Raw genomic sequence first — 288358 nt, 5'->3', positions numbered from 1 at the left:
AGGAACCCAGGGTCATTCCTGGACAGTTAAAGTCCCCTGAAGGACACTGTCTAAAAAGCCGGCAGTAGGGACAGAGATCTCAGAAGCCCGAAGCCTTGGGCTCGGCCTCAGCCAGGCTTTAACCCAGCACTCTCTACAATGCTCCCAGGTTTGGGAGACACATACCCTGCCTGTTTCTGAAGTTGTGACTTCCCATAGGGAGAGAAGGCTGGGTCTGTCCACTGAGTCCCTCTCTTCTTTCCAGTTTTAGCTGACTGCTGAGTCAAGTATTTGACCGACCACCAAGGTCTTTCTTGTTGTTAATGTTTTTCCTTTTCCAAGCTGCGTGCTGTATGTGGATTCTATCTCAAGTTCGTGAGTAAAATCTGGCTCTACCTCTTAACAGCTTTGTGGCCTCGGGCGGGTATTTAACTTGTACTTGCGCCTCATTTCTTTACCTGCAAATCCTGGATAATAATGGATGAATAAGATAAAGTGTGTAAACTTCTCAATGGCCTCTGATGCATTGCAGAGCTCAATAAATGGCAAATAGTATTATTAATGTCATTACACAAAACCCGATGTACCTAACAATGAATTCAAACTGTGGTTCTGAATGACCTGTGATAAGATACCTTTAGGGACAGTTGTCACTAAACTGTGAGGAATAAGAGAGTCAGAAAGTGTTAGATGACCCCTCTATATTGATCATCCTCCTGCTCCATAATAATGAACTTGAGACTGTTTTTCAGACTCCCTTGCAGCTAGATAGGGCCACGTGACAAAGTCTCGGCCACAAACTGGGAATCTGAGTATCGTATGGAACGTCTGAAGAGCCGGGTGAAAGGAACTAATTTCCCAAGGAAGATAATCTCTTTATCCTCATCTTTTCCTGCCACTGGTTTGGAATGTTGACACAATGACTTGGGGGTGATAGTTGACCAAACATGGTAGGAGCTTACATTTCTAATGATACAAGATCTCTGGGCTTTCTAGTCCCACCCCCTTCGTTGTTTGTATGCAAGGGAAGTAAGTGTCTGTCTTGTGGAAGCTCCCTCCAGCTTCTTTGTTTTGCAGATACAAGGAGCTGAATCTAAGGCCAGAGGTGATGCAGCAAGCATTTACCACCCAGAATGGCAGAGTGTTAGAGCATCTGAGATGGGGATGGGGTTAATGTTCTACCCTCCGTTCAGTCATTTCAGTGACCAGTGGGAAAGCAGCCCTGCCCACCCTTAACCAACATGGTGAGTAGAGAGAGAATATGGAAATAGCTAAAAAGAAAAGGAGAAGGCTTTTCCATGACCCTGGGACCCCTCAAATAAGGTTTAAAGCAGTGGTTATCAGCCTTTCTAATGCTATGGCCCTTTATTCAATACCGTTTCTCATGTTGTGGTGACCTCAATTGTAAAATCATTTCATTGCTGCTTCATAACTATAATTTTGCTACTGTTGTGAGTTGTAATGTAAATACCTGATATACAGGTTTCAACCCACAGGTTGAGAACCACTGGATTAGAGGGATTCTATGAACAATGAGAACCGTGAACCTGGCTGACTTGATAGCAGAGAGAGGGAAAGGGAGAGAGGTAGGGAGAGGAGAGAGAGGAGAGAAAAGAGAGTCAAAAGACTCAGGCTATAGAGGCTGCTGAGAAGCAGATCTAGCCTTGCACTTGAACTTGAGACAATGAGAAGCACAGACCGCTAGTGGAAACCAGATGCCTTGGTGTCTTAATGCTGTGCAGTCTAAGTTACGATTGTATCACACTGAGCCATTCCTGCTAGCCTAAGAAATCACAAGGTGCCCAGGACAAAGGTGAGCAGGCACAAACAGGTGTCATCTCTCAATAGGAGGAATGTCAAGGTGACACAGGACAGCATTGGCTTGGAACAATCGTGGCCATCACCTTTGGGAGCATGCTTTGGGTGCAGGAGGAGGATCATGACACCTGTCTTGCTGAGAGGCCCCCCTTGTGGAGACCTCCTTTCTCAGCTGTTCCCATCCCGCTCCCAAGCGTTTGTTGCCTCTCCTCATCTTCTAATGGGATCTGCACTGTGCACCTCAATTATTTATGGAAAGCAACTGTATCTTCGGTGGAAAGTGTCCAAGAAAGAACTTAAGCACTGAAGTAATTAGCTAATGCAATTGAAACGAAGGGAATAGTTCAGACTCTTTAAATATGACTCAAAACCAAGGAGAAATGGATTCTTCCGTAGGAGGTGAGATAATCCCCATTGCTGTCCAAAATTACTGGTGCTATGAGTCATTCATTTTGCAGCATCTCCTGAGAGCCCGAGAGGGGCCAAACGCTGTGTTCCATCCAGGCTGGAGGTGAAGTCAAGCTGGGTCCCACTGGCGAGCGGCTTAAGCTTAGCAGGAGAACTGATGGGGAAGGTAGACTGTGGCAGACCAGGTGCTCTGATGGTTCAAGGAGACCTGTGCCACCGGAGCAAGAGAGGGATGAACTCACGGACCTCACCCGGGAGCTGAGTTTTGATGGAGGACAAGAGTCTTTCAAAAAAGGTCTTCCTGGCAGCTCCGTGGCCAGATCTTTATATGTCACATAGACCCAAAGATTCAATAAATGTGTGCTATATAATCCTGTCTCGGTCCTATGGGGACCTCCCCTCTGAGGGTTTCTATTGCTGTGCTAGAACAGCATGGCCAAAAGCAACTTAGGGAAGGAAGAGTTCGGTTCATCTTAGAACTTCCGGGTCACACTCCGTTACCGAGGGAAGTCAAGGCAGGAACCCGGTGGTAGGAAAGGCCTTGGAGGAATGCTTCATATGGGCTTGTTCCCCATGGCTTACTCAGCCTGTTTGCTTATACAACTCTGGACCATCTACCCAGGAGTGGGACCACCTACAGCATCTGATCCCTCCCACACCAATCATTAATAAAAAAAAAATGCCCTCTAGATATACCCACAGGCCGATCTGATAGAAGCAATTCCTCAACTGAGATTCTCTCTTCCCAGAGGTACTGACTGGTTTTGTGTGTCAACTTGACACAAGCTAGAGTCATCAGAGAGGAGGAAGCCTCAGTTGAGGGAATGCCTCCATGAGATCCAGCTGTAGGGTATTTTCTCAATTACTGATCAATGGGGAAGGCCCAGTCCGTGGTGGGTGGTGCTGTCCCTGGGCTGGTGGTCATGGTTCTATAAGAAAACAGGCTGAGCAAGTCAGGGGGAGCAAGCCAATAAGTAGCACCCCTCCCTGGCCTCTGCTTCAGCTCCTGTCTCCAGGATCCTGCCCTGTTTGAACTCCTGTCCTGACTTCCTTTGGTGATGAACAGCAATGAGGAAGTGTAAGTTGAATAAACTCTTTCCTCCCCAACTTGCTTTTTGGTCATGGCATTTCATTACAGTAATAGAAACCTGAACTAAGACACCAGATATGTCTAGGTGTGTGTCAAATTGACCAAATTCAACCGCACATTCCACCCAAGGGCCTCAAATTTAATGATGCCTAAGTTCCCTATATAAAATGGTGTAGCATTTGCATATTCATGTATACATACATGTCTCTGGTATCCTTTTAATCCTGTCTTGAACAGGGCTTCTTAAAACTTTTCCACTTATAACCCTGTTTACTGGAGAGACTAGTTGTGACCCTGGGCATATAGGCATTAACACAGAAGTACATAGGCGGGGGGATTGCTCAGCTGCTAAAAGCAGCTTGGACGCCTGGTCTTTCTGGGAACCCCATAAAGTTGGGAGGAGAGAACAGACTGCACGGACTTGTTCTCTGACCTTAACACGTACACTGCCATGCACGTATGTGAACACACACATGGCAGTAAAGAAAAATATACGGATCAAATGTTTACTGTTAGTAAATCATAAATAAGTTTATTAAAAAATTTTTGGTATGCATATAATTTTATTATTTACTAAAGATAAAAGCAAATTCACAAGCCAATGAGGTGAATGTGTTTGTTTTTATTTTTCCACATACGCCCCTCTATCTATCTATTATCTACCTACCTACCTATGTGTGCCCGTGGAGGTGCACCACGTGCATGCAGACACCCATGGAGGCCAGAAGAGGACATCAGGCCTCCTGGAACTGGAGTTACACCTGACATGAGTGCTGGGAACTGAACCCAGATCCTCTGCAGGGGCAGCTTTTACCTGTCAATCTACCTCTCCACTCCCATGTTTCCTTATTTTACATAAAGAACTAACTCTTGGCTGAGCGTTTGCTCCTGAGGGACACCGAGTGACATCAGTGCTTTTTGGAGCTGACCGATGCTTTGGTTTTAGAATAATTAATGCTGACAATACTGCTTCACATAAACATGTCCAACAAATGGTAAAGAACGTCCAGGACAGTTTCAGAAACTGTTCGAAGGCAGCATTGATTTAGTGATTTTTTTAAAAAATGACATGCAAATCGGCAACTCTAACAGCCATTTTAAAAATCAGGTATTTGAACACCATTCAATCTAAAGATGTGCTAATTTGATGTTTACAGGCTGAGGAATGGCAGCAGGAAAATATTAAAAGTCTCTGTTGTCTTTAATTACAGCATCATGCTTATACAGGAGCAGAAAACATTTTACGTGCAGCAGAAACACTGCGGCTCATAGCCATGTGGCAATCTGGGATCTGAGCAAGGTGTTCCAGGCAGTGCTGGCAGGTTTAGCGAGGTATGACGGTCTACACAGGGCCCGTTTCGTGTGTACTTCCTTCTGAGCTAAGGGTGAAGGGGAGTCTGGGTGAGCTCGGCCAGAAACACTTGGGATTCATTACACATTTGATTTTGAACTACTTTTTGACCATCTTGTAACTCCAAACCTTGTGTGTGTGTGTGTGTGTGTGTGTGTGTGTGTCCTCTACACTTAGCTACACAATCCCTTACAGGGTTGAAAACCTATGCTTAAGAGGCAGGCTTTGGTATTGGCATAAAAACAGACAGGTTGACTAATGGAATTGAACTGAAGACCTGGATATTAATCCATATACCTATGAACACCTGGTTTTTGACAAAGAAGCTAAAATTATACAAGGGGAAAAAGAAAGCATCTTTAACAAATGGTGCTGGCATAACTGGATGTCAACATGTAGAAGAATGAAAATAGATCCATATCTGTTCCTGTGCATAAAACTCAAGTCCAAATGGATTAAAGAACTCAATATAAATCCAACCACACTGAACCTGATAGAAGAGAAAGTGGGAAATAGCCTTCAATGCATGGGCACAGGAGACCACTTCCTAAATATAACACTAGTAGCACAGACACTGAGAGCAACAGTTAATACATGGGACCTCCTGAAACTGAGAAGCTTCTGTAAAGCAAAGGACACAGTCAATAAGACAAAAAGGCAGTCTACTGTATGGGAAAAGATCTTCACCAACCTCACATCAGACAGAGGACTGATCTCCAAAATATATAAAGGACTCAAGAAATTAGACATCAAAATACTAAATAATCCAATTTAAAAATGGGGTACAGATCTAAACAGAGAACTCTCAACAGAAGAATCTCAAATGGCCAAAAGACACTTAAGGAAATGTTCATCATCCTTAGTCATAATGCAAATCAAAACGACTCTGAGATACCATCTTTTTTTTTCTTTTTTTTGGTTTTTCGAGACAGGGTTTCTCTGTGGTTTTGGAGCCTGTCCTGGAACTAGCTCTTGTAGACCAGGCTGGTCTTGAACTCACAGAGATCCGCCTGCCTCTGCCTCCCGAGTGCTGGGATTAAAGGCGTGCGCCACCACCACCCAGCTCTGAGATACCATCTTATACCAGTCAGAATGGCTATGATCAAAAAACACCAATGATAGCTTATGCTGGAGAGGATGTGGACTAAGGGGAACACTCCTCCATTGCTGGTGGGAATGCAAACTTGTACAACCTCTCTAGAAATCAGTATGGCTGTTTCTCAGAATAGTGGGAATCAGCCTACCTCTGGACCCAGCAATATTACTCTTGTGCATATACCCAAAGGATATTCAACCATACTACAAGGACATTTGTTCAACTATGTTCATAGCTGCATTATTTGTCATAGTCAGAACCTGGAAACAACCTAGATGACCCTCAACTGAAGAGTGGATATAGAAAATGTGGCCCATTTACATAATGGAGTACCACTCAGCAGTAAAAAAAAAATATGACATCTTGAAATTTGTATGCAAATGGATTGAACTAGGAAAAAAACATCCTGAGTGAGTTAACCCAGACCCAGAAAGATGAGCATGGTCTGTACTCACTCATAAGTGAATACATAGCTGTTAAGCAAAGGAAGGTGAACCCTAAGAGAAACATATATAGATCCCCCTGGGAAGGGGAAATAGACAAGATCTCCTCAGAAAATTGGGAGCATGAGGGTGGGGGGAGAAGGGAGGATGGAAGAAGGGAAGGGACAAGGGGATGGGGAGGAGAACTTGAGGGAACAGGATAGTCAAGATGGGGAAAGGACAGAGACAGAGAGTAAAGAAAGAGTAATCTGATTGAGGAGCCATTATGGGGCTAGCAAGAAACCTGCTACTAGAGAATTTCCCAGGAATCCACAAGAATGACCCCAGCTAAGACCCTAAGCAATAGCACAGAGGGTGCCTGAACTGGCCTTGCCCTGTAGTCAGATAGATGACTATCTTAAATGTGACCATAGAACCTTCATCCAGCAACTGATGGAAGCAGAGGCAAAGAGGCACAGCTGAGGAGCACCGGGCTGAGCTCCCAAAGTCTAGTTGAAGAGTGGGAGGAGTGGGAATATGAGCAAAGAGGTCAAGACCATGATGGGTTCACCCACTGAAACAGTTTACCTGAGCTAATGGGAGCCTACCAACTCTGGCCAGACAGGGAAGGAACCAGCATAGGACCAAACTAGTTCCTTGGAATGTGAGTGACAGTTGTTTGGCTGGGGCAGACTGTGGGGCCACTGACAGTGGGACCCAGATTTATCCCTACTGCTTGTACTGACTTTTTAGAACCCATTCTCTTTGGAGGGATGCCTTGCTCAGCCTAGATATAGTAAGGAGGGCCTTGGTCCTTCTTCAAAGCAATGTGCCTTACCCTCTCTGAGGAGTGGATTGGGTCTGGGGTGGTGGGGAAGGTGAAGGAAATGGGAGGAGGGGAGGGATAGGAACTGGGATTGGTATGTAAAATGAAAAAAGATTTTTTTAAAGAAATAATATAAAATTAAAAAGGAGGCAGGCTTTGAGTTATTTACTCACACAGTGAGGCTGTGTGAATAGCCGCTGACCTGTTTTGTTTGGGGAGAAAAACATCTGTACATATTCAGTACAGATGCAGTTTGTTTTTTTTCTGAATACTTTCAGTCCATGGTTGGTTGGATCCACAGATGCCAATTACACAGCAATATGGGGCCACGCGGGGAAAGCAAGCACTCAGGCCCAGAGGCAATCACCCAGCCATATTTAGGGCAGCGCTGGGCCATCCGCATTTTAGACCATCTCTGGGATTTACCGTTTAAATGAAGCACACTACACGAGCGTGCTCCGAATGCCGTGTCTCTTCAGGGAAAACCACCCGTCCTTATGTAAGCTTTGAAAGCACTCTGCTACATTCAATAAGGTTCTTGCTAGCCCCTTGAGGAAGTTAACCCCTGTTTTCTTCACCAGGTTCAGCAAGTCTGATTGCCACTGCACAATCAACGTCAGGGACGGAGCTCCGACCTTACACTCTCACAAGGCAGACAGTTCTTTTCTCTGACCCCAGTTCTCCCGGGATGCCAGATGAAAGACATGCAATGACAATGGCACGCAGAAAGGAGTACTTGCCAGCGTGGAGTGTCCCCAGGGAGGTTTGCCCGGCAGGATGGGATGTGTTGTAGATCCCAGCTGCCCACATGCTGCTGGACAGAACTCGGTCACAGGGACCCATCTCAAGGCTTGGATGGCGGCAAACTGGGTCCCCAAGCAGTGTTCCAGCACTGACACTAAGAAAGAGGTCGGGAGTGTTTGGTGCTCACTGGCCATCTCTCGAACCTTTATAATGAGACTCACTGACCCAAGTCCTTGTTGTCTGCCTCCTCCAAAACACAGATGGAAATGGAATCGAGGGCGGAACCTTAAGAGACAGGTCACTCTTACGTCCCTGGGGTCTTGATCTAGACCTCGCCTGTCCCACACTTCCTTGTTAGCATTCTTTACATGATTCTCTCTCTCTCTCTCCACCCCCCAAACAAGACCAGCTCATTGTCACATCCACTGTTTTCCCCATGACACCCAGAGAGGAGCTGGGCTCTCACTCTGGCACTTCAGGGACAGGGACCAGGGTTCTATGGCTGCCCACACCCATGCTGACTGTAGACCTATTAGCAGCTTGTCTGTAAAGGGAAACCATGGTCTTGAACTCTGGCAGCCTGATAATCCATATGATGGCCAAGTGCCACTCCAGTGATCTGACGTACTCTCTGTAGGGTCACTCCGCCACAGGCAGTGCTGAGAACCAAGCAGAGTGAACCTGGTGCTCTTGGCCCTTGTTTCTGAGTTAGTGGAGCTTGCCTGCGATGCTCAGTCTGTCACCCATTGGCAGGGCTATTCAGTGTCCTGTCTGAGTGGAAAGAATTTGGCCCCTCCCACCTCAGGCCTGGCATTCAATGCATAGGAGCCAGAAGGAAGAGGAGGCTACAAAGCGGTTGAGGGAAGGTTATGAAGCTGGGGAGGTTGATTGGGGCTGGGAGATGTCAGGGACCCATGAACGGGATGTCGTGACACTTGGCCCATGGTGGGGCAGTAGGGAAGATGCTTGTACCAAACTGTGCTGCCAGGGCGGCTGGCCATTGCCACGTGATGGGCAGTGTTCTAGAAGTTTCATCATGTAATTCACTTAGGGTCCCCCCCCCAATTTTATGAGATTGTTTTTCTGTTCCAGTGAACAGAGCAGAAAAATCAAAGAGCTCAGCTAAGGCCACACATGCGGGAACCAGCAGAAGCAGAACACAGGGCCAGGTGGTGGGGTTCCACAGTCTGAAAGACTAACTCCTCCGCAACGTTTCCTCTGGCTTCTGAGGTGATGAATATTCATTTTCTCACCGAATAATGAATAAGTTTCTGTCCTGATCAGACTTGGGCTTGGACACTGAGAATATAAGGGTTCTGCTGACCAGGAGAAAGCCAAAGGCAGGCCCCTTTTTGTTGTCCCTGGGGAGGAACCCCAGCTTCTTCAATATCTTCTCTGGGGAGCAGCTCTTAAGCTTTGACCCAAGGCTGAGCTAGAAGCTAGCAGACAGCCACAGTGAAGCAGACTGGAGGCAGGCAGAGCAGCCATGGGCCTGGCTTGTACCCTCACAGTGTTCCTTCTCTTCTGTCCCAATCCCTAAGGACTGAGTCCTTGTCATTCCCCTGTGCCCTCTCTGGGCTCTGACTTCCAGTGTCGCAGCCTGTGGACTTTTTAGCTACTTGTCTTTCAGAAAATCGATTCCAGTCTATTATTTACTAATTGCTTAGTTATTGTTTTGATGGATGGCACAGGGCACTCAGCTGTCTGGGCTTCTGTGAAATAAATTGACGTTCAGCCCACACCACTGCATAAATAATAGATCCTCACATTGGGAGGCCAGAAGGTACACTATAGGATACCACGTCCTGTGTTCTGGCTTCTGGGGACTCACAGTGTGGACGCCCCATGTTTCAGGCTCTGTAAAGACCCTGATTACTTCAGTTGATGGGAGGGGGAGACTGGGGAAGGAGCGGAGTGATTCAACTTAAAGAGAAGCAGGCACACCAAGGAGAGGCCAGACCTGCCCTGTCCCAGGACCTCTCTTCCTGGACCACCAAATCTGTTCGTATCATGGTTTCCTCCATCAGGCTAGGGGCAGCAGCCGCATCCACCAGCCAGGGTGGGGCTTGATGGGGTAGAAAGTGTCATGAGCCTACCTAGGAGGAGAGAGGCTCAGGGCCACACCTCGCCTGGTATCAGCAATTTATCTGTTGCATTGACTTTTGTTCCAAACAGGCCACATTTATGACTCATACTTCCTAGGCTAGGTTATCCTCTGGTGTGGTTATTCATAGCTATTTTTCCATCTGATGAGTGCCTATGGGATTTTGCAATTGATAACACCAGTTCTTAGGGATCGCTTACTCTGAACCAAGGCCCATTCAGGTCGTTACTCACCACGGCTCTATGAGGCAGATTTGGTATTATACACATTTTGTTCAAAGAAGAAGCCCAGAGTTAGGTCAACCTGCTCAACCTGGTAAAGAAGAAGTTGGCTTCAGTCAAGCTGCCACTCCTGTCTTCATTGCCATCTTTATTTTTCTGGCTGCTGCACACTGGCCTTGAGCATTATAAAACTCTCTCCACACTTTGATCACGCACCCCACCATAACAATTTTTGAACATGCTTCCCTCCGGCGAGTATCTGCTAGTGTCTTGGTATAATTGTGGTTTTTTTTTTTCAAGTACTGCTTTCAAGAATCAATACCCCTTCAGGTGGTGGTGGTGCACACTTTAATCTAAGCACGGGGGAGGCAGAGGCAGGGGGAGCCCAGCCTGGATTAGAAAGTGAGTTCCAGGACAGCCAGGGCTGTTACACAGAGAAACCCTGTCTCAACTCCCTCTCCCTCCAAAACTAACAAAAACAAACCAACCAAAACAAAATACTTCAAGCCTTGGTATATACACTTAGTGCAAAGAGGGGGAGGAATCTGCTCTTTCTATGGATTTCCAGATTTGGGGGCAGGATCCTAGTGTATTGGTCATCTGTGTGGTCTCAGACTGAAGAGACTATCATCATCTTTGTCATTTGTTTCTGCCCCCGCCCTGCGTCTTATATAACTCACATATCATGCTTGTGTATGTATGTGTGTTCATGCAGGATCTTCCTCTATCTGTCTCCAACTTACGTTTTGAAACAGGGTCTCTCCCTCAGCCCAGAGTTCATCTGTTGGCTAGACTTGGTGGCCAGCAAATCCTGGCGATCTTGTCTCCACGCACTGCCCACACCGGGTGAAGCTCTGGGGTTACAGACACATACCACCAGAGCCAGGTTTATACGTGGTGCTGGGATCTGAACTCAGGTCCTCATGCTTGTATGGCAGGAATTTTACCGACTAGTTATCACAACAACAGAAAGGTATGTGCATATGTGTGTATTTCCTTATATTTCCAAAAATAAATGATTGAAGAATCAAGAATCATTACATTAATCCTAACATTAATTCGAAAAACAAAGGGGCTGTGCGCCCTTCTGGATGTCCTCAGTTTGATCATTTTACTTGGCATTGAGTGGATAAAAACTTGAAAACTCCGAGCATTCCTTCAAAATCACCTTCTCAACTGAGAGGCATGAGCCCGATTCTTACATCAAGTTGCCTGTCATTCTAACAATGTAGGGGAAATGACTTTAAATGACCCAGAAGCACATTATTTTGGCTGTATATCCTAAAGAAGCATACAAAGCAGTCTTTAACCACATTGAATTGGATTCGGTTAGTGACAATACCAGTAAGATGATTGTCTTAGGGTTCCTATTGCTATAACAAAACACCATGGCCAATATTAAGCTGGGAGGAAAGCATTTATTTCAGCTTACACTTCCACATCACAGCCCGTAGCTGAGGGAAGTCAGGACAGGAACTTAGGCAGGGCAGGAACCTGGTAGAATTGATGCAGAGGGTACTGCTCACTGACATTCTTCCTTTGGCTTATTCAGTCTGCTTTGGTAGCTCCCAGGATGACCAGTCCAGGTACCTCCCATAGTGAGCTGGGCCCTTCCACACCAATCATCAATCAAGAAAACAGACTCACCTGTAGGACAATCTTATGGAAGTACTTTCTTGGGATTTCTTCTTCCTGGATGACTCTTGCTCATGTCAGGTTGACACAAAAGCTAGTCAACACAATTATTTTCAAACTATTTTTGTGTGAGTGTATTTGTGGATGAATGGATCGCTGATAAATGGATAGATAAAAGGAAGATGGTGGATAGAAAGATCCAGAGGTGTTTTTAGGGGAGTCAACACTTGCGGGAGAGCAGAAAAGTATTTATGAAGTTGTAGGAAAGATATATAAAATGTTTTTAGATTTATTTTATTTTTAAATTATGTGGTTCACAAACATGCATGCAGATAAAGCACTAATATACATACAATAGATATAACCCTTTTTAAAACTGTGAGGTAGTAATAACATTTTTATTATGTTGAATTACTTTTCCATCCAAGAACATGGTGCATGCAGCAACTTGTTCAAGTGAAAATTCATATTTTTCAGGAATACGGTGTTGGAATTTACACAACTAAATTAGAGACATCTATCATGTTTGACCCATTGTCTATTTCAGGGTTATAACTAAGGTCACCGAAATTAAAACTGCTCTGGGAAGTATGGCTGCTTCCTCTGACTTTCCCTTCTTCTCATCCCTCCAGACTCTGCTAAAATGTTAGCTCTCTGGTGAGATCTCCTTCAGTCTCTACAGGCAAACTTAATGAGTCATTCTGCCTCCTGTGCTCCGGGGACACTTAGAGCAAGCCCTTTCCTGATTACAAACTGGGCTGTGAATTTTTTTGTTTATATACACCTTCTTAGCCACCAGTGAAGTGTTTGACTCATGGGTGGTGTTCAGCAAAGGGTGAGTGGGTTGAATGAGGTACATACGTAGTATGTTGATGTGTTATATTCATAGAATGGATAAAAACTGGTATTTGCAAAACGTCTGTAAAAGGATGTGGTAATAGCCCATTAACCATTTCTCCCACCCTAAAATCTCAAAGCAAACTGTTAGCCTAGCAATAATGCTGGGTTTCCTCCAGGGACATCTTTCAGTTAAGGCTCCCATTGTTGTAATGGAAAAAGTGACACGGGCTGCATTTCACAGGTCCTTTATTTCCTTCTGTGCTGGGTTCAACACTTGGCTCCTTTTGGAACAAGCTCCTGGAACAAGCTCCTGGAATAAGATCTTGGGCATGGTGTAACATGAAGGGGCCTGCTTGTTTGTGTTTTCTATCCTTCCACCAAGTCCCCTAGCTGTTTAGCCCCAAAGAAAATCACACATAGGTCTCCATAAATTATAAGCTGATTGGCCCATTAGCTCTAGCCTCTCACTGGCTAACTCTCACATCTTGATTAACCCATTTTTCTGATCTATGTTAGCCATGTGGCTCAGTACCTTTTTCAGTGTGGCAGATCACAGTCTGCTGCTTCAGTGGTCTGGGCAGGAGTGGGAGGAATCAACTTCCTCCTTCCCAGAATTCTCCTGTTCTCATTGTATCATTTTTACTTCCTATCTGGTTTTCCTTCCTATAATTCCTACCTGGCCAATCAGCATTTATTTAAAACATGATTGACAGAATACAGACAATTCTCTTGCACCACTTTCCCCTCTTTAAAAAAAAAAAAAGGAAAACATCCATAGTCCATTTTTTGGGAACGTGGGCGTAGTATTTCAGGCTACTTCCAGCTGGTTGGGGGCGCTGATAATCTTATGGGGACCTAAAGAAAATTTAGAGTTATGATCAAGTCCTGACTGAAGTATCCTGTGAGTCTTGATCATCTCAGGCAGCAGTCTTGAACCTGTTCTGGATGAAGAACTCAGACATCTGGTCCATCTATTCCTACCAGAGACTTCTCAGGTGGTCTTCCTTGATCAAACTGGATTTTTTTTAACTCTGAATAAATCCACAGCCTCTCATTTTCTGTGGAAACAAAAGCAAAATTTTTTCTCCAAAGTAACATAGCTTTTGACTTCAACTGTAAAGTCAAGGTATTTTCAAAATACCTATTTTGGATTAATTCTGCAGCATTTATAAGCAAATATCTTTTAGTAGCTGTTGCTCCTTCCTCAGCATTTAAACAATTTCAAGAGAGCATAATAACATGGGGTCTCCTCTCAGGCCAGGGGACTGCAATCTGGGAAAGGGGGTGTCTAAGTTAGGGTTGCTGTTGCTATGATAAAACACCATGACCAAAACAACTCAGGTTTATTCAACTTACACTTCCACATCACAGTTCATCATCAAAGGAAGATAGGACAGGAACTTAAACAGTGCAGGGCAGGAGCTGGTGTAGAGGCCATGGAGGGTTGCAGCTTACTGCCTGCTTTCTTATAGAACCCAGGACCATCAGTCCAGGGATACCTCACCTACAATGGGTTAGGCCCTCCCCCATCAATCACTAATTAAGAAAACGCCCTACAGGCTTGCCTATAGCCTGATCTTCTGGAAGCATTTTCTTAACTGAGATTTCTTCCTCTCAGATGACTTTAACTTGTGTCAAGCTGGCAGAAAACTATACAGCCCAGGTGGATAGCTTTATATACCTTCTGATCTGAGGATGGTTTTAGCGAAGCTGAACTACAGAGAACTGAGATGAAGGAAAACAGCCCTACAGTCTGCATCAGCAGGTCCCCCAAATCTCCCAAATCATGGGCTTAGTACCCAAGTAGGTTTTCTCTCAGCTCCAGCTAATGAAGCTTCAGACTGGTCATAGGCGGTTATCTTTGGATTTGTTGTATGCCGTATGTTCCAAATACATTTGTTGTCACCTCCCCCGTCATACAAAAGGTACAGGAGTGAGCACAGCACCTTAGCATAGCCAGGAAGTTGGCCTGATTCTGATACCTCGCCAATGCAATCTGTCCATCTTCAGGACTGAAGGGATGACTTGGTGGTCAAGAGAAACAGACTGCTTCTGCAGGGGTTCAGTACCCAGCAGCATGTCTGGCGGCTCACAGCCATCTGTAACTCCAGCTCTGAGGGACCAAACACCCTCTTCTGGTTTCCTCCGGCATGATGAGTAGGTGCCTCCCTCTCCCCGCCTCACACACAAATATACACATAAAAGAATAATAAATAAAAATCTTTAAAGAAACCCAAACTTAAACGACGCTATTGGAAATCCCCCGGTCCAACTGAATTCTGACTGTCCCCTGAATATCACTTTTACTTCATGCATCAAAACCTTTAAAAGCCATTTTTGCCCTCATTTCTGTCTTTCTGGTCTTCTTTGCTGTCCTCTTCAGCATCTGGTGGCCTTCCCATTGTAGGATCCAGAAGGTTAGTAACACTATTCTCGAAGCACCTTTACGGTTTTGCATCCCTGGTCCCTGTGGGAGCTGAGCCTGGTTCCTGGATTTCTGTTCACATGGGCAAGCCCTGGATGTTTACCCACACAAGCCTGGAAGGGAGCCAGGTCTCAGAGCCGCAGCCCCTTTCCTGTGATGGATGGATGGAGATTGGAAATCTTGCAATTTGTGGAGGTGAGGGTGTGACTGAGGGTGTGGGGTAAGGAGGCTGTACTGAACAGGGAAAGGCCTGCAGAAAATGCCATCCTATGGGGTTTGGGTGAGGCAGAAAATGTGGAATAAACTTTGGTGCTTCCTGGAGCTGGAATTCTAGGTGCCAGGAGGCCTTGATTCTGTGTGATGGGGAAGGAGGACAAGGCTAGCCACGGAAACCTTCTTTTCACAAGGTCCAAGTAGGGACAGAATATTTACAAAGCACCCTTTTTAAAAAGCGATTGCCCAGACCCAAATCAGCTTTGTCATGCACTAGCTCCACACTTAAAACTGGTCCAAACCAGAACAATCCAAAGGTCAACTAGTTTCACCATCCCATAATTCCATGAAAGTTGCCTAGCTGCTCAGCTCCTGAGTGGGGAAGGGGCTCTCGTAGTCCCAGCTGGTAGGAGGAGTTGGCTCCTGAACAAAAAGTTTCTGACACCTATCTGAGTGCTTCATCTTAAAATTATGAATATTAGCACCATTCGTAGACCTCCCCCTCTGTTTAGCCATTCATCTCTGATCACCCACCACTCACCCATGGATTCCTCTGTTTATCTCTCCATAGAACCCCGCCCACCTATCACTATATCTATCCATCTGCTTTTCGCCCACCGACCTATTCACCATCCTTCCTATGTCTACCCCTGTACTCAACGATCAGACAGAATGACTGTTGGAAATCACAAGAGTACATTCCTTAAGATGTGAGCCTACCATCATTACCTTTAAACCCTTTGTATCCAGTTCGAGTCAAAGTATCTACTGAATTACTATTGATTCAGCGGTGCTGTTCTAAGTAATGTTGAGTAGGAGTAAGGATTCAGACAAAAAAAAAATGAAATAGCTCCTAAAGAAATCTGACAATTAGATGCATTCAAGACTGTGGATTGGACCTTGGACAGCGAAAGTTTTAAAGTACATCACTGGGACAACTGATGACATTTTAATATGGGCTGTGGAAGAGATAGCAGTAATTGCCGAAATGTTTAATTTCCTGATTTTGATAACTGCACTGTGGTTATATAAGAGAATGTTCTTTTTTGTAGAAAATTCTCACAGAATTATTTATGGATTAAAGGGAAAGATATCTCCAACTTACATGCAAATGATTTCAGAGGAAAAAAATTGTATGCATTATATATAATTTATATATATATGGAGAGAGAGAGAGAGAGAGAGAGAGAGAGAGAGAGAGAGAGAGAGAGAACATGAACACATGTGATTGGTGTATCTGGGCCAAGGCTGTAAGGGAGCTCCTTGTGCTATTTTGCAAGTGTTGGCTGATTACATAAAGTAAAAAGTAAACTCCCAAACTCCCAGTCCCTTTCTCTTGGAGTTCACAGAGACAGTCCCCTAAATGCATCTGCATGCAAAGATGGTACAGCGGGTAAATCTGTGGGTGCTCATGCTCCCTGCCTCACCTCTGCAGCATGCAAAGTGAAGATTCGAGAAGGGAGAGACCAAAAGAACTGTAGGGAGGTGGCTGGGAGTGGGGTGGGGTGGAGAGCTATGAGAGTTACAGGGTCGGGGAGATGCCAAAGGAGTCTCAGAAGTCTGTAATGGGCTGTGCATGTGATCGTTAGTTAAGAGACAAAAATAAAGTCTAGCCAGGCAGTGGTGGTGCATGCCTTTAATCCCAGCACTCTGGAGGCAGAGGCAGGTGGATCTCTGTGAGTTAGAGGCCAGCCTGGGCTACAGACTGAGTTCCAGGACAGCTAGGACTGTTAAACAGAGAAACCCTGTCTTAAGAAAACCGAAAACCAAACCAACCAAATAAACAAATAAATAATTAAAAATAAAGTCTAAAATATCTTCTTGGAATCAGTTTTGGTGCTGGACTGCATGTCTTTGAGCACACCTTCATGCAAAAGCTGATTCTCATGGCTCTCTGTGCCTTCGGCAGGCTCTAAAGGCCTAAGGATCCCCAAGGAGTACTCCAGCCAAGAGTGCTGGGATGTGCTAGTCAGAGAGGCTCTCCCTTCAGTAGACCAGCCTGGGTCTTGGTTAGAAGGCTACTGAATTAAGTGATGGTTGCCAGGGTCCACAGATGCCCCATGGAAACACTAGTGTGTGTGGATCACTGTCCTTGCCTCCCCCACAGACTTTTCTGTCGCCCAGCCCACATTTTGACTAATTGTTAGTACCTTATAGATAAGGAGACTGAACAATAAATTACGGAAGGCATGTTCTGGTAAGGGACAAAGCTAGGAATTGAATGTTTGCACTGGTAGTCCCCCTCCCCCATCACTCTACCACACAAAGAACAAACTCTGGGGAGATGGAGACAGAGACAAGGTGCGGATGGAGCAGACGTCAAAGGGCGAATGCCAGAAACAAAAACCGTCAGCACCTTCCCAGCATAGATCTCAAGAGAAATCTCAGCAAGGAAGGCCCTGGTGGGCACCGAATGTCTAGGAGAGGAACAAAGATCCCAGCCTTAGCCAGCCATGGCAGCAGCCGTCACAGCGACGCTCCTCACTGAGTCTGTGGGTACAGTCTCTCATCTAGCTAGCGACTCTCGTCAGAAGAGGGAATTGCTTCCTTCTCCGTGGGACCAGCTCATTGGAATTCATCGAGAGGGATTTGTGGCTTGGTGTGGGCAGACTCCACTTGAAGACTTGCCAGTGGCTGCTTCCTGCTCCCTCCTGACACAGAGCGGGAGACGCAGTGCCCTCCCGCTCAGGCTGGGTGACTCTGGAGCAGGTATCAGCTGCTTGGGGCTTCCAGCCCCCCTCTTCTTGGGGGCTTGGACTGTAGCTTCACCCACCTAACCCATCTGGGCCCCAGCTCAGCCACTTCCGGGTAAAATGGAATCTTAGGGAACACAGTACACATTGAACAGTCACTGTGAGGTGATTAATAAGACTGAAGAACAATCTGGCATGAGGGTCTCTTGTGACGTGACACAAGGCTCTTTGAAAGACAGAAATAGACAAAGGAAGCCGAATGAGAGACTTCGTTTAAAATAGCGTTAGGCCAGAGATTCATACAGACAACAAAGGTAAACGGAGTTAAGATAAATGCAAGTCCTTCAACATGCAAGGGCTGGAGAGCTTGTCTTGGCTGTAGATTTAGCAACAGGCCATGTGCCGATGGCCTAGGCATGTTTTATTCTTCTCTGGGATCCGGTATTGGATCCCAGCAACCTCACAGCCCCTCAGGCTGCTTCTGGAGTTGTTCCCGGTTGCACACGGGATTTCAGGAGGAGAGGGAAATGTCCCTCTTGAGCTGCCACCCCTGGGCTTCTCGTGCTGTGTGGGAACTCCCCGATGCTCTAGTGGAAAGGTCAGACACTCTCTGTAAAGGGTCACTGATGAATAGTCCAAGCTTTGTGGGCCACGGACGTCAGTGTCTACCATTCTACTTGGCCTTTGTGGCACAAACCAGCGACCAACAAAGATAAACAAAGAGGCGTGTCCGTGTTCCTCTATCAACAAAAATAGGAGACCAGTCAAATTTGGCCCTTTAGCTGTCACTTACTTCAGAAAAAGAGCAGATATAAATGATGGGCTTCACTGAGGGCTCTGAGGCTTGTCTGGATTGGTGACAGGCCTGGCTGGGGGCTTCATGTGGTTAGACTGCCCACTCGATGGTCCCCAGGGAAGCCAGTTGAGGAGAACAGTACTCTTATTGCTCTTATTGGTGTCAAGGAAGACCCTATAAAAATGGATTTGGTACCACTAGAAGCTGGAGGACACAGGAATTGACTAGATACTCTCCAGTGCCCAGTTGGCTCCCACCAGAGAGCTTGTCTTCCTCCAAGAACCACCTGTCTTCCTATCTTGCCTTCCAATCCCATCTTCCCACCCTTCCCTGTGCCAGCAGAGCTGATTTGTCCCGCCCACACGCATAGGCATGAATGATCTATTGGGGACACAGCTGTACACGAGACACCAGGAACCAGGGACACAAACATGACTGGAAATCCCAGGGGACCCCTTTGGTGGTTTCAGGATGACAGGGGCTGCAGGTCCTTCCCCCAGGGGGTTGTGATAGTTCTCACTAATTGCTAATGTGACAGGACCCGCAGGGCATGATTGTAAAGGGTTTTCTAGATTAGACTAAGTGTGGAAACCCAACCTAAACATGGACAGCGACATTTTCTGGACTGAGAAACGGGAGAAAGTGGGCAGAGCACCAGCCTCAATCCTTCTCTGAGTCCCTTTATTGGATACAATGTAACCAGTGTCACGTGTGGTACCTTGACTTTCCTGCCACTAATTGCTTTTATTTTTTTTTCCAGCAAGAGGGGGTGTGAGCTAATATGGGGTGGAGGATCTGACTCCTCAGGAGGGGTTTAGTCCAGGATGAGGCTCCCGGGGTCTGCTTTTGCCTGCAGGTTCTCCTCTGACTGAAATGGGGGAAGGAGTTCAGGTGAGTTCAGGTGAGTTACTCTCTCTCATCTCTTCCATCATAGACATTGTGGAGGTAGGGAGCAGCTCCCGATGGCGCGGGTGGGATCACGAACCCCTGGCCAGTGGCAGAAGGCTGTGACCATAGCGGGACCTGTTCTGGGAATGTTCTGGGCATAGATCTGCAAGGTCACGGCTGAGTTTGGAACAGCTGTGTGCTCATCAGCATCACAATGAAATGGGTGCCAACTGTGAGGCTGGGGCTGTGAGTAACAGAAACCCCAACCGAAGAGGCCTGACTGAAACAGAAGTCACGGGCTCATGACTAGGGCAGAAGGTCCAACTAGGCCACTGAGGTAGCTGCTTGGATAAAACAGCCCCCCCACCCCCAACTTCAAAGGGCTCAATTATGAGAAAATACACCTGTCATCCCCGGAGCCGTGTTCTGCAGCCTGAGGCTCCATCGCTTCGGCCACCACTGATTGGACAGAGGGTTATTGTTGGGCATACAGCAGCTAGTTAGAAGCCCAGCCCAGCAGCTAGTGGAGTGGTATGGAGGGGGAGTTCTGTGCACTACAGTGCCAGGAATTACAAGGACCACACTAGATCTTTCTTGGCGGAAATTTGGGAGAAATGTGTGGTGATCCACAGAGGGACTCGGAGATGAAAATCACGCCAAGGGCAGGGAGCAGAGGGAACTGGGCTCAGGAAATGAGGGCAGGGGGGAGGAGAAGGAGGTGGATGCAGCTGGAACCATCCAATTTTAAATCTGGTTCTCTGTCCCCAGAGGTGAAGTGGCTCCTTCCCAGGCCTCCTTTGGTTCTGGTCACTATACATGCCTCTGAAGGAGTCCTCACCATTAGGTCATGCCAAGTGACTGGCTGGGCTAGGTTATTATCTTTGCTGCACCCACATTATCTAATCTGTGGCCTCCTGTCACCCCCTCACTAGCATCTTGAGGACCCGAATGAACACCCCCTGGAATTCTGAAGATCTGTCCAAGATCCTTGTGTGGCATGAGTCAGGCTCTTTCCCCGCAGGGCATTCCCAGTGGGGTGGGAAGGGAGCTGGGAATGGCACACAGGTGTCTGGCATGCCAGACTCTCACCGCATCCCTAAGGCAGGATCTTTCCCTGAGCCTGAATAATGGGAAAGTGGAGCTGGGAATCAGCCTGAAGCAGAGCCAGGGATATAACCTGCCTCCCGCTAAAGCAGGAAGGTCAGTGTGGGCTACAGACGGAGGAGAGAGAACTGGGAAGACCCTGTCGCATGCACCTATGTCCCCTGTCTGTCCCCCATGTCACTCCCTATTTCATTAACAGCTTCTCAGTTTCTCAACACCCCGGGGAGGGGGTGAGTGATGATGTCACCACTGGAATGTGACTATCCCCTGTTGAGCAAGTCACTGAGCCCCATAGGCCTGCATGTCTTCTTCATCTGTGAAGCGGGGAGATCATGCTGCCCAGGGCTGGGAGGGTGGAATGGATCATGTGTGTAAAGTCCTGGCAGTAGTGCCTGCCTGGTACACAGTGTGTGCTAAGAATAACGCTATCCGCCCAGCTTCCGAGAGCCAGATCTCAGGAAGGGAATAGGAAGGATGAGCACAGAGAAGAAAAGCGAATAGAGAAACATCAAGAGAGGGAGGAAGCTTGGGAGAAGGAAAGGAAGAAGAGTGTGTGTGTGTGTGTTTGGTGTGTGGTGTGTGTGTGTGGTGTGTGTGTGTGGTGTGTGTGGTGTGTGGTGTGTGTGTGGTGTGGTGTGTGTGGTATGTGTGTGCGTGTGGTGTGTGTGTGTGGTGTGTGTGTGTGTGTGTGTGGTGTGGTGTGTGTGTGTGGTGTGTGTGTGTGTTGTGGGACCCGCTGAGTGCTGGTTTTGACTTGACGCCTGGCTCGGCACTCAATTTCTTGTTCTTCTTTCTCCCATGTAATCTTTCCAGCACTCTGAAGAATTCTGCTTCCACCCCCCAGCAGTTGCCATGGTGATGAAAAAATCTGGACCCAGTGGAAAGTTCTCTGTGCTCTTGGCAACGAGGCTGCAGCACCCTGCCTCCTGCCTGCCTGCCTGTGCGTGGGCGGCCAGCTACGGCTGCTGCCAGGATTCCAGGCCAGCACAGTTCCGATGGGGGCTCAGATCTGCTCCCACAGAATCTAGGATGGAAGCCCTCAGACAACATGCAGCCTGCCCCATTTTACAGGTGGGATGCTTAGCCAAGCAACAACAGTGACTTGTTCAGGCCTGCCCACGCTTCCGATCCCAGGGGTCTCTCTCTTCCAGGTCAGATTTGAGCTTGGTGGACACGGTAGATCTGAGGACATTACAGAGGGAGAACAGGGTAGCAGCAGAGTCAGGGAAATGCAGGAAACAACGTGGCCCTAGGGAAGCCACCACCACCTCTGCTCCCCCCTACCAGAGACACAGAGGTGGTGAAGAGCTGTGAACTGGATATTTGTGCACCCCAAACACTCATGTTGAAATCTAATCACTACTATATGATATTAAGAGGCCTGGCCTGAGAGTGCTGGTTATGTTATTTGTAGAGACCTTGGTGCTTTTAGCAATGAGACTTGAAGAGCTCTTAGGAGACAATAAGAACATGGGTCCTGAGCAGCCACTGTATCTGCCAGCACCTTCAACTTGGACTTCCCAGACTCGAGAGATGTAAGCCTCCATTGATCAGCATTCCACCCTATGCACAATAGCCTTTAGACCAACCCAAGCTGTGTCCCCTGAGCAGTGTCCCCTTGGTTCAGGAACTTCACACACAGTGACCCACTTTTGGCCATAACAGCCTTGTAGAACCCAAACAGATGAAATGCTTCTCATCCCAAGATGGCTGTGTACTAGGTATTGGGATAATGCCAGAAGGGCTGGGATTGGACACTGTCTTGATCCCAGCCCTTGCCCTTATCTGTCTGCTGCAGAAGATGATCCCCAGGCATCGAGCAGTGGAATTTTCCTCAGACCTATGTGCCAACGAGAGAAGGAGCCTTGCTCTGGCTATGGACACACTGAGGCCAGGCTGGGCCACTCACACCACAGTGCCCCCATAGGATTCAACTGTTGAGACATTTGTGCAGTGTGGAGACTGTGGTCCTTGAGAATTGCAGATAGCATGAGAAGGAGGTTTCTATCCTGTTTCTGATGATAAAATTCATATACCACAGGCCCCATCACTAAGAGGACAGGGATTCCTCTGGTACCTGATCCATCATGGTTCCTAAAGCCATTTCCCAAAGAATCAAGTCTAAGCCCCTGGGTCTTAACTTGCCCTGGAATCTTAGTGTTTTCTCAGCTGCCTCTGGATTTATCCCAATGCCTTCCTCACACAAAGGCGCAGACTCCCTGTAGAGATGGGAAATGACAGTGTAAGCGGGAGGTGGCATCAGGACAAGAGCCAAAGGGTGGGCTCAGGTTCACTCCTGAGCTATGCAGTCACGGAAGGGTCACATCACTCTCCTGGGCCTCAGTATTACCCTCTCTAAAACAGGACTCAGGCAACCAACCACCTCCTACTGAGTCTTGTACTCCTTAGAGGAAGGACCGTGTCTGTCTCTGGTTTCTCTTCCAAATTCCTATCATAGATTCTGGTACAGTGGTCTTGGTCTAATCAGAGAGTAGGAGCAGCCCTTCCCCAAGACTGTCCATCAGACTCTTTCATGAGTTCCTTTTTCTTTTCTTTTCTTTTCTTTTCTTTTCTTTTTTTTTTGTTTTTTCGAGACAGGGTTTCTCTGTGGTTTTGGAGCCTGTCCTGGAACTAGCTCTTGTAGACCAGGCTGGTCTCGAACTCACAGAGATCCGCCTGCCTCTGCCTCCCAAGTGCTGGGATTAAAGGCATGCACCACCACCGCCCGGCGTGAGTTCATTTATTCAACCAGAATGTATGGTCTTCACCTGTTTTCTAGTCAATAAGTAGACAGACTAGAAGCTGTCAACTCACTGTTGGGACTGGACAGGTGACATCACACATTAGATCCTAAGATGCATTGGGACACTACTTGAACACCAAAGAGGAGACAATCCTGGGTTTGAAGAATCAAGGAAGACTTCCTGAGAAGGCCCCAGCCCAGTCAGGGCTCCAATGATAAGGTTATTAATTATCACTAATTATTACATTAGTCAGCAAAAGAAGCCTGTTAGGGTTCCAGGAAGTATGTGTAGGAAGAAGAGGGGGAGGGTTCTCTGGAGCGACGGATGTCCTCTTCCTTCAACGTTTGTGTCCCAGAGAAACCACCTCATACTAAGCAGGGACAGGAGAGGTTCAGGACCATGGAGAGCGCCACCACACACATGTTCAGTCAATTCTCTGGTTCTACGACCCCACCGGATTCGGTTCAGGCTAGACCGGGAGAAGATGCAGGGCAGGATTGTGCAGCAGGGAAACTGTCAGGCTAGGAGCCAGTCAGGGGATGTCTGACTGAGGTTGAGGGTACTGACCGTCTTCTACCAACCAGAGCCTGGTTTGCACATCAAGAACCTTGCTCGTCACACAAAACAGTGGAATGATTGAGACAAGTGGTTCTCGGAGACTTAAGACCATAAAGACTGGGCTGGAGAGATATCTCAGATGGAAAAATGGCTGGACTTTCTGAGGTCCTGAGCTCAATTCCCAGCAACCACAAGGCAGCAGACAGAATGCTATATACATAATAGGCAAATCTTCAACAACAACAACAACAACAAAAAGACCATAAAGCCCTTTAAAAATTGAACACATTGTGAATGATATGTTTATAAGCATAACACAATAAACCAGCATATTTTATACTGTGTCAGGTGATAGCCTCTTCTCCCTGAGAAACAAAGGATCCGTGTCTTGTAAAATCCCAGAGCACACTACGGATATGGCTAAGAGCCAGTCACCCTCCAGAGGATAATCCAATCTGAGTGAGAGAGAGGGGTGAGGCAGAGAGAGAAAGTGGAGGCAGAGTGAAGCTGAGTCCACCTGGACTCATCTCTAGTCAGGTTATGGGGACCCCCTGCCGAATCTACTAATAACTATGAGCACCTCTAAATCCATTATGAGTGTTTAGGATTCATCAATGAGCAGGAAATATGAAGTCAATATGTCTTGAGAGTTTATATTACAGTGTTATGTTAGAGAAAAAGGAACCGAACAGTTCCAAATCCTCTGCTAAGTGCTGGGCAATGAAAGGAAATTGCACAGCAAGGTAATGGGGGCTGGGGCAGCAGCGATGGCTCAGGGGCAGAAGGCCAGGTGAGGAAGCTGCCATTTAAATACAGAGATCAGGGGCTGGAAAGAGATCAGGGGTGCTCAGGGGATGCTCAGCCCAGGGGTGCTCAACTCAGGGGTGCTCAGGGGATGCTCAGGAGATGCTCAGCTCAGGGAATGCTCAGCTCAGGGGTGCTCAGGGGATGCTCAGCTCAGGGGTGCTCAGGGGATGCTCAGCTCAGGGGTGCTCAGGGGATGCTCATCTCAGGGGTGCTCAGGGGATGCTCAGCTCAGGGGTGCTCAGGGGATGCTCATCTCAGGGGTGCTCAGGGGATGCTCAGATCAGGGGTGCTCAGGGGATGCTCAGATCAGGGGTGCTCAGGGGTGCACTTGTGGCACAGAGGACCCAGATTCAATCTCTGGCTCCCACAAGGTGGCTCCCAGCCATCTGTAACTTCACTTTCAGGGACCCCAGTGCCCTCTTCTGGCCTTGTTAGGCACCAGACATGCAAGTGGCACACAGACATACATGCAGACAACACACTCATATACATGAAAAGACCACAGAGGTCAGGGTGGGCCATATGGCCATGCAAATGTGTGGGAACAGCCTTGAGCAAAGGTTGCGAGGAGATGGGGCTGTACTGAGGAGTCATGACAAGGAGGCCAGTGAGGCTGCCAAGGGAGGACCAAATGACAGGGCAGTCAGGAGGAGGAGCCATGTCTGGAGACCCATTGACTGTGCAGACTTTGCTCTGGGTTCAAAGGCACCATAGCAGGATTCTGAGCAGAAAGCAAGGGAGTTGTTAACAGAGCTGGGCACCGCAACAAGAAGAGCACACTCGGGGACCATGGAGATGGTTCAATGGATAAAGTATTCAATCACTGGCTATTTGGCCTCATCTCCTTGGTGAGCTCCAAACCAAAGAGAGACCTCACTTAAAAAAGAAAAAGATAGTGTCTAAGGGACAACACCTGAGGTTAACCCCTGACATCCACATGAACACATACACGCAGGCATGCACACCTACAAACATCTCCCCGCCCCCCCGACACACATACCCTCCTCCCCACACACACAGAGGGGGCAAGCTTGAGGGCAGAACAGTGACTCAGCTTCAGCCACATTCTGTGGGATGCCCTTCAGACATCCCCGCAGACACACTGGAAGCATTTCTGGACTTCACGACCTGGAGTAACTCCACTCCAAGGTGGGTCCCAAAGATGTTTGAGTTCAGGCTTCTCTCAAAGCTGGAACACTGTTCCCACACTCATTGCTACCGATTTGGGTCCAGGAGCTGTTGACACTGTTTGCTAGGGCCACCGTGTGTCTGAACAGCTCTGACTAAAAGCATTTCCTCCCACCCCAAGAAGACCTCTGGGGTCTCAAGCTGCTGTGCCGTGGCCTCAGACCTGAAAACAAGGAGGAGCTGTAGATATGTGTTCCTGGGGTCTAACGGCAAGCCTTCGTCACGCCAGGTTTGCTAGTTCCTGAACTCCTCAGTGCTTCAGCTTCCTCCTCTCTGGGGGAAGAGATGTGAGTTTAAGCTGCAGAGGTTGGGCAAGTTTGGACACAGGGAGTTCTCAAGAAACATGAGCGTTCTTGTCATAGTTAGGATGTGGCTGCTGCGGCTTCAGCTTCTGTCAGATCAGCAAACCCTGATGGGTCCAACACAGCTCCCAAAGCTCGTGCCAACCTATGAGCCAGATGGAAGTGTTCAGTCATCGTGTGTGTGTGTGTGTGTGTGTGTGTGTGTGATATATGCCAATGAAGTTGCATCATGCCACAGCACATGGGTGAATCAGGAGTCGGTTCTCCCCTTCTATCTTGCTCTGAGGCAGGATTTCTTGTTTCTGCTGGGGATCCTGTGCACCCCAGGTTTACTGGATGCTGCTATCTCCACCACCTGTCATACTGTTGTCGTGCTGGGACTGCAGATGTTTGCGACCACCCTTGGCTTTGTATGTGTGTTCCAGGGATTCCAGCTCAGGTCATCAGGTTTGCAAAGTAAGGGCTCTCGCCCACTGAGTCCCGTCCCTCACCTCCACCCCCGTGCACACACCAGACAATGCCATTTTACAAAGAAGGCAGTGGAGGCTACTTGGGCAGACCAAGAGGTCTCAGAGCTCACAGCCAGAAGCCCAGGAGAGAGGCAGCTGCCAAGAGCTCTGGTGACATTGGGACTTGGGCTCAAGGCTATGTTAGAAGCAGAGGTCCAGTAGGACTCAGTGGGGGGATGCAGGGGGAGTAGTTATGCAGGAAGAGAGAGAGGAGACCCAGCAGCCTCCGGAAGGGCACTGATCGTTCTCACCACAGATACCTGGCTATCCTTTTGGGTCCCCCTCAGGCCCCTCCTACCAGAGCTTCAGCAGAAAAGCCATTTGCTTAGTCACCCTATAGTTGGCATGGTTTCCTCAGACTCCCTGAAACCCCATCTTAGCCGTATTTCCATGCCCAGCTTCTGCTACCTGGCTACCACCTCGCTGTGTGTCCTTGGCAGATTGCTCCATGGCTCTGGGATAATGCAGATGCTGGAGTCGTCCAGGGGGCTTGCCTTCACTGGAATGAAGGTCTGAGGAAGCCAGGCTCCTTGGTGACCGGTTTGTTCTATATCCCAGGGCCTATGTTGTGCTAGATACATATTGCTCAGGACCACACTTTTCTTCTTTCTATGCATCTCTGAGATGTGTGTGTGCATGCTTATGGAGGCCAGAGGACAACATTGGTGTTATCCTCAGGAACACGGTCCACCCCCTTTAAGGCCAGGTCTTTCATTGGTCTGTCATTCAACTCTTAGGCTAGACTGTCTGGTCAATAAGCCCCAGGGCTCTTCCTGCCTCTGTCTCCCAAGACTAGCCACCACAACTGACATTTTTATTTGGGTTCTGGGTATAAAACTCAGATCCTTATGCATGCAAGGCAAGCACCTTGCCAACTGAGGCATCTCCCCGGCTTGGCTCATGGAGAAATTGGAAAGTAAATGAAAGCTAGACATGAAGGCACATAACATAACCCTGATACTGAAGAGGCTGAGGCAGGAGGATGGCAACAAGTTCAAGGCTAACTTGGGTAACATAGTGAGTTTGAAGCCAACTTGAGATACATAGAGAGGTCTCATTTAAAAAAGAAAAAGAAAAAGAAATAAAAAAGGCAAATGAAGGAATGAGTGCCCAGTCTTCGTCCAAGAGCAGCGATGGCGGATAACCTAATAGGTATTGGAGGACAGTTCAGTCCTCTCTCTTCAGAGGCCTCAAGAGCTCAGACTCCCATAACCTGACCTAGCTACCCCCTCCCCTCCCACTCCAAGTCTCCTCACACTCTGAAGCTCCCGCCCCTTGGCTTGACCAGCCATGGGGGCCTCAGCATCACTAGGCTCTCATCATTTGTCCACGACCTCAAATGATGCTCAGCTCTTCTCACCTCCTCCAGTTGATCCCCTATGTGTAGGCCAGACCATGCCATCTCTCCCTGTGACCTTCCAAAATCTCCAGCCTCCAGTGACACATTCCAATTCCAAAGCCCCCGCACCTACCCCCCCCCCCCACCATAGTCTAATGAGTCTTTATTCCAGGACCGCTTTCATTCTCAGGGTCCAGCCTGGGTTTCTCAGCATGGCTAACTTAGCCCTGAGACAGAATTTCAGCTTAATCCTTTGCCTCTTCCCTCTCCACACACCTGACCTCGTCTTACTAAATGCCCTCCTTCAGCATTCTAGAACCTCCTTGTTCCTTCCATGCTTGGAATGCCTGTGTTACCTGCACGACAAACCTCTACCCCTCAGACCTCTCTATGACACCCAGAGAATGCCTTTCTGACCACCCAAAGGCTGACGGTCCCCCCTCTGCTTCTCATGAACACATCTACTGTATTATAATTCTCAAGCAGCACCTAAGGGGTTTGGAGTCCCCTCTTCTCTCTGAGATATTTCTAGAATAGGCTCATGGTTTATTCAGATAGTAAATTTAGACACGAATATAGATGCGACTATTTAAACCTAAGCAGTGTCTAGCTCAAGTAGGTGTTTATAAAAATACAACCAGTGAATGTATTGATGGGGAGAGCGGATGGACAAGAGGACCAGTGGACAGATAAGACTGCATAAATGGAAGGATGGGTAGGTAGATGGGAGTAAGGAGATAAGAATGGATGGATGGATGGATGGATGGATGGATGGAATGATGATAGAAGAAGGAAGGAACCCATCATGGGGGTGCATGCCTTTAATCCCAGGTAGGCAGATCTCTGTGAGTTCAAGGCCAGCTGGGGCTACCTAGTGAGATCCTGTCTCAAAATACCAAAAAGGAAAAAAATGATAAAAGAAGGAAGCTAGTTAAAGAGAAGGAGAGGATAGATATTCAGTGGAAGGATACATGGATGGGTGGAAAGAGTGAAGTCTAAATAGTTGGAAGGATGGAGAGTGGAAAACATGAAGGTTGGGAGATAGGATGAATGGATCAAAGAATAATTGGATGGTGTTGAATGGAAAAATGAAGGTAATCAGGAGAATGAGGTTGGGGTGTGGTTAAGCTGTCAGAGTGCTTGCCTAGCGTACATACAGCCCAAGAGTCAATCACCAACACTATAAAAAAATTAATGGAATGGATGGATGGAGGATGGGTGGGTGAAGGATGGGTGGATGGGTGGATGGGTGGATGGATGGATGTGTGGATGGATGGATGGGTGGATGGAGGATGGGTGGATGGATGTGTGGATGGATGGATGGGTGGATGGAGGATGGGTGGATGGATGTGTGGATGGATGGATGGGTGGATGGAGGATGGGTGGATGGATGTGTGGATGGAGGATGGGTGGATGGAGGATGGGTGGATGGATGTGTGGATGGATGGATGGGTGGATGGAGGATGGGTGGATGGAGGATGGGTGGATGGAGGATGGGTGGATGGAGGATGGGTGGATGGAGGATGGGTGGATGGAGGATGGGTGGGTGGATGGAGGGATGGATGGATGGGTGGATGGGTGGAGGGATAGATGGATGGAAGGGTGGATGGCGGATGGATGGATGTGTGGACGGGTGGACGGGTGGATGGAGGATGGATGGGTGGAGGGATGGAGGATGGGTGGGTGGAGGGGTGGGTGGAGGGGTGGGTGGAAGGGTGGAGGATGGGTGGGTGGATGGTAGCAGGGAGAATGGGACATGAGAGAGGAGAGAGGAGGAGAACAGAGGATGCCTGGACTCATGGCTGGAAAGGTAGAGTTTCTGGAGCTGCTGAGTTTTCTCACAAGACGTCTAGGCTTCAAGCAGTCCCTGAAGGCATTTCAGCTGCCCAACTTTGTGCATGTATCTTGCACATTTTGCCTTAGGCAGTAACCCATCTGTCTGTGGTTATTAAGATAAAAGAGGAGCCGGGAGGTGATGGCACACGCCTTTAATCCCAGTACCTGGGAGGCAAGGGGGAGTGGGGGGATCTCTGAGTTTGAGGTCTGCCTAGTTAACAAATTGAGTTCCAGAACAGCCAGGAACAGTCTCAAAAAAAAAAAAAAGCAAAAAACAAAAATAAAAGGTAAAAGAGGAACAAGGTAGTAAAACAAAACAAAAACAAATTAAAATAATAATAAGGAGGATAAAATGGGAGAGAAACTCGGAGCCCATCTCCTCGTTTCACCAAAGCGTAAATATTAATTCATTTTCTCCTTTTAAAAAAGAAGAAAATTGAGATCTGAAGATCACTTAATAGATTCAGGAGAATTGGGGGAAAATGGAGATCAGAGGCCTTGGAGTAGCCTGTCCAAGTCATAGCCAGTTCCTGAGCCCATCTGCACTGTCTTCCCCTAGCTCAGCTCTCCCTGGAGGCTCACTCTGAGCAAAGCTTGCCCTGTTCACTGGCCTGCAGGTGAGTGACCTCACCCTAGGGTGTGGCTTGGGAGACCTGGCATGGCAGCTGTGTTTCCGCCCTGAATGTGACCCTGGGCACAGGAGGAAAAGACTGGCTCAGCACCATCACCAAGGCACCTGTCAGGCTCATGACACACGGAAGGTCTGGGTACTCAGAGGACCCCCAAGGGGAGGCCAGCTGGAAGGCCAGGGGGCTCCTCAGAAAACCCAGAACAGGACATAGACATGGAGGGGTCTGTGGTTCCTGTCTCCTGCCAAACCCCACAGCGAAAGTCAGGGACCAAAGATTTTTCTTTCCATGGTGGTCCTTGCTGCTTTCTTTCTTAGCTCTTCACCCGTTACCTACTCAACGAAGCTTCTGGAAGATGCTGGCTCACGTGTGATACCCACTGTCCCACATCCTTGTAGTGACTTAGGAGAGCCATGCTTGGGCTACTTGTCACTCTCCCCATACCCTTTCTTCAGGGCCCCTTGGGGGACATCTAGTGCTACCACTTGCCATGGTAATATTCCATCAGCCTAAAGGGAAGCAGCTTGGAGTCTCTTCTACATAGATGCAGATCCAGAACCCAGAGCAAGAGAGCTTAGGCACCAAGTGGCACAGGCTCTGGAAGGTGTCATTAGGGAGAAAGGAGGATTCCATCTTTCCGTATCCTTGTCTAGGTTTGCAAGGCAGGTGTGTGCACGCACGCATGCGTGAACACACGAACGTTCTGTAAGTATGAAGTTGAGGAGGAAGCCAAGGGCAAAGCACGTGTTTTTGAAGCTGTCATGTTTCCCTTTTCTCTCTTCACCCTGAATTTTTTCAGTTACTATGGTGACTAGAAAAAAAAATAGAAAAAGAAAAAGAAAATAAAAAAACCTCTCCTTTAAAGTCAGGGAAAGCCAAAGTTTCCTAGGAGGCAGCTCGTGGGGGCTGCAGGTACGGCTTTCTCCTCTCTGTGCATACACACAAACACACACATGCACACACACACACACGCACGCACGCACACAAACACACACACACACGGCCAGCCAGTCCATGCCTCCAGCCACAGACGCTCAGCCCTTGTGGGCCTCGTGCCAGCTGTGGTTTTGAGAGCTGTTGTTCTCTCGAGTTAAGGAGCTGCGGTTTCTAATCGCACTTCAGGCTACCACCCTGTCCTGTTCCCACAGGTGTTCCCAACTCAGGCAAACACAGAAACGTGTATCCACTCACAGACACACCTCAAAGGATGTTACAGAAAACTGGGGCTCAGGCTCTAATCTTAACATGTGCTTGTATATGTTCATATCTGAATTGTGCCAAGGTGTGGGCTTGCTGGGCTGTGGGATATTGTGACTGAAGCCAAAGTTAAGGCACACATACTTAGGCCTGGGGTCAGGACACCTTGGGAAGGGTCAGTGAGTATCTTAAACTTTGGTGGGTCCTGCAGCCTCGCTTGTAATAACTCGACTGTCTGCTACTGTAGCAAAAACACAGCCAGGCTCAACAACGCTAGACTAGCTCTTCCTTCTCTTGGAGAGGTCTGGGGGTCTGCTCTTCTCTGTCCTCGGGTCTGTGATCGAGTCAAAGGGGACAGTCTATGCTAGGGGGAGGAGTCCAGGGAAGGATGGGGGCTCACTTAAAGTTCCTCACCATCTGTTCCAGCCAGCAGGCCTGCTGAGCCCCATCTGACGCCAGACAGGTGAGTGAGGTTGTCTATAAAGGGATGCCCTCAGCCCTGTTAAGGGATCAGAGGCCCTGGGTGACACCATTTGACCACAGAGCTGTGGCACGTATGGTAAAATAAGACAGCAATGTTGGGCAACCCAGAGTCTAGAGAGCAGTGAACATGTGATGTTTGTAACTCTTGCACCCCGACTCACGGCAGAAGCCCCTTGCTACTCCTCTCCCACCCAGCCAAGCAGCATTTTCCCTGTGTATTTCTCAGGCTCTGCCTGCTTCCCCGTGCTGCCTGGGAACTTCTCCTCAGTGAAGACAGTGGAGCGGGGAAAACCTTTTTATCTCCTCCAGCGTCTGCAGAGACTCACTTTCTACTAGAAGCCAATGCAAATCCTCCTCAAGCCTCAGAATGCTGGGGGGCACCTGCTCCCCTCAGGCAGCTCCCCTCCCTTGAGCACTGAGGGGCAGCCTTCTTGGCCATGGTTCTCTAATTGCTATCCCAGAGCCACATAGCTCTCTCTCTCTCTCTCTCTCTCTCTCTCTCTCTCTCTCTCTCTCTCTCTCTCTCTCTCTCTCACACACACACACACACAAAATCACTCACTATCAGGATGGCTACAGACGTATAGAGGGAGAAGTGTGAGCTGGGGGAGCAGCCCCCCCACTCCCTTCTACAGACCTTTTCCCCTAGAAGACTGGCAACACCAGTCCGTCCAGAGCCAACCAGAGTCCTGCAACCAAGCCCCACTAGAGATACAGTTCAGCATTCTGGCCCTGGCACGAGGGTATCCTGATGGCCTGGATCATTCAGTATCAACAAAGATGGGGGAGGGGCGGCTCAGCGTGTGGGCTTCAGAGCAAACCACATCCAGGTTTTCCTCTCAGCGTTGCGACCCTGGCCAAGCCAACAAACCTCTCTGAGCCTCTCGAAGGCAAGCGGTCCCTTTCTGGGCTAACACAAAGATTGAAGAGGCAACATGAAGAAGCTCTGGCTGCCCTTCCCTCCACCCCTGCTTCACCTTCAGCGGCCACAAAGCCCCTGACTTCCCAGCCAGAATGAGCCTGGCTGTTCCAGTCACCGGAAGGAACTGGAGCACCTGGCTCTAGAGGTGCTGGCTACCGTGTCCTCCCGACCTTGCAATTATGAACTCACCCTCTGTCTTGGCCGGCTCTCCCTGCTCCCCTCTCTCAGCAAAGGAGATAGGTTCAGGAAAGAAAAGAGATGGGAGTCTGGCCTTTGAGTCATGACCAAGGAAGTGAACCCCAAACCTCGTTCTGCCCCTCCCAAGCTCTGTGACCTTGAATGGGTCGGTCCCTTTACTTTTGCCACCGTTACTGTGGGGAAAGTAGGAGCAGTCCTGGAATGCCAGGTGCTCCCTCCTGACTCTGACATACGACTCCCTTTTGAGTTGTTCTTGATGCTGCTCCTGTGTGGCCCCTAGTCACCACCAAGGCTCCAGGTTGTGGCCCCAGCCCTGTGCTTCAGTACAACCTTTGGTAGCAAGATGGGACTTGGACTTTGACCCAGACCCCAGCCACAGTAGGACCATGGACCCAGATATGGTACTTAGCAGCAGCTGGGTCTGGATGTCACTACTGCCCCAGGTAGTAGTGTCTGCTACTCAGTGTGTATGGGCACAGCCCCAGTGGCACTGTGGTCCTTGGACACCAACCAACATGGACCCAGACCTCAGACATCCACATGGCTTTGATGGTAACAGGAGCCTTGGACATCAATCAACACAGACCCTGGCTGCGGTGAAGTCACGAATCCAGACATGGCTCTCAGCTGCAGTTCTGTCCTGAATGACACCATGGCCCCAGGTGGTGGCACAGTCTACCCAGATTCTATGGCCCCAGCTATAGCATGGCCCCCCCGGACTCCAATAAGGTTGCATCCTGGACTCCGGACCTCAGTGTGGGTCCTAGTGGCCACCTGGGCCACAGACTTCAACGCAGACCCCAGCTGCAGCTGGACCGTGGACCCAGACATGGCCCTAAGCAGCAGCAGCTCACCTGGTAGACACCCAGCCACACTAATTTGTGACCTCACATCTCCAGCCAGCACTGAGGGACCAGGGGAAAAAGCTTCTAACGAGCACCTCTGAGCACCTCCGGGTGAGCCACCAGGTGGAGTCTTTAAATGCCACAGGCCTTTGGGGGATTCCTAGACTGAGGCTCAAGGGCTGGTCCTGCCCGGACCACTTAGGTGGTCTGACTCAGGTAGCTAACTGGTTCCTCCCAGCATCCAGACTCCCCCGAGGCACTGCAACTGGAGGTTCCTAGATTACAGGCTTCACCAACACCACTCTCCCAAGCGCAGCTTCAGGCTGGAGTCCTGGACGTTCTCTCTCTCTCTCTCTCTCCTCTCTCTTTTCTTTTCCTTTTTGGACTGGGCCTTACAAAGCCCGGGCTAGCCTTGGACTTGCTCTATGACACAGACCAGTTGACCATGAATTCCTAACTCTCTTGCCTCTGCTTCCCAAGTGATGGGTGGGTGTGCCACCACCGCCCGGCCTGTCTGTGTCGCTCGATGAGCTCACGCGGTGTGTGTGGTGCACCAGGTCCGATTCCCAGTGTGCAGAAAGCATGGGAACACTTTCAGCGGCTCATAGGGTGTCCAGTCGATCAACCTGGAGGCTCCGAGGGCATGCACACTCAATGTCACATGACTAGCTTACAGCACGGTGGGATAATCTGCTGTCTTCCCAGAGATTGTGACTGAAGTACAAAATGCAGACTTGGGTTCATCCCAGACATGTTACCCCAAAAGCCCCCTTACGCTTGCCATGGCGGAACCACATGAACTTCAGTTTCAGTGGTAAGTGGGTAATAATGGCATCTTGGAAGGAGTGGCAAGGGGGACACACAGCTGAGGGGACTGGTATCCACATGGTCCTTCTCCTGGCCTGCTGCCCACCATATGGCTGGAGCAATATGCCGAGGGTGGGGTGGGATTATGACAGGGCCAAACAGGGTTCCACAGACACCGGGGTTGGCTCTACTGGAGTGACAGCCTTGTGATCTGCTTTTCCCAGGTAAGGGAGGGCCTGTGTGCCCCTGACCTCCCTGCCAGAGAGAGCCACAGCTGGGGGCCTGAGAGAGCAGTGGGCCAGGATCCCAGAAACCCAGGGTTTAGCCCTGAACTGTGGGCTGTTTTCCAAGACTGGGTGACCCTGGGGTCAGGAGACCTCCCCAGGATGACCTGCCCCCACCTTTGAGGAAATTCACCAAAGGATTCCCTGCAGGGATGTGGCTGGGCCAAGGTACACAGAACATTTGTTTGTGAAGTCCAGGCTTCTCCGGCAGAAGGCAGAAGGGGAGGGTGGGACTTTGGCCAGGAGAGGCATCTGCTTGGATCTTGGGCATGCCCAACAATCCATTTCTGAGCCAGAGGAGCCCCCACCCAGTGCTCCTGGGTCAATCAAGGTGGGACAGGCAGAGGCTAGGGCATGGCCTGCCCTCCCCATGAAGGAAGGGAACCAGAGAGTGGGCACTGGTTGAAGTTCACACAGGAATGCTGACTGCTTGGCACCCTGGGCTGGGCTGGTTACCAGTGGCCTCTGGTGTGCCAAGTACCTCAAAGGTAACCTTTGACATGCTTCCCAAAGAGGGTCACAGCCTCTGTCCCACACCACCGACACATCTGCAGCTAACACAGAGGGTCCCCTCATCAGGTCCCATCCTGTCCCCTACGTCCTGCAGCTGGCTGGCGGATACCACTAAACTATTGCTCTTAGGGCTTCAGAGTGGCAGTTTGTCCATTGCAAGCCTTAAGCGATGTCACCAGGCTTCTTATTGACACAGCCCCATCTTGATGGCCACTGTTGAGTAAGAGACTAAGAACTTGGGACATGACATTGCTGGCTGGTTCTCTAGCTCCAAGGCCTGGCACTAGGACCAGTTGGGAGGAAGCAGACTGAGCAAACTACTTAGCCCCTAACTCTGGGGAACAGTTGGGGACTTAGCCAAACACTGACAGTTAGCATATGAGGGACAGGCAGGTGACCGCCTTCCACCTCCAAATTACTCTGGGCAGAAGTCCACCTGGCCACCAGGCTTATCTCAATCTGTCTTTTAGGGGCCAGGAACCCCTTCTGGTCTCAGTTTCATGATCTAAACCTCAAGTCACAGAGTGACCTTTCAGGTGTAGTTCTGTTCTGTCCCTGCCGGGCCTTGGGGGAAGCTGCTGGGCCCTGGGGAAGCTGCTCATGTGGGGGAATCACCTAGCTAGGCATGGGCTAAACAGCTCAAAAAGCAAAGAGAAGGCTCTTTACGTTGTCAAAACAGAGTGGCCTCCAGGCACCTCCTGTTTACCCAGGCTGAGCAAATACAGCCGGGGCCCTAGCAACAGGCACAAAGGGGCCCTTGTGCCTCTGTTCCCTGGACTCCCTCCCCAGCCCAGCCCGACTGGGAGCTCTCTGAGAGGCAGGGGACCTCGCCTGCAGCAGCCTGGCAGGTGGAGCAGGGTGAGTGTGCCCAAGGCTTGCTCTGTGCTTGCTTTGAACAGTCGGGGCTTCAGGCAGTGTTCAGCACAGGCAGGAAGCCGCCCATTCTTCCCATCAGCAAACTGAGGCTCGGAGAGGAGCCTGACAGGGGTTAGATGGAGCATGTGCTCTCAGACCAAGGAAGCAGCATTGTCCAAGGGAACTATACTCAGCATGCATGTCGAACCCCCTCTCCCACCATATGTTATCAGGATAGACACAGCCTTCACGGATCTCCTGGCATGTGGACCGGAAGTGAGAAAAGCGGCGTGAGGATTTTGCCTGGTAAACTCTGCAAGCCCTGACCTGGGCTGTGAGAACAGGCAGGAGTCGGGAATAACTGAGGCGTCCCCCAGGAAGCACCAGAAACCCCCTCAGCCCATCTGAGACTGGCAGGGGCAGGGTGTTTCCAGTGCCCCAGGTCCCGGCAGCGCCCATACAGCAGGCGGAGGTGCCGACCGTCTGATTTTAGTGGGGGATGAGCTGTTCTGGATCACTAGAATGATGAACGCCAAAGCTGAAACCAAAGCTGAGCTCTGGGAGGGACTGGGGAGATGGCTCAGCTGGGTAAGAGCTCGCATACAAGCGTGAAGGCCTGAGTTTGATCCCCAGCACCCACACGAGGCTAGGTGTGGTAGGGCCCTCTTTAACCCAGATCTGGGAGGCAGAGACCAGCGCATCCTCGTGGTTCTGCAGGCAGCCTCACCTAGTCAGGAGGCTCTCTAACCAGTGAGAGATCCTGTCTCTAAAAACAAGAGAACAACGTCTGAAGTTGACCTCTGACCTTCACGTGCACCTTCGCCTCCATGCCTACACCCGCACTCACGCCCCTACACAAAATAAATCTTTTTCTTTTTTAAAAAAGGGACACAAACAGAAAAAGACTGGAAAAGGATAATCTCTATGAAAAGGAATTGCGGCAAACCCTAGGGAATTTGACCGGCGACAAATGTGAACATAAAGGATGGAGCCCTGGCTTAGCGTGGGTGAAGTCCCAGTTTCCACGGCCACAGCAGCAATGAAAGCAACAGTGAGGTTTTCTTCTCTTCCGTTGCATTCGCAGAGGATCTGAGGGTCTTCTTCCAGAGTCTGGCAAACAAATCTGCACAATGCTGGGCCCCTCTGGTGGCCTCTTACCTCCTACATAAATTAGGGACCTTGCTGTTGCTGGTCTGTAAAGTGGACTGTGACAGCACCTGCCTCCCTGGGGGAGAGGATCGGTCACTGTGTTGTTAGTTTATTACTCCTGAGTGCTCGAAGATGCGGCAGGTGGGCTGAAGGGCTCTGCGTAGGTAGCTATTCCCTTTATGGTTATTGTTGTTCAAAGTGCAAGTCGCATAAACGCAGCCTTGCTAAATACCATCAAAGAGCTGTGCACTTCAGTTTTCAGTGAGCCTGAGTCCAGGGTTGGGAACAGCACAAGCTGACACAGAGCAGCACCGAAGGATGTGTGACCCTAAAAACAAATGACAAGAGGTGATGTCAATGTCCGTGAGGGGTGAGCCATTCGTTCTGATTGTCTATGCAGCGGGATGCTGTCCAGCATCAGAGGAAGCAGGGGTGCTTCTGCAGACATCATAGCAAAGGGTAAAAAAGCAGCCACTTGGAAGGGGTGCATCTCTGCAGAGTGGTGAGATGGGTATCTGGGTGCAGGCTGCACCAGGGAGGGGACCCCGAGTGTGGGAAAGGCTCCTCTGCATGAAAGGCTCTAAGGTTGCTTTCCATTTCCTTGTTAAACTTTATGTACGGTTTAAATCATTTTTGACTCTCTGTTTTGAAATAGTCTCACTAAATAGCCCTGGCTGCCCTGGAACTCACTACATAGACCAGGCTGGCCTCGGACTATAGACATCTGCCTACCTCTGTCTACTGAGTATTGGGATTAAAGGCTCGTGCTACCATATCCGGCCCTGAATTTTTTTTTCTTTAGTGTAGATTGTTTTTAGTTGTTTGTTTTTAAAAGCCCCCGGAAGTTATTCGCTTTTGTTTAGAAAGAGCAACACGAGGCTGGAGAGATAGTTCTGTTGGTAAAGTGTTTGCTGTACAAACATTAAGGACCTGAATTCAATCGCAGCACAAACACAGCCACGGTCAGTGAATGGAGAACCATGAGACTCTGTTTCAAAAAATAAGGTAGATGGGACTCCCGAGGAACTGAGGTCATCCTGTGGGGCTCCACATGCATGTATGTTCACACCTCTAGACACACACACGCACAAATGCACATAGGTGCATGCTCACACAAATGCACACATACACACACACGAATGCACACACATGCACACACACAAATGCACACATACATACATGCACGAATGCACACATGTGCACACATGCAAATTCGAATTGACTAGAAATCTGGGTATCGGTTTCTGGGTCCAGAACAGGAGTGCAGGTGGGGTATAATCTGGAGATTCTCAGTGGGAACCCAGTCAGTGCTATGGGGTAAGGAGGCTAGGGATGCCATACACCAGGGAGGACACGGGAAAGGTCCTGGACTCGAAACACGGTGAGCAACAGGGAGAGGACAGGTAGGAAAGTTGTCCTCCACCTTGGGGACTGACAGGCCAGGTGCAGGACAGCTTTATCAGAAGTGTCAGAGTTGAGAGGGGCCTCTTCCCAGGGCTCTTGCTGCTTTTAGCTGCTCACGTTTGGATACTGTCCCGCGGAGTACCTGAGAAGGGGTTGTGGGGAGAACCCCTTGCCTGTCTTCTCAAGGAGACAGGCCAAGGGGGCAGCGGGATGCCCTCAGAGCAGCAATCTTCCCTCTTGGGACCTCCTGAGGCTGAGCTGTGACTGGATCAGGGCCCAGGGCCTGGGCTACCCTGTGACCTATAAGCCGGTCTCCCATATCTGCTGGAACTATCTATGGTTACCAGGCTGTGGCCATCTTAGAGGCAAAGGACGCATGCCACTCCCCAGAACTGCCCAACTCTTCAGCACAGAGGTCCGAATATATATATATATATATATGTATATATATATATATATATATATATATATATATATATATATATATATATAGAGAGAGAGAGAGAGAGAGAGACCTGTATAAACGGGACTCTGCTATCTGTGCTCCAGCCACCCTGTGGCTCACTGCCAGGGTCTCGTACCTGAAGGAGGAGGAGCTAGCTCCCTGGCATCATGCTGCTGGCCCAGAAATTACTGCAGACTTTTGGGGGGCTGTCCTTTACCCTGTGCAATGTTCAGTTAGTAGCAGCGCCTGTCAGCTGTGACAATGTGACAACCCCAAATACCAGCAGGCATTTATTGCCAAATAATTCCTAGGGTGGGGAGTCACAATTACCCCAGGTCTGAACTTTGGCTCTCTGTAATCTTTGTGACCGTCAGTCCCCTCTCCTGGGCAGAGTCTCCACACCCTTCATGCCCCGAGCACCCTGCCCACAGAAGGAGGAAGAGCAGAGGCAGAACGCTCGGCCCTCAGCCCATCAGTGTCCACAGCTGGCCCTGGGCCAGGAGGATGGGCTGGGAGCTACCTCTGCAAGTTATTGGCTCTGGCGGGTGAAGCAGCCTTACTTTTTTAGTGAAACTTTTATTTGCTGTAATAGCTGTCTGCCACTCCCTACACACAGGGGTGACAGCCCCATCAACCTGCCACTGGAGGGAGGCTTACTCTTGTTGGATTGCTGCTCCCATGTCCTTCACCCTCAGTCACTGTGTTCTCACAAGGCAGAGCCACTGGAGGCACGGCCAACGATTGCTATTATTGTTTGTTGATAGAGATGGTTTCTCTGTGTGTAGACTTTGCTGTCCTGGAACTTACTCTGTAGACCAGGCTGGCCTCAAACTCGCAGAGATCTACTTGCCTCTGCCTCCCAAGTGCCAGGATTAAAGGCACGTGCCAGCACCCACTTGGCGGCAAATTATTTTTAACACTATTTTAAGACAGAAATGTCATGTAGCCCAGGCTAGACTTGAACTCACAATGGAGCTGAAGATGACCTTGAATGTCTGACTTTCCTGCCTTTGCCTTCTGAGTGCTAGGAATACCAGTGCTCACCACTGGGCCCAACTTATGCAGTGCTGGGTATCGAACCTAGTGCTGTGTGCATGCTAGTCAAGCAGTCTTCTGACTGAGCCACATCTCCAGCCCCAGGGTGGCACAGTGACACCCAAATGCACCTCTGTGGAACGCAGAAGTTCCATTTCTGTGGAACTCAGAAGGGCACTTCCAGGACGGGGACTGAAGTCCTACCTCTCAGGCTCAGGGGAGGACTACCGTGCTGTGTGGAGGGTCCTGCCTGAAGCCAAAGCCATGTGAGGCCGGCAGATGGCCCGTGTGGGGCAGAGCTGCCTGGAAGGCCAGTTTCCACTGCAGCTACCTGGCTGGGGCTGTCCATGCAGGGACCCAAGGAGCTCCAGGCATCTGCAAAGCCAAGGACCCCAAACTTGTGTATCTCAGAAGTGCCACAAGCAGATGCACAGCCTGGGTACCGGCAGACTCCCACAGGGCTTTTCAGCCACACCACAGAAGAAATACCTCTCCAGAAGGAAAGGTTGTCATTTGTCCCCAGAGAGGAGATGCTGGACCCAAACAAGCAAGCTCCACACTCAAGGTCAGCCAACTTGCCTCTACTCTGGCTTAGGGAACTGAAAGATAAAGCATTTTAATTTTCATTCTAGAAAGAATCGCCACTAGGCCATTCTTAACAAAGGAAATTCCTAAATGAATTCCTGCTGATCTGCCCTATGAGAGGATCCAGTTGGCCCTGTGAGATCCCAGGGATGGGGAGCATGCCCTCTCCTGTGTCTGTTAGGGGACAAAGGCTGGGCCGTGGCAGCAGCATTCACCCACAGCTTGTATAAAAGACGGGCTTGTGAGGGTCATGGGAGAAGAGGACCACAGGGAATACAGCTACTAGGTGTGTCACAGTGCCACCAAAGGCTGAGAGTTGTAGCACAAGGTGTGTAGGTCCGCGGGACAGTGACAGTGTGACCAACATCGTGTTCCTGAGACAGGTACAGGCCAGGAGAGCAGCCCTTGCTTCTAGAGAGTTATTTCCACTGTAGAGGCCCAGTCGCACTGGAATTCGGGGTTCCTCTCACCTCCTCAGAGAGTTTACACTCGCCTGCCTTCAGACTGCCCTCTGGAGGATGGATGGGGGATGGTGCTCAGGAGCACAGGTGGTAGACATTATGGTACCCTTTGCTTTCCACTCCCTAGCCCACAAAACTGGGTTTTATTCAATGCAGTGGGAGACAGATCTTTGTTGCTGCTACTTTGTCCCTGTCATAACCACTCTGGAGTCTTCTTGTTTGTCAGACTCCTTTGCAGCTAGAGGAAGCCATTGGCACCATTTCAGGCAAATGTAAGGGAAAGTCTAGGTGGGGACAGACTCTGGAGAGAGGTTCTGCTTCTCCATGATGGAGATGAATCTGGCAAGAGAGTTTTCTTAGGTTGCCACACTCTGTGTTTATTATGGAAGGCAGACATAATGTCTGGTGTGGCAGCAGTCAGTCTATAGCCTATGGCTCCAACTTAGCCCCGAAGATAACTGGGAAAAAAAGTTGAGTCCTCAGTGACCTCACCAATCTTGCAAATTATCCTGAGATCACCTAAGCCCAGAGTTTGTTAAATGGGTAATTGTCCTCCATTTGTGGTTAGCTGGAGTCTGTTGCTTGCACACCAGAGAAGCACTGGGATCGGTGTGCTCACTGTGAGTACCTGGAGCAGCGCCTAGCACACAGTGGGTCCCCAGGAGATAGTGGCTGCCACTACCATCATGTGTGTATAAGTTGCTTACTCATGTGAGCGCCTGTGGATGAATGCTAGAACTGTGATTTGCACATACAAGGACCTCTAGGGTCAGAATGTCACAGAAGTCCAGGAAATGTCACTTGGCTCAGGCAAGTGGGCCCCTCCCTTTGCCTGATGAAAGTGTTTCCTTAACTGTGTGCTGAGAATAGTGGCAAAGTTGCTAGCACTCTGGGCCTCATACCTCAGAGGTGGGGGTGAGACGCTGGTGAGAAACTGAGACTAAGAGAGGCCATGAAAATGCCTCATACAGAATCTACATGCTGGAGGGCTGTGTGTGCATGAGTGTGCATAGTTGAGTGCATGCTTGTATAACGGTGTGTGCACAAGACACATAGGCAGGGCTGTACATATGTGTGCAGAGGTATATGTGCACATGTGAAGGGGTGTGTACGCGCGCAAAGGTGCACGCGCATGCGGGACTGTGTCTGTGTATGCAGGATTTTATATATGAGTGTGCAGGATGTGTATACATGCGGGGGCCTCTGTATTCACAGAGGTATGTGTGTGCAAAGGTGAGGGTGTGTATGCAAGGGCACATTGCAGGATATGTAGACCACCTGCAGTAAGCTGTGCACAAGGAGTGTACATTTATGCAGAGGTACGTATGCAGGTTATATGTGTACAGTCTGTGTATGGCGTACTTCTGTGTGTGCAAGTATGTGTGTGTAAACACACGCATGTCTGCAAGGGTGCACCTAAAGTGTGTGTATATGTGCAGGGTTATGTACACCCAGTTATCCCAGTCTGTGTAGAGAAACCCTAGAGACTATCATTTGAGGGTGCCTGTCCTTGGCCTTAGTAGAATGGAGGTACCTTGTGCATCCCAGGCTTCCAGACCTCTGCCTCCACACGCCTCCCCTGTGCACCCCTGATTCCTTAGAGGCCAGTGCTCCCCAAGGCTGCCTCCTGCTGCCTTCTTCAAAACACTACCAGCGGCAGTACCACCAGCAGCTGCCCCCTCTTTTTGGCAGCCGGTCTGGCCTGCCTGCCCACCTTAAGGTGGTATTTTCTGGGATCCAGACTCTTCCCTCCCAGCATCTTCCAGGGTGAGCAGCTATGATGCAGCTGCTCCTCCCAACGGCTTCCTTTTCCTGTGAGGCCTGACAAAAATACCCATCAAGTCATGCCGCACCCTCTAGGCTTCTCCATCTGGGCTCTTTCGGGGACTTAGGCTGGGACCTGCACAAGCAGGAAGGAAGGTGAAGAAGTCCCAGGCTCTTAGAATCCCGTTGCTTGCCCCTCCCTCATCACACTCTTCCCTGTCACAGCAGAGCCTCCTGGCTTCCCTGAGAACAGGATCCACTGGACCAGAAACTCTGGCTCATTGGTTGGCCAATGCTGGTCAACATGCTAGTCCCACTTACCCTTCTGTTTATTTTATTTTTAAAATCTCATCCTCAAGTCCCCCCCTCACCACCTATCGTGTGAGGAAGCCCCGATTCTGGGGTCACCAGTCCTCCGGTTACAAGCCTCATGCACCTTCACAGTCTTCTCGTTCCTTCCCACTATCTCGTCCTAGTGTCCTCCCTACAGGGAGACTTTGATCCAGCCTGGGCCCTGAGCCAAAAGTCATTAAAACAGAGTGCAGCCAGGGAGAGGGGAACATATCCCTTCTGGCTGGAGAAAGCCAAACGCTGTCACCCTCCAGGCTCTAGCTCTCCCAGGAGTGCAGGGAGGGTGGAAATGGGGGCTGGGCAGGCGCAGTCAGGAGCTGAGGTGTTGGGAGGGGTGGTTTGGGGTGGCCCTGAGGCTGATGGCAGAGTGCAGGGATTGCTTTATGTCTGCTGAGGTGTGGAGAAACACCCAGACCCCGGGGGATCATAACCTTCCTGAAATGGGTACCACAGAGGTCTGGCATGGAACCCCTGGCTCCTGGTGAGCCCCACAGATAACCAGTGTTGGGGAGCGACCATGTGTATGGGGGAGACATCAGTCTACAAGACAGGTGAGAAGCAGAGAAGCTGAGGTACCCTTGGCTCTTCCTGAGCTCTCTGTGGTTCCCTGTGCCTGTCCCCTAACTGGCCTGCAGGAGACACGACAGCAGTTATAGCATCATCAGAAACCCTCACCTCACTGCCTAGCTGAGGCCACTGAGGCTTCAAGTGGGAATCTCTTTGGGCACTGGACCCATTTGAGACTGTGTGGGGACTAGAATCCAAAGTTCCCGGACATTGCTTCCTGAGGGCGTGGTGGGGTGGCGGTAGGGCTTTCATCACGATCAGAGTTGATTTTACAGTGAATGGAGCAGTGAGCGCCCTTACCGCCCCTCAGTCACTGCTGAGTAAGGTGACCTGCCCAGAGGAGGCATTTGCTCATCCAAGGTCACGTACAAGACCCACAGTGAAGCCAGGACACTCTTGCTCACGTACAGATGTGTTCACACCCACATACCTGCACACACGGCAGTAAGCCATACACAGACCACACACATACACCTGTATATGTATCTCTGCATAAATGTACACTCCTTGCGCACAGGTTACTGCAGGTGGTCTACATATCCTGCAATGTGCTCTTGCATACACACCCTCACCTTTGCACACACATACCTCTGTGTACACACAGGCCCTCGCATGTATACACACCCTGCACACTCATATATAAAACTCTGCATACACAGACACAGCCCGGCATGTGCGCCTTTGCGTACACACGCACACACACGCACACACACACACCTTCACATGTGCACACACACCTCTGCACTGATGGCGGTGTCTTACACACGGACGAGAGAGGTTGACAAAGTCCTCTGCTTACTCCCCACACCTCTGGGCCTGGTGGGAAAGGGCACAAGGGTACTGCCTGCTGGGTGTTCCTGTGTTGTGCTTGGCACAGGAGCAGGTGTTCAGCAGGCATGGCATTTGGTCGAATGGCAGGCTGGCTCCGCAGCATGTTAACACAGGGCCTGCTGACCGAGAGCCCGGCGGAGAAACTGGTGTTCACAGAGAACGTGTGGGATGGATGGTCATGACGCAGGGACCCATGGAGGTGATTTGAAAGGCAGAGTGGCCTAAAACTGGTCAGAAAAATGGACTAGAGGTTGTGAGAGGAGAGGCCACTGTCTGGGGGCCGTGTAGTGCTGGCTGGGGTAGCTTCCTTTAGACCAGTAGTTCTCAACCAGTGGGGTCATGACCCTTTCACAGGGGTTGCCTAAGACCATTGGAAAACACAGATATTTATATTCTGATTCACAACAGAAGCAAAGTTACAGTTATGAAATAGGAACATAATATCCAATATGAGGAAGTGTATTAAAAGGTCACAGCATTGGGAAGATTGAGAACCACTGCTCTAGACACTTGGCTCTGGTTGGGCATGATAGAGTCCAAAGGGCTGGGAAGCCCTGTCTGTACCGTGAACTCTTGGCCTCCTCTCTCTGCCAGCTGCAGGCCTTCTCAAGCCTCTTGAGCCTAACACTGAAAGCCTACCAGCCTGCCTATCCCTGAGGTCTTTTGCACTGTGCTGGAATTCTTGAGGAGGTGAGGCAGGCAGGGCAGGGCAGGGCAAGACCCTGCCTCCTGTCCTTATTTAAGCTGCAGCTTGGTCTGCACCACCCTCAGTGAAACCAGCTATCACCAGAGTGCACACTCAGCGTGGGCACCATGGTGTGGGTGATAGAAGAACTAGGCCTTTGCTCCAGGCTTGGAGCCTGCGTTGGTTGCTAGGGCAACAACAACCCATGGCAGGAGGCCTGGCAACTGAGAGGAGGCGGGACACTGGAGTGCTGGGGAGTCAGTTCAGCCCCTCCCTTCCTGCTCCAATGGGGGAGTGTGGAGCCGGAGTGTGTGTGTGTGTGTGTATGTGTGTGTTCGTGTGAGCATGCACACACCAGCCTACAGCCTAGGCCTAGGTTAGCACAACTCAGGAACGTCAGCAAAGCTCTGCTCTCTTTCCCAGAGACCTCAGTGAAGCAATGGGGGAGACGGGTGTCTTTTGTTTTGTTTCTGAGGACCGGGTTTCTCTGTGAAGCACTGGCTGACCTGGAACTCACTCCATGCAGCAGGCTGGCCTTGAACTCACAGAGATAAGATCCACCTGCCTCTGCCTCCCTGAGTGCCGAGCCCCAAAACCTGAGTCTATGCCTTTCTCTAGTGATCCCTTTTAACCTAATCACTCTGTAAACACCCAAGGCCTTCAGGGTGAGGGCTTTAATGTGTGAATTTTGAAGGGGTTGCTGTGGAAAATATTAGCCACAAAAACGCAGCCCCTAAGCTTGGAATGACCACCTTCAAGCTACATTGCAGACATCACCCTATCTAAAGAGGTGCATGGTCTTGTCCCAAGGAAGCCTTTGGTCCCAGAGGCTGGGGCCTGGCCAAGGGGATTGCTGGCTGGGGCATTCCTCCCTCAGCTGTCTACAGGAAGGCAGGTGTGTGAGGTCCACCCAGGACTTCCTCATGGGTGAGACATCTTGCCTGAGTGTGTGTCAAAGATGCTACTGGAGACTGTTTTTGTGCATGTGTCTGCGTGTGTATGTATGTGTATGGATGTATGCATGTGTGTATGTGTGTGTATGGGTGTATGCATGTGTGTGTCTGCATGCGTGTATGTGTGTGTCTGCATGTGTGTATGTGTGTGTGTATGTATGCGTATGTCTGTGCCATACAGGTGGAAGCTAGAGGTCAGCCCTGACCTCTGATCTTCAGGAGTCACCGGCTTTGGGCCTGAGGCGAAGTCTTACACTGGGCCTGAGGCTAGTCTGGTGGGCCAGGGTCCCAGGAGTTCTACCGGTTTGATCTTTGCAGAGCTGGGGTATAAACACGTGCCACCACAGCCACCTCTTATATGGGTCTGGGGACAGAATTCATGAAGCCAGAGCTTCATTGACTGAACGGTCTCTCCAGCCCCTGCAATGGGAATTTTTGAAGCAAGGCTGAGGCTGTTGGATTAAACAGATCAGGGACCTCTTCACTTGAGCATCTCAGTCATGGTAAGCCAGTCTCTGACTCTAAGTGGGTGGAAGGTGACTGTGATAATGGGGGTTATTGTCTCGTGATGGCAGGCCTGAGGTCATTCTCATAAGTGTGTCCACACCTCTTCCAAACTAACGATCCAAAGCGAGAAGGCCAGTTTCTCTTTCCCGCTCTCCTTGAGGGGTAAAGGGTCCCAGCTAGCTGCTTGAGTTGGGGCCAGGGGAGCAAGGGACAGAGTAGGTAACTCGGGCCAGATTTTTGAGAATTTAGAGGTTCTGAGTCATTTTGAAAATTGAGTTGTTGCAGTTTTCTCTTGCGGCCCATGGTCTCTCAGAGATCAAAACTGGGCCTTCAGGATTGGAAGATTACCAGGTATGTTGCAGGTGTCCAGAGAAGGTACCTTAACTCACCTATCACTGTCCAGGCCTCTGCCAGGGTGACCTGGTGGCTGAGGGGTCACTGAAACAGCAGACAAAAGCCTTTGCGGGACCTCTACTTGGACCAGAACCCAGTGTCTCCCCTAGGGAAACAGAGGTCACGTGGGTGGTAAGGCCTGACCTTTGCTACCCCATCTGGTGTCCTCCACCGGGCCTGGGCGTGTCTGCAGAGGCATCGGCAAAGGAGCAGACCTGTGTGTGGCTGCCCATTTATCTGGGTGTCTAGGTCTTGTGCCCCGGGCTGGACAGCATGGTGCTGACGTGTTGTGGACACCAGTGCTTGCCTGGAAATGACAGAAACTTGGCTGTAGGGAAGTGCTCCCCAATCCTTCATGGTGTTTTTATCCCAGGGGAGTCTGCCCAACATCACCAGTAACTCCCATGATCTTCTACAGATACTGTCCTTTACACAGTTCACGGTCTGCCCACTTCTCCATCTCAGGTGCCAGCCGGCATGGTACCAGCTCTGGGGACAGCAGGACAAGGGAGTGAAGACTCCCTTCCAGATGGGGAAATGGAGGCAGTGAGGAAAGGCGCAAGGCACCCTAACTGTTGGGCAGCAATGCATGGGACCACGATGGGCCCAGCCTGGTGAGAGACAAGGAAGGGGAGGCTGCTGCCTGCGCCACCTTGTGCTTCCAGGAGCCTGGCTTTCAGTAAACCGGGAGAGTGGGATGGCCAGAGCAAGCAAAGGGTCTCCATATCCTTGTCCTTGGTCCCCGACCTAAGCATCATCCGGCTGAGCCTCTACTTCCTGAGCTGGCTGCCAGGGCAGGCGGGGCTGCTGGAGCCCTTCCTAAAAAGGAATTGGGCTGCCGTGGACCAGGCTATTTTTAGTCAATTGTATTGAAAATCCCAAGTGCATGCAACATCATGTGTTTTCTTTTTTGAGAAGGAAAATAGGAGATTCCCACACCCTCCCAAAATGGGTTGCGTCCTTTAGAGGAGTCTCACATAGAGCTGACCCCAGAGGAGCCCAGCAAGTGACCTGCCTGTGGCTGCCCAGCCTGGGGTTTCTGAGCTCAGGGTTTCTGGCCATAGACAGGGTTCACAGAAGTCCCCACCCCTACTTTGTGCTCTTAAGGGTACAAGGTATGAAGGGCTGGCCCCTATTTCAAGTTGGGGATTGGAGAACTGTCTTTACCCACATCTCTGTGTCAGTCCTTGTTGTTTTTAAAATATAACTTTTGGAGCTGGAGAGGAATTCAGTGGTAAGAGAAGAGCGCTCACTGTTTTTTGAGGAACTGTAGATTGATTTTCACACAGCAGGTAGCTCACAACCACGAGTAACTCCAGCTCCAGAGGACCTAACGCCCTCTTCTGGCCTCTAAAGGCACGTGCACACACCTCCACAGAGATACATATGCATATGCAAAATTAAAAATAAATCTTAAAATATAACTTTTAAAGGTGTAGCTGGCATCAAACAAGCCTTATGTATTTTCGGTGCCCAGTGTAACATGTGTTGACTTGTCTACTGCTATGAAATCATCACCTTGATTAAGACAGTCAACAACCCCATCACCCCCATCTCCTTTCCCTTTGGTCTCAACTGCCTCAGGACCCCATGGATATGCTCTCAGTGATGGTGAGTTAGCTCACATTTCCCAGAGTCTTGAATCAATGGAGTCATATAGCATGCTCTCGCTGTCTGGCTACCCCAACTGAAAACTTTTCTGTAGTTTGTCTTAGACATTCATCATCATGATGAAAGAGCGATGTAGATACAGTTGTTGTGAGGATGAACTGACAATGGGAGAACCCTCGGAATGATACCTGCTACATGAAGAAGCAGAAATGAGTGTGAGCTAGCACCAATTACCCCATCACATGCAGTACCACAAGGTGAAATGGCTTTAGTTGGTGACACTTATCTGGTTCTAATTAACTGATAATATTCCCTGTGAGGAAAGGTTATGCTGTCTTTATATACTGTCCATAAAGAGTTTTAATGACAAAGGAATATTCAGCAAAAAGGTTTATAAAGTGTTATATGTAATATGATTCTGTGATTTTGAAAATGTCTTCTCCTATATGCCTACTTTCCAAAGTCGACTGGAGGCCAGCAACTCTCCAGGAATCTTCTAGGCTTCCAGACATCTTCTAGGCTTCCAGTACCAGTCTGGGGCTGCTGAGGTATCCAGTTTTGTGCACTGAGCAACGATGGGGTTCTCAGCCACCCAAGCTTGCTGAGGCTACTGTTGGGCTGCCCAGCCTCTGCTGTGTAAGCCATTTGAGCAAACCCTTTTATATTACATACACACACCATTGCTTCTGCCTCTCTAGAGACCCATGTCCGATGAGTGTTGGGAGTGGGGCATGTAGAGACCACGCATGATGAAAGGGACTCTGTAGACACGACACAGAGAAGGCCCTTGAGACGGGGCAATGAGCCTGGATGGTCCAGGCAGTCCAACATAGCCAAGGATTTTTATACATGAAAGAGAGTAGCATTTGAGCCAGGGAAGAGAAATGACAATTACCGTGCAAATGCAGGAGCCATGCTACTTCTGGCTTTGGAGATGGAAGGAGGCAGGAGGTGAGGGCAGCCTGGAGAAGTGGGACAAACAGGAATGGCTTCTCCCCTGGGACACTCAGATGGAATACATCTTGCCTTTGCCTTGGTTTTTGCCCCATAGTAGCTACTTCGGACTTTTCCAGAGCTGCAAGGTAACATGTGTGCAGTTTCAGGGTGCTGACTCAGCTTGGAGCATTTGATTATCGTGACGGGAGGACACTGATACGGTAGGCATTAAAAAAGAGAGAGAGGCAGGTGAGCGTGTTCCTCGGCTTAGCGTGACAACAGGGAGACACTGGAGGCAAACTTAATGACAGAAGAGTTTTGGTGGTCATAGACATGGTGCCTGAATTGGCTCAGGTCCAATGAAGACTTCATAGTGACAGTGGTTACCATGGTGGGGGCAACAGATGGAGCAAGTGGTCACATCTCCAACAGGAAGAGGAGAACGTTGGGGTGGCCAAACTTGGGATCTTGTAACAAGGCTCTCAAGAGTACTGAGGAGTCCCCCACAGAGGGACTTCTCTTGGGCGCCATTAACGACTCAAGGCCCTCAGTGAGGCCCCTCCTCCAAGGTTCTCCCACCTTCCACAGTGCCACACTTCAGAAACCTTTGCACATCAGGGACCGCAGATCTGCTCAAACCATGGGCAGGTTCATCCCCACTCAGGAGTCTGTCCGCTCCATGCAGCCAGGAGCAGCCAGACATAAGAGAGATTTTAAAGATGAGGTGAAATCAGTAAAATCTCTCTGAGTTGAGCACCAGGGAATTCACTGGTTCTGAGCTCTGTTCATGTTTTTACATTTATCTTTTAAAATATCACATTTATCTGTCTATCTACCTATAGTCTATCTGTCTATCATCTATCTGTCTGTCTATCAATTATCTATCATCTGTCTATCATCTATCTATCTATCTATCTATCTATCTATCTATCTATCTATCTATCTATCATCTGTCTGTCTATCATCTATCTATCTATTATCTATCTATCTATCTATCTATCTATCTATCTATCTATCTATCTATCTATCGTCTGTCTATCTATCTATCTATCTATCTATCTATCTATCTATCTATCTATCTATCTATCGTCTGTCTATTTGTGTGCACGGGTGTGTGTGCTGTAGTGTGCACTAGAGGCCAGAGGACAACTTGGGGAGCTGAGTCTCTCCTTCCACCACGTGAATTCTGCCGGATCAGATCTAGGTCTTCAGCCCTGCACTGCCATCTTGCTAGAGCAGTTGGTAGGGGTAAGGTTGAAATTAGTTCTCTCTGGACAACCATATATCAAGATACTAGAGGGATTTGGGTCGCCTGTGTCTTTTCATCTAGGGGAAGCTTGGCTCTCTTTCCAAGGTGGAGCCCTCCCTGCCGATTTGAAGATGGGAGGGTCTTTCTTGTGCAGACTGCTTGGGCCTAGTCATCTAGCGTTTTGGTCAAGCACTCAGGATAGAGTGAGTACCTCAGACTTGTCTATGACAGGCACCTTCTTGTTACCCATGACCTCCTGATGTAAAGCACCCCCGCCCATCCCTGAGCTCTCTCCTGGCAGCTCTGGCGGCCATCTGTTCACATCCTGGTTTGCTGTATGTCTTCCCAGCACCCAGTTCAGACACCTTGCTCCCCAGTCCGGGCCTCTGGGTCTGTCACACAGGATGCTCCAGGCGCAGAGGCTGAACAAGGACGGCCTCACTGCCACTTGAGATGGGGTTCACGCCAGGAGACTTGGGGAACTCCATCTTCAGGCAGCCAGCCATATGTTCTAGGATGAAGCTGAGAGTCAGCAGGGTTGGGGTGAGTCGGGGGTGAGACTGAGACCCAGCTTGGACTCTCTTTCCTTCTTGGCCCGTGGAGCTGTGTGTGTGTGTGTGTGTGTGTGTGTGTGTGTGCCAGGCTCAGCTCGTGGGCAGGCACACTGGAGGAGACCGTCCTGCCAGGCCAGTCACACACTTGTGTTTGTGAATTCATGCACAGATCTGTTCTCCCCGTGTGGTGTGTGAGGAAACTGAGACTCTGAGAGGCCTGGTGATCCACCTAAGGCTCCTCAGAGCTGGGGAGCAGACCCGTGTGAAAACCCCAGCCCAGAGGTTACCATAGCCCAAGCCCTTGGCTCTCAGGGCCCTGCCTCAGGCCGCTGTGATCAGGGCCTCAGGTCAGTCCCCAGACCTCAGCAGAACCCAGAACCCAAGCACGCTTAGGGGTCAAGAAAGCCAAGGAGGTGTGAGACGGGCGGACAGAATGGGCCAGGTTCTGTGCCAAACACAACCTACCTTTTCGCCGTGTCCCTCACAATAGCCTCTGTCTCCATAAGAGCGGCACTTACCTTCCTTCCGCATCTGTCAATCCATCTGTGGAGAGGACGGGGGGCGTCTTTGGCATATCCCGGGTGACACCTTCAACCTTGTACAAAGAGGGACACCCTTAACAGGGCTTGGGCAGGAGAGCAGGCTGTGTGGGGATTAGTCTCTATGAATACGCCCAGCAGTCCTGAGGCGAAGTCACTGCCTCCATCTTGGAGACTGGGGATGAAGGTCCCTTCTCCTTTAGAGGTGACATAAGTAGTCAGAGCTGGGATTCCAGCCAGATTTGTGTGCCCCACTGCCCAGTGGTCGCTAGGGAACCCTATTATTTTCAGGGTGTGTTAGGGGCCAGATGGCAGATTGGATATGGAGAAACTGTAGACAACCAGATGGCTAGCTGAGGCTCCTGGTAGGGGTGAGGGGCAGACCTGCAGAAAATGCCCACCACCTTCCTGCCACCTCATCTCCAGCTCCAGTCAGGACCCGTGCCTGCATCCACCGAAGCTCTGGATGGCAGCTCTGTTGAATACTCAGTGTTCTCTGCCTGGTACCCCACACTCCTGATAGCTGCCTGTGGACTCAAAGCTTAACCCAGAAGCAGGTTGGGGAGGGGCAACTGTCCCCATCTGGCAGACAACCCTGAGAGGGGGACTCGGGATCACCTGGGAGATGCGGAGCTGGTGGGAGTCTCCTAGGGCAAGTCCCTGCAGAGGGGGCCACAGCCTGGCTTTCTGGAAGCCCCAATGTCTGCATGGGATGTCTGCAGGATGTCCCTTTCCGGTTTCCATCCGGTAACAGTGATGTGTGGGTGGGAACAGCAGGAAATGAGTGACTAGTGGGGCAGAAAAACTGGCAAGAGCCGAGTGTTGGCTCCCCTGCCTCTGTGTGTGTGTGTTCAGGATGCATGGGTCTCTGAGGCCCCAGGCATCCTGTCAACTGCTGGGGATGCAGGGGAGGCCATCGTCAACCCATACAGAGACCCCTGCCTTGAACCTCCATCCTGGCCTTGAGAAGTGGTTGGGAGGGGCAACAATGAAGCTGGTTGAGCTCTAGAAAGCAGCGGATGTTGGGATGCTCCCCATCATGAGAAGGACATCAAAGAGAAGCGGCAGGCCACATGGCCGGCTCCTCTTAGGAGGTCCCTTTACTGCCCCAGGCCTTCAGCCAGTGTGTCACTTATTCCAGCCTTGTGTGGCTGTGCTGGGGGCTTTGGGGGCAGGGTGTCCTCTGGGCTCTGGCCTTTGCTTCAGCTGTTCTGGGGGGTGTCCCTTCTTCATGGACCCACCCAGCTTCCTCCAGCTTATGTTGCTTTATAAGAAATGCATCCCTGCCAACTTCCTCTGAGATGGCAGCGTGGCCCCTCACTATGCCTGTGACCTGGCTTGGTCATCGCCGTCTACCATGCCTACATTCGTCTGCTTTTCCTCAGGACGTGTCTAGGTCACGATCAGCATGGCTGGAATTAGGGTATCTCTCACACGGCCCAGGTCCCAAAGCCCCTCTCCACAGGGCAGACCTTGAAATCTGGCAAAGGCTCTCAGGCTCGCAACTCAATGCCCTTTTTGGCCACGTAGTTCCCCAAATGAGTGTCTTGACCTTTCTATGACTCCTTACCCATGAAGGAATGAGTGAGTGAGAGAGCACGCCTTAGCTGAGAAAGGCATGGCGGTCGGAGAACAGACGAGACAGCCCAGGGCCGCTGGGACCTGACACACAGACGGATGTAAATGAGGAGCTAGAGGCTGGGAAGGAAGGCGCAAGGAGTTCACCCAGCTCGAGCTGCTGTCTGCGGAGATGGGGGAGGACCTGCCCTGTGCCCAGGCAGACCGTCCAGAGCAGGCCCTGGAGTGGGAGCGTCTACACCCCACAGATGAGCCAACAGCTGTTCTCTGGTCTGCCAGCTTCGTGAGACACAAAAGCCAGGGGTCCATTTAAAAATCATTTTTTTATTAACATCATCTTCCTGTTTAGCCAAGTGTCTGTCATGTATAAGGAATGTCGGTAAATATTCCATTTGAAGCTTCTTTGTACATATTTCCATCGATAAATAAACTCTGAATTCACATAAAAAAGTTAAACTTAAATAACTCATATTTCCTTCTCTTGTAACAGCCATATATTGGTAAAATATAAATATTCTTAGACTCAGGCTTTGCTCTAGGAGAACAGTAGGAGAACAGTAATTCACCACATGGGACAACTGTGGACGACAGACCGAGAAGTCGTCAGCTGGTGTCCTGGCATGGACGAGTACTGAGGTGGGAACCAGAAAATTCACATTTGGTGTTGGGCCAAGGAAGGGGCAGGAGAGGTGGTGGAGGGGACAGAGGACAGGACAGTTGCTTTCATTACAGCACTGATAAAAATAATCCCTTCTGCCGCGGAATTTTAACCTGGAATATATTCTGCATTCGCTGATTAAGTCCATAATCATCTTACTTAAAACTCAGGTGACAACTAACTGAATATGGCACATAATCCATTTTGAATGACATCTGTAGATTCAGAAAATGATCATGGATCTGGCAAAAACAACAAGAATGAATGAATGCAAGAAGGGAGAGCAATGATTCAGGGTTGGCGTGGTTCCGCTGTGGTCAAACATCCATCCAGGGCCTCGATACTGCAGATCCGCCCACTGGGTGATGGAGCATCCTGGGCCTGTGTGGCAGGTGAGGTGGGTGGCCCTTCAGAGCACTCGAGGGATGACAGTGAAGGGTACAGCAGGGCTGCTGGCCTCCAGCTCCAAGGCCGTCAGGAAGCACTCGGTGGCTGCTGCGTCGTTGCCCTGAGCTTGGAGGACCTCTCCCAGCCCGTTCCAGACCTCATGGGCTGTCGAGTTCACCTGCACTGCGTCCCGGAGGATCTTCTCAGCTAGACTGTAGCGGCCCAGCTGGTGAAGGACCAGGGCCTGTGGAGACAGAGTTAGACACTCAAGGAGTGCCAGGTACCTACCTGACCTGGGCTCCAGAGTAAGGACCCTGGAGGTAGGAACGTTATCTCTTCTCTATACACACAGCAAGTTCTCACCTACTCCTGGGCTTAGGGGCAAGATTTAAGACATTGTTTGACCACATGAAACTGTGGAAACCCATTTACCTTTGACAACAAACATGGCAGTTTCATCCAGGTGCATGGTAGCAAATGTGAAGGTTTCAGTGAGACAGTGTCAACAAAGCAACCCTCCCCAACGGAAACCAAACCAAAATAACAACTACACCATCCCCAAATAAAAAAAAAAACTAAACAAAAGGCAATTTTATATTTATATGGTTCATCTGAAAGTGTATCAAGAATCAACCAATTAGAAAGTCTGGAGTGACCCAGTGTGACTGATGCGGTGTCCTAGCTGACACCGGCCGATATGGGAGGAGGTCTGTCAACCGTGGCATCACTAGTTACGACATTTACCGCCTTAATCAGGTGCCTTATGCTAATGTCCAGTGCTCAGCCAGGCTCAGCAGGCAGAGCGGCCTTTCAGCTTCCGTCAGAGCGTATGTGTTGGCTGCACTCTTAAGTCACTACCCTCTCCTTCCTGTGGAGACACACTGAGGCCATGGCAGCCTCTGCTCGAGTGTCACAAAGCCACTGCCATTTTTCCAGAAACTGCTCCTCTGTTCTTTTAGGAACGCCACTTTGTAGACTATGCTGACCGCGAATCCGTGCGGGTCTCCCTGCCTCTGCCTTCCAAAGGCATGTGCGGCTGGCTACTCTTGACCAGACTGTCAGTCTGCTATGCCGACAACCTCTAGTAAGATACATTTACTGAAAAACCCTCATGGTCTGTTTATTAACAGACACGGAGGGATGGATCTGGGTAGAGGATGAAGGGTGGGGGAGCCCAGAGTCATCAGCATCCCTCACAGTGGCCTTGGGTCATTTGGAGAGTCCCTCTTTAGAGTAAACATCTCCGAGGTGGCAAGTAGAGGCCATGACTCCTTTTACAGTTCTCGAGCCTGCTGTACATTTTCTGTGAGGGTCAGCTTTGCTGGTCTGGTGCTCCAGAGGTCAGTAGGTAACTCCCTCATCCCTTTCATCTCTGCAGTATATGGTCCTCCCTGTTGAGATCTGCATCTAAGATGAGTGCAGTGTGTGGTCCTCCCTGTTGAGATCTGCATCTAAGATGAGTGCAGTGTGTGGTCCTCCCTGTTGAGATCTGCATCTAAGATGAGTGCAGTGTGTGGTCCTCCCTGTTGAGATCTGCATCTAAGATGAGTGCAGTGAGTGGTCCTCCCTGCTGAGGTCTGCATTTCTAAGATGAGTGCAGTGAGTGGTCCTCCCTGCTGAGGTCTGCATCTAAGATGAGTGCAGTGAGTGGTCCTCCCTGTTGAGATCTGCATCTAAGATGAGTGCAGTGTGTGGTCCTCCCTGTTGAGATCTGCATCTAAGATGAGTGCAGTGTGTGGTCCTCCCTGTTGAGATCTGCATTTCTAAGATGAGTGCAGTGAGTGGTCCTCCCTGTTGAGATCTGCATCTAAGATGAGTGCAGTGAGTGGTCCTCCCTGTTGAGATCTGCATTTCTAAGATGAGTGCAGTGAGTGGTCCTCCCTGTTGAGATCTGCATCTAAGATGAGTGCAGTGAGTGGTCCTCCCTGTTGAGATCTGCATTTCTAAGATGAGTGCAGTGTGTGGTCCTCCCTGTTGAGATCTGCATCTAAGATGAGTGCAGTGTCTGGTCCTCCCAGTTGAGATCTGCATCTAAGATGAGTGCAGTGAGTGGTCCTCCCTGCTGAGGTCTGCATTTCTAAGATGAGTGCAGTGAGTGGTCCTCCCTGTTGAGGTCTGCATCTAAGATGAGTGCAGTGAGTGGTCCTCCCTGTTGAGGTCTGCATCTAAGATGAGTGCAGTGTGTGGTCCTCCCTGTTGAGATCTGCATCTAAGATGAGTGCAGTGAGTGGTCCTCCCTGTTGAGATCTGCATCTAAGGTGAGTGCAGTGAGTGGTCCTCCCTGTTGAGATCTGCATCTAAGATGAGTGCAGTGTGTGGTCATCCCTGTTGAGATCTGCATCTAAGATGGGTGCAGTGAGTGGTCCTCCCTGTTGAGATCTGCATCTAAGATGAGTGCAGTGTGTGGTCCTCCCTGTTGAGATCTGCATCTAAGATGAGTGCAGTGTGTGGTCCTCCCTGTTGAGATCTGCATCTAAGATGGGTGCAGTGAGTGGTCCTCCCTGTTGAGATCTGCATCTAAGATGAGTGCAGTGTGTGGTCCTCCCTGTTGAGATCTGCATCTAAGATGAGTGCAGTGTCTGGTCCTCCCTGTTGAGATCTGCATCTAAGATGAGTGCAGTGAGTGGTCCTCCCTGTTGAGGTCTGCATCTAAGATGAGTGCAGTGAGTGGTCCTCCCTGTTGAGATCTGCATTTCTAAAATGAGTGCAGTGAGTGGTCCTCCCTGTTGAGATCTGCATTTCTAAGATGAGTGCAGTGAGTGGTCCTCCCTGTTGAGGTCTGCATCTAAGATGAGTGCAGTGAGTGGTCCTCCCTGTTGAGATCTGCATCTAAGATGAGTGCAGTGAGTGGTCCTCCCTGTTGAGATCTGCATCTAAGGTGAGTGCAGTGAGTGGTCCTCCCTGTTGAGATCTGCATCTAAGATGAGTGCAGTGTGTGGTCCTCCCTGTTGAGATCTGCATCTAAGATGGGTGCAGTGAGTGGTCCTCCCTGTTGAGATCTGCATCTAAGATGAGTGCAGTGTGTGGTCCTCCCTGTTGAGATCTGCATCTAAGATGAGTGCAGTGTCTGGTCCTCCCTGTTGAGATCTGCATCTAAGATGGGTGCAGTGAGTGGTCCTCCCTGTTGAGATCTGCATCTAAGATGAGTGCAGTGTGTGGTCCTCCCTGTTGAGATCTGCATCTAAGATGAGTGCAGTGAGTGGTCCTCCCTGTTGAGGTCTGCATCTAAGATGAGTGCAGTGAGTGGTCCTCCCTGCTGAGATCTGCATCTAAGATGAGTGCAGTGAGTGGTCCTCCCTGTTGAGATCTGCATCTAAGATGAGTGCAGTGAGTGGTCCTCCCTGCTGAGATCTGCATCTAAGATGAGTGCAGTGAGTGGTCCTCCCTGTTGAGATCTGCATCTAAGATGAGTGCAGTGAGTGGTCCTCCCTGCTGAGGTCTGCATCTAAGATGAGTGCAGTGAGTGGTCCTCCCTGTTGAGATCTGCATCTAAGATGAGTGCAGTGAGTGGTCCTCCCTGTTGAGATCTGCATCTAAGATGAGTGCAGTGAGTGGTCCTCCCTGCTGAGGTCTGCATCTAAGATGAGTGCAGTGAGTGGTCCTCCCTGTTGAGATCTGCATCTAAGATGAGTGCAGTGAGTGGTCCTCCCTGTTGAGATCTGCATCTAAGATGAGTGCAGTGAGTGGTCCTCCCTGCTGAGGTCTGCATCTAAGATGAGTGCAGTGAGTGGTCCTCCCTGTTGAGATCTGCATCTAAGATGAGTGCAGTGAGTGGTCCTCCCTGTTGAGATCTGCATCTAAGATGAGTGCAGTGAGTGGTCCTCCCTGTTGAGATCTGCATCTAAGATGAGTGCAGTGAGTGGTCCTCCCTGCTGAGATCTGCATCTAAGATGAGTGCAGTGAGTGGTCCTCCCTGTTGAGATCTGCATCTAAGATGAGTGCAGTGAGTGGTCCTCCCTGCTGAGGTCTGAATTTCTTTAGTAACCCGAGGAGAGCCGGATTCCCCGCATTCTTTAGGACCCTTTAGAAGACTGTGCTGTCATCTTCTTTAAACCAAGGCTCTCCTCCCCTCCCACATTTACGTATTATTACTTTTGTGCATATTGTGTCCAGGAGCCCGCAGAGGCCAGAAGGCACAGCACCCTGGAACTAAGTTACAGTTGTTTGCAAGACACAGTTTGGATGCTGGAAACCGAAACTAGGTCCTCTGCAAAAGCAGTAAGTATTCTGAACTGCGGAGTCATGCCCAGCCCCGAAGTTCCTAGCATTTAAATTAAATTCATGAGTAGCTGTAAATCTGGAGAGGGTTAACCCTCCAGAGGACTAACTCTTCACAGCGTACCATGACTTGTCCAGTCTTAAGGAGTTTACTCTGCCTTGGCAGACAGATCTGGATTTCTGCTGCTATGCAAGACACAAAGCGGCTAATCCTGCCTGCCATTCACGCTGTGGGGCACTGGCTCTGCCTTACAGCAGACAGGAGCAGGACGCAGGGGCCATCCACTATGTTCCACTGAGCCACACGGCTACCTTCTAGATTGGCATCATGCTGTTGGAATTTCCACAACTATGAGTCATATTTTAATTGGTAGGTTTGCAGGCTTTCCTCTCTACCCTTTGCTTTTAAATATTTCCTGACCACCTTGCCTAGAACTGTTCAGACAAACGTGGCAATCCTTTGGTTAGTCCCTTTGGGAGTCATCTGTACTTACACTGAGTTTCCACGTATGCACGGAGAAGCTCACAGCTTTATGATGATGATCTTCCTGCCTGAGAACACGGCATGACCTGACATCACTCAAATCTAACCCCAGCTCACCCAGTAAGTCTTGCTCTTTCTATATACAGCACATGCTCCCCCAAAGTGGGCCTAGCTTTCTCTCCCACCAGGCAAGAGCAATGGGCCAAGTCTGAGGAGCGTAAGTAGCAGACAGCGGCAGTTGTGGCCCGAGCCCCTCAGGTAATGGCACCCTGAGTACAGGAGCGGGCGGTGCTCACTCTCAGAGCACCATGGAATAAGTGCCTGCAGCAGGTGGTACCTAGCCCCAGCGGGTAGCTTCAGCTGCCTCTTCCCTAGGACATGTGCTCTGCGGATGCCTAGACAGCTGCACTGACTTCTGAGTCTCCCGCTGGGACAAGCTGGTGGTCAGTGGGATGATAGCCCAGAAACCTTGTGGAGGTCCTCCACGGGGGCTCCAGAGGGAGAATCCTAGCTCTGAGGTGAGGGGAGCAGGGTTCAGGGTGTCTTGGTGGGTGAGAAGGAAGAGGGAGCAGAAGAGGAAAAAGAAATGGAGGAGGAGGAGCAAGGCGGACTGGTGGCGTTGGCAGTGGCAGTGAGGCCATCACAGAGACCTGGTCCCAGTGCACATGGATTTCTTCTCAGCCTCTCTAGGCCTCTTAGAGAGAAGGGAACTGGGTAGAATAGGAAGATATTCAGCCGTGGGACTGGCCTTCCTGAAGGGATGAGTATGATAACTAAGTACAGATAGCGAATGCTTGCCCAGTGTCTGCGGCAGGTCCAGCCCTGTCCTGTGTGCACTGGATTCCGTAGGGGACATCACAGCTATCTCGGGAGGCATGCTAAGCCCAGCATGTACCAGGCTGAGAGATACTTTCACTGTCTAAAGGGCAGTGAGCTCCAGCTGCGTCACTGTATCCAGTGGCTCCAGCTTTTCAGGTGAGCAAAAATGGCTCCCCCAGAGTAGCGTGCCACTGGGGTGCATATGGACCACTGCAGAATCCCTTCTCCTAGCTCCTGGGTTTGTTCACACCCGTCTGTGTGAGGATGGATGGTGGGGGCGATGGCAGGTGGTGGGACAACAACAGCACCCACTGTCTGACGCCGCTCCCCACCCAGACCTCCTCTAGAAGAAACATGACAACCCGACATCATCGCTTGCCAACCCCAGGGGCCAGAAAGCCACACATCAAGGCTAAAGAGCTCCTGTCTGCTCCTTCTAGAAGGTGCTATCAGTCTAGCTCTCCCTTGAATCTTCCAGGTAGCCAACAGGAGACAGATGCAAACAGGGTCTGTAAGGGGGCAGCAAGCAGCAGTGTGGAGGGGCCACAAAAGGGGTCCATTTCGTCTCTCAAGATGCATCCCGGTATGCCATGATTCTGAACACACTTGAGAAAAGGGGACTGGGTGGCTTTCCTGGTGAGGAGACACACTGCATGCCTCTGGCAAGTGCCAAGGGAAAGGCCACCTTGGAAGGCACAAAGGCATTCCTGCTTACTTTTCTGCAGTGGGAACAAGATGCCTGTTCTGTGCTTTGGGTCCAGAGGCCCTGTGGCTTTCAGAGGTGACCCAAGGTTGAAGCCGTGGCTATGGCAGGGACTCTGTGGGTTCTCTGATAGCACACTCCAGTGTATGCAGGCTACATGAAGTAGCCACACTGTTTTCTTTGCTTCTCTGGTCACAGGTTGATGACCGCATTGGTCCTCAGCATGCTACGATTGGGAAACAGCTCCTATTCAAAGGACAGGATTCTCTGGCTGTGGCCTGTGGCTTGGGAACATGCTGCTCATATATTCATGGCCCAGGAGGACTCCTTGCCTTCTATTGCTTGGGCTTGCTGGGGTGTCCTGTTAGCCAAAAAGTGGGCCAGTGTGGGAACCTGGAGGACTGTTCTCGCAATGGCCGCTGGTTTCACTCTGCTGAAGCAGCCCCAGCTCTAGGCTAGGGCTTCTGCTTTGCTGCAGCAGCTACTGATCACAGTGCAGCCTGCTATGAGGGCTCCAGGGCACAGAGCAGAGGACATTACGCTGCTCAGGTAACCTTGGAACAAGCAATGTGTTCTCTGGAATTGATTCCTAAAGTTGGAGGCTTATGGGGGCTGCAGTGTGGACTTGTCATGCCAAGCCCATCTGGAAACGCAGTCACACTGTAGGAACCACCACAGCATGCTCTCGATAAGCAAAGGATTGGCCAGAAGTAGCTGCGAATTGGACGTGTGACCCAGACCCCTGAGAGGCCTTCTTTCCCTGCCCTGGCCTTGAAGAGCGATTCTAACCAGAACATCAACACCGCTGCCAGGCCCACAGCCCTGCCTGTTCTCTCCAAAGACCAGAAGCCTCAATCTGGAGCTTTGCATTTAACTCTTCTCCCTGTCTTTCCATGGTTCTCAGAGCTAGGCTGCCAGCGGACACATTGCTGAGCCCCTTACTTCCCCTACCTCAGTCAGTCCAGCCCTTCCTGCTGGAACTCCAGTGCTGTCTAAGTTCTGGGTCCCCATTCCCTGAGGAGCCCAGGAGCCACTGCCCCTCACAGGTAGGTCAGGAGCACGGGTTCTCAGCCCTCCAAGAAGCAAGATGAACGGAAGCTGATGACATGACCCTCAAACTCAGTTCCCTCAGTATCAAAGCGAACACAACCCATGGGGTGATGGTCCGGATGTTCCAGGACACCAACCTGTGGTGCAGGCCTGTCTTAAATAGTGAAAATGTCTAATGACACCAGCCCCTTCCAGTGCTCCACCTCCATCATCCCGAACAGGGTGTATATTAGTACAGGTCTGTGCGCTCAGCAGGGCACCTGCCCTGGCCTTGTGAGCTGCGCCTGGAACTGTGATGCACGTGTGTGCCCTCACCATTGGGTCCCCTCATTTTTGCCGAGCTGCCTACTGGTCCCTTTTATCAGACACAAATGCAGACAGCTTCCCAAGCTTGTAATTATTCTAATCAGGTGTTTTATACAAATAAGATCTTGGTGATGCACCAAATTAGAAATAAAAGATTAAATTAAACCTGTTATTTCAAATGTGATAAAATGGACTTGGCTAGTTTGAGGGCAATTAGCATCCGCCTTTTTGTGGTGATAATTACTGCCCTAGACTCAACACCTTGCCACATGCCTAGGGAGTACACAGGAGCTCTGGGAAGGCTGCAGTTCATGGAGTCAGGAGCCTACAAGGCCAAAGGTCCTTTAGGGATCATGGGCATCTCCACGGTACTCTACCCAAGAGCAAGGGCAGCCATTTGCTGAGCTCAAGGCATACTGCAATCTCTTGCCTGTCCCAGGGGTACAGGCATGGGGAGAGAAACCATGAAAGCATCCTTCTCAAAGAGCCATTGCTAAGAATTCATGTGCTCAGCTGTAGAGGGGGCCAGGTGTCCTGTCTCCAGCTGGCTGTACTTTTCCCAGGCAGTGTCTGGGGAATGAGTATTGGGCGCTCTCCAGGCAGGGCATGGATGACTCGCGCTCCGCCTCCCTCCCCACATTGTCTCCAGGTAGCCCATCTGTTACTCACTGGACTTTTAATAGCGCTGTTCCCACTTCTAGGTCAGAAATGCCATCACTGCAACCCTGCAGGAGGCAGGGTTAGGGCAAGTGGCTCAAGGCAGTGATGTTTGTTGGCTCCTCAAAAACCGCAAGAGGACAAACACCCAGGGCCAGCAGCTTGAGTGAGGTTTTAGTGTGTAAGGAGTTGATGGTAACTTCAAGAGTGTGCTTAACTGTCCTGAGAGATTTTATATGGTTGCAGAGAATCCCCATCCAGCCCCGCTTTCTCACTGGGCTTTCCTGTGGGTGACGACAGGGCAGGGACTACGTGAGCTCCATCATCTCTGCATCTCCTCGTAGGTGAGAAGGAATCAAGACAGAAAGGGTAAATAATCAAGCCCTGAAAAGTCTTGGATTCAAGAACATGTTTAACTGAGTACTGACCAGTGTGCTGCCCTGGCTCTTCTTGCTGGCCTGGGAAAAGGTGAAGGATTTGTCTTTTTTGTACACATGCACTGGTACAGTTGTGTGGTCAGCTGAAGCAATGTGAGACTTTGCTTCAGAGAGCTGGGGCTCAAACAGAGGCTTTATGTGACAAGTAAATAGGCCGAGTCTGCCTTCATGGCAGTTTGGAGGAGGACCAGCACACATCCCTGATCAGAAAGAAGAGAATAAGCTGGGCCCATTTCGAATCAGAGAATGACAGTGACCTAGAGCAGCTCAGAAGCCACAGGGAACAATGGTTTTGACATGATGGCTGGATAACGGCACTGGAACACAGAGCCTCGGGCTTCCCTGGGCCTCACCACAGCCTCCCTTCTCCTCTGAAGCATTACAAGATCCATCTGTTCTAGGCATGAGCACTTTGTGATGCAGCTCAGGGGACAGGATCAGCCCACACTGCTTCCCACTGGCTCCTGCAGAAGGCACTGAACAGCAGCTGTAGGTGGCAGTGGGGGCTGCTCTGGTTCTATCTGATCCCAAGAGCCATGGGTGAGGGCTGGTTTACACTGGGCTGTCTTCTGTTTCCTTTGTCTGCTCTGAGCGGAGGACAGGCAAGTGCATGTGTCCAGGACAATCATGTCAGTCTGGAAGGCTGGTTCTATGCTAGGTGTCCTCAGTCCGGTCACCTGCCTGCATTACTCTGCCCATGCCCGCCAGAGCGCACTGCAGGAGGGGTTTATACACTGCCACTTGGCTCCCTGGAGAAGGAGCACGGAGGTCAGAATAGAGCAGGGCCGGTTTTCTAGCTTGAGTCAATTTAAACAGTTTTGATCCAGCCTACCTAAAGGTCTTCCTGACAAACTTGTGCCCACTTAAGATGCAGAGACAGCCAGTACCCCAATTTGTTTGCATGCAACCCTCTCCCTAGCAACACATGGCTTCTGCTACCACCCCTGGGTGTCCTCCAGGCACTTCAGTGAGGACAGAGCATTCATGAGGCTGCCCAGCCTCCAGAACCGCAAGGGCAACTCAACTTCTGCTCTGGGGACCTGGGCTGAAGGGCAGTGGAGGGGAGGCTGCAGGGACAAGAGACAGGAGGGAAATGCCAGCTGCCAGCTGCCAGAGCCCTTGTCGCACTGCAGGGAGGGACTTCTGCCAAAGGTCAGCATGGGTTGAGGAAAGAGCTCTGTAGCTACTGAGTGAGGCTAAGCTTGGTGCTATGTGGCCTTTCTCCATCGGTGATGGACAGGACTAGGGTGACATTAAAGGTAACCTCTAATCCCCATGGCCTCTGCTCTTCACCCTCCCCCACCAGCCCTGCTTGAATGCCAGCTGCCCCCCCCCTTTCTCTTGTTCTCTTCCAAGCTAACTATAACAAATAGTCTAACTTGTAAGCAGCCCCTAGACCTGGTTACAGTGTGTAAGGAAGGGAACTACTTCTGCCTTGGGGCAGGGGATGAGGGGTGTGGGGGTGTGCAGAGGTCTTGGCGCTTAGTATAAACCTTTGAAGTTCTTCTTACCCACAGCGCTGCAAACACCATGAGGAAGGGCCTGGTGCCTCTCCTGAAGGATCCCCACTGCCTTACATGGGTGGAGGCCTCTGCTCACCAGTGATATCTGAGGGCAGGAGGTTGCTCTCCCATGGGGCTCCTTTTCCAGGTCAAAAGCTTTACTTGAAGAAATGTGCCTTCTGGAGACTAGGTCTTCCAGCATCAAACTAACTCAGAAGCAAACAATCCTCTTACCTTTGTCAGCCTGGGGCCAACCAGCTACAGAAACAGCTCTTCTCAGCTGCCGGGCTCAGGGTTTCTGCTCGCCTCAGCAGGCAGCCTCCTATCCTCACGTTTTCCAGTGACTGGGAGCTCTCTATTTCCCCACTATTCTCTAGCCCTCTCTATCTCCCCCAACCCCACCCCCTGTAGCCCTGGCACTAATGGATCTCTCCTGAGAGTTTCTATCCAACCCCCAAGCTCTGGTGTTCTCTGAGTCCCCTGAAGTCACGTGGATAAGTCCCCTTCTGTTTCTACCTGGCAGCCCTTAAGGACCTGAAGGGAATCTTCTGGAATAGCTTCTCCCCTCCCTCCCTCCCTCCCTCCCTCCCTCCCTCCCCTCTGGGCTTTCCAGGCTTGGTAAACGCCACCCTCTCCCCATATGGCTGCATTCTGCATCATGGGGTCCTCAAAGGACGCGGCCTCACTGTTGCTTCAGAGGGAGTCACCATAAGGCCTCAGGAAAACATGAAGATAGCGTTTCCTTTTTAAATAACTAGCAGAATCTTTTAAAGCAGCCTTCCTTCAGAATCGTCTGGAATACCCTAGCGTGTATTCTGCAGTTAGAGATGGGGGAGTGATGGGCTCCCAGGCAGCTGACATGGACAGTGGGGGCACCAGAAGTCTGGTGTAAGCCCAAGGGCCTCTTCAGCACAGGCCTCCAATTTCCTCTGGTCTAATTTCTTTGAAAGGGGGTGCTCAGCACTAGTGGTAATATAGCTATAGGTGGTGGTGGCCGTTAGAGAACTGGGGATCACTGGGACAGTTTGGGGAGGGGTCACAGTCAACTGGCTAGCCACTTCCAAGGCCTGAGGTGCCCCAAAGCCTGCCCCTCCCACAGAAGATATACGGGATGCAAATGGGGGGTGGAGAGTGGGGCACGGGAGCAACCCAGGGGCCAGCAACCTTATTTTATGGGTGCGGTAGGATGGTGGAGGCCAGGCTGTCTTCAGGATTGCTGGGGGTGAGTCGTCTGAGATTCCCGTACAGATGATGCACTAGTTGCTTATCATCTATGTACTTTTTTTTTTAAAGAGAAAAGCAGAAAAAGGAGATTTATTCAATGTGGTCTCATTGAGAAAAGGAATAAAGAGATCTAATAATCCTCCACTCCCAGCCCTGGTCCATCTTCAGGTTCTGAGGGAAGGTCACTTCCACATTATGCACTGCATCCACTGCCATGGAAACACTGTTGCTAGCAGCTATACTGAACTACTTACAGTGACAAGAAAAAGTCGGTATGTATGTTGAACAGATGCATTCCCCCCAACAGCTTTACTCCACGGTTGGATGAGTCTGTGGATATAGAACCCATGAAGGTGGAGCCAGTTGCCTTATGCTGGGAGCAGAGAAGTGAGCTGTGGGACGGACATTCTGGTATCTGTGTCCCCAGGGGGCGCTGCCTACTCTGCTACAATCACAACTTCTAGATCTTTCCTTCTATCCATAAACATGAATGGAGCACTGTGGGTATCTCAGCACCAGTGTGCCTGCACCATGTGGCTTGCTAGAGACTCAGGGGCAAGGACTGTCACAGGGGCCATACTTCCTGTGACTGGACACAGACATGGGCTTGTGGCTCTTGCCCTGGGCTGGTATCCTGAGCAGAGCAGAGTTCCCTTAAGCATGCCTGAGGGAAGGAAGCTACAGGACAGCACCCCAGGAGACAAGATACAACTCTCTTACCCACTTGCTAAATGGATGAGAAAGCTGAAACTTTGGGTCCAGAACCACATAACTGTTGGGGGGGATGCTGGCACCCCAATGTTGTTCTGAGTCAGAAGACCCCATATGTGCCCAATTCCTTCTGGTGGACACATCAAATCAAGGCTCTCGAGAGGATGAGGTAATTTCATTACCAGCCAAAGCCCAATCAGAAGGCAATGAGGCAGGGGAGCAGGGAGTCATTGTTAGAACGATGTCATAAGCAGGCACTTTGCCTGGAAGCACTGCTCTGGCCCCAGACACCTTGACTTGCTCCTCGGATTAATGTACAATGATTTTGCTCATCGAGGAAGAGGGAGACATCTTTTAGAGTGGAAAACACTGTATGTCTCTGCTCTCGCTGGGGTCCTGCTGCCTTGGAAAAATCATACCCAGGCAGTCTGAGTGCTGTCTCCTGGCCTGAGACAGGGAACACTCGGTGGCTCTGGCTTCTGAGCACCTGGTGCTTGGTGTTGCTGCAGGCAGGGACCCTGGGAGCCAGGCCAGGGGCTGTTGGGAATCCCAGCACCAGGGCAGTTCCTGCCGGCAGCAGTCTGAGACATGATGTGCACAAACTCAACCACAGCAGAGAAGCTCCGCATCAGCGCCTCTGCAGCGCTGCCTGGCATCTGACCCAATTGAGGACTCATCAGGCCAGACGATCTTAATCAGCAAAGGACAGCAGTGAGCAGAGAGCCAGGGCCACTGATGGGCAGTGAAGGAAGTGACAAGGAAGCCTTGGGTCCTTAGCAAGATGTGGGGACAGGCATCTGTCTCACTCTAAAATTGGAGGCAGTTCCTGGTAATGGTCCAAGCTGAGTTTCTAGCTTCCCCTCCCCCAACTGCTTTGCTGCAAAGGGATGAGCTCATAGGCTGGACCTGATTTGCTCTTGGGAGAGAAGTGCTTTGGTCCAGATGCTGTGGCGACTGCCATTCCCCAGTCAGTGCGTTCTATTCTGTGGGTGCTACCTGGCTGCCCTTACTGGTACTTTTCCACTGGCAATGGGCAGGAGACTCATGTTGACTTATTTATACATCTCCCTGGTTGACTTATTTATTTATTTATTTATTTTTATCTACCTTTGCCAACAACAAGCCAGGCAGAAAACAACAAGGCAGGACAGCCCTGAAGTCAAGCGCTTCCCCATGGCCCAAGTTATCCACACAGTGGAAAGTGTGGTGCTAATTACCTCCCAAGAGGGGCCTACCTGGACCACAGGAGGCTTCTGTCCCTGCCTGTTTGGGAAGATGGTGTGCCAACCCAGGCGGTGTGCAAAGGCATGGCTGTCTGGGACCATGGTTTCCACAGTTGGTTTGAGCAGGTGCACATAAGATGCCCAGCTCCTCTGGCAGAGGGGACATGCACAGGTGGCACATCCTCAGGGCCTTGGCTAGGGAGGGCAGGGGCTTCCAATTATGGGTCTGTCATGGTCACAACAATTTACACGCAATCAACCAAAAGAGAAGTTGTCAGGAGGGTTTCGTAGAGTCACAGGGCCTGTGGAGTGGGAGTCCGAGAGACCCTGGCCCCTACTATGGTGGCCTAAGCCTGGAATCCCTTCCCAGTAGTCTGGCAGATTTTTGGTGTAGGCCTCTTCTTCATCACATGACCATCAACCAGATAAGAAGCTTCAGGGAAGAAGGACTTATTTTGGCTCAGGGTTTGAGGGTATAGACTGTGTCAGGGAAGGCATGGCAGCAGGCAGGGGCTCTTGGCTGTGGAGGCAGACGTGTGAGGCCGCTTGCTTACATCTTGATAGACTAGCAAAGAGAGGGACTGAGACATTGCTCCTAAGCCTGGTTCCCAGTGACCCATATCCATGAGTGAGGCCCTACTCCATCCCTAAGGTCTCACCTATCCTCCCACACCCCCAATAGTGCCATCAATTGAGAACCAAGCATTCAAACAAATGAGCCTATGGTAGTATAATATATCCAAACCGTATTGCCAAGCTGCTCTCAGAGGCGGGGCAGGAGCCGTGCCTTTTGCTCTCTGTACGCAGTATGACCATCTTCCAAACACCGTGAGCAAAAGCCCGGCTCCAGCAAACTTAGTGAGATGCCTGGGCAGAAGGTAGGACTGGCAGCAGCCCAGTGGGTGGGGCATTCCCCCTCCAACCTACTGTGTATTCTTCTACTGACTGCCAACCTAGACTGAGCCTTATTTCTCTAAGAGTCTCACTTTTTCAGTCTAGAAGACAAAGAGCAGAGGATATGACTGGTTAGGCCTCTTATTTAAAATGCATATTTTGGGAGTACCTTTATATACTCAACGTGTATGCTGTCCCAGGACTTGAGAAGTAGTGGCTGATGTGGCCAGGAAGGCTTCACAAGGAAGAGGCTGGGCAAGAGAAAGGGGCTGAGTGCTGATCTTTAGCTACGAACCTGAGAGCCCCAGGAAAACCTGGGGCTGAGCTCTCCACACATGGCCAGGGGCCAGGGGCCAGTTCCACACATGGCCAGGGGCCAGGGGCCAGTTCCACACATGGCCAGGGGCCAGGGGCCAGTTCCACACATGGCCAGGGGCCAGGGGCCAGTTCCACACATGGCCAGAGGCCAGGGGACAGTTCCACTCCCCTTCTGCACACAGAGCGGCTACAGGTGAGGATGGCTAAGTGTAGCCCCAAGGGCTCCTGGGCTTTCTGACTCTCAGGAATAGGAGGATGAAAAGGCCTGGGCTCACTGAGTGCCAGAATGTTCCAGGATTTACAGGAAACTTGGAAAGCTCAAAGTCAAGTATGAAGCAGAAGGCACTAGCTGCTGGACTAGGAACCACAGGCTCTTGGAGTCAGAGGCCATGTTTGCTCACCCTTCCACCTGTGGGATTCACAGGGTCCAGAAAATGCATGCTGTTAATGAGAAGCCATTCCAGCCCCAGAACATTTCTGGTATGATATATAGACACTCCATAGGTGACTATGGGATGGGTACCATGTGCTTGACCTGTCCATCACCTCTCTTGTCCAGCTTCTGTGCCAACTGTACTCTGGGTCCTGTGCAGCATGCTGTGGGGGTGGGGATGATGACAGTCCCTTCATTCAGGAAAGTCAGCGTCCAACCCTGAAGGTTGCACGGAGACATCTCTGGGCCCCATCTGGACTTCAAATGGAGGGCGCCAGCACAACAGGGCTGCCCAGACGACACAAAGCCTCAGCATCCCTGCAGCCTTTTCAATAGACAGGGAACCAGAGAGGAGAGCCTCCAGGTGCTGGCTCCATGGGATCATTTGACTCACTGGGATACAAACACGGGATGATTTACTACCTGCCAGGGTGGATGTGGTCACTTTGGCCAGTACCTTCCCCATCCCCACCAGGGTCTGGCAGGAATAATTTTTCCATTTTTAAACAGGAACAAACAGAAATGATAAGACATTTTCCAATGGAGGGGGGAGTCTGAAAATGATTAGCCTTGGAAAAATTGTCCCCAAAATAACAAGACAACTCATAATCCTTTATCTGGATGGGAAAGAGGGATGGCCCTCACTGGCCAGCGCTAGGCTCCACTCCGCCGCTCCCCACCGCGGGCTGGCACTGCTGGTACACCACTGCAGGGAGAGCCGCAGTTCACCAAGGAAAGGAGAAATAGACTGTTTGTTTGGAAGCAGACTTTCCTTGTTTGTTTGAATAAACGTCATTTCTAGTGCTCCCAACTCAGGCCCAGGGTGGAGGAAGAGAGTGACCAGGCTGGGAACCTGGTGAGGACCTGGGGGACCATAGGGCTGTGTAGAGAGGGTTTCCACAGCAGAGCTCCTGGAGAGAACAGAGAGCAGCAGGTATTTGCTTCCCCCACACACTGAGCTCTTCTCATTCCCCACTGCGATGCAGAATAAATCAGCATCAAGATCAGAGGCATCTCCTCAAGAGTTCCCAGGCAGTGCTGAGAGCTGGCGTGGGAGGTGCTGCTCACCTGCTGGCAAGGGACCGTGCTCATTTGTATGTGGTCCCCGCTTATGGAATGGGCCCTGGCCAACACCGAGCGTGCCCTACTTCTCAGAAGCTCAAAATGGGTCCCCGGGAGCTTGAACAATGACTTGGAGGGAGACTGGAAAATTAGAATAAATCAATGCATCCACTATCACTCCCATGGCTGTCCTGCTCACTGTGCCACGAACAGCCTAGAGATTCAGGAAAGGTAACGGCTCTTTTGTGCTCTAACCTGGATGGTCATACCCAGAGGTGACCTGCCATGGACACTGGTTTATCCAGGCCAACTGCTCTATAACCCTGTGCCAAGCAACTCTTGCTCTCTGACTGGACACGTTGCTAAAAGCAAGCCCCCTCTTTCCTAAAGAGCACGGAAATGACAAGTCTACATGGAGACCTCATGCCTGTCCCCTCTGCGATCTGGGGGGATCTCTTCCTCTCCATGTGACTTTCACTGCTGCCATGTCTGGGAGAAGGGCAGGAACTGGGGTGAGGCACTTGTGCTGGGCCAGGACCATGTCTATCCCTGAGGGCAGACAAGAGGCTGGCATGACTGCCTCTGTACGGCAAGTCCTGATCGCACACATCTCCAGGATGTCAGTGCTAGATTCTAGATGCTGTTTCTTCTGCTCCAAACTGTGCTCCCAGCCGCCAGTCTTTCTGGCCCGGGTCCAGGTATTTGTGCAGTTCCTCCCTTGGCTTCCTGAAGCCACCTCTACTCAGAGGACAGGTGTGCTGTCTGCTCTGCACCACGCATCTCCTGCACATGCTCCTGAGCTGGAGCCCTGCATGTCGTTCTCTACCACAGTCACTGCTTCCCTCCTTCAGAACAATCCCCATCTGGCTCATGAGTGCAAGCGCTGTGCCGGCTAAAATGGCTCTCAAAGAAAAAGCCCAGAATGGTGGCACTTGCCACTTTCCACCGTTTAAGTACTCCCACCAAGACGGACTTCATGCCACCCACGTGAGCTTGCTGCAGTGGCCTGGAGTTAGAGGAGAAGGCTTTGTTTGTTGGGCCCCGTATGTACAGTCGGAGCCTCTTCATTGGCAGCACTGGGTAAGCGGGACCAGTCCCTTCCAAATGCAGTTGAAACTGCTGGTGTTTCTCCAGGTGACACTAGAGCCATCAGATGCCAACATTAGTTTCCAAGCCATGCTGTCCTCTTGAGGGTTGAGAGGAGCAACACAAAAACCCAATTTTCTTCAGCACCGAGAATATAGAGGGGCACCGGATGCAGTTTGTCTAACATGCAGCAGCTCCTGTAGGGGGCCCCAGGCTCTATGGTTATCTCCCCAGGAATGTATCACCCTGGAAACATGGCTGGCTTGCTCTTCTATTCAGCTTCCAGCTGGTTGCCAGCAACATGACCTTCTGAGCCTGACTTCCCCATAGCTATTTCTTAGCAGAGGGCTGTGTCCCTGCTATGCTTGCTCGTGGGCAGCAGGCATCTGAGTGAGGGAACCGTGATTGGAGGGGGTTGCTCCCAGCAGGAAGCTGGTGACTGTAGCTGGCTCTTCAATCAAAGGAAGAAGTGTATTTGCCACCTTTGTATACGACACAATCGGCAGGTAAAGAATTTAACAGCTTGTGGGAGTTCTAATTAGAGAGCCAATTATAACTCGATTGACCCGCCTTGCTTTGAAAGGCCGGGAAACATGCATGTTGCCCTTAGGAAGGAGCCAATTTTGCTTCTAGTTTGTTCTGGGAGGTCTCTGCAGGGACCTTTCGCTTGAGCTTTGGTTTCAGCCCTATGTACCTGTCTAGATCTGGCAGCCTAGTGCAGAGGATGAGAGAGAACCTGCAGGGTCCTGGGATCCTGCAGGGAGGGGCCGAGTTTCTTATGAAGAAAGACACCGCATCCCTGGCTCCCCTCTGCTAGGCCAGCAGCTTCTGCTGCATTTAGAAGGACACTGGCCAGAATTTCAATTATGGATCTTACCAAGAGCCAATTCTTAGCCAGACACTATGCACGTGCGCGCGCGTGCGCGCGCGCACACACACACACACACACACACACACACACACACACACACACACACGCATGTGAGCATGTGTGCACCATGCCCCGAGATTTCCCGCAGAAAAATCACTGTTGTTACTAGCTTGGGGTTACTTACTTGTCCCTGGGGTACAGGTACCTGACAGACATGAAAAGGGGACACTTATCCTTCTAAGAATCCAGGGATAAAGTAATTGTTAGACACAGCTGTAGTCCTTCAGGCTCTCACGTGTGATCATTCCTCATGTTCACCAAGGTGATCACCATCGTCCCCATGGACAGAAGAAGAAACTGAGGCCCAGAGAAGTAAGGCAACTTGCTCAGGGGCACCAGCTCCTTTGCCTGGAAGCCATGCTCTAATTTAAGCTGTGTTTGCTCCTGATGCTTAGCCGAGAGGCTTTGCTGTCTGAGCTCCTCCTTCTGCACAGGGCAGGCAGTAGGGCTGCCTGAATGCCTGCATGGACCCCAGAGAGGACTGTGGGCACAAGGACTTGGGATCTAGGGAGCTATGCCCACATTCTTTCTACAGGGACTGGCAGTAGAGTCTGCATAACTGATCAGAGCCTAAATGTCCCGAGTGTTGTTCTCCCCTGTCCCTTAAGTGTTGGCATTCCATGGATTATGCCCTAGGCCTCTTTCCTGCTTCCTCTCTAGGATTTATGCCTTAGCTTCAGCTACCACCTATTGCCTGCTGCCAACCCCAAGGTCACTGTTCCAGCCTAGCTATGTGTGACTTGCCAGGATTACAGGCAGCTCTTCCTGGAGCAGGTGCCTGATGCCAGCAGAGCACCCTCTAGTCCCCTCACCGAGCCACACCAGGCTTCCCTACCCAGCACTTCTCATCCTGAACTGCCCTTATGGATTCTGAGTGTCCAAGTGCCCTGCCCTCCACAGCTTCCAGAGTGTGGTCTCTCTATAACGCAAATATAAGCACATCGGCTTGGCTGTTGAAATGTTATCCTGTACAGTTTCAAACCTTTCCCTTAAGCACATGGGTCCTGAGGTTGAACTCGGGCTCGGCACCCTCCGAGCCATCTCGCTGGTGCTGCTGACTTCCCCTCTATTGGCTTAGCTCATCTGTCTGGGGAAGGGGGAGAATTTATTATAGATGACAGGCATTGTGACATTTCACTCCTAAACACTCTCTAAAAATTAAGGACCTTTTCTTGTAACACTTGAGCACATCAGACTCACAGTTCAACAGTCCCCTCAGGAGCGGTGCAGTCAGGACTCCTGGTGCAGCCGTCACTCGCAGCCACTCGTTCCTGCCTGGTCACAGCTGAGAATAATAAGCTACGACGGATTCTAAGTCTTCCCATAGCGTGCAGTGAGTTCCACTCACTGGTGAGGGTAAGGGCTGGAGACACACACCTGCCACGTGTCCATTTCTGAACTCCCATCTGTTATTCTAGGAGACCTTCCCATGAGAGAGGCCTTCCCAAAAGCTTCGGGTCTAGAAGTTTTATGTCCCCTTTGGAAGTCTAGAAAACGAGGGGAGCTGACATGGTCCTAAGAGCGCCCATGTTACTCAGTGGGGAGTTTAGAGTCAGCTCCAATATTGGGAAAGGAAATACAAGATGGTTTGGGACCAGGGGTCCAGTAAGCACCAAAGGGCACTTCCTCATGGTGGCAGCCAAACCCTCAATCTGTGTTCAAAGGCAGGCAGTGGGCTGGGGAGGGCTGCAGACCGAGAGCATCAGGACTGAGATCCAGGGCCTGGGAATATGGATCCGAGCTGGCATCAGTTCATGAAGACACAGATCAACCCAGGCAAGGAACTCCACGTGTGGCAGGAAGGTGAGGAGCCTCACTGGCACATTCTACAGGAGCAGTGAGGCAGAATCTCTAAGAATAGATGTCAAGGGTAGGATACGTCAACTTTGAAAAAAAAATAGGTCATAGTTAGTACTGAGACTGAACTTGGCTGTCAGTACCTGGTCACCTAAGACTCCAGAGCAAAGATGAGAAGTAAGCGCAGCATTGAGAGTTCCTCTTGGCTGAAGTGAAGAAAGAATGGTACAAGGCACCACACAGCGTGCATTTCATAGCCTGTCCTGCCCCAGGTTGCTTCTGTGTCCGTGTCTCTCCTTAGGGAGACCCGGGTCACCTGATGCCACTTCTTCCTGGCCAGTATTGGGACAACTGTTGCTGGGTTAGCAGGCCTCTTTCCCAAATGCAAACTGCCAATGGAGGAAGTCCCTGGCCCCAAGGGATGCTTGGACTGGCGGGCCAGGGACGGGCAGCAGGGCTATAGCCAGACAGAGGCCAAGTGATGAACAGCAGGGTCTCTATTCCCAGGGATATTCCTTTTGCTTCAAGGAGGACACAAATACCCAGCATCCAGAAACTGCTATAAACTAAAAATAATAAGAATTTAATCATCTTGAGGACACAGCTGATGTCACAGAAAGGGCCATTTACCTGGCTCTCCCCCATCACTTCCGACTCTTGCTGCTCTATCCCTGTACTGACCATGCCTCCGGATGCCCAATGGCATCTTGTGCTGGGATGGCTGCTTCTAGAGCTGCCACCGGCTCCCAAACCAGATTCGAAACCCTACACCAGGAGAGCCTATTCACATAGCAACCCAAGGGCCCCGCTGCCCTGGACATGGGCCATGGTTGCTCTCCTTCAGAGGAGGTGGTCCTACTCACAGCCAAGGACTCAGAGAGATTACCAGACCTGTAACCGACACCTCAGGATGACTGTGGTGCGCACCACTCATCCTGCACTGGACCTGTCCAGTAACCCATGTGGGCATCCAGCTGTGCCGTCTACCACGAGAAGACGAACCTGTCTAGTAACCCATGTGGGCATCCAGCTGCGCCGTCTACCATGAGAAGATGGGTTTACAAGTGACGCACAGCTCAGTTGCTTGGCATTTGCACAGCACACTCAAGGTCCAAGGTTCAACACTAAAAACATCCAGTCCAAAAAGATCCAACCCAACCCAACCCAACCCAACCCAAACCAAAGCCCTCAAGTAACAAGAATCAAAATAAGACAAAAGGTAGCAGAGCTGGGAGCTGGCGGCCACTCCAATGCAATGTCATTGAGTCTGAATTCCTCCAGGATGAGACAACACGTGTGCTCCCCCTTTGTCCTGGTTTGCTCTAATTTACAGTGTGTCCAGGGCAGATCACTGGGGCTACTTTCCCTCTAGCAAACAAGAAAGTCTCCATTTCACTAAGTACTGTGAGAATGGGTATGCCACATAACCTTCCAAATTATACTGCATAGAAAAAGTAAGATTTAGGGCTATGTAACACTTGTTGAAAAGGCCTTACGTTGTCAGAGTGACTAAAATGGCATGTAGTTTACTGAAAAGAATGAAGATCAACACAAGGCAAAGACGGCCATTGCCTAGAATGTGGCACCCTCCCGCTCTGGGCCATGGGCTTACACCCAACTGTACCAAGTGCAGAGATTAAGCAGAGATGACTGCAGACCTGTTAGGGACTCAGTACACAAGCACACAGACACATAGGTGGGGAGGCATCTAAATAGCTCACAGGCCTTCAGAGAGAAAGTTGCTCTCCCTAATTTTCAAAGGAGTTTTCTAATTCTGAAAGAAGACAAAAGGCAATTAATAGATGGAAGCACCTTCATAGCCGACCTCGGGGTGGCTTTGCTGTGTGGGTCATTCCTTCTATGCATGGGAGAGAGCTGACACTGGGGAGAGACTGGCTTCTGGAGGAGATACTGGCTTCTGGAGAAGGAGGGGAGAGACTGGCTTCTGGAGAAGAGGAGAGACTGGCTTCTGGAGGAGGAGGGGAGAGACTGGCTTCTGGAGAAGGAGGGGAGAGACTGGCTTCTGGAGGAGGGGGAGAGACTGTCTTCTGGAGGAGATACTGGCTTCTGGAGGAGGGGGAGAGACTGGCTTCTGGAGGAGGGGAGATACTGGCTTCTGGAGGAGGAGGGGAGAGACTGGCTTCTGGAGGAGGGGAGAGACTGTCTTCTGGAGGAGGGGAGAGACTGGCTTCTGGAGGAGGGGAGAGACTGGCTTCTGGAGGAGGGGAGATACTGGCTTCTGGAGGAGGAGGGGAGAGACTGGCTTCTGGAGGAGGGGAGAGACTGTCTTCTGGAGGAGGGGAGAGACTGTCTTCTGGAGGAGGGGAGAGACTGTCTTCTGGAGGAGGGGAGAGACTGGCTTCTGGAGGAGGAGGGGAGAGACTGGCTTCTGGAGGAGGGGAGATACTGGCTTTTGGAGGAGGGGAGAGACTGGCTTCTGGAGGAGGGGAGAGACTGGCTTCTGGAGGAGGGGAGAGACTGGCTTCTGGAGGAGGGGAGAGACTGGCTTCTGGAGGAGGGGAGAGACTGGCTTCTGGAGGAGGGGAGAGACTGGCTTCTGGAGGAGGGGAGAGACTGGCTTCTGGAGGAGGGGAGAGACTGGCTTCTGGAGAAGGGAGAGACTGGTTTCTGGAGGAGATACTGGTTTCTGGAGGAGATACTGGCTTCTGGAGGAGGAGGAGGGGAGAGACTGGCTTCTGGAGGAGGGGGAGAGACTGGCTTCTGGAGGAGGGGAGAGACTGGCTTCTGGAGGAGGAGGAGGGGAGAGACTGTCTTCTGGAGGAGGGGGAGAGACTGGCTTCTGGAGGAGGAGGAGGGGAGAGACTGGCTTCTGGAGGAGGGGGAGAGACTGGCTTCTGGAGGAGGGGGAGAGACTGGCTTCTGGAGGACCCTCGGGCTCTCCTCCAGCAGCACACCTGTGCCAGGTCGGAGTCAGACCAATGGGAGGAGCAGATGCATTCCCCCGGAGAAATGGAGGGTCAGAGGGTAATCCTGGGCTGATGGACCAGTGAGACCAAGGCGGGAGCGCAGGCTACCAGGCCCTACAGTCCTACCCTCTCTAACCCTTCTCTCTGCCCACCAGAGACATGTTGGGGGACAGAATTTTGACTAATAAACCTTAAGACACAGCAACTTCCTCTAGCTTAGGCGACAGACACCTTCAAAGATGGAGGGAGCAAAACCAAGTTCAAGATGTCCATGTCAGCTTCCTCGCCAAGAGAAGCTTCCTCTTACCTTCTCCTCAGCCCTCTTTCCCAGGCCCCCAGCTACCACACCCTAATGGAGAAAGTTTCTTCATACAGTAAATAGGCCTGAAAGTTTGAAGTCAGTTTAAGAGAGCTCTGACATCAGGCCTCCGTTCGAAACTTGAGGAGAGATGTCATTATCTCTGTGCACAGTGTATGTGGACAGCTTTGTTTTGACAGAACACCTTAAACACTGTCCAAAGAGCTGAAGACGCAGGTATAATGCAGACTGCACGTCCCAGCAAACACTGTGTTGTACAGCCTGCCATCCACACAGAACAGCATGAAGTATTCCCAGCACCTTAGCCAGCTCCTGACTCTTTCTGGCCCTAACACGCTCCCTCTAGAGTTTATGCACTTGTTGCCAGTCCAGAGCCTATGCTTTAGAGAACAGGAGAGCCAGGGCTTCCTCAGAGACAGCCTGTGTACAAGCCCTTCAGCCTCAAGGCACCCTAATCCAACTAAGAGGGTTCTTTGTCTCACAGCCTGTCCGCAGAAGACAACATGGTGTGCCACGCTCCAGACAGAAGCTAGTTATCACACACGCCTCTGACAGAGCCCTGAAGTGTCAGTGACCTGCCAGCAGCTGCAGGTAGCTGGGCTCACGAAGCGGTGGTCTCAGACTGTTATCACTGCTTCCTCCTCTGCGGACCTTGGAAGTCTAGCAGTTTCCCTAATCTCATTTTCCTCTTTGGATGACAATGGCATCCTGTCTCTTTCTAGTCTCTGGCCACGTCTTGGAGCTTCCACATTTACGGGTGGTTCTCTTTGTGCTTTCAGTTTGATGATCTCACCTCAGCATCGCCTCTGACTGCCTAGCTCTGCCCGAGTCTCATCTCCGAGGGCTGCTCACTCCTTTGGTGGGTGGCTGACCCTCCCTGTGTTCTGTCTCTGTCAGGTGAATGGTGGGGCAGTGTTGATGAGAATGGAGGGAGAAACTGATCAGGCAGTCTTAGGGTAGGGACCCTGAAAGTGGACAGTTCTAGGTCTTGGAGAAGCTGGAAATGGCCTGTTTCTTTCTACCTTGGGTCCCTGACCTGTTTTTTGCTTTTCTTCCTTTTTATACAACCTAAATGAACGCCACCGCCTGGAAACTGTATGTGAGGGTGGAGCTGAGACTGAGAGGTACTGGACATCTCACTGGGGGACCGAGTGGACCGACCAGCTCACCTCCCCATGCCCCACCCTAGCTTCTTCCATAGGCCCCCAGACTATGCAGCTCTATAGTATCCCTCTTTCTAGGACTCACTCCTACCACAGGAAGCTCTGCCTTCTTTTCTTGAGTTCCCAACTCTACTCTTGTGAAGCACCTTTCTGTCTGTGAATGGCACTGAGTTCCAGAGACAAAGGACCTGAAGCCGCGAGCCCCGATTTGTTTTGGTGGCTGTTGATTTGTCCAGGACTCTAGCGCCCTGTTCTGCTCATCTGAGATGAGAAAGGCTGTGGCTCTCAGACTGTCAGTGTCACCCCTGCTGGGCCCTGCTGTCATCCTCTGTGCTCTGCCTCCTCCAGTTCCTGATCCTCCCCGTCCTCTGGGTATCTCAGCTCCCACCCCCTCCCCACCCCCAGGCTGTCTCCTCCCCCAGACCTCAGATGAGCCCCACTGCTCCTGTTTTATACCTTTTTCTCAACCTGTCAGGCTCAGCGGAGGCAGGCCCAAGCCTCCTGTTGACACTCACAGTCACGCTTGTTGCCCAGCAACACCTTCCCTTCTGGTCTTAATGACTTCCCTCCTCACAGCCCCCTGGCTGCCTTCCACCTTTGCTTCAGAAAGCCCTGGTCCTTCCTTACCTTTCTATCTTACACGTTGCCCTCAAAAGCCCAGACTGACGTGATCAGAGGGCAGCCAGATGTCCCTATTTGTAGAGTCTGTTCCTGTCCTGGTAATTGTGTCCTTGGATGCACCAGGTTTCTATGCCTGTCCTTGGCCTGCAAAGTCCTGCCCAGGCAGACAGTCTTCTCTCCGAGGCCACCACGGGCCACCACTGTGCACCTTCTCTTCTCCCTCCACTCAAAACCCAGAGTGGCTGCTTTGGGAAAAGCTGGCCCATGTGTCACTAATGCACTCCAGGTACCGGGAGCTAAAGGGCTTTTAACACAGGCAGTAAACAAACACAAATTTATACATTTATGCAGACTAACACTGAAATATTCCTTTAGGTTTTCTGGGAAAAGTCGGATCCCTCTCAGAATTCCTCTGCAGCTTTGCAATTCCTTGTCTCTTGAACTTATTGTTTGCTCAATACCTGCCCACACTCAGCCCCTGCCTCCTGGTCTGGGCTAATTACTACCAGACAACATCTTTGTTTTTTCCCTTCCTTTTCACCGTATGTGCAGTGAAACCAGAGGTGAAGGAGATTATCCATTTCCCTTGGGTCTACTTTGCATTTCTCTCGTCTGACTTTCCACTTACTTCCATCAATACGACGTGGTTTGTCTTTGCTAACAGTGCAAACACGCTTGCATTCTGCATCATGGGGCCATGTGCCCTAGAAGTTAGGGAGGCACTCTTCTCAGTGCAAGCCCAGGCTCCTGTCTGTGTCCTGCAGGTCTCTGCGGCCTCTATCAGCTGCCAGTTTCCACCTGTGCCAGACAACATGGGTTCCTGTCTTCAGGACAATTCCTGGAGACCACCCCTCCAGCTGCTTGGCTCTTCTTTCTGAGCACTGGGGCTGGCACGGACAAACTTCCTGTCCTTGGGTTTTCTCTGTGCCCATGGTCTGTCTCCTATGGTTCCTTATCCTGAGGCCTTCTCAGTTGGTCTTATGATGGTTTCCACCTGTTACTCCTAACCCTCCTGGGCTCTGATGTGGCACAGTGTGGTGTAGCCCGGCCTCATGGCTGCTCTCACTCTCTTCTGGGTCCCAGGAAACTCAGTGCTCATCATTGTTTCTGCCTCTTGCTGCCCCATGAACTTGGATCCCCATCTTCTCCCCAGACTTCTGCTCTCTGCTTTCAAGGAGTTAAGGGGCTCAGAGACGACTAGCCTGGTTCCCGTGAGGCAGCAGACCTCTGTGAGCCAACTAGAGGGTTTGGCTCTCTCGTGTGCTTAGTTTTTCTTTTTTTAATTTGTTTGTTTGTTGGTTTGTTTTTTGAGACAGGGTTTCTCTGTATCTTTGGAGCCTGTCTTGGAACTCGCTCTTATAGACCAGGCTGGCCTCGAATTTACAGAGATCCGCCTGCCTCTGCCTCCCGAGTGCTGGGATTAAAGGAGTGCGCCACCACCGCCCGACCTTGTGCCTAGTCTTTAAGAGCAACTTGTGCTAATGTTCTCCCTAGTCATGTAGAGGTACGAGGAGTGGAGTATCTGCCTCAAAGTCCCAGGAGTAATGAATAACAGCACTGGGGCTCTAGCCCAGGCCTGTCCGGAACCTTAGCCCTGGCCTTGCAATAACCTCTGAGCACCGTCTTGATCTCTGAGACATGGAAAAGTGGCTCTGCTTTAAGTAGCTGGGCCAGGTCTTGATGTTTCAGGGCTGCAGAGCCTGTGGATTCCAGGGACTCTCGGCGGGCACTAGAGGACCTAGCACGCCAGAAGGGAGACCTGCCCTCAGCTGTGACAGGGAGCTGGAGGAGCCCAGGCGAGGAGCACCGTGTACGAGATCACCAGGAAGGAGTCCCTGAGCACAGGCACTCTGCAAAGCTGCAGAGCAGAGGAACAGAACTGCCCCAAGTCTGCTAACCTCTGCTCTCAGCCTGCCTTCAGTCTGGGTGGTTTCCGAAGACACCAGGATACACAGAAAAGGGCCCTGACCACCCAGGTGGGTAGTATCTCCAGGCCTGGTGAGGCTCAGAGGCCTGTCTCACTTCAGGGACACCTGGCTGGCCCTTCAGAAAGGAAAACACTTGTCAGGAGCTGGGGGCTTGAAAAGCTCCAAGGGGAAAACAGAAACCTCTCCTGGGGTGACTTTCCTATTGATCTTTTGTCTCAAGTGTTCCCCTTGGGGATGAACAAGAAACATGTCTCTGAATAATTCATAGGCCCTGAGGTAGAAAGAAACACACTACTTCTTTTTTCAATAAGGACTGGGCACTTTGTGTTTAATCCTTCTGCAACATCTTAACCAAAGCTGAAAGCTCGTAATACACCCCTCTTTTAACAGTGAGACAAAAAATAAAAGCCAGGTAATATCTTTAATCAAAGAAACTAATGTTTGGATAATATGTGAAATTATTTATAAAGCTGTATTGAGTTACAGATTGCTCATAGAAAGAATCTGAAAAGAAAGTGAGTGACTGTAATTATTACCAGGCTGGATTTATTTTTGAAACCGAAAATGACTGCCTCTTGTTTCCTATTTAATGAACACCTACTAGGCACCAGGAACTCCGCTGAGCTACCGAGTCACTTTGTTTAGTTCTCGCACAGCCACCAGGGTAAATAGCAGCCCCAAATCACAGAAATGCCAAGGTTTTTGGAGACTGAACAACAAATCCAGGTTCAGGTTCAGAACTACCCTCAGGCACAAGTTCCCTCATAAAAAGCATTTTCAATTCGTCAACTTTGACCTAACAAAGCCAGCAGTTCTAGCTCAGCCCTCTACACAGCTCAGCACTGGTAAACAACGGAGAGACCACAGTGACGGCTATGGTATCCTTCGGAGCACATCTTACTGATTAGCTGCAAAACTACACCCTCTCAGTTCTGGACACATAGCCAGTCTAACACAACTTCTTGCAAAAGGACATGGAGGCACAGAGAGCTCCGAACCCTTCTTGGGAGGCACCACTAGGACTGGATCTGCGTCCCGGGATTCTGTGCCTCATGCCCCCCCCCCCACACATGCTGTCTGATGATAGCCATGAGCTCCCCAGAGCCACAGATGTGAAAGACACCAACCTCACCTTTCCTGCAAGGCAGTCCTCTTTCCTGTGGACTATTAAATGAGAGATGCCCTCTGTTAAGAACCAAATGATCTCAGAACTTGAGCTTGGAATACTGGTCCAGAGGAGGCCCCGTGGCTTTCCACCAGCTTAGAACACCGCACAGAGCCTTGTGTTCAGTCAGAATCCCACAGAAAGGAGACACAGATGGGATGTTTGGTTGGAGAGGACATCCCATACACATCCCTGATGGCCACATCCTTGTGGAATGATACCAAGATGGCAAGGGGCCTACGCTAAGGCCTCTCAAAGATGGCCTATCCCCAGGGGTGGAGGGTAGCAGGGCAATGTGCTCCTCTTCTGTCTTGGGTAACCGGAGGAAGGGCATATGGATTTCTGAAATTGCCACAGGGACACACAAGGTGGCATCTGGCCAAACATCTCCCCTCTATAAAATGGGCTGCTCCCCACTGGCCAGTGTCCTGGAGATAAGCTGGATCCTCCAGCTCCCTCAGAGTAAGAGGCCTCTGAAATTTCTAGTATGGACACGCCCTTAAGGCAGCTGCTGCCAGCAGTGCAGAGGCCCAGATGGCAATGATGGTGACCAACACTGAGATTGTCCTTAACTTAGAGCCACGGGGTGATCTGCATTACTGACCTGATTGCCCCACTGCACCTAGTATGACCTTAGTAGGACAGTTGAGGCTGGGTACCATCGTCTCTAAAGGTAACACAGGAACTGACTGCTTTGTGCCATGTGATGGTTCAACAGGCTAACTGTATTCTGATGCACATGGGGATTGAGCCCCAATCCAGGAAATGGAAGTCCTGGCTTTGGTCTCAGACTCACCAGTCTCTGCATGCTCTTCACATGGGTGGGGCTGATGGATAAGGCTTCTTCATACCACCGCCGGGCCTCATCGAAGTTTCCTCGAAGCTCCGCAACCTGGCCCCGCATGTATAGCACATTGTGGGACATTGGGAAGAGGTTGGCAGCTTCTTGGGTACAGGCTGTGGCTTCAGCAGGCTTTCCAATGCCAATGTAGACTTCAGCTGTGGGCAAAGAGCAGACAACAGATGTTGTCCCAAATCACTGCCCTCAGAGACCCTGTGGCAGCTGGTATTCTGCTTGGGGACTTTCACATTCCAGGAGTCTGGCAGGGCCCAGAACCAGCTGCCCTCTACCCCACTGGACATGGCTACAGGCCAATAGTCTTTTATGCCCAGGTCACTTGCGCTTTGGTCCTTGAAGGGCACACATATGCCACTACCAAACCGATGGCAGTGAGGTCCTCCTGGGCTCTGCCCCAACCTCTAAGGACAGTTGTCCCAGGGCCCTTCAGCATAACACAGAAGCTGCCTTGGCTCTGCTCGTCACAGAGAAAGGGCAGAGATGAACGCAAGGACGAGTGGGCCAGAGGCATACAGCCCCACGCAGGGAAGTGGCTCTGCCCCGCAGAGCTTGCTCTTCTGAGGCTCAAAGCACGACAAAGGGCCTTCTGGGGGCTTGGTACATGCGGAAGGGGTATTGTTTATAAAACTCAAAGAAGAAGTCTATTAGAGACATCTATGAGAGCTGAACTTGGATTAGGAGCTGGCAGGATATCTATCTTTCAAGTCACCTGTGAGTGGCAGGCAGCCTTGAGAGTATAGCACTGGCTATTCCCTGTCACTTGGGACAAGTCAACAGGCAGACAGAGTTGGCTATAGAATCTATGATCCCTCCAAACTTTATTTTATCCCAAACTCCCTGAAGAAGGACACCACAGAGGGCAAGGGATGTGCTAGCCTGGCATGCAAAGGTGCTGAGAGCATGCCTGTGTGTTCTCCGGAACTTTCTCTTTCATTCAGAATTCAAGTGGGTTTCATGTTACCCTTCCAAGCCATCAGGGCCCAGGAGTCCCCATCATGGTCAGACCTCATTTCGCCAGTGTTTTGCTCTGTCTAGGGAGGGGCCGGCAGGGAGTGGAGGTAGAAGTTCTGTTGTAGTATTGCCTCTCCCTGAATATTTCCGAGACAGATCCCAATGATGGGTCTGCAGTCCCCCAGCTGAGCGTAGCCCAGGCCCTGCCCTCATGGATAGCATAGCCACTGTCTTTGCCAGGTCCTTAGCCACACAGCTTCCATTTGTCTCTGAGCCTCTGCCTGCTGTGCCAGTCTGCCAAGAGTGATTCCTTTCCCAGGGTTCAGTGAGAGAGAGAGGCACACTCTTCACCGCACCATGAGACACTTCACCCTTTCAGGCCATGACCCAGCTCCTCTGACTCAGGAGCTTTCCCAAGTGGAGTCACTCCTTTGGAGACCTTGACTCATCAGTGTGAGGAGCCAGAAGGCTGCAAGGCAGAGCCTCTTCCTGCCACCACACCGACAAAGTTATGTTCTTGTCACCCACTCTGAACCCTGGGCTGGGTCTGAGCCTCCCACCCAACTCTCTCACTGTCTAAGAAATTTGTACCTCCACACAACTCCCATCTTTGGGATGCTGAAGGTCTTTATTGGGTTATCCGAATTGTCATTAGCATCTGTGCCCGCCATTTTGTACACCCCGGTCTTCTCATCCCACATGCCTCTCCAGCTCCCCTGTGCTGACTGTAGGGATTCTTATCGCAAGGCAGCTGCAGTCTCTCTGCCTCTCTTCCCACCATCCCATCTGCACCCTGGCAATAATCTGCAGTCCAACACTCCACTAACGCCGATCTTGTCTGGGCTGCCAGCACCCCCCTCCCTGCAGGTCCACGGGATAATTTGTCTTTATTGTGCCACACAGCCTCCTTCGGAAGAGTTCTTCCTGGCCTGGGAACTGATTCAGTGGGTCAACTTACTGCACAAGCATGACCCCAGTTCAGATCCTCAGGGCCCATGTAAAAAGCCAGGTATGGCTGTGCACGTCCAAGCCCCAGCTGTGGGGTGGATTAGAGATAAGAAGGCCGCTGGGACTTGCTAGCTTGCCAGCCTAACAGAAAATGTGGATTTTAGGTTCGGTGAGGTTGTATCAAGAAAGCAGGGTAGACAGCTGCAGGAAAGACACCCAGAAGCCTCCTCTGGTCTCCACCCACCAGCACACACATGCACACACATAGCACACACAGGCACAGCCCTCCCCACACACAGACGTACACACACTTGGACTGCAATAGTGATTAGTGTTTGCTGCATGTTGAGCATGTCCCTGTGTGATCTCGTGTGACTGTTCCAACTTCTTCATCTGTTCAATGGGATGAGAAATAATTTGCCTGTGTCCTCCCACGAGCAAGAGGCAGGAGTCAGAATCATGTGTGCAGGGATCAAACATGTAAACACGCTCTCATGGAGCGACATGCCCAGTCCTTCCCTTCCTTTTGTTTTAGGGTCTCACTAAATCAGCAGGTTGATTGTGACAGGCCTGAATTTGCTTTTGTCAGTAATTTTGTTTCAGCCATGAGATAAATACCAATCCTATACTCTGAGCTTCCGTCCTTGGCTCCCACCCTTGCTGTCTTCTGTCCCCTCCACACTTACTTAGAGGGAGCTTTTAGAACCCCATTCAGATCTTCGAGCTCTTCAGGGCTCCCAGGCTGGAGTTCGAAGATCTAATGTGGCTACTGGGAACAGCCTAATGTGCATGGCCCGACCCTGGCCACAGGCCTCGCTGCCTCCCTGTGGGTCCCATAACTGCATTTTCTTTAAGTTTCATGCCAAAGCCTTTGGCTCTCGAAGTGTCTCTCAGAGCCCGTGCTGTGGCAGCACTCTCGGGCTGAGCCATGCAGGGTGGTGCTGCACCTCTCTCCATTGTTCCTGACCAGTGCTAACCAAACCTCTGGTCAGCTCGAATGCACTCTATTGCTTCCTGCTTCTGGCTTCGGCAAGACCTCTCGTTCCCAGGGGTCACAGGAGCTGCACTGTTTGTTCTTGGCACTTGGCACATGGAAGCCGCTGGCTTCTGTAGCTGCTGCTCTGCATCTGCAGGCCCTTCCTAGGCAGGGACTGAGTGTCTGTCTCCATGACCACTGCACTGCAGAGCCTGGCACACAACCAGACACTGACAGCGTTGCATGGAACCACTGAAGGTCTGAGCAGGGCTGTGGGCTGCACACTTGGTTCTGAATTTAGGCCTCCCAACATGTGAGCCTTGCAACCTGAGACGAGCGACCTGGCAACTCTGCCTCAGTTATGACCAGGGCGAGACAAGTCACAACACAGGGCACTTGGCACAGTATCCGAGCTATACTTTGTGCTTCCTAAGTGCCGGTTACACGGAAGGTAAAGACTATTAACCCAAATCCCCACAGATGGAGAAGAGGCTGATGGGGCAGGGCTGATCCCCAGAGCTCTGTGTCCAAGACACCTTTGTGTAATGGCCCATTTACCACGTGTCTAGGACATCTTCATTTCCTCATGGTGGACGAACCACAGTTGCCTCTAGATTCTGCTGATGCAACCTCATGGTGGCTGAGAGAAGCTGAGGAGGGGAAGGGGTCAGGCTAAGGAAATTATGACAGTATCGCAGCTTCAAATCCCCAGCAGAAATCAGAAAATCTGATCTTGCACATCTAAGAATAGCTGCTGGTTTCGGCTGTGAGAGGTGCCAAAGTAAAAGCTATAATTATTAGTGAGTAACAAGCAGAAATTAACCACCTACCGCAGAGGCATTTTTAGCTGCCATCCCACTGTGGGTACCCAGAAGCTGCCTGGCTTGGAAGGGGTCTGGCTGGGCTCTGAATTGTCTGACTGTCCACAGACAGTGAGGCCTGCTGAGTTTGGGAGAGAAGGGCTCGCTCAGCTCCAGCGGGTCCGTGCTGAGGGCCACCCTGCAGTGTCACCACTTACTCTAGCTCTCCCGGCTTCTGCCCATGCTCACAACTCTCTAGTGGGGCTCCCCTGCTGCAAGGTCCCTTCTCTGTGGGAGACTGGGTACTAATGATGTCATAAGATTCTTGGCACTTTCAGGAAAAAAGCAAAAGCTAGGAAGCTGCTTTCTAAGTATCATGGGGAGCTCACAGGCTGCAAGCAAAGATGATTAAGTGTAATCCCCGGGGGTGGGGGCAAATGCAAAGAAAACAGAAGGACTGGGGAGATGGCTCAAATGGCCAAGTGTTTGTCTTGTAAGCCTGAGTACCAGAGTTTAATCCTCAGAACTCACATGAAAAAGCCAAACATGATTGCATGCTGGTAGCATCACTGCACTGGGCGGCAGAGAAAGGGGGGTTTCTGGAATTTCTTGGCCAGTTAGCCTAACTCAGGCTTGTGAGGGACCCTGCCTCCCAACAAACAAACAAATAAACATAAAGGTAGACACTATATGTGGAATGATGGCCATGGTTGTCCTCTAGCTTCTATGTGCATGCACATATGTGCACCATTGCGCGCGCGCGCGCACACACACACACACACACACACACACACACACACACACACACACGGGACACAAGTGAATTTCCTCAACACAGAATAAGTGGTTTATGAGTGAAAAGGAGATGCTTGATATCTAAGAAGATAAGTGGGCAAAAGCCATAAGCAGCCAACGAAAACACCACCTTTCATGCATCCAACTGGCAAAGATTCGGGGTTTTGAAAATGCATGGTTTTGGCAAGGAGATAAGAAAATGCAGTCACATGCTGTTGATTGGAATAGAAATTGGTACTGCTCTGTGGGAGGACTACACTTATCCAAATTAAAGAGTGTACACCATTTGACCTATCAGATCCACTCTTTGGAGTTGGCCTTAGAGACACAGAACAACACATATCAGAATACTGAAATACTGTCTGCAATGGTAAGTATGAGAAATGATGATGACGCTAATCCAGTGTCCCGCTGACATCATGATCCTCCCTACCGTGGAACTATAGCATGCAGCGGTAAGAAGTGTAAGTCAGCACTACATGGGCTGACACACAATGACCTCCTAGATATCAAAAGAGGACATTGGGAGAGGGCAACAGGGACAAAGCAGGTCCCAGAAGTAGCACCAGTGTCTGTAGCAGGTGACACAGGCACAGGGACAAGAGGAGCCTTCCCACCTTACATCTTTCCCACCTGTTCAGTGTGCACTATGTAAGTGTGTTGCCTGAAATTACTTAGATTCATGTCATTGGTCGAAACAACCAAAGAACACTCATGCACAGCCCAGGCTGTGTTGGAAGTTTGCAGTCCTGCAGTCAGGGCTTCCAAGACAATGAGGAGGTGGTGAGGGGAGGGAGCGCCTACCGCCCAGGAAGAGAAGGGCCCTCTATAATCAAGCATCCCTCACTGCACGCTCCAGCTGCCTGTTCCTGGGGCTCTTATGTCATGCTCACAGTTTCTTGCAGTCAGAAATACGGCCCAGAAACCCTAATACGCATGGCTAAAACCTGACACTGTCTCAGAGAAACCTTGCTCTCCTGAGAGACTCAAACCCAGGCAACCTCCACCACAGGCTCCCGTCACAAGGTCCCACCAGGAAAACTGGACAGTTAAGTACAGGCCCACGAACACCACAGAAACAGTGCAGCTTTGGAAGGCAGGCCCTACTTGGTTCTCTAAACCTGCAGACTGTACGGGATCTACAGCTGTTAGGCTTGGTGATGGACACAAAGCCCTGATGTCACCTGGTCTCCAGAAACTGTCAGAGGGAGGCGATTCACCTTACTTCTCGGAGCAGTCAAGCACAAGGCACACGGGTGAACCCTGCAGTTCAGGGGCCGCCCATTTCCTTCTACTGCCACTCCTTTAAGGGGTGTGCAAACACGGAAAGAGCTGACAGTGCACAAATGCCCTCATCCACCCACATGACACACTATGCTCACTGTATGTACACACACGCACATCTGCCCAGAGGCTGGGAGGCAAGATTAGCATCTGCTTTCCATAGTTCCATCCCAGTAACCTGCAAAATGCTAAAGTCACACCCATTAGCTAGTAACGAGGGCATTACTCTGAGCCACAGCAACAAAACTGAAACATTGCTCAATCTGTCGTTGAGGTCGCCACTACTCTAGAAAGAGCTATAACATTTCCTTCCCAAGAGTCATGGAGGGCCATGCAAACAGGGGCAACAGCCCTGGACAACTGAGTGGGGGCAGGGGTGCAGTGAGGTGGGATGGGATGTCAGGACTGTCTAGGTCAAATTTTCTGACATTTTGTAGTGCCCAGTTTTAAGTTTTCTAAAAAGGGCCTGGTGAGATGGTTCAGTGGGCAAAAGAGATTCCCATGCAAGCCAATGTGCTCTTTCAAAAACTAGACTTCAAGTCCATGGAAAAGACAGCTCTGACCTGTGCCAGCCCTGCATGTCCAGCCAGGCTTCCTGGTCTGGTCATTAAACAACACTCTGTCCCCTCTCTATCTTCTGAGGCCACTGTCCATATCAATGGCTGAGCAAGATAGTATCAGACTCCTGTGCAGTGACCGGCTGTTCTGGAAAAAGCTGGGAAGTGGCCCCCCCTGCTGGGTCCTGGCTCTCAGAGGCAGCCTGTCTTGACCTCTTTGGGGAGTGGGTGGAGGACAAGGAGCAATCACACACATGCATGAATCAGCCTTCTTCTGTACTTAGAAGAATATAATTTGCTAATTTACAGCAGTTGTTATGGGTCAATTAAGGATGCTGACACAGACAATGCAGATGGGCTGGCCCCGGGGCTGGCAAGCCAGGTGAATCAGCTATGCTTGCACACACGCACATCTGCTAATGGGGACACACAAGGCAGGACACACAACCGGCCCAGAGAATGATGGCATTAGTAGAAGGACAACTCGTGGTAATGAGCACCCTTCCTAGCGAGACTTGGACTCTGAGCACATTCCCTGGCGGTGATGAGCCCAAGAAGGGTCCACCAGGGTCATTCAGATAAAGAGGTAAAACTTGAGAGAAAGGTTACTTTCTGCAGAAATAGAAATATGCATATACACTGACAGTCATCACTTTCTTGGGAGCTCGCTGGGGGTAGCCTTGTGCAGCCAGCTACTGCCATCTGAAACCAGGGCATAAGGGATTATACTTCCTCGGGGGGCAGTTTCCAGAATAGGGGCTGCTGCTACTGTTCCTACTCTCTGCAGGCTCCCAGGCCTGTCTTTGGAGGGAAATGGGGACACCAAACATATTGCCCTGCCCTGGCTTCTTTAGAGGCATCTGTGCCACCAACACTTCCTATGCCACTGCTGGAGACTCAGAGAGTGGACGGTGAGATGTGCTAAAGCATTGTGTTCCTTGACCCTTGGAGATGGGTGCTATCCTAATCCTCCATGCAAACAGAGGCGGAGAGGTAGGGCAGGGCTGGATTCTTCTCTGTCACCTATAAAGACAGCATGAGGTGCAAAATACTGGCCCTTCTATAGTGCAACAAACCCCAACCTGCAAATTCCTCAGGGGTCCTCAGTCCAATTTTCTACTGTATCAACTGTAGTCACTGAGGAAGGATGAGGAGATGCATGGCAGCTCATGGCCCCTGTACAGATACAATATCAGTTTGGTGCTTGGTCACAAAAGCTTTAAGTTCTCCTAAAGGCTGGGGGGTTCTGGGCTAAACAGTTGACTGCGCCTGCAGAATCCAACAGTCTTAGGATCAGCAGCAGGTTGTGAGAAAGGATGGGTAAATGAAGAGGCCCGTGGGGCCAAGGGCTAAGTAAGAGCAGTACCTGCATGGAGCCAGATCTGTGCCAACGTCATCCAGGGATGCAGCGGGCCCTGCTTGGGGGCACTGCTCTGCAGAGATGAGGCCACTTCTGACAGTGCTTGCTCCACTCTTGAGGCGGCTACGGATGTGGCATGGACAGAGCCTGTGGGAGGTTTCAAGACTATGTTAGGTGTTAAAGTGGGGGACCACAAACTATATATCTAACCAATGACCCCCTCCCAAACACAGACATGAGTTTGGACATACACACACCCTTTCCCCAGGATGCAAGTTACTGTTCTTAAAGAAATGGGGAGGCAACCATGATGGCCTAGTACCTTAGTTTCCCCCTCTGTCTAGCTGACCCTTTAGTCCACACACAGGGCACATGCTATGCTAAGCACTCTCCAGGAGCTCAGTCGGGCATGTGAGTGCTGGGGCAGGAGGGGAGTGCAGCTTGACACACAACAGGGACCCAAGATTAACAAACAGCATCAGGGATGGAGTACAACGGCACCATACAAAGCACCCTGTTCTTAGGGCCTAACCAGCAGCAGGGAAAGGCCATGCTTCTTTCCTGGTATAGGATCTGGAGTAGACGGCTGGCCATTCTCAAGACAACCCAACTTCCTTCAAGACATGGGCAACACCATGGATGGAGAATCAAACTCTATGACTTGACTAAACACCGAGAGGGTACACGCTTGCTTTATACACAGCATTGCCTGTTGTTAAGGCTGACACCGGAGTAGAGGAGGATGGCCTGGATGCTCGGGCTTCGAACACATACCTATTTCCTAAAACCTGCTTTCCTGAAAGGGCACTGGGCACATGTACCAGGCAAAGGCATAGTTATGGTGCATTAATCAAATATGGAATGGGGGCCTGATGACTAGAGCCCACAGCCTTAACAGGAGCTTGTGCCCCACATCTTCCCAACACTCAGTCATAGGGGCATGGCTCAGAACTGAGAGGAAGGTTCTGTTATTTCAATTTAGAACCATTCATATATATATAGTATATATAAATATATACACAACATTATTAATTTATCACTTATCAGGAAGTTTAGCATGGAGACAAATATCACAACATTGTTAGTGGTAACAACTATGAATTCAACATTTACAACAGTGAAAAACCATGTAAAAATAAATGCTCAAGATAGAAAACAATCAAGTTCACCATATACTGGGTAATACAAAATTGTGAATATAAAAAATATCTCAGTTGGGCTTTGGGATAAGCCAGAGGCTCGGTAAGCTAGCATGGTGTTTCATGCCTCTAATCCCAGCACTCAAGAAGCTGAGACAGTACTGTGAGTTTAAGTCTAGCCTAGGCTAAGTAGTAAGACGATCTCAAAAACCAAAAACGAGACAAAAAGGAGATGTCACAGCAACAACTGGTCATCCATATTATTTCACCGCTTCAATGAGGTAGAAAGGTGGATTCTTCTAAGTGCGTTCAGATTTTTGATGGGAGTTTGGTGGACAGAATCCAAAAATCTATGGAAGGAAAGCCATTCTACCATCCATGGATAAACCCTGACCAGACAGGCTCTGGAAGGTTCTGGAGGGACACCAGCCCCAGGAGCCGTCAAGGTTCTCCAGAGAAAGCTGCTGCCCAAGAGTAGGGATACTGATGACATGATGATACTTCACAGGGGAAACCCATGAAGCCCAGCCAAGGATCTACGCTACTTTACACAAAATATGCTGTAACTTTTATGTGTGTGTACATGTTCATGTGTGTGTTGGTGCATATGCACATGTGTAAGTGAGTGTGCAACGCCAGGGGACACCTTGTGATTTGAGACAGAGTCCCTCACTGGCTTGGAGGTCTCTGGAAGAGGTCCTCAGAGCCCCTTCAGAGGCTAGAAAATCATGAAGCCCCCAAAGATATTTACTGGGCTTTGTCTACTGATGCTGCACACTAGGCACTAAAACATGCTCAACATGTTCACTTATTTAATTATTTAAAGATAATAATGCACTATGACTATAGAAAAATGGTACAAACTTTGTCCCATAATCTACGGATCCTTTGCTAAAGATCTGTGGCTTTTGGAGGAGCTAATGTTGATTTTTTTTTTGTCTTTTGCTCAAGAAAGGAACTACATGGTTCTTACTAAACTCCTGCCCAAATTATTTTTCTCTGCAATATCTATAACATGACAGAATTTATTAATGTTTAGTGTAATAATAATCCATGATGATGGCGATAGTGGTGATGATGGCGTTGATGGCAGAGGCGGTGATCAGTTTTACAGAACAGGTTCCATTTTAGGCTCCGTGGATAGCCTTTTGCACTTTTCAAGTGACAGAATTGAGACTTGATGTGTCATGTGACCACCCAGTGCTATACAGCAGTTGGTGGTAAGACCAGGATGCAAACAGTCTGATTTTAATCCCAACCTCCACCCCCAGCCCATAAGGGCCCCTCCTGCAGGAAGGCTACAGACAGCCTCCTACTGTCCCTCAGTAACAGAAGTCTGGGGTCCTCAACTTCTACACGCGTGTCGTTATCACTGCAGACAACAAGCTTCAGAGTAGACGCACTGGCCTGCCTTACTTGACTGTGTGGCTTGCAAGACAGCAAGGTGTCTTCTGTTCAGGCTTTTTCAAAGTCATTACAGCCCAGCCTAGGTACTGGGTAGGTGTTTGTAGAATTAATAAGAGTAGTGTGGACAAGCATATTTCTTTATCACATTCAGGTGAGATTGCGTGTGTTCAACGTGGTATGGTCGCAGAAGATACACATCGGTGTGCTCCGTTCTTCCTAACAATGGTAAAAGGCTCTAACCTTCTCTGCTTCCAAGGGCTTTTTCAGTGTATTTGTCACATTTCTAGAGGTCCAGAATTAAGGACTGATATCATTTAGTGACTCTCTCCCTCTAATGCCACTAAACCGCTGAAGAGAGGGTGATCAGGAATCTCTGTTCAGTCAACTCCTTGTAACATGTATCACATGGGTAGAAAGCCTTGCTCTGATGAACTATAGATATTAGGGAATTCAGAGGCTTTTAATAGCAGGTAACAAACAATAGCGGCCAAAGTACACAACAGTTAGCATCTACTGTTCCTTGCAATGACATAATAAGTAAGTCTTCCACTGGGTTAGAATGTGGAGGAACAGCTAACAGTATAGCCAAACAGCAGCCATGTTATTGTTGAGTGGAACTGAAATGGTGAGCGGGAGTCTGTGTTGTGACTTATGAGGGCACACAGTCGGAAATGCTGGTGCTCAGCCAACTGTTTTTAAGGAGCTCCTCTTTTCTCACCAAAGCAAATGCACACTGTGCGTGACCCAGGGGAAAATGGAGCAGAGTCTTGGAAAAGGAATCCGAAGGAAGACTAAAGGACATATTTCCAACTTGAAATCCAAGACTCTGGAGAGATGTTTCCAAATCATCAGGTTCAACAGATGAGCCAGGCAACATGCCCAGCCGCTCGCATCTACTTATCACGCTAACTTGAGACGCGCTTATCACTGCTGGAACCCAGGGCGTGCAGGGCTGTGTGTGCAGCTGCCGTGCCCTGCCAAGGAGATAAAGCTTCCCTTCCCTTAGGACACGGCGGCTGGAAAAAGCTTCTGCAGGATCAGCTCAACTGGAACGTATGGAGGCAGGAGAGACTATGCCCTAAAATCTGGCTCAAGGTTTGTGAACTCACTGCTCAAATGGTCCGAAGGGATCAGATGCCTTGAAATGAGGCAACCTGCGTTTCCTTGGCCCATGCATTTTGTCACCCTCTGCCCTGAAAGGCTGTCTGGGACACCTGATGAAAAGGCTAAGTGCCATCTGAAGAACTGTTCTGGTTCCTAACCTAGGGTTTCTTTAGGTTCTGTGGGTCCACCCTGAGATAGAGATCAGGAACAAGGGTGAAGAGACCTCAGACAGACCCAGGCTCTGAAGTCTTCCTGAGCTTTCCTATCAGGACACTGGCAATGGCTGGCTTCAATGGCTTTTCAGCCGAAGCCTTGGCCAAGCTCCTTTGCACCTATGGAAAGAGATGCCTGCGTTGATTTCAATGTGACAACTACAAACGAGGTCTTCTTAGCCACTAGAGTTCATTGTTCAAAGGGACCCTAGAGGCAACAATTTTGCTAGGTGATATTGGGAGGCTTACTTAGGTGTGGTCACCCTGCACTTTTCACAAATCTGGGCCCCCCTCTTTGGCTGACTGTCTGTGAGATGGGACAAGTGGCTGTAGATGGAAGAACTCTGCAATTCCTTTGTCCTCTCGTGTCATCTCAGCATGGAGAAGGTGAAACCTTGTCTGTCTGGTGACCTAGTGCTTACCCCAGAGCTGGGAAACATCCTTTACCAAAAGAGAGACAGCAGTAGACACACAGGACACATGCTGGCCAGGATTTGGGCAGCTCTTTGCGCCCTGGCCCTGGAGGATTAACTGGGTTACGCCATATGATGAACGTGGGAGAGGGATGGAGCATGTGGCTGCCACACCCCTCTCATCACTCACATTCTTTCTGCCTGCTGCTCCTGCAGCCCATACCTGCCTTCCTCATGTCTTTTCTGGAAAGAACCCAAGCCAGCCACTCTGGTGTCTGGTGTGTAGCCATCCCTGGCTGATGGAGCTCAGCGCTCATTTCCCTCTGATCTCTAGCGAGTCAGGGCCGTCAGTCAAAGGACTTTATCCAGTGCCCATCACCTAGAAGCTGTGCCCCTAAACCAAAGCAGAAAGCGATGCTGTTTTTTTGTTTACCCCTAAAGACCCTGAGTTCTTAACAGCAGTCGGAATGACTGAGCATTCTGCCAGTTGGCCTGCTTAAGTCATTCTCATTGTAACAAGAAAAGCCTGTCTCTTAAGACAGGCCTGGAAGTGCATCTGCCCGACACTGCAGTCCACTGGCAGCTGTGGCCTCATGTCCACACCTGCCTCCTCCACATCAGCACATTCGCATGGAATAGCCACAGCTCTCAATTTTTGGAGGAAGAAGAGATGAGGGAGGCCACACACATTTCACCCACCAAATCAGGCCTATTATCTGTACATTTGCTTTACATTAAACGTTTGGTTCTCTTCCCATAGTCCCTGGGGCTTAAGATTGGCCTGCCTGCCTTTTCTGAGGCAGTGACTCTCCCACTGGGTTACTATACATCTTCCTTATCTGTGAACATCACCATCGCCCCTCTCTGGGACATGTCTATCAGTGCTGCTGCAAGGCCAGGGCCACAGCAGCGCAGTGGACAACTGCCGCCTCCACTGGGTTCCTCTCACAAACCTAGGCCACCGTTCCCAGGAGAACTTCCATTTTACCCCGGGTGAAGAACAGACTAGGACGGCCACACCCACAGCTCCAAGATGAATCAGTTTTCCAGCCACTTAACAGGGTTCAATCGTTAACACACAAAATGTCTTCTCCTAAGAAGGAGAAGTTCTTTCTGGGGGGAAAGCTTTGGAGTAGGAGCCTACAGGGCAGGGAGAGACAGGGCTATGTCATCTCCAGGGGGCATGCGTGGCTGAAGCAGTAGAGCCAAGGCTGGTGGGCATGAAGCATGAAGGGAAGCCATTCACAAGCATGCAGGGGGATGCCAGCTGTCAGGGTGTTCCACATGGGCGGCTCTGGCTGGAGACAGTACCTTCTAGAGGACTACAGCGGGCAGAAGTTTCCTCAGAGGCCACTGAGTGCCCTCTGCCTGGGGAGGCTGTTCTGAGCCTGGCATGGTTACTCATGACTGTAGCGCCTTGGGGAACACCTGCCAGGCTAGGTGTTGCCCTGTCTGGACACCCACTTCTATACTGACTTGCCAATTGCTTATAATCCCATTCAGCCTTGTTTAGAGAAAGGTACCACAGAATTAAGGATAATTATGTTAAATCAATATTGACTATATATTAATATTAATTATGTTAACTTAATAAATAGCAAAAAAAAGTTGTATTTGAAAAAGATTGTTTCTATCAGGTAAACTTCTCAAAAGTAGTGGGGTTATCACTAATGTTTTCATACATATTTTTTCAAGAACTCTATTAACAAGAAACAAGAGGGTAAAATATGCCATTGGACTATTGACTTTCAGATTGTGATATTCATTAACGTCTGAGGGTATATCATTATCACTAGTCAGGATGGAAAGTAAAAGCCCATTTCTCTCTTGCTCGCTCTCCCTGTCTCCCGCGTTGTTTTGTTTCTCCTCCTCCTCTCCAGGGATTTACTCTCAAACAGAGCTGCACCCTTCCCAGTCAGTCATGGGAAGGTCGGAGCCAAGAGCCCCAGGCAGCCTTGTTTATTTTATTACATGTTTGGAGAGGAGAATAAAACTCCATACACTTTTTCTCCCCAATAACAACTGCTCGAGCCCCTGGGAGCAGGGCCTCTGGGGTTCAGAGTGCGGGGCTGCATGGAGGGAGGCCTGGCTCTCAGCTCACCCAGTCTCTTCCAGACTGGACATCTGGACAGTCCCTTCCTTTGAGAGTCTCCACTTCCAGGGCGACATCTCCAGGCACGTGATGGGCCTTAAACTCTGGATCATGCACTGGCAGATCACACAGGTGCATATAATTACAGTATTATGTTTACAGTTTTACAGACGAGGAGGAGTCTTCCTCTGCAGAATTGGCTCTTCCCAGAGACTTGGATGTATTTTGTGAAAAATATTTAAGTCTTTTGTATAAATGTAACACGTATCAAATGAAGCAATAAGACTGTTGGAGGTTTTAATCTAGTCTAGTTTTTAAAAACTCAGATTTTTTTTTTTTAACTTTCTCAGAGCTTAGTGTTAAAGGGGCCTGGTGGTAAAAATCTTTTTGTGGTGAGCTTTAATGTAATGGAAATGCCAAAGTACACCTGTTTGCTATTTTGGATTGCTGTGTGTGTGTGTGTGTGTGTGTGTGTGTGTGTGTGTGTGATAGATGACACATGTTTCTATGACTACTGAGGCCAGGAGAGGGCATCAGAGCCTTTGGAGCCATCTCTCCAGATCCACTGTGGAGGGCTGGGAGTCATACCCACCCCACTGTGCCAGAGGTACTTCTCATCTAACTCCTCTGTAGTCCTCAGAGCAGCACTGCCTTGGCTAGGTTATGCCCCGGAGTCTCAGGGAGTGTGCCCAGGTGGCAGAGCGGGCAAGCAGGTGGCAGTGAGATCACACCATCCCAACATTCCCCACATTCAAAAACCACAGCACACATTCAACAGTGGGGAGCTGTGACTCTGGAGACCCTCACACGGTTAATAGATTGGAAGGCTACTTACTAACTGAAAAGAGGGAGGGAAAACCATGAAAGTGTGCTTCTGGAGAGTTGCCTTGGGACAACAGATCAAACCAAAAATTAAAACCAAGAAACAGAACAGTTGAAAACTCAAAATTAAAACTAAGAAAGCAAAGAAGGTTCTAATAACCTTCCAACTGTAAGTCTGGCTGGCTAGAATCAGATCCTATTTTTCTACTAACAATGACTTTTGTTTTAAAGAAAGGCCAATCAGATGTCCCTCTCCACACTGACATGTTCGCCCTGCACATGGAAACTGACCAGTTCATGCCATGTGTTTGTTTCCAAAGCAGGAAATTCCAAAAGGAAGGGAAAAACAATGAAATCAGCAGGTTTTGGATCTCCCCACACATTAACCCTGCGTCCATCAAAGTGCAGGGCTGGGCTAGTTTTCATTGCTAGGAAAGTCAACTGGGATTCTTTACAATTAGACTAAGTATCTATTTATCAGTGCTTTTCTTTCTTAAATTAACAAGTTGCATCTACAAGGAAGAAAGACTCTGGTAACAGCTGGTTACCAGCCAGGCTCTCCCTGAGAAGGGACAGTGGTTCATGGCCTCACTCAGAATAACCACAGAGCACTGGTCACATTCAGCAGAAAGCCCAGTGGGTGCTCAACGCTCTGCTAATTAGTTTGATTTGAAGGCACTGGAAGAGCCAGAACTTCAGAAGCAACGCAGGGCTCCCAGGAAGATAAAAGCGGGCAGGGTGCAGAAGTTGGTGGGTTTGTTGTGCAAACAGTGGGCAGAGGAAACAGACAACACTATTCTAGAACCACAGGATCTCATTGAGGACAATAAACTCAACAAAAGCCAACAGAAGAGAAAAAACATTTTTTTTTTCCTTGAAAAATCAAAGTTGGCAATTGCCCCTAGCACTGTATTGAGAAAATGATGCTGGGGTAGATAAAAAGATAACAGTTTATAAATATCACCTTTATCTTCATAGAATTGGGGTTGCCATAAAAGCACAGCTGAGATTTGCCGTATGCAGATGAGGGAGGTGTGAACGGGACTCTGGCTGACCCTTTGTTCTGACCTGTATGGAGGCTTATATAACAGCACCAGGCAATAAAGAGCACACTAGACAAAGTGGCTCTGGCTGGCAGCAGCCCTGTTATGGGCTCTTATTCAGCGTGTAACAGCATTTGGAACAAAGATGAGCCTTATAAATCACAGCCGCAGATTAAATCTGCTGGCTCTGCTGGCAGGAAAGTGAACATGAAATAAATGAGTGAGGAGAGCAAGGGCAGGCTCTCCCGGTGAGCACCAGATTTAGGTCCCTTTTAAGGACTTCACCAACCAGTGTGCTTCGTTTTAATATGGGGATTCTTTTCTTTTTTAAACTCACGAGTCCCAGAACTTCCTAAAGTAGACCTTCAAAATTTCTGTATTACTTAAAAGCAAGATTAGGCAAAGATGCTGTTCACGACACTCTTTCATGATAGAGACCCTGCACCTTCCTCCTTTACAAGTGAAAGCCAGTTTCCAACACCGTCTCTCAAGTGTGCTCTCTGACCTGCTGGCACTGGCCGCAGAGAAGGTTCTGGAAGCAGTGCTCTAACAGCTTTCTGCTCCATGTTGACAGGCAGGCAAATGTCATCTTTAGATTATGGCTTTCACTGTTCTATGCAGTTGGAATTATTTAACTTCTAAACTGAAATGCAGACATATTTTAGGATTAAATTATTTGCAAAATAGTATAGCTTGTCTTTTCTTCTGTGTGTGTGCCTATACATGTATGTGAGGATACACGTGTGTGTAAGTGCTTGTGTTTGTCAGGGGCAGAGATAATCTTGGTTTTCTTTTGTTTTGTGACAGGGTCTCACTAAGGAGACCTGGCTGGCCCAGAACTTGCTCTGTAGACAAGACTGGCCTCTAGATCTGCCGGCCTCTGCCTCCCAAGAATTAAAGGTGTGTACCACACTCTTAGAGCCATCATTCCAGATGCCTATCTTGTTTTTTTTAAGACATGCTCTCACGCTGGTTTGGAACTTATCAAATACACTGAGCCTCAGCAATCTGCCTGTCCCTGTCTCTCCAGCAAGGGGATTACAGATGCACCGTGTCGTGCCCTGCGTCTAGGCGGATGCTGGGAACCAAACCTAGGTCTTCTTGCTTGTGCCTCAAGTACTTTGTCAACAGTGCCATCTCCTCAGGCCTTGACTTTGCTTTCATACTTTTATGCCTGCTCCAGGAAAGCACAGAAGGGCCCAGGAACTCAAAGGGACACTCTAGAAAAGCATCACTTGTTTTGCTTGGGACCCCATCTCCTTTTCTTTTCCGGGGAGGTTGGAGTGTGCTCACTATCTGCAGTCTTAGTTTTCCTTCTGTCCCCAACAGTTTTGGATTTTCAAATGAGCAAGATCTTTCCCTGGCACATTTGATAGGGTTCCCTAGCCAGCTTATCAGTTGGAAGATTATCAGGAAACAACACACCAGGCAAATGAAGGGCATCTAAGAAGAAAGGAAAAACCGTGTTTACAGGGTGAAGGTTCCCGGTGGGGACCTGGGTCACTGAATGAATGAGCAGCAGGGAGCCACACAAAGATGTCAGGTTTGGGATGAGAATGAAGAGGAGAAGACACAAACAGGTGGAGAGGAGACTCGGTTCTTGAGAGAGAAGAGGAGGAGGAGGAGTCTGACACTAAAAAGTGAAAGAGAAAAAAATGAAAGCAAAAAAGAAACCTTTAGAAACACAAAGAAAAAATAAACTAGGTTTTAATATACTCACATAAGCTGCAAAGAAAATGAGGTCATGTCATACAGTCATCCCCTACCTGAACAGGACACAAGTGCTTTTCGAAGAAAACAAATCTGTTTTCCACTGGCCATTTAACTGCTCTGCAACATCATGGAGCAAAAAATAACTCCGATTTACCTGGGCACAGATTCAGCAGTGATCCACTGAAAATGACCCGTCTTTCACCTACAGCGTACAGGACCTTCCGCATGACAATCTTCTCCATTTAACCATCCACAGATTGGGTTTTCTAAGAAGCACTTATATGATGTTCATTTGAAAACTCAAATTTCCCAAGGTGCAGTGGGCTTAATGCAATGACATGTCATGGTCCCAGTCTCGGTGACAATGGGATGTTAAGCTTTTTGGGTGGTCTCTTGTGTTCAATGATTGGCCCTTAGGAAAGGAAGCTTATACTGCAGCCCTTAGCCCTGCCCGGGGGTGGGGTGATACGGGGTGCCACAAAGATCACCACAGCTGCAACCAGAAACCTTCCTAAACAAAATGCATCAGAATTTCAGATTAAAAACTATTTTGCTTTGGATAGCTGTTTGGTAATATCTACCAATGATTAAAGATAACTCTATGATTAAATGATTAAAAAACCCCTTGCCCCATATCCTATTTCAAAGGCAAAAGAAAGCAAAATATTTCCCCCTCTTTAGTTCAGAACTTTTTCCAAAGAAAAGACAATGCCTCAGGGCTTCAAAACTGCCACTACATCGATTCCTCCTTTCTTGCTGGCTGGGGCTACCAATGGGGAAGAGAATTCAGAGGACAGCAGAAGGAACTCCATGCTCTGTAACTGGGCTGTTGGAGGACCTCTCTGCTCAGTAAAACTGAACTCACTCTGCTGTGCTGGATGTGGCTAGGCCAGGGCTTACGTATGTGGCGATCTGCACACTGATAATTTCAGACGTGAAAAACCCTATTTCTGTTCATCAAAACCTTCTGGAATTATGAAGACTGAGTCTACACTGTATAATGTCTAAGAATGTATAATTATGGTTTATGGCTTATACTTTAAAAGTTCTTATTCATATGTATGATCCATGTATAACTTAGTGGTGGGAATTCATTATATTGGTATCTGTAATCTGGTACATTTAAATTCTAGAGAAAAACAAAATGTAGACCAACATGGTCTATGGCTTCTCAAGGGAGTCTGTGTATGATGGGGGCTTCTGCTCTGTGCCCCAGAGTGGCAGGATCAAGACAATGGAAGACTGCTATTGCTTTAGCCAAGGCCTCTTTTTGATGTCAGCATTGTGTGATTTTGCTTGAGTCAGATGCCCTGGGATTGGAAAACTAGGCACTGGGCATGGACTGAAAACACTGCCACCTGCCAGCTTGGTTTCCCCAGACAAAATCTGATCTTAAAGCCACTCCGGTTAGACTAAGGCCACACTGACCTTCCATTTTTCTTTTCTCTGTAGCCCTTCTTTACTGAACAAGCAATGCTGTAGTGGAGGTTCAAAATTAGATAGCCTCTGCCAGCACATGAGCCAAAACCTCAGGCAAAGGAAGAAAAATGCCCGAGATAGAATCCAGAGTGACAAACACGGGGTCATGGAGCACTTCAGAGTTCTGAAACAGAGCAAGGACCTCGTCTAGGGAGGCACTGGGAGGAGAGGAACACCAGGTCTGTGGAGCACACCCAGCAGTGGCTGCTCCTGTTAGGTCTGGAGATAATGTGCATGCGTATTCAGAAGGGGAGCCGGATGTCTACGAGAGATGCTGCTGTCAGGAAGCGTGACAGAGGTACGTCATGGGAACCGCCATGGAAACCAAGCCTCTCCATGGCACACTTGGAGTAGAATTGCAAGTCCTGTTTTCTCTTGAAATAAATAACAATGAGAGGAACCGATAAAGTCTATGGGCAGCTGAGGTAAACAGACCATCCATAAAGGGATATGACTAAGGTAACTGTGCTGCCAGGCGCCTCACAAGGAACCAAACTAAAGAAAATTGGCTTTTGCCAATCAAATAGCCCTTCTAGATGAACCTTCCTAATCCTTCCAAACTACACTCTCGGTTCAGTGTTTTTATGCTCAATGACAGGACTTCCCCTGTGAAGGCCTCTTAGCTCTCTGATCCTGGCCTACTGGTTAGATGATGCCATGTGTAAACAGCCCTGACCCACAGCTAATTAGACAAGAGGGGTCTTGGAGGTTTATTTACGTTCATTTACAAGATAGTACTGGCCTATGTCTGGGAAGGAGTGGTTTCCACTGCTGTTGGGTAGGGACACACAGGAACCAGAAGCCAAACTCCAAATACTTGGATTTCCTTGGAATAAGGGATCAGCCACATGAGTGGCACCAAGGCAGAGAAGGGAGAAGAAATCACGGGCCATTACACTAGCGAGGGCCATATAGTCCACTCGGACAACACGGCACCTGTAGAAGGCACTCCGGAGAGCCCCAGGAAGATGCTCTCGGGAGCAGAGGACAGCAAGAAAAAGGGCCTTATTCATTTTCTGTGGCTCTCTGCTACTGATGAACAGCATTCCAGTCTTGGAACATGAAGAGAAATTAAGATCCAGGCCAGCTGAAAGGGAAGAGGCCCGAGGGGACGACAACCCTCAGTAGCCACAGCCACTCTCTGGAATCGGCTTGAGTTTCAGCATGGCCATAGTTAGTGTCCCTGGCTTTCCTCTCTCCTTGTTCCAGTCTCTCATCATTTTGACTAGAGCTGGCAGTCTGACCTTTCCTTTCTACAAGGGCCTTAAGGGATGACTGTACCCACAAGGCAGGGCTTTGCCTTGAAGTCTGAGTCCACCCTCAAATGCTGACCAACCTGGGGTGGGCTACTCCAGGAGCTGCTGGTAAACAGTACTTGTGCTATCAGGTCACAATTGTGGCATTCCTTGTGCCCAACAATCATTACAACAGGGCCAGGGCCTTCGGATGAAATTTCTTAGGCTGACTTTGAATCTGGAACCTTGGCAGGAATGAGTCAGCAAAAGATATGAGATGGGTTCTGTGGGTACCACTTGGGCTCATTCCACCCACTTAGGGTTGGTATTGCTGGGTATCAGGAGCTGGGATGTGGCACATGGACGGGAAAGAGACCCTGAGGCTTCTGTGAAGTTATCCCATAAAAGATGAAGCAATCCACATAGAGATTAAGGTTGCAGTGTCCCTTGTTGGGTGTTGAGGGGAGAAGTGGCAAAAGCAGGCTCTAATGGTGTTCTAGAATTACCACTAAGGCTCAAAACTGAGTGAATTTCATTATGTTTTGTGGGTCTATGGAGTCCCCAGATTGTCAGTGACTGCTACTGGGACTGCCTGTTTGCAGCTGTGCAGATTAGGGAGGTGTGCTCACTTCCCTGCACCCAGGGAGCTGTGGGCACATGAACGTGGAGCACACTACCCCCAGAGGTCTTTACCAGCCAAGTCGGAACATTTGCTCAGAGGCAGTAAGTGCTATGGGCCACCGTGTGGGGACAGCAGAATTAGCAGCCCAGAAGCCCTGCTACCCAACAGGTCCTCCTGCTGGAAGCTTGTGTGTTTATGCAGGCATCTGACCAGGCTCCATTAGACAGAGCAGAGAGAACTGATGTGCACGGACACCACCCAACTGTAGTTTCAAAGTTTAAGTTCTCAGAGCAAGGGGAAACAGACTTAAGAGTTGATCTGGGCTAATACTCCTTTCCTGACTGGAAAATGAGATTGCAGAAGTTCGCCTCACTTTAGTGTGCAGCTATTTGCCTGAGGCCTCTTCCCACACTCTTCCCCCACCCCTCTTACCCCCCACCCTACCCTGGGGCCTGACAGTCTCACATGCTCAACTTGGCACTGGCTCCCACCTTCTGCTCTTGATCCCACCCCCTCTGGCCTTTGGTTCTCACCTGTCTCAGGATCGCTGAAGTCTGGCAATGTGATTGTATTAAGCTGTCGTCTGTCAGCGATGGTTCTATCTAAGAGGCTGCTCCCACGTCCAGAGTCACTGCAAAACACACTGTAAATGTCAGTCACCCAAAAGACCAAGATCAAACTGGCAGAGAAAGCTGAAGCCCAGGGGTGGGTAGCTACGTGTGTCTGGATGCTCCTCACATCCTTCCACACTCGGAGGGATCCTGTACCCTCGGCTTCAGTGTTGTGTAACTGAGTTCACAGACGCAGCTCCAGTGATGCCCACAGAGCCTTGCTGCTTTTATTCTTATGTCATATGAGATATGAGAAAAGACCAGGCTAGTGAAATGGCTCGGCAAGTAAAGCACTTGCTGCTCAAGCCTCATGCTCTGAGTTTGATCCCCGGGACCAAGGATGGAAGGAGAGAACAGACTCCTGCACACTGCCTCTGATGAGCTGTGGTGTCTGAGCACCTGCGTGCATGCACACCTTACATCAGAGAAAGACAGAGAGAAAGACAAGAAAGAAGGGGAAGGAAGGAGTGAGGAAGGCAGGGAGAAAAGAAGCAAGGGAGAAAAAGAGGGAGGGAAAAGAGAGGAGAGGGTAAATCTTTGTCCTCTTGACAGGGAGAGAGTGGCTGGCATTCTATGTCGTGACACTTCGGAATAAATTTACCCAGCCCCTAATGCCCTACCTTCCAAGATGTCTTTACCAACCACACCTGAGCTCTGAACTCTGCGGCATGAGAGAATTTACCCAGAACATTTTCAAAATGTTCAAGGCCCCACCCAGACCAAGGATATTAAAAATCCTTAGGACAACTGTGATTTCTCAAAACTCTTCTAGCTCCCAGGGCTGCTGCACCTGAGGTTTGCTGGTTCCCAGTGTGAACATCATGAATTTGAGTGTGTCTCCAAACCAATCTGAAAGCCCTTACATGGAAAATATTCCACTTAATACATGAGGAAAGGCGGTGTGAGGTGCTTCAGTGAGCCGGTCACAGCAGAACCAGGGTCCTGTGGCTTTCCCGAGCTTACAAGGCTGGCCAGAAGGGACTTGGGGGAAACAAAGCAGGATTTTGGTGCCTGCCTCTACACAGCCACCCCACCAGCTTCTATTCCAGCACTGTCCCATCTTTCTGACCCCCATTTCTCCAGTTCTGACTACAAATCAGGCTTGGCATCCCTCACTAGCACCGCCACAGGGAAGCCACCACCGACGGAATGGGATGAGGCAGTTAAAGGACTTTAGTCCATACAAGTCTAAGACACAATCTGTGAAGTAGGTAGAAATTATTATTGTTTTTTCCTATCATGCTAGCGTCCGGAGCACTAGGAGTGAATTTTTTTTCTGTTAAGACATTTGAAATCTACAATAAAGGAACAGTTTCCTTCCTGTGCACAGCTGCGGCTGCTGCTCAGAAGCAGCAAACAAGATTCGTTATGAACCTTAACACAGTTCACAGGCTGCAATTTCCGCGTCCAGAGATGTAGTTAGAGAAACAGGAAGCCGAGGAAACTTCCCTCACTGCAGACTGCCAGCCTGCACTTACTACATCATCCACACAGGCTTGCTGGAAGCTGCACTATTCATTATTTCCACACTGGGAGACAAGACGTCTCCCTTAGCAGAAGACAATGCAAAAGCCTGAGCGGACAACCGTAAAAAATGGACGGAATTATTCTAACACTGGTCTGTTCGTGTGGTGTTTTCAATATAAACAACCACAAAGGGTTAATGATCTGATTGCTGCAATGGGTCCTCATTCGGGAAGCTTTCAGAAGGCTTTGTCTCAATATGTAATGGATTCTGGAACACATGAGGCCTGCATGGTGCAAAGGAAGGATCTACCTGGGCATCCAGTGGCTACATGGGGTGTGTGTGTGTGGGGGGGGGGGACTGCAGGATTCCACCTTGCCAAGTTTCAGATCATGAGCTTGGCTGCCAAGTGCGATGCTTTGGAAGGGCCCAAAAGCTGGGGTCCTGGAGCCCAGACAGCGATCTAGGCTCTTGTCCTGTGTCTGTCACGAATGAACCATCACTTTGGGCAAGGCCACTGTACCTCAGTGACTTCTCTGGCCGGATCATGTAAGGAAAGATTATCTTCCTACACAGAACTGCATAAGGGTGGAAAGTGTGTGCAGATGGAAGAGTTATAACTTCCAGGTCCACGCCAAGGGTCAGAAACATAGCTCCTTATAAACACTGCCTGGGTTACTATGTCTGGTGAGTTCCCAGAGATGGCTTAACCCTGGCCTGCTGGTGCAACTATGGAAGGTGGGGGAAGTTAAGGGCTTCCTACTTAAAACATCAGAAATCCCAGTTGCGACCATAGTCACTGACAATGATGCGAGGCCATGTACTTGCATTGGCAGAACAGCGACACTTGGGATATCCCTCAGCCTGTCTTCCATTGCGTCCTCAAAAACTGCACACATGCAGCTAAGCATCATTAAAATTGAGATGCTTTTACTTCCAACTGAGTGTTTTCTTTCTAGATGCGCCCCTCAATCACTTCCCTTTCTCCCTCCGGGACTCTGTCTGTTTGGGCACTTCTCACGAACCACTTATCACTTCTCCCTCACTTCTCAGCCTGGCACTCGGGCTGCCAGGAACACCTCCCAGGAAATGAGATGGCAGAAAACCACTCCTGGTTAGGGGTGCTAAGAGGTAGTTTCGGGAGAGGAAATCTGAAGGCTCTCCAAGTCCACGGTGTATAAGCTGGAAATGTCTACACATACATATGTAATAGTAATTCCAGGGAATTCAGAGTAAACAGTGCTTCGAACTGGAACTTTAAGTTTCTCTTAGAAACCCTTCCCGTCTTCCACAGCTGCAGAGAGGTTAAACAGGAGGTGGTGGATCAGGAGTCAGAACCATGGAGTTCCCACAGCAGTCTTGTCTCTTTTCAGCTCCTGGAAAAGTGTGTAACAGACAAAACATTCTACATCTAAGAGAGTCTGCAGATAGAAACCCATAGCAGGGGCGGAAAGGAGAGGCTTCAGTCTTGCTTTGGTTCAGTGTTTCCTCGGTATGTTCCCTTTCCTTCCTTCTGGACTGGTGATGTATATCCTGTGCCATTATATGTGGGAACCATGTCATCTGCTTTTTGATTTGGATTTTACAGGGGGTTATAGTTAAGAGAGTTCTTTGAGTCTCAGAAGACTTTGAATTTTGGACTTTTAAACAGTGTTGGGACTGTAATAGACTATGGGACTTTTAAAGTTGAACTTCATGTATTTTTTTTGCCTTATGATATAGGCTATAGGCCTATAGGAGCCAGGGAGTGGAATGTGCTGGTCTGAATCAGAATGGCTCCCATAGGCTCATAAAATTGAATGTTTGGTTGTTAGGGAGTGGCACTACTTGAAAGGGATCAGGAGGTGTGGCCTTGTTGTAGGAAGTGTCAAGGGGGGTGGGCTTTGGGGTTTCAAAAGCCCAAGCGAGGTGGAGGAGTCTCTTCCTGCTGCTTTGGATCCAGATGCAGAACTCTCAGTTACTTTTCCAGCACCATGTCTGCCTGCGTGTCTCCATCCTTCTCACCATGACCATCAACTAAACCTCTGAAACAGCAAGCCAATTAAATGTTTTCTTTTATATGAGTTGCTGTGGTCATGGTGGATCTTCACAGCAACAGACGCTGCTTCCCTCTAGCTTTTTGGGTCTGGGTCATGATGATCACACAGGCTCTCGGTGTTTCTGAACTGCACTTTTTGCAACAGTAAAATGAGCCCGATGCCACATGGCATTTCCCATGTGATTCAGCTTTTCACAGAATGAGAGGATGTTCTGAAAAACAAAAAAGCCCTACCAAAATGCTGATGGTTATTAGTGGGGCTGCAGTCAGGAAAACATGCATCTGTATGTGTCAGCTTTGAACCTACTTCTTGGTAAATGATTGAAACAGGAGTTAAGAAGAAAGCAAGCTTCTTCCTATTACGAAGATGTCAACCTATGGCCATGACAGGGAGAGCTCAGGTGGCAGTAATCAGAAGGGGGGGGGGGGGGGGAGAGAACTGGTTGTCATCAGCAGAGGCAGCCTGCTGTCCCGGAGGGAGCTTTGCTGTCAGACGGCCTTGGGTTTGATGATAGCTCTGTGTATATTTAAGCTGGAAAACTTGGGCCTGTTACACAGTCTCCTTAGCTTCCGTTGTTTCCTCTGAAGTAGGAAACAGTAGCTATCTTGCAGGGTGATGCAGGGTCTGAAGGCAGCGCATAAATGGCACAGGGAAGTCCTCGGTGAAAGTAATTACTACCACCCCTGGCTGAAGTGCTGTGGTTCAGAATGCTGAGAGGATGGGGACCTTTCTGGTGAGATTCTGTTCAGATTCAGGCTGTTTTGAGTGGCTAAGTCATTATAAAGAATTGAGGGGGCTTTATTCTTTGCTAAGGGAGAGAAGACAAAACCCGAGACATATCCCCATCCTAAATACAGGAAATATTTCAGACCCAGAATGGGAGAATCTAGGTTCTTGAAATGGCGGCACTTCAAACGTATGCTGGGGAGAATGTCCACCCACTTGGCTCCGAGCAGGAGCTGCGTCCTACAACTGCAGGTGGAGCGCTCTTGGTACACACTGTCCAAGGCTCAGCTCAGCAGTCAGCTTCTATTATGATTTCCCTCAAGCCAAAAGAAAGACGGAGAGAGCTGCTGAGAGCATAGTCAAGGGCTTTTTCAGTTTGGCCACCCCTCCCCCTCTTAGTGTCCCCGAAGGCCTGTGCTTAGCCTGGGAAGGATATGCAAGGGCCTGGGGAAGACTGGGAAACCCAGACAGGTGGAGCAAAGGCAGAGGCAAGGGCAGTGGAGTCAGGCAGTTGGCACAGACCCACTTCCTCTGGACAGAAACCAGCTGTTTCCTGTAAAAATCTTTCTGCTTAGTTTTCAGCTTATTTATTTTTAGGAAAGGCTGTTTCTCACACACTTCTTATCACGATCCTGCCTGGTGCTAACGTCCATGCCACCTAAAGACAGCCTGGAGGCTCTTGGTCCTATGCTGCTGTATCGGGGGCTTTGAAGTGTGCAGATGCTGGAGAGCAAGCCCTCTTTCTGCAAGCTGCACTCCTTAGCCAGGGGCACTTCTCACCCCAGCTGCCCAAGCATGCTGAAATCTGTGCAATGGTAAGGGCTGCTGAGAAACATTTATGTCCCAAGAAAATGAAGTTGAGACAAACACTCAGGGAGCTCTCTAGTAAAGGGCTGCTCTGTCTCCACTTCATGCCCAAGGCTTTGGAAGAGGTCATCTCCACCCTAGGGCAGGAAGGCCTTGCTCCGGCCCTAGAGATCTTTCAAGGAAAGAAGAGTACGGACACAGCCCAGGCATTTGGTTAGGTATTTTTAAAGGCTTTCCAATTCTGCTATTTTTTTCTTCTGCACATTCAATATTCTTGGTTGCTAAGTGGGAGGAAAAGTGGGGAGGTGGGAGAGGTGTGGAGAACGGAGGGAATTGGCAAAGAGAAAGCGGAGGGTTTATTTTCTCCTTTCTAAAGGAGGAGCAGGCAAAGGATGGGCTCCACACAGAGGCAACCAGCTGAGGAAGTGTCTGCTGTAGGCTGGGTATAGGACAGAGATGCTCCAATCTTGATGGCTAGGCTACTCTAGAACTCATTCAGCAGTCTAGTCTGGTCCTGGACTCTCAGCAATCCCCCTATCTTGGCTTTTCCGAGTTGGAATTACAGTGTGAGCCACCAAAACCTGTCCAACTGAAAAAACTTTTGTTAAAAAAAAAGTCAAAGTTACCATTTCCCACTGACACAGTTACTTACAGTCAGCCCTTCCTCTCTGTAGGTCTCTGTAGACCACGACAACTAGCTTACTTGTCTGCCTCCTACACTCCTGTACCATTGAACGACACCTTGTCTGCCTCCTGACTCTTTAGGGCATACTATAAGTCATCCATACACCTTGCCATGAACTTGAGAAATATCAAGTATTTGCATTATAGGCAGTCACTTGAATCATCAGATAACTCTTTGCTAAATCCCTCTGGCAATGTGTCCCAGACTTGGGGCACCTGGGCTATGGGGTGTTTGCTGCTGGGGTTGCCTGGCGGTTTCTCCCCACATCTTCTGGCACAAAGGATAGCATCTTTAAGTACCTGTTAACTTAGATACTACACAGCTCTGAGCGGTAGAAGTTAACTTGTAGAAACTATTATGACAAATTTATCTATGGGGTATACAATTGATTTCTACCCTGTGGAAAAGACAGTCCCACAATACATATTCCATCATCTTATAGGATACTATGTTTTTTTGTAAATATGTATATTTGTAAATTCATTTCAGCATTTCTGTCTATGCACATATTCAAATTCTTCTTTGAATGGATCTTAACTTGTACTAGCTCCTTCACATATGAGTAAAGTTAATAAAATCTTCAATACATGTTTATTTTATATTTGTATGAATCATAATTTTAACTTCTTCAAAATTATTTTTAACTATATTCACAGTGACTTCCCGTCTTAACAGGATATAGTCTGCTGTTGACACAGACCCTTTAAATATTATAGGAAATGTTTGGAGTGTGTCACTGATCAATCTATACATCAGTTTCTAGAGAGATGGCAATTATCACAGGCAGGAGAGAAAAAGCTTTTGTGAATGACTTTTACGAGTCATCCATGGGAGTGGGGAGGACAGAGGAACAAATGAAACCCATGACTTAGAGGCTCCATCAACCATGGAGAAGCATGAAGCTCCATGTGGTGGTTGAAAGAAAATGGCCCCCACAGGTCCATAGGGAGTGGCACTATTAGGAGGTGTGGCCTTGCTGATGTGCGGCCTTGTTGGAAGAAGTGTGTCACTGGGGTGGGCTGTGAGGTCTCAGATGCTCAAACCAGACCCAGCGGCTCACTCTCTCTTCCTGCTGCCTGCAGATTCAGATGTAGATCTCTCAGCTCCTTCTCTAGCACCATGTCTGCCTGCACACCACCACACTCCCTGCCATGACAACAATGGACTAAACCTCTGAACTGCAAGCCAGCCCCAATTAAATGTTTTCCTTTAGAAGAGCTGCCATGGTCATAGCGTCTCTTCACAGCAATAGAACCCTCACTAAGACTTTATCATTATTATCGACCATTTGTGGAGACTGGTGTACAGGGGAGTGACAGAGTTAATGCCAGATAAATGCCCACAGGAGATGGCTCTGATTTGCAGATATCCATGCAAACATGACACAAAACAGGCAGCGCTGGTCTCTGACCTGGGATTGGTGAGGTTGTAGCAGGATTTCCATATCTGTAACATGTGCTTACAGGTGAGCAGCGCCTCATCTGGGCCCCGGCAGAGTGACTCCAACTTCACTTTGGAAAACAGTAGTCTACAGTGAGAGAGAAAAGAGAAGACACACAGCTAAGCCAGAGGCCTACCTCTCAAATCACATGAGGAGTGGGCTCATCCTAGAGCAGGGGGCAACTGCATATATTTTAATTTTTATTGAAAATAGATTTTTTTCTCAAACAATATATTCTGATCGCAGTTTCTCCTCCTCCAGCTCCTCCCAGATCCCACCCACCCAAATCCACTTCCTTTTGCTTTCTCATTAGAAAACAAAAAAGTTTCTAAAATACTAACAACAAAATAAAACAAAAACAAACCAGAATAGAGAGAACAAACAAACTAATGGAAAAAAGAGCCAAAGTACAAGAAACATATATAGATGCAGAGACACATACTACTGCACACACAGAATCCTATTAAATGCACAAAGTTGGAAACCGCAATATATACGCAAAATACCTATAAAAATGCCAAAAGTAATATGAGACAAAAATCTTTTAAAGATACAATTGAGTTAATTTTGTGTTGGCCATCTACTGTTAAGCATGGAGCCCGCCCTTAAGTGTGGTTTATATACAGACAGACTTCCTTGGAGACACTAATTTTCCCTTTGTGAGTGGTTCTCAACTGGGCATAGTTCATGGGTTAGGCATCAGGCTGTGTCCATGTCCCCTTCAGCATCAGGACCCCATGTGGCTTAGGCCTGTGTAGGCCCTGAACTGCACTTGTCTTAAAATGGGCCATCCAGCACCTGCAGGGTCTAGGGGAGGTAGCGGCTGCAGAGTCAAGGACTCTTAAACTCGCTGCTCAACCTGTGGCTTTGTGAAGGAGGCACAAGCAAGCATAGGGTGACAAAGTGTGTGGGGAGGTTAAAAGCACTGGAGTGGCCAATTTTATCCAGAACAGAGATTTTATTAAAAGCATGCTTTTTAGAACTGATCCAATTTATTTATGAAACTTCAGAAATTCATTAAAAGTGAACCTTGGTTTATTTATAAGATTACACAGGAGATATGACTCAGTTGATATAAATATCTGCAGAGAGCCCTCCAGAAGACTGTTCAGCCTCTCGGAGGCTTTGAAAGCTTACATAGCTGGGCATGGTAACCCATGTGTGTAGTCCCAACATGCAGAAAACTGAGGCAGGGGGATTACTGTTAGCTTTTATACACTGAGTTGCAGGTCAATCTGAGCTATGGAATACCCTGTTTTTTAAAAAGACTTCCTTGAAGTCAGATAGGCAAGAGGACCATGGTGCAGGCTTCCTCTTGTGTCCTGCCTAGCCTGGCTATTTAGTGACAAGACGTCACAAGTCCCTCACAATCATGAAAGCATCTCCTTATTCCTGACGTCACCCATGGCTTCAGCCTCCATCTACTGTGCTAAGCTGAGGGATTTCCCTCAGACTTAGCCTCCTCCAAACCTCTCCCTGTAGACATCAGACCATGACTGCAGACCACAGCTCTCCCAATCTCTGGACTCTCCCCACTGTCCTTGAAAAGGTTCTGGCACAGACAGATTTTCCTTCTCCTCCTTCAGCTCTCATCTAATGTTTGCACTTAGACCCAGCACTTCTTGTCACCTCTAACAGTGGGTCACACTCTCTTTGCTAGCCCTTCGAAGCGCTCACGGCACTACCCAGCCATGTACCACACACCCTTCACTTCCCTGGAGCTGACCGGCTGCTGCGTCTCCCTCAGCTGTGCAAGCTGGATCCTGGATCCTAACCCCTGGCACTTACCTGCTCTCTGGTTTTCTACAGTTCAGCTAAATTGACCTTATCACATAAGTCTTTTACTTATCTTCTTTACTTGGCACATAGCTGCAGTTTGCTAATAAAGACAGGAGGTGACAGCTGCAGACTGCTAAGGCCTCCTATGTGCCGGGCCTACATGTGGCACTTAAAGACATGGGTATTGCCGTCTCTGTGATCACCTTTCTAGGTAGGTAGTAGTTATTTTGCCCCAACAAATGGGGCCACTGGAGGTGATTTTCTATGTGAGTCCTCACTCCCCTATCTGTGAACTCCCCCTCCACACTGCCTGCGATTGCGCTCTGCTTTTTGGGCCTTGCACCACATCTGCTCACCAATGGCTGTCTCTGCAGCCCATGGGAGATCATGCACTTCAAGTGGTATAAATGTGATACAGGAGAGTTCTTCAGCCACTTGTGATATAATATCCACCTTCATGGTAACCAGAGCAGTGAAGTCCTGCAGTGAAAGATGGGACAGGGGTAGCCTTCCCCCAGCACACCAAACTCGGCTCTGCCACGCTTTCCCAACAGAGCCCAGAAAGTCTGGGGTGCTTGCTGGTGGCTCCCAGGGGAGGGTTAGGTCTCAAGCTTCCTCCTCAAGCCTTGGTTTGCAGTACAGAACCTGGGCTGAGACAGCCATGGGCCAGGTGATGAGAAGGTTGTGGTCCCTGACCTATAAGCAGTGGGCACAAAGAGGAAGGCCAGATGCAAGCATGGGGCTTGGCTTTGATCCATGACATCTGAAGAGATGAAAATTCCCTTGAAACCTACTAGGTCCACCTATAGACTGGCAGCCATTCAGGGGGTCTCAAGAGTTTTAAGAAGAACCAAAAGCTAACTCCTGCTGAAGCTTCATGAGTTGAGAATGTGCCAGTAGTAACTTCTACCCAGATCCAACATGTTAGGAGGAAAGGAGCAGCTTCTGACTGGTCTCCTATCAGTCTCTAGTGGAGACCACGTGGAGGCCCATGGGATCTTCTAAGTGAGGGTGACTGCCGAGCATGGTGGCCAGGAGAGAGTTCTCCTAGGACTGTGAAGTCTACTGTAGGTGGCTGGGTTCTTGGGTAGGGTCTTACGGCTTGGCCAGGTACATAGAAAGGTCTGGGAATAGGTGAGGATGTTTCCTTGTTCAGCAGCAATTAGCCATGACTCCTTCTACTGTCCCCAAGTACAAATGCCAGAGTGCATCTTGTAGCCTTGGCTTGAGGGAACACTTCTGTGAAGGTTTGCTGGCTGGGAAAAGAACTTCTAATTAACATGAAATAACAGCTTTCAAACACTTGACTCAGGATATGGAGCTGAAAAGGTGTGGGCTGGATTTAAGAGAACTAGACAGGAAGAACAATAATGGAACTGTAACACACGTGACAAGAAAGGCACGGGGAGGGAGGGAAGGGAACAGCATGAAAGAACCTGGCAGAGGAAGAGCCAGGGAGCCAAGAACACAGGCAGCTAGCCCGTGCACAGGCCTGTGAGCACACGGGCTGGCTATGAGCACACAGGAAGAGCAGGGAGAGATGACACCGCCTCTTTACCCTCTTCCTGAACTCCGGTGGCTTTGTAAGACAGGAAAGAGTGTTGAATACAGAACCTGTGCTTGTCATCTCTCCAGAAACCTACTTGAACGTCTTAAGGCTGCTGAAAACATCTGCCGGGAAGCAAGCAATACTGGCACAGAAACACAGACTACACAATGCCTGGCATTAGTTTGATGCTGCTAAATCCAAAGATATTATAAATTCAATTCACTGTGGAAATCCCAAGGCAAGGTAAACAAAACAAGTGACGAAACATCTCAGGACAAAGCAGTGTAGGATAGAGTACACGTCTGTTTGTCCGTGTCGTCAGGAACAGCCGTGACTTAACATCAGAAGCCACAGACTTCCTAGACTTGGTTTGAAGTTCAATAATCTTATTTAAATCATTTTTTCAGAGACCCACTGAAAACGTATTAAAATTAACGAAGACCAGAACATGCTAAAACACCAATTCAATTCTGTGATGGTTAATTTCAACTTGACAGGATCTAGAATCACCTACAAGACAAATCTCAGCAGGTCTGTGAGGGCATTTCTAGATTGGTTTAGCTGTGTGTGTTATGGATGTGAAGACTTGATGTGGGAGCCTCCTCTTTGTGCTGTGATTCCCATTAATGAATAAAGAAACTGCCTCAGACTGTTAATAGGGCAGAACTTAGGTAGGTAGAGAAAACTAAGCTGAATGCTGGGAGAAAGAAGGGTGGAGTCAGAAAGCCATGGATCCTCCACCTGAGACAGACACTGGTTAGAATCTTTGCCGGTAAGCCACTGCCACATGGCGATATACAAATTAATAGAAATGGGTTAAATTAATATAAGAGTTAGATAAAAATAAGAAGCTAGAGCTAATGGGCCAAGCAGTGTTTTAATTAATATAATTTCTGTGTGGTTATTTTTGGAGCTAAGCAGCCAGGTGGCTGGCACCAACAAGCAGGCCCTCCTCCTGTTACAAAGACCCATTCTAAATTTGGGGAGCTATCCTGTAAGCTGGGGTTCCTTATCTGAATAAAACAGGAAAAGCAAGTGGAGAATGATCACCTGTCAAGGGATTCTGGTTTGAGTGCAAACCAACCAGCACTTCTAGCTCCTGCCACCGCGGTTCCTGCTTTCTCTTCATTATCTGCATCTTCCCTCGTTTTGGTGGCTGGTGCGGTTCATAACAGGGTTTCTTTGTGTAGCCCTGGCTGTCCTGGAACTCGCTCTGTAGACCAGGCTGGCCTTGAGCTCACAGAGATCCGCCTTTTGTATCTTTCCTTAACCTGCTTCCTGTCAATCACTCTGGCTACAATAAGGAGGAAAGTAACTAATATGGACTTCATTATTAACAATTAAAATTTGAATCTTCTACAATGCCTGTTGTGTTTTGGCTCTTGCCCATCATCTGTAACCCAACTCAAGCCATGGCCAACTCTTCCCTCACTTCAGTCCTCATGCTTCTGGGTCTTTGCACAGAGTTCTCTGTTGTTTGAAATGTCCTTGAAGCCATGTGTTCTGGCCTCTCACGCACCTACTCATCCTGCAGAGTGCATGCCAAACAACACCTATTCAGCCTTCAAGAACGGGAGTAACCCCCATCCAATGACAACACAATTGCCAAACCACAAGAGTTCACAACTGCAGGATAACAAATTATAAGCCAGGAAACATATGTTTCCAAGACAAGTAAAATAATAACAATAGCAGCAGCTGAGAGACACCTGAAATATTTAATCACCGATTCCACAGCAATCCTACAAATTAGGCAGAGAGTTAATCTGCCCAAACTCACATCACAGACACTTAACTCTAAATCTGTCTGACTTCCAAAGTACTGAACAAGAAGCAGAGAATGATCTCAAATCTTATAATGACACTAATGAGGAGGTGGGCATAGCACTGTCTACTCCACCACCAAGTATTTAAAACTCCCAAATGCAAGACTGGAGGCAGTACAATGTGGCATAAGGCTCCCTAGCCCCCCTGGAAACTTCCAGCCCAGTGAGGACCACCCTGTGGCCTTGAACTTGAGGAGTTGGGTGCTGGGGCTCTGCCCTAGACTGTCGCACACAAGATTCAGTAAAGGGCAGCCACATTTGTGCATGCGTGCTTGGGATTTGCCTTTCATCCCCAAGTCTCAGACATAAAAAATTCTAGGTGTTTGAACACCCCAGTTACTCAAACTTTTACTTTTCATTAAAATTCATTAAATAATATTTTACCCTACTTTGGAAAGAATCCCAAGATAAATCAAGGAATAAAGACTATGTTTGGCTTAGGGAAGAGCTAAGAAAGGACATACAACTGCCCCAGTGAGGAGCTAGGCCATGTGGTATTGTGAAATTTCATTGTTCCTCATAGGAAATGAGTCTAAGTAACCATTCCTAGGAGGACTCTCTGATCTTTGGGAGTCTGCTCTATCCTGTGTGACTCTTGCTCACCTTCTCCTGGTCCATTCCCCTAAGTCCCAAGTTGGGCTCAGGGGAAGATGAAGCTAAAAAGATCCATATTTCAAAATTCAGAAACTTAATATGCTTCTCGAAACTTTCTGATCTAGAATACTCAGTGAGGGCGGAGGAGATGGCTCTGTGGGTGCTGTGCAAACATGAGCACCTGAGTTTGGGTCCCTAGAGCCCACTCAAAGCCAGATGTAATAGCACTTATCTGTAGGCCCAGTGCTCCTAGAGTGGGATGGGAGGCGGAGAAAGGAAAATCCCCATAAGATCATTGGTTAGCTGGGCTGGAGTAGGCAATGGGAAACAAGGGACCCTGTCTCATACAACATAGAAGGCAAGGACTGCATCTAAAGTGGTCTTCAGCTTCCACTATGCCCTGAGCCACACAGCCCACATTCTCATATTCCACCCCCCCCCCTCTCTCTCATACAAATTTTAAATAATTGGAAAGTCTGAGGCTCTACTTTCCTCCAGCTTGCTAACTGCTTCAAGGAGGAAACATGTGTATTAGCCATCCAAACCTGCCAACTAGGTGTGAGGGCTGCGTTCATGGCAGCTGGTTTAGAAATAAAATGATAGGCACCTGAATCCTTGGGAGCTTGTGCTGCTCTGTGAACTTTTAGAGCCCTCATGCCAGGAGCTTTCCTTGGCTTATCTCCTGAATGTGGGCAGGTGCAGAAGCAGCCGTGCAGAGCAGCCTGGGAGGTTTGCTACAGGGGGCCCTGCATGTCGTCCCCCACCTTTCAGAGCTGGGCAGCCCACCTGGAGAGATGGAGCAGGGCTGCTGCAAGGACCTGAAGGAATGCATGCATGTGACACTAGGCAAAGGGAAGACTGGATCTGCAAAGGAGGGGGTGTAGGGTGGGTAGGGCAAGCGCTCAGAAGGAATTTTAAATACAGAAGACGGTTGGCGCCGACCCCACTGATGCGAGCGATGTGAGAGATGAAAAGCAGTGTGGCGATGAGGAGAGAGATGAGGATTTGAAGCCAGATGAGTCATTTGGAAACAGGTGTTCCGAAAGAGAAGGCGAAGCAGGCCATGTGCAGCCAGCCGTGTCCAGGAGAAGCACGCCTTCAACCTTCTGAAGGTTCCCATCGAGCCTGAACGAACTCTACCTCTGTTGACGGTCTTCAACATTTCTATGCCTACTATGTGCTGTTTGGAGCCACAGTTGGCCTGGCGAGGATTTCTTAATGGACCAGTGCCAGAGGAACAAACAAACACATGAACAAACAACTAACCTGAGGCCCTAGTGTAGCCACTGTGACTGATACCACCAGGGCACCCTGTGATGCTGGCTTACAGCCATACGGGAGCCAGAGCTGAGACACAGCCCTGCCATTCCCCTACACAACAGCTGGAAGGAATGAGGTGTCACCCAGGTCACAGGATTGTTAATACATACCAAATACTCCTCGAGGCCTCACTAATTGCAAACAGTTAGCAAATGACACTCAAGTGATCTATCTGGTTATTCATTTGTTACCCAGGAAGTAATTTCATAGACCATTTGGCTTACCTACCTACTGTACTGATATATATGATCTCCTATTTATGATCTCAGGAGAAAGAGAAGATACAAGTTTTAAATGCAAAACTAGAAAAGGCCTTAGCAGATTTCTGAATACTTTGTTATTCTGAGTATAGACCAAGACATGTAGCTGCAGAATCTACTGGAAAGATTCTTAGGAAAAACAGAATCTATCTCTCTTCTATCTGCCACATCCCAGTCGGAATTCACACACCTCTAGATTCCCAGGTAATCCCAGGTGGGTGCAAAGTTAAATTGAAAAAGCACTGTTGTTCACAGCCCCCACCCTAAAGGAGGACAGACCCTCAGCGGTCTGTTCACAGCCCCCACCCTAAAGGAGGACAGACCCTCGGTGGTCTGTTCACAGCCCCCCACCCTAAAGGACAGACCCTCGGTGGTCTGTTCACAGCCCCCCACCCTAAAGGAGGACAGACTTCAGTGGTCTGTTGAAGAACAGAGGAAAACAGCTGCCCAGGAAAGGGCTCCCATGCTTCTTGCACTTCAGAAATTCTTCCTGTGCTTATTCATTCCCAGGAGAAATTAATTTATTTATTTAGAATTGAGGGCTTGCTATGTTGCGCAGGCTGGTTCCAAACTCCTGGGCTTCTGGGAAGATGGAACTATTGGTATGCACCACATTTGCCTTCAGTGAGACTCTTGGGAGCATGCCTTTAGTTCCCAAGCTAGGTGGGAATTCTGCAAACCATTCACATTATGCTCCCAACTGTGGGCACCCTAGCTATGGTATGAAATACATGGTACCTGCCCTTCCAGGGAGAACCCCTGAGCACTTCCTGAGGGATGAACTAGAACTCTGCCTAGTGTTGCCCACATAGTTACACTGAGGGTATACCATCCAGCCATGGTCTCCCGGTCTGGGGCATCATTCAGAGGGGCAACCATGGTCTCCCAGTCTGGGACATCATTCAGAGGGGCAGCCATGGTCTCCTGGTCTGGGGCATCATTCAGAGGGGCAACCATGGTCTCCCAGTCCGGGGCATCATTCAGAGGGGCAGCCATGGTCTCCCAGTCCGGGGCATCATTCAGAGGGGCAGCTATGGTCTCCTGGTCTGGGGCATCATTCAGAGGGGCAACCATGGTCTCCCAGTCCGGGACATCATTCAGAGGGGCAGCTATGGTCTCCTGGTCTGGGGCATCATTCAGAGGGGCAACCATGGTCTCCCAGTCCGGGACATCATTCAGAGGGGCAGCTATGGTCTCCTGGTCTGGGGCATCATTCAGAGGGGCAACCATGGTCTCCCGGCCTGGGGCATCATTCAGAGGGGCAGCTATGGTCTCCTGGTCTGGGGCATCATTCAGAGGGGCAGCTATGGTCTCCTGGTCTGGGGCACCATTCAGAGGGGCAGCTATCTCCCAGTCCTCCCTTGAGTCTGCAGAGCATGGAGCGACTGCCCCACCAGCATGTGGACAGGGTAGGATCCTGAATGGGCTTAGTAAGTAAATCATCTTTCAGGGATGAAGAATCAAATGTTTTGCAGAACAGGCAAATCAAAGTCAGGTTCAATGGCTGGGAGAGTGTGGCATCATGCCGACCCAAATGGGCATAAATTTAAATGTTTTTGAAATGTGTTCTGGTCCAAATTTCTTTGCCGATACATGACAGCTCAGAGGCTATTCTCAGGTTTTCAAGGGGTTAATCTGGGTGCTTGGTCCTGTCACACACCCAAATGCATTCTGCCTCCTGGTTAGCAGCCAACAGGGGAGGCGTGTCTGAGGGCTAGGTTCTCTTTGCTGCAGCAGCTTCTCTGGTGATGGGTCTACCCACTGGCTCCCTGACAGAAGTGAGCTATTTAACTGCTAAGGAAGTTGTAAAAACGTGACCATCTTGACACCATCAGGTGCTCCAGGAGACATGCGCAATGTACTAGCAGGTCTGGAAGCTCATCAGCTCTCCTCGCTCTCGGGGCTCAGCTGTCAGCAGTGACCGAGCTGCACCATATCCCCTCACTCTCAGGTCAACTGTCCAAGAAATCAAGACCACACTGATTTGGGAAAACAAAGATTCTTAGTGCCAAAGAATATGTAAGTAGCTAGTTTTTCAGGGCTTAGCTGCCTCTTCTCCTGCCCTGGGAGGGGCAGGGCTGGGGACAAAGCCAACCTGATGATGTGCTGCACACCTGTGACCCTAAGCCTCTCCTCTTTATGGTGGACCATATTCCTTACCTGTTGCCTCTCAACTGGAATACTCCCTTAGCCACCTAGAAGTATTTTAGAGCTAACAACAGACACAAATCACCTCAAGGCACGGCAATTTGCTTCGTTATTGGCTTCTGTTTCAGTGACTGATCTCAGTTTGAATTCTGGAGCTGTGGTGCCTAAGCTGGAAGCGACCTGCCCAGGTTGAACTGAAAACACCTCTGGAATCACACTGCCACCATCATTACGACCACCTTCAGTTCCTGCTTTAGCGATGGCAGCTGCTGAATGTTATGCTACCCTCAAAACAACAGGGTCTACACATACAGGCAAGACTCCTTCCTCCGGGCTCTGACTGGAGGGCATGAGACATCAAGGGGGCAAAGTGAGAGGGAGGCAGAGAAGCTGTCCTCAGGTTCTGTACAGGGAGTGGTAAGCAATGCCCTTGGCCCAGCAATCACAGAGAAAGGAACAGGCAGACTCTCCCCACGGCTCCCAAGCGGCTGTGCAGGGCTGTGGGCTCCAGCTGCCTACAGTACAGCTCCTCAGGTCTGCGGCATGCTGAGCACGGAGGGCAAGGCACTGCAGACAACAGGTTCCAGAAAGTACACTGTGTGAGTTCTGAAGGGGACTCTTGGGATTACTGACTGACACTAGGAAAATTGGCGGTCTTGAAAAGGAAAATATTAAATCAACTTCCTGGGTGCTGACTAGAAAGGGGTGGCTTGGATGCCGACCTTCTTGCCTCGGGCTGACTTCTCCCAGATCTGCTGAACAGACCTGACCTTCAACTGCCAAGGAGACTGGTCCATCTTGAAGGAAATAAACATTTTCCTAAAAGGGGGGCTCTTCTGGAAAGGGCACAAGATACTTGAGGAATTTAAATCAGAAGTGCCTGGCGAGGTGAACATGGGGAAAGAGGTTTAGGGAGTATCACCCATCCCGTTGGGGATGTCTGCTTCTGGCCATGCAGGATAGAGTCCCCCTGAACCCCCCCCCCCCAAAAAAAAACAAATACAGCTGTAAACGCTCTCCCAGTCTTCCCAGTCTTTGATTGGAAATGCTCTGTTGGCCTCCAAGCCATTCATTTGTCAATAGACTGGGGTCCTACTCCTAACAAGCATCCAAGTTTACCAAAGACCTCACCACAAACCCAGACCTCCCAGAAAGGTGACCCACGTCAGGATACTAACTGGGATATGTCACCTGGGCTCAGAAAGTCTACTCTGAAAGAAGGCTGGCTTAATGATCCAGACACTAACAGTTCCTAGTCATCTAATTCTGAAGAATACTTACTAGAAGCCATCCTATAGCCAAGCACATCAACAATAAAATAAAAGAAAGTTGTTTTAATAAAGGTAGTAAAACATACATAGTAAAAAATTTGCCGTTTTAGCTATTTTTAAGTATATGGTTCTGTGGCGTTCAAGTTCATTCACAATGCGGTGCCACCGTCCATCAGCCATCTCCAGACCTTGTGTGTGTGCGTACAGAGCTGGAGGTCAACCTCAGTTGTCCTTCCTCAGCTGCTCTAGACCTTGTTTTAGTGACAGGGTCTAGCGCTGGCCTGGAACTCACTGGCCAGTGGGAGCTGCCTGTCTCCACTTTTTCAATGCAGGGATTACAAAGATCACATATGGCCTTTGTAAAGTATTTTATGTGTGTGGGTGTTTTGCCCACATGCATGTCTGTGCCCCACGTGTGTAAGCCTGCAGAGGCCAGAAAGGAACTAGAGTTACAGAAGTTGTGAGCCATCATGTAGATGCTGGGAATTGAACCCTGGTTGTCTAGGATCGCAGCTCATGCTCTTAACCACTGGGCCATCTCTTTAGCACTACATAGAGTTTCTTATGTGGGTTCCAGAGACCGAATTCAAGTGCTTATGTTTTTGGAGCAAGCACTTTACTAACCGAACTATCTATCTCTCTAGCCTCCAGAACGCTTCATTTTGCAAAGCAGTCTGTATCCTTTAAACAGTAACTTCCCTGCTTCCTGTCCCTCTCCTTCCTGCCCTGAAACAAACGTGGTTATGCAACTCTCCAGCAGTCTTGTCTGAAGTTTGATTTGATTTTTCCTGTTTAAGTGGAGTACACGCTCACACTCACTGAAGTTTAAGTGGAGTACACGCTCACACTCACTGAAGTTTAAGTGGAGTACATGCTCACACTCACTGAAGTAGTGGAGTACACACTCACACTCACTGAAGTAGTGGAGTACATGTTCACACTCACTGAAGTAGTGGAGTACATGCTCACACTCACTGAAGTTTAAGTGGAGTACATGCTCACACTCACTGAAGTTTAAGTGGAGTACATGCTCACACTCACTGAAGTTTAAGTGGAGTACACGCTCACACTCACTGAAGTTTAAGTGGAGTACACGCTCACACTCACTGAAGTTTAAGTGGAGTACACGCTCACACTCACTGAAGTTTAAGTGGAGTACACGCTCACACTCACTGAAGTTTAAGTGGAGTACATACTCACACTCACTGAAGTTTAAGTGGAGTACATGCTCACACTCACTGAAGTTTAAGTGGAGTACATACTCACACTCACTGAAGTTTAAGTGGAGTACATGCTCACACTCACTGAAGTTTAAGTGGAGTACATACTCACTGAAGTTTAAGTGGAGTACATGCTCACACTCACTGAAGTAGTGGAGTACATACTCACACTCACTGAAGTTTAAGTGGAGTACATGCTCACACTCACTGAAGTTTAAGTGGAGTACATACTCACACTCACTGAAGTTTAAGTGGAGTACATGCTCACACTCACTGAAGTTTAAGTGGAGTACACGCTCACACTCACTGAAGTTTAAGTGGAGTACATGCTCACACTCACTGAAGTTTAAGTGGAGTACATGCTCACACTCACTGAAGTTTAAGTGGAGTACACACTCACTGAAGTTTAAGTGGAGTACATGCTCACACTCACTGAAGTTTAAGTGGAGTACACGCTCACACTCACTGAAGTTTAAGTGGAGTACACGCTCACACTCACTGAAGTTTAAGTGGAGTACACGCTCACACTCACTGAAGTTTAAGTGGAGTACACGCTCACACTCACTGAAGTTTAAGTGGAGTACACGCTCACACTCACTGAAGTTTAAGTGGAGTACACGCTCACACTCACTGAAGTTTAAGTGGAGTACATGCTCACACTCACTGAAGTAGTGGAGTACACACTCACACTCACTGAAGTAGTGGAGTACATGCTCACACTCACTGAAGTAGTGGAGTACATGCTCACACTCACTGAAGTTTAAGTGGAGTACACGCTCACACTCACTGAAGTTTAAGTGGAGTACACGCTCACACTCACTGAAGTTTAAGTGGAGTACATGCTCACACTCACTGAAGTTTAAGTGGAGTACACGCTCACACTCACTGAAGTTTAAGTGGAGTACACGCTCACACTCACTGAAGTTTAAGTGGAGTACACGCTCACACTCACTGAAGTTTAAGTGGAGTACATGCTCACACTCACTGAAGTAGTGGAGTACACACTCACACTCACTGAAGTAGTGGAGTACATGCTCACACTCACTGAAGTAGTGGAGTACATGCTCACACTCACTGAAGTTTAAGTGGAGTACATACTCACTGAAGTTTAAGTGGAGTACATGCTCACACTCACTGAAGTTTAAGTGGAGTACACGCTCACACTCACTGAAGTTTAAGTGGAGTACATGCTCACACTCACTGAAGTTTAAGTGGAGTACACGCTCACACTCACTGAAGTTTAAGTGGAGTACATGCTCACACTCACTGAAGTTTAAGTGGAGTACACACTCACACTCACTGAAGTTTAAGTGGAGTACATGCTCACACTCACTGAAGTTTAAGTGGAGTACATACTCACTGAAGTTTAAGTGGAGTACACGCTCACACTCACTGAAGTTTAAGTGGAGTACATGCTCACACTCACTGAAGTTTAAGTGGAGTACATGCTCACACTCACTGAAGTTTAAGTGGAGTACATGCTCACACTCACTGAAGTTTAAGTGGAGTACATACTCACTGAAGTTTAAGTGGAGTACACGCTCACACTCACTGAAGTTTAAGTGGAGTACATGCTCACACTCACTGAAGTTTAAGTGGAGTACATGCTCACACTCACTGAAGTTTAAGTGGAGTACACGCTCACACTCACTGAAGTTTAAGTGGAGTACATGCTCACACTCACTGAAGTTTAAGTGGAGTACACGCTCACACTCACTGAAGTTTAAGTGGAGTACATGCTCACACTCACTGAAGTTTAAGTGGAGTACACACTCACACTCACTGAAGTTTAAGTGGAGTACATGCTCACACTCACTGAAGTTTAAGTGGAGTACACGCTCACACTCACTGAAGTTTAAGTGGAGTACATGCTCACACTCACTGAAGTTTAAGTGGAGTACATGCTCACACTCACTGAAGTTTAAGTGGAGTACACGCTCACACTCACTGAAGTTTAAGTGGAGTACATGCTCACACTCACTGAAGTTTAAGTGGAGTACATGCTCACACTCACTGAAGTTTAAGTGGAGTACACGCTCACACTCACTGAAGTTTAAGTGGAGTACATGCTCACACTCACTGAAGTTTAAGTGGAGTACATACTCACTGAAGTTTAAGTGGAGTACATGCTCACACTCACTGAAGTTTAAGTGGAGTACATGCTCACACTCACTGAAGTTTAAGTGGAGTACATGCTCACACTCACTGAAGTAGTGGAGTACATGCTCACACTCACTGAAGTTTAAGTGGAGTACATGCTCACACTCACTGAAGTTTAAGTGGAGTACATGCTCACACTCACTGAAGTTTAAGTGGAGTACACGCTCACACTCACTGAAGTTTAAGTGGAGTACATGCTCACACTCACTCATGTACTGTTTAAATGGAGTACACGCTCACACTCACTGAAGTTTAAGTGGAGTACACGCTCACACTCACTGAAGTAGTGGAGTACATACTCACACTCACTGAAGTTTAAGTGGAGTACATGCTCACACTCACTCATGTACTGTTTAAATGGAGTACACGCTCACACTCACTGAAGTTTAAGTGGAGTACATGCTCACACTCACTGAAGTAGTGGAGTACATACTCACACTCACTCATGCACTGTTTATTAGTGAGGTCATCGGATCGAGAGCACTTTTATGAAACCATCAGATGATGGGCAAAGCACAAGAAAGTGACTTTTCAAAATTTTCAGATACAAGTTTGGATCTTTATGGTGGGTGGACAGTTTTAGGTGTTTTCAACTAAAAACACACATCTCTCTGGGTCGAAGGACACAGCGCTTCTAAAACACCTACCTCTGCAAGGATCCCTCATCTTCACACCTGGGGAGATTTTTCAGGTGGTCATGATTTTTTTACACTAGTGGAAACTATGTGAGAAGATCTGGACACAAAACATTCATACAGTCAGCTATGACCGCTATATTCGCACACCACACTGTGAGAGGCATGGTGAAAGATGGATCTAGAGAGACAGCTCAGTGGTTTACAGTACTTGCTGTTCTTCTGAGCATCCACATGGGGACTTACAACCACCTGTAAAAACAGTTCTGGGGATCTGACCCCCTCTTATAGCCTCTGCGGGCACTAGAACATACATGGTTCATTTACGTGTATGCAGGCAAATACTCATATGCATAAAATAAAAAATAGTAAGACTTGCCTACATATTCTCAAAGGATCTCAGTTTAAGTTAAAACCTCCTCTTGAGCAGTGTTTTGATTAGTGATTACAGAGACCATCACTGTACCTGAGCTGAGTAATGACATAATCAACGTGCCCTTAAATTTGCCTTCGATAGGATGCTGGACCTAAGGAAGATGGCTGTGTACCTCATGGATCTTGACCTGCAGAAACTCAAAGAACGTCTCTGTGGGCTGCTCCTTAGTGTCGTCTTAATATAACAATTCTAACCTTACACAAATTGCTCTGACGTGTTCAAAAAATAAAAAGGAAGCATTCCATATCATTTAGGAAGCCCAGCCTAACCCAATTATAGCCAAAATATGATGGGGATATAAAAGCAAACAAAATTACAGGCTATTTTGAATATAAACATAAATTGGTCAAGGATAAGCTTATCACAATCAAAATGGCATTATTAATCAATTAAATTTATCAATTAATTTAACTAGTCATTTAAAAGTTGGCCAAGGAAATCCATAAGAAGTTAGCTTATCACAACCAAAATGGTATTATTATAAGACATAGCTATAATACATTTAAAAATGTCAATACAATATTCATAGATTAAAGGAGTCAAGTCATACAATCATCTCAGTTGATGCAGAAAAACCATTTTATAAAATTCATTATCATTTTTGATTAATAAAAACATTTCTGCCGAACAGTGGTGGCTCATGTTTTTAATCCCAGCACTCAGGAAGCAGAGACAGGTGGATCTCTGTGTGTTTGAGGCCAGCCTGGTCTACAAAGTGAGTTCCAGGACAGCCAGGGCAGTTACACAGAGAAACCCTGTCTTGGAAAACCAAAATGAAACCAAACTAAAGCAAAACAAAAGACCATTTCTTAGCAAATGAGGAATAAGGAAACATCCTCTATCTCTTAAACAGTATCTGTAAAAACTCTGTAATAAGCATAAATATCTGACGGCAAACAGTGAAGGAGTTCCATTCAAGTGTGCTCAAGGTCCTAACACAGTGAGGTCAGGTAAAAAAAAACCCAAGAGTTTAGGGAAAATATAATTTTAATTATTTCTAATAAAATTATCTAAGTACTAATTCCAAACTAATTGATATATGTTATTTGACTTATTAAGAATTAAACTGGACTAAGAAAATATACAAAAGTCAGTTCCCATTCTATACTCTAGCAGCATGTAGGTAACAAATCAGATTAAAAACATTTTACAGGGGCTGGAGAGATGGCTCAGTGGTTAAGAGCACTGGCTGCTCTTCCAGAGGACCTGGGTTCAATTCCCAGCACCCACATGTCAGCTCACAACTGTCTGAAGATCCAATTGCAGGGGATCTGACACCTTCACACAATACACATAAAACAAAGTTAAATGTTAAATAAACCATAAAAAAAAAGAACTGGGGTTTGATCTCCAGTTTCAAAAAAACCCCCACATTTTACAAATATAAATTGTATATAAAAAAAACTAAAAGATTTTACAGGGAACTAAGAATAGTCCTAGTAAAACATGAACAAAATATTTATGAAGAAAACTGCAAAACCTCATAAGGACATGTTTTATTTGTGACAGTCTCACTATCCCCTAGGATTGCCTTTAAATCCTGGTCCTCCTGCCCCTACCTCCCAAATGATGGGGTTAGAGTGACCCAAAATGTCTAGCTTTCATAAAGATGATATTATTATTATCCCTCTTTTTTCATTTTTTTACTTTTTATTTTTTATTTGTTTTGTTTTTTTTCAAGACGGGTTTCTGTGTGTAACATTCCTGGCTATCCAACTCGCTTTGTAGACCAGACTGGCCTCGAACTCATTGAAATCCGCCTGCCTCTGCCTCCCAAGTGCTGGGATTAAAGGTGTGCACCACCACCGCCATTCAGCCTCCTCTACTCTTTAAAATTTTATGTGTATGAGTGTTTTGCTTCCATGTATATCTGTGTACTGCATGTGTGTCTTAGTTTGCCCATGAAAGTCAAAGGAGGGCATCAACCCTCTGGGAGTTACAGACACCTGGAGCTGCCATGTGAGTGCTGGGATTCAAACTTGGGTCCTGTGAGAAAGTAGGAAGTTCTCCTAATTGCTGAGCCACCTCTCTAGTCCTTCATAAAATATTTTTAAAGGCCTAGTTCATTACAGTCATACAATGGCAAGGAATTAGAAAAGCCACTGCCAAAAACTGATAATTCTCCCCAACTGAGGTATTATATTTAATGTAATCCCATTCAAAATTAAGGGTGGTAGAATTTGACAATCTGACTTGGAATTTGTATGAAAAAGCTTAGAATGACCATGACCATGAGACCCATAAATCACAAAGTACAGGAAAGTCTATCTCTCATATAACAAAGCAGTAAGAAGCCGGGCGGTGGTGGCGCACGCCTTTAATCCCAGCACTCGGGAGGCAGAGGCAGGTGGATCTCTGTGAGTTCGAGACCAGCCTGGTCTACAAGAGCTAGTTCCAGGACAGGCTCCAAAACCACAGAGAAACCCTGTCTCGAAAAACAAAAAACAAAACAAAACAAACAAAAAAACAAAGCAGTAAGAACAAGCAGGAGACAAAACTCAGCTGACGGAGGGCTTGCCTTGTATGCACAAGGCTCTAGGTGTGCGCCCCAGCACTGTAAAGCCTGGGCGTACATCTGTAACCAGCCACTTGGGGTGGAAGGCAGGAAGTGTAAGATTTTTGTCTAATAAGGTTTTGCTGGACATTTTTCTACCTTACAGGTCTTTATATATATATATATATATATATATATATATATATATATATATATATATATATATATAATATATATATATATAGTGTGTGTGTGTGTGTGTAGTATTTCTTCTACATGTGCAAGTGTCTTAGGGATTCTACTGCTGTGAAAAGACACAATGACCATGGTAACTCCCATAAAGGAAAACATTTAATTTGGCTTGCTTAAAGTTTCATGTCAGTCCATTATCATCAAGGCAGGGAGCACGGCAGCGTGGAGGCAGACATGGTACTGGAAAAGTAGCTGAGAGTCCTACATCTTGCAGGCAACAGGAAGTCAAGAGAGACAGGTGGTATCCTGGTACCCTGAACTATGGAAACCTCAAAGCTCGTCCCTACAATGACACTCTTCCTTCAACAAAGCCATACCCACTCCAACAAATCTCCAAATAGTGCCACTCCCTATGAGATTACGGGGGCCAATTATATTCAAACTACCACAGCAAGTGTTTCTTATACTATTTCTTTGGTTTCGCCACCCACCCATTTGTTTGTTCTGTCCTATTTTGGTTTGTTTTTATTTTGTTATTGTTGTTTTTAGATGCCTATTTGCTTTCTAGTGAGAGAGAAAAAGAACAGGGGTAGATTCAGAAGTGTGGGGAGTTGGGGAGGATCTGGGAGATGGGGAGGGGAAATATGATCAGAATATATTGTGTTAAAAATTCATTTTCAATTAAAAAAAAAAAGAAGATGACCTGGGTTTAGTTCCCAATATCCCCATGGTAGCTCACATCTGTCTATCACTCCAGTTCTGGGGAATCTTCTGGGCTCTTTAGGCTCCCAAATACACACGATACACACAAACTAACACAGGCATACACACACACAAAAACAATAAACAAATAAATTTTAAAAATAAAAGAGAAGCAACAAATATAAAGAAACCAGAACTTGCTTTTTATAAATATAAAAAACCTTACAAATTTTGTAATTTGTGAAGATAACCCAAGTCAAAAATAAGCAAAGACTTCTCTATCCTTTACAAAAGGGGAAGGCTAAATGACCAATGTGCAAAATAAAAAAAAATGCAATCTCACTGGTAAGGAGGGGCACGCCACAACTCACATGCAATCCTTAGCCTGTGGCCACAGTGCGGAGAAGAACAGGGGCTCTAGGACAGAAAGGAATGCAACCTGGCCAATGCTTTGGAATTACCAGCGAAGTCAAAAATACACCTAACTGCCAGCTATGGTAGTGCATGCCTGCCTTTAATCCCAGCATTGGGGGCAGAGGAAGACAGATCTCTGTGAAGTCAAGACCAGCCTGCTCTACATAGTGAGCTCGGGGCCAGCCAGGGCTCTAGAGAGAGAGAAAGAGAGAGAGAGAGAGAGAGAGAGAGAGAGAGAGAGAGAGAGAGAGAGATATCAAACCAAGCAACTACAAAACACAAATGCTATGACCTATGAATCTATAAGAACCCTTGAATGAAGGCTCAAGAAGACTTGTAAAGAATATTTACAGCAGCATCTCCTATCACAGCCCCCAAAGAGAGCAATCTTGTCTCTTTACAGTAGATTGGATAAAGATGCAACAAGACAGAACCTCAGGAACATAATTTAAGCACTGAAAGCAAGTAGTATCTGGGTTATATTTTAAAATACATAAAAAAATCCAAAACTAAAAATCTTTGTTATTTACAAGTATAAAATAAATAGTAGAGAGATATAAGACAATGACCAACACAGAAGTCAAGACAAGAATTAACGGGTAGGTGAGCAGCAACAGGACTGGATAGAAAGGAAACACAGCCATTACATCACGTAAGACATATTGCAAATATATGTGTGAGCACAAATGAATCAAAGGCAGTTCATGGGCACCACTAATGTTCTTTTCCTTAAATAAGGAATTAATATTCATGTTTTATACTATCGTCTTAAATATACTAAATAAACATTCTTTAGTTTCTATCATTATTTGACAACAATTAAACTACGGTTGAAGCCACTGGGGTGGTGTGATAATACAAATTATTTTCTGTTTCTAAGCAGTTGTCACATACAATAGCCTTATAAATGCGTTAGCTAACTCAATTCTTACAATAATCCTCTGATATAGGTATTTTATTAGCCACATTTTACAAATGAAAAGACGAGACAAAGTCATTAAGTGACTTACTCAGAGCTAGAGGGTTTGATGTTCAAAGCCAGGTTTGCCCAACTCTTATAGCTGAACCCTTAACTTCTATAAAAAGAATCTGCATTCCTTTCCTTCCGTGCAGAACTAAGCCCACAACACCAGCTTCTCCAGACTTACTTGTGGAGTTCCTTTAGGAAGGAGTTTCTGGGTGAGGCTGTGACTCACGTGGCTCCGTTGGTAGTGTTTGCCTAGCGTGCATGAAGCCTGGGCTCCATCCTGAACACATCATAAACTGGGTATGAGGGCACACATGTGTAATCGTGGCACTGGGAAAGTCGAGGTGGAGGACCAGGAGTTCAAGATCATCCTCAGCTACAAGGTAAGTTTGAAGCTGAGCCACATAAGACCCTGCTGCTGTGTGCCCCCATCCAAAAAAAAAAAGCATTTCTGGTTCTCAGAAATTTTATAGCTGGCGAATATTTATCCACTTACAGTTCTGCTTCAAATGACAAGATGGCTGAGATGGTGCCTCTTAGTTTAGACTCTTTAGGTCCCTGTTAAGCTTTTTCAAGGTATGAAAACATGGGTTATGATTTCATGGAGAATGAGGATGCCATATAGTCCACTCTGACCCTGTACTGAAAGAGCTACAGCGATCATCTCATACATAGGGAGGGTTGACTCTGGCTCATGGTTCTAGAGGTTCCAGGTCACAAATAAGGGCTGTGTCACTTTGGGCCTCTCACAAAGATGGAACATCTTGGCAGGAACTAATGGAGCAAACTTAGCTGGTAGGTCATAAAGAAAAAGAAAGCAGAGAGAAGACAAGCTAAGGTCCTAATGACGTTTCCAGTAGAATCTTAGACTTACTAAAGCCTAGGGCACATTACGTTTCTTTATCCATAAGCCACAGTTAGTAAAAACAATAACCAATAACCTAGAAACTTCTATCAGATACATACCATCTGTGGTGGTTTGAATCAGAATGACCCCCATAGGCTCATATTTCAAATGTTTGGTCCCCAGTTGGTAGAACCATTTGGGAAGGATTAGGAGGTGTGGCCTCACTGGAGAAGGTATGTCACTGGGGGGCAGATCTGAGATTTCAAAAGCACATGTCATTCCCAGTTAGCTCTCTCCCTGCCTCAGGCTTGTGGACCAAGATGTAAGCTCTTAGATACTGCTCTAGTGCTATGCCTGCCTGCCATGCTCCCTGCCATAATGGTCAAGGACTCATTCTCTGACACTGTAAGCCCCCAACTTGTTTTCTTTTACAAGTTGCCTTGGTCATGATGCCTTGTTACAGCAACAGAAAAGTAGCCGAGATACTACCCTTTAAGATTCAAAGTACTTCCTCAAAGTGTCACCTTGGGGAGCAAGCCTTAACACAATAATCTTTGGAGGACACGCCTGTAAGCCAAAGCATGTGGTATATGCTTTGGTCATGGTTTGTGTGTCTAAGTGTTCAGGTGTTGGAAGCTTGATCTTCAGTGTGGCGATGGTGGAAAGTGGTGGAACCTAGTACAAGGTAATTATGTCACTGGGGGCTCTACCCTTCTGAGTAAGTGATGTAATCCTTACAGGACCTGGTTAATTTTCTTGTGAACAGCCTGCTGTAACAGTGCAAGGCTGGACCAGTTCCGTTCTCTTGACTCATGTTCACATTGTGACTTCTCATTTGTGCATGTGTTCCCTCCGTGTACCATCTACTATGTAACAGAGATGATGAAGTCAGGGAGGCCCCCATCCAAGACGTGCAACATCTACACCGAGCCCCTGGACCTCTAGTAAATCTATTTATAAGTAAATCTATTTTTTTCACAAATGTTAACCCAGCTTCAGATCTTTTTTTCTTTTCTTTTTTGTTATAGTAATGGAGAACAGACCAGTGCAGATGGGGCAACACTGGAGGACCAGCTGCTTCTGTGAGAACCTTCAACTGTCTTATCTGACAGCTGTTCAACAAGATAGACAGGGCTGACCCTAGTGGAAGGATGTTCATTCCTAGGGAATAAGTACAAACATAATATCAACTATGTGGTTGTTACTATCAGTGGGTTAGGGATAAAAGAAACTAGAGGAAACCCTAGGCTGAAACAAAATGGAGTCACTCTTGTTTAGGTTGGTGTTAACAGGCTTTACCCGGCCAGCAGGAAAACACAGGACCCACCTTTGGTCTCAACTTTTAGTAATATTCTTACTAAAATGAGAATACTGAAATGTATTCTTACTAAAACCTGGGGAGAAGTTCTGATCACAAAGGAAGAACACAAATATCTGAGAAGCGAACACGTCATGGGCTGTTCTCAGGCCTGCTGCCATGAGCTTTCTCTAGCTCACAGCTTAGCATTGGAATAACAGATTTGCCGTCCTAAACATCTCCACTGCTGCTCCTTATTCCTACGGCTTGAAAAGCTGTCAGCTGCTGTCACCTGGAGGCATCACCACGGCAGCCACCACTGTTTACTGCTTCCTGTGCAGCGTGGCTGGTGGTCTAGGAAGCTCCTCAACAGTGCTGGAGTGAGCCACTGAGAGGAGCCACGTGCTGGAGTGCAGGATCTAATGAGCGGAGTGGGCGTGTACACACACAGGGCAGGAGGCAGGAATCACAGGAGGGTGCATTATAAGGACTGATAAGAGAGATCAAATTCAATTGTATCACGTTGTACTTTACTACTTTATCGAGATGGAGAAAGGACCAAACACTTTTTAAAGTAATTTAAATACTTTGAGATTCTACAGGGATAGACGTCTTGGGATAAAAATCCAGAAATACACAGGTATCCCAAGAGCAAGTCTTAGATGTGCAAGAAGCAAAACTGTAGCAAAGATTTTTAGTTCACTCTGCAAAAAGCTGAGCCTACAGAAGCAAACTCCAGTCAGAGGCTTCCTGGATTATAAGAAGACAGCTCTGGCTGGGGAGAGGAGAAGTACCCTTTCCTTGAAGACAAGGAAATGTTTGTACTGGAAATGTGTAAACCAATTTTCCAAGAGGAGACGAAAAAGCGCCGATTAGAACCCCCAGGAGGGGATGAGGCAGGAGATCAAGCCAGCACTGACCCATTTATATGCTGCTGCAGCACTTCTGAAGTAGAGAGGAAGCAGGGCCACCTTCCACATTCCTTCCCTTCTCCCTGTGCTCCCCGACCCCCAAGCAGTCCCCACCCTGTTACTGGATCTGCAGCCATGCAGACAATTGGAACCCTCCAGCCTGCTGGGGTGTTTACTATTCTTGGCCACTGTGTACTGGTAACTAAGCACCACTGAGGATAAAATGGTAACTCAGTAGCCCAGAAGACAATGTTCTCCACAAAGCCTAACCACCAGGAGTCAAAGGATCCCACATCCGTTGGCTCAATAAAAAATGTGACTCAGAAGACAGATGTGATGATGGACTGGGGCTTCTTACAATGACAATTCTTATATATGTATAGTTATTAACTTATCCAAGGAATTGTATTTCCTAGAGATTAACCTAAGCTCAGAGAGGTAAAGTACACTGATCCAAGTTACAGGATAATCACCCACAACCTGTGGGAGCTCTCAAGGGACACAGGGCAAACAGTCTCCAAAGCAACACTTCCCCATACTCCAGCCACTGGAGTGTAACAGGATTCTGTCACAGCCATGTGCACTGGTATTAGTATTTACAATATTTTTTTTGAGCATGAGACTCTTAGTCTCAGGGTCGTGGGTCCGAGCCCCACGTTGGGTGACATTTGTTGACAAAGGGTTTCTGTCCTGCCCGGTTTCCGCATTTGTTAAGTCCCAAAGAAATCACACAGAGGTCTATATTAATGATAAACTGATTGTCCCATTAGCTCAGGCTTCTTATTAACTCTTATAACTTATATTAACCCATTATTCTTATCTATGTTAGCCACATGGCTTAGTACCTTTTTCAGCAGGGCAATCACATCTTCCTTCTTCTGTGATTGGGACAGGATTCGGGAGAAATGGGCTTCTTCCTTCTCAGAATGCTCCTGTTCTCAGTGACCCGCCTCTACTTCCTGTCTGGTTGTCCCACCTATACTTCCTGCCTGGCTACTGGCCAATCAGTGTTTATTTAAAACATAATTGACAGAATATAGACAATTGTCCTGTGCCAGAAAACTATTAAAAGATTTACCCACCATCTTGGTACAATCATCTGTGTGCTCCAGGGCACACAGAAGGGAAGAACAGGTGAGGGTGACTTGAGGCACATCATGGGTAGCTAGGAAACGGGGTGGGGTGGGGGTGGGGCAACCAGAGATTCTTTGTCCTCCTTGAGTGTTCATGAAGATCTCACATTTGACAGAGAAGAAAGAGGGAGAGTGAAGCTCATCCAGTAACTCCAGAGTAGGGGAGATCAATGTGGGATTACTTACATAAAATTTTCTGGGTATTCACTCAGGGCCATGTCAATGATGTTGAGAGCGTCATGGTAGTGTTTCTGGGCTGACAACAGGAGAGCGAGGAGGTGCAGGGAGTTGGCATCATCACCTTGGAGTTGAAGAGCTTGACGGACATACCCGAGAGCTTCTGGTATCTGGTTTAAAACAAGACCAAAAGGAATGCTTAAACAGTTCCACAGAAAGGAGCCATGGTTACAGAAGGTGCATTGTGAGTGGTTTCACATCGTAGGGGTCAACCTCATGGCATCCCCAGGACACTGGCCAAACAAGGGAGCACATCCTCTTCAGCAGTAATAGGGCTGATGAGGGGACCGGGGAGACCACTTCTCTAGTTAACTGTCCACATGCCCTTCCATCTCTCTGGAGAAACACTTTCTCACTTTTGTTCCCCACAGAACCAATGTACTTTTGATTATGTCTAAGATGATTTTACTACAAACAGAGATGCAGGCAAGCTACCAAGGGTTCTTAGTGGAATTAAACTGCCTTAGCTGAATCACTCTCCCCTTTCATAACATTATTGAAATTAAAATACTTCATAGGCCACGAAACCTTTAACAGAGCTTTCTAAGGACCAGATGTCTGGACCTCTACTGGACATGAAGGAAATATGCAAACAAACAAAACCCCACACCTTTCTAAACTACATCCCAAAATAATTGGAGACAAGAAACAAATTACAGGGCCACTTGCAAAGCAGATGTATCCAAATTTAAGCAGGTTTAGGCACAGCGTTAACCATGAATGCAACAGCTGTTCAACATGTTCTTGTGTAGTGGTGTGTGCATGTGCACTTGCCTGTAGATGTGCATGCAGAGGCTAAGGTTGTCATGGGGTGCTTTCTCTCTCCTTCTCCAGCTTCAGTTTTTGAGGCAAGTTTCTCACTGAACTCAGAACTCCCAGAATCCACCTGTGTCTGCCCCACAGTGCTGTGGTTAGAGACGTGTTCTGTATCTGGCCGTATGTGAGTGCCAGGGAGCAGAACCTTACCTCTAGCCATCAACTGTGTCATCCAGTTCACAACGCGGTCTTTAATGAAGATTAAACGGCATGGAGCCCAGGGTTACGTGTACAGTAGGTATTTGAACACGTTAGACTTCAGGTTTAATAGAAAGGAGAAGCTGAAGTTATATTTCAAAGCAGAGCTGGGGACAGAGGCATCTAACTTATCTGCACAGGGGACTCCATGTGGCTTCCAACTCTGCCTTTCAGCTCTCCTGTTACTTCCCAAATCTTCAGGAATCTCACCCCTCGGGAGAATCTATGACTTCCTTTTCCAGAGCCCCCTGATTTCCCACTCTGGACTGCAGTTTCACATGGATCTATGCCTTAAGTGCTGGCTCCGGAGGCTCCCTAGAGCTGTCAGTGCTACGCTCATGCTTCAGTGGCAGGGAGGAAGTTCAGGCACAGAGAGGTGAGGTGCTGAGTGCTGGAAAGGGGGGACTCTGGCTGTTCTGATCCTTCTCTACCCTCTCTAGGAGGGCCATGACCTCTGTCCCAGGTAGCAGGGACATACTCATTTAGAGCCCTGGCGATTCAACACTCATGCCTATAATCTTTGTGGATGAGTTGCACCCATAAGTCTCCATCTACTTATCCACTGTCTACAGCAACAGCCTCCTGCATGATCATTCCTCAGCTTGAAGTAGAGAGGCTAAGGCAGCTATCCTCACGGTGCTGCTGGTTTGTAGGGATGGGCAAGTATTTAGGGATAGAGATGGGGCTCAAAAGGATATCTTTAGAAGGGAGTAGATGCAGGGTTCAGAGCTGGCTCCTTCATTAAAAAACTCTTACTGGGTGTCAAACACATACCAGCAGCGTTCAAGTGCCAAGGCTAGGCAATGACAATGGCAGACATGGTCCTCCCTTCCTGATCTCAAGTGAAAAGGACTGATATTTTATAAGGAAAATGAGGAGGTGAAGGGAAAACATGATCAGTGCTCAGCCCACCTCTGCTGCAGTGGCAGCTCCTAACCAGTCCAGCTGTGACCACATTCCGCCAGGTAACAAACCTCTCTAGGGCAGGCATCTTGGCTTGCTGTGTTTCCAAGATGCCAATGGCAGCTACTTCTTAACACCATTCTAAGGCAACTGGGAAGCCTCTGGGGAATGACATCTTGAGCTAACCTCTGATTCACCCTTCCAGTGTGCACTCAGGAATGTGCTGGGGTCACCACCAGTGTCTTGCACCTGGTGGGCTAGCAAGCATATGGGTGCCGTTTCTAGAACAGCTGGGAGGGAATGAGGGTAGTAGAATGTGAAAGGCAGCTCAGGTTGCCTTTGGGAAGATGAAGCTAGCAAGGCTTGGCCTTCCAGCAAGAACATGCAACCATGGAAATGCTATATCGTTTATGCATTTTAGAAGATCTGGTGTCTCTTGATACCTTCTAGCATTTTCCAGTTACACACAGATACCCCGTGACAGTCAGGTTCCAATCAGTGACTAAATTTCCACCATGAAACTCAGCACTGGGTTCCATGACCCCATTACTGTTAGCAACAAAGGCCCTTGGTGACCCCTGGAATCAGGGTACATGCCGTGTTGCCATCTGACTCCAGGCTGGGCCTTTGTGGATTTACTCTCAGTAGTACAGCCTAGGCCATCTATCTTCACAGCACATGCTCAAACTCTCTGGAACCCCAGGGTCTTTTCTGGGAGGAGCTGGCGTCCTCCGAGAGCAGCGTCAGACATTATAGACACTGACCTGTCTGGAGATGGCGAGCTGCAGAGCCAGGTAGAAAGCTGCTTGGTGGTCTGTAGGTGACAGGCTGTGGGCCCTGGAAAAGCATTCACTGCTGTTAGAACACGAGGCCACCTGTGCGTGCCCGTCACAAGTTCTCCGCACATCTGCATTTTGGTGTCAAAGTCTCATTGTCAGCTGAATTATGTATCATTTCCTTCACCCTTCCCCAATATCGCTAATGAATGTTACACAATCTGACCACCATACACAGATTATGCTTTAATACGAAATAGTAAAATTAAATTAAAATGAATTGGAAAAAAATGGCCATAGAGGTTCCCAGACTCTGTGAAGGGGCCTAGAGACAGGTAATCAATCCCCAGACCCCGAGGTCTGGCCTTCTCAACAGATGCTTCCCCTTAGCCGAACAGAAACCAGTGTCATTCTGGGTCATGATAAAAACAACTAACAGGCTGTGGGCCCTGAAAAAGTATTCACCCTTTTCTAACATAAACCCATGGCCAGATGATGGCTACTTTGGTTAAGTTTGGAGTGGCCTTAACGCTACTTCATCCAAATTTCTGGATTTCAGAAAAAGCCATATGAAAATCAAAGATCAGTTTTGCTTATAAAATGAGATTTGGGTTTTTGTGAACCAGAAGGAGGAAAGAAAGACACCATTTACTCTGTAAGGAGTCTACTAAATTCCATGCAGCTCCCTAATTGTGTTCCTCTATGTTGTGTGACAGTGTGGTTGGACACTTGGCTTGGCTCCATCCACTGGTCCTGGCTGCTGGATGCAGAGGCTGCTTGGGCTGTCTAGCAAGCTGCACGGGTAACCTCCTTCGGCTTTTATGTGGAACTTCATGCATTTCATCAGAAGCAATTCAAAATGTGATAGTATACAGAACCTACTTCTACTTTTAACAATCTGGTAGGAAGAGAAAAACAAACTTAACTTCCATAGAAGGAGCATGGAGCAGACTAATCACAAAGTGTGGTCGTGGATAGCAAACCATCTCTGCTTTGACAGCATTCTGTGATCAAAAGAGGGACTTTCACCAGCCGACAGCAAGTTTAAGATGAAACAGAAACTGAAATTATTATGGAGTCATCTGCGGCCAACTCACCAAAGTTTTCTAGAGATGTTGGTCTTTTACGTAATCGTTAGACTTCCACGGGAAAAGAAAAAGACACGTAATATGCACGACCCAGAAAACATGCCAAATACATGAACTTGGGTACTGTTTGGGCAAATGCTGTACTGTATGCATAACTGGGGTTTGCTCTTTCCTTGGTATTTTAATTTACTTAAAAATAGTTTTTATTACTATTTGTGTGTGCATTGTATACATGTGTGCTGGTAGGCTTGCCTGTGAGGGCACATCTGGAGGACAGAAGCCTCTGTTCTATTGTTCTTGTTCTTCATATTTTTTTTTTGAGGCCTCTTCTTTCCCTGAACTATGACTAGACTGACTGGCCGCTGAGCCACAGGGATTCCTGACTCTGCCTCCTCAGCACCGGGATTAAGGACATGCATCACCACATCAAGCTTTTATGTGAGTGCTGGGAATCAAATCAGGTTCTCATGCCCGTGCAGCGAGGATTTGTTAATATCAACTGGGGAGTCCTGGGGAACCCTTCCTAGCAGCCCCTCGACAGGCCACAACCTTTGGGCTTTACTGGCCTGGGTTAAAGTGATGGTGGCTGAGCATTCACTAGGGCTGTCTCCACTGCATTCCAGCTCGCACGACTGACACGCCCTGGCTCTCCACGCATGAGTAATGAGAAGAATTTTCTTTGGTGCTCATGGATGAGGTGAAAATGTCATGGTTTCTGTCTTTCCCAATTATCCAGTGAAAATGGGTAAAAGATGGATTATGAAGAAACATTTATTATGCAGAGTAATTTAGTTTATCTCGTCTTCTTTCAAAAATAAAAAGGCCAGGTTTCTACAGCCATCAAAAATAATTTGTCAGAACTGTAATTTTTCTCAGCCCAGTTTGTATTTTTCCACAAAGTAAGTCAAATCATGGTTGCTTCTATCCAGTGCCAACTAAGTGAGAAGCTGGCAGCTGCTCTGGTGAATGCCGAGTGTGGATGGTGACCGCTATGGGCAGAGGTCCCACTCTGGTCTCAGCACAGGATTGTGGGCCACTAACCACAGGCCTGGAAAAGAAACAAACTGGAAGAGCTAGCAATTCTGCCATTTCCAGAGAGCATTCTGGTGACTTCTAAAGAATTTCCACTGAGGCTAATAATGAGACTCCGCCGGCCTGTTTCTATTGAAGCACACCTTAAAACATGCATTTTAAGTGACTTACTTGCACAATTTTGTTAATGAATGAAATTGACTACTTTAGCAAAAGAAAGGGAGTGGGAAATAGCAAATAAAACAAGAAAAACTAAGTGGGGTTCACCCCCTGTAGATGCCACACACCTTGCTTCGGTTGTGTGGGACAGCTCCAGCAGCTAAGCTGCCTGGGACAAGGGCCCTTTGGTATGCTTACTGCTACTTTGCTCAGTAAAAACCAAGTGCCCAAGAAGCTGCAAGTCTGGGATTCTACACGAATCTAAAGCAGCTCCACAAGCCATCCTCATGTAGACAACACCTGGCCAGGTTGCTAAAAGGAACTCAGACAACCTAAAATCTATCACAGTGATGCTCACAGTGCCTCTACCGATAAAGCACCTATATCTTAAAGAATTCAGTTCTTCTTCCCATGAATAGGTAAGTATCTATTCATCCATCATCCTACCTGCCACCTATGTACCCATCCATCCACCTCTCCCATCTACCAACCTAGCTGACTCTCCATCTACCTATTCCCCCTCTGCCCACTCACGCTCCCACCCACCCACCCACCCACCCATCCATCCATCTTCCCATCTATCTGCTAATCCAAACTCCCACTCTCCACTCACCTACCCATCCATTAACGCACCCACTTACTGATTTACCCTTTCATCCATCTACTAACCCACCTGCCCATTCACCTACCCCTATCCACTCCCACCCACTCATCTGTTTATCTATCCATTTATATTATGCAGTACTTTCTCCAAAGAATAAGGCTCTAGGAAGTCTGGAGATAAATAATACAAGTTTTCCTTAGGGAGCTCTTCCCACCCTACCAGAAGGAGAGACCCGAAATGATCTTCACAGTGTAACAGATGCAGTGTCCAGACAAAGGCATACTGGGCTGCTGCTGGAACATGGATGGCTCAGACTACTGGGCTAGAGCCCAGCATGTCCAGTGGACTCCTAAATTTCAGCTCCAATAGTCTAGAGCTGATCATGATCATATAGACAATGCTGCTGATCAATTCTGATTCTGTCTAGAGCTGATCATGATCATATAGACGATGCTGCTGATCAATTCTGATTCTGTCTAGAGCTGATCATGATCATATAGACAATGCTGATCAATTCTGATTCTGTCTAGAGCTGATCATGATCATATAGACAATGCTGATCAATTCTGATTCTGTCTAGAGCTGATCATGATCATATAGACGATGCTGCTGATCAATTCTGATTCTGTCTAGAGCTGATCATGATCATATAGACAATGCTGATCAATTCTGATTCTGTCTAGAGCTGATCATGATCATATAAACGATGCTGATCAATTCTGATTCTGTCTAGAGCTGATCATGATCATATAGACAATGCTGCTGATCAATTCTGATTCTGTCTAGAGCTGATCATGATCATATAGACGATGCTGCTGATCAATTCTGATTCTGTCTAGAGCTGATCATGATCATATAGACAATGCTGATCAATTCTGATTCTGTCCAGAGCTGATCATGATCATATAGACAATGCTGATCAATTCTGATTCTGTCTAGAGCTGATCATGATCATATAGACGATGCTGCTGATCAATTCTGATTCTGTCTAGAGCTGATCATGATCATATAGACAATGCTGATCAATTCTGATTCTGTCTAGAGCTGATCATGATCATATAAACGATGCTGATCAATTCTGATTCTGTCTAGAGCTGATCATGATCATATAGACGATGCTGCTGATCAATTCTGATTCTGTCTAGAGCTGATCATGATCATATAGACAATGCTGCTGATCAATTCTGATTCTGTCTAGAGCTGATCATGATCATATAGACGATGCTGCTGATCAATTCTGATTCTGTCTAGAGCTGATCATGATCATATAGACAATGCTGATCAATTCTGATTCTGTCTAGAGCTGATCATGATCATATAGACAATGCTGCTGATCAATTCTGATTCTGTCTAGAGCTGATCATGATCATATAGACGATGCTGCTGATCAATTCTGATTCTGTCTAGAGCTGATCATGATCATATAGACAATGCTGATCAATTCTGATTCTGTCTAGAGCTGATCATGATCATATAAACGATGCTGATCAATTCTGATTCTGGCTCATAAAGCACAGATCTCACAACAATGATGACTACAATTTATGAAGCCTCTATTATAGGCATCTTACCTAAGAATACTCAGAAAAGGAGGCAAAACCAGAAATGGAATGGGGAAGTGTGTGATGCCAAGGCTTGGTCTTTATACCACCATCCTGCTGTCCTGTCTGGCTAATTTCCCAAAGTTCCCTTCAGTTCTGATTACAATGGGCACAGAACTCATGAATTAGGAAGAAATACGCAGAGTTAAATCAGAGCGCTTTCGCTAGGTACACACCTTAGCTTGTCTAGGTGGCTTTAGCACTGAACGTCCGCATTCTGGACCAGCTCAGCCCCAAGCTCTCATCCTCTACAAATACACCCACCACACTTAAACCCAAGCTAGGGGAGAGAGACAGGAAAGTAAAGCTATGTATCCCAGCCACCCTGAGTAGCAGACATGGATGATGTAGGAGCAGCATTTACTAGTGCATGCATGACAGACACATGCTGTCACCGTCTTTGGGACCGCTTTTCTCCAGAGGATGTGGAAGCTCGCCAAGCTTACAGCACTGCACACAGCAGAATTTACTTCGCCGTATTCTGCTCAGCATGGATGAACTGGTGGGGGCGACTAGGTTATGAGCTGACAGCTCAGTATCTGGGTAAAGCCACACCACTTTGATATATTCAGACATTGCCCCCTTGAGGGCCCCGGAAAACAATCTTTCCAAATTCTGGCTCTAGTTATGATTAAGACTTCATTCCCATAGGCTATCCCTCTTTTAAATGTACCACTTTTCTTTTCAAAAGAAATGAACAGCAAAACCAGAAGCAAAATAATAGTATAAACAGAACTTTGGGGGAAACCATATAAAACACATAGTAGAAAAACATTTCTCACCCAAGTGGCTTTAAATGCTCTATTTACATTTAAGAATTAATACAATCGGGCTGGAGAGATGGCTCAGTGGTTAAGAGCACAGGCTGCTCTTCCAAAGGTCCTGAGTTCAATTCCCAGCAACCACATGGTGGCTCATAACCATCTGTAATGAGATCTGGTGTCCTCCTCTGCCCTGCAGGCATACATGCAGGCAGAACATTGTATACATAATAAATAAATAAATAATTTAAAAAAAAAAGAATTAATACAATCTTTCTTATTTATTTAAAATCTTTTCCTTAAAGCTTTTATTAGGTCCCCAATTGACTAAAATAGTCAATGTCTACTTGAATCAAAATGATTGTATGCATTTGAAAAACATTCTGTATTTCAGATAAACACTAATTTAGGTTAGCCTTCTGCAAAGTAGTCAGTTAGATTAGAAGAGCTTATTTCTCCTTAGTCCCTTATGAACAAACATGTTAAATCTCTTTGAATTCAAACCTAAGAGGAGAAGGAACAGAAAAGAATTCAGGCCGACAGAACAGCTGTTACATAACCCTCGCTACCCAGGCCGCCCCAGGCCGACCACCACTGTGGCTGTTTTTAGAGAGCCAATGAGACTGCTGATTTAAGGAAAGTGAAACAGATGTGATGGCCACTTTCTCAGGCATCCGCGTGTGGGTTTGACGAAAAGTGGAGAAAGCAAAACCTGGAATCCTTTGAAATGGAAATGCTTTCCTGCTCTGGGCTGAGAAACACTAACAACAAATGCTGAGCCCAGATCAGGGGTCTATGCAGACGTCAAGAATAGGCCCGGCAAAGTGAAGGAGCTGGACAAGCCTGCTTGGAAACAGAAAGAAATGAGGCTGGGGCACTGCGGTGGAGAAAAACCAGCTGATGAGGACGCCATGAGAAAGGCACACGACAACACGACAGATACGATCTACGCATCGCTGAGGAAAGCATCTAACAAAGGTGGCTGGTATAGGCTGGTTCGTGAGGTTTTCAAAGACGCAACTAAGTTTTCCAGCACAGTTTTAAGAAATCAATGTAACTCAGGTGTATTTAAAACGACAGGATCAATTCCAATTCTAGATTTCACCTCACAGGGCTGGATTTTCAGGGACCAACTTGATTTTGATGATTTATTACACCTGCAATGAGCAAAGTTAGTTACAAGGAAAACTACCTAGATGCTGGCTCAACACTGGCTCCAATATACGTCCCTAGCAACTCCTTTCACTCCTGCACCTCCTCCCCATACTGCGATGGCATTATTGCTTCTCCAGTCTACCAGGTATGGGGATAACCACGGATTTTATGATAGCAATGCCCTGTCCAAGTGCGAAGGTGCTGTGGGCAGTGGGTTTGGGGTGTTTCAGAGACTTTCAGACCTCTGGTTTCTGCATCTGTTAATGTCACAGCCTACAGCCTGACACGCAGAAAAAGCCAGAAAAGAAGGACCTCTTTTCAAGACAACGACAATGCCTCCAATAAAGGAACCAGCTCTATAGACAAAGTGTCTACCTTTCTTGTGCTGAAATCACTTTATCAGGAATGAATAAAAAATACCCAAATAGATTAAAAGTGGGCGAACAGGGCAAGGAGTGATATCCTGCTTCCAGTTTCGAGGTTTCATGTTTGCTGCTCAAGACAACATACTCCCCGGGGCAAACCACTGTTTACATAATCTTTAAAAATATCCTGCCTTTCTCATACTCATCATCCTTGGTTGTCACTACGTACACAGAGTGAAAAGACGAACTCCCACTCACCTCTGAAACGCAAGCAGCGCCTTCCTTTGCAGGACCTCCTGCATCCCTCGCAAGGAAGCTGAGAAAAGGGTTCTGTTAGTAGGTGGCAGGAAGGATTGGGGTGGGGATGACAATACTAACCCCCCCACGAAAGCCATGTTACATGGACCAAGTTCCAAGGGCCTAGTGCACTGTTAGGATAGAATCCCTGTCCCATCCCCAAGGCTCTTCCCATGTTCAGTGGACATTACTGTGAACAATGTCAGAGACAGTGTGAGCTTTGGGGCCTTAGTCCTATATGTCACACAGCACACTCTTTCTGAATGTGAACCCAGTCTAGCTAATCACCGCTACTTTTTAAGCACATTTCTGTTAAAAAGAAAAACCGGAGTATGCTAGCAAGGGGGTGGGGAGGCATTTTCCCGAAGGCCATTTGAACTGCAGAAAGAACACACAGGTTCCCCCAAGATAAACATGTAGAACTGGCTCGACCAGGATGGTGCAGTCGGACCAAGCACCAGCGGATCAACAGGCTCAGAGATCCTTCTGTGCCGAGCAGCTGTGACCCTGGGCTACGAACTCTGGCTTGATGCTGGTTTAATTCATGCTACCTAAGGTCAGGATTCTGTGATATCAAAATAAAGGACGGAGCTGCCACACTTAACATGGGTATAGGAATATCAGTTCACATGTGTGAGCAAACACTTCCCTGTGTAGAACAAGAGCAATGGCTCCCTTATGGTCTGGTCTGCCTAGGAACAAAAAGGGGACTTTTTACTGGAGTAAGGAAGAGTCCAGAGGAGTCTATCCGCAGTCACGCTGCAGGAGGCCCTTATCCAATCACTGCACAAAGGCAGCTCTTGCTTGCCAAGAGATTAGCAGTGGGAGGCTGTCCTCAGGGCTGGATGGAGCTGGGCCTGGGGCTACAGAGAACCTTAATTGTTCTACTGAGAACCTCAACTGACCCAACTCAACTTCAAATGCTGTGAGAGGGTGCATTCTGCAGGGTGCACTGATTGATTCTAAAGGCTGTTTAGGGGTCGAGTCTGAATCAAGAATGTATGTGGGTAAGTCTATGGCCTTCAGACTTTCCCCTGAAAGTCAATATTTGAAGACATATGCTGAGTAGGGACAATGTAGCGTATGCATATGGAAATGTCGCCAGAAACCCAATATTGAAAAGCAATTGACATGCCAAAAATGCAGCATTTTAGGGTAGAGAAAAGAAAACTTTGGGTTAATTTGTAGGAGTCACAGTGGTATCCTGTCTTCCTATGACTAACAGGGGCTAGTAAGATTCTACCTACTGCTCTGAGTGGTGCTTCAGGGCATTTTGCCTTATACTAGTCATTAAGTTATATATTTGTCTTTGAGGATATTTTTTTATTCAAGTTATATTTTATAAAATATTAAAAAATAGATCATAAAATAACATTAACTTATATTTTCTGCAAAAGTTTTAAGTGTATAAAGCATTAAGATTTATTTAAAGTCAAAAACCCATCAACCAAAACTTTTTTAGAATATTCAAAATATATAAATCACCATCCTCAGGAACCATGGGTACTGGTTAGCTACATTGCATGTGCGCAGAATTGTGAGTTAAATGTGGGGACAAAGAAGTGGACAGTCCCTGCTAGAAAACGCTGCGCCCTGCAAGCTTTTGGCCCTAAACTCTTCTAAACTACCGTACCTATCTAATGTCCACCTTTCGCAATGGAGTCGTGCTGGCTGTCTCGTCTCTTGAGGCCTTACTCTTCTGACTGTCAGGATAGAGTCCCAGCACCCACTGGCTAGGAACCTGGGCACCACTAGCTTCATGCGCCTGTGACCCCATCTCAGGCTCTGACATTTCCCATCCCAGTCTAGACAGAGAAGAGGGAACACTGGGGGCCCCACAGGCCAGGATCCCAGGACATCCCAGCTTGAGTGCCCTCCTAAGACACAGGAGTCTGAGATACTGCAGGATGGGGCCTCTCTCACCGTCAGTGGCTTGCAGACTATACGTGAGCCCCAGAGCTAGGTAGCCTTTGGCCTTGAATTCCGATGTTTTATCCCCTATATCAACGACAGTTTTGGCAAACTTCTCAGCCTCTTCCAACTGAAAGAGAAGTTAAAAAACAATAACCTGTCAAACTCCCAACATCAGTTCTCAGGAGCACCTGCTGCTAAACATGGGTTTCCAATGATTGCTTTGGAAATGATCCCCAAACCTTCCAACTCTACCCTGGAATTCTCTTTTCTTTAGTGAGCCTTTCCAATAGCCCGCAGGATTCTGATTTATCTTTTTTGTTAAAACTTTCCTCCTTTGCTTATTTGCCTTCTTTTCCAAAGTTGCTATCATATTTGGTGGGCTCTGTGTTTTCCATCCTCATTCTCAATGGTTGGTTCTATAATGTGGATGGACTCAGAGATCAGAGGTCAAATGAAATGTATTTGAAAAGAATAAAGTTCCTGAAATGACTTGCTTTTGGGTTTTCCCCTTTATTCATGACATAAAAAAATGCATTCAGACTTGGATTCTCTTTGCCACAAGCTGTTAAAAATTTCAAAACTCAACCTGTTTTACAGAACACAGCACAGTCCTGGCACCAGCAGATTCCTGTGAGAACATGCACTTGTGAACTCACACCCAGTGAGACCTCTTGCACAATTCACTAGAAAAAGAAGTTTCTTTAAAAGTGTGACAAACAGGGCTGGAGAGATGGCTCAGTGGTTAAGAGCACTGGTTGCTCTTCCAGAGTCCTGAGTTCAGTTCCCAGCAGCCACATGGTGGCTCACAATCATCTACAGTGAGATCTGGTGCCCTCTTCTGGCCTTCCGGCATCCATATGAACACTGTATATATAGTAAATAAATAAATCTTTAAAATAAAAAGTGTGACAAACGATGGTGCTGAAGCTGGATGTAACCCATAGAGTCCATTGCACTCTTGATTGCTGAGGTCTTGAAAAGCTTAATAATAAAAGGTGTGAAAAGACATACAGAGAAGATTTGTTACCCATCTCTAAAAACGATGTGTTTTTGGTGTTTAGGGACCTGTTTATCACAGTAATAAATAGAAGCCCATTTGGGAGGAGAGCAGCAGTCGCGTGCGTGGGTTCCAAGCCAAGGCACACTCTGTTGCTCTCCTCAGGCCCTCAGCATTGTTCCCTCTGCTCCCAGCCCCAAACTATCAGATCCACAGGCACGCGTCACACCACAGCATGGCTGTGAGCCTATGCCTGCTTGCTCTTTTTTCTACTACCTTCGTTCAAGGGAAACCAAACAACAATGGGTCATTCTTTACAAGGCTCAGTTTCCTACTGTTGGGTGAGAACACTTGGGAACAAAGGAAGTGAGGACTGTAGGGGAAGGAAACCTGAGTTAGCAGGGAGTCCTGGGCTTCGGGGCAAAAGACTTCACATGCATTAACTAGATATGAAGTTGAAACAAAGAGATTACAGCTCCACTGTAGGAGACACGTGTCTATTCTACCAGCTGAGCAAGTTAACCAGAGTTTTCTGCTTCCTAATGCTGTGTTTGGTGAGGTACTAGAACCCTGATAAACTATACTGCCACATTCAAGTCTGAACAAGACTATCTGAAGAAAGTGCCTGTGAAGAAAGATGCGTGAAGGAAGTTGTGTTGAGGCAGAGGGAAAATCTCTGAAAGCTTTGGGGCCTTCTCAGTCCTACGCGTCACACACAGCAAGCTTATCTCTGAGTGTGAATCCAGTGGCTGCTAGTTGCTACGAAAGAAAACCCGGAGCACCCTGGAAATTACTGACGTCCTTAGGGTGATTGAGGCTTGACAAAAAGGCGTGGTGGAAGCCGACCCTGGGCTAGAGCCCTGTGCAGAAGGGAGAAGCACCCACTTACCCAGTGAAGGGAACCCACACAAAGCTTGGCTGCCAGGAGCGGGATGGTGGCATCGTCGGGCTTCAGCCGGATGCATTCCTTCAGCACCTTCACGGCACGGGCGGACTGCAGAGACAGCACAGGTTTGCAAACTCACACTGTCTGATAGAGAGAAACATTCCAGCCTTCTCAGAGGGGTTTCCCACCCAAGCAGGGACCAGGGCCTGTAATAACCAGAGCTTGGGGCTCACAGTGACAGAGGCCTGAACTGCTATCACGAGCAAGTTGCAATGCGCCCTAGTGCATGCCTAGCTCACTCCTTGCTTATGCAGCCACTGCAGCAGTGAGAAAAACAGACTGCAGAAGTTTACACTGCTATAAAAAACAAACACTAATTAGAAGCACACCAAACCATATTTCTGAGCTCAGTTAGCACAAATAATCTATGGCGCACTTCACAATTTACTGAATGCCAGACTCCCTAATGGTTGCATCTTTATCACGAGTGCATATGGCAGGACTGCCACCCCAAGTATTTGTGCATGTTTCTGTATTTGTCGATAACTCTGGGAAGTAGGCATGTCACCACTCCATTTTACCAAAAAGGAAACTGAGGCACTAAGTGACATGCCTGGTGTCACTCAGCTGTGAAAGCACCCAGGCTTCCACCAGCAGCAGCAGTAAGTCATGTTTATGGCTAGGATCACCTGCTGCTTAACACTACACACGGTAAAGACACTAAAGATACTCCATCATTTACCTCAATCCCAGCACCCCCCGACTCTTGGACACATATGCACACACCTCTGGGACATGTTTACATTCCCAAAGGAGCTCAAGACTTGATCTAACCATGTATATTTGACATGAATGTGTCACAATAGGTTAAAAAAAAAGACAAATTAAGAATTCCCCATCTTAGTGCTATGCCCATCTTGGGCCCTAAATAATTAAATTTGGTGATCCATTATGAAAAGGCCATAGGATAGTTTGAAATTGCATCTTAGCATTCCATGAGGTGGAAGGTATATCCTTCAAGAAATTTAACTGCAGAAGCCTGGACAGAGAGCAGCACTCATGAAGAGACTCACCTTTCCAGCAGCCATCAGAGACAGAGCAAACTGGTACCAGAGGTGGAACTCCTCAAAGGCAAACTTCATGGCTCTTTCTAAGCACTGGTTGGAAAGAAGAAGACAACATCTACACACTGAGAACTGTTGGGGCAGACCTGCGTGAGTGTGAATCCACAGTAGTTAAGTCTGCCAGGTCCACTAACCTTCAATGCCTAGAACTCTCCACCTTCCAAGGCCTCCCTCGCCTCCCTCGCCATGCAGAGCACGATGCCAAAGGCTAGAACAATTCACAGCTGGTAGACGCACGAAACATTTTGCTCTGGGAAGAGATGGAGGTTGGCACACAAGCACCCCAAGCACAAGGCCCAAACTGGGAAGAAAGGAGGCTCTATGAGAAGTGACCAAAAGCTTGAGGAGTGGCATTTACAAGAACGGCCACTGAACTGGGCCGTGATGAGGAGAAGAGAACCTGATGGGAGGCAGGAATGGTAGGAGGAGGGCGGAGACTGTGCCTCAGTTTGGCCATAGCAAGCCCAGTGAATCCAATCTGGACAAACAGATCAGTAAGAGGTTGGGCTGGAGCCATGTCACCTGCTTTTCCAAGTTATTTTTTCTTTTCTTCTGTACCCTGAGATCTCTGTTACCACATCTGTATTAATGAACTGCTTTCATTCTCCTGCCCCAGCACGGCACTGTTGGGGAAATCCAAGGACACGCTCTGCCTCTTGGCTTCCCCAGTGCTGGCCAGCTTGCTGTGGCACACAGCTGACAAACCGCCCTCTTGGGGAGCAAGGTGCCAGTAGAAAACATGACACATTCACCTCACTGGGGCAGGGGAGGTGGAAGACCACAATGGAGGCTATGAAGTGAAATGTTCCAGGGGCTTCACAATCCACAATTTGTCCAAGTTAGAGCCACCACAGGAGACAGCGGGCAACACTTCTCTTGAAGGGGAAGGAAAGAAGACTGAGAACAGAAACTCAAGTGGAGACTCTGCAGAGAGGGCATGGAAGCATGCCACTACTCAGTCTCAAAGGGGCATCAGGACAAGCTGCTGCTGGAGCTAAGAAAGCCCTTGGCTCCATGAGGACGCTGTGTAGCGCACTGGAGAAGAGGTGCAGATGAGGAGTGGAGGGAGGCTCTGCAGACCCAAGGTGGAGGACGCGGAGAGGCTATTTCATCATGTCCGCATTTCCTGGCAGAGGCAAAGAAATAGAACAGATCTTCAGCAAGGAGGGCCGAGCAGACAGAGAGAGAACCGAGGGACACACAGGCCCCAGAAGACACAAGCACACCAGGCTCCTGGAATGAATGTGTGGTGAGGCAGGTGCCTCAAGTGACAAGGGACAAAGAGGGCGGCCTAGACCACTGTCAAGGTGGAGTGCGATGGTTGTTGAGATAAAATGAAATATCAGAGCCAAGAGAGGCAAAGCACAGTAAAGGAAAGGCTTGTGTAACCAGGAAGCCTGCAGACTGTTTATGGCAAGGTCACCGAGACTGGTCTGAGTGTGCCGTGGCACCTAGAGCACTTCATGCCGGTCTGTCTTCTCGGCAGTGCCCTGGAACAGAAAATGGTGGCTCCTCTCAGCTAATGGACAGAGGGAAGGGCAGGGAGCAGGAACGAAGTGGCTCATGGAGGGGGCGATGCACAAACACAAGACCTAACACACAATAAAACAAAATGGGGAGGTTGGGGAGTGGAGAAGACAATTCTAGCATTCATAGGGGCTGGGGAGATAGCTCAGCTGGTAAAGTGCTTATGCAAACACGAGGACCTGAGTTTGGGTCTCCGGCACCCATGTAAAAAAAGCCAGGCATGGCAATGAGTTCCTGTGAAGTACAGTTACTCTGGTCCAAACCAGGAGTCTCTTGGTTTAGTGAGAGACGCTGTCTCAAAACTAAAGGGGAAGGTCATTGAAGAAGACAACCAGCATTCACCTCTGGCTCCTAACATGCAGCATACTTTTACACAAGCAAATGCATGCACACAGGCACACATGTGAGCAAACTAGGGTCACCAGGCTTGATGGTGAGTGTTTACCCACTGAGCAATTTGGCCAAATCAATTTTGGTTAATTATTCTTGTTTTGTTTTGTTTTTTGTTTTTCAAGACAGGGTTTCTCCTGTGTAGGTCTTGCTGTCCTGGAGCGCTTTGTAGACCAGGCTGGCCTCGAACTCACAGGGACTTGTCTTTGCCTCCCAAGTGCTGGGATTAAAGGTGTGCACCACCACCACCTGGCTTTTATATATATAAGTCAAAGGTAGAGGCATCTCGGTTTTTCCAAGATCTTTTTCTGAAGTTGTAATTAGGATGAAATAACAGTGCTCCATGATCAAGCAAACCGCCATTGAACAGACAGAAACAAGAAGCCCATGATTCCCAGAACCTTTGTGAAGGAGCACGGCCAGGCATGGAGGTGCACGCCTTTAATCCCAGCACGCACAAGCCAGAGGCAGGTGGATCTCTGTGAGTTAGAGTCCATCCTGGCCTACAAAGTGAGTTTCAGGCCAGCCAGACTATAAAATGAGTCCCTGTTTAAAAAAGCTGGGGGCAGGGAGGAGAAGAAGGAGCAAGCTAGCATTACAGGTTAGTAGGGAAAAAAAAGAAACTTCATACCAAACAGTACTATGACTATTACTCCCGAGGAAAGTATTTTAAATTGAATTTTGCCTCAATGTTTCATAAAAATCTGTGTAAGGCAAACAAGAGGCAAATATGGAAAGCAAAAGCATGAACCTACAGAGAATAAAGAATACCTTTGAACTCTGGGTGGGGAGCTCAGCCTTCCCACATCCACATTACATAATATGTGTCATTGGATCCCAACTCCAGACTTACAGTAAGTAGCCACTGCCTTCTGCATCTTATAAAATAATTTCATATGGCCGGGCGGTGGTGGCGCATGCCTTTAATCCCAGCACTCGGGAGGCAGAGGCAGGCGGATCTCTGTGAGTTCGAGACCAGCCTGGTCTACAAGAGCTAGTTCCAGGACAGGCTCCAAAACCACAGAGAAACCCTGTCTCGAAAAACCAAAAAAAAAAAATAATAATAATAATTTCATATGAAACCCTCACAAACAAGGCCCAATACCACAGAACCAGGCTAACACGTGGGCTTGCATACCTCCGAGGCAAGGCTTTTGGTAGCACTTGCTACGTAGCCAGTCACTATTTTGAGCATTGGCTCCTTTGGTCATCCTTAAAACCCTATACAGCACAGGAAGGTACAGTTACCATCCTCCTTGAAGGGCCAGGAGGCTGAAGCACACAGATTTAAGAGACACAGGCATCTCAATGAGCTGATGACAAAGCAGCTGTGAATCCAGTAGCCTGGTTCCAGAGTCTGAGCGTATAGTCACAGTGGCAGCTGATGACCCGAGACTCCAACGACAGCCCTGTCACTCACACCCCACTTAGCATGCTGTTCTTCCTATGGATGGCATCGTGTACTGGACGGGGCCTCATGATCCCTGAGGATTTTGGGCTCCAGCAGCACTCTTTCTGCTAATGAGGTGGCTGCTCCCAGAGCCTCTTTGGGATGGATCCCTGAAGCAATTAAACACTGAGATCTTTACAATCTGCCGGATTGTCAAGAAACTTTATGATTCTGACAGCCAGCCAAACGGTACATTTCCGGCTGAGCTTTACAAAGCACTCAGCTTGACAAGGATCGAGGCGAGCCATGCATTTCCTCAACAGTGACTTTCAGAGTCTTCTAGCTTAATCCTCTCTCCCAAGGCTATAGCACCCACATCCCATGAAGCCATGGAGGAATCACAAAGAGCGTTACAAAGGCTGAGGGTGTACTTCAAAAGGGTTGGGAATACAACTGATTGAAGTGTACTTGCCTAGCATATGCACGGCCCTGGGCTCTACACTAAGTACCATACACACACACATACCACACAAACAAGCAAACCCCTAAGCCTTTAATACTTTAGCCAGGTATGGTGGTGAATGCCTATAACCTTAGTACTCAGGAGGCTAGACAGGAGGCCGGCATGTACTAAATAGTGAGACCCTGACTCAAAAAGCAATGAGAGTAGCTGCCAGGGTTTGGTTCCTAGCACCCACATGACAGCTCACAACAGTCTGTAACTCCAGTTCCAAGGCCTCTGATTCATTCTTCTGGTTCTTTGGGTACCAGACATGCACATGGTACACAAACATACATGCAGGCAAAATATACATTCATACAAAATAAAATTTAAAAAAAAAGGAGTGAGAAGAGAGAGAGAATGAATGAACGAATGAATGACTATGCAAACTAACAGTGATAAACTAGCCTCACCCCAGATCAGAGGTGTGTGCACTGTGTCTCAGCTGATAGTCCTGCCTTCCTGTGGGCTCTGGGCATCTTCGCCACACAGTCCAATCACACCAGTTCTGAATGTCCAAACAGCTCCAGATGCTCCAAGACTCCAAGGCCATGGCCAGTGTTTGCAGACCCAGCCAAGCCCCCACTATGTTCTCAGGAACATGCAGACATGCACCTCTAAGAACTCAGGTCACCCAAAGCTCCATTACAGGAAGAGACGAGCTGTGACTGGAGACACCTGATGCCCATAACCTTTCTCCTACAGGGGTAGGTGCTCAGCCCATTGTTTGAGGAGCCTTTAAGACACCCGAAACACGACTGTGTGTAACAGTGAAAGTGGCCAGTTTGAATGTTTGTAAGCAGGTTGCTGAGAAGATGAAGGTTGACAAATAAAATGAAGAACACACGTATTTCAGTAGTGTTTCTAGAGAAGACGAAGGACCGATGACAACAGACTTCTCGGAAGGCAGCAGGTGTCATGTGCACAGTGGTGAGAAGCCGCTGGAGCGCACAGACCTGGCATGGCTTTGTAGAGAAGACACCAGCTCTGAGATCAGATGGCCTAGGCTTGATCACCACCCCCTTCTCTAGCCAAGGGCTATCAGTGGGGCAGAAGCGGTGCATGGGCAGTGCTCCCAAGGGTGGCAGGCAGAGTGAGCATAGAAATTCTGCAATTTTGACAGCTGCTGTGGCTTGCTTTTGTGACACAATGTGGGTTCTGATCTGAAGTAGGAAAGTCCCTGGGGATGGGAGAGTGACAGGAGCCTGGGTAGGAAACAGTCACTGAGAGTGAGACCCGGCCCCTTTTATTTCTGGTGTCAGAGGAAGGGCGGTGAGGCTTGGGGAGGGATTGGGTCAGATACACACAGCATTGTGGAGAAGATGAACGTAGCTGCACTATAAAGTCTTTCCAGTACGGACAAGTACTCCAACACCCTCTGATGCCATGGATATGTGGCAGTGGGTCCCTGGGGGCTGAGGGCATCGTCATGTGAGTGGCTGTCACATGTCACCTGCAAACTTCTTCTCTGCTGGCGTAAGGACTTTGCTTTTCTCTTATTTTGGCTTTTCATATGAAACCGTCTTTGAAGGGTTCCAGGAAGAGCTGCTCTGGCATAAGGAAAGGGTTTAGCAACTACCTTCCCTGTATGTAAAGCCCAATTACACCAACCGGGTGTGTGGCAGCGACAGCTGCACAATACCACAGCAGGGAGAAGCCAGGGCCTATTCTGGGGATTCAAGAATGAGACTCAGCATCCAAAACCCACAGGGGAAAGGGTAGAAATAAATAATCAGATACCTCGTACTCTTGGCTTGATACCCCAAAATGATACCCATCACCGCTAAGAGAAGAGTACCACCCAAGCTCTCTTCCTTTTCCTTGTGGACAGTTCTCACTGCAGAGATCCTCCAGGGCTGTTCACCTAGGAGGATGTTATTTCCTGCATTGTACGTATTTAATGAGAAGATTACTAACTGTTATTAATATAAGTCTTTGCAGTTGTGTAATAACACATTAAAAATTACCAAGGCAGACGAATGACACGTTGCTTCTTTTAGTAGGGAAAACCTGTCATTTGGGACGCACAGGGTGTGTGGAGATCGTCACACTGGTCCTGCTCTCACTTCACAAATGTGGGGATGAAGACCCAGAGAGCCAACAAGACCTGTCTAGGCACACAGTGACAGAGCAGAATCAGAACCCAGGTCTCACAGTGCTCTTGTTTTTAAATTAATTAAAACTAAAAGTACAAATTAAAATGAAGTTTGAGCAATCTGCCTCAGAGAAGAGAGTCCAGGAAAAGCCTCCTAAAAGTCATACTTACAGGACTAGAAGGAACAAGCAAAAGTCCCCCCTCTTGAAGTGTGGGAAAATATACACAATGTCAAAGCTCGCTCAAGTTTCCTTCCCCTTATTTTGGAAATAAAATACAAGATACACTTGCTCCCACCACTCTCTGCCTTTTTGTGTGTGTGTGTGTGTGTGTGTGTGTGTGTGTGTGTGTGTGTGTGGCTTTCAAACAGTAAACCTGCTTCAGGCAAAGGATCACCAAGTTTTACTATTTTGGGAAATGCTTAAATTAAAGGACATTATTGCCTCTGGCTACAGTAAGAATAGAAATTGGAGTATTTAAATGGTCCCAGATGGTATCCTCTGGCAGTCAACCTTCTCAACTCTATGAAGCAGCTTGACAAGTGTGCACAGAGTATAGGAGCCCGGGTTCCTACTCAAATCCAACCCCTCTGCTGCGTTCTTTGTTGGCCGTGCAAAAAGCACGAAATTCAGTTCCTCTACTCTGCCTTTCCCCGTCTAATCTTTGTTATTAGCCCCTCTCACCTGGCTTGGGACATCAGGTTTTAACCCCTAGATGGTGGCTGCAGCTTCACCTTGCATAGGGATGCAAAGACTACAGAGGGAAGGACGGAGCCAAGAGTGTGGCAGGCCAGTGGCACACAGATCAGTGGGCAGCTATAGACAAAGCAAATGTGCATCGAAGTGAAGAGAAGGAGCACACGGAGTTAGGTAGTCTACCTGCCCTGTCCTAAGGAGAGCCACAGACAGAAGAGAAGGAACGGGGATGAGTGCGGCCAACTCTGGAGACTCTAGAGACGGTGGAGTTCCTGAGAGGACTGAAGCGGAGGTGATTAGATCATATCCTGAGGACCCTTTCTTGACGTTCATTTGAAAGCTAAAAACATACAGGCCAGTGAAACAGAATAAAGACCACAGACCTGGTCAGTACGGCTTCTGCAGAAGTGATGAGTCTATTCAAAAAGGGAAAGAATAATCTCTTCAAGGAAAAGTGCTGTATTATGTGATTTCCATATCAAAACAATGGCCTCCGTGATGTGAGTTCTGACTGTCCATGCGACACAATCTAGAATCGCCTAGAGAAGAGCCTCCGAGAATGTCTGGGAGAGGTTATCTTGGTTATGTTAGCTGAGATGGGAAGCCCGCCTGGCTGGCGTCATGCCATGGACTTTGGGTCATGGAGTGTGTAAGACTAGAAAAGGGGGGAGCACTAGCATGCACACATTAATTTCTAGTTTTCTGCACTTCACTACAGATATCATGTGACCAGTATTCTCAGGGTCCTGGTGCTGTGACTTCCCTGTTTGATGGACTGTAACCTGTACTTAAAAGCCATATAAGCCCTTTCTCCCTTGAGCTGCTTGTCTGAGTATTTCATGGCAGCAACAGGAAAATCAAACAAGACATCACATACAAAATCCACCCGGAAGAGCTCCATAGCCCTAAGTACAGGAGGGGAGATGACAGGGTAAACTGCCATGATTCTGGGTTTGGCACTAAACCAATGGATCCTTAGAAAGACAAAGCTTAAGTAGCAGAAGAAAATGCACAGGGCTTAGTTAGAATCAAACCCTTGCTCATTTAAGGACACGACTGAGAAAGCAAAGAGAAACACGCAGGGCAGGAAAACTACCTGCAAGCCATGCATCTGATGAGAGTTTATCTTACATCTTACATAAAGAATAACTGTAACAATTAAATGGACACAGGCTTGAATAATATCTGTCCAAAGAGGACATACAAATGGACAATGAGTAGATGAAAAGATGTCTGTGCATTAGGGAAATGCAAGTCAAACCCACAATGAAATATCACTTAACACCTACCAGAGGGGCTATAATCAAAGTAACAAATGCTGGTGAGCATGGGAGAACCGGAGTAGAGTGTGAGATGGGAAGGCCACTGTGAAAAAGTTGGTAGTTCCTCAAAAAGTTCAACACAGAATTTCCATATGACTTGGCAGCTCCACCCCTAGAGAACTGAGAAGAGAACTCGGGAGTGATGGAGGTCCTGTCAGATCCACTATGACAAGGCTGGCTTACAAAGAAGACTATCAAAGGGAATATGCCAGACATAAAGGGTACGGATTAGATGATCAATTTTATGCCAAGTGTTAGAATGTGGTAGTGTTCATGGTGTATTCACCATAGCCAAAAGATAAAAACAACTAACGCATCCATCCATAAATGAATGGATAAACAAAATGTGTCAGACAAAGATAGTGGAACATTATTCTGACAAAAAAGGATGCAGTTCTGATAATATGCTGTCAAATGTACTATCACAACAAGGCTGGATCTTAAAAACATTAGCTTAGCCAGACATAAAAGGGCACATGCTACATGGCTTGTTTATACTAGGTACCTGAAATAGGCAAATTCACAGGCAGAAAGATGAGGTGTCTGAGTGTGCATGTGTGTGTGCACGTGCGTGCGTGTGCGCGTGTGCGTGTGTGTGAGGAGGGGATGGAGAACTATTGCTAACTATGTAAAGTTCTATTTGAGTTAATGAATAAGTTTGGAATGGTGATGACAGCTGCGCACCGGTGTGAATGTCATTAAATATTTATGAATTGTGTCTTTCAAAGATTCAGACACCATACTATTTTTTTTATAGAAAAAAATGAAAATGAAACACGAGGCAGTGTACACCTGGAAAAGTGATTCTCGAAGCTGGAGCCACTGAGGGTGTTCCCGCTGCTCCCGCTGCTCTGAGGAGAACCAGCATTCTCACCGAGGTGAGGAAAGCAGGCTTTACTAAGACTTCAGCAGTGGGGAGATGGAGACCCCAGCGACTGCACCAGGGCTGAGATTCTCTGGGGCAGGCTGTCGCGCAAAAATAGCATTATTGGTTCTACCAGGTTGGTTCAGAAAGGTAGACCAGAGTTGAGATCTAGCTAGTGGCTCTGTCCCAAGAAAGGTCCATGTTTCCTATAGTGTCCTAATTCTCACTGAGGGACCCTTTACAACCTGGGTAATAGTCTGAGAAGATGCACTCATTGCTCTTCCAGGAGAGTTATCTACAAAACCCAAGAAAAGCAAAGTAGTGGCGTTTCACCAAGGGCTCCCTGGGCCCATGAGGACCTGGACTGTGCCCTATGTATGACAACAGTCTCTACGCTGGCACCCTCACACATTGCCACCTCACCTGGGTATCCAGGGCAGGGCAGGGTGCAGTCAGGCTCTGAGGCCTCCTAGTTGATGGTGGCCCACTAAGCAGGGCTGGAGGCGGGCGGCATTTCCAGAGTCTGGGTATCAAAAGGGTTGAGATGGCGGAGGTATAAATGTCCCTTTGGTACCATCATTAGCCATACAGTTCTACCCACAGAACTACAGATTTACCATAAACAAATGACTATGACTTCAATGGAAAGATTAAAAATATCCCTTCTGTTGTTAAGGCTGCCATGTCTATGTAGGGGGAACACACACCATCTCCAAAAAGACCCCATACTACCCTGTCAAAGTGGAACTGCTAATAGTCAGACTCGAGAAATAAACCTCCTTAGCAGCTTGGGTTCATTCTGAAAAACAGAGGAAGCAGAGCTCCTGGCTTTACTTTTAATAGAGGGGTTGTCATGCCAACTAGGGCTGCTGTTTAAATTGAAGGGGGAAAAAAGAAGTGTTCCTTCCTACACAAACTTTTCAGCAGGGCTCACAATTAGTCCTTAAAAAACCATGAAAACCCAGCACTGAGGCGATGGTAAACACTGTGCTCATATTTAAACTTGTCAGACAAAGGCCATGATAAACCTCGGTCTCTTTCTACTGTTCCACTCTTTATGCCCACTAACAGGGTAAACAGGGCTCTAAGGAAAAGAAATGCTGGTGTGGGCACATGCCAAGGCAAGCCAATCTCGAGCTCAGAGAGCAGCCCTCCATCTCGAGAAAGAATGGGGCGTGGGGAGAACAGTGCCCCCTGCCCTCCACAGTGCTTTCACACACACCTGCTGCCTGCGGGTGCCAGCGCCAGGAGGGGCACACTCACGGTGGAGCCATTGTCTTTTATTTTTCTGGTGCCTGTGGGCCCAGGTTGGCCAAGGAGAAGAGCCAAAAGGAAGGAAAGCCTGCTCTTGTGGACATGAGGTTTGCTGGAGACAGGAGGGAAGGCTCACAGACAAAACCTCTTCCCTCCCAAAGCCCAGCACAGTGGTGCTCTGAGCACAGAAGGAAGATGCCAGTTTCTGAGGACACATGGCCGGCTCATTGATCAGTCAGGGCAGGTGACTAGATCCTGTTGGAGAGGGGCCAACCCCAAACCCGACATATTGTTCCCTTCTATACACTCTTCAGGATTGCCATGAGGTGTGGGAGACAGCACTGACAGCTCTGTCACACCTGACAGTCAGTGAGACGGCCTTGACCCTCCTTGTCTTCTCCTTTTGGAGCAGGGTGGGGCAAGGTTTCATCATGCTTCTCTACCTGGCAAGCAACTGAGCCTCTGAATTATTTTAAAGCTTATTTCTTGGACCAAGGTTGACTACAGAAAACTGAAACCACAGGGCAAAACTGCTCAAAAGGAGGACTGTATTTACTTCCCACCAGGCCTTGACCCCATTCAGACGTAGTAGCTCATCACCTCTACCCAGTACACTCCAACCCCTCACCTAGAACTGGCCTGTTCCTAGCTAGGGAGCCACAGCTTTGCTCTGCTGTCTTCTCTGATTTCACCATCTTTTCTATGTTTCTATGTGAGCTCTACAGCCAGGTAAGAGTCTCTCTTGTACTTCGTAGACTCTGTCACTGCCCTGTGTCTGGCAGCTCCTGTGTGCAGTGGAGGATCAGCAACGTCTAAGCATTCAGCTGCGGCACAATGAGCTCTGGGTGCTGGCTCCATCCAGGAGTTTACAGGAATCAACTACCATCTGAGGAGATGGTGCAGTGGTAGAAGCACTTGTTTTGCAAGATGTTTTGATGCCCAGAAGCCAAGTAAAAAGCCAGGTATGTTTGTGTGTGCCTGTAATCTCAACACTGTGGACTGTGTGTGGAGGGAGAATCCCAAGATCTTAATGTCCAGCCAGTCTAGCTGAAAGAGTGGTTTCTCATTCACTGAGGTTCTATCTCAAGGCAATAGCCTAGAGAGCAACAGAGAAAGACACATGATGTCTTTTTTTCAGCGTCTGCGCGCGCGCGCGCACACACACACACACACACACACACACACACACACACACACCCTCAGGTTGTTCTTCATAAAGATGGATTAAAGATGGTCTCTAAGATGCTGGTGTACAGTCAGCCAGCTCAGGATTTCTAGACTCTAAGTGACTATTATTTTCTTGATTTATATTTCTTGTGTTTGATTCTTCAAGGAGCATGGAGAGTTGTTTCTTATGACAGAGAGAGAAATACCAAAGTAAATTTCATTGTAGGAGGAAAGGAAAAAGGCTTTCTAAACAGAAGAGTGGAAATCTATTCATGAACATTAGCGGCAAACCCAGCTGCCCTCACACACTATTTAGTATCAGCCAGAAGGTAGAACCAGCCCAAGCACTGAGCCCCAAAGCAAGTTGCGATATATTCATACAATGGGATATTACTCATCCATAAAACAGAATAAAATGTTGAAACAGGTTATGATGTGTGTGATCTGTAAACAGCTGTGAGCCACCAGATGTGGGTGCTGGGAACTGAACTCTGGGGGTCTGCAGGAACAGCAAACACGTTTACTTATCTCTCCAGACCTGGCTTTCCTTTTAGGATGATGAAATGTTTAGGAATTAAAGGCGATAGTTGCTGCTATGGCTTTGGTGTTCACAGGGGCTCACTGTGTGCGGGATGGCACTTTAGGAAGATGGCATGACTGCGAGGGTGTGGGCCTCAGAGCATCGGGGCCATGATGCAGTTCTCACGTAAAGGGGAGCATGCAAGAGAAGAAGCACTCTTGGCCCCTCCCATCCTTTCTGCTCCTGATTTGAGATGTAACCTCTTGTTTGTTCTCTGTTAGCTGGGGTAAGTTGACAAAGCCAAGCAGTGGCTCTCTCCACAGGGGTTATGTCACAGACTATGAACCTCTAAGACTGTAGGATCAATAATCCTCTTTTCTCACTATGGTGCTACAGAGCTGACTAATACAACCATACAGTGGTAGGGATGTATCAAACAGCATTGAATTATATACTACTAAGTTTGATATGTGAACTTTACCTCAACTCCAAAAAAATGTTCTTTTCCTGTTTTAACTAAAAATCTTGGAAAAGTACAAAGGTAAATGAGAACAGCAAAAACAAGCCAAGTAGATTCGAGTGATGTGGGATGTCCTTCTGTATACGTGTCGTTTTTATTGGTCAATGAACAAATGAGATGGAGAGAGAGAGTAGGTAGGGTCGAAGAGATGCCAGCCAGCTGCCAAGGAAACAAGACACACAGAAAATGAGGCAATGCCATGGCCATGTGGCAATACATAGACTAATAGAAATGGGTTAATTTAAGATGCAAAAGCTAGCTAGGAATATGCCTGAGCCACTGGCCAGAGAGTGTTGTAATTAATATAGGTTCTGTGTGATTATTCAAGACTGGGTGGCTGGGAACAAAAGTACAGTCTCTGGCTACATTGAAGAAAAGCCCAGTAAATGAAGAAATGGGCAAGCAGGCCATTCTAAGATGTTATCTGAGATGGAAGGAGGGTTCTTGCTTAGCAGAGGGTCGCCTGGCTCCATCCTCAGTGATGATGGACTGGACACTCCCCCCACTAGGTACCAGGGAGCCTCATCTTTCTCGTATGCAACTACCTATAAAAGATAGGAAAGGCTGAAGCCATGTGTCCAAGGCCTTTATCATAGGATATGGGTCTTCCTGGGTCAGTCATATATGCAGTAAGTTCTTGTTGCTTGCTGTTTACCTGTAGACTGGTGGCTACTAGTGTACAGAAAGAATATCCCTCTCAGAACTGCATTCCTAACCCTATGCAGCCCTTGGCATGGGGCAGGTTATAATATACATATATACTGAAAAAATGAATTTTATAATCCTATTAATTGATTTATACTTCTAACAGGCAAGACAAGGAGATGGTACCAAGTCCAAAGTCTCCGAGGGATGTACAGGCCCAGGGAACTAAGGGGTAGGCCCACAAAGGGGACTGGAAGGCGGAGTGAGAAAGTCCAGCCCAAGCCTAGGCCTGAGCTGGGTCCTAGCAGGGAAGGTTGTATATGTTTGGGCACCTGGACACACTTCACTGTCTCACTGCATTGTGGGGAATTTGGTTTTTCAGAAGGCTGAATAACCACTGTCCTGTCTAGTCACCAAACCAAAGACTGAAAGCAGAAGTAAGTTACACATGCTCGTCTGTCCCCGGGTTCCTGCCCAATGTGGCGAGCATTGCAGGCTGGAGGCTGAGCCGAGCTCTGGTCTGATTTCAGCCAATCTGTTACAGTATTCCACTCCCTGTCCTCGTGCCCAGAGGCTGTTGCAATGGGTATAAATTTAGAAAGAGAAAGATAAATAACACAGAAAAGTTTATTTTTACAAAATGGGTTGTTTCTGTCCCTCTTTCTGTTTTGCTAAGAAAGATAAGTTGGTCTCCGACTTATTTTGCCTCCTCAAAATTTGGTATTCTGGGCAGAAGCTTAATAATTCATAACCCCAGCTCAGATGAACTAACTCCACACGAAACCAAAACATCACATGTCTGTCCTAAGTGTTTCCTAGCAGAGGGGGTGAGAACATCACGGCCCCTTGCTTAAGACCTGGAATCTACCAGTCCACTTCTGAGCAAGCACAACCCTCTGAACAAAGACAGTGCCTATCTGGCATGAAATGACTTCTGCCAGTCAACCTCTTAGTAAGTACCCACGTCATGGCACCAGGAGTTACGCAGTCCTAGTTTAAATGAAACTATTTGCTAAGGATATTAGAGTCAGAGATGAGAGGTTTTGGTTATGACAGAAGTTATACCGGGAAAGACACTGCTTCGGGAAGCGATGTCCACTTCCCACTCACAGACTGCAGGGCCCGGTCCACAGTAAGAAGCCCACTATCATTTCTATAACCAAACTAGGAGAGCAAAGTTCAATAACTGGTCCAACGATACATGCCACTGGCAGAAGGGAACAGGGACCAGGTTTCATGGCCCTTCCCAAAGTCATCTTGACTGGAAAATGCACTCCCACCCTGCCCCAAGCTGGAAAACAGCCAGACTTGGTAGCTGTACCTCTGACAGCATCTCATACTGGCCTCTTCTTCCAAGAGCAATGGTCAGTAAATCATAGACCACAGACGCGCTTTGCAGGCTGATGAGGCGGTCGCTCTTGTGCTCAGGAATCCTGCTCAGCACAGCATCTCGGTTGGCCTGGAGATGACACAGAAGAGAGAAGCAGATGGTAAGCCAGCCTACATTCTACTATTTTTATATAGCACAGGGGCCACCTAGGCTCTCCTGCTCCACAGGGCAGATGTGAGTAATGGACCTGTCACCTCAAGCCATATATCCAAAATCCCCAGATCACCGCAGACAGAGTATGGTCTGACTCAACACTCAAGGCCAGATGCGAGCCTGTCAGCAGGTGTTTGGAGGAAACCCTACAAGGCTGGGCAGAGCAGAGATCTTATCTGGGCCTCAACCCACAGCATCCTTCAAGTGAGTCCCCCTAACCCCATGCTGTGTCTTCTGTGGTCTGGCTTCTAGTCTATGCTGAGGACCAGGAGAGCATTCCCAGCTCTGTACTTCCTCTCACTGAATGGAGTCATTAAGTTCCACGGTCCCATGGAGGTGATCAAACCTTTCCCTCAGTCACTAAGTGGCACTCAGATTCCTGGATGACACCTCTATGGGAACAGACCTCAAAGACTAATTTAGTCTTCTAAAAGGAAGCACAACAGATGTACAAGACAAGAAGCGAGCAATTTCCACGTTGCCATAGAGGACTCCAGAGAACACTGGCCAATCTCACATCTCGTCTGCCTAGCGCAGAAGCCCACCAGGACAGCCTCGCTTTCCTAGGCTGTCTATCGAAAAGCAGTTGTCCCGCACACCGGCATGTTCTCACTGCTCCTAAAATTTAATTTCTCCATAGTCCTCCAGATACACCACACACACTAGAGTCTTGATAGCGATCTCAATTTCCTTTCTCTTCCCCTAATAGGGAATTCTAAATCACTAAAGCTAGATTTCTGCCTGCTTCTCCCACCCCGGCTCTGCTAATGAACAGGGGTCTCCACTCCCATCTGTCTGAGGAGCAGCAAAAGGCCTGCACAGCATTCCCTGTGAGGATGGGACAGGAGGTTCTGGGGTCACTTGTCCCCCAGGCTGATGTTTAATCTTCCTGCCTGACATTCTGAAAGGTCACACACACACCTTGCCTCTTGCTAATGAGGCAAAATGCCTTCTTTTTGTGTGTGTCCGAGGCGTTTAGTCTCAGCCACCCATCAGAACTTACTCACTTGAAAACTCTAGGCTTTTAAATGTCAAAGCCAAATGAGACTACATGAAACAGACCGCTTCCTACAAAGTGAGTCACCTCTTAAGAAAACAAGCCTGCTTTTGAAGATTTCATTCTAAGTTTTCTTTACACAGCTCCTTTTGAGCCCAAGAAGAGATGCTCTAAAGGAAGGGGGCCCGCTGTATTTATTTGCTATAAATGTTCTATACTGAGACCAATGTCCGGAAGAAAAGAAAACAAAATTAACAGATACTGTAGGAGAGGTTTTCAAGTTATTCCTAATATGTCCTCTTTTTCAGAAAGCATTGCTATATTTTGAGATCTATAGCCTAGAACCTTCAGCAGATCCACCAGCAAGCACCCAGAATGCTGACTTGGCTGAATCCTGCAGACACACTCCTGACAAGTTCTTCCTCTAGGAGAGAAGGGGTCTTCTCTGCAGTGAGAAGTGCTACACTTTCAAATGACTTCTTGTACGTGAAGAGATGGTGAAGAAATTTATGCTTCTATGTTAAAGTCAGAACTAATAAAGAATATAATTTTTCCAGACACCCAAAGGACAAGGCATACTTTGTTCTGAAATTGAGCACATAATTTTCTGTCCTAAGAATGAAAACTCAAAGTGCCAAAGAACACTGGAGGAAAAAAGTCCCTTAAGGGCAACTTCATGTACAAGAGATTTACAGGGAAGCCATGACTTCACTGTCCCCTGAAGACATAATCCCAGAAAGCATGGAGGCCAACCTGACTGTCTCAAAGGTCTTGGCACAGGCTATCTGTGAGCTGAAGACACGACTCCAAAACATCTATACCACACTAGGACAAGAGCTACAGGCATGTGGCCATGTTTTCCAAATTCCAAACTGGATCGCTTGACCTCACGACTGTCATCAGTAACCCACCAGAGCGCATGGACACCACAGCCAATCACGTTTGCACTGAAGAAATTAACCGCCAAGTGCAGAGCCCAGGACAGCTGGAAGGCCAACACACGCTGCCTTCTACACCAGCAACAAAGTGGGTGAGTCTTGCCCATTTGAAGACACGGTCCCGGACCCACTGCCAGCATCATCACCTATGTGCCTTCCCTGATTCTGCCAAGCCAGAGCAGAGAATATAAATGCCACCATCCTGTGTTACAAGCTGACGGTCAAGGAAAGATGAACCGGGGCAACCTGCTTCCCAGAGAGGAAGTGAGCCCAGTGACGTCAACAGCAGCCCAGTGGAGAGCAATGGTAACTCAAGCAGTCTGCTCTTGTAAACACTTCTGGGCCAGTTTGCAGAACAAGAGAACCCCAAGTTTTAACCTGAGGCAAGAGAGTTACGCATGTGGAAGCCTTAGCCTCTGCTGGCCACCTCTTCCCTGCACACAGCACTCTGTCCGCAGTTCCCCTCAGCACAGCTCTAGTCTCCAGCTGGCCACCATGTAGAGGGTGGGGATTCACTTTTTCCTCTATGGGCTGCCTGCTGGGCTGAAAGCTCTGAGGAGGGAACCACACAGTTCACAGACGGCTGCAGCAGGCCAACACACTGAATGCCCTTTGCTTACTCTGGCCTTATAAGTCCTCATCTGTAAAAAGAGAAAGCAGACAGGAGGCCTTTGGGCCTCTGGCAACCTGTGTTTCTGCTCAAGTGCTAGGCACAAACTACTGGCCTGTGGTAGTTCTAGCTGCTTCAGCACCGAGGCTTCAAGCTAGGGCTGGCATTCGAGTGCTACACAGAGCAGGAGCCCAACAGACAACAAACACACAGTTTAGACCAAAAGTCAGCATCCTGGCCAAACACAATGAGCGAATTTCAAAGGAATCTGGTGGCCTGGCGGGAACAGCCCTGAGGACAGCAGCCCCAGACAGCAGAGGGCATCCCCACAGCCCTAGATTCTGCAGGGGCAGGAGCAGGTGGCGAGGGCAGAGTGAGAGCCCCAGGAAAGCAGAGGGGTGTACCCACAGTGCCCCATCCTTCACTCCGCACACTGGGAAGATACACAGGGGCCATGCTGGGCTGCGCTCCCTGACAAGCCCCTGTGAGGAGCATTTCCACTGCAGTCCCCTGACATATGAATGTGCTAACATCCAGTCATAGCTGACGGATGGAGGATATGCTGAGAGCCCTCTCTGCTGCAGTAGGAGAGCTGACCAGGGACGCAGGCATCTTTCTTTTCCAAGCGCTATTGCTTTACCCCCCTCTTAGGCATTCCTTCTGGAAAATTTTTCTCTAGACCAAAAATCATCCTATCGAGGGAACGGGCACAACAATAAGGGAAGTGTCAGGACGGGGAAGGAACAATGAAAGTCACATTCCACTTACCATAGATTCACTAATGAGCAGTAACAGCAGCGCCTCTTCAGTATTTTCTTGAGGACAAAAAATGCTGCATAAAGAAAACCAACTTTGGTATACGGCAGTTTTGAAATAACAAGAGATACACCACTACAGCAGAGTGCAAGGCTAAAAGCGTCTCCATTTTTATATAGAATCCATGAAAAACACTGTATAATTTGGACACTTGAATTAGCTTGCTTATTTCTATGGCAATCTGTGGAATTATTACATTTCTGCTACAAATTTTAATGGTAAGCAGACGGGTGAGAGAAAATGGTAAAAACCCAAGTTAAAAGCTCAAATAACATGTTACAGAGGCAGAAACGGCATGCAAACAAGAGGTGCTTGCTTAGAGCAGTGTCATGGGAAGAGCACGCATTTCAGTGGACAGCCGCTCTACTCGCCAACTGTTCCACCCTTTTGTCTTCCTGATGAAATTAGGAGCAGCTTTGACCACACACTATTTCTCATACCGAAAGAATTTAGGGTGCTATCTTAGCTTCGACACACACTTTGTTCTGGGGCAGCATGCAAGAGCTGCCCTGTTAGACTATCTCTTGGTAGTTGGCTGAACTCTAAAATTTTGGATTAAAAGAAAAAGATGTTAACCCAGTGTTGCTGATTAGGAAACAATGAAAACGCAAACACACCTAAATCCTCCCTGTGTCCTCTCCAGGTTCTGTGAGCACTGCTAAGGCTATGGAGCCACCTCCCCCCCCTCCCCGAGTAGAATTCTGCATGTTATCGACAACTGGGCCAAATTCAACTTTCCCCAAGAATTAAAAAGGAGTTTATAATAAATAAAAATAAACATGGTTAAAAAAAACCAAACACTGCCTATTTTGAAGATGACTAAATTTATACCTTCCTAGGAACAACACAACAATCATTTAATTGAGATTTCCTCTTCAAGAGAAAAAAAAGGCAAAATCCCATGTTTTCCAGATAATTATAAATGCTTGTTTTCTCTGAAGCATCAGTAACGTTATTACTGCACCAGAGAACCCTGGAGGTGACGCAGAAAGTACAGTGCCTGGCTCTGCTGCAGAACTCTGCCTGTGGGGGTCTCCAGCCCAGGGCCATGCAGGGCTCCAGTCAGGCTAGCCTGGGAATAGGCTGTGGGGTGAGCCTGCAGAACTCTGCCTGTGGGGGTCTCCAGCCCAGGGCCATGCAGGGCTCCAGCAAGGCTAGTCTGGGAATAGGCTGTGGGGTGGGCCTGGAGCCAAAGCTTCTTGGGGGAAGTCAGCTTGTGGTAAACTGGGCTTTTCAGAAAACAGAGCATTTCTGATTATTCCCTGATATCCTGGCTGTGCTTACATGCAATTGGAATCTTGTAAATAAAGCAATAGCCGGAACCATTTTTCTAATGGCTAGCTAGTCCTGCACTGTTCAGACTAATTGAAAAGAGAGAGCCCAAGCCGTGCTAATTATGACTTAACACCAGCCAATTCAGTCCATGGGTAATCTCCAAATTCCGTCTGAGCCATCCAGTCTGCTTAAATGCTAGGTTGTTTTATTTTTACCGGAGTCGCTAACAAGCAGTGAATTAGCATCGAATTCCACTTCCTTGGCCCTGCATGTATGGCAGGTGGATGGGCACTGAGAAGCTCCAGGGCCAGGGCAAAAGGTGGAAGCAGCAGAGTAACTGTAGGATACAAGCCTGAAAACCGTACTGAAATGTTCCCTTGAAACAACCAAGTCTTCTGAGACCCATTTCTGCCACTTCTTCTCTTCCTTGCTCATGCAAGATAGACCCAGCGTGGGTAGTCAAGATTGTCAGGACCTTCCTTGTTTGATATTTTCTTCTCTGAGTCTCCAGTGCCCCAGGAGGAGACCCCAGAGTGTCTGGCCTCAGTTCTAGAGGGTGGGAAGCTGGAGGGCTAGATGCACAGGGAGTTGCAAGAAGGGCAGGGTAGGGGACAATGGGCACCACCAGACAGTGATCAGCTCCCAAGCCCCAGCAGGGAGAGGCTGAGGGTGGGAGGTTTGCAGGCTCAGCCTAGCCATGCCACCAGCTCCAGGGATGACCTTCAGGCAAACCGCCCATGTGTTTACTTTGGGTAAATTTATCAACGCATCTTGTAGTTTTGTAGGGCACAGGGAAAGGGAGTCCTCAAGACACTGATAATTACCATGGTTTTCTAGGGCTTCCAAGTAAATATTTAGAAAAACCAGTTCCCCGGCCATATACACACGTTAGAACAAGTAAAAGAGAAATCAAGTCAATCATATCCAACTGCATCTTAGCTTTCTTGTTGCCTGGGATTTCTGCAGTAAGGAAGTGGCTGTGTAAAAGAACTGGCCCCCGAGGAGTCGCTGTGACCTGTATGGCTGCAGGAGTGGTACTGAATTCTCTACCCACAGGAAGCTGATTCAACTCCAAGATCTAGCTGAAGCCCCAGAGAGGAAAGGGGATTTCAACTGGTAATTGAGATCAGCTTGATCAGGGGTCAGCTGGTCCAGCTGAGGATTACCTCCCCACAACTCCTTTCTTTTCCTGTCAACTCATATGGCTCAACCTCTTAGAACAAAGAAAGAAGTACTTCATCAGGTTAGCCCAGGTCTGTTGAGTGTTCCTCCATGCAGGGATCAGAAAAGTTCCATGTGGCTTGTCATCTTACATTCCTAGAGAAGGGACAGGATCCCTACACTTCTGGGGAGGGGAAAGGACTCTCTGCACAATGACTCAAAATAGGATTGTGAGGAGACCAAAGAGTTCTACCAGCAAAGGTCACCCTGATCTCATAATGTCTCTTGCCTTTCCAAAACCTCTCCACAGCAAACTAGGAGGCCCAGACCCAAAGGACCACACAACAGAGATAGCCTCCTTCTCTTCTGTCTACCTGGGAGGTCACCCCAATGCTTGCGCTCACAGCTGCTCATTCAACACCTTCTCATTAGCCACTTGTAGACACAATGGTGGCCTTTAATCTCCTGCTTTGTTTGTGCTAATTTTCTAGTCTAATATGCATGCAATTATCCAAGCCACCAAACATGCTTTTACAAGGATGAAAGGAAAACTACACCTAGCTGAAACCCAACTATGTACTGAGAGACATTACAAGAACCTTTGTGGCACCGCAGCTTCTATTAGTCCCAAACAGAACAGGGAAATAACTCAAATGGCCATAGGAACAGACTGGCAAAATGATATTTATAAAGCAGCACTGAAAACAAACTACTGCCACATGTAAAAATACATGTGAATTGTTCAATTACAACAGCAGGTAAAACTTAGACATAAATGAATATGCAATTTATGATTGTTAAAGATAATGCAATGACTTATTTATTTTGAAATGGAGTCTTACTATGTTGTTGCCCAGACTGGTCTCTAACTCTTGGGCTCAAGTGATTGTCCCACCTCAGCCTCCTGAATGCTGAATATATAAGTGTGCCACCATGTTTGACACATAGCTTGCCAAAGCCAGACAGAGGCTGGGGAAATGATTCACTAGGTAAAGGCCCTTGTCACCAAGCCAGAGGACTGGATTTGACCCCTGGAATCCACATGGTGAAAGGAAATAACTGACTCCTTCAAGGTGTGCTCTGACCTCTGCAGGTGCCCACACACTTGCCACCTGCACATGAGAGAGAAAGAGAGGGAGGGAGGGAGGGAGGGAGGGAGGGAGGGAGGGAGAGAGGGAGAGAGAGAGAGAGAGTGAGAGAGAGAGAGAGAGAGAGAGAGAGAGAGAGAGAGAGAGAGAGAGAGAGAGAGAGAGAATGCAAAACAAAGCAAACTGCTAACATCTAGACTAATCACTGGACTAATCTTCAGGACCAGGTTTCTCTGACGAGGGGCAATCAGTCCCTGGGAGAGGTGCAAAGACAGCTTCAGGGCTCTAGTAACTGCTGCTCCTTGAGCAGGATGCTATTACACATGTGTTCTCCTAGCCAAAAGTCATTGCTTGTTTTACATCCACTTCATGTCCCATCACTTATGCAGAATACAAAGCTTGCCCTAAAAAGAAGTTAACCGCGGCAGGCATCCTCGCAGAAAGACCCAGAAGGGCATGGAGGCTACAAGAGATCACTCTTCCAGGATTTAACATTTTATCTTCCTTCAAACTTCAAGTGATCAGGCAGAGAAGGAGCATGGCCTCCACCTCACACCGGGGCACAGTGGAGGGAAGAGCTTTTAAAAAGCTTGCTTTTCAGGGCAGCCCATCTTGGTCAACACTCTGAAAGTCTTTTTGGTTTGCTGGAGCTAGAAGAGTCTGAGCCATGTAAACTATGGCATGTTGAGTGGTGGGCTGCAACCTCATGGGGTCATGAAAATCTGGTAACAGTAAAATGTATCTGAATGCAGAGACCAAAGTTAATTCTGAGTCAAACACAGCGACCCATGGTTTCGGCGCCAGAGAAGCCACTGCAGCCTTGGTTCCGGACTAACACTGTTAGCATGCACTGTGAGCTGCAGTGTTTCCACGGGACATACAGAGTTCCATGCTCTTCTAGAAGCATAATGGTTTAGTTGTAGAAATAAAGACTTCTACATTTTTCTACTGTCATTTTTCAGCATGTAAGTACCAAAATTAGTACATAGTATGTTAGAGGGTTTGGTTTTTTAAAATTACTGTTTGAGTTGCTGACTTGAGTAATAAACTTTTCAATGAATTTTGGTTTTAGATTAGGACAGAATTTCCAATAATTTCTGAAATGGCCTCAGGCATAGTTCTACAATTTTATATTATGTATTTATACAAAGTGGCATTCTCAGAATTGACGATTATAAAATTAAAATACTGATCAACTCTGAAAAATGCTGAAGAAACTCTACATCCCACAGAGTCAAATATTTAACAAGATTTCATTCTTTATGTAAAAAAAAAAGATAAGTGCATCCATCTCATTGGGACACAAACCTGCTTTCACCTGCAATAAAGGGTAAAACTAAATGCATCCCAATCAACGGTTTTAAAATCAGTTTCTTGATTTATTGTCAGTAAATGACTTGTATACCATTTTACCTATGTACATGCCCAAGGTTGCACAACAGTTTCTTGGGAGAGAAGGGGTAGAAAAGTTTACGAAGTTCTAAGCTCCACTCTAAGTCTGAACTAGAGGGGAGTCAGGCCAAGATGAGGCCTGAGCATCCTGTGCCGATTCTCCCTTCTACTTCCCAATGAGATAGCTGAGGGTGGTGACACACAGCCCCGCTTCAGGAGGAAGGAAGCATTATAGACACAGGAGCCCAGGGAATGTTCTCTCTCTACGAAGACGCCAACTGAGAAGGACGGTGTGCAAAAACTGAGAATGCTAAAAACTGAGTAGTGGGAATTGATGAAACACAGAACAGACTCAACAGATTACATAAATAAAACAGAAAGTTGATTCTTCAAAAGGACAAATAGAAGATAAGCTTTTAGGTAGCCTGCTCCTGCCCCTCCACCCTCAAAGAGAGAAAAGATGAGTTGTAACAAGAAATTCTGCAGGAAAAAAAAAAAACATAGCTGACTAAGAAGGTATATGGTGAAAAATTCAATGACCCCGCTGAGACGGCCAAACATACAGAAGGATATAAACCACTAAGACAGATTCATGAAGAAACAGAGAACCAAGAGCTTGAAGTGAATTCCCCCAAAGAAAAGTCAAGGACAGATGCTCTGAGGTAAATCATATCTGATATTTCAAGACAATACCACTCCTTCAAGTTTTTTTTAATAGAAAGAAATAATACCCAGCCCTTTTTTTGTGACTAAAATTATCCAGATGCCCCAAAAGCCTAAGGCTTTATAGAAAAACTACGAATAGTATCTGTTAGGAGCACAGGTGCAAAAATCTCCAAGAAACATAGAGAAGCCAAGGACAAATTTTAAAAGATTATACACTAGTACCTACAGAATTTATCCCAGGAAATGCAAGGCTGGTTTGACATCTGAAAAAAGAACCTATGAATAAAATGCACTACGCTAAAGGTCAAACCACCACAATTAGCTGAATGGACGGACAAAAGTGTCTGACAGGACTCAATACTCCATGATAAAGACAGCAAAGAAGGATGGCGTTTGATCTGATATTAGGCATCTTAAAGCTTTCAGCAAACACCGCAATTAATAATCTGAAAGACTTTTCCTGCCTGAAGATCAGAGATAAGGATATTTTCTCATGTCTACTCACAGTAATGTAGGGTCTAGCCCTACACCTAAGGAAGAAAACTAAACCAAAAGCACTCAGCTTTCAAAGGAACAAGTAAAACTATATTTATAGATGACAGAATAGCTTAAGGAATCAAAAAAAATGGAGAATTAACAAATTCGGCAAATTTGCAATATAAGATATCAATTCCTCTTCCATACACTTGCAGTGAATAGTCATGAAATTAAGAACAAACAAAAGAGGCCATGCTGATGGCTAATGGATGAAAGAAGCCTACATCAATCCCATCATTAGGCTAAGAGTGATGTGTGATTACTGAGGTGGGCATGAAGCCCCATGCCCAAGAGCTCCTGATAATTGGCAGCTGCTGGAAAAAAAAAAAGAGTCAGTTTTCTTTAAGGGTAGGGGCCCCGTATGTTAACCACACTCCAGCGGGGCCACACCCAAGAGCAGGTGGGCAGCACAAACTAGAATTGAAAAGTTTTATAAAGGGGGGGGGCACAAAGCTGGATGGGGAGGGCAGGGTGAATCTGGGAGGATTGGGTGTGTGTGAATATGACCAAGACACATTGTATGACATTATAAAACAACCAATTTTTTAAATTGAAAAAAGAATAGGATTATTAAAATCTATAAAAAAGGTAAAAGTGGGTTGAAATTTTTTTAAGTAAAATTTAAAATTTTTCTATTTATAATAGCACCAAAAAGAACTACAGGGCTTGGGCTGTGACTCAGCATGGAGTACTGTCCAGTGCCCTGTGCAGGCCAGGTTCCACTCCAGCACCTGCCCTAGTCTGCTTCCTGCCGCTGTGACAAACACCTCAATCAAAAGCAACTCAAGGAGGAAAGGCTTACTTCACCTTACAACTCCTAGGTCATACTCCCACACTGATGGAAGTCAAAGCAGGAACCTGGATCTGCTCCTTGCTGGTCTGCTCTCTAGCTCACTCTCACAAGCTCATGCTCAGTTTCTTATACAGCCCACGCCCACCTGCATAGGAATGGTGCCGCCCACAGTGGGCTGGGCCCTCCTATATAAATTAGCCAAGACGATATCCCACAGACAAGTCTGATCTGGGTAATATCTCAATTAAGTTTCCTTCTTCCCAAATGACTCTAGACTGTGTCCTTTACAATAAAAACTAAACAGTACACATCCCTTTCCAGAAAAAAGGAAAAAAAGAATTATGCATGCACATAACCAAAAAATTAGGAATATGTTTAACAAATGAAATACAAGCCTTACCGCCTGAAAACTATGAATCATTGCTGAAGCAATTTTAAAAGTATGAAAGAATGAATAAATAAATAAGCACCTTGTGCTCACAGATCAGAAGATGCAATACTGTTTAGATTACAGTATTACCTGCATTGTTTCACAGTTACAAGTTCAAGGTAATTCCGATCAAAATCCCAGTGCTTTTAAACATATATTTCTGGAAGAAATGAGCAAGGGGATTCAAAAAATGCAAATGAATTTAAGGGTCTGGGAGAAAGGCTGACACCTGAGAAGAACTGGGCATTATTATTGGAGAAGCGAAAACTCTCAACTCTGGTGATGTAGCCATAACTATGAGTGTACTGGAAGCCAATGAATGTCCACTCTAAGGTAGGGAGCTGGAGCGCATGTGAGCTACAGACAGTGTAATAGGTGCAAGCCAAACAGACTGCGTGTATGTGTAGGGAACCGAGCTCGTATGGGCTGCCTCCTGGAGTCCGTACACAGCTAGAAGAGGACACAGTGGGAAGACTCAGAAGAGTGACAGTCAGCGGGGAACAGGAGAGTTTCTGTCTCTGCGGTGAGGCTGCACCGAGGAGAGCTCCACCCGGGGTCACTGGAGAAGGGCGGTAACTGAGACCCTCTGTGCACCTGGCACCTAGGACACTCACAGGTGGCTAGGGTGAGAAGCAAACCCACACTTTGTTTTGAAGACCTGAAATTCACTTAAAATCTGAATCTCCGATCTGCTTCTGGATAGCCCCTCCTGAGGGGGTCGGCACTTCACAGTTAGGGGACCAGAGCAGGTGTTTTATGAATCCAGACAAGGCCTGAGGAGGAAGGACAGCATGCACATCAGGTAAACTGCTTCAGCAAGGCGAGAAAAATGAAGATCAAAACTGAAATATACAAAGTCTCAGGGAAAAGTCAAGAACACATTCCCCTGTCCAAATCCACACAAAACATGCAAACTGAGTAAGATGACTATGGGGGAAAGAAAGCCAGGGGTGTCACGCAAGGAGCCAGAAGCCAGGCGGCCTATCCCGCAGCGTGCTCCCCGGGGTCCCAAAGCAGCTGCCTGAAGTCTCTCAGCACCTTCTCAGTGTGGCAACATCAGTCATTAGAGTCCCTTTGCTCTTCAGAGAGACGAGGAAAGGCCACTAGGCCTTGTCCTTTACCACAGGCAGAGAGGGAACTTAATGGCTCTGAGGGGGCAGAAGCGAGTGAGTTTTTCCCAGCCTTCGTCCTCGTCTCTCCACCCTCTACCTCCTGACCAGGGAAGACTCAAGCCTAAGAAGGTAGTAGCCCTCTGACCCATTTTCCTCTGAGGAAACCGAGTCCCAAACTTAAATCTTGCAAAAATCAATAAGTTCTAAAGAGACATCTCTTCTCAAGCAGTGTCCTTACACATGGTTTGGCTAAGAACAAGATTTAAGAGATGGGGAGCTGCTGAAGAAATGAACGCCTATTAGCTCTGACTATAACAGTGGCTGCTGACTGCCGCATCATGCTGGGATCTTGTGATAAACGGAGAGAGAATCCCACAGACCGGCACAAACAGCGATAGCGAGGAAGGTGGTCCAGCACTGAGCGGAGAGTAGGGGCCGACTCAGGCAGACATCTGCTGGATGGTGAGCAGTGCTGCGAGCCTGCCTCTGCTGACCTGGTCAGTTAGGATCCTCATCTGACTTCACATGGGCAAAACCTGGCCTGTGCCCTTCTACCTGCCCTTAACCATTCTCGCATCCCCTTCCCACCCAGAGGCCCCAGGTGAAAACATCCAGTCCCATACTTCTCTCCTGAGTAGACGCGGGCTCTGCGAGGGAGTGTGTAGGTTTTGGTGTTGGCTCCTTTCCGGAGAGGGTCATCCAGAGGTGACTGGCAGGGAGGATCCTCCAGGGGGCTCCAGTAGCTCTGCTCACACATGCCCCGTAACAAGATTTCTGCCAACTGCCTGGCTATTGTCTGGGAACACAAAGAGAGACCAACGTGATTATTAATGTGTTTCCTATCATCCACGCCATCGTTATATCAGCTGTCACTATGTGTGAGACGCTACTGCAGCACTCAGAATTTGAAAGACTCAGAATCAAATGTTTACTTCTATATGAAAATCACACACATTTATGGCAAAAGAAAATATAATACACTAAACATCTGAACACTTTTTTAAAAGATTTATTTTATTTTTAATTATGAATAAGTATATTTGGGGATATGTATATATGAGCACAGGTGAAACCAGAAGCTTTGCATCCCCACAGAGCTGGAATTACCGGGGGTTGTAAGGCACGTGACATGAGTGGTGCCAGGAACCGAAGTCCAGTCCTCTGCAAGGGCAGTACCTACACTTAACCACTGAACCATTCTCCAGCCCATGAAGAGGGGTTTCAGAAAGTTCATGCACCTCCAATTCTATCTTGTCTACACTATACATTAACAGACTTTAGACCCAAAATAACTAAACACGTAGCTAAGCCTTTCCTAAGAGCTCCTGGGTGAACTGCAGATGTACTCACCACCCGGCAGCAGATGCTTGCTACAACTCAAACCCAGAGAAAAGCCAGGGCCGTCTTTGGGGTGTGTGTGTGTGTGTGTGTGTGTGTGTGTGTGTGTGTGTGTGTGAGTCTCAGCATGGCCAGGTGTACACCTGCAGATATTCCAATGTCCTATTCCTGGAAGCACCACAGACCAGTTAGTTAAGCTACCCCCACGGGAGGTAGCACTTGAGTAGTGGGGTGCCCTGCTCCCAGTACACTCGGGACCTCCTGGCCCAGCAGCTCAGAAGCCAGCTTTGTGTAATAGGGAAAGTAGAGTGAGGGCTGTAGTTTCTGATGAAAAAGGGCTTTCTACAAAGCTGGTGTGTTTCTCACCTCCCTGTGAAAACCCAGAACACCAGGACCTTCTTCTAGCCAGTGCAGATTCCATCCCAAGTCCTCTGCAACACCTCTGCCTAGAACCCCAAGAGGTGTGTCCCTACTAAGAAGGGTCTTGTTGATAAAGGTATATTGATATTCTCTCCCCTTCTCCCTTCCTCTCTCCTCCGTGTGTGAGTGTGTGTGCGTGTGTGTGTGCCTACACACGTGTCTCCCCATTCCCCATTTTCAAACAGAATCCGTGATCTCAGGATATTCAATCCATAATCACCCAGAGCTGCAAAATAAAACTTCAGGCAACAGAGTTTTCCATCAGGTTTTGTGTTCTTTTGAAGAAACAAAGAGCGCTGACGTTCCCCGAGAATAAGCTTTTAAAGTAAATGTGTTCCAGAAGAGAACTTCCTAAAACTCCCCAAGGAAACCTAAATGCAACCAAATCATTAGCCTGGTGGCGTCTGAGAACCACTGGGTAAAGGCAAATTTTCTTGATTATCCCTGTGTAGAATGCACTGCCTTTAAATGTCTACAAAAATGTGAAATTAAATTAACCCAGATCATTCCCAGCTGAGCCATCTGTAAAGATCTCATAAGAACACAATCTCCAGGACCTAAGGTACAAGCTGTCTTCCTGGACCTTCCTTACTGCTTCTCTCTGATCTCACTGCCATCACAGGAGCTAGAGGCTTCTGGAAGTGCCAGCCGTCAGTTACCCTCCACTCACTATGGCCATGAGCTAAATGTTAGAAATAAAGAGCCCACGCACACCTCCCCCAGCCCCATGCACTCTGAGACTGTTTTAAAGGGTACAATCCAATGGCATTTAGTACATGCACACGGTTGTGCAACCCTCACCACTATCTAGTTCCAGGACATTTTCGTCACCCCAAAATGAAACCCTATACCTTTTAAGCTGTGGCTTCTCATTTTCCCCTCTCAAACCCTCAGAAAAACCAATGTGCATTCTGTCTTGATGGATTTGTCTATTTAGAAGATCTCACAGAAATGGATACAAAATGGTCCTCTGCGATCAGCCTCCTTTATGGAGTGCAGTATTTTCAAGATGCAGCCATGTTGTTATAGTATCCACAACTTTTATTGTCAAACAAAACAGACATGCCCCATTTTGTCCACAAATCCATCTTGTTTCCAGTTGTTGGATGTTAGAAATGGTTCCGTAATGAACACTCACGGTCAAGTTTGTGTTGGAAAATGTGTTTAAACGCTTTGGCAAAAGTACCTAGGAGTGGCATGCTATGAAAATACCTTTAAATCCTTTTCTGCTATGCTTTCACATCAAATCAAGTTCACAAGACAACTTTACCATCTCATAAATACAATATACATTTGCAACTATTACCTAAAGTAAAAAGAATCATATAGCTATGAAATAGATTTCTTGGCCCAGCCACAGACTTGCTCCACTGGAATTCCAGAACTGGAGGTAAGGACATACTGTTTGGCATTTCTCAGTAAGGTTAAGGATATAGATCATTGGCAGAGCACTGGACTAAAACCAAAACCACATTTGGTGGTTTGAATTTAATTGGCCCCCATAAGCTCATAGAGAATGGCACTATTGGGAGGTGTGGCTTTGTTGGGGTTGGCGAAGCTTGCGCTTCCATATTAGAGGAACTGTGTCACTGTTGGGGTGGGTTTTGAGATCTTCATGTTCAAGATGCACCCAGTGTCTCAGCTGATTTCCTGTTGCCTTTAGACAAAGATGTAGACTTCTCCAGCACCATGTCTGCCTGCATACCACCATACTCCCAGCTGCCATGCTCCCCGCCATGATGATAATGGACTAAACCTCTGAAACTATAAGCTGCCACTTCAATTAAATGTTTTCCTTTATAAGAGTTGCCATGGTCATGTCTCTTCACAGCAATAGAAACCCTAACCAAGGCCTGCAGTTCCTCAGATAATTCTCATACACTCCTTTGGCTCAGAACTCATGGATTAGAAATGGGTTAAGGCACTTGATGACCCCAACAGCTGAGAGCAAAGACACACCCCAATTCAGAGTGATATAAAGTGGGGACTGTCCCCCATAGGAACACCAGATGGTGGCTGAAAGGCCCAAGGGCAGTTCTGACTAAAACATAGACTTGAGGAGGTTCCTCCCTGCTCACCTAAAGAAAACAATGGATGATATCTCTCTATCTACCTGTCGGTCTATCTTTGAGGGCCAACACAAATGGTCCATTTGAAACACTACCTACTCAGTATGCTTCAAAAGCAATTCAAATCATCGATTGAAAAGCGTCATGGAATTCTAAGAATAAATAAATTTGAGAAAAAAGATATCTGGCAACAATTTTCATGCATACAATTGTAGGTTCTTATGCCTTAAAGGACCCTAAAAATTCAAAATGCTTTGTCTGAATATAAGTAAACCAATATAAAGTATTAAAGGCCTGATAAGTTCTTGGTGGGAAGTATGTGTGTATGTAGAGTTACTTATCTAGTTCAAACACATATTCTAGAAAAGCCTTCTGATCAGCTGCCTAGCACCATAAATCATATTTCCACATTCTAAAACCTTGCAGATGTCTAAATGAAGCTCTCTCTGCATTTCCCATGATATGGATATCTTAGTCTTATTCAAATGAACATTCCCAATGACAATTAAGGACAAACATGGGTAATAAAAGACAAACTGCAAATTTCTATAGGGTTGTTATATTAATTGTGATGGAGGATATTTATTAGTACAGTGAACACTAGGTCTTCACGTGATCAAACTCTACAGAGTTTACATGAGATAGACTATCTTTGTACTTCTAAGTTTTATGGTCATATCACTATCTAAACAATTAGTACTTGAGGATCTCATCTCCATGTTCTACCATGTTAATATGAATTAAAAGCACACATCTGATCCCTTCCACATCCAGGAAGCCTCATCCCACCTTTTTTAGGACACAAAGTGTCAAGAGAGAACACATAAAGCAGGAGGCTCAGCGTCGCTGGCCATCAGGGAAACACAAGTGAACACCATGATAGCATTGTGCACTTGCTAAGAGGGCCACAAAAAAAAAGATGACAAGTGCTAGCCAGACTCTGGGAAACGCTGCTGGTGGGAATGTAAAGTGGGGTAGCTACTTTGGGAAACAGAATCTCCTCAAACTGCTCAACAGAGTTCTCATATGGCCCAATAGCTCCACTCGGAAGTACAGCGGAAGAAAGAAGATGCTGGTCCACGCAGAAGCTGTACGCAAATGTTCTCATAGAAGCGTTAGCTGTAACAACCCAAGTACCCATCAACTGAAAGGAGATTGGGTGGATTCATAAAATAGAATGTTACTTGGCAATAGAAAGAAAATACTGAGACAATATGGAAGAATCTTATGCTAAATGAAAGGGGCCAGTCACAAAAGACTACACTGCACAACTATTTATGTGAAATGTTCAAAACAGGCAAATCTAGAGAAACAGAATGTGATTAGTGACTGTCAAGAAGCAGGGCAGGAAAAGAACGGGAACAGACTACCAGTGAGTTCCGGTTTCCCTCAGTGGTTACAAGGTCTTAGACTAAGAACTCAACATGTGGGCACACTAGCTGCACAGAGTGGGTGAGTTACTGCGTGCACACAGCCTCACGTGGGTGTGTGGTGTGAGCACCCACAGGACCGATGCCTCATGTCAGACCACTTACCATTCGCAGGTTCTGGGTCGTTCTCGTCTCCACCGCTCTGAGAAGCTCCCTAAATCTCCCGACTCCTCTCGTCAAGTTCCTGTGTGCACACAGAATTTGACAAGGTTTCCATCTGGCATGCATTAATATTAAGCATTTTATACACAAATTACAATGCATTTTTGTCTATCTAAAAGCTGTTGGCCAGAATTCAAGCAAATTATTTTTTCTGCACATACCTGTCTGTCTTCAAGCAGCTGATCTAACATTAATGGTTTGTGTGTGTGCCTTTTAGACTGAATCAAATTTCCTCAAGGAGACAAAAACCTAAAAATCAGTTCTGAGGCAAAGAAAAAAAAGGTAGGAGATGTCTCACAAGAGTCTATTCTCAGCCTCACTGCAGCCCCCACTATAGTGGTACTGGACTCTGTACTTTCATTGAAAAGGAGATGGTGACACTGGGCAGTTAAGGACATCAGCAAGGCACCGCATGCAATGTGGTGAGGCTTCCTGCTGAAAATTCGTGAACAGGATAAAGAGAAAAGGCGTGAAAAGGGAGGGCTGGTCTCATGTAATCACTATCTGATAAGTCCATCACATGAACCTCTAACCCTGAACTGACAAAAAGAAGCAAAGGGCCAGTTGGGCAGTGGTGGCTCACGCCTTTATCCCCAGCACTCGGGAAGCAGAGATAAGGAGATCTCTGTGAGTTTGAGGCCAGCCTGGTCTAAAAGAATTAGTTCCAGGACAGGCTCCAAAGCTACAGAAAAACCCTGTCTGGGGGTGGGGGAGAAGCAAAGGGCCAAAGGCCTCTCTGAGGGCCACTGTGTACTGCCCAGTGCCTGAGCTTCCTGTGTGAGATCAGAACACGTTCACTCATCATCCTACATGCCCCACAAAGGCATGTTTAGCAACATATTTCACTGAGGACAAATAATTTTTTTTAGAAAATCCTGGCCAATATATCCAAACTCCACTTGTCTTCTTGGAATGCTGGGTCTGGCCTTTGGCTGGGGACACCTCCCGGCCATCTCTTTTACATTGAGCACTGCCACCATCTATGATGTAACTCAGTGATATTTATAACAGGCTCATTAGAACACATCTCATCTTTCCAGAAACCCACAGAATGGGTCAGCAGGTACAATACTGCCAGGGAGCCTCCGCAGGCTGTGACAGACAACTCTTGTTTGGATGGCATTTTAAACCATGCAAAGGTATGAGATAAAAATGTGACTCTGTAAGGTACAGTCACCACGAGGGTGACTGATTCATATCCTATGCCCATGTGACTTCCAGAGCTCTCATTCACAAGAACAGCCCAGAACCTTGAGACAGTGGCTGGCTGGCCCAGGATGTGAAGACTCCCCAGCCCCCTCAGCCACACAGAGGAGACGACAGAAGTTCAGACGTTTTGCAGTAGCATAAAAAGAGAAGCCTGTGTTCAGGATGCGATCAGAGACAAGAACAAAAATTAGGAACTAGGCCTGGGACATGCAATCTACTCTGCCTTCACCCATTTGTATTCATGGGCAACAGCATACATTGCTCTGGGCTGAGGCTCAGAGCTCTGGACTAACATGGGAGGGAGGAAAAGTGACAGCTAACGTGGGACGGGAATGGCTATGGTAGCTAACTCTATTTCTGTATCGCAGACCATGTCCACCCACTGTGGACATAGAGGGCGGTGCTCTGGGCATGTCTGAAGCAGCGTCTCCGGAGACCCTGAGAGACCCTCATAAAGCACTGCTGCCGCTGTAGAAATCAGACCTTGAACAAGCACTAAAAGCTAAACATCATAACTGTGGGGAGGCTACAAATAGGACCTGGTCATTTAGGACGTCTCTGTGTCCTCTTTGCAGAATCAACTATTGATAAAGTTCTACAAGCATGGGATTTTCTAGCCAGAAATGATCACACAATCTAGCTTACAGAGACGTGAAAGGCTTGCTCAAGTGCAAAGCCTGGCAAGAGAGCAAGCTGGGAGCTTTCCATCATGCTGTTACCACCATGGGCAGAAGAGAGGAGAGAACAAACTCGAATCCAAGAGCTCGGATGTGTGTTTTGTGCCGCTGATATGCAAATACCTCACACAGACAAACAGCATATATTCTACGTTCTGGTGATGACAGCTAATGAGATGCTCCTTAGGTACTGGTTCAGACTGGAAAAAAATCCCCTAGGCCAGGTAAAGACGCCTGCACTGATGGTTATGCCTTCAGTTATCTGATACATGCCGCTGGCTAGAGAAACCCAACTCCCCTTTCTGGCCGGCTGTGGTTTCTCCCATGCAGGACCGAGGCCCTCTGCTGGAAGAATGCAAAAATCTCCAGGACAGGAGGAGGCTGAGCCTGTTGAGGGGAAGGCAGCTAGAGATACTGACTCCCTAGGAAGCCTTTCGAACAAGTGCAAGCTGTCTCCAGCTCTTCCCAGCTTGCTCCTGGACCATGTTCAGGATTCAGAATCAAGCTCTCCTCAGCTCAGAAGAATTCTGCTCAGAAACAAAGAATCCAGAGCAGCCGCACCATGGAGCAGGCCTGAGGCCGGGGCCTGTTCAGATGAGGGTGGCATCTGGGCAGGACAGCAGAGGAGGGAATGGCCACAAGCACCCCAAACACCAAGTTCTACAGTTCTATAGTTCTCAGGGAGCGGTCCATGACAAACAAACATCTTAAAGTCACATATTACTCGACCAATCACTTCCAATTTGCCACTGAACAGAAAAAAAAAATGTAAGCTAAGTAAGTATTTAATCAGAGTAACGAGGAAGAAAAAATAAATCAGCCCACAAAAATTACATTCCAAATACCATGAAATCACCCAATATGAAGGAAATGAACAAAATCCATATGATTGCCTTCATATATCCAAACCATTAGTTTGGATATCCATTAAACCCATTAAATATCTGGAACAAACTGTTGCTTAAAATTTCTACTCTAAACAGAAAACTGGAGAGCCAAGGATTTCCCCTGGTTTTGAGGGTTTCCACAGACCCTTAACATGAGGTCATTTATTCCAATTCAACGCCCTTGATTGAGACAGTGCAACGACGTCAGAATTCATTATGGCAAATGTTTTTGCCGGGCGAGCAGCACACACTCTGGCAAATTGTCAGAACTCGGGTCGTCTCCTGCACTCTGCTTCCTGAAGCTTTCTGCACTGGCTGTCTTTCCCTCAGGTTGGAGCAGCTCCAACAGCTCAGTGAAGACCAGGGAGGAGAGGGGCTGCCGTCACAGGGCCAGCTGCGTGGCCAGCCGCCTGGCAGGCGATACTACTTCTGCTCTCAGTGCCACTGCTGTGCCCAGCCCCACAGGTAGAGCTGGCCAGTGTCCCACAGCCTTTGCTTGGTCAAACCCATCACTTTGCACAGTGCGACGCCTCCTCTGCCCTTCACTGTCTTCCACTTCTCTCCTCCCTTTACTCACTGCTTTTTTTCTGCATTCTCTAGAAACTTACCCTCCAGGGCTCCCTGTCAGCCCCACAGGTTGCCAACACAGCTGGGAAGGTGCCAACTCTCCAGCAATTGGTCCTCCCTCTTTTTAGTTTTTAAATTAAAAATTTAAACTAACATATAAATAATGGGTTTCATTATAGCACTTTCATAAATATATGTCATTGTATCTTGTTCTTATTCATCCTCTTCCCTCCTCCAAATCTCTCTACACTCCTCTGGTTGGATCTCTTCCCCTCTCCAAAGAGTGCTCCCTTCTTTTCCCCTTTTATGATTCCCTTTCTACTTTTAGCACACACACACACACACACACACACACACACACACACACACACACACACACACCACGTGCACCTACATGCCCGCAATGCACACTTACATGCTTAAATATGAAAGAAAATGTAGTGCTTATCTAAGTATGGCTTTTTTTGCTTAACATAATGATCTCTAATTCCATCCACGTTCCTCAAGCATCATCTTATTCTCCACAGCAGAATGTCATTCCACTGTGTATGTTTATCATATTTTCATTATACATTCTTCTGCTGAAGGAGATCAAGACTGAGTCCATATCTTGGCTATAGTGACTATCTCAGCAATGAGCATGGACATGAATTATCTGTGGCTCATTGATTACAAGTCCTTTGGGCACATATACGAGTCTGGTATAGCTGGGCCATATGGTAGTTCTGTTTTTAGGTTGTTGAGGACCTCTACACCGATTTCTACCAACAGTCAACAAAGGTTCCTCTTTCTCCACATCCTCACCAGCATTGCTGGCCTCTGTTTTCTTGATGACAGTCACTCTGACCACGGTGAAATGGAATCTAACAGTTTTAATTTGCATTTCCTTGATAGCTAATGATACTAAACTCTTTCTCAAATATTGATCAGTGTTTTGAGACCTGTCTACTCAGTTCAATTGCCCATTTACTAACTAGATGATTCGGGGTTGGGTTAATTTATTTACAGTTCTTTATGCATCCTAGATTTAGTTCCTAATGTTTAATTATCAAGGATGTTCTCCCCATTCTATAGACTTGTATCTACTCTGGTGATTGCTTCCTTTGCTATAAAGAAGCTTTTTAATTTATGTGACCCTACTTGTCAATTCCTTGAAATTATCTTCTATGCCATGCAAGTCTTTTTCAGAATGTTCTTAATTATGCTGATATCTAGAAGTTTCCCTGAAACAGACTTTATGCCTCAGATCTTATATTAAGATCTCCCTTTGAACCTCTATAAATTTTTACAATCCTGAATAGTTATAGCTCTTTAATATTATCTCCTGTCCATGGTCATATGTGCTATCAAACAAGCGGGAGACATATTCTGGAAAGAGCCAGAGCTCCAACATCAGGTCATAGCAGAAAACCAAGGCTGAGAGAGCCTGGAGAACCTGAGAACCTTTCAGATGATGATGACCTAATTCAGTGCCAAAGTCAACATTTCCTTTTATTTATCCTTTCTTTTCTTGGGAGAAGAGTAGAAAAAGAAGGTTCTTTTACTATGTATTTATTTATATTTATTTGTGTGTGTGTGTGTGTGTGTGTGTGTGAGAGAGAGAGAGAGAGAGAGAGAGAGAGAGAGAGAGAGAGAGAGACTGAGAGAGAGTTTTGCCTGCATATATGTAAGTGAACCCCCTACATGCAGTGCCCACAGAGGTCAGAAAATGGCCTCAGGTGCCCTGGAACAGTGAGTTATCACACGGGTCCTCTGCAGGAGCAGCTAGTGACCTCTCCAAACCCACAATGGATTTCTAAATTCTCCACTGATTTCCAAGTTTGACTCGGGGCGGTAATGTACATTCAGCTGTCATGAAAACTCAGTTTGTGGAAGCTCCGGGTGATCAGGAAACAGCCCTTCCAGAGTAAACTCAGTTTCAATGTCTCTCTGGTTGAGAATTTCTAAGCAAAAGTCAATTACAGGATGAGCGAGTAATAGATCTCCTGAGCAAAGCAGTCTGGTCCTCTCCAGTTTCCTTCTTACTGACAGGCGCTGAGGGGCTCAAGCAGTAGGTTGCTTCACCATCACTGAACAGTTTCCTACCAGGTTCCAGCAGGCCCCTGAGGATGCACTAGGGGATGCCATCTCTGCCTTGTGGAGCTCAGGTGGCTTCACACACTACAAGAATAGAAGTGTTTCCATGATACAGATCTCAAACAGCAGATGGCTATGTATCTCCTTAATGACAATGAGCCAAATAACCAAGACCACTTCCCTCGTCTACCTCAGTAACTTTAGACTGGCGGACAGAGGGACGACATACCCTCTTAAACCACTAAGCAAAGCTCTGTGTAGCATGGAGACCAAACAGGCTTTCCTCCTACACCGGGGCACGCACCTGGCATGATTTTAAAGCTAACAAGTTTCAGAGGGCGGTGCAGACAATGGAGATGTCCAAGTCTGGAGGAGGGAAAACTTGCAGGCTGTTTAGGAAATCCCTTCTGTCCTTGTGACTCCACATGGTTCTGTTAGTCTCCAGAGTCCAAGGGACTTTTAGGCATTCTTCAAGACCAAAGCCAAGGCTTCCCATGGAAGTTTCCTGGCTTCCTTTTGAAGAGGCAGGTGTTGCTTCTTGGGGAGCTCCCACGAGAGATGCAAACCTGTGCCTAGACGGCTCTTGCCACATGTTAGTTCACCAAACAAACTGAACACCTTGAAAGCAAACGCTCTTGTTTTATACCCACATGGTCTCAACAGTCTCACAGAGCTGGCAGGACACGGATAGCAAGCTAGGAAGCCCTCAAGAAAGAAAAGAGTGACCAGGGGCCTGAACTCTGAAATCTCTTTCTCTATCCCCTGGATACAAAGGATTTTTGTGACTACTGGGAGAACAAGTAAAGCAGATTCCCACGCACCCCCCACTGTGAATACTGTCACCATCTATAACAGTGGAAACACAAGATGTCCCATGTCTTCCAAAGATCAGTGGCCCTGGGTTCCCAGCTTGAGAATCTCACTTCTCCTTCATGTCTGTAAACTTCAGCACCATCTATTCTGATAACGTCTGACATCAGAAGCAGATAGCCAAATAGAGAATAAAAAAAAAAAACTACATACTTCCTGGTATCAAAGGATACTGACTTCTTCCTTTGAACACACTCTTCACCTCAGATCCAAGGACACGCATTTGTGAAGACAGATGGCTTCTGTAGTCAGGGGCCAGGGATCAAACCCACAACCTTGGCGTCATTAGCAAAGGGCTCTACAGAACAAGCCAGGTGTAGTCTAGATATAGCGACTGAGGGTGTGGCAACCATGTCAAACGGAGATGTGAACAAGCAGGCCAGGCTTCTGGATGTCTCATTGCAAACCTAATGAGAGCTGAAGTAGGCTTAACAACATTTTTTGGATGACTCCACCAACTGAGGCTTCCTCATGATACATGTGAAGAGTAGAACTGGTCAGCTGGCCAGGAGCACGAGGTAACGGGAAAACAACAAACCATGCCCAGAGGGTGGCTTCCAGGAGTTCATATTAAATGGACAGGTCTTAGGACATAAAGAAATCCACTCAACAAGGTATGTAAAACAAAGCCCATAGTGACAAAGAGAGCAAGCAGCTGCAAGAGCCAGAGAGCGCAGCAAGGACAACCTGCTCTTCTCCAAGCTGTCCTTTATAGCACCAGACCCCAAATCTCTGCAGAACATGAAACACAGGAAGATGGGTTCTATTTCAAATCCTCCTGCCTCCCAACCTTTGAGAACAGTCAAAGGACACCTACCTTCACCAAAACCCACCTCCACAGTCAAAGAACACCTATCTTCACCAAAACCCACCTCCACAGGAAGCCACGAAACCAATCATGTCTCTCATGAACAAAATTGCATCTCAACGCTTTACAGTTTTCTTCCAGAACTGTTTATTTGTAGTGTATGACTGTTTTGCCTGAATGTATGAAAGTACATTGTATGCACGCTAGTACCCTCAGAGTTAGAAGGGGGCCCTTGATTTTTGGATGTGGGTGCTTGGAACTAAACCCAGGTACTCTGCAAGAATAGCAAGTGCTCCCCTTTTTCCACATCCTCTCCAGCATAAGCTGTCATCAGTGCTTTTGATCTTAACTATTCTGACAGGTGTAAGATGGAATCTCAGAGTTGATTTGATTTGCATTTCCCTGATGACTAAGGATGCTGAGCATTTCCTTAAGTGTCTTTCAGCCATTTGACATTCCTCTGTTGAGAATTCTCTATTTAGATCTGTGCCCCAATTTTTTTATTGGATTATTTAGTCTTTTGATGTCTAGTTTCTTGAGTTTTTTGTATAATTAGGAGATAAGTCCTATGTCAGATGTGGAGTTGGTGAATCTTTTCACATTTTGTAGGCTGCTGTTTTTATCTTGTTGACTACTCCTCCATTGCTGGTGGGAGTACAATCTTGTACAACCACTTTGGAAATCAGTATAGCAGTTTCTCAGAAAATTGGGAATTAATCCACCTCAAGACCCAGCAATACTACTCTTTGGCATATACCCAAAGGCTGCACACTCATACCACAAGGATATTTGGTCAACTATGTTCATAGCAGTATTATTCATTAATAGCCAGAGCCTGGAAACAGCGGGGATGCTCCTCAACCAAAGAATAGATAAGGAAAACGTGGTTCATTTACACAATGGAGTACTACTCAGCAGCAAAAACAATGATATTTGAAATTTGCAGGCAAATGGAAAGGACTAGAAAAAAATCATCCTGACCCAGAAAAAAAAACTGTAATATGTACTCACTCATAAGTAGACAATAGACATAAAGTACAGGGCAACCAGCCTACAGGGCACAACCCCAGAGAGCCTAGGTGATGAAGAGGCCCTAAGAGAGACATACATGGAGCCACCTAAGAAGGGAAAGATAAGATCTCCTGAGTAAATTAGGAGCATGGAGAGCAGGGGGACGGTGGAAGGGATGGGAAGAGAGTAGAAGAGGAGTGGGGGAAATGTATAGCACATCCTTATACAAATGATTAAAAAAGATTTAATTTAAAAAAGAATAGCAAGTGCTCTTAACCACTGAGCAATCCCTCCATCCCCCAATGATCTTTAATTTAACCCCAGAAGCCCATTAGAATCCAATAAATACGTGGATTCCTTAGTGTAACAACCGTTTAACAAACTAACCATATAAATCAATCACAGGGGAATTTGCCCTTCAAAATGTATTTGTTTAGAATCCTTATGTTTATCTGTACACTTAACCTGAGAGATGAGACAGTGGTGAGGGCGCTGGAGCCAAACGTCATGGCTTTAAATCTCCTGTAAGGGGAACCCCTGTCCCAGTTCTCTTGCCTGTCTTTACAGCTCACCGATTTGCTGAAAAAACAAAGTCAGTTAAGCACACGCAAGAAGTGTTTTGTAAGTGCCAACCACTGCTGAGGCTATTATCCTTTATGCTGGTGAGTTTTATGTTGATGCCAGCTCGAGTCATGTTGGAAGGAGAAACCTTACTGAGAAAATGCCCCCACCAGACTGGCCTATAGACAAGCCTGTAAGCATTTTCTTGATTGGTAATTGATGTAGAAGGGCCCAGGTCACTGGGCAATGAAACCCCTGAGCTGGTGGTTCTGGGTGCTATCAGAAAGGAGTCTGAGCAAGCCATGAGGACATGGCCTCTCCATCAGTTCCTGCCTCCAGGTTTCTGCCTTGAGTCCCTGCCAACTTCCCTGGATGGACTACAAGTTGTAACCAATCTTTTCCTCCCCAAGTTGCTTTTGATCATAGTTTTTAATCACAGGAAAACCCTAAGACCTCCTCCAAACTCTACCATTGGGGAAGAGGAGGATACTAGAATGTATAAATATCAATTTATAACAAATGAAAACCTTTATTTCTTTAGAACCATTAAATTAATTAATTAATTAATTTTGGTTTTTTTTGAGACAGTGTTTCTCTGTAGCTTTGGTTCCTGTCCTGGAACTTGCTCTGTAGACCAGGCTGGCCTTGAACTCACAGAGATCCACCTGCCTCTGCCTCCTGAATGCTGCAATTATAAGTGCATGTCACTACCACCTGGCAGAATCATTTAATTTTGAAGAAAAAATGGCATTCCCTGGTTGAGCCGCTCACTCGCTTTGCTAGCTTTTGAAAACCAACAACACAATGAATAGCTCAGGAGACTGACTCACAGGTTTAACTTATGATGATGAAAGACAACAGCAGGGTCAGTGAGATGGGAAAGTAGGTAAAAAGTCATGGCACACACATGCCTAGATGCAAGCACATGATGGAGGAGGGTCATCTGTCTATTTGTTGCTTTCATTGGTTAATTAAGAAAGAAACTGCTTGGCCTGATAGGTCAGAACATAGGTGGGTGGAGTAGACAGAACAGAATGCTGGGAAGAAGGGAAGTGAGACAGACGCTATAGCTCTCCTCTCCAAGATGGACACAGGTTAAGATCCTTCCCGGTAAGCCACCACCTCTTGGTGCTACACACATTAATAGAAATGGGTTAATTAAGATATGAGAGTTAGCCAATAAGAGGCTAGAACTAACGGGCCGAGCAGTGTTTAAAAGAATACAGTTTGTGTGTTGTTATTTCGGGTGTAAAGCTAGCCATGCAGGAGCTGGGCGGGAACACAGCCCACCGCTCCCACCATCTACAGGCACGCACATAGGTATGTACATATGTGCACACACAGACAAGACAGGTGATGTCATGTGAAGCAAAGAAGAAACTTTCATGTCCCTGTGCTCACTCTCTGGGAAGATGATGGGGACATCTCCTAGGAGACCGGCACTCTGGGGAAGAGGGCAGAGTTTCCCACAAAGGCTATAAGGTGGGGCCCAGACAATCCTAACACTGAACATGAGAGGACTCACAGGTGTTTAGAAGGGGAATCTTTACTGCGATTTCTTAGCACAGACATTTGAAGACCACTCTGAACTAGCGAAGAACAAGCACAAACTAAAAATCTGGCAATGAAATCCCAAGTTTTCTAAGTCTGTAATGAGAAGAGCAGAGGTGAGTCCCAGCCCACTATATGCACTTCTACCAGGATAAGAGCCTGCTCAGACCCATCCAGTCTGGAAGACAGGCTGTGCCTATAGTCTGCGCTGTCAGGTGGGCCCAGTCTCTTACACAGTGTCTCTGGACAGAGGCCAACTTAGTATTCACTGTAAAAGGCAACGATAGTGAAGAAGGCAGACATGTTCCAGCCCTGACTGCTCATCAGTGCTGAGCAGCAGAGTCACAGGCCAGGCACTCTTCATGGCTCGGTGATCTCCCAGGGCCTCCGCTGGGCAAGCAGAAAGGAAAGAAGCCCTTCCGAGACCACACGTACTCGCACTCAGAGTTCAGGGTCCTTCAGTTCCGTGAGTGGAAACCAGGGGCTGCATATCCAAATGAACAGAGCACAATATTGCAGAGCTAAGACAAATGAAAAAAGAAATCTAAGAGAGCATTTGGAAGAACATAACATCTGTGGGCTTTAAAGAATCATGTCCCTAAGGGCCCCAAGGATTTGAACAGAGGGGGTAACACAGGGCCCAGGATAGGAAGTGGTGGAAACCGAAGGGCAGCCTTTAGTCCTAAGCCCAACGCTACCCACAAGCGGCCTACAGGCACCTGATTACTAACCAGCAAAAAGGAAGGACTCTGACATTGAATTGTTGAGTAAAATGCCCAGTGCTCTCTTTGGGGAAAGAAGGAAGCAGAACCATGCGCTTGAGGCAGCAAAGGGCCTGTGGAGCTGACCCAGATACTTGCTGGACTGGGACTGGCTAATAATTTGAAATGAAAGAGGGAGCAAAGGGCAAAGTTGAGAGTGGTCATGAGAAGGGATGGAAGGAAGGGAACATGGGATGTGAGACACCTGGAGACATGGACCCGAAGGAAAGAACCGGATGCCAGACAAACCCACGGAGAAGGAAGGATGGCTCACTAGCTGTCTTGCTTTCCCTCACTTGAGAAAAGGAACAAGTACCTCTGCCTGATGGGGAGGAGAAAGCACCCCAGAGCTCTGACCTGCTTCTTAAAACATCATCCTCGCATCCCCCAACCATTTGCCAACTCCCCCACCTACCAGCTGGCCCTCTATTGCACATATAAACATTTTCTGGCTGAAAGCCAAAAGCAGGCACTATGATGTTTGGTTTAATAATAAACTTGCAAAATCAAAGCTGATTTCCTTTATATGCTGTATCAAATTCTTCTCATGCACAGTTTTACACATGAAGATAGAAAAAAATGTCCATGGCCACCAAGCCAATAAACAGAAGACCAGAAGACTTGGGATTGAACCTAGGCTCAGTATAGTTCTAGTGCTAGAAAGCAGAAAGAAAGCTCTGTCATGCGGACAGACCAGCCGCAAAATGGAGAACACAGCTAATTTCTACAACCCAAAGCCAAGCTCACTCCGGAGGCAGGAGATGAGAAAGAAGAAGGATTCAGGCTAGACCTTAGAGCTAGGAGGATGAGGGAAGTTCGGCTGGATGGTCTCAGCCTCAGGGCCCTGCTCAGAAGGCAGGGTCAGCTGACAAACCCAACGCTGCTCTGACTGGATAGTGGAGATGCAGTCTGTATGCCCACTGCCAGGACAAGCTTCTAGAGAATGTTCTCCACCACGCAGTCAGCCCTGGAGAAGGTGGTCAGGTTTCCCAGCACATGGTAGGAAAGGCCCATGGCATGATCTCACTCGTGCCGCCCTCTCCTCTGAGAGAGCCCACAAGTCTTGCTCCTTGGGGCACAGCTTGGTCTCCAGAGGCTGGGACAGTAGCAGAGCCAGCTGGATGCCTACCCTCTGGCTGCCAGTGAACATATCCCGAGATAATGTCACTACCAAGGAACCGCAGATCACATCACCTGCTATCACTGGGATGACCTTAGCCATCCTTCCACGTGGCTTCCCACCCACCCACCTGCTGAGACAGGCAGCGAGTTCCACGGAGAGAGTCCTGACCAGCAGCTAGGCAAGCTGATGGGACCTTGACGCCTGCTCTTATTCCTGCCCTCTCTGGATTCTGCTCTGTTCTACTTTTAACTGACCCCCCCCCCCCGGTTATTTTCTAAGCTTTCTCCTGTATAAAATACTGCACAAAAGAAAGCCACAGAAAGCAAACTTGTCATTGGGGTTTATTACAGGGCAGGAATCCTTGTAATCACCATGCAAGCATATGACAGGACAGACTATTACCGCTCACCCTATCCTAATAAACAGATCTTTAACAGCCACAGGTGACGGCCAAAGGCGTCTAAGAAAGCAGAGAGCAAGCCAGTGAGCAGTGCTGCTGCATGGCTTCTGCTCCAGCTCCTGCCCTGCCTTCACGTGAGGATGGGCAGTGATGCGGCGTAAACCAAACAAACCCACCCCTCCCAAGCCGCTTGCTTATCACAGCAACAGAAATCCCAGCTAAGACACTGACTTAGTTCCCTGAATGAGAGTTTATGAACTTAAACACATATTCCTGTTGTAACTTCTAGCCCTGCTGAAATTCTAATTACTCCATATTTGTCCAAAGTCCTTGTCACATGATTTAGAGGGCTTCAACAGCTTCTTAGATGTCTGGACTCATGCAAAGATATACAAGACTCAATGGGACAGAATATATCTGTGGAATGGAATAAAAGTTCTCTTTACTGGGATATGATGGTCTAGGAGACAAGGATGCTCAGTGCCAATGGGTCAGTCACCTTGGCCAGCTCTTCCCACCCATACCTCACAAATACCTCTTGACTTCATACTGATGTTTCCAATTGAATCTCTCACACTTATGACCATGATTTTCCTTTGGCCATTTCTATGTTACATCTGTATGCTAAGAATTCTAGTTCTCAAGGATAGAAGGGACAATAAGATTAGGGAATCCACGACTATCCAATTGCTTTACTCTAACTTGCATGACAAAGATGCAGACTAAGAACACCACTACTAACTGTAATTACTGGGAGTCTGTAAGTCACCTCCACTTTCTGTATATGATGTCAGCATTCTCTTTGCATTTTAAATTCATGCACTATGTGCATTCGTACATTGACTGTATTCACTATGAAAGATACAAAGAATAGAAAAGTATAACCCATGCTCAGAGAAATTCATTCTAAATTGGCCAACATGAAGACTTCTACATAGCAGTCATATGGTCAAAGGATGTATAAAAATGACTTTTAAAACACAGCTGATATGGTGCATTTGCTGGTAGGAAACACTAAAGAGACGAAAAAGGGAGACCTGAGTTCAAGTCAGCCTGGGCTACATGAGGCCTTGTCTACAAATAAACAAATGACTAAACACAGGCATTCCCTACAGTAAGAAGAACTGTAGGCAGGCTTAGTAGGAGCTTTCAGATGACAGAATAAAAGTGAACAGAAATTCCTCAATACAGAATGGAGACTGAAGAAAACTGAAGAGCAACATATTATATAAAACCCAAAAGAGAGGCAGGAAAGCACCCAAACAGTTACCCCACCTAGGGGAGAGCAGGAAGGTAAACTGACTTCTTATCAGGCCTTGGGGAGACGTATCCAGGGTGCTGAAAGAAAAACTGCCCACCGTGTCCAGTAAAACTCCCTGAAACTAGCACAGAGGAAAGGGACTCTCAGAAAACAGGAAGTGACAGAATCTGTAAAGTACAGACCTGGCCAACCCGAAATCTTAAGGAAGCCCTTCAGTCTACAAGGAAATGTCAGCAGATGGTAAGATGAATCCCCAGAATAAGCTAATAACAGCAGCTAAATGTCACTGTGTGGGTAAATAGAAAAGATTACATCGCTTCCTTGTCTCTCTCTCTAAAACTTCTACATTAAGAAGATGACACAAAGGGAAGCTAGTATATCGTATTGCTGTGTCTGTGACATAAAGACACTAACAGTGTCACAATGAAGGGAGAGGCTCAGCAGTTAGCCGTGGCAGCTCTTCCAGAGGACCCAGGTTTGATTCCCAGCACCCACATGGTGGCTCACGATCTTCTGTAACTCCAGTCTCAGAGGACACAACACCCTCTTCTGGCCTCCGTGGGCTCTGCCTGCACATGCTGCGTAGACATTTATACCAGCTAATCATCTATAAAATAAATTTTGAAAAAATAATTTTTTTTTTAAATTTTTTTTATTGATAAAAGGAGGATAAAGAAAAGAAAAAAAACAAATTTCCACCTCCTCCCACCAGCCTCCCATTTCCCTCCCCCTCCTCCCACTCTTCTCCCCCTCCTCCCACTCTTCTCCCCCTCCTCCCACCCCTCTCCCCTTCCCCCCACTCCTCTCCCCCTCCCTTTCCAGTCCAAAGAGCTGTCAGGGTTCCCTGCCCTGTGGTACGTCCTAGGTCCTCCCCCCTCCATCCATATCTAGGAAGGTGAACATCCAGACTGGCTAGGCTCCCACCAAGCCAGCACATTGCGTAGGATCAAAACCGCGTGCCATTGTCCTTGGCGTCTCTTCAGCCCTCATTGTTCGCCATGTTCCGAGAGTCCAGTTTTATCCCATGCTTTTTCTGGTAACAGTCCAGCTGGCCTTGGTGAGCCAAAGACGAACATGGGATGTACTCACTCATAATTGGTTTCTAGCCATAAATAGGGTTCACGGAGTCTACAATAGGCGAATCTAAAGAAGCTAAGTAAGAAGGTGAACCCAAGGAAAAACATATAGTTATCCTCTTGGATAAGGGAAGTAGACAAAATTGCCGGGGGGAAAAGTGGGATCTTGGGGGTGGGGTGGGATGGGGGTTAGGGGAGATGGGGAGAGAAAAGGTAGAAGGGAAGGAGGGTGGACTTGGGGAAACAGGAGGATCGGGATAAAGGAAGGTTGGATAGGGGAGCACGGAACCACAATTCTGAGTTAAGGGACCCACTTTAGGGTGGGCAGGAGACTTGACCCTAGAGGGGCTCCCAGGTGCCCAAGCTGAGGTCCCCAGTTAGTTCCCTGGGCAGCTGAGGATAGGGAACCTGAAATGACCCTACCCTAGAGCAATACTGACAAATATATTGCATATCATCCTAGAACTTACATCTGGCGATGGATGGAGATAGAGACAGAGACCCACACTGGAGCACTGGACTGAGCTCCCAAGGTCCCAATGAGGAGCAGAAGGAGTGAGAACATGAGCAAAGATGTCGGGACCACGAGGAGTGCACCCACCCACTGAGACAGTGGAGATGATCCACTGGGAGCTCACCAAGGCCAGCTGGACTGTTACCAGAAAAAATAATTTTTTAAAAGGGAGAAAATGATACTATGTTGGAGTAAATGAAGTCATCACTAATGTGGAATATGCTTGGTGAGATGATTTAGCAGGTAAGGGTACTTGCTGCCAAGCCTGATGACCTGAGTTGTTATCTGGGACCCCACATGATTGACAGAAGAGAACCAACTCTTGTAAGTTGTCCTCTGACCGCACGCATACCAGAGGAATAAAAATGTAACTAATATAAGAGAAATATTGTGATAATAAACATGCACACTATAATCCATAGAGGAGCACATCTGTAGTTCTCCTGCCCAGGTGGCTGAGGCAAGAGGATCACAAGTCATATCGTGGTCAACACAGTAAGACAAAAACAAACAACAACAGAAAACAAAGAACAACCCCCCAGAGACACATAGACAAATAACAAAAGAGTCACAGTAAAGTCGATCATTTCAATAATTATATCAGATACATTATGATTAAATACTTAATTGAAAAACCAAGCTAAGTTTATGGGATTAAAAAAGCAACCCTGACCAGGCCGTGATGGCGCACGCCTTTAATCCCAGCACTCGGGAGGCAGAGGCAAGTGAATCCCTGTGAATTCGAGGCCAGCCTAGTCTATAAGAGCTAGTTCCAGGACAGGCTCCAAAGCTACAATGAGAAACTGTCTCAAAAACAACAACAACAACAACAAGTAATCCCTGTACACTGGGCACTATAGAATATCAAGGGCAGTGTGGGCTGTGCGTACATGTGCTGGTGTGCACACATGTGGAAGCCAGAGGACGCGAGCTCCTCAGAAGCTGACACCACTTAACACTTTTGAGACAGGGCTTTCCATTGTGCCCTAGGCTTGGAGATTCAGCCAGGTTGGCTGTAGAGCACACTCCAGGGACTGTCCTGTTTCCATCTCCCTAGATTACAAGCACAGACCACCAGGCCTGGCCTTTAAATATGGGCACTGGCCTCAAACTCCTTGCAGGTACATTATAAATGAAGCTATCTATCTCCCCAGCTACTTATAAAATATACTTTAAAAATTATTTTTTATTTTTATTATTTTTTTGTGTGTGTGTGTGTATGTGTGCGCGTGCACATGTATGCAAGTAGATGTGGAAGACGGAGGCCAATGTTCAGAGTCTAGTTCAATGGCTCTCTCATTTTTTGATTGGTTAATTAATTAATTTGAAATTATTTTTAATTTATGTGTATGTGTGAGTAAGTTGCTGCACGTGTGCTTGTGCCCGTAGAGGCTAGAAGATGGCATCAGGTTGCCTGAAGTTGGGTTGCAGGCAATTGTGAGTTGCCAGATATGGATGCTGGGAATTGAACCCTGCTGCTCTGGAAGAGCAGCAAGCTCTTTACCACCGAGCCACCTCTCTACTCCTCTACTTTATTTTTAGATAAACTTGAACACAATGACTTGACTCGACAGACTGACTGGCCAGTTAAGTCCCAGGGATCCTCTTGTCTCTACCTTTCCAGGGTCACAGTATCTAACTTTCTAGAAAACATTTTTTTCTTTTGTTTTTTTGAGACAGGTTTCTCTGTAGCTTTAGAGCCTGTCCTGGAACTCACTCTGTAGAACAGGCTGGCCTCGAACTCACAGAGATCCGCCTGCCTCTGCCTCCTGAGTGCTGGGATTAAAGGTGTGCGCCACCACCGCCCAGCAAAACATTTTTTTTTAAGAGAAATGAAAGCCATTCTAAACGGAGAGCCACGGGGTGGAAGCATCTGTTGCTGTAAACTTTAGGTTTTCGTGTGCACATAATGAAGCCCAAATTGATCCAGAGATTCACAGAAAACACTCACAAGATGTCTATCTGATATCCAGGATGTGTAAAGAATTCTTACCTCTCAATAAGAAAACCCAATGGAAAACAGAGCAAAAGTCTCAGTAGATACTTCCCCTCTGAACAGACACTGCACTGCAGAAGACAAAGGGATTGCTAATAACCTCGTGAAAGCTGCTTTAGTAAACACACATTAAAAGGAATGATACGACAATTTTATTACAGTGGCTCTAATTAAAAAAGCTGACAGAATCTAATGTTAAAGAGAATGAAAGAAAGCTGGAACGCTAGTTAATTGCTGGTGTAAATTTAAAATGAAATTGCCACTTTGGAAAGAGTTGATTGATTGCCTAAGAAACCTAAACAAACTTAACCAATTCCTTACCTGTGAATGCACACAAAGGAATGAAACATTCCCCAAGGTTTATACACGAATGCTCATAGTGTCATTTTCTATAGGGGCCCATAAACGACAACAGTCTGACTGTCCATCAGATGGTGAATGGGTCAGTAACACGTAGCTAACGATACATTGGAAGGACAACTTGCATCCGAGGACGGGAAGATGGCTCAGTCAGTAAAGTGCTTGCTTTACAAGTGTGAGCTCAGGTCCCTCCAAGCCATGCAACAAGACGGACACAGTGGCATTCACCTATAATCCAGCAAAGGAAAGATGGGACAAAGAGACAGGACAGCTTGCAGGCCAGGTAGCCTTGCCGCCAATGAGAGACCTCCTGAGGAAAGGCTCCTAAGGAATGATACTCAAAGGTGCCCTCTTGCTTCCATTTGAATGCACACACACATACACATACATATCCATTCATACAAGCGAACACATCAACTTGTACACACAGGCAAGCACAAACGAATACACGGGCGTGCATGCACACACACACACACACACACACAGAAGAATGCCATTCTGATGCATGTTACAATATAGATTAACTTTCATATTGAAAGAAGTGAGAAGCACCAGACTACATACGCTGTAATTATATTTACACAAAATTTCTACTAAAAGAAAAGCCTTAGAGACAGAGTCCCTGCAGTTGCCTGGGGCTAGGAGTAGGACTGGAGATTGTAGTCAGTGAAGTCATTTCAAGATTCAAAGGAACCGGCTACTAGGGCCCGTCAACCAGCCAGCTCAGAGACAGGGAGGATACAAATGCTGCCAAAAGGAGGTAGAAGGAAAAAGATGGAGAAGAAAGGTACAGTGTGTTCATGCCAACTCAGAGAATTACCACCAAAAGAACTGTGCATAACAACTGAAGACACAAACCTAAAATAGAGGGGAAGGTGGAAATACCAAATGTCAATTGAAAACACTAATTCACTAGTCTTCAAATCTTCTCATTAGAAGCAGGGTTTTGCCTGGAGAACAGAGACACAGGCTTCCTTCTTGGTGGACAGAGCTAGAGCTGACACTGTCCTATCAAGAAAAATGCAAGGGGCCTGTAAGACAATCCCTCCTCTTTTTAAATAAAAATTTCTAGTAAAACCTAAGGAAAGTCATAAATTATCTCAGTATGTTGCAGTCATTTTCTGAGGGTTAGCTTGGCCTTTCCTTCTATAGTTTTAAGTGTTGGCTAAAAATATTTCTACAAAACAAGAATGAAGAGGAAAATGGCAATGGAGGGGGAAAAGGAACTATCCCTGGAGAGGAGTGGGGCCTCTGCCCCTCTCCCTGTAAAATGTTAATGTACTTGACACCTGAGCTAGGGAAGGCAGCAGGCTCGTGAGGTTCGTTCTGGGCAAGAGCCGGAGCAGCCATGGCCACTCTGCGTACATCTCTAAATTGCCAGGACTGCTCCCTACACTCTGGAAGGCTCCAAGGGCAATAACTGGCTTCCTTTTGCCCAGACAGGACGTGAACTCCTCTTTCCAGTACACTTGTGTCATTTCAATGGTCTACTCTTGAGACATGCCTACAAAGGCCACTCTGAGTCTCATGTGTCTCTGTATCCAACTTCACCCCATAAGGTTTCAACTACATGCTTAAAGGCTTCAAAAAATCAGGGTCTTGGAAAATGTGGGAGCAAATGCCCTCAGGCACTAGAGCCATGGCAATTCTTTCCCACTGTAGAAGTCTGCACAGTCCAGAAAGAGTAGATGCCATCAGAGCCTGCCTGAGGCATTATAATGCAGTATAATCACAGACATCCTCCAACCTCAGAGGTAGGGGAGAGAGCAAAAGATACCAGAATAGATCCCATCTTGCTGGAGTCAAGGAAACTCCGCTACTTTGGCAGCTTGCAGGGAAATGTCCCCTATAGACTCAGGTATTTGAACACTTGGTCCCCAGTGGCACTATCTGGGAAGTTACAGAACCTTTAGGAGGCAGAGCAATGCCTGAGGGAATGTCACTAGAGGTGGGCTTTGAGGATTTATAGCCTTGTCTGACTTCCTGCCTGCACTCTCTGCTTCCTGTGTGTGGTTGAGATGTGTGTTCTTGCTACCATGGCTTCCTCAGGATTCTGGACTCTAGCCCTCTGGAACAGAAAGCCGAAATCAACTCTTCCTTAAGCTACTTCTTGTCATGGGCTTTATCACTGCAGCAGAAAGGTAACTGATACAGATACTTAACCCATTCCATCCTCCTTCAACAAAGTGAACTGCTTAGGGGACCACCCAGCGGCCTCAGCACACCTGGCTGTCCACAGGTAAGAGGTGAGAGCAGAAGCCCAGGCTCCAGGAAGCCGGTCCAGGCCACCTTTTCTTTCTCTGCTCCTCTCAGCACAGCACTCAGCGTCTCTGCTGACAAAGACACACTGAAAGAACTACTTCTAAGGAAGATATACAATAATGAGATAGGAAGCCACAAGCCATAGCTAACCTAGTCTAAAGCCAGGCACTGTTGAAGGAGCAGATCTGTCACCAAATAAAACAGTGAAAAGTTCCTGCCCAAGTAGTATTCCTTAATAAATGGAGGTAGACACAAGCAAGTAAACAAACAAACCAAAAAACAAAACAAAGAACAACCTGGACAAAGAACTAACAAACTCCTTCTGCTGCTTGGGTCAACTTTCAATTGTCTTCCCCTGGACACCTAATAAAGGAAAGATACCATTCATGTTACCAGACAACATTGCATACTGTAGTAATGATCCCTGATTAGTAACTTACATCTGGACCAGGAGGACTTGCAGAAACCTGGTGGATACAGTGGCTTTGGGTACCATTTACACTCAGTAGGCGCTATGAAGGCTCTGAAATCCCAGGCCAGGAGGAAGCACACTTCTTCAGTGTCAGCCTCACTCACACCCCTGAGCCTGACAGAAGAGGGACAGAAAGCAGCCCTGGACAGCCGAGGCCTAGTGAAAGAACATTCGCAGGGAAATACATCCTGACGCTGGTCTCTGGACTCTTGTGCAGGCATCTGGACTGATGGGTCCTCTTCTAGTTTTCTTTGGGTTGCTGTGATAAAACACTCTGACCAAAAGCAACTTGGGTTGAAAACAATTTATTTGGCTTACACTTCCAGGTCACAACTAATCACTGAGGAAAGTCAGGGTAGGAACTGGAGCAGGAACTCAAGACTCTGTGAAGGAACGCTCCTTGCTGGCTGACACCCAGGCTCATGCTCAGCTAGCTTCCTTATATGGTCCAGACCTTCCTGTCTAGGGATGGTGGCTCCAGAGCTCCCCACATCTGTCAGGACATGGTATAGGTCCACATGGCCCAGGCCATCTCTCAGTTGAGACTCCCTCAGATGACTCAGGTGGCGTCACACTCACAGCTGAAGCTAACTAGGACAGGACAAGTGAGCTCTGCACCATTCTGATAGGTCAGTGTCTGTCAGAGCCGCTGGGAGGCACTGTTCATCCTGATAGGTCAGTGTCTGTCAGAGCCCCTAGGAGGCACTGTTCATCCTGATAGGTCAGTGTCTGTCAGAGCCCCTAGGAGGCACTGTTCATCCTGATAGGTCAATGTCTATCAGAGCCCCTAGGAGGCACTGTTCATCCTGATAGGTCAATGTCTATCAGAGCCCCTAGGAGGCGCTGTTCATCCTGATAGGTCAGTGTCTGTCAGAGCCGCTGGGAGGCGCTGTTCAGAGCGAATTTGTTGCCGATTAGATAAATGCTGGCGAGGGGAAGAAAGCAGACAAAGCAGGCTGGCCTGGTTGGACATGCCCCCGAGGACTTGTCACTCATGCCTTTGCCCTACCTCATTAGCGACTAGTCACTGGCCCATTTCGGGCCTCTCATTTGCTCAGAAAAGGAAAACAAACTCCCCCAGACCATCAAATCTAGGGCAAGTCCATCTGAACATGGCTCAGTACTGTGGCTATTTTAAGGCATGATGATGGAATTCCTCTCTGAAAGCAAGGGGCATAGCTAGCTGCTTACCACCTTATCCCAGAGCTCAGGGCAGGAGCTGGTCAGCACTAGGCTAGCAGGTGACTGCCACAACAACCTGAAATTCAGTGGCGGTGAGTGACACTCCCACCTACGCCATGTGCTCCTGGCATCGTTTCCTCACATCCCCAGCACAGTCTGCACTATCACTGGTACATGAGGGCTCTCCAGGGCAATCGACCTCCAGTTCCATTAAGAGTTATTAGTAAGTGGTCCCCAAACATCAAGTTACCTCTGATTTTAAGGCACTACATTATATGATTTTCTTCTAAAGGAAAATCTACAAGAAAAGAAAGAAAAAATAGTATTGTTTCTTTCCCCCCTTTCTTAAAAGGCTTAGTCCATTTGTAATAATTTATTTTCCTGGTGGAACGAAAATTCCACAGGGACCATTTGCTATCTGGACCCTAGTTCTTAACATATAATGATCTGACAGGTTAACAGCTAAGTGAATGAACAAGCAGACGAGGCACACACACACACACACACACACACACACACACACACACACACACACCAGGGCCCTACTGGAACTGAAAACACCTACACAAACCCTACAGCAGTTGCCTTTCAGGAACTTCTAGTTCTGTTTAATGGCAGGCAGGAGGCAGTGTATACCTGGGAAGGGCCTCTAGGAGGTTCAATTAAACCACCAGTTAGTTCAACACCTCCCTACTTCGGAAGCCTATGGCGACCCACCCCATCCTTCTGCAGTCGCGGACAGACCAGCACAACTCCTCAGCACTGAGAAAGCTTCTGGAGGAACAAGATTCTGCCACACCTGCAGTTAAGTCTAAGTGTTTGTGAAGAATTGAGAGTAAGTACCTATGACCTTATTTCATCACAGAGAACATAGTGATTCATCACAGTGGATTTTGAGTTTCATAATCAAGATTGATAAGGGCTCTTTTGTTTCCATAATCAAGTCTTGACAGCATTAAGGGATGGAGCAGACCCTAACCCACATTTAAATAAAACAGAATTTGATTGGTTCTTTTTAATTACATAAATAGTTCCATCTAAGGTGCTTTAAAAATCCAAATTTCAGTGAAAAAAGGCCATGCTCTCAGAGAATAGGACACCTACTTGGGATGGATATCATAGTCTGAGTGGGGAGAGAGCTGTGCCCAGTGTTAGGGCAGAAGGGCAGGTCTCAGTTTTGCCACCAGTCAGCTACATGAAGCTCTGGAAATGTGCAGGCTCCACAGAGCAGCAAGTGACCGTGACCTGCTCACAGAAGCAGTGTTTGGTACCAGACCACACTTGGTACCACCCAGTGTGGCCTCAGCAGATGCCTGAAAACTAAACAGTACCTCTTTGGAAGTGGAGCCTTGTTGGAGGAAGCATGCCACTGAGTTGGGCTCTGAGAGTTTACAGCCTCATGCCTCTTCCACCTCACCTCTGCTTGGTGTCTAGGGGTAAGGACGTGATCGCTCAGCTTCCTGCTCCAGCCAGGCCTCCCCTTACAGTAGGAACTCTCCCTCTGGAACCCTTCTGTAAGTTCTCTAGGCCACGGTGTTCATCATGGAACAGGAAAGCGACCATCCATCCGGCATCTGGTCTCCCATCTTTCTACCATCCATCCTGCCAGCAGGGTTTCTACGGGCAGGAATTCTGGAGAAAGCAAGAGTGGCAGGAAAACGCTTTCTGAGGTGGTTGACTACATGAGGTCACTTCCTCCCGCATTCTCTTTTCCTGGCTTTCTCCAGTCCAGGTTCCTCTCTGGCCCCTACCTAGTCCTCAAGGTGACAGACAGCAACTTCTGTTCTCTGAACCAGTGCTCACCTTTGCCCCTTTCCCCAGTGCTCAGTAACACTGAGCAGGTGACCGCTTCCCTGCTCTCCCAGAGCTTCCCTGCTGCCCCTGCTGGCTCCTCCACCAGCTCTCCTCCTTGCCCTATTTCCACTTCTTGCAGGTCCTGAGCTGGCTCCCAGACAACGCTTCTCTCCCACTGTTCTTGTTAATTCCACTGGCTGGGATTTAGCTAAAAACAACATGATGAAACTCAAGCTTTATGACTTGAGTTCAGTCTGTGTCTGTCCACCTTCCTTGCTGATGCTGCCTTCAGCTGCATATCAGAACAGAACGGACTCAAAAGCAAGCTTCCAAATCTGACTCTTTCCCTGTCCCCACACACTAGCCTTGATGCTCTGTCTTAAGCCTTCTGTCTAGGCTATACTGAGCTGAGCTAGACACTCTGCAAAAGTCAACAAGATTATCTGAGAACATTAACCCATGCTTAACAGAGATTAGTGGTCTGCTGTTTCTGCGAAAATGGAACTCCAAAAGCTCTTGCACTGCAGCACCTCAGGGGAGCTCCAGATCTGCACCATCCACGCTGCTTTCTTTGACTCAGGGACTCCCATTAAGAAAGTGATGCATCTTAACTAATGGCACAACCTAAGAGGCTTGTCTCCCAAGTGCTAAGAGACATTTGCCTTGTCATGTCAGCCAATGCTTACCCTCCCTGCTTAAAACCAGTTCAGAAGCAGGGGAGGTACCCTGCTGATAAAAGCAAAATAACCTGAAATGTCCTCCGCTAGCCTGGTTTACAACAGAGGGTTGAACAGCCTGAAGCAAGCGTCTCTGGTGACTCTAAGCACGAAGTAGCATGGGTGAGCCCATCCTCTGCCACTGGCTGTGCTGTCAGTGAGAAGCGACCTGCCTATGTCCAGCTCCAAACCCTGGCCTATGGAGCCCAGCGACCACCTGATGCCTGCTTCTCTCCGAGACACCACCTCAACCAACTTAGCCCGAATATTGTCACAGTTTTAGCTGGTCAGTCAGCTGAAACAGACAAACCGACAGGCAGGCAGGTAACTTCTTTTGGTGGGGTTGAACCCAGGTTTCCTGCACATACCACTGCCAGTGACAGCTCAGACCCTTTTATTTTCAGACAGAATAGCACTGTTGCTCAGGCTGACCTTGAACTTGCAATCCTTCCATCGCAGTCTTCTGAGAAGCTGGGTTACAGGTACACACCACCAACACAGCTGGTAAAATGTTTTTGTTTCTTTGTTTTTGTTTTTTGAGACAAGGTTTCCTGTGTAATTCTGGCTGTCTTAGAACTCACTCTAGACCGGTTTACCTTGAACTCAGAGATCTGCTACCTTTGCCTCCCTGAGATCAAAGGCCTGAGCCACCACCACCCAGAAATGTTTTCATTCTTAATAGGCTGCTAGCCAGGGCGATCAGAGAAATACATATGAAGGGTAGGTGAGTTCATTCCACATCCAGCTATATCCAAGGACTCCTGGAATAGGAAGGCTGGGAGTGCTGGAGGCCTAGACAGTAACAGGGGAAGAAAGGGAGGGAAAGGGAAGCACGACCAGAAGGAGGTGGGGGAGAGGGAGAGGTTCACAAGGTCATGGAGACTAGGACAGTGGCAAGAGGACAGTGGAATACAAAGTCAAGGCAGTTGGTCAGCTTAGACAACAGCAGGACCAAGTTCCCAGGAAGATGCTCGAGGACACTAGTTTGGTAGTTACTCCTGGAATGATGGAAAATTATAAAAGGTAAGATTCATCCCCATAACTCAGTGAGTACATAAAAACAACCCAGATGCTAAGTGTGGATCTGAGTAAATTTCTAAGATGTTTATCTATTTCTACCTAAGACAAAAGTCATCTACACTGCATTTTCCTACCACTGAAAGATCACAGGGAAAAGTGAAGAAAGAGAAATAAGGAGAGGTGATGAGCAGCAGTACACACCAGAAGACAGAACTGCTGGGGGCCTAGTGCATAGGAGAGCAGCTCCTCCATGGGCTCAATGTCCAGGGTCAGCTGACCCTAAGGCCCCAAGAACCCACCAGTGCATACATCCAAAATCACTCTGAGGTTTCAACAGGGACTCCCACCTCACATACTTAATAGCTCTCAATGTGGCCAGGCACAGCCTTTGAACACTGCAGATGGGAGGAGCCCCCAGAGTACCTGCTCTGCAGAGCACAGAGAATACGAAAGCATTAGAAAAGAAGAAGAAAGGCTTCAAAGGTAAGCAGGCCCAGACGGCCGCGTCAAGGCACTTCCTCGAATTTTGGTAAAGTAAAATGTGTTGGAAATGAATCAGGATATAATCCACAGAATGTAACCGTGCAAACCTTTCATTAATACACTTTAGTTGTATGCAATGGGCAGCCAGCATTCTGGGGATGAGGTCAGAGCCTAACAGTCCTGATTCCCACCCACCTCCCACAAATAGGCTTCAAAATGAGCTGTCCAGTCCACATGGGCAATCTCACAGAAGGCACTTCCTGTAGATTCTACAATGTAGAAGGTATTGACTTGGCCCCTGGGATCCCCCGTGGAACCATGTCAATATATCCCACAGATAAGAGAAGGCAAGGACAGGGGATTCTTCGTGAAAAGGGGACTCAACAGACGACAAGAAGAACATTCCCTGTGCCCTCCCTCGCCCTCCATTGGCAGAAGCAGAGAGAACAAACTAAGGGACATGCCTCATTGCTCAGGCGATCTCAGTCAGTGGCTGATGAGATCAGATCTGAAGCCTCTTCATGCCAAAGGTACCAAGCTACCCACATCTTGGCATGTTGGCTGTGGTCTTTGGCAGGCCATGCTGAGCAGAAACAGTGAACTCTGGAGCAAAGAGGGCCTTCCTTCTCAAAGAGTTTAATACAATTTGGAAACTACCGATTTACTTTCAACAATACAAAAATGGGTACACACAGCAGTGAGCTTCCAGGCAGACCCCTTCTGAGAGCTACACCTCAAGGTTTAAAGGTCTTGAAAATGAAGATGGTGGGGGGGAGGGCTCCAACGTTCACTGTGTCAGAGACTGGGACTTGTGTCTCCTCTGTCATTCAAAGCACTACTGGACTACTGCTCCCAGAGGAAGGGGACAGGCCTCTAGGCCTCCCATGCAAAGCCGAGGGAGAAACCAGATACCTACTGTGGGTCTTCATGCACATCTATCCTGCAGCACAATGTCAAAACAAGGACAACTGAAGAGATGGCAACAGAATCAGCACGTTTCTCACAAGAACACCACAGAAGGAAAACAGACGTCAATGCATTAGAGCCATCCTTTCCGTCCACATTCTGTGACCCTTCTAAGCTTCTCAAAGGCAGTCTGGGGAGAAAAGTCCTGGCCATCACACACGTGTGCAGAAAGCTCTTGGGAGGGCAAAATCCACTTTTCTGAACCATTAAACTATTGAAAGGGATTCTGTGTGTTGGAGTCTCCTTAGACGAAGTGGAGAGGAAGCGCCATTCATGTGGAGGAGGAGGGGCATCCGAGACATGGCTCCACCAGAGTCACAAGTCCAGCCTTGGAGCTCCCTACTGGGAATTCATACTCACCCAAGGGTCTCCCTGTCTCCTCTCCTACCCCCAAACCTCACAGGAAGTCAGGAGAGTCAGATGGAGAAGACACAGAAAGAACCAATGCTCAACGTTTTTATAAAACAATCCAACTATAGCACATAGTGTACGTGTGTGTGCGTGCGTGTGTGTGTGAGCCTGCGTGTGTGTGCGTGCGTGTGTGTGAGCATGCGTGTGTGTGCGTGAGTGTGTGTGAGCACGCGTGTGTGTGCTGCGTGTGTGCGTGCGAGCACGCGTGTGTGTGCGTGTGTGAGCACGCGTGTGTGAGCACATGTGTGCGTGCGTGTGTGTGAGCACGTGTGTGTGCGCGTGTGTGTGAGCACGTGTGTGCGTGCGTGTGTGTGAGCATGCGTGTGTGTGCGTGCATGTGTGTGAGCATGCGTGTGTGTGCGTGCATGTGTGTGTGTGAGCTGCGTGTGTGTGCGTGCATGTGCGTGAGCACGTGTGTGTGTGTGTGCATGTGTGTGTGTGAGCTGCGTGTGTGTGCGTGCATGTGTGTGTGTGTGAGACTGCATCTGTTGCACTCTACCTTGTTTTCTGAGACACTGACTATTACCGAATTTGGAGCTTACTATTGAGGCTAGACTGGCTGGCCAGCTGGGCCCTGGGATCCACCTCCACTCCCCAGAGCTGGGATTACTGGCACTGCCTGGTTTTATGTGTAGATCTGGGTACTCATGCCTGTGGGGCAAGCACTTTACCTGCTGAGCACCTCCCCAGTTCTGTAATTCATATTTAAAATCACCTGTTCTAACAACTGAACCAGAGACAGCATATAAAAAGATCATTTTCCTTCTTAGGAAGTGGATTTAAAAAACACGACAACAAAAAGAAAGCTTACCCATTTTTGAAATAGAGGACATGGGCTCTCTGAAGTCCTGTTTCTAGGAAAAAACCTAGTTCTTGATCGTGGGGAGCAGGGCCAGGCTTAGGGCTTCTGTTCTGAATATTAGTTAGTATTACCTAGAAGGGGAGAGAATTGGAAAACTAATCAAATACAGATCAATGCCACCTTCCTTCAAACCCTAGCTCAAACACAATGGAAGACTTGAACAGCCAACTTCATCTGACAAAGACAGATGCAGAGTCCAAGAGCAGCCTGAGCAGCAGAGGATGACGTCCGTCACGGGGGCATCGGGCAGCCCTGCAGAAGGCTGGCTGGGAGAGCTCAGAGCATGGGTCAACAGAATCCCCAAACAGGGAGTCTCTGCTAAATGCCAACATGTATCCAGGGAGGCTGAGTCAAGCAGAATCGGGTCTTAGCAAAGAGCAGAAAGTCACTATCTACCAATGGCTCTGGTCAGGCAGGCAGTCACACTCCTCCACCGAGAGCCAGCAAGTGACAGAGTTGACACTAAGTGTGGAATTCGGCAAAAGACAAACTCCCCAGGTTGTAGGCTCAGGCTGGGAGGCTGAGCGGCACTCATCTGTCCTCAAAGAAAGAGCTGAAGAAAAAACGCTCACTCTGTTTCCTCCTGAGCATGGCCTTTTGTGCCACGGACACCTTGTGCCGTGGATAACCAGGTTGAAAAGATTTAAATCTTTAGCTCTGAAAAAACAGAACAGAAAAGGCTGCCAACTCATCAGATAAGAGACTTGCGAGCTGAGTTCAGAGTGAACTGTAAACACACATCAGCGAACAAAGCATGTCTCAGAGAGGCCCAGACTCACAGTGCACTTAAAAACCACACAGGTGCTCTGCAGACATGCTGCTCAAGTTTTCTGAAAGTCAGCAGCTCCCAAAGGCTTTGAATTTACTCTCCAAAGAAAAGCGAAGCAATTGCTGGTTCTCTAAGCTACGAACTTCCCTTTGGGTACAAAGGAAAGAACGCGCCACCACTGGAGAACAAAATCCAGATGGTTGTGTCTACACTACACTACACCTTAGCAAAAGTCCCCGGCTCCTTCCCACATCTGTAGTGTTTCTTCCTGCAGGGACGGCACTTCTACCCCACTGCAGGCTTCTCCTCCTCCAGTGTGTCAAGTAAGGGATCACAGAGATGTACAGAGTCATGTCCTAGGCATTCCCTGTCTTCTCTTATGTCTATCTTGAGATAACAGCATCTATTTCTATGAGTTTCAAAACTCACTGGCATGTGACCAACTCTCCAGTTTAATTTCTGATCCAGGTCTTCCTCTGGTTTCCAGACTCATGCAACAACTCTGAAATTTTAGGGTCCAACACTGAAACTTTCCAATTACCCTTCAAGTTCTTTTGACAATGGCCTTTACTTTTGAAATGCTATATTATTCAAAAGCAAAAGCAATTCAGTATTGTCCAAAGAAATTAAAAACTGGCTTACAATTCTACCATAAAGTAATAGCCCACGCAACATCTGCTGAGTAGCAATGCACACATCTCTGTGAACATACATATTAAGCAGAGACAAAATCATTTTACAAAAAGAAGCCATCTTATAAATGCTAGTTATAACTTGACAGAAGTTAACTGAAGTAGTCACGAGAGGAGAAATCTCTTTTCCAGTAGAAGGGATCAAGCTTGGCTTTTATATATGCCAGGCAAGCACTCCACCACCAAGTTCTATTTCCTGCCCAAGTTTATTATATTTACTATACTATATGTGCATTAGTATGTGTGTATAAAAACTATATACATACAAGGGAAAAGGGACAATTATTCTTTTACCTTCATATTTCAACTTTATATAGTAACTAATGACACATGACACAGATGTTGAGATTAGTATATTCATGTTTTCTATTTTGACTTTTCATCTATTTTTATTATATTATTATTTTTAGATTTAAGATTCTGTTTCATTATATCACCATTTTCATATTGCTATGTAAATATGCCTGACAGAGAGATGTATGGATAGAGATAGATAGGCAGACAGACAGACAGACAGATATAGTTGAATGCCTACTTTTTCTTTGTTTAGTTTGGTGTGATTTTGGTGATGAAGACTATGGCTTTGTAGAAAGTTCAGAGGTCAGGTTGTACGGGTCTTCCAACGTGATTCACTGACTTCAAGACATGTTTTGGCTGTTCTGGCTTACCTGAAATTTCACATAAATTTCTGAACCTTCTTCAAAAAAGTGGATCATATTTTGATTGTTACCGGATTCGTTTCCAGAAAGTTACCATGTTAATGGACTGAGAGCTTCAATTCATGAATATGAGGTATCTTTTCAATTGCTGAGAAGTCCTTTTCTATTTAACACTTTTTGCTACATGAATTCCTATGAATTTTAGTCTTTTGATGTTAGTAGACATGCTCTAATTTTAACTTTATAACCATTCCTTGTTAGTGTACAGAAACACATGACTTTGTCTTCTAGTCTTTATATTCCATAACTCTGTTGAATTTGTTTATTAGTTTTGACAGATTTGTGCGTGTGGATTTTACGTTTATACAATCGCATATCTGGCACGGAATTTCCAGTCTAGATGTCTTTTATTGCTTTTGCTGGCCTAAACACAGGGAAGAATTCCTAGTAACATATCAAATGAAGTAATTAAAAAACTAATTTTCTTGTTTCAGATCTTGGGGGAATATACCCTATTCCCAGGCTGAGTAAGTTCCCACCCATCTCTAGACTGTTGGCTGTCTTTTCCATTAACCACGAAAAGATGTTGGGTTTTACCAAATGCTTTCTTTGAATCTTTTGAAACAGTTTCTTTATGTCAACATGCTTCCTGAACTGTACATCTCTTAGTCATGGCTATAATCCTTCCTAGAGAAACTCCTCAGCTTCCAAGAGGCTAATGTTGACAAATATATCATAAGTTACAAGAGCATTTAATAGCCATCACAGCTTGGCCTAATCTACCTTGTACATGTTCTGAATACTTACAATAAACTACTAATGTAAGTTCATTTTGTGACAAAGTACTGACCAGCTCATGTGACGTACTGGATGCCTGTGCATGAACATGCTGGCAATGCGGTGCAGAGTGCACTCGGGTGTCAGCTCCTCCTGAAGCTGATCTTGACTTCACGCTGGACCAACATTATTCTCTGGCTTCAAAGTGGTCTTCCCACACCAAAGCGCTCCTCGTGCTGGCTGAGAGCCTGATCCTCTTGAGGTGGCGAGGTTCCTAGGGATGTGTTCTGCAGCTTCTCCATTAAGGCATCCTGGTGCCAAACTGCCAAATGTGGGCACCATGAAGCCAAAGCCACCAAATTCTGCATCTTCTGGGGCTGCAACTGGCCCCTTCTTTCAGTTGCGTCCACCTCAGCCTTCTGTTGGTTTTCCCCCACTGCTTAAGCCAGTGATTCTCAACCTTCCTAACACTGAGACGCTTTAGTGCAGTTCCTCCTGTTGTGGTGATCCCAAATTATGAAATTATTTTTGTTGCTATTACATAACTGTAATTTTGATACTTTTATGGATCACAATGTAAATCTCTGTGTTTTCTGATGGTCTTAGATGACCCCTGTGAAAGGGTCATCCAACCTCTAAATGGGTTGCGGCCCATAGGTTAAGAACCACTGGTTTAAGGTTTTCTTTAATTCCCTTTTACAATGTGAAAGCATAGCTGGATGGGGTCTTGCCCTGAGGGCGCCACTCCTTCTATTCCACCCAGCATCAGGCTTTTCTTTAAACTTTCATCTCCTTGAGTGCTGGACTTAGCTCCATTACACTTCCTGGTACTCCTTTTCTCCTCAAACTGGACATTTTAAATTTTTTCCTTGCTCAGCTTGTTCCTTTTCCTTACAGGTCTGAATAAGACTGAGCACTAATAACCATACGGCAGAGTCAAGAGTAGCTGCTTTGAAATCTCCTCTGCCAAGGCTCCTGATCTAAACTTTCTTCACTTTAGCCACTGGCAGATTTTTTTTTTTTGGACAAGGGCAGAAAGCTGCCACATTATCACCAAAATATCACAAGAATGGTCTCTCGGCCACTTATTAATATTCTCCTCTGAAACCTCTCAAGGCAGGCCATCAAAATCTACACTCTCTCAGCACCACTGTCTTCCACACTCCTAGGAAGCACCACTTAAAGCACTCAACTGCTTTTCTAGTACAAGGTTCCAGCGTCAACATTTGGCCAACAAAGAGCATGGTGGGACCTGTCACAGCAACTCCGCCCCCAGTACCAATTCCTACCTTAGTCAGTGCTCCACTGCTGTGAAGAGAACCATGACCACAGCAACTCTTACAAAGGAAAGCATTTGACTGGGGCTGAGGCTGGCTTACAGTTTCAGAGTCCATTATAATCAAGGCTGGACGTGGGATGAGGTGCATGGTGGCCAGGTGCGTGGGCATGCAAGCAGGCATGGTGCTGGAGAAGTAGCTGAGAGTTCTACAACCAGATCCACAGGCAGGCAGCAGGAAAGGGGAACCACCAGGCTTGGAATGAGCTTCTTGAAACCCCAATGTCCACCCCAATAGCAAACTTCCTCCATAGCTCCTAATACTTTCAAATAGTGTCACTCCCCTGGTGACCAAGCATTAGGAGAGTCGTTCTCATTCAAACCACCACAAAGAGGCATTAAAATTTGCAACAAAAAATTTAATAGTATTCACTATATGAAACTGAACCCTAATCTTGATTTGTAAGTTCATTCTTTTGAAATATGGAAGTGTGGAAAACTTCTGAAGTCCTTGATGGGGTTACTCCAGCATTAAAGTTTTAACCATAATAAAACTCAGCGGCTCAGAGTATGTATTGCTCTTGCAAAAACCCAAGTTTGCTTCCCAGAACCCATGTCTGGGAGCTAACAACTTGCCTACAACTTCAGTTCCAAGAGATCTATACTCCTTTCTGGCCTCCATACACAATGCACTTCCATGTATGAATCCACACACAGCCACAAAGACACATAATTAAAACAAAAACAAAGTCATTAAAACAAAATACAATACAATAAAAGATTACACAGCAATAAAAAGAACCAATGCATGCTGCAACACAAACAGATCTGGAGAACATTATGCTAAGTCAAAGAAGCCCATCACCGTAGATCGCACATTATATGACTTCATCCGAAATGTTCAGAACATGCACATTTATGGAAGCAGGAGGCTTAGCAAGAGCTCAGTGCCCTTAGAATAGATAAATGAGGAGTGACTGCTGGCGGGTACGAGGCTTCCTTTGAGATTGATGAAGATACCCTGGGACTAAATTCTGGAGATGCTCACACAGCTCTGAATACAATCAAAAATATTGAAGGCATTATTGTGTCTGCAATCCCAGCTACTTCAGGAGCTGAAGCAACAGGATGAGGAGTTCGGGGCTATCCTGTCTCATCTACATTAGCAGATAAAAGCGAAAGTCACACAGAACCATCCGATTCGAATGGATGAACACATTGTATGCAGGGTAAATCATCTCTCAGCAACACATCCTCACCCACTGTGTAGAGGGCTGCAGGTACTGCAGAGCAAGTGTGTAGAGGACAGGGCAGTTTGTAGGAGGTGACTCTTTCCTAGCATGTGAGTCTGGGGATTGAACTCGGGACTTCTGGCTTGCCAGAAAGTGCCTTTCCCCATTGAGCTATCGCACTGGTCTGACATTAGTCTTGAAAATAACAACAACAACTAAGCAAATATGGGGGAAATGTCAATTCCTTTAATAATTTTAAAATGTAAAATAAGCATGCAAGACACTATGTTCACTTTGAAAATAATTTTGCAACAATTTGTCAAGAGGAAGAGCAACACCTTGTCTCCTGCTTGAGCTGCAGATGTTGAAAGTGCGAGTGTTGGCTAATAGCCCCAAGACATGGTAAAGAGAATGGTAAAATATCCCCACTTCTGGGAATTCGCCCCTAGGAAACACTGTGTAAAGCAAGGGAAAAGCTGCCTGGAGGAAGTTGCCAAGTTAGCCCCAATAGGAAGACATCAGCTGAAATAGTATATAACTATGAAAGTGATGTCAAGTTTAATAACAAAGTGAAAACAAGGCAGACAGGAAATGCTTTACAGGCCGGGGGGCGGGGCGCACACTTGGAATCCCAGCAGAGGCAAGTGGATCTCTGAGTTCAAGCTAAACCTGGTCTATGGAGAGAGTTCTCAGGACAGCCAGGGCTACACAGAGAAACTCTGTCTCAAAAAACCGCGATATCACCAGTTAGTTCCTGGGGCAGCTGAGGATAGGGAACCTGAAATGACCCTAGCCTATAGCCATACTGATGAATATCTTGCATATCACCATAGAACCTTCATCTGGTGATGGATGGAGATAGAGACAGAGACCCACACTGGAGCACTGGACTGAGCTCCCAAGGTCCCAATGAGGAGCAGAAGGAGAGAGAACATGAGCAAAGAAGTCAGGACCACAAGGGGTGCACCCACCCACGGAGACAGTGGGGCTCATCTATTGGGAGCTCACCAAGGCCAGCTGGACAGTGACTGAAAAAGCAAGGGATAAAACCGGACTCTCTGAATATGGCGGTCAATGAGGGCTGCTGAGAAGCCAAGGACAATGGCATGGGGTTTTGTTCCTACTTCATGTTCTGGCTTTGTGGGAGCCTAGCCAGTTTGGATGTTCACCTTCCTAGACCAGGATGGAGGGGAGAGGACTTTGGACTTTCCACAGGGCAGGAAACCCTGACTGCTCTTCAGACTGGAGAGGGAGGGGGAAAGGAGTGGGGGGAGGGGGAGAGGAGCGGGAGGGAAATGGGAGGCTGGGAGGAGGCAGAAATTTTTTTTTCAATAAAAATAAATAAATAAGAAAGAAAATGAAGAAAAAAAACAAGAAAAAAAGAGACTACTTTACTGTTTGGAAGGAAAAGGCATTATAGCAAGGCACAGCCGTGAACACAAGTTACTGGACCTGTCTGGAGTTCTAAGAATGTTGTGGAGGACACAGGTCCAGGCAGTCAGATGTCAGGCTCAAAATTATAGGTGCAAGAGCCGAGGCTGGCCAGTTCCCTAAGGAGTGTTCATGTACTGACCTGTGCTCTGAGCTGGAGTGAACGATGGAAACAGACAGCGAGGAGGACGTTGTCTTGGCTGCCTCACATTTGAGAGCCACTTCAGTGGCTTATGTGTTTAACTCAAGCCCTGCCTCTCTCGGCAGCTTCAATTCCAGCTTGAATTCAAGACACACAGTGAGCTTGATCTGATCCAGCTTTGGATCCGTCTCACTCAGCTGTGCCACTCAAGCTCCCTTGCAGGGCAGACATCATAACTCAAGTCGTGACCTGTGGTCCCTGAGTAGCTAACTGAGGAGAAGGAATCTGGGCTGGGCTCTGCAATACTTGGGGACCTGGTGTTTCTTCTCAGAACTTTAGTACTAGAATGGCCCCTAAACAGGTACAGATGCCTTGCAATGTAGCTTTAGCTTCCCTTCCAAAACCGGGTGTTGAAGAAATGAACTGTCAGTGGAAGGCAGAGCTCCACCCTGGCCCTGCTCCTGCTCTAGAATGCTACCAGCTGGCCAGGCGGTATATGCAAAGCCGGGAGACAGGATGACTTCATGTGCCAAAAAGCAGGGCTTGGGTTATGACAGCAAGGATGAGGTCATCTTTATCCATATCACTGCAGAAGGGCCTAACAGAGCAGAAAACTTTATTTACTGTTGGCACGCTGCCACTATCTGAATATAAACTAATCAAAGCCACCATATGTCACTGTTAATGCTATTTGCTTGGATTTGATTAGTCTGATCAAATTATTTTACACACAATATTTGCTATATTTTATTCTCTTTCAGAAAACAAACTATCAGAGAACATCATTGGTCCAGATCTCTATAACCTTCATTTGATGAAGACAACCCTAACCAAACACTGAACACACAGCTTTCACTGACTCATCTCCCTTGACCCTGCCTCCACATTTGGGGCCAGCACCCAGCTACCTGGCATCCCACCATCCCTGGGAATGCTGGATCTCAAACCCTTTGGCATTAGACAATTCTAGTCCTAGTCTGCTGTGAAAACAGAAAGTAAAGCACAAATAAACGAACAGGCCAAGTCCATCTGAGTGTAAAGAACAATCCAGAACCCAGGAACAGGAAAAACAGGCTTCGGTACAGACAGAGCAATCACATGACCCCAAAAGGATACTTTATAAATGTGTTACTATGTTCCTAACTAGACAATGTGCTTGTAATAGTCCAGATTTTCATCTAGACACCTGGACCGTTTAAAGGTTGTAATGAACACTATGCTAACATCTGCTGCATGCTAGCAATGCACTGGAGAATACTACATGGCAGTTCCTACGGCTGTTTACAGATGAGGCTACGGGACACACACAGGCTAGGCGGCATGCCTCAAAGTTCCCCAGCTAAGCCGAGTCTTGACCAGGACTCGAGAGGAAGACAAGCTCAGACCCCTTTCTGAAGTGCCATCCACTGCCTCTCTGTACAGCTCCTACATGGGATGAACAAAAGGACCAACTGCAGGCAGATTCAGAGAATGGCAGAGCCTCAGATTTGGAAAACCGTTAGCCACTACAGTAACCTTAAGAGTTCTCCCAAAGCTTTACTGTTAATGAATGAACTTAAGAGCCAATTCTTATAAATAAAATGACAATAAGTCCTGGCAAAGAGCAGCTGCCTCACCTCAGGGTAGCAGGAGAGCAGGAGAAGCCACTGTGCACAGCCTCTGCCCAGTGCCTGGCAAGGCGAAGGCGCATCAGATCTTCCTGGGACGACTGGAAGGTAAGACACTACCTGTCCCAGGCCTGCCCAGGCTTTTACTCCTCTCAGAGTCAATTTCTGTTCTTACTCCAGCAGAACTCTTTAGAAGTTCAAAAGCAAGTCAACTGAGTTCAAATTTTAAAAACAAATAAGGTCAATGAAACCCTAAACTCCCAGGCGGTGCAGTTTCCCCAGTTTCTAGACTGCCCAACATAAAACGTCTTGAGTACCGACTGCAGTCAAAACAGATGTTCGGCTGGGTCAACCTCCCTCCTTGCTCAAGTCTGGGCAGGTCCAAAGTTTCCATAAAGGAAATGGTACTGAAAAATCAAAGCCAGAAAGAGCCATGCAGAGAGGCTGAGATTTGATGGAGGCAGGAGAAGTGCTTGCCTGGGATTCTGGGAGTCGAGGTTCTCACAGTCCAGTACTGTGGGGTGCTTTCTACAAGTGGGTGTGGCGGGTGTGGTGGGCGTGGTGGGCGTGGCTAGCGTGGTGGGCGTGGCTGGGGTGGCAGGTGTGAGGATGACAGTTCAGTGCCACACAGCGGCCTTGAGATGAACTGGTGAGGTGAGCCCTGTACTGGGTGTCAGGAAAGAGCTGGTTCCTAATTGGCCAAAGTTGCTGGATGTCCCAGGGCCTTAACTTTCTTTTCAAAACCTAACTCCCTTAAACCAAACAGAAGGAAGTAAAGAAGAGGGAGGAAGGGAGGGTTCTTTTGGATTCCATGGCTATGGATTCCTTTGCTGTCCAGCTGAAGAACACACCAGTAACCAGGGAATTACTACAAAAGGCAGGAGATCACATCTACCACTTCCTGTGTCACTGCAGACACACGTGACAAATGAATCCCTCTTTCCCTGCCAGGGAAGGGCAGCTCCACAGTGGACACGTGGATGGTGAGCTGAGAAATGAAGGTCTCTGATCAAAGCCAAAATATATGGTCAGCGGCAGAGCTCAGTTGGGACGAACTGGGTTTTCTACAGCCATGTGTCAGTCAGGGCAGGTTGGCAGGGGAGGAACACAGTCTTCAAAATCAGCCTGCACCATCATTTCCGACAACAACAAAATTCACTCCTCACAGAACCTTCCAGTGGGACAGCATATTGGCCAGAGAGCCACATCAACCTGAATTCCCCAAACCTGTGTCTTACAGTCATGGTTAGTTAGGCCTGGGTCAAATGAGTCTCAGCAGTTCACAGCCACTCCTGAGTTTCTTCTTTCCCTGCTCAGAGACAAGGCCGTCTCTCCCCACACCCATGAACACACTGTGAAATGATTTCTGTAAGAATTACTTCCCAGCTGTATACACAGGGGAAAAAAGGCTTAGGTAGTTCCTCTACCCTCTATTCATTAGGGAAAAGCACAGCCTTGAAAGCTCATGGAAAGCAAACCTTCCGATCACGTTCAAGTCGTACAAGGTTGGTTATTGTTTCCAACAACCCCACAGGTGCATATCGGTCCAGCTTTGGTTAGACCACAGGAAAGTGCCACAGAAGAAATGGTGAGGACTTAGTGTCTTTACAAACTAGTGACACCAAGAATCTAGTATGTTCCTGGATCCAGACTGTCTTTATCCATGTGACCTTATTGTAGTGTGGAGCGGTGGGCCGCTTCCCGTCGCCAGGCTCCTGCACAGCTAGCTTATGCCCCGAAATAATTACACAGAAACTGTATTCTTTTAAACACTGCCTGGCCCATTAGTTCTAGCCTCTTATTGGCTAATTCTCACATCTTGCTTTAACCCATATTTAATAATCTGTGTCGCACCACGAGGTGTGGCTTACCAGGAAAGATCTTAACCTGCGTCTGTGTCAGGTGGGAGAATCATGGTGACTGCCTGGAGAGGAGAGGCATGGCGTCTGACTCACTGCCTTCTTCCTCCCAGAATTCTGTTCTGTCTACTCCACCTAAGCTGCTGTCCTATCAAAGGCCAAGCAGTTTCTTTATTAATTAACCAATGAAAGCAACAGATAGATAGATAGATGACACTCCCACATCACCTTATAGAGTTCTTGCAAGAACTTCATGAGGCAGGACTACTTGTATGAGCCTTTTATAGATAGGGAAACTGAGGCTGAGCTGTGAAGGAGCTTAGTAAAGAACAGACTGGAAAGACAGGGGTCCTTCTGAACAGGTAAGATGGCCACCTATCCCTGACTACATCCCTGACCCCATTCCAGACCCCCTCCCTAGACCGGACCCTGGCCCCGTCCCTGTCCCTGACCCCATCCATGACCCCTTCCCTAACTCCATCCATGACCCTGTCCCTGACCCCGTCCCTGGTCCTATCTCTGACTCCTTCCCTGGCCCCATCCCTGACCCCATCCCTCCTCCAGCCTCCTCTGCTTACTCAGTCTCTGCTTGTGTGACATTCTTGTCAGCTGCCATTTTTCCTTCCCCTGAGACAGACCAAACATTTGACTGCTATGGCCTTTCCAGAGAGTCTCAGAGGACAGTCTCTATTCCAGAAAGACTAGTTAAGAACCTGGCAAGCCTCTACCATACTATCAAGGTAAAGCTGCCCAAACTTCAGCTAAATACCTGCTGGTATGAAGATCACGCAAAGATATGAGTCTACACCAGGAAAACAAGAGTGACTGGCCAATCCCAGTGGGCCAGAGGTATGGACAGCCCTTACTGTCGTATCTGCACAAACACACTGACCCACTTATTTTCATAGATGCCACACCTATGACCATTTTCTCCATAACATTCAGGAATGCAAGCAGAGCTCGCATGCAGAGGCAGACATGTCAACGGTGTTCCAGAGGTAGGCTACAGCTACCCATAATCCGACTCGGGTGCAGAGCTGGGGAGGAAACCAGCTGGAACAAACACATGGTTCTTACGTACCCTTTCGATCTCCTGGAGGTACAAGAGTGCGATGTCCCCGGCTTTCTCGTAGCAGGTGATGACATCCTGCTCCCGGTCCACATGGAGATTACTGGTTGAGGACGACACAGGCAGCTTCTCTAGACAAAGTCCTAAGAGCAAAGCAAAGTCAGAAACCGGATGAGCAGGTTTCCATGGGACTTAGTTTTAGGTTTTGGAGGGCCAGAAAATGGTCTGTGCCGTTAGAGGCTGATGGAGAATTGGACCCTCCACCCTGTCCTCCTTGAATTGAGACAGGGCCTCCCTGTGCAATACTGGCTGGTCTGGAACTCCCTAAGTTGACCAAGTCGGTCTTGAACTCACAAAGATCCACTTACATCTCCCTCTGCTTCTCAATTAAAGGCATGTGACACCATACTCTGATTGTCCTTTCTCTTAAAGACAAATGGAGCATCAAAATGAAGCACCAGGAGGAACATTTACAGTGGCAGAAGAGGCCACTCACAATACACAGCCGCCTATTTCAGCTCGACGCTCAGTGTGACCTTGAGAGGGCCCTTCACCACGGGCTCTTCAGTCCTGAAGACTATGAGGGTCATTTTTATACATCAGCATCACCAGGCAATGGGGTGCTAGGACGTTTGAACAATTATTCTGGGTGTGTCTGTTGGGTGTTTCTGGCTGAGAATTACACTTGGGCTGGTAAGCTGAGTAAGCGTGCTGCCTTCCCTAAGTGGGCAGGCCTCTTCTGGTCACCTGAATAGAACAGGGCAATAGCTAGGATAGAGCAAAGCAAGGCCTTTCCTGCCTGAACAGCAGCATTGGCTCTCAGACTGACACCTATGCCACTGGCCTTCGGGTTCCCAGGCCTTCAGAATGGACTAGAAGTACACCAGCAGATCCCTTGGGGTTCTAACAGTCAACTAAAGGTCTTACCTCCCACTGACCCTGTCCCAGGAGGGTCCTAACTAATACAAAGACTCACTGAACGATGCCCAAAGCTCTTCAACAATTTTTAACAGTGAGCGAATCTGGCTGCTCTTGTTTACAGCTTAAGTGTCCCCAAAGGCCTTTATGTTAAAGGCGTGACCTCCACAGTGGTGCTACTGGGAAGACATGAAATCTTTTAAGAGGTGGTAGCTAGTGAGACATCTCTGGGTCACTGGGGCATGCCTTGGAATAAGCCTTCAATGCTCAGAGGGAGCATTACTTAAAAACTAGGAAATCTTACCACATTCAGACAACACTCAGTTCTGGACTAAAAGACAACCTAGAACATTGTCTGGAGGCATTTTTCTCATAGAGAGGCAAACAACTCTTTGCCAGAGGAGAGTTCAGGATTGAGATGTGCGAAAGCATGAGAGGCTGAAAAAAATACAATGTGAGAATGAGCAAACTTTTTTTGGTTTTTCGAGACAGGGTTTCTCGGTAGCTTTGGAGTTTGTCCTGGAACTAGCTCTTGTAGACCAGGCTGGACTCACAGAGATCCGCCTGCCTCTGCCTCCTGAGTGCTGGGATTAAAGACGTGTGCCAACACTGCCCAGCAAGCAGGCACTTCTTGAGCCCAGTGTCCATCAACCTTCAACTGGCCTAGAGAGATCAGTCTTTAGCCAACAAAAGGCAGCAGGAGAAGCCATGGTGGGGATGGTGTGGCAGGATTTTTACAATAGGAGTTCTGCTGCCTCAAGTGCCCTATGCCATGATATACATTCCAGCTCATCTCAAAGTCTGAGAGTCTGGAATTGGAAGGGGCAGATTAATTCCCCTTCCAGTTGAAGAAGTGGAGACCTGCCATGATAAGGAAAGTGATTTGTCCCAAATCACACCAGGCACTAACATTCCAAGTGTGGACCCCACTCCATGTCTTTTCACGGCTTGCTAGCTTGTTTCGTTCTCTTGCTAACTAACATTCCACTTACCTACCTACCTTTGAGTGGTTAGCTTGACTGCTTAGTTCTGGCTCTTGGAGAAGTTAAAAACACACTCATGTAGGATTGTTCTGTGGACATGCTTCAATTCAACTTAGTAAATACCAAAATGTGCGTCTTCTAGTTCACATGCCCGACTATGCTGAAGACACAGTCTTGGGAGAAAACGCGCCACACTTCTTCTCGCCTTCCGACTCAGACCAAGAGTCGCTGCTTTCTGAGGTGCAGGACTAAGTGAGTTCCTAGCGCTCTGCTTGTGCCCAGCACTGGTCTGGTAGTCAGACAGTCTGATAGGTGCACAGTGGCATCTCGCTCCTGTCTGACTCTGCACTTCCCTTTCGCATGCTTATCTGCCACCTGCATCCTTATCTCAAGTGCTGCCTGGTTAAATTTTTTGCTCTTTTTCAATTGGGGTATTTAGGGATTTCCAGTTTTGAGTTTTAAGTATTCTCTGTATGAGAATGAGATTAAAATTAATATATATTCGCCGGGCGATGGTGGTGCACGCCTTTAATCCCAGCACTTGGGAGGCAGAGGCAGGCGGATCTCTGTGAGTTCAAGACCAGACTGGTCCACAGAGAAACCCTGTCTCGAACAACCAAAAGAAAAAAATTAATTAATATTCAAATGAGAGCCCTTTATTATAAATATTTCTTTTGTAAATATTTTTTCTCAAAATCTAAGACTTCTATAGAGTATATTCACAGATATGTTCATCTGTGTGTTGGTGAGCACAGAGATCAAAATCAGGTGTCTTTTCTACCTCTCCATATCACTTTTGAGACAGGGTTTCCTCACTGGACCTGGGGCTTGTCAATTCAGGTAGACTACAGGCCAGCAAGCCCCAGGGTCCTCGGTGCTGGAACTGTGAGCACTTTCCAGGCTTTTATACAGAGGCTAGCACTCTGAACTGTGAGCACTTGCCAGGCTTTTATACAGAGGCTAGCGCTCTGAACTGCAAGCTTGCACAGGCAGCATTTTACCAGCTGAGCCAGACCCCAGCCTTCCAAGTCAAACCCTTCTCTTCCCATTCCTTAGCTGGCATCTTTCAGATTTAACTTTATTATTTATTTAATATATTTAACTTTATTAAATTCTAATTTTTATCAACTTTTCCTTTCATGGATTATACTTTAGATATGATAACTAAACCTCATTGGTAAACGCAAAGTCACCCAGCTTTCTTCTGTGTTATCTTCCAGGAGTTTCACAGCTCTGCGCTTTGACACTTATAACACTTGAGGCCTATGGCTGAGTTTTTCTTCTTTATTTTTCTGCATCTGTACTCAGTAGTCCTGGCATTAAGACTGCCTTTGTCAAAGCCTAGTTGACTCGGTTGGATGGGTCTAGCCTTTAGCCCTGCTCTGTTCTACTGACTTACCTGCCTGTTCTTTTATCAGTATTATGCTGTTGTGATCACAGTATACTATTCTGATATCACTAGTGAGGTGTAATATACATGAGATAAAACTTGCCTGTTTCAAGTATTCAATTTTTTTAAATAAATTCAAAGACTTTATAATTTGTGGTAGTTTGAATAGGAATATCACCTACAGACTTATGTGTTTGAATGCTTGGCCCATAGGGAGTAACACTATTAGAAGGTGTGGCCTTGTTGAAGGAAGAACTTTGAGGTCTTACATGCTCAAGCTACAGACAGTGTGGCACACAGTCTCTCCCTGTAGCCTGCGAATCCAGATGTAGAACTCTCAACCCCTTCTCCAGCATCATGTCCTGCACGATGCCAAGCTTCCTGCCATGACAATTTTGGACTAAACCTCTAAACAGCAAGCCAGCTCTAGCTAAATGTTTATAAGAGTTGCTATGGTCATGGTGTCTCTTCACCCAAACTAAGACAAAATTTGAATTTAGAATAATATCATCATCCTTAAATGCTGTTTTCTGCTCATAAAGTCAGTTCCCAGTTCCCTCAGCTTTAGACTACCATCAATCTACGATCTCTATAGCTTACTCCTTCTGGACACTTTATGTAAATGAAGTTGTACATATGGCCTTTGGGAGATATTGCTTTGAATGCATGCTTCATCCAGGATATAGAAAGTTTCAGTGCTGTTTTTATTGTCTTTCTCTTTTCACAGTATTTTCACAGCTCCAACAGGCTGCATTTTCTACCCAACTGCCCAGTGCAGACGCAGGTCATTCCCACTCTGGCTACTAAGAAAAATGCAGTTGTGAGTATTCATGGACAGCCTTCCTGTAGAGAAATATTTTAATACTCTTTGGTTGGAATATAGGGGTAGAATTGTTAGATCACATGACAAGTTTCTTCTTAATTTTTTAGTTGCCAAACTGTTTTTCTAAACTAGTTTCAGCTTTCTGCATCTGGCCAGCCATGCGTGAGCGTCCTATCTCCACAGATCTGGCATTGCTACTGTCTGACTTTTACACAGCATTGCCCCAGAGGGCAGGAAAAGGCATCTCATTGTGTTTAGAGTCATATTTCCACAACCACTGACTCTAGCCACCCATGTGTTCATGTGCCTATTTATTATCTACATATCTTCTTTAGTCAATTGTCTTAGAATATTTAATCCACTTACAAGGTTACTAGTTTTCCTACTGACTTGACAGTGTTTGTATATTCTAGATACAGATGCTCAGATTTGTGATTTGGAAATATTTTCATTCTATGAATACTATTACTACTACTTCTTCTCCTTCTCTTCCTCCTCTTCCTCCTTCTCCCCGCCCCCACCTCTCTTTACATTTTTTAACAGGGAATTTTCCCTGGGTGGATAGAGATCAACCATGATCTGTTTGTGACGTGCAAACAGGACATTTCTTAAACAGCAGAAATAAACTTTTGATGAAATCAAAGGTATCCATATTTTCTTTAATTGGGATAAGTTTAGGCTAACAAGGCTTTGCCCTACATGTTTCTCTAGAATTGGATGTTTTCTTTAATTGGGCTGAGTTTGGGCTAACAAGGCTTTGCCCTGCATGTTTCTCTAGAATTGGATGTTTTCTTTAATTGGGCTGAGTTTGGGCTAACAAGGCTTTGCCCTGCATGTTCCTCTAGAATTGGATGTTTTCTTTAATTGGGCTGCATTTGGGCTAACAAGGCTTTGCCCTGCATGTTCCTCTAGAATTGGATGTTTTCTCTAATTGGGCTGAGTTTGGGCTATCAAGGCTTTGCCCTGCATGTTCCTCTAAAATTGGATGTTTTCTTTAATTGGGTTGAGTTTGGGCTATCAAGGCTTTGCCCTGTGTGTTCCTCAGAATTGGAGCCCAGAAGTGTGACCCACACTGCCGTCAGTTTTACATATACTGCAAGGTACAGACTGACCTGACCTCTTTGCGAACAGACCTCCAGCTTTCTAATTCCACATAACTGAAGACTTTCCTTTCCCAATGAGATGCACATTTGTGGGAAATCATATGGGCACCAATGCATGCATCTCCGGACTGTGTTCTGTTACAGTGATCTGTGTACGCTCACACCGATGCCTGGTGAGTGCCGTCACACTCACGGCTGGGAGAACTGAGGGCTGCTTGCAGGACTCTGGAAAGGAGAGGATAACTCCACATTGGAACCTGTTCTTTCCTGAACTCGTTCCTCCGTGCCTTTTACCTTTACTGATTTTAGTCTGTCTCTTTTTGTATAATAAACAGTAAGCAGAAATAAGTTTTCTGAAGTGTGAGCTTTTTCCTGCAATCAGTGGTCTTGAGAAACACTGACAGGAACTAGAGAACATAGCTGAATTCTTCTAACTTTGTCACGATGTGTTTCTGACTTAGTTGCTCTTATAAGTCTTTTGCTAGAAGAGAATGTATATTCCACTGTAAGGTGGAATGTCACACTAAGGGTGGCTGGGTCAAGTCAACACACTGTGCTCCTGGCCTTCTTTCTCTGACTTACTGATGTCTTCCTGCTCTACATTCATTGAAACAGTGGCATTGAGCCGACCACAGCTGTGCATCTTCCCATTTCTCTGTGAAGTTTCACCAGTTTTCCTTCATGTATTTTAAAGCTCTGCTACTGGGCATATAAACTTTAGAACTGTTATTAAATCTTTAATAGACTGACTTCTTTGCTTCAACACCACCTTTGTCAACTTTAACCCAGTTCCTCCAATTCTCATTTGGTTAATGTAACCATAGTAGATTTCTCATCCCTTTTCCTCTCAATCTACTGTGCCATTATTTTCTAAACTATTTCCTATAATCAACACTCAAACCTTCCTTATTTTCCATTGTGATGGCCGTTTAGTTTTAAGTGTTTGGAACATTTACCGTCAGCAAACATGGTGACACATGCCCATGATCCCAGTACTCTGGAGGCTGAGGATTATGCATGTGAGGCCAGCCTAGGCTATACAGCGAGATCTGTCTCAAAAGACAAACAGACCCCCACAGTAACATTTACTGAAATTTGTATTTGTCCCACGTGCCCGTGTTCTGTGTCTTTCCCCTCTATTTCGCTAGTGTATTTACCTCACTTGTTAACTTACTAGCAGAAACGATGTCTGCTGCTCTTGGTTTTAATTATGATCTGTTTCAAATGACTTCGCATACTCTGAACAACCTTCATAACCTGTCCCCTCATTGCTAGTATTGTATTAAGTAGTCAATTATATTTTAAAGAAACTTAGTCTTCTATTTCCAGCAATATAGCTGGGCTCTTTCATGCTAAACATTCGTGTTGATTCACATTTCCTTCTGGTGTCTTTTATCTTCTGCCCAAAGTAATTCCTTAAATATATTTGTGGGATTGTCCTACTACTGCTGATTTCTTAGCTGCATTATGTCTGGGAGATGCGATATTAATATTCATCTTTGGAGCTATTTCACTGGGAAGGGAATTGAAGGTTGGTGGCTTGCTTCTCCCTCGTTCTTCCTCTAAAGACGCTGCTCCACTAAGTTCTCACTTACATACTTTCTGAAAGGAATTCCGTTTCTCCCCCTTACGTCTGTTAATTTATATGGTTCTTCTTTTCTGGCTTTATCACTGGCTGTGGGCAGTTTGTATTATGAAGTACTTGAAAGCTTCACTGAATTCCTAGAACTGAGTGTTTACAGTTTTGTAAAAACTCAAAACTCTGTGGAGATGGTTTAATGAGTAAAATACTTGCCATGCTCCTTAGTTCAGATGCCCAGAATAGAAATGTGGTAGCGCTTGCTGTCATGCCAGCACTCCTGTGGAGAGACAGGAAGCAGAGACAGGAGAAGCCCTGTGGCCGGGGCCAGCTCATGATATACATAGTGGGAACACAAGAGACTGAGCCTCATGTAGGATGGGAGGAAGAACCCACATCCAAGGCTGCTCTCAAACTTTTACATGTGCCCTGTAGTAAACACATGTCTGCACCCACACAGATCACAGACACACAAATAAAAAATTAAATTTTTAATTCTAAATTTTAGTATTTATTCACAGTCCAAATCATCAAGTAGCCTCTTACAGTTCTGCCATAACTTCTTAACTTTTTTTTTAAGAAAATGCGTGATAAAAAAGAATAGACTCCTTTAGGCTGTGGTGATGCACACCTTTAATCCTAGTACTTGGTAGGCAGAGGCAGGTAGATCTCAGAGTTTGAGGCCAGCCTGGTCTACAGAGTGAGTTCCAGTACAGCAAGGCTATACAGAGAGACCTTGTCTCAAAAAAACAAAACAAAACAAAAAACCCAGACTCCTCATTTACACAACAGCCTCAAAACTACTAAAGGCAAGTGAGCAAGTGCTTGGTTTCAGCTTTATCTTGTTCTTTACACACCCACTAGCACTAAATTAAAAGCCACGGGGGGGGGGGGGAGAAATTGTTCCATGGTCTGGTCTTTTTGTGGATAAGAAGCAACCAAACAATGTAAGAGCTAAAGCCAGTAGTTTAATACAAGGAGAACAAAACCAATACCCCAGAATATGTTAGAAGATCAAGAAAAATTGACCCCACTGGTTGATACCGTGTTCCTGCAGGCTGGACTCTGGCAGCTAAAGCCCATGGCAATTATCAAGCTATCCAGAGACATGTCAGAGCTCCAAAACCAAAGAAACACCCAATCTGTTCAATACAGCTTGATGATCCTTGTATGTTAGTAGTCCTCTGGGTCTACAAGCTCCACAACCTGCCCTCCACAGCAGAGGAGGAGCAGAGCTTCGGGTGGGATCATGATCTAGACAGCAAGTCTGTAGCACCTAAGGTGTGGGCTGCACGAGTCTCCCTTGGCCTGCGGAAGGCCCTCATGGTGTCGAACTAATGGTGGCTTCTCTTTCCCCCAACACCATGCCTTTCGTCCTACATGCACTGGGCATGTATCAAAGCACAGGCAGAATTCTAACAACCATCTCAGTTCTAGAATCCTTAGGTATCTGACAAAAGCTAAGCCTCTGGACTGGCACGTAATTTTCAAGTGCCAGGGTCACATCAGCTCTGTCTGAGAGGCAAAGTCCTGGGTTAGGGCCCAGATTGGCTCCCATTAGAAACTGAGATGAAGCCTTGTCAGTTTAACAGTCATCCTCAGTAGTATTTTCAGTGACTTTCTTTTTCCCCCTAGAGAAATGCATGATCAAAAATGGGGAGGTGGTCAGACTTGCTAAAGAGCTTCTATGATGCAAACACCTCAGTAAGATCTCAGCAATACCTGCTTCTCCAAATCAAGCTGTATGCAAAAGGGTAGAAATTTAGTGTGTATTCATCTGTTCTCTCAAGACTAGGCACTACACAGAAAAGCCGATGACTTAGTCAGAGGTTCAGTAACACAGTGTTAGCATCTTCTCAGCTCTGATGAGAGACACTTCTAACTACACCCTAACAAGGTGGGCAGCATCATGGCAGAAGAAGAAAGGTCATGGTGGGACAAGAAGCAAAAGGACCAAGTGCATTCTATTTAACTAGAAACCTTGGTCCCTTAAGAGCTGCATCAGCGCCTTCCCAGGTTGGCGCCCAATGATCTAATCATTTTCCATTAGCTCCCACATCCTGACATTCCTTCATCGAGTAGCATTACCACCCTAGGAAGCAGCACACAAAGATTTTGGGGGACACACTCAAGCCACAGTCAAGTCATAATAAAATACATCTGGCAACAAGACCAGGTTTAAAGCATTAATAATAAATGGCTGACCACATTGCTGTGTTTCAAAAGCGCAGAACACCCACCCAGCCAGTCTATGATCCATCTCCCTGTGACAGGATGAAGTTCCACAAAGGGATCAGGATCTGGCAGGTCCTTCTGCCAACTCGTAATGATAAAATCACTTGGATTATACACCCCTTGCTCTCAAAGCTCTTCCACAAACACTGGCTATTTAGTAACACTCAGCAAGTAATATCTGCACCTAAATATGTGGGGAGAGAGAGTCTCCAAGGAGTTAACTGACTTGCCCAGGTGCCAGAGAGGAAGCCCCACACTGGGTGGAGGCCACTCCCTCCCCAGGCTGTCCAGGGTGCAGTGCTGAAAGCTGAGGTAGTACAAGGGGCCAAAGGGAGGACACTACCGGAAGACCAGGGGGAGGGAGGACACGACAGGAAGACCAGGGCGAGGGAGGACACGACAGGAAGACCAGAGGGAGGGAGGACACGACTGGAAGACCAGGGGGAGGGAGGACACGACTGGAAGACCAGGGGAGGGAGGACACGACTGGAAGACCAGGGGAGGACACGACTGGAAGACCAGGAGGAGGGAGGACACGACTGGAAGACCAGGGGGAGGGAGGACACTACCGGAAGACCAGGGGGAGGGAGGACACTACCAGAAGACCAGGAGGAGGGAGGACACTACCGGAAGACCAGGGGAGGACACTACCGGAAGACCAGGGGAGGACACTACCGGAAGACCAGGGGGAGGGAGGACACGACTGGAAGACCAGGGGGAGGGAGGACACTACCAGAAGACCAAGGGGAGGGAGGACACTACCAGAAGACCAGGAGGAGGGAGGACACTACCGGAAGACCAGGGGGAGGGAGGACACGACTGGAAGACCAGGGGGAGGGAGGACACGACTGGAAGACCAGGAGGAGGGAGGACACTACCGGAAGACCAGGGGAGGACATTACTGGAAGGTCAGGGGGGAGTCTAGTGGACAGGGTGCTGGATAGCTGAGACTCAAGCTGAGAGCAACTTGTCCAGCCTCTGCACTGCTCTGTTTAGGTGGGACTACAGAATTCTCTCCTGTCCAGCTTTATCTGAGAGCCCCCGTTCTTTTCTGGATATAGGACTGACCCACACTAATCAAGGTTTATTTAAGTAGGTCCTTCTCAGCACCTTGCACTATGCCTGGGTTCGATGTGCAGTTTCTGATCTCCATAGCTACCCTACAAGGAAGGTGCTCATAGAATTTGTAGATATGATTGGAGTTAGGACACCACAGCTAACAATGATAACATCACCTTGCTCTGACCCTGTTCCCTGTAACTACAAAGCCCTCTGGCAATCCTTTTACTGAGCAGCTAATAGCAGTGAACTCAATGCCCAATCCTAGCAAGGCATAAAAATGAGCTTCAAACAGAATCCTATGAGCCAGTGCTGATTGCCTCTCCTACCAAGAGCTGCCCCACCTCGAGCAATCCAAACCTCCAGGACCACCAGGACCACCACATGTCCCAGGCCTTCTGTGCTATGAACCACTGAGACAATACCTTGTGCTACAGGGCTGAACAGTCAAATTGATATTTTGATTCTTAAATGCCACATGGACATGAACAGAATAACAACTTCTCAGTTATATGATGCAATAAAGCTATAAATGTAACAGAGATCCTGTGAACTACAGCACCAGCCATTGCTCTCTCGGTTAACTCAACCACAGCTGGGGAACTCACATACAGGGGAGGCACATCCTGAGGCCGCTGTAACCCAAGGGGGAAGGGGAGTCTATAGGACTTTGTAACTGGACGTACAAAACTTCAGTATAAGTCCATGTCTCTGATAACCCAGCACCACGGTGTAGGCTTCAAAGGCAGTAAGACAATGTTAGGGGAATCTCAAGTTCCAAAGTGGAAAGGAAATCCAGGAACAGCCTGAGACTCACAGGCAAGTCATAGGAAGGCAGCTCGCCTGGAGTTGCTGAACTCATGTGCTGGCCTCTAGACTCAGGGTTCCCACAGGTATCAGGTGTGGGGGGGAGGATGAGGTGTGCGGGGCATGGAGAGGGGACACGACCATGGAAACACCACATGCAGGGGATGAGGGAAAAGAAGCTGTCAGGGGTCTCCTGTGAGGTTTCTGTCAACCCACAGCTTCTCTGAGTTTAAGTGGCTCCTGGCTGGAAGCCATGGCAGACCCCTTTGGGGGACCACCAAGAACTGTTTTCCTTCTAGGCTCGGCATATCCTTCTCAGGAGCTAAATACATGTGTACACCATGGACACACACAGAGAGAGACACAGACACACACACAAGCGCGCGCACACACACACACACACACACACACACCTCCAGAAGTGAAGCCAATCCTGTATTCAGCATTTACCTGCTAGAGCAAACACTCTTTCAGTGAATGTTTCTTCTCACTCTATAATTCTACAAGCAAATGAGATGCTAATTCAAACTGAAATACTCATGAAACAAGAGTCTCTGATCTGAATTTATGTTCTTTTACATTTCCATTTAATAACAATATACCAATATGTATTTAACATATAGCAATAATAACAGCTGTTGAGTGCTACCTGCCAGTTCTCTGAGAGCTCCATGACAGAGGGGACTGGTCCTTGAGGTGATAGGAACTCATCCAAGATGACACAAAAGGACAGAGATAGGGTCCAGCTGGTCTGAGTCTGGAATTCCATTATACTTGTCTCTGCCGCGAGAGTCTCTACGCATTGACCTAGGGCTAGAATGGCCAAGGACGTGGGTTGTGAAGGCAGGCTCCTTTGCTCATGGCACACAGATGACATTAGATGCATGACTGCTAAATGAGAGGCAGAGGCAGGCAAATCTCCGTGAGTTCGAGGCCAGTCTGGTCTACAGAATGAGTTTCAAGACAGCCAAGGCTATACAGGGAAACCCTGTCTCAAACAATCATAATAATAAAAACAAAAGCATGGAGATGATGAAGACAGGGCCTGGCACACGGCAAGCCCCCAAGAGTGAGCGGTGACTGACACCGCGTGTCACCACTGCCCTAGATAACAGCGGCTGGAAAGGCTCCAGGCGGGAGCATCATAGCCTTCGCTCTGATGCTTGTCAATGTTTAAACAGCTTGGCTGAGATACTGTTCAAATATTATAAAACGAACTACAGTATATAATCCAATGGAATATCACTAGATAATTCTGGAGCAGGTGATCACTACAAAAAGAAGCCGCCATCAGCAGCTCCTTCCTGAGCCCCCTCAGACCTGGGACCACTCACCGACTTCCTGCCTCTACGGATGTGCCTTTTCTAGGCAGCTCATAAAAATGGAATCATATGGGATTTGATCTTTTGTGTCTGGCTAGATTTAGCAAAATATTTTCAAGGTTTGCAGTTATTTAGCAAGTATCCCAGCTTTATTACTTTTGAAGTTGGGGTGAGATGCACAAACACAAGATTAGCCCCTTACGAGCTGCATTTGGTCCAGCACCGTATGATGACCACGATTCATTTTTAAAATCTCATCCCTTCTGATTGCCAAATAATATCCTACTGTGTAGAAGCTTCATTTCCTTTATCCATTCACAGGCTGCCAAATTTTGGATTTTATTTCCACTTCTTGTTTATCCAGAGTCCTGCCACAAACCTTCCGGCACTATTTCTCACGGGAACCTATGCTTTCATTCTCCTGGCTACAGAGCAAGACAGGGACTAGAGGATTATGTTGGCCAACTCCTTCTGTCATGCTATTTTTAAGGTCTGTTTGAAAAAAATATCATACCTACCATCTAACTATAGACCTTCAAAATACTGAGGCAAAGGAGCAGGACTTTGGGCAGACAGCTAGCTTCGAACCCTTGCTTCTCCAAACAGCTGCCCTGTCAGTCAGGGGCCTGCTGTCTAACGTTTTGGAGACTGTTTCTCCTCACATCACACAAATGTGCCGAGTGACATTTGTGCCGGTGACAATGTCAGTGCCGGGCATTCAGAAAACACTCAGCCAACCGTTACCACCCTCGTCAGCAGGCATCTTCCTGGTACCAGTGACAACTCCCTTCCATTTTCTTCTCAGGGATATCTAAAAATATAGGAAAGCCTCAAGCAGAAAGTACCCATCGCCCACATTCGAGCCCCTCAGAGTTAAGGGCGATTAGCATAGCTGCCACAGACCCCTGATCCCAGTGTGAGGCCTCGTCACTGTGGCTGGGGCTCATGTGTTCCCAGAGAAGACTGGTCACACTGGGGACTCCGCAATGCAAAATGGAAGCAAGGGTGACAGTGACCAGGAAACACGTGCAACTGTCCTTGTCTCGCTGCACAGACTCTAGTGAGCAGCAAGGAGATGTGCTGTCCTAGCTGGGATGGAGTCTCAGAGCAGCAGCCACTTGTAGCAGAAAAAGGAGGAGACATTCTTCAACCATGCAACAGGGCAGGTAAGATGTCGGCCATAAAGTCACCCAAATCTGAGTCTGCTGACCTGAGTTTGATGCCTGGAATCTACACGGTGGGAGAGAACCATCTCCTGCAAGATACCCTCTGACCTCCGGACATATGCACACGCAGACATGCACATACAAAGGCATTAAATGAATTCAGAACAGACACCTCCACAGACTTTCACTGAGAGCGCTATCCTCAACCTTTCTATGAACCGAGTTTCTGCTGCCTCCAGAAAGAAAACCAATGAGAAGTCGAGAGACACAAGCGACATTAAATATGAATGTAGGTCAGTGGCAGCAAAAGGACTCGCGCTCTCCTTACAGCATCTAAATATAAACAGGAAGCTCTGACCAGCACCCTGACAGGCGTGGTTTATTCCATACAGCGATACAGCATGCAGCCTCCCAGCACATGGGAATCGTGACCCTAGAGTGGGAACAGGAGGGGAGGTAAAGGGGATGGACAGCCCCATCAAGGACAGGCAGCATCCCTCCCACAAGTCCCGTTCCCCGTAGCCGGCTTCCCGCCATAGCAAAGTCCACACAGGAGCTCTGCATGACCCACTCCTGCCTCCACACCCACCACACATCAACTTCCTATAAACAACTTTCTTTTCTTTGTCCAAAGTGATCTCAAAGCTTCAAATGCAAAACAGCAGCTTCTCAAAGAAAAACAATGGGGCCTCTATGGTCCCCTGCCCCCTCGGGAACTAGGGAAGCATATGCATGGGGAGTTTAGGCTGTGTCCAGGGTCTCATAGGGATTAGCAACACCCACCCTGATTCTTGACCCCAAGTTTTGTACTTTGGTACCCGCTTGGAACACAGTCCCCAACAGACCAGAGAACTGTCTGTTCTACAGCTCTGGGACCTCACCTAGAAGGGCATGGGCATTTGCAAACATGCAGTTCCTAAAACTTGAAATTCTGTCTTCAAAACTATCAAGAAATGCCTGGCCTTCCACAGGGGCATCCTTAACTTCCGGGACTTTCTACCCAGGAGGATACAGGGCACGACTCCTGCTAAGGCTCTCTATCCTGGCACAAAGGTCCCTATGCTAACTTAGTCTTTGCTGATGCCGTCCCCAGGGCACTGGCAGCAGTCAGGTCCTCCGCCCAAGATGGGTAGATAAGTCTGGGTGTGACCTGGCTGCACAACGGGCAGGCTGTGCAGCTTCCTCCTAGAGAGGCTGTGTGTCCCTCACTAAGTTCCAGTTAACAGAGACACCAGGCAAGTTCAGCTTTCTCCTGGCATCACAACTATGCCAATCTCTGAGACTGCAAATGCCAACTCGGTCTGGCGGGCACTATGTTAGCCTGCCTTGTGGCAGGGCAGGGACCATGAGGAGCTAAGGCACAGTGCCAAGCAGATACTAGGAGTGGGGTATGGAATGCACCTGGAAGGGAGCAACTGCGCAGGCAACACTGGTTCCTATCTGAGCCTTGACAGGGTTCCTGCGACCCCTGGTGGCAGCTGCCATCATGCTTCAGAACAACCTCTGACTGCTGTAAAAAGTCGAGTCTGACAGATGTGGCCCCCACTGACTTGCTATGGAATTCTGGGTTCTAGGTTTTTAGTGTGTCCTGAGCTCCAAAGCGCCCCCAATATCCTTAACAAAAAAGGAGAATAAGAAAGAGGAGAAGGAGGAGGAGGAGGAGGAGGAGGAGGAGGAGGAGGAGGAGGAGGAGGAGGAGGAGGAGGAGGAGGAGGAGGAGGAGGAGGGTTGGCTGCACTGTTTAGGAAAGGCTGTCTTTCCTTCCCTCATGTAGGGTCTACAATGGTTGTAAGTCTGCTCAATGCACCTCACAGCAACCAGGACCAGCCTCTCTGTCAGTAAGGGCCTGCGATCTCATGGTGACATAACAGTGAAGAGGCAGACTGGTGGATCTATACCTACCAGCTCTCTAAAATGGGGACTCTATCTATGCCAGTCTCTAGGGTAGCAAAGATCAACAGGAATAAGAGGCAAGGGCTTAGACCACGCTCGAAGGATGTTTTACAGGCTGTAACCATCACCAGTAATCTGGTACTACATCCCAGAACCTGGGACACACCTGAGGCCTGTCTGTTTGGGAGGCTGCAGCATGCTCTGCACGGCAGTTGCCATCTCTGCTGGGCACTGGGCAGGGCACTGGGCAGGGACTCAGCTTCCCGTACCCTCCCCGGCACTCTACGGACAGCTACACTCCGTGCCACACAGCAACACCCTCATTTTCCACAGAACAGCCGGTGCTCTGCTTCCGCCCCCAACAGAGCTCAGAGCTCTCCAAATATGGGTGTGTGTGTGCTTTCTTCTTTTCCAGAGCATCATGAATATCTGGGGGAAGAGGATGAGCACTAGACATGCTCTAGCAGCCAAATGAGACTAGGAGGGGTTGTGATCAGCAAGGCTCACACTCAGATCCAATTAGTGAAAACACAGGAGCCAGGCCAGGTAACAGTCCACATCAGACCAGCTCTGTACAAGCCCAGGGCCCTACGAGATCCTAGAAGGATGGGGCTGACTCCCAAGAACAAAGTCCTGAGTGACTAGCACACAGTGCCGGAGCCAATGCACTACAGAAGCCCTTTAGCCTAGCAGGCTGAGAGGCAGTCCAGACTCTGAAAGTGACGGTGGGCAGGAGAGGAGCTACAGACAGGATTGTGTGCTTTAAAGCTTGCCGAAGGCCACATCTATGTCATCTAAAGTAGACAGGATTTCAAACACACTGGAAACTTCGGATTAAACAACCTGGGTCTATCTGAGTAGTGCACCCTACATGCCAGGGCAGTTTTAATAAACAGTCTCATGCGGGGACCCTATGTGGCAGACTCTATCCTTGCTGCAAGCAGCTTAGACAAGCCCAGCCTCAATGCCCAGCCTGAGCGTGTGCGCATGTATTTGCTGATTCCATGAATTAATTAATTATACAATCTACTGGAGAGAGGCAAGTGGCAGATGTAAAATATTCAAATGAAAGTTGAGTGACAAACTAGACTGTGCTAACCATAGTGGAGGGATCAGGAGCGCAGGGCAGAGTCTATATGCAAGAACAGTGTCGCTGAGGCTGGACCCAGTTCAGGGTAGCAGAATAAGACCAAGTTGGAAGAAGAGAAACCCAGTTAGGGAGTGGGCCTGGAAGAGGTGAGGGCAGGTGAGTGGGCGGGCAGGCAGCCTGGAGAAGAGGGTGGGTGGACACAGCAGGATATGTGGCCAGCCTGACCATCTGGGAGCTACTGTCCACAAATCTAGAAAAACAACGAGTGCCTACATTTAGCAGAAAACTCACTAACAACCCATGCTTTGAGTTTGGGAAAAAGATTACTTGTTTGGTCAAATGTTACTTTTCCAAAATCCAGTTTAAATTTCAGTTTGACTTGTCCTGCTTGATATTCAGGTCACTGTCTGTGTGCTGCCCTCATATAGAACATCAGCTGCCACAATAGGAAACACTGACAGGGAGTTCCGTGTCACCAGAGCTCCAGGAGCACTTTACCTACAGACAACCCTTACTTCCTGGTAGCACCAAGATCAGTCCTTGTTCTCCTCTTTCCCTGAGTACTCTGTGTGAATGTCAGGCACCCTGCCTTACCTGCAGAGAATCCTTTAATCCGACCAATAAACTAGTAGCCTAGAAATCCTGTTAGGTGGTCAGGTTCCCGGGACAGCACCCCCAGGTGATCAGAATTCACCATCCCAAATTCCAGCCTGCAACTTCCTGCAGCCCAGGGAAATGCCCCTCCTGTGCAGCCCAGAGGCTCCAGTTGTTCCCTGTGCAGTGGACTGAGCAGCCACTTCCTCCTCCCTGCACTCACTCCTCACTAGCCCCTCATACACCTGCAGCTTGACCCCACCATCCGCTGCTTCCCCTTCACATTCCTCCCAGTGTCCTTCAAAGGCTTCCCGGTTCTGACCAGGACCATCTGTCCGGGCCTTGGTGCAGCCCTCTGTACTTGGAATCCAGGCTTTTGCTCTATTGATGGTATCGGTCAGGACCAACGAGAGAAAGCATGCTAGCTCTTTGAAATGAAGGGAAATTAATGTTTGGAACTGTCTGCAGAAGAGATGAAAGAAGGAGAAAAATCACATGGTTCCCCACCCCAGAACCAGCGTCAGCAGGAACTCGCCGCATCACAAAGCCTGGAAAGGCCAGAGGGAGGAGGTGGAGTTGAAAGAGCCCAGAAAACAGAGGTCACTGTGTGGGAGTTAAAACAGAGAGGGAAGTTTCATTTGTAGGGAGCTGGACTTACTGTGACTTTAATGTCATCCTACCCAATGCCTTCCAGCAGTGCCTCCTGGTGGCCAAAGCCAGGCACAAATCAACTGATGAACCCAGGGAAACAGCAGAAGTCAGAGCCTTTGAAATAAAGAACATGGAGGAAGGGCCCATGGACAGCTCACAGTCTCCCATAGGCCTTCTTCCCTACAGTCCTTAATTCCTTCCGATCTAGTCTTCACCCTGCACCAGAAAGATACTCTTCCTTATACACTCATGCAAGCCCATTCTTCCTCCTTAAAATCTGCCAATAGCTGGCAGCTTCCTGGCAAGAGGAGAAGGAGAATCTGACCACTAGACTGACGCTGTCAATCAATGGCATGTACAGGAAGTGCTGTTTGCTTTGACTATGATGTGTATTGAGTCTGCTTTATCACATGGGGCAAGTCACTAGTCAGTTTATCCCTGAAGGATGAAATACAGAGTATTTTCGAAGCTGTCAACCCTGAAAATGGAACCAGCTAAAAAGCCATGGTTGTTTGTCACTAGTGACTCCGTGCTCCTCTGAAAAGACGCCATATAGCTGGGTATATGGTGCCATATAGTGGGATGGTGCATGGCGTTAGTTCCACCTACTCAGGAAGCTGAGGCAGGAGGATGGAAATTCAAGGCTAGCATGGGCAAGCTAGAATGAGACTGTCTCCGAAAGAAAGTCAAAACAAACAAAACATCACAACAAACCCCGACATGACAACAGATGTCATATAGAGAGAAATGTAGAACGTGGGTAAAGGCTTTAAAAATCTATGGCAATAGAGTAGCAAGAGATTGCATTAGCAATCAAAATCCTTCTAAGAAGAAAAGCCAAGGGGGCTGGAGAGGTGGCTCAGAGGTTAAGAGCATTGCTTGCTCTTCTGAAGGTCCTGAGTTCAATTTCCAGCAACCACATGGTGGCTCACAACCATCTGTAATGAGGTCTGGTGTCCTCTTCTGGCCTGCAGGCATACACACAGACAGAATATTGTATACATAATAAATAAATAAATAAATAAATAAATAAATAAATGACAAGCCAAGGCCCATATGAATGATAAAATAAGAAGCAATGCCAAAAAGCCGGAGCAGAGGGCATGCTCCACAAAGCTATCTTCTGACATCAGTGTCTTCATAGCAAGGGCAAGCTCAGCACATGGAAGGCACGGGTGGCCTGCATGAATCCTCAGCCACACAGAAAACAATCAGACACCATGACCACTTGGGAGGCATCCTGAGAATGCAAGACTGATCTAGCATATGCCAATCACTGTACTAAGAGAACGAAGCACACAAATTACATGACCTTCATAAAAGAAAAAAAGTGCCGTGAATTCTCTAGCACAAGTAAAAACATTTTTAAAAATCCAGCAATCTAGAAATATGAGAAGTCCTTGGAGTTGACAACATCATAAATAAAAATCCAATAGGTGACCTAAGCTTAATCATAAAAGACCAAAGATATCCACACAATAAGGACGTCGGCTCTAAAGTACCAGCCTGTGCAACTATGCACGGAAAGAAAGAAAGAAAGAAAGAAAGAAAGGAAGGAAGGAAGGAAGGAAGGAAGGAAGGAAGGAAGGAAGGAAGGAAGGAAGGAAGGGCAGAAGTAAAACTCTGTATGCAGGTGTCACAAGAGTAAACAGAAAACACTAAAATCCCTTGAAGAGTCTATGAGAGTAAAGAGTTCAGCTGGACTGTGGAACATGAAACAAGCACAAGAAAACCAGCCGCATGTCCACGGCAGTGAGCAATCTCAAAACAAAATCAGGGAAGCAATCCTGCTTACAGTAACAGAGAAAAGAATAAAGTGCTTAGAGTAGTATGTTTAAAGGAAATAGAAGAGATGCATTCTCAAAGAACCTAGACAATATGCTTTAAGTGAAAGAAAGCACTCCATGCTCATGGATTGGAAGATGACAATACTGTTCAAATTCTCCTGCCCTAAAGTTTATATGGCCATGTAAGGAATCGACAGAACTGAGACAACCTTGAGCCAGAAAAGTAAATCAGAAGACTGCCCAAGTCCAAGGCTTATCCAAGGCTACAGGGATGCTGACAGCGCAGTAGGAAGGACAGACACCGTGGCCAGTGGAGTGCAGAGAGGAGCACTCACAATTATGTTCAACAACAAGCATGGGAGACAATTCAATGGGAAAATAATGGCCTTAACCATGGTTCTAAAACAACAGGAACTCCACACCCAAAAGAATGAGTTTGGACCTTCCCTCATAAAAAATAAAAATTAACTCATGATGGAGTTATGAGACCTAAGTTTATGAGTTAACAGCACAAAGTTCCTTGTAGAATAAACCAAAGGAATAAATCTTCCTTGCTTCAATTAGCCAATGATTTTCAGATACAAAACCAAAAACAGAAAATCACTGGCCTTAACAAAGCTCAGTTTTTCAAAAACTATGATTACTGTGCTCTAGGAACGTGGAACAAAACAACTGATAACACACTGCCACGCCCATAGATGCCTTTTTCCACAGTGTGTGGTGCTAAACAGAGAGACCCACAACTGCTGATGACACACTACCACACGCAGAGACCAGAGATGCCTCTTCCCGCAGTGTGTGGTGTCAGACCCACAACTGCTGATGACACACTACCACACCCAGAGACCAGAGATGCCTCTTCCCGCAGTGTGTGGTGTCAGACCCACAACTGCTGATGACACACTACCACACCCAGAGACCAGAGATGCCTCTTCCTGCAGTGTGTGGTGCTAACAGAGACCCACAACTGCTGATGACACACTACCACACCCAGAGACCAGAGATGCCTCTTCCCGCAGTGTGTGGTGCTAACAGAGACCCACAACTGCTGATGACACACTACCACACCCAGAGACCAGAGATGCCTCTTCCTGCAGTGTGTGGTGTCAGACCCACAACTGCTGATGACACACTACCACACCCAGAGACCAGAGATGCCTCTTCCTGCAGTGTGTGGTGCTAACAGAGACCCACAACTGGACAGTGGAGAGCCCAGGGTGAGAGGCTTTGGATCGTTGGTCCTAAATGGGATGTCTTTATCAAACTCCTCTCCTCGAGGGTCAGAGGTCTAAGCAGAAGAGGAGGTGGGCAGATTCTAAGAGACAGGAGATGGTGGGTGACTCCAGGGAAAGAGCCATCCAGACACAACACGGCTGGTGCACACATGAATTCAGAGACTGTGACAGCACACATAAGACCTGCAAGGTCAAAGTAGACAAAACCCCGTCACACAGGAGAACACAAAATCTCACTCCTAACAAGGAAGTTGTTTGCAGCTGATAGTCACTGGGTAAGGGAAAAAATCACCTCTGAACAGGTGAAACTCCTTTGGAAAATAGTTTTCAGTTCCTCAAAACGGTAAAGTCAGAGGTACCTCATGATGCAGTGACTCTTACATACATTTCTAGTTAGGGACATAAAAATGCATGCCCACCCCAACCCATACACAGCTATTTCTAGCAGCATTACTCCTTAAAAACATTTTTTATTTTTATTTATTTATTTATTTATTTTTGGTTTTTCAAGACAGGGTTTCTCTATGTAACTTTGGAGCCTATCCTGGAACTTGCTTTGTAGACCAGGCTGGCCTTGCACTCAGAGGTCCCACCTTCCTCTGCCTCCCGAGTGCTGGGATTAAAGCTGTGCACACCACCTGAAAGAGAGCCCAGCAGGTAAGGGCACTTCCACTAAACCTGACAGCCTCAGTTCAGTTCCCAGAACCCACATAGGGAAAGCACTGAATCTTGAATATTGTCCTCAACGTCTGTATGTGTGCTGTGGTAATATACACGCACACACACATACGTACTTTTAAGTTATAAACAGTATTCTGGAAAGATGGTGGGACAGAAATTTGTCTTCCGCCTTAGGCCATATGGCACAGGCACGATTTGTCTGTCACACAGTGCTGGTCACACGGTGCTGGCCACACAGAGAAGGCTAACCTTCACACGGAAGGAGGACAGGCACAGAATCTGTTCCACTCAGCTTTCCACTGCTGTAACACCCGAGGAAACTGACTCAAAGGAGGGCAGGTTTCTCCCAGCCCACAGTGGCTTCAGCTCAGGGTCACCTGGTCCACCAAATGGCGACACCACGTGGAGAGGGTGCAGTGGGGCTGAGTAGGAAGGAGGCAGGAACAAGGTGTACCTCTCCAGGGCAGTCCTCCAGGAAGCTCCTTTCCCTTTCTTTTTTGGTTTTTCGAGTAGGGTCTCTCTGTGTAACAGCTCTGACTGTCCTGTAATTCGCTTTGCAGACCAGTCTGGCCTTGAATTCACAGAGATCCGCCTCCCTGCCTCTGCCTCCTGAGTGCTGGGATTAATGGCATGCGCCACCATTGCCTGGCAGGAACCCCCTTTTTCTACCTGGGCCCCATCTCTTTCTTTCCATTATATCCCGACACACCTCTACCAAGCTTCAACACATGAGCCTGGGAGAGCATCTGATATTCAAATCCTAACACAAATCTGGCCATTCTGCAGAACAATCTAGAAATCCTTCTCTTTTGACACAGAATCTCTATTTCTGGGAACTTCCTATGGAAACCATGAGGAATAACACAAAGCAATTATCCAAGAGGTGCACATGACCGTCTTAGGGATAATGATGAAAAGGTAAAAACAAGAGCTGTGTTCAAATAGTGACAACTTGCCCACACAATGAAAACTTGGATAATTGCTAAAAACTACAGAAATTATCTGTCATTGGGATAGGTATTCAAGAACTCTAGCAAAGGTGGAAATATACAGAAGCAGAGTATGTAAAAAAAAATCCCATTTTTATAGAAAAACCCAAACTCAAGCAAGTAAGTATGGTGAGTGCATGGAGAACACAATAGATTGCTAATAGCTCCGCCTCTGGGGAGATGATGTGCCCAAGTCCTTTTGACGCACCACTCCTGGCTCTAGCTCTAGTGAGACCTAACCCAACCAAACAAGTGTGCAAGGGCAAAGCCTTCACTGCTGTGCAGATGTGAGGACGTGGAGTGGTGAGGAGGCAGCCATCTTGTTTCCCACCTCTGGCGCACTGAGATGACGCCTCACAAGGTCCTGCGCTTGAAACATTTGTGTGTTACAAAGCATTTTCTTACTTATCCCCTTTGGTCTTCTCCACACTCTTGTGAGAGTACTGTTGGCCCCATTTTGTTGGGGAAAAACTACGATAGATTAAATTTCTTACAAGTCACAGAACAGAACCAGAACAAATCAGGGTCCGACCTCAGGGTCATGTGCACACCACAGAATTCCGGCTCTGCACTGGCCAGATCCTGCAGCTTCTTTGCAGGGACTGACACCTTATGATACCCCTGAGTTCCCAGGACAAGTGCATTCTCAGTCTACACACCTGCCCCAGAGCTCTTTATAAAGACAGGCCAAGGAAGCCGAGGCTGTAACAAAAGTTTCTGCAGACTGACTCATTTTCTTGCCATTCCCAACCTAACTGCCCAAAGCCTGAGGACACACAGATGTAGATCTTCTCTAGAACCTTCCCTCGAGCCTAGCTCAACTCCTCCAGACTGTTCTTCCTACCCACTGGACAGGCTGCTCCCAAGGCCACAGTGGCCTGTCACAGGGCAGTTAGCTTGCTCCCCCGTTTGCCTGTCAGGGCTGCCTCAATGGAAAGGGAATAGAAGGCTCTGGATCTATCTGAGGAGTCTTACTCAGAAGAAGCACTACTATGGGTATTTGTCATGGGCACTTGCCCTTTCGCGGATTCTGAAGTGGGCTACCCCCTCTTCACACGCTCCACGCTGGATATTGTGCCCATTCTGGATATTGTCACAATACGTATACATCATAGGTATGATGGGATGTATACTCCATCAAGAATGGGAGTGCAAAGCTGTCAGGGCCAGCGAGACTCACTGAGGACCTGGCTGAGTCCTGGGCATCAAATCCAAGAGACACAGAGCCCAGACCTACTCCACTTATACTTACCCAAACGGGAACCAGCAGAAGGACAGGTGACCAACTTGAATAGGAACCAGCAGGAGGATAGGTGACCAACCCAAACAGGAACCAGCAGAAGGACAGGTGACCTACTCAAAGGGGAACCGCAGGAGGGCAGGTGACCAACCCAAACGGGAACCAGCAGGAGGATAGGTGACCAGAGAATCAGTCTGGAAGGACCCAGATGCCACTGGGATTGAGCTGGGTTTTCTTTCATCTAAAGAAATCTTGGCAGAACTTCAAAGGAATTTTTGCCTGAGCTGAGGTCAGTGTGCCAGACACGGCTCCCTCATGTCTACCTGGGCAGGAGCTGTGGCCCCGTGTCCAGAGAGCCCCATGGATGCAGCATCAGTGGGTGGCTTTGGTTTGCCTCTCCTGCCTTCTCTGTGCACATCTCTTCCTGATACAGAGAGCTGTTATGATTTCATTGTTTTGTTTTCTTTCAAATTGAGAGGGAAATCCTAATTAAAGATAAATGCTTCCTCAGTGGTATTAATGTGTCATCTTCTTAGAACATGGTGATATTCAAGTCACAGCTGCCCATTACCTGAAGAATTCCCAATTCAATTTGTTTTTATCATTTTTCTGAGAGCACCCAGCTCAGGACTAAAGAAAGTGTGGTGGCAAAAGAGCAATGCCTGACGTGAACGCCAGTCATCCGTAGATCATCTCCGAGGTGTTGACTTAGCCTGGCCCTGTTCTGGGGGAAGGCTCCTCAAAAACAGCAATTCCAGGAGCTTCTTTCTTTGCTGGCAGATGCTGCGGGTCTGGCCGATGGGCTGATCGCAGTGAGCTGAGTGTGTGGGTGTGTGAGGACACGGTGCTTTCAGCCGAGCCTGACTAAACACAAACCTTTCTGAACACGTCCTGTTTAAAGACCATGGCTCTCACGCTTTGGGAAAACTGGCAGACTTGTGAAAAGTCTGGCCTGAGAGCTCTCCTAACTTCTGTGCAGCCCACTGTGGAAGGCAGACGCCCCAGTTCCTTCTCTCACATGCTGCTTTATAGAAAGGCTCCTAACGCACAGAGTGGACAATCAGGAGGAGGGTGTAGGGCTGCGCTGATTCTAAGCAATAAAGCAGGTGACAAACGCTGAGACGTTCTGTGAAGGGGAGCCTGCACATGGTTAGCTGTCACCCCTCACTGCTGTTCCCCTTCACACGCTGCCAGGAAGCAGAGTGATCTGGGAATGCTGCAATCTGTAGAGAAAGCTAGCTAACACCACGGCACGGGCCCCTTGCTCATGGTCGGTAGAAGAGAAGAGAAGCCTGGCCCAAGGATATTTCCCTTTCTCTGCAAGTCCTTCTCACCAGTGTCTCCAGCCCACTCTGAAGGAAGTTGTATGGGGCTGTGGGAATGCCTGCTCCTGATGAAATATTTCCTGAACTGACTGCACATCCCAACATAAAAGGCCTTCTCTGATGAAATCATTAATGGAAGCCCTTCCAAGTCAGTCCTGGACAAGATTAATGAGGTTCAGGGCACACATCCAGGCCCCACCCCCAAGCAACCCTGTTTAGATACCTCTCCAGCTGTCCTGGGCACTGGTACCTAACTTATCAGCTCTTAATGCCTCATCATCAGATAAGCTACCCTTAGCGGTTTCCCTCCAACACATCCAGGAAGTATGACCAAGAGGCAGCAGAGTGTCCCTGCAGGAAAGCTAGCCTCTCTCCTGCCCCGAACTGGATTCCTTAGGTTGTCAGGAGAGGTACATCTACTGGCTGTCAGGTCCAAGGGACAACTGGAACAGAAACAAGCAAATCTGCTCCTCTGCCAAAGGGTGTACCGAGTGCTGCTGTGCGCCCCTCCCCAACACACTGCTATCATCCTCTACAGATGAGGAGAACGAGAACCAGTGAGATGATACTGTGCCCACAATCCTTGGACTTCCAGACCCTGTGTATAAAGGCAGAGATGTCAAACTCAGGAACAGGGAAGAGTCAATGAAGCGATCTACAAAGGTTCCCAGCACAGTATGTTTCCCAACTAGGACAGAAGTCACAGTTCTCCACTAATACTTCTTAAGCTTTTTATTTTATTCTATTCTTCTGTGTATGAGTGTTTAGCCTGCATACATGTATGATATGCACCACATATGTGCCTACTGATGGTGATGAGCCACCAAGTGGGTGCTGGGAATCAAAACCAGGTCCTCTGCAAAAACAGCAAAGAGCTCTTAACCACTAAGCCATCTCTCCAACCTAACTAACATTACTATTATACTATGTGTCAGGTAACATTTTAAGACAGACAGACTGACAGATAATTTTATATAATCCTTATAAACCATGGAGACTTTGACAAAGGGAACACTGAGGAACACGAGCTGTAACGCTGCCAGCATGTGGCAGTGACAGACAGGCCCAAGCAGATACTAAGAACTGGTGCTCACACTATCATTCTGCATGGCCCCTCACCAGCAATCCGGGCTCTCAGCGTCTGGGTGCTTCAAGACTGCTGCTGTTTCCTCTAGGCCAAGTGACTATTCATTGACCCGCTACGTGTATGACTGCACCATGCCTGCAGGTATCAGAAACTAACAAAAGCCACAGGTCTCATTAGCCAAGGTCTCAAGAGCCAGTGTCAGTCTTGTATCTAAGTGCCCACTGCTAAGTACATTATTACTCAGGGCCAAACTCAGGGACCACAAGACTGGGCAGGCAGTGACCTGCAGACAGACAACGTTCACTTTTCCATTTTTAGACTCAGGGGAAAACAAAGCCTGAACTCTGATGCCAAGAAGATCCAGAGCCACCCAGGAGCCCTAACCAACAAACCAACTCCCAGTTAAAGCCCACCAGCCCCCAGGCTGGTCATTAACTGGAAACTACCCAAGGAAGATTCACTCATTCTACAGTTTTGTTCCTGGCCTGGAGGAGTGAGCATACATTTGCATGTGCTTGCACACACAGCTAGCTCTAGCAGCCTAAGACTCTTAAGGGGTGCGATGCACCAGAGAGAGAGGATGGACTTGGGGTTCAGCCCCTAGGCCCCTGCTTCTCAGACAGAGGCAAACAAAGACAGATACTCTCAGAACCCAGGAGACAGCCTCAAAGGACCATGCCCATTAAACTGCTTGAGCCTGTCAAGAGCAGTGGTACCTTTTCCCAGCACTCAGGAACATTTAGATAATTAGATGAATCGGGAAGTTTTGGAGGCTCCTGGGAACTAAGTAAGGACATCAGGCCTCTCATAAATCTCTTCAGAAGTAAGCCTTGGGCTTGCCTTGTTCGGTGCCGTAGAGTATGGGTCAGTCAGACAGGATGGACCACCTGCAGCTCCACATCTCAGCAGCCAGATCCCCATCCTGGGTCAGCCACAGTCAGGTGCAACGTGTACCTGGGAAGGCGGGAGGCTGGAGGCCAACCAGAGGCTTCATGCTGCCCATTTATGAATGCTGTAGCTTTGGGAAGCCCAGTTCTGAGTATCCCGTACCCCCGTGAGCCCAGAGAGCCTTCTCCTTCTTCCTTCTGAGAAGGTGGTGCTGTCCCAGTCTCTTCACACAGTTATTGTCTGGGGCGAGCAGGAAAGCATCACTTACCGAGCACCAAGTAGGGGCCAGGCGCCATGGTAAGTGCTTTCTGCACATGGTTTGACCCCCTCCTCTAACCACATGGCACAGATATGACCAGATGTGACCACAGAGGAGGGATTGGCAGCTTGGCAATAGCACTGGCCAGATAGCAGACACCCTGCCTCCCATCTTTCTTCTCCGCACACTCACGCACGCAAGCTGCTTCACGCCAGGGGAGAGCAGCTACACTTTCCTTGACCCTTGAATGCAGATCCTTCAGAGGGCTGCTACAGCGATGGCTATGAAATCAGCATCTGGCCTTACTTAGCCCAAATGTATCACCAACAAATAAAACACGGTTGGTCCTGTGGCCAGACGACCATATAAAGCGGATTCCTACATATGCTATGTGGCCACGTAATTACCAAAAAGTCACTGCCTAGACGGCATGGTATCTAGAAATTTTACCAAAAGGTGGAAACTGTAGAACCGAGGTGCTGAGGAAACAAGGCGATGGGCTTAACATCACCCAGCACACGGACCGACCCTGGTGGCTTTGCTGGGAATAACCAAGTTAATCGCCAGTCAAGAGCACAAAGGTCAAGCAGGGGCCTAGAGGAAAGCACGCGGTCCTCACCTTTGGTAGCATAGGCTTCCGCGATCATCCGCAACCTGTAAGGAGGTACAGCTGTCAGCGGCAAGTCATCAAGGCCCACCCGGGCATAGATGTTCAGGGCTTCTTTATAATCTCCTTCCACATAATTCAACTTGGCCATGATCAGATTGGATTCTTGTAGGAATTCTGACTAGAAGGAAAAAGACAGAAAAAAAATTCCTACAAGATTACATGCAGTATTCCCTAGGGCCCTGCTGCTTGCTTCAGGAAAACTTCCACAGGAAGTACCATTAGTCACAATAGCCCCAAAGTGCAAGCAACCCAAGTGTCAATCAAAACATGAGATAGCCATAAAGTTATTACTGTCATAATAAAAAAATGAATTACTGATACATATTACAAGATGACCCCATTGGTAAGGAAAGTCCAGAAGGGTTGAATTTATAGAATCATAACTATGAGTGTGCCTGAGGCTGACATCAGGGAGTATGGGGCTTCTTTTTGAGCTAATGAAAGAAAATGTCTGAGAACCAACAGTGTTGATGGTTGCACGACTTCAGGAATACATGAGAGTCTCTCATCTGTACACTGATGTAGTTGGCCCAGTATGTGACTTACACCCTAATAAAGCTAAACTACACAAACCCCTGCAGCTCTCCGCTGGCCTGGGCTGGATCAAGAAGGAGAAAAGGCTTCCAAGGCAAAGTAGAGAATATGAGCATTGTCTCAAAAGAGGGAGGTGCCTGACATCCAGGTGGGTCCTGCCCAAGGTGGTGAGCGATACCCAAGAGGGAATCCAAACTACACAAAGTCAAGATTTCCAAAGGGTACAAAGGCAGGAAGCCAGTCATGATGGGGAAGCTGAGGTCACTGACCAGAGTCCCCTTCTGTGACAGCTAAAGGGTCACAGTTCTGCCCGTCCCTCCCCCATTATCTACCAGACTCATCTTCTGCCGGCCTCCCCTACACCCTATCAGCCAAAGAGAGAGGAAGCGCCCAGCTACCTAGATAAGGAAACATCCGTTCTCCTCTCCCAGGACTTGTTCTTGAGCAAGGCTAAACTTATGTACACCTAGAAACATGCACGCCAGTAGCTTTAGTGGGTGGGATGGCAGGGCCCTTGGGACCACAGAGTAGAGAAGAGCAGCTAAGGCAGCTTCCAGGTGATTCTCAGAAGGGAACAGAGGCCGCAGATGCCCTGGAGCGGATGAGAGGGTGAACAATAAGGGCCAATGGCAGCAAAAGGAGTTAGGGGTGGCCCAAGGGAGACATAGCTGTATAAAAACCCAGAAGTGTCTTTGAAGACAAAGACTAAAGCAGACTTTCGAAGGGAGAGAGGGTATAAAGAATCCCCACCACCACCACAGGGGCACTCAACCACCGGAATGGTTTCCTAGGGAGTCCTCTGGCACCTTCCCCGAATGGGGATGGAGGTTCTGTTTGGGAAAATCTAAGGGTTGTGGCTTGCTTACTGCCACTGAGCTATACACTTACAAATGGTTAGATGAGAAATAATTTTATGCAGCATGTATTTGCCACAAGAAAAACACAGAATACAAAAAGGAAACAGAAGGGCCATCTGAATCAGCTTGAAGAAAATGACAAGCTCAGAAGCATAGGATAACTGGTCCGGGAGGACCTTGCTGATTGAGTCTATTCACAGCATTGTACAGTGAGCAAACAGCCAAGCTGAGGCCAAAGCCACTGAGCTTCCCTGCTGCGGGGAGAAGAGCCCCCGCACAGAACCAGGGCTGCCCTGCCTACCATAGGCTGCTTCCTTGTCTTCTGACCTCTGGCCCCAGATCTGCCTTGGCCGCATTGCCAGTTGGATCTACTCTTTTCATGGACTCTTGGTCAAGGAAAGAAGCGTCATGTTAGTGTGAACAGAGAACATGTACACATACACTCTGCAGCTCTAGAACACTCTTTACAAGTCAGAAGACAGTAAAATCCAGTAACTGGAGAAAATTCAGTAAAAGCAGTAAGATACCAGTAGATAACCCACGTCCGGTGTATCATGGTAAGGTTTTAAAGAACTTCCACACTTGAACCCCAGGACAATCCTGAGAGACAGGAAGTTCAGAGAGGCTAAGGAACTTCCCAAGATCACACGACTTGTAAAGCCAGACTAAAACTAAGTCTGGAATTCCAATATGAAATTCACCATTATTACCACACTGGGTTGCAAAGGATGGAGAACAGAGACGTAAGACGGATGACTAACGTTCCCAGAAGAAGGTAAGGGATTAGGAAAATAAATGAACTAGATGTCTCCTCTTAATACATATTCATAGAGTCATACCTCCATACTGGGTCTGACCGGTTGTCATCATTGCCCCAGGGATCCACTGTTCCTCCTCCTTCTCCTGCTGATCAGCACCCATCACCAAAGTCAACAGGTGCCCCGGTTAAGAAAAGATGCCAGGCAGACAACTGTACCCTAATTGTGAGGGGAGGCCCAGCACTGGCCACGAGTTAGCAAGTGAAGACCAGCTTTATTATTATTATTATTATTAATATTAATATTTTCATTGAGCTCTATATTTTTCTCTGCTCCCCTTTCTTCCTCTCCCCTCCCCTTCAGCCCTCTCCCATGTCCCCATGCTCCCAATTTACTCAGGAGATCTCGGAAGACCAGCTTTTAAAGGCTCCAGTTGCAGCAGTGTGTCCCTGATCCCCTGAGCATCCTACGTGACAATGAAGTCCTCAGTTAGTCTCCAGAGCCAGCTCCCGCAGCAGATGCGGAGTCTGTTCACTCTGAGAGGTTCCATGACATGGAATACTTGGGCCAACATTGTCCAAGACCTGTTACAACAGCACAAAGGAGGAAGCCGGATGACAGAGGAAGATCACAGCTTGAAGCAGCCAAGAACTGGGAGGGTCCAAAAGGACCATCTCAAAAAGCCCACTCCAAATCTTCCGAAACTGAGCCAGAGGAGAAAGGGACCTCCCAAGGCCACACAGCAAGTTGACAGGAAGCACAAGTTTCCAATCTAGAATTCCAAAAGAATATGGCCTTGGGGTTAGAGACTGCTCAGTGGTCAAAAGCCTGTGTTGTTTCTATAAAGGACTTGAGTTCAATTCCAACACCCATATTGTGGCTCACAACTGTCCGGAACTCCAGGTCCAGATGCTCTGACACTCTCCTCTGGCCTCTGAGGATATCAGGCACACATATGTTACACAGACATACATGTAGGCAAAGTACACATAAATATAAAATAAAAATAATTTTTTTTTTTTAAAAAAAGACTATGGTCTCTCTGGGACTGAGGGGAAGAAGGGTGCACAACAGAAAAGTGCAAAGGCCAGGGGCAGCCCAGGAGGATTCTGGGACAGAAAGAGAAAGATGAAGTCAACTTATCAGATAAAAGGAAGAAGAAATCGTAACTTCCAAAGTTCCTCAGAAACTGTTGTCCTCAGTGGAAAACATTCCAGGAAGGGCAGAGCATAAGACAGGCAGGCCGGAGGAGGTGCCATCAGCTAAGCCAGGGTGACAGACTCTGGGATCACCCAGGAGACAAGCCTCCAGGCACACCTGTGTGAGCTATATTTAGCATCCGGGCATGCGCGTGAGGGATTAGTTGTGGTGGGATCTTAGACTGTATACAAAGGAGAAAGCTGGCTGAGCACAAGCATCCGCCACTTTCTGCTCTCTGACTGTGGATGTGACCAGTTGCTTCAAGCTCCTGCTGCCTTCTTTGGCTTCTCTCCCTTGAGTTCCTTTTGTTGGGGGATTTTATCACCAGGAAAAGAAACTAATACATTGAGAGTGATGTCAGGAAGTGGCAGAGGCTGGACCCCAGGGCTAGAGGAGGGGTAGGGCAAGTAAGGTGAGCCATGTTCTGTGAAAGACAAAGGGATGGCCAGGTTCACAGGGAACATGCGAGGGGAACCGTGTGAAAAGCAGCAGACTGAGCAGTGGAGACCAGAAACAGAAGATGGAGGGGCAGTGCTGAGACGGCCTGGACCAGCAGGTAGCGAAGGGGTAGCCAAGGGTGGGGGAGGTTCCTGGCTCTCTTCCACAATGAGGCAACACCTGGCCTATTGGCATCAGCTCTGGCTACAGGGTGTACGACATTCATTAACCACGTGATTTGAGTAGGAAGCTAGGCACTAATGTTGAATTATAATTAATAATGAGACTGTTTCAAAAACCTGGGGAGAAACGATCCCCTCACTCAGAAGAATGTGGCATTGCAGACCCCTGCGAGGCTGGCAGTCCCACAGGCCGGGCAGCCTAGGGTGGGTGTACTGATCGTGCAGGGAGCGTGCCTGCTGAGGAGGACAACGCCAGCACTGTACAGGTGTGCTGATCGTGCAGGGAGCGTGCCTGCTGAGGAGGACAACGCCAGCACTGTACAGGTGTACTGATCGTGCGGGGAGCGTGCCTGCTGAGGAGGACAACGCCAGCACTGTACAGGTGTGCTGCAAATATACCCTGCTCACACTGTCCCAGGAGACGGCAGCACCACCCACCACCCCTTTCTGCTCCCAGAGGCCCACAGTACCTTGAGGTTCCCTCGGTCCAGGGCGGCAGTCAGATGCTTGCGCACTTCAGTGAGCTGGGGTCTGGGGCCGCGGGGACTGGCTCCCTGGCGCAGGGGCTTCTCCTTCAAGTGCTGCTCGAGCTTCGACTCCCCTAGGAGAAGTTCAGCCATATCATCTGCAAAGAAAGGCAAGACGATAAATGGAAGCAAGAGATGGTGTGTGTGCTAGAAAGAAAGCCCCGGGGATCTCAGGACCCTCATGCCCCAAGGTTCCAGGCTCCTGGCAAGGCTCAGGAATCTTACAGCCTAAGGCTGGGTCTATGTGAGGGACTGCTTCTTAGCAAGGAGCGGCAGCAGTGTTGGTTCAAGCATGCAGTCATTCCTCTGCCTCATATCTACTGACTCCAGAAAGATGGCTACATTTTAACATGGAGATTCAAGTTCGGAAAGGTAAAAACAATTCTGTGATACTGAAACATGATGATCTTAGGACACACATAATCCATTGTGGTCCATTGCCAAGAAGAGCAGTGGAATTCCCTACTCTGCCAGTCTGTGGCCTTGAGAATGGACAGCCAGTCTGGGGACACTGTCCTAGTCACGTGCCCTGAATGAAGTCTCTCAACAAGGCACGACTATACAGCCCTGCCTTCTCCACTGGGACTGGAGAGATGGCTCAGGGGTTAAGAGCACTGACTGCTCTTCCAGAGAACCCAGGTTCAATTTCCAGCAGCAACATAGCAGCTCACAACTGTCTGTAACTCCAGTTCCAGGGGACCAAACATCCTCACTCAGACATACACGCAGGTAAAACACCAATGCACACCTAAGTTTTATGGTATCAAGTAGTTATAATCTCCACGCCACTTTGGTTAATTTGCTTTAAAAAGAAGCCAGGTACAGCTCTTTGGAACTCATGCATCCAGACTGTTCTGGATGAACCCAGAACAACTCATACCCCAGCCTGACTGTGGTATATTTTGCTATGACAGACAGACAGAGGTAAACTAAACATATAGTCAGCTTGCAAAGGTCTAGAAGGACCCTATTACTGGCAGGGTCTAGGGGACCTCAGCTGGGTTACAATGGACTTTAGGTTGGTTTGGGGACAATATTCTTGACACAGAATGGAGAACAACTTTGTCTATATTGCATAAATTTACAATTAAACAGTCACCAACCACCAAAGGCCCAGTGACCTCATCTTTGCACCAGTTCACCCAAGGCAAGAGCGGCAAGCCTGGGTACTGCTGTCTGTGTCCTAAGATTAAGACCAGAGTCCTCAGAGGAGCTAGAACCCCAGAACAGCTAAGCTAGGTTCCTGAGCATAGAATTCCTTAGATGTTTGGGAAGAAAGCAAATGTCTCGTAACATAGAATCAGGTGGCCTACAGCAGCTTCCAGTGCCAGAAGAGAAGGAAGTTACACCCACATAGGGCACATGGACACATAAGGTGGCTGGTGCAGACGGCAACACCTCCAACACCAGGCAGGTGGGAAGGAACAGGCAGCAGGGAAAGCTGTTCGCACAGTTTTCTAGAACCAGTGTGCATTTCACAAGCACAGCACATCTCAAGGGAAGCCGGCCACATCTCAAGTGGTCAATAGCTGCCCGTGGCCAGTGACGTCATAATGAACAAGAGTGAGATCTGTAGAAGCTTGTCTCAATATTCATTTCTGTGTAAGTCTATGACCCCATAAAGGTGCCTAAAATAATTAACAAAAAATCGTGAGTAACAAAATTAGGGATCTGTGTATATTTTTATCTTTATAGTTTAAATTGTGCACACTGAACAGAACCTTTTATTAGTTTGTTTTTAAACAAAAAACTCCTGGTGTAAGCTGTCCTGGAACCTGTAATCCTTCTACTTAACTTCCAAGAGCTGGGATCACTGGCGTGCCAGTGTGCAATGGGCCAGGAGTGCCAGTGTGCAATGGGCCAGGAGTGCCAGTGTGCAACGGGCCAGGAGTGCCAGTGTGCAATGGGCCAGGAGTGCCAGTGTTCAATGGGCCAGGAGTGCCAGCGTGCAACGGGCCAGGAGTGCCAGTGTGCAATGGGCCAGGAGTGCCAGCGTGCAACAGGCCAGGCAGAGCTCAGTGGTTTTCTTTCTTTTTTTTTTTCCAAGATAGGGTCTTGTTGTAAAGTCGTGGCTATGCTGGAACTAGCTCTGTAGACCAGGCTGGCCAGGAACTCACAGAGATCCACCTGCCTCAGCTTTGAAAGTGCTAGGATTAAAGTTGTGCAAGTCACTTTAAATTGTATATAGGGGAAAATGGAACTTTTCCTTAAAAGTTGTGAATTTCTATGTCAGAGTATTTATTAACCACAATATTGATAAGATTATTGATCATCAATCCATGCCAACCTTTTCCTGTCTACTTTGGAGAGCACAGCAGGAAGGGTACCAGGCTGAGGGATGGCACACTCTATCAGAGCCAAGGACAGGAAGGACGGAGAACAAAGGTCTGGAGAAGAGAGCAGGTAGGTAAGCTCAGTAAAAGGCTGGCGCAGCAGGATGGGACAGAAGAGGAGAGAAGTGTGGCATCCAAAGCCTTAGAGAGTCTCCACACAGGTCAGCAGATCACCCAGTGTGGGGCACGCTCAGGTACCCTGGAGACAGCACCATTGCTATTCCCTGAAGGGCACAATAAGATCCTACCCAGGCATTGCGAATGTTCCTCGTCTCGTGCCCAGCCCAGGCCACCCCAGCTGCTCCGGAAGCTCAAGCACCCTCACCTGGGTGTTGGTTTACCTGTCTGCTCCATCTAGGCTATAAGGCAGAATTCTGAAACAAGGGCTCGTTCTTTCCAAATCGCAAGTGAGGCACTGGAGTCTGTGCCTACTGCACAGCAGTGAATTAATCTCTGACAGCCAAGGCTCTGGACCACATCCTCCAGGCTTAACCCTCTACTGCCTGAGGCAATTCCCTGACCCCACCTTGGCTCCTCTGAAATCACAATTCCACGTGGCTGCTGTGGTGGTTTGAAGGAAAATGGCCCCAAAAGGGAGTGGCACTATTTGTAGGCACGGCTTTGTTGGAGTAGGCTTGGCCTTGTTGGAGGCAGTGTGTCACTGTGGGGGCAGGCTTTGAGGTCTCCTTTGCTCAAGCTTCCCTCAGTGTGACAGACATTTCCTGTTGCCTGTAAGATGTGGGACTCTCAGCTACTTCTCCAACACCATGTCTGCCTGCACGCCGCCATGCACCTGGTCACCTCCGAAACTGTGAGTCAGATCCGTGCCCAACTAAATGGTTTCTTTATAAGAGTTGCCATGGTCATGGTGTCTCTTCACAGCAATAGAAACCTTCACTAAGACAGCTGCCCTGCTAAAGACGACCCTTTCTAGGTTTCCCGGTGGTATGTGCTTGCAAGTGACAACATCATGGTCACCAAGCCAGTTCTCCTCACTGGACCCCCCAAGGCTGGATGGGTCTATGCCATCTCAGAACGCTAGGTGCAGGCCATGAGAATGGCAGAGCGCACTGCAGAAGGACTCTGCCCAAATGCAAGCAGGCATGGCAGTGGTCAGTTACTACGGCAACACTAACTTCTCTAGCTCCTGCAGAAGTCACTGCTCTTGTGACCTGTGTTACAGTGTCCTAATACTGTCAGGGAAGAAGCAGGCTTCCAGGCCAATAAGTGCTTATGGTCTGACTTTAAGTTTAGCACGATAACCAAAAAAAAATCTCATGAATGCTTTTTTTTACTCTCTAGGCTCCCTTTTAATCTGCCGAACAAATGGTTTTCTTTGTCTTCTTCCAAAAAAAAAAAAAGTGAGTTCCCCTTTACTTATTCTCCCAGTCAGAACAGAGAATTAAGGCATCAAGAGCTTTCGCCAAAACATCTTTCAGAGACAAGACTCAGCTCTAATACTGGAGGGGTCTGGGTGGCCAATGTGGACTCTGCCTGAACCTGTCAGAGTCCTGTGAGTCCCCCGTTCACAATCTACCAGCAAGAAAAGGGGCAGACATCACTAAACCAGTTCTTACTGCCAGAAATATCTGGCTACATGCTGGGGCAATGAGGCAAGAAAGAAGAAAGGCACCCCCAAGCCACAGGAATATTAATTTCAGATGGATTAAGAATTAAGTATAAAAGGAGAAAGCATCAAACAGACTCGCACTCCTCCGAGGGTGGAGCTATGGAGATGGAGTTCGTCCCTCTGGATCAGTCACAGAAACAACCCAGAAGATGGGGAAAGGACAGCACAAAGGCCCGAGAGCAGCTAACAGACACGGAGCTGCCCTCGTGTCCATCTGTGGCCTGCCCTTAGAAGTCTGCCCACCAAAGCCTTGAATCCGAGCACCTTCCTGCTCCTGCATGTACTGACTGGGCACAGAGCATAGCACGAGCGAGCACTGTCTCTAGCTTCACAGGGAGCAGCTGGGCGGCAAAGTGGCCAGGCCTGTGGTTTCCATGACAGAGAAGCCCAAGCAACACGAGGTGGGAGAAAGTCTCAGCCTTAGACCTGAACCAGGCTTACTAGCTGTATGGGGCTGACAAATCGCTTAGTCCCTATTAACTTCCTCGGGGCAATTGGAAGGCCCACAAAAGACATGCAATGCATATAGAATGCAGCAGGTACCAAGCAACACCAGCTACTAAGAATGATCCTTTCTTTCATGAAGGGCCCACTATGTCCCAGAATAGAGACACTGGATACTATAGGGCCTAAAAGCTCTGTAAGACACATCCCCTGTGTTTCTGGGGTCTGCAGTATTATCAGAGGAACGGAATACTGGGGACCGCTGACAGCCCGGCCATAGCATGCTCTTACTAAACACATGGCCATGTGCCAAGCAATTCCTAAAAACATCATTAAGGTGTGAGTCTATCATTGTCACCATCTCACAGTGAGCCAGGCAGGAGAGAGAAAGCGGCATGGCCAAGGCCAGAGCCGGATCACCCTGGAGCTGGGGTCTGACCCTGAAGCTGGGGTCTCTGACATCCACTACATCTCTCCAACATGCCGGCACAAACCACATGGACCTTGGCATTTCAATGTGTTCAGCCTCCATCCTATGCCACTTGAGTCCTGTGGTTTAGACTGGGCAGGTGGTTTTGGAATCCCCTTCCTGTCCCATCTGCTGGGACTCTCAGAGTGAGGAAGGGTGTGAGGGGCCTGAGTCAGACAAACGTGAAAGAGGATAATTAAACAGGTGGGTTTTGTTGTTGTTGTTGTTGTTTGTTTGTTTGTTTTTTCAAGACAGGGTCTCTCTGTGTAGCCTTGGCTGTGCTGGAACTCACTCTGTAGACCAAGCTGGCCTTGAACTCAGAGAACACCTGCCTCTACCTCCTGAATGCTGGGATTAAAGGCTCGCACCGCGCAGGCTCAGGTGGAATTATTTAAGCACTTGTGTGGTAACCTGGACGTATGAACGCCCCTCTCTGATCAAAAGGACAGTGTATGCCGTGATGTGCACAGGCACTTAGAAAATGGCTGACTCACTTCCTCTGACTTCTGGCTCACTGTGGTCACCAGAATGACTTGCTTGAGCCTGTGTAGATAGGACCCAGAGCAAGCCCCAAGGCCACATGAAACACAATGGCACTCTCTGAGCCATGACTTGATGCGTGAGAGCCCATCTAAGATCCAAGAGCAGCAGGCTCCAGGCTGAGCCCACAGGTCACAGAATCATGAGTCCTGGTGAGCCTGGAATCCCGGGGATCCAAAGTGGCTACTGTAATAGGCACTGTGTTCTGAGCTGGTTTGTTACACAGCAATAGCCAACAGTCTCAAAGACAGGAGGTTTAAAAAGCAAAATACAAAAGGAGGTCTATAGACCGTCATTACTGTGTGGAAGGAGGAGGATCAGGAGGTCTATAGATCGTCATCACTGTGTGGAAGGAGGAGGAGTGAGGTCTACAGACCATCATCACTGTGTGGAAGGAGGAGAAGTCAGGAGGTCTACAGACCGTCATCACTGTGTGAAAGGAGGAGTCAGGAGGTCTATAGACCGTCATCACTGTGTGGAAGGAGCAGGAGGAGTCAGGAGGTCTATAGACCGTCATCACTGTGTGGAAGGAGCAGGAGGAGTCAGGAGGTCTATAGACCGTCATCACTGTGTGGAAGGAGGGGGAGTGAGGTCTACAGACCATCATCACTGTGTGGAAGGAGGAGGAATGAGGGAACGGCTCTGAGGGTGAAGCATTGCCATGCAAGCCTAACATCTGAGTTCAATTCCTCTGAACGATGGAAAGTTGGAAAAAGAAAAAGTTGTCCTTCTACTTTCATCCGAATACCATGGCACATTCATGCCTGCTTTGCCATAAATAAAATTTAAAATACACATATGGGCAGGCTACTTTGAGACGTCCCCTACAAAGCCCCAAGAGTGGCTGTGTTGGTGAAAGGCTGTGCAAGCAGGCAGCATGGGATGGACATTCATCTTCCACACTATAGAAGGCTCCTCATCTACAATGGAAAACTTAATCACTTTCCAAGTGTAAAGTGAAAACTAGTATCTGGATTGTGAATGTCTTTTCCAAGTTTGTTAGTGATATAGTAGGAGACTCAGTCAGTCATGCAACCACATGGTCCATTCACACACACTAACAGGCTTTGGGTTAGGTGATTTTTGTCTGACTATAAGCTAATCTAAGGGCTAAGCTATGACTCTTAATTCACTGAGTGTACAAAATATACTTTCAACTTATGAAGGGTGTGATGTCTAAGTTTTACTGTCAATGTCACTAGATTTAAAACCACCTTGGAGGCACACCTCTGGAAATGAGTATGGGTAGTTAAAGGAGTGAAACTATCTAACAGGTCTAACAAAGGAAGGAGGACCTGTCCTGCCCGGAGGCAGCACCATCTTATAGTCTGGGGTCCTAGAATAACAAAAAGGGCAAGAGAAAACAATCTGCAGAAGGCCAGCATTGACCGCTCTCCATTACCTGATCCACTCATGGTGAGCAAGTTCCCATAACCACAGCCACAGCCACAAGCTGTTCCTGCCACCACGCCTGCCCACCATGGTGGACTGTGTCTCCATAAACTGTGAGCCAGAATAAATCTTTTCTCTCATGAACTGATTCTCATCTTGTTTGTTCATAGCAATAAGAACAGTAACTGCTACAAGGAATTTATCAGGACATAACACCATTGTCAAGGGAAGCATCCAAATATCCTTGAATTATTGATTTTTACCACTATGTACATTCATTTGCTAAACAAAACATTAACCGGTTAACTAATTATAATTTTTTATTTGTTTGTATGTGCACGCATCACAGTATACATGTGAAGGCCAAAGGACAATTTCTGGGAGTTAGTTCTCTCCCTCTATCACGTGTGTCCTGGGGATAGAATTTAGGTCACCAACACTGGCAGCAAATGCCTTTACTCACCAAGCCACTTCACCAGCCCCAAACCAGTTCATCTAAGAGGAGAAAAGGTGACTTACATTATGGTGTGCCCTGAATTTTGAGTGGTTGCTCTTGACCCCCTACAGAGGAGTTCACAAGACTTCACTCATCTTCTTAGAATCCAGTGAAGAGTAACATGGCTATGATCACTCCTAAAGACCCACCTCTCCCCGCCTGAGCCACGAGCCTCTCTCACACATACGCTCCAGGTCCTCAGCATCCTCCAAGTTCATTAGTCTTACCTAGGCCTGTGCATGCTGGGATTTCCTGCCTCTGTCTGCAGAATCCAGCATCCTTTAAGACACACTGCAGGTCAGCCTGGGGCCGATTCCCCCGGTTCCCTTGGTCTGCGCTAATCCTGCACAGCCACACAGCATCAGCATTCAGTCAGAGTCTACCAGCTTCTAACCACTTGCTACGACTCAGAGGATGAAGTATCTTCCTCAGACTGAGTGGTCAGGCCAGGGAAAGACCAGCCAAGGAGAGGGCTCTTGAGACAATGAGAGCGCAGAGTCAGGAATGCAAAGGCCTTCGTATCGAAAGGGCATTCCAGAGAGGGGAGGTCTTAAGTGGCACGGTCTAGGACCAGCAAGCAAACTGTGCAGTCGGAGCAGAGGGATAGCACTGGGGGTGGCAGACACTACTGAGCGTGGCACGCATTCTCGGCGCTGCAGTCTTGCAGGGTTTGTAAGTCGTGGGTAAAATGCTATGACTCAAGTTCCCTCCATCTGCCGTGTGGGGAGGGGACTCGGCGAAGAGACAAGGATAGAAACAGACTACTACGGTACGCAGGTGAGAGGTGACAGCAATCTGGACTCGAGTGAGGTAAGAAAGAGTGAAGAAAGTGAGAAACAGACCAGGTGTGCATATGAGTCAGAGGCAAAACAAACCAGGCTCACTCCTGCACTGGGTTGGAGGTATGGCCCCAACAAGTCCATGCCCCGACCTCAGGAAGGTGTGACTGCATTTTATGGTCAAAGGGGACTGTGAGGGACCTGGAGAAGGAAGAATTATCCTGGACTGTGTGAGTGAGCAGCTGAAGGTCAGCATCCAGGAGATGGGGCTACAGGGCAGAGGATGGAGACGAGGGTAGGAACTGCATGACATACACACGCTATGGAACCCGCAGAAGAGAGACACAGATCCACCCGTGGAGCTCCAGAAAGATCACAATGACCTTGATTAACCAATGAGGCCCACGTCTCATCTCCTCACCTCCATAAAGCTAAGAGGATACAAATGTGGGCTGATTTGTTACAGCAGCCTGGAAGTGATCTAATACATGGCCCATGAGAAAGGACAGAGACTAAAGATGATTCTATAGACCTCGCGGTGAGCAGCGGTACCACACCACTATTTACTGAAGCAGAGGAACAGAAGCCAAGTTCAACTTGCAATGACATTCAGTTTCCAGATCAAAGCTAGAGGAGACTGAGGGGAAAGGCCTAGGAAGAAAAATCAGGACGTGTCTGCCACAGAAACCAAAATTAGACCTGTAGGAAAAGCATTCCAGGGAGGAGCCGTCTCAGCAGGAACCCAGCAGGTGTGGTCTAGTGCTTCTGGAAGGAAGCCAAGCAAGTAACAAAGGCTGGAGCATCACGGGAGGTAAGCCTGCAAGCACAGTCATTACTTTCAGCAACGCGGCGTCCACAACAAAGGGTGACTTTGACAGGGGTGGTCTTTGAGGAACTAGAGGTGCTGAGGCAAGTCCAATCAGTAGGAAGCAGTCACGGCTGGCTGGAATAGTGAGCAGCTAGGACTAACGACGCCTTGAGAGGAAAGCCCCGGCACCTGTGTGTGCTGAGGGCACAGAGGAGGAGACAAAGGCAAAGCAGCACAGGCCCCAGACAGGGACTGAGGGGAGAGTTCTGAGCAGAGGCAGTTGGCTGTGTTCTTTGGAGGAGCTGAAGTCCGAAGCAGCAGCAGGAGGGAAGCTGACAGATGTCTTGGTTGTAGGGCCGGGAGCGGTCACCAGATGAGGGAGCAGGAGAAGTCTGCCTTGGAAGGTGGGAGCACAGACCCACAGAAGAGCATGATGCTTGCTTCCTGACCAGCGCACGGCAGCAAGCCCTGCCCAGACAGGGGATCTGACCAGGGGTCATCGACAGCAAAGCAAGAAGGGCACACACTGACCTTCTGTAGAAGAGGGATCTGTGGTCTACAGGAAGCCACACCACGTCAGTCTTGCCCGGCCCCTCAGTACTCACTCTGTCACGCTTTGCCCAGACACTGGGACCTGGCAATGGTGGGTGCTCAGTAAGTACTCCTGAAACCAATGAACACACATCTCCTTCCCTAGGCAGAACTCAGCCAAGGACTCTGGTCTCAGGGGACTGCTCCCCCCAAGCTTTCCCCACATTGGCCCTGACTGCTGACCGTGAGGTCTCAGCACAGGGTTTATACTGGAGAACTCCAGCTGTCCTTGTTTAAACTGCGACCCAGTTCACAGTGGGAGAGCATCTGGAGCTCCTGACTGAAAGATAGCAAATGGCAAAGATTACGGGGCCCACCAGAAGAAGTTGGCATAAATGATCTTCTGGGGAAATCTTGGTAGTCAAAGTCCAGGCTTCATGCCAAAATCTCCTCCCTATATCTACACACAGCACAGAAATGAGAGAAGACAGGATGGGAAACAGAAGCAACTTGGGGAAAGAAGAGAGAACATGCTGGTAACACAGTTACACACTATACACACGTGTATACACTCTCAGTCACACACTATACACACGTGTATACACTCTCAGTCACACACTATACACACGTGTATACACTCTCAGTCACACACTATACACACGTGTATACACTCTCAGTCACACACTATACACACGTGTATACACTCTCAGTCACACACTATACACACGTGTATACACTCTCAGTTACACACTATACACACGTGTATACACTCTCAGTCACACACTATACACACGTGTATACACTCTCAGTCACACACTATACACACGTGTATACACTCTCAGTCACACACTATACACACGTGTATACACTCTCAGTTACACACTATACACACGTGTATACACTCTCAGTCACACACTATACACACGTGTATACACTCTCAGTCACACACTATACACACGTGTATACACTCTCAGTCACACACTATACACATGCACACACTGTTACATACTCATACACATTCTCAGACATTCACTCATACTCAGTTCCACAAATTCATTCATACATCCGATGCTCATACACTCAGTTTACACCCACTCTCATACACACACATTCACAATTCTATTCTCACACACATTCACTGTCACAATCTCTTATAGGCTCACCCCATCCTTGCTCACACTTACTTTGTAACACACTCACACTCACACACCACATGTACATGAACACATACTTCTTCCACAAAAATCAGCCCAAGAAAAGAAAGAAAAGCCGCAAGCCAGTGGCTGAGAGCTGATCTAGCCTGTCTCCAGAGCTCTAAGGGCAGGAAGCAACCACAGGGCCGAGGATGTTATCAGGCTAGCCCAGAGGCTAGGAAATGGTCTTCTCAGGAAGTCAGCTCCACTTACACAAATCAGACACACCCAGAGAGAACTGACAGGATCCCAGAGGAGTCAAAGCCCAGGTCGGGCCAAGGACCAAGTTCTGTGAGGAGACAGGAACCCTGAGTCCTGAGTGAGGACCACAGAGGACACTCACTGTGACAAAGGGGCTAGGCCTGATGAACCCTCCAGTCCTAGCAAGACTTCAGTGCCAGGACAATGGGCAGAGACAGGCAGGATTTCACGGGAAGCGAAGCAAACTGCATGGCTTCTCACAGCCCTATTCCTAGGCTTCTGGGCCCTGCACCCAGTAGAGATCAAATCTTTTGGCCTGGGCCAGGAAGCAAAGGTAGCATTTGCAGCAGGTCATGGACTTGGCATGCCCTGAAGGACATCCTTATCAACTGGCAGTCCCAGGCGCTAGAGAGCTTGGAAGAACGCCTTTGACTCGACAAGAGCCATGGAAGGCAGTGCCTCCAGGAAAGCAAGCCTCCTGGTACAGGGTAAGCAGTCTGCAAGTGTGTAGAGCCGGACAAAGAGGGCAGTGGAAGGGACCCAGGGCCACCTCTGCTCCTGGGAAAGCCTCCTCAGATACCCACAAGAGCTCTGAGGAGGAAAAGGCTTGGTGCTGGGTCATCACTGAGAGGAATCCAACAGACAGGATATACAGAGCCCCAGGCAAGCCAACCAGGGAAGTCAGCCAACACCAACAGTCTTGCTTCTGGACCAGATTTCACACTCCCTCCCGTTGGCTGCCACAGCCCTCGTCTGACTGCCACACCCAGCCCTGACCTGAGCACCACTGTGTCCTGACCCAGTTATCAAGGCTTGGTGTCCACAAAATCATTTACTGTGTACCAGCTGTGTGTCTAGAACTAGTGCTTGGGTATGGCAATGAACAAAACCAACCAAAGGTTCAGCTCTTGGACCTGACAGTCTAGTGGTGACATTATCTGCTCCCATTTCATATACAACTCCCGGACATCCTGTACTGGGCTCACCAAAGTGTTGAGCGAATGGCTGGAAGGGAGGGCCGTGGAGATGCCATCTGTCCTCAGCTCTGGACCTTTGTCCTGCTCACATCTGCTATCACCGCTGTCACTGCCGTGGTACTCCCTACCCCCTGTGCCCCTCTGCAGAGTCAGGCATCGGAACCCAACACTTTCTGTGATGGTTTGAATGAGAATGTCCCATAGCTCATATATTTGCAAACTTAGTCCCCAGTTGATGAACTCTTTGGAAGGACTAGATGGTTCGAATAGGTGGAGAAGGTGTGTCTGAAATTTCAAACGTCCACACCAGGCCCAGTGTCCCTCTCTTTGCCTGCTGCCTGTGGACAGGATGTGAAAAGCTCTCAGCTACTGCGCCAGTGCCATCTTGGCTGCTTCTTGGCATGATCAGAGGCTAACCCTTCGAAACAATCAGCAAGCCCCAATTGAAGCTTTCTTTGATAAGAGTTGCCTTGGTCACGGTGCCTCTTCATAGCAATGGAACGCTGCCGACTGAGGCAACTTCCTTCCCAGACCAGGCTCTCACTCCCCAGCCAGCTGCTTCTGTTCTTCGCTCCTCCAAGATCCAGGCACAGCGTGCCTTCCCTGCAGTCAGACAGCAATGTCCCCGCTGTCTCTGCACCAGAGTTCCTTCCCCTGCTAAAGCACTCCAACCAGCTGTCCTGCCTGCCAGGCCTGCCAAGTAAACACCTCAAAAGGGTAGGTTGTTGATTAATTATGCGCCACTGTATGCCCGATAACATAACTGGGGCTTCCAGTATTAAAGCCAGTCTCTGTCCAGGAGGACACCCTCTGAACGTGAAATGCACCATAGGCCCATGTGTTTAAATGCTTTGTCTCAGCTGGCAGACGTGTTTGGGAAGATTGTTAACGTTTTGGAGGTGGAGTCTCAATACAGGAAGTAGTCACTAGAGGAAGGCCTTGAGGCTTTCTAGCCCAACCCACTTCTGGCTCACTCTCTGCTTCCCCAGCCAGCGCGCAGGAAATGTGAACAACTGGCCTTCTGCTCCACCACCATGCCTTCCCCACCACAATGGGTTGCACCCTCAAACTGTGAGCCACAAAAGCTTTTCCCTTAAGCTGCTTTTGTTGAGGTTTTGTTTTTGTTTTTAATCTCAGCAATATAAAAGTAAGACAACTTGTCTACTTCTACCACTGTCCAGTTCATAGTCCGGCCTGCCCTGTACTCTGCCAGGCCTATCCACTGCCACGGTGCCCCCGCCCCCCTCGGCTCTCCAGCAAACCAGCCACGCCCTGTGGGATGGCCGACGCTGTTACTGTCCTCCCCAGGCTGCGGGGTCTCCTGTCTCACACCTGGACCCGGGACCACACCTGGCACTGTGGTGAAGATCCATGCTTCCGTGTGCTAGTAAGGGCACTTGTTGCCCTGGCAGCGGACCCGAGTTCAATCCCCAGCACCTACACAGCAGCTCACAACTGTCTCCAGCTCAAGTCCCGGAGGATGTGAAGCCTTCTTCTCACCTTTGTAGGCACCAGGCACACGTGTGATGCACATACATACATGCAGGCAAAACACCCATACACATAAAATAAATAAACCTTTAAAAAATAAAACAAAAACCAGAGTCCTGCTCCTTGACCCCAACAGCACTCCTGAAGCAGAAGCTCAGCAGATCCAGAAACCTGAGTCCTCAACCTGGACAGTAACAGCTGCCTGGGGTGACCTACGCATTCGACTCTTCTGACGTCCCTCTGTCGCCTGCTGCTTTGTCTGCACACAGGAGGTGCTCTTTAATTCCTATGATTCAAAGCAAGGGCCTCAAAGCTGCCAGTTCAAGCCCCAATGATTCTACTTAAAAATGTAGTTTGAGCCCCTGCCTCAGCCAAGAAGAGCACCACCTGTAAAGGAGACTCCTCCAGACATGTCTGAAAATCTACAATGCCCACAGCCCTTGTCTTCACTGAACCTCCAACCATGACAAGGCTTGGTACCTTTGGCACTGCCTGGGGACTTGGTGAATGCAGACCCCTACGAGATTTGCTCCAAAGGGTCTCCAGAAGTGGAGTGTGGTGACCTGGACTCTAAACGAGCTGTCTCGGGAATTCTTTGAACTAACTAGGTCAGAAAAGCATGAGAGCTAGAATAAACAGACTTGATCCCAGGAGAGCTGGACTCCGTCAGTGAGCAGCCCTGGGTCCCAGTCCACTCATCCCCTCAATGAAAAGGACCGTGACCCTTGGCCTCACTTGGTGATAGGGCAATTACCAGGAATTCACATACAAGTTCACACCCAACATCTGACAGAGAAGCCTAAGGGAGCCACCAGGTCTCTTTCCCGACTGACACCATTTTAACAGCTTCAATTCAGGAAAACCAGCTGTGAGGACCAAATGAGGCCCTTGGCGGTGGGGGCGAGAGTATGCACATGTCAACTCCAGGCCCAAAGGATCCGCTCAGCACAGTGCTGGCCCCTTCACCTCCACTACGTGCAGCAGGCTGGGAAAGACAAGCCCTCGGGTGGCAGGGCGTTGCCCCTGCACGAGATTTGTGGTGGCTTGTGATTGTCCTTCATATTTTGCATGATGACACTGTTTAGCCTAACAGCCTTGTCTCGTGGTTGAGGGGGTGGTTTGGGGAGGCATATGAAAACCTTCTTCCTGGACTTCTCAATGGGACACCAGCTTTCACACACATCAGCTGCCTGCAAAACTCCACCATCTGCCAAACATGAGGTCACCCAGAGAGAGAAATAGTGCCATGCGAGGCCAATAGGAATGAAGAGCAAAGGCTGCTCTGGAGTGCCCATCCAGACCACGCGGGCCAGGCAGCCCCAGGGCCCAGGGTGGATCGTTGGAATGCCTTCAGCAGGGAGTACTGAGCACACACCTGCCTATTGTGTTCTCAGTGAAGGAACACATTACCTCACATAACAGGAAGCCCCCAACAAGAGCTGCTCCAGGCAGAAGGAAGTCTTTGGTCCCTCAATAGCCACATTCTTTCTTTAAGCTGTCGCCTTTCTTTAAGCTGGGTCAGCCTCTCTCAGGGGCTGGGAACCATAGTGGGTTCAAGACAGCAGCAACTCCAGGCTTCAAAGGCAGGAATAGCTTTTTCCAGAGAAGAAAAGTGCCTATTTTTCCCCACATATAGGGGTTCTTCAGCAAGAGAAAATCTTTCCCAGAAGCCCCTGCATCAAGTAAATACCTACTACTGTTTCACTAACTAGAACTGTCACATGCTCATGCCTCAGCCAATCAGGGCCAAGCTTCATTTATAGGCATGAAGTTAGAATCACAAAGGAGGGCCTAACCACAATGAAACGCTCAAGCTGGCAGCAGAACAGGGTGGAAAGGAAGGTGGAAAGTGGCACTCAAGAGTGTGTGTGCATGCGTGTGTGTGCGCGTGTGTGTGCATGCGTGTGTGTGCGTGTGTGTGCGTGTGTGTGTGTGCGTGTGTGCGTGTGCGTGTGTAGAGAGGGAACCCCTCACTTCCAAGGCAAGAGACCCTCAACCTTACTTCCTGAGGCCCGCTCTATTTGCTCAGAGAACGGGTGGGCTCATAAGTCTATGGGTGGGCCAAGTCAACACAATACTGCACCCGTGAGCTGTGAGCCCAACTCCATCCACAATTTGAGGCCAGAAAAATAAAGGGCCCTCGCCCCTCTAAAAGTTAGTAGCTTGGCGAAGAACAAGAGAGGTGGTGAGAGAAAGAGAAAGAGCCTTGGCCATGGAATGAAGACGGTAACACTGCCACCAGCAGCATAAAATGGCTGGCCCATGGTGACATTTCCTCTGACCAAGTATTGAGCTAAGCACTATTAGGACTGTAGGGAGTCCTTACAGCTACCTATCAAGTCGGACACTCCTACTATAGGTCACAGTACATTAGCAGTAATTTCTGAAATCAAGAACTCTCTAAAAATAGAAAAATTGATATTTGTGTGCATGTATACACATGCATGTGCATGTATGCAGGTGTGCTGACCCATGTGGATGCCCTCACGCATGTGTGTGCATGTATGCAGGTGTGCTGCCCCATGTGGATGTGCTCACGCATGTGTGTGCATCTATGCAGGTGTGCTGCCCCATGTGGATGCCCTCACACATGTGTGTGCATGTATGCAGGTGTGCTGACCCATGTGGATGCCCTCACAACATGCATGTGCATCTATGCAGATGTGCTGGCCCATGTGGATGCCCTCACCCATTCATGTGCATCTGGAGACCAGAGGTTGGCATTGGCAAATATTCCTTAATCACTCTTCACAGAGGTTCTCACTAAAAATAGAGTTCATCTTTTTGGCTAGATTGGCCAGAAAAGTCTGGGATCCCGTTTCTGCTCCCAGGACTGGGATTACTGATGCCTGCTGCTACATCCCAGCTTCTTTCATGGGTTCTAGGATTCAGAGCCTCACTCATAAGCAAGCACTTTACCCATAGAGCCATCTCCCCAGCCCCCCAAAACTGGTTTTTACTGTTATTCATTTGAGTAACAAAACCCAAGATGAACTGACGCCTGTTCCCAGTGTATTTATCCCTTTGCAAGAACTATACACAACTTCGGAACATGAATGGAGTGCTGCCCCAGACCCGCAATTTCCAGGATATATTCCATACTCTGAAATAGCCCTCACCTGGAAATCATCTGATTTCGAGGGATTCAGCGGACTTCGGCTGTGCCGGAGCTTTACCCAGAGTTTCCCAGGCCCTCTCACAGGGAATTCAGCAGGCAAGCTCTAGGGCTCGTGTTCCAACCCACTTGCTTCTCCTGTAGCTGCCCAGGGCTTTACAGGGGGGGCAGCCCCTTCTCTGGACTCCCTCTCCTGTGAATTAGACTTGATGGGTAGATTTCAGTTTTTGTTCTCTAAGCATATGCGCCCTTCCTTCAAAGGAAACCTTAGGGGTTTGGGTCTGCTCCCATAAGTGAGGCTTGCCCCATCCCTCAAGAGAGGGTCCCCAACAGCACAGTTTGAAAAATGACACCTGACATAATGTCCAGGGTCTCAACATGGTCCACACAGTTATGGGCGCCTTCTCTGTGAAGGAAGGTCAGCCAGGAGGTGTGATGATGATATTCCATTTGTGATTCAACACATAAAGCTTGCCTGAAGGTCAGAGCGCAGAGCAAAGCCACTAGTTAGTCATAGAGGCCAGGCAATGGTGGTGCACACCTTTAATTCCAGCACTCGGGAGAGGGAGACAGAGGCAGATGTATCTCTGTGAGTTCAAAGTCACCCTGGGATGCACGAGATTGAATCTGTCTAAAGAAGAAACAGAGCTCACACAAAGGTGATCCCAGCATTTGGGATCATATGTCTTTAATCCCAGCACTAGGGAGGAGGAGACGGGAGAGATATGGCTGGGCTGAGAGAGAAATATAAGATGAGAGGAGACAGGAGCTCAAGGTGGTCTGAGGATTCAGTCTGAGATGCAGTCTGAGGATTCGTAGGGACAGGATCGCCCCTTTGGTCTGAGCACTGGTAGAGGTAAGAATTCTGGCTGTTCTGCTTCTCTGATCCTTCAGCTTTCACCCCTGATAGCTGACTCTGGGATTTTATTATTAAGACCAATTAGAATCTGTGCTCCAAGGAGGAACTTGGATCAGACCCCAACAGATGGGTAGGCTCTGACCTTCACTGAAGATCCCAGAGCTGAATGGCATATGCAGAAGAAGAACCATAAACCAGGGGCCAGGAATCTAAACTAAACTAGCCCAGGGATGAGGGGAAAGGACCCTGCTCCAAGGTGATGGGAAGATGAACCAAGAAGATGAAAGTCAAGAATCCTCCCCCAGCCCAGAGTCCCAAAGTCCCTCCATGTAAAACGACTCACGCCATGGGGAAAGCAGAGCAGTCCCAGCCCCAGCGCTTGCCCTAAGTCAAGGTCTTTCTGTCCTCACTGTCGGGACCATGAGAACCAAAGCCTAGTGCCAGTAACCCAAAAGTAAGGCCATATTCTGTACCACAAAGTATGAGCTTCAGGGGTGACAAGACCATATTTAAAAGCAGGATGCTGGCCAGGAAACATAGGTAGAGGCTCATGGGAGTTCTCACTGACCTGGGAGCAGTTTGACTCCCGGAGGCTTGTGGGGTATCCCAGGAATGTCCTAAAAGGTCATTCCTAAACAGCAAGGCCACTATCTCACTCCACAGCAGAGATTCAGATTATTTCCCAAGAAGACCTTGGGCCACCAATAACAGCCTCTCTTGAGAAGTCTGCAGTGGCTTCAAGATACTAGGTAGGAGTCTAGATAGGGAAACTGTGATGTCATCCAAGCCTTCAAACACCAAGGAGGTCAGCCACAGGCAAACCAAGAACCTCTCTCATAGCATGGTCCAGATAAATTCTGGAGCCAAACTTTGGCTTTTAAAAGGCACCATTTCCCTACCAACCCATTACCAAGAGGTCATTAAAATATCTCCAAGTCTCCCCAAATCAGATGGGCTGAGATCCCTTATGAGAATTACCATGTGAGCTTCCCCGCTCCAGGTGAGCTCAGGAGCAGGGCTGCCTAAAGAGATAAACTGTCTAGAGAGATTCTACATGACCTCACGGTGACTGCCCAGGATCCATGAATGCCAGCTCCTGCCACAGTAATATATGAGGCTCTCGCCAAGTACCAGTTCAGATACAGCTTTTCCAAGTCTCTGTCTCTCACTGTTCCCCAACTGGGGCCACATGAAGCCCTGGGACAAGAAACACCAGCTCACCATGTACTGAGCTTCATAGGTAGCAATCCTCGAGGCCACGTTAATAGAGCAGCTGGTATCTTATCAATGGAAAGGCAGGCTCAGAGAGCTTAGAGTTGGCTCGAGGTCACTCAGTCAGTTCCAGCGACAGTCCGGATAAAGCCCACGTGCACTTAAGAGACTAGACGAAGACTCTGGGAAGTCAGAACAGGAATGTTCTATGGAGTACCCAGGGGGCCAACCACAAGCTGATGTATACTTGGTTCTCTGCCTCACTCCTAGGCTCCTGCTGTTCCTCACCCCTGTACCCACTGCGCCCACTGAGTCCCAGATGGGAAATTTGCACATGTGGGGTGGGCTGAGAATCTACCCTAAAGTTTAGGTAGCAAGAACCTAGGCTTCAGTAGAAACCTCTCTCCTGCTTCCACTGAAGAGATTATCATCTTTCTAGCACAGGCTGGCACATAGCCAGTTATTACAACCAGGTCGTGATTCATATTCTCTCTCTCTCTCTCTCTCTCTCTCTCTCTCTCTCTCTCTCTCTCTCTCTCTCTCTCTCTCTCTCTTTTTAAGACAGTGTGGAATGAGGAGCTGGAGATGTTTGTGGCTCCTGGAGCAGGTGTTTAAAGCCTGGCTTGCCAACGGAGAAGTTGACCAGCTGGTTCAAGGTCACTCAGCCAGCTCCAGGAGGAGTCTGGAAGTGGGGAGTGTGTTCATTTACCACACCCAAGGCACCGAGTTCCATTCCTAGCACAGCGTAAATCAGACACAGAGGAATGCCTACAATCTCAGCACTCTAGCAAGTGAAGACAAGGGATCAGAAGTTCAAGGTCATCCTCAGCCACACAGTGAGTTTAAAGCAAGGCCAGCTTGGGACACATCAACTTGTTTTTGAAAACAGCGGAAGAAATGGTGCATACAGTGAAGGGGCAGTAGACAGATAAGGGGGGGCAGTAAACAGATAGGGGGGCAGTAGACAGATAAGGGGGGGCAGTAGACAGATAAGGGGGACAGTAGACAGATAGCTGGCTTCCTTTCCAACTTGACATTTGACCTTTTTTAACTTGCCCATCTCTTGGCAAAATGTCTAGCCCCATTTATCTCCAGGGTCAGGATGGGACAATAACTTCCAGTGCCCACAGCTTAGAGTCCCTAGTGAGGAACGGCCAGGTCGTCCTTCCCAAAAGGAGCTGTCCCTGCTGAGGGGAAGCAGAGAATCAGCGGCTGCTGCTCCCACCCCTCCGCTGGCTCCTACCTCAGGCAGAGAAAACCCAGAGCCATAACTGTAGCCCACAAGGTCCACCACACGCTCTGCCTCCACCCAGGCCAGGCCATGAAGCACCCTCTCCAGAGCTAGCTCCTTTAGCTCCTCTGGGCCTATCTCCCATAAGGCCATCTCAGCAGGGGGTCCCAAGCCACTGCGGCCACCTACCTACTTTTCAAATCAGCAGTCCCTGCAAGTTCCCATCCAACCTTTCCCTTCATCCCTCCAGCAGCGCCGACCGCCATCAGCACCCTGCTTATGATGCAATGAACACATCACCTGCCTCACTGGCCCTTCCCCGCCAAAAAGTGGGCTTGGGCGCTAATACAGCCTTCTGTAGCGCACAGTAGGTACTCAATATTTATAGGATTGATGGAATGAAGGGGTAAATAAATAAAAAATAGTCTGCTAATAACTTCTAACAACAATCTATAAGCATTTGTCTTCATCCCCACAGACAAGTGTAGTCTTTACCCCTCATCAAGGAAACTCTGCAAGAAGATGGAGACCATTACAGAAAACCACAACCAATCAAAACGCAGAGCTGTGGCACCCAGTCCCAATTGATACATCTACAAAACACTCCCACACCTAAAGCTCCATGGTTACTGACGGAAGACTTCAGAAACTTTGATCGTTTTTTCCTGTCAGAGTCTCCTATTCCTATAGCCCAAGCCACCAACTGATGAGACAGCCAAGGATGACCCTGTACTCTCCCCCACTCTGAGGGCTTGGGATTATAGATATGCCAGCCACACCCAGTTCCCACACACCGCCGTCTCACTCTGGCCGTCACTGTCTGGAACTCAGAGTTCTGCCACCTCTGCCTTTCCAGTGCTGAGATTAAAGGAGTGTCAACATACCCATCCTGTTGAACCCAGAACTGTAAGTGTGTTAGGCAAGCATCCCGCTCTACTTCATCCCCAGCCCGTTTTTAATCTTCCTAATTCCTGCAAGGAACTTCTTTAAAAACAAACAAACAAAAAACAACACCACGGTCTCACTGCGTAGCCCTGACTGGCCTGGAATTCAGAGATCTGCCTGTTTCTAGAGGGCCAGGATTACAGGCGCGTCACCACACTCAGTAAAGGACATTTTTAAGAGGCTCTGAAAGTTTAGGGAACTGAGTGGTGAGGCAACAGGCTCCAGGCTGTTGATGCTGTGACCAAGGTCACAGAGACAGGGTGAAGCAGCAGCAGGACCAAGCCCAGGGCTGCTGGCTGCAAGGACCGCAAGCTCCTGTTGACCTGCAGGCAGCTGCCTTCAAAAAGCTGTTTTATATGACCAGTGTGATGTTCGTTTGTTTTCCTTACTGCACGGAGTAAAGCAGTGTCCCACCTGCCCAAAACATGTGCTAGCAAACCCACAGGAGCTATAAGGGAGCCGGGACCCCAAAGCCAGGAAGACGTCCCACTAGCAGGCCCAGGAAGGCCCCATCAGCCAGGAGAAGAGTCACCCTCAAACAGCAGATACACCATTTGGGTTTTTTTTCTTCCCTTTCTCTGCTTTATTTTTGTCTTTCTGAGCAGTCTCTTTGCCCTCTTCACGTCTCAGTGACCTTGCCCCATCCGTGGCTGCTCCTCACCATGTGAGGCTTTGGGACAAAACTATCTCCCATAGGGCTCTGCTCATCCCCACCACCCTGCTCACCACACACCCTATTCTCAGCGGCAGCTGAGGCCACAGGAACCAGGTTCTGGAAGGACGGGCCCATGCATGAAAGTCCACTCGTCCACTCATTCCAGGGACCACAGTGGCTCGAGTCAGTCGGGTCTCTCCTCCTGCCCGTTGTTTTCAGTCACATAAACTTGTCTGTTTTCTTTATGCTACTTCCCACGAACTACTTTCATATTTGACTCTCAGTGGTCCTCCCAGAGGAAGGAAGTCCATGAGGACAGAGGCCCAGTCAGCACCTGGCACAGGTGGGCACGGGCACTACACATGGCAGACAGCGGGCAGATCTGGGAGGAAGCTCAAAAACACACTGACTCCTCCCATCAACCTGCACAGAGGAGATGGAATGGCTGATACGGGAGACTCAGGACAGGGACCTCAACAAGAGAAAAGAAACTGAGGGTACGGAAATGAGACAAAGAGGGCAAGAGCAAGCTGCCTTTGGGGGTCTGGGGACTCAGAACCCTTCTTTCAAGGTGCTAACTTAACTAAGACAAACCATCATTTTCCAAAAAACCCTTCAAAGAAAGGTACTGTAGTTGACAGTGTGCAAAACCAAAATCTTGCCCCTCTCTGCATGGTGATATGTGCCTATGGTCCTAAGCTTGGGAGGCGAGGATGGATGGAGGCTAGCCTAAGCTATACGGTGAGTTTGAGGGTTACATAGTGAAGCCCAATTGAAAAGAAAACTTTTCATTTCCAGGCACTATTTCCAGAAAATCGCAGAAGACCGGCCTTAGAGAGGGTATGTGATGTGACTTCTCTAGCCATCTGGGTAGGGACAGGTGAGACGGCTGAATAGTCCACATCCTTTCTTGGATGAGCAGTGCCAGCTCTTCATTCATTCTCTCTGTGACTTAGCTGTTTGGCCCACACCGGCCCAGCCAGCCTTGGGAAGACAGAGGTGAAGCAGGACAAAATCCTCTGCCCTCTCACGGTGCTCCTAGTGCCTGCCTGTGGTTTTGGCGCGTACTAAAACACAAGCAAATATTAACCATACTTGCTTCCAAAACAAATAAGGCCACGTGGAGTCTCGCTCTGGAATGTGATTTTGGCTGCAATTTTGGTTTGATGGGTTGGGAGATTCAGTTCAGCAAGTGGGGTCGTTGGCCAAGTCCAGCCACCGGTTTCCAACTCAGACTCCGGGCTCCTGGGCACACCAAGCCCCTCATCCAATCAGCTCCATCACCCTTCAGTGTTCAACCACATCCTCACCTTTTTGCCCAATAACCTTCTCCTTGACTCTGTTTCCCCTATACTCTCCACCCTGACCTCTCTGGGTCTGCAGATTTGACATCCAACTGTCCGACCTCAAGACACACACCCCCAACCTGCCAATGCCACCTCGAACATCCTCCAAGTCTGAGCGTCCTCCCGGGGCCCTTGAATACCATATGTTTGCAACATCCTCGTTCGCAGGACCCCTGAACACATCACACACACTCTGGTGACCCCCAGATGCCAACAGGCATGTCCTAGGGATGACATACACACACAAACACACACACACACACACACCAGCTTCAACTTCTTGGAAGCCACCAGGGTCTGGCCCCTGGCCTCCGGGGTCGGTGATCCTCCCTGCCCTGCACGCCCGGACTCTGGGGCGCCGCCACCGCCCGCCGGCCCAGCAGCACGCCGCGTGACCGGAGGACCCCGCGTTCCCCAAGGGCCTGGCCCCGCGCACATCGCGCGGCCTGCGCCTCGCCGCCCGGCCGCGCCCCTGCTCGCGCCCCGCGCCTCGGGCCTAGCCCCGGAGGCCTCCGCGGCCCCGCAGCCCCTGTGCGCCCGAGCGTACCGTTGGCGATGAGCTTGGCCGACAGCTGCTTGACGAGCTCGGGGATCCGCTCCCATTGGCACTCGGTGCGGCAGCGCTCGATCTCCGTCTCCAGCCGCGAGCCCGCCTTCCTGGTCGCCATGGCCGCCCTGGCCGGCCCGGCGCGCGTCCGCAGGCCCCGCAGGCCCCGCCGCCGCCGGGCCCCGCGCCGCCTCCCGCTGCGGCCGCGGGCTCGGGCTCCGGCTCCCGGCTCGGCGGCGTAACGGGAACGCCGGCCGGGGAAGGGGCGGGGAGCGGGCGGCGGCGGGCGCGGCGGGGCCCCGGGCGCCGCGAGGAGCGGCCCCTGCCGGCCAGGGCCGGAGCCGCAACGGACCGGGGCGGAGGCCGGGAGGACGGGGAGGAGAGCGGGACGTGAGGAGCGCGGGATCCGCTCAGGTGCCAGCCTGGGGCTGTGCGGGGTCAAGCCAGGGCAGCCATCCCCGGCACGCTCGGGGGCCCCGCAGGCCCGGGTGCCTGGTATGAGGGGGCGTGAAGGGCGGGCCTGCCTCGGCTCGCCCTGCCATCGCAGGTTGCCAGTGCTGGCCCTTGCCCCTCCTCAGGCTCCCCTCTGCCCTAGGCAGGCTTGGGCCCCAAACTGCCAGGAGGGGCGGAGACTTCTCCAGAACCTGCCCGAAGTTCCTTAGATGTATGTTGGTAGAGAGTGAGGCCGGGACAGTAGCAAGCCCAGATGCCAGCTCCCTTGCCCTCTGAAGAGAATGCCAAGTCATCCGTGGGGCTTCCTGGTCTTGACACTGGAACGGATAGCAGGGGCAGGGGTCTAAGCTGAGCATTATTTCACCTGTGCATTTAATATTTGATGGATAGTTGGAGGTTGCTGACACTGACCTAGGCAGTGCTTTAGGAATGAAGAAGGCATCAAGCCTGCCTTGCTGGAGCTTACATTCCATTCATGGAAATATATTAATTAAGCGAAATAAAGTAGCAAATTAGAAAGTCTTAAAACAAAGCAAAAACAAAAAACGGCTGAAGAAACAGCAGTATCAGGTGAGGAAAAAGAGAGCCGGGAGGGTGGGATCTCAAATGGAATGGTTAGTACGGTGTTGAAGTGCCGTTTGACAGTCTTAAAGTCGAGAGAGTCCTGTATATGGGGAGAAGGGCAGAACATTGAGGCAAGGCAATGTTAAGAGCAAAGGCCTCCGGGTTTACCATATTTGGCGAGTTAGGAAAAGGCCAGAGTGGCTGCAGTGAAGAGGAGGAAGGGAGTAGAGCCTGTGATCTCAGAGAGGAGCGGGTGGGAGTTTAGTTCCTGCTGGCCCTTGTGGACCATTAGCAAGACCAGCTCTCTCCCTGCTGCCGGGAGCTCGCAGTCAGGGTTGAAGAGCGGGCCTACGCGTGAGGAATGGCAGGCAATGCCTGCAAGGTGAACGTTGCGGGGTTTCGGGATAGTTGGTTAGGGAACTTGGCTTCAGGGGCAGTGGGGGGTTGGATTCTGCAATACTGCTTCTGAAAATGGAGCTGTCATTCTGGCAGGACCCTGTCCCAGGCTCAAGGGAACATTCTCACCATCCCCTCCCAGAGCCTCTCCTCCAGCTTTCTAAAGAGGTCAGCAAAGAGTTTCCAGTCATGCCCTGGGGCTAATGAAGAGCAGACTTAGGGTTCCGGTTTACCTGAGCAGAAACAAACTCATCAGGGGCCCAGAGAAAAGAAGTGCCTGGGACTTGACCGGCACAGCACACCAGGCAACCCGAGGCCTTCGGAGGCCTTAGGCAGTAGAAGCTGAGAAGAAGGGGCTCAGACACTAAGGACAGCCCAAGGACAGGCGACAGAAAGCCAGAGGGAAGGAAGGCAAAGAAGTCTCCTCCGGAGCTGTTCCACACTTCCAAATCCAACTGAGAGATCTATCCAAGTGTGTTTGCTTAGGATACTCTCCCTCTTCAAGATCAAGGTCTCCTCAAGCCAAAGGTCACCAAGAAACCTTGTTCAGCTGACTGTCCCTGTGTGATCCAAGGACTGACAGTCGGCCTGCCTTCGTGGCATGCAAAATAACGATGTCATAACACAACTTGGCTTCCGTGACCACAGCGAAAAGCGAAGCACCAGTGTTTCCTGCCTGTTTCTCAGAGGAGCTGTTTTTCCCAGGGTGGGAGATGCCAGGCAGTGGCATTTGACCCTCCCCCATCCCTGCCCCCAGTCGTCTTCTCTCCTTGTCGCATCTACTGTGGGATGCAGCAGTTAGAACTTAAAGATAGAGTGGAATAGATGAAGGCTGCCACTCTAACTGCTCTGTGCCCTTTGACACCACAGTCTAGAGTCAGCTATCACGCCACAAATACATATGACTCGCTTTGGATTGCGTAGGTTTTGAGTGTATCCTCCTGGCTTCCTGTGTTGGGAACTTGGCCCCTAGGGTGGACCCTCTAGGGTGGTGAGGGCCCTCAAAGAGGACTGGTGGGAAGATGTTGGGTCAAAAGGGAAGCTCCCTGGTAAAGGACTAATGTAGCTTTGTGGGTGGGGCCTCAGCTCTCACAAGTGGGTTGTGAGCCCCATCTCTACCTTCCTGTTTGTTGATGCAATGTTTCCTTCACCAACGTTGTATTAGGTATTTTCCATGGCTGGGATGTGTAGGTAGGTGGGGAAACTAAACTGAATGCTGGGAGAAAGAAGGCGGAGTCAGGGAGATGCCATGTAGTCACCCAAGAAACAAGATGCGAGGTAACAAACCACGAGCCTTGTGGTAAAATACAAAATAATAGAAATGGGTTAATTTAAGATATAAGAGCTAGCTAGGAATATGCCTGAGCCATTGGCCAAAGCAGCTTCTTTATTAACCAAGGGTAATAAAACATATTCATAGCATACAGAGGGGAATCCCACAGCAGTGATGTAATACCATAGCCAAGGCTATGAATTTGATAGGGCAAGGATGAGAGACAGGAAAGGGTTGGAAGGAGGAAAAGTAAGGGGGAAAATTATATTGTATTATATCATATTATATGGACAAAATTAGAGTGACCAAGAAGGAAGAGTTTATTTGGGTTTCCAGCCCTGGAAAAGTAAGAGTCCATGAGGGTGGAGCAGAGGCAGGGAGGCCGAAGCAGAAAGCTGAGGGCTCACATCTTGAACCCTCAAACAGGAAACAGAATGAATAAACTCAAAACGGCATGAGTCTTCAAACTCTCAAGTCTCCAGTGACATTCCTCCTCCAACAAGGCCATATCCCCTACTCATCCCCAAATAGTACCACCCCCTAGAAACAAATGCCCAAGGCTATGGGGGACATTTATCACATTTATCATTTGATCCTATATATATATACACACACACACACACTTCTGCTGCACATCCTGAGGGCTTCACAAAAGCTGAGCTGAAACCAACACCACACTCTTTGGAACTGTGTGTAGCCCGAGAGCTGGGCCCTGCACTTTCCAAGACCCTTCCCAGCTAGGTAATATCTTCTTTGCCCTTCACTGGTCCTGTGATGGCCACCACCACATCATTCCCGAAGAGGCATAAGTGACCCATGAGAGAAGGCCATAGGTGAGATCACCTGCAGGTGGTACTCAGGTAAATTCAGGAGGAGGAGGAGGTTATTCATGCTGGGTAATAGCAATTAGGTCAGCATTCTCTGAGCATTCGTTCATTCAGGAATTACAAGTTTGGCAAGCTTGTGAAGAATTGTTGCCTGGGGCCTGGTAGAAAAGAAGCCACAGAGAAGAGGTTGGGAGGGAAGCCAGACCTAAGGCAAGATCCCTGGGAAAGAGGTTGCCAGGAACAGATAGATGGTTTGGGTTCAGAAGGTCAGGGCTAACAGGTAGCTATGGTAACAGAACCTGGAGTCCCCATCCCCATCCCTCTAGAATCAGGGCAAGGCAAGCAGACAGGGGAGAGCTTCAGGATGAGGAAACTGTGGGCTAGGCCAGTGTTCAGGGTGCTCCTAGGGAGGAGAAGGTGCTGCTGAGAACGGGAGTCGGTGCCGCTGTCCTTGCTCCTGTCTGGGCCTGGTAGGCCTGAAAGTTTTCACCTGATTCTCCACGTGGTCTCTCACCCTTCCCAGTGGACTTTGCCTCAGAACTATGTCTCAGACCAACCTTCTCTGTCCATCTCTCCCCCTCACTCTGCTTGGGTGTTGTTCTCGCCGCCAGCTGTTCTGAGCTCACTCATTTGGAATGGATCCTTGGCCTTGGAGGGAAGCTGCAGGGACGCAGGGACTTTTGTGTGGCGTTCTTCACTGATGTGTCCCCAACCAGGAGACAAATGCCTAGCATGTAGTAAGCACTCAATAAACATGATCAAAGGGTCAGAGATGTAGCTTCGTTGGTAGAGTGATCACTTGGCAAGTAGAAAGCCTTGGGTTCAGTTCTGGCCTCTGTGTAAAGGTAGGCTTCGTAACACACCCCTATGATCTCAACACTCGGGGGGTGAGGCAGGAGGATCATCCTCAGCTACTAATGCATGGTGTTTGAGGTCAGCCTAGGGTATGTGAAATTCTGTCTGAGAGAGAGAGAGAGAGGAGAGAGAGAGAGAGAGAGAGAGAGAGAGAGAGAGAGAGAGAGAGAGAGAGAGAGAGAGCGCGCACAAAGGAGCAGAAGGAAGGTAATGGGCTGACACTATGCAGACACCACAGGCTCAAATCTCCTGAGGATATATCACGGGCATGCATACCCACCAACTGAAGCAGACATTCTGAGTTTAAGGGCAAGATGGAAATCTAAAAGGAAGCAATAAGACTTAAACATGATAACAGAGAGCAATTGTAGTGATATTTTATTGATTTAACTAATAAGCTTGCCTAAAGACCAGAGAAGCAGAGCGGCCAGTCACTGGAGAGTTCTTCTTTTAAAGAAAACATAAAGAAATTTTAACATCCAAACAGTCAGGATAAAGAATACTGGCTCCATGACCCACCAAGAGCCACTCAGGCTCTATACCGTACCAGAGAGTAAAATTTGAATGCATATTGCAAAGAAGTTCAGTTTAAAAACCTTAATTTCCTAACCTGATACTTACACCAGGATGAGGTTTTTAGGTTGAAAATGACTTAAGTGACTGAACACTGAAATTTAAACGACCGCCAGCCATGTCCCTAGAACATCAGTCTGTCATCAGGAATGCGTCACTACCACCTTCTCAACAGCAAAGCAACGTGCACTTTAAGGTCTGTGCAGTGAGAACATGCTGCTAACAAAAGTCCCCGGTGCTGAGTCAGAAGAAGAGAGAAACTACACTTTGCACAAAATAAATTACTTGTGTCCTGTGCTCTATGAGTTGCAAAGGAAGTAAAATTCTTTAACAGAGAAAAGTACTGAAGGTACTAAAATAGAAACAAAAGGCTGAAGAAAAGAAAAAAAAACCTAAAAGAGAAAAGAAAAAGAAAAATTAGCCAAAATAGCTTCCTGATGTGTGTGGCTTTTTTTTTAATTAAAATGTTTTTTAATATTTTGTTTAAGCTGCTTTTATTGCCTGTCCTGATCTGTAGAAGTTTACAAAGAAATAAAATTTTCAAGCATTTAAAAAATGTATTCATCTTCCATAAAGCAAATTTCAATGTATTAGTACCTAAAATTACACAGTGACTTAATGAGACATCAGCACAACCACTTAGAATTGAGCTCCAGAGAAGCACTCATTTCGATCAGTCTTTCTGGGCTCTGCTTTCCAAGAGGACTGGCTTAGAGAACAGGTTAGAGTCAAGTGCTCCTCTCTGGAAGATGCAGGCCCGTACACGCTTCCAATTCCACAGGCCTAAGTAAAATGCAGGGAGCTCTCTGCAGGTCTCAAAGCCCACAATTCACAGGGGCTCCTTCCTCTTTGATGTCAAGGAGGAGGTATGGTCATCACTGAAACCAAACCAAACCGAGAGACTCTGAAATGAACTAGAAATCCCAAGGCTAGAACATTGCCATCAAAGAGCAAACCTCAAAAATAATGCCAGAGCTCCTGGAGATCAGGGACCAAAGAACCCAGTCAAGCCTGTGCGAGGAGCCTCTTCTTTGATGGCTGTTTAAGGAGGTGGGATTTTAAGGGTTTGTTTGTTTGTTTGTTCATATTTTGGCCTCTGAATATTTTAAAAATATGTTTTGCCTGGCTGGTCCTTCAGGCTAATCTTGGAGTTCTTACTGAATCCCAAGCCTGACAGAGGAATATTCTACAGTTTCGCAGCTATCATTTGTAGGCACTAAAGTGGATTTACTGCTTAAGTAACTCTAAATAGAAAACGTCAAATTAATACATTCCTTTACATACAACTTTGTGTCTCAAAATTCTTGAAAAACAAGAACAGATGAGTTTGTATCAAAGACCATCAAAGTAAGTATGTGATATTCACATGTAAACCCCGTCTCACCTCAACTCTTCACGACACCTTTAGGAAGGGAATGACGTACAAAGCTTGCTAACTTGCGGAACTATCTTAGGAAACCACACATGTAAACATGGATGCTGGTACATGAGGCTGATGTGGGGGAGGACTCAGCACACTGCAGAGTCTCCTTAGTCATGAGTTGTTGTTTTTATAGTTCCTGGTAGATGGCAAGGTTTATCACAGAAGATAAAAATCCCTTTAAACAAATCCATAGGGGTTTCTTGAGGCCCCTTCTCATAGAAAAACAAGATGAATGTCATTTCAGTCCATCTGAGAAAAGTTTTCAATCTAAGTGGACATCATTTTTTTTCAATTTAAGAATATTTTACAGAATTTTCATAAGGCAGGACAAATTTGTGAAAAATGCAGATACAAAATGATATAAACTAATAATCTACATTTAAAAATTCCAAAGGGTAACAGTGGAGATGATATAGGTCACATAATGCCTACCCTTTAAAACTAGCACGGACCCGTGCATACGCTGAGAGTTCTAAAGAACTTCTAGACTTTGCACAAGTGTGGCTTTTCTTTTTACATCTATATTACATGTTTTAAATCCTATCAGGAATGCAAACTAAAACTGCACAATACCTTAGTGGAAAAAGTTCAACACTGTGCGATTTTCTGCCTCTTCTTAAAGAGTGGCAGCAATCCCCGCATTTGTCTTTGAAAGTTCCTCAGGGAACTTTATCAAAAAAGACAATGAAGGCAAAAACTGGCAGACATCCACCATCTTGTTCCTTTTGAAAACAACGTGGATGAAAAGTAATTTCATGATAAAAGATGAAATCTTTTAAATAAATACATTGTTATCTGGCATCTGTGCGGACTGATCTGGTAAATCTTTAGGTAAACAGCAGCGTTCCTGTCCTCCCTGTGGCGTCAAGCCCCTGGCTTCCATCCTGTGGTCTGCTTTCCCTGGGTCTCATACCTTGCCACTCGATACCCAGCCGGCTGGTTAGGAAGCGGCCATTCTGTCCTTGAGGAGGCGGCACACTGTAGTTGGGTCCCATCCACGGTGCAGAATACTGGGCCTGAATCCCTGCTGGCCCGCGGCTGGCCATGCATCCCATGGGCAGGTACTTACCATTAGGCGCATACTGGCCAGTCTGTTGCGCATTTCCGTACCACCGGCCCCACTGGCCATATGCTGGTGGATATCCAATTTGATTTTGCTGCAGTTGCATGGGATTTATCATATCATATCATGGAATTTATCATATCTTTGCCCCAATAGCATTTCACCACATGCCCGTCAATGGTAGCACCATTAGCAGAAACAATCGCATGTGCTGCGCTTTCATGGGAATTGAACGGAACAAATGAATATCCTTTATCGGGGAAGACTCCAATTCCACTATTTGTCCAAACGGAGAAAAAGTCCGATGCATTAGCTGCTCTGTCAGTCCCGACGTCACCCCTCCACAGTACACAGCACAATTGCTGGGGCGAGACTGACTTACAACCTCGTCATACGACAGCTGTTTGGTGTTCGACTCATATGAACTCTTTGGAGCTGGAGGCTTTCCGGTTGCCCAGTTAGTTCTGATTTGTCTTCCACCAAGCCACTGGCCACCCATCTGCTGAATGGCATTTTCTGCCTCCCATTTGTTGAAAAAGGAGACAAAGCCATATCGCTTAGACTTCCCTGTAGCCATGTCTTTTTCCATGCAGGCATCTGACGTTCTCCCAAATGGTGCGAGAGCTGTTTTGATGTCTTCAGTTGCGATTTCTGGACTGAGGTCACCAACAAACACATGGAAGTGATTGCTTGTTTCTTTCTTTTGACTGCTGGGGGTTGTTGCCCGATTCACTTCAACATCCTTTCCCGTTATCTTCCGCCCATCCTTAGCAGCCAGCGCTGCAGCTGCATGGCGATGCTCATGGAACTCCACAAAACAGTATGGGTCATTTCCCACTGTATCCATAATCATTTTGCCGTTTTTACAAGGTCTAATCTGGCTAAAGAGCCGGAGGATGAGAGCTTCAGTCACATCTCCGGAAAGGTTACCGATGTATAGAGTCTTGGGCATCTTGTCCTCCATGGCTGCTCCGGTCGCAGGGGCACCTCAGAGTCCAGCTCCCTGCCCTTCGCTACCTCCCAAATCATTGGGGCAGCTATGGTTGAGGAAAAGTGGGCCTCCTCGCTTGACTTGAGGTTTCCTTTGGCTGCAATTACACCCACTAGAGAGTTCTTTTACCTCTACCAACGCTCAGACTGAAGGGATGATCCTGTCCTCAGACTGCATCTCCAGACTGCATCTGTCTCCACCGAACCTCAGACTGCACGGAGCTCCTGTCTCCTCCGCCTTATATTCCTCTCTCAGCACAGCCATACACTCCTGTCTCTACCTCCCTAGTGCTGGGATTAAAGGCATGGGATCCCAAGTGCCGGGATCACCTTTGTGTAAGCTCTGTTTCTCTTTTAGACACATTCAATCTTATAGCCCAGGGTGGCCTTGAACTCACAGAAATCCCTCCGTCTCTGTCTTCTGAGTCCTGCGATTAAAGGTGTGTGCCACCACTGCCTGGCCTCTAGTGGCTTAGCTCTGCACTCTGATCTTCAGGCAAACTTTATTTGTTAAAACACAAACAAAATATCACTACAAGCAGTTACTTCTAACCTTTGACCTTACACTGCTAGTAGCCTTGTAGTCCAGTTGTCAGGGCCAGGGAATTTCTCAGCCGTCCGGGGAGGGGTGGGGTGGCCCATCTGAAGCTGAGGCGGTGGGCAGCTGCAGAAAGGCTGGGGCTGAGAAGGTTCATGGAGGCCGTCAGGTCCAGGGCGTAAGTATCAAGGGCTGTAATGCATTTGGTTGGCTTTTAATTGTGTCATATTTGACTCATAAAAAAATACATATAATCCAAAACCCACACCATGAAACAGTAAGATGCAAACCAGCAGGGTGAGGCTCCTGATTATCCCAGTGCCGACTGTCTCTAGATTTGGCATCTGCCGCCACTGCACCGCGGTTGGTAGTAAGTCATCTTTCTGCTGCTTTTGGTGAGTGTATTGTGTGCTCTACACATGGCGTGGTTGGGTGCTTGGTTTCTGAGCTCCGTAAAACTTGCATGCTGTACAACTCGTTTTTCTACACACCAGGAGTTCCTGAGCTCATCTGAGTTTCACACACAACAGCCCCCCCCCTTTAGGGTGTTGCATGAATCCACGGGACATCGGCAGCTTGATCGAAGCCTCCAGAGCCCAGGGTGGCCTCTGTGAACAAGACTGTTGTTCAGGAAAGCCACACCCATGTTGATTTTCAGAGCAGGGTTTTCAAGGATACATGAACATAGCTCGGTGTCCCTTCCCCTTGCAGTATCCTGGGGCCCCTGCCTTTATCCTCCAATTGTCACCCGTGACTTCTGGAGCCCAGAGCCCACCACAGGGACAGACTAGCTGGAAAACTGCTTGGCGACAACACATCAGGTACCAGAGCTGCTGGCCTCCTAAGTCACCATCCGCTGCCCCATGCCACGGATAGTTAGGTGAAGGAAGGTGGCTGGTTGCTCAGGGCAGATCCAGAGTGAGGAAATCAAGCAGGGGG

General features: G+C 47.9%; 1 protein-coding gene and 1 pseudogene across 12 annotated transcripts; both read right to left on the bottom strand.

Moving 5' to 3' along the window:
- Nucleotides 1-54570: 54570 nt before the first annotated feature.
- On the bottom strand, nucleotides 54571-278963 carry Ttc7b (tetratricopeptide repeat domain 7B). 12 transcript variants are annotated; one of them, XM_075947231.1, is made up of 23 exons: nucleotides 278465-278963; nucleotides 255214-255368; nucleotides 250724-250892; nucleotides 223013-223143; nucleotides 211437-211558; nucleotides 210165-210188; nucleotides 183555-183633; nucleotides 178816-178988; nucleotides 169691-169754; nucleotides 166156-166293; nucleotides 151892-151975; nucleotides 150822-150926; nucleotides 148945-149062; nucleotides 146983-147040; nucleotides 139948-140020; nucleotides 137216-137376; nucleotides 112845-112961; nucleotides 105634-105743; nucleotides 101523-101684; nucleotides 99022-99072; nucleotides 91826-91966; nucleotides 84086-84288; nucleotides 55185-55555 (listed from the first exon to the last, which is right to left on the bottom strand). In XM_075947231.1, exons 1-23 carry the CDS (start codon nucleotides 278583-278585, stop codon nucleotides 55334-55336), a joined length of 2781 nt encoding a protein of 926 aa, XP_075803346.1. In that variant the 5' UTR covers nucleotides 278586-278963; the 3' UTR covers nucleotides 55185-55333. The 12 variants fall into 12 exon arrangements, with proteins under 12 accessions (XP_075803348.1, XP_075803350.1, XP_075803353.1 ...); XM_075947227.1 differs by having other exon boundaries at nucleotides 105634-105731; nucleotides 278465-278724; XM_075947233.1 differs by lacking the exon at nucleotides 101523-101684 and having other exon boundaries at nucleotides 54571-55555; nucleotides 105634-105731; nucleotides 278465-278724.
- Nucleotides 278964-285692: 6729 nt separating this feature from the next.
- On the bottom strand, nucleotides 285693-286855 carry LOC142835236 (cytotoxic granule associated RNA binding protein TIA1 pseudogene; annotated as a pseudogene).
- Between the last annotated feature and the right edge of the window lie 1503 nt (nucleotides 286856-288358).

This window comes from Microtus pennsylvanicus, chromosome 14 (assembly GCF_037038515.1).
Source record: "Microtus pennsylvanicus isolate mMicPen1 chromosome 14, mMicPen1.hap1, whole genome shotgun sequence".
Lineage (NCBI taxonomy): Eukaryota > Metazoa > Chordata > Mammalia > Rodentia > Cricetidae > Microtus > Microtus pennsylvanicus.
The sequence above is the reverse complement of the archived record's forward strand: the minus strand, read 5'-3'. Positions and strand labels throughout refer to the sequence as shown.

Coding starts and splice junctions, on each gene's coding strand:
- Ttc7b (XM_075947231.1), bottom strand. CDS start 278,585: ATGGCGACCAGGAAGGCGGGCTCGCGGCTGGAGACGGAGATCGAGCGC. Junction 150,927..151,891: donor CTCTGATGGCTGCTGGAAAG/GTGAGTCTCTTC, acceptor CTGTCTCTGCAG/TCCGCCCGTGCCGTGAAGGT. Junction 55,556..84,085: donor TGAAGAGCATGCAGAGACTG/GTGAGTCTGAGA, acceptor CTGTCTCCACAG/GCCCTGGTCCTTCACCAGCT.